The following is a 288358-nucleotide window of genomic DNA, read 5'->3' on the forward strand; positions in this document are numbered from 1 at the left end:
TTACCCGCGGTCGTGGACCAGGGTTGCTTTTGAGCCATTTTACCCCGGTCGTGAACCGGGGTCGCTTTTGAGCCATTTTACCCACGGTCGCAGACCAGGGTTGCTCTTGAGCCATTTCCCCCCCGGTCGTAGGCCAGGGTCACTTTTGAGCCATTTTATTCGCGGTCGTGCACCAAGGTTGCTTTTGAGCTATTTTTACCCGCAGTCAACTTAGGCTAGGGTCCGTAAGAAGAACATCCACCGGCAGCCGATTCAAAGGCAAGGATGGAAAGAATCGAGAACGACACCGAAACGCACATCGCAAAGGTCAGGTATTCTTCCTCCTACTCTTTACGTGTCTCTTACTTTTATATGTTTTACATTGCATGTGTTGCGTTAGCAAAAAAAACGTTTTCAAAACACACACATCACTGTCAAAATAGGAAAGTAGGGGCAACTGTAGACACCGAGTCGGAGGACCTGTGACAAAAACCTGTAAACAAGACGGTCGAAGCGGTTGATTCCGGAAGTTTTAAAACAAAAATATATAATAAGAAAAGAAAAGTTAATGTGAGTCGCGATCGTCAAGTGGATGGCTCGCGAGTGCTCAGAGACGTGGTGCGAGCGCCTAGCGGCAGCCGACACGTGTCCGACGACAGTTGGACGCACGCCCGGCAGCGCGGGGCGCACGCTCGACGTCCGTTGGGCGCGCACGCCCGGCAGCGCGGAGCGCGCGCTCCACGACCGTGGGGCGCGCGCGCCCGACAGCGCGTGGCGCACGCCCGATGGCCGCTGGGCGAACGCGCCCGGCAGCCGCTGGGCGAGCGCCCAGCGACGTTGGGCGGACGCCCAATGACCGTTGGGCGAACGCCCAACGTCAGTTGGGCGCGCGCGCCCAACGCTGGTTGGGCGCGCGCCCAACTGAAGTTGGGTATACGCCCAACGAAAGTTGGGCGTTCGCCCAACTGGCTTTGGGCGACGCCCAATTTTCTTCGGGGATCCGTTGCCTATATAAGGCACGGATCCCCATGCATTTGAGGAGGAGGATTTTTGGAGACTTTCTCACTCTAGACATTTTTAGAGAGAGAAAGTGATTTTTTTGAGAAAAATATTTTTTTTTCTCAAAAAGTTCGAATTTCCCAAAAGTTAAATTTTTACTAAAAAAGACGAAAAACACAAAAAACCGGAAAATCACGATTTGTGGAATCAACCGACTTCGACCGTCAATACCGAACTTGAGGTATTATCCGAGGACTAGACTCGTTTTATTTTATTTAATTTATTTCCTTTATTTATTTATTTTCATGCCAAAATTTTATTTATTTAGTTATTTATTTATTTGTCACGTTTTATTTAATTTTCCGTATTTATTTATTTTTATCCCGTGTTAAAATTCGGTTTTGTTTTAAAATAAAAAACCTCGTTTTGATATCCCAATACGAACCGTGATCCGATTGAAATGTAGTTCGGGTATTAAAAACGTTGTAATTATAAGTTTTAAAAAGATATTTCCAAATAACGTTTAAAAATAAAAACGTCGTTTTAGGAAACTACGTTATAGACTCTGATCCATTTTTGGTAGTTCGGAGATCCGAAATGATCGAATTAGGCTTAATCTAAAGCTTTTGGACGAATCTGGAAAGTTTTGGACTGCTGCTGTAATTCTCCCTTTTCTGTCACTAATAGCAGATTGGCGACGGATTTTCCGTCGGTAATCTGCTGGAAAACGAAAATTCATCTTTTTAGCCCATTTTCTCCACCTTTTGGTATTTGATTCTAAATATATAAGTATGTAATTATATAATATGATTATAAAAATTATTTTTGGGGTCATATAACTATTAATTATCTATTATGTAGTTATTTACTCCATATTTGAAATTTAATTTGTTTTGATTCATTATTTGTACATATATATATATATATTTTTGGGTTATCAAAATGTGGGGTTTAGCTATTGTTTGGGGAGGGGTTTTCTATATACTTATTATATCAATTTTTTTGCATTTATGGTCTTCCATTACTTTTACATAGCTTTAGTTAGGATGAAAATGTATTATATTTTGTATTCTTTTTCATTTTCTTTATTATATCATATAGTATTTCTCACTTATTTTTATATATAAATATATCCTTATTTTTAGATAAAATCATATATATATATATATATGTATTTCTATTTTATTTTTGGTATACATGTATATATTCCAAATGAGTTTTACTTGGTGAATTTTGGTTTAATTGGTTCATTGGTGTAATTATGTGTGAATAAAGAGTTGATTGAGTGAAAAAGGGAAAATAAAATCACAAAAAGAGAGTTTAATTTGATTATTTAAACTTAAAGTTTTCTAGATATTCCTAAGTGTAAATAACGTTTTCTTGACATTTTTAAACCATTTCTTAAAACATCACGTTTTAAAACCTTAATTCGTTCCAACGACGGATTAAGCGAACCTTGTAATTAAAATTGCTTTTAATTGTAAATAATAGAGTTTTTGAATCGTTTTCCTAAATGGTTTTTGAACAAAATAAATTGACTTGTATGCTTAATCACGTTTTCCTGTTAAAGCTTTTATCTCAACATTTTTCAAACGCTCGAGTCGTTCCAACGGCGATTCGAGTGAACGTCATTAAACGGGGTTTTGAAACGTACCTAAATCGTTCCAACGGCGATTAAGGTACAAACCATGTAAATAAACTCGTTTTGGGGAATGAGTTTAGCTTAGAACTAGTGTACAAACTAAGGCATAAAATCACACCGTGAATAAATCAATTCTTTCTTCTCCCCTTCTCTCTCATATGTATTTTAAATTTATGCAAAATGGGTGATTCTTTACCAAAATGGCTTTCAATAATATATGCTCAAAACGGTTTTCAAAACGAGAAAGAAAAGGTTTCAAATGAATTTTAAACTTAAAGAGATATGCGATTAGTCCGTTATCGCCTAACACGCTGAGTAGGAGGCCGGTGGTTCATAACCGGGCGATGTCGGGGTGCCTAGTAGCCTTTCTCTGGAAAGGAGCTAGCCTTCTCGGCTCGTACCTAAGTTTTCCGAACCCTCACCGGTCTCCCGCAAGGGATCGGTGTTCATTTTCCCATTCGTGGGTGGCGACTCTTCCATACTCCGAGCTCCGGTGCTGCCGAGCAGCTTGATTCCACGATTGGTTGCTTTCGGCGCCAATCACCGCTTAGGTCGCCATGAGGTGTCCACCCCCCGGTCCGCCCGGGAGATTAGGCCGCGGCACCTCGTCTAACAACTGCCTAACAATGTGATTCTGATTTTGTCTTTGTTTAAGGACATATGTTGAAAATTCTATAATTTTTCTTGTGACCCGTATGGACTTTAGGATTCCTATCATTGTTATTTTTAGTTATAGTTAGTTTAAAGAAAACAGTTTTGGGTAGTTAGCATTGTTATTTATGTTTGAGAATCTCATTTTGTATTTTGCTTTGAGTACAACAGATTCTCTTGGTTTTTCTTGGAAACTCTGCAGCATCAGATTCTTAATTTCTAAACATGCATAACCGTGTACACTAAGATTGGTTTCAAGAATCTTAGGATTAAATCATTTTTATGACATGGTGTGAGACTATTGGATTTGGTCCGTTCAAATGTTCATATTGCACTTGTACAGTCTGAATAAGAGTCTTCTTAGGTCTATTCTCTAATTAACATTATCTATAATCGGTTCTTTGATTCTCTCCTGAAAAACATAAACATCACAGTCATAATTGAAAAATATTACATTTTGGTTATTGTACTTTACTTAAAAATTAAATGACCTTTGTATTTGATATAATATTATTTAGTACATTGATTATAAAAATTTAGCTTTGTCTAATGGGTTTTTAAGCATGTCATTCGGTTTCTTGTCTTGATCCTACCATTCTAACTAAACTGATTATATTATAATTTGTTTTAAATGTCAAAATCAATGCATCCTCCTCCAATTTCAATTGACCTTGACGAGGAAGAAAATAAAGATGAGGCAAATGATTCGAATACTATTGGGATTGAGGTTGAAAGCAAGGCAAATGGCAAAAAGATGGCAAAAAGATCAGTAGTTTGGAAACATTTTACTCTGATCGATGTTGGAAATGGAAAAACTAGAGGTAAGTGTAACTATTGTGAGAAAAGCTATGTGTATGTAGTTACAAGTGGGACAACTACCCTTAAAACCCACATAAAGAAATGCATGAAAAACCCTGAAAATAACAAAGCAAAACAAAGCCAATTATCTTTGCAACCTTCTCTTTCTGGGTTTGGGGATAGTGAGAATCCGATTCCGGGTACTTTAACTACTTGGAAATTCGATCAATTAGCAATGAGAGCTAGCATAATTAGATGGATTATTAAGGAGGAACAACCTTTTAGAGTTGTAGAAACTGAAGGGTTTAAAGAAATGTTTGCAATATGTTGTCCACAGTTAAAAATTCCTTCTAGATGGACTGCTAGTAGAGACTGTTCCAAATTGTTTTTTGAGGAAAAAAAGAAATTGAAAAATTACTTGAAAGAACATGTTCATAGAGTTTCAATAACAACTGATACTTAGACCTCAGTGGCTAGAGATAATTACATGGTTATTACTGGTCATTTTGTTGATAGTAATTGGGTTATACAAAAGAAAGTTTTGAGTTTTGTTAAGATAGATTCACACAAAGGCCAAGATATTGGGATGTCAATTGAGAATTGTTTGAATGATTGGGAAATTAAGCGAGTGTTTACTATTACTGTTGACAATGCTAGTTCAAATAATGTTGTTGTTGATTATGTGAGAAATATTCTTGTGCAATGGGGGACTTCAGTTTCATCTAGTAAGTACATACACATGAGATGCATGGCACACATAATTAATTTAGTTGTACAAGATGGTTTGAAAGAAGTTAATTTGTCAGTGGTAAGGGTTAGAGATGCAATAAAATTTGTTAGATTTTCTCCTCAAAGACTTTCAAGATTTAAGGAATGTGTGAAATATAGGAAGATAGAGAGTAAGAGCTTGCTATACATGGATCTCCCTACTAGGTGGAATTCAACCTATTTAATGTTGTCAACAGCTGAAAAATTTGAGGCAGCATTTGAGAGGTTTGCCATGATAGATCCTATTTTTGTTCACGAGTTGAGTCTTTCTAAAGGGGTGCCTACAGCTGAGGATTGGGATATTGTTAGAAAAATTGTTGTCATGTTGAAAACATTTTACACTGTCACGCTAAAAATTTCAGGTTCAAAATATGTCACATCTAATAGTTTCTGGACTTAAATTAGTAACTTATACTTGGCATTAGAATTTTGGAACAAGAGTGATGATGATCAATTAAGGGCAATGAGTGTTAAAATGAAGGAAAAGTTTGATAAGTATTGGGGGGGATCCATCTAAAATGAACAAGATCATTTGGTTTGCAGCTGTTTTTGACCTAAGAGAAAAATTTGAAGTTGTTAAGATTTCTCTTACTCAAATATATGAAAAATCACTGGGCACCAAATTTTTTGATAATATGCAAAGTTCTTTTTTTGAATTGTTTCAAGAATATCAAAAAGTATATGATGTGAGTGAAAAGACATGTGATGTCCTGATTGAGCCACAAATGGTTGATGTGGAAAAATCAAATGCTAGCAAGTATGAACCTCCAAAATATGTGTTCCATGGAATTCATAAGAAACTGAGAGTGAACAGTGGGGGAGTTAGAGGGGGTAAGAGAACAGAACTTGATGCATATCTAGAAGAGGTATTAGTAGAGGATACTAAAGGGTTTGATGTATTGAACTGGTGGAGGATTCATTCGACAAGATTTCCTATTCTTAGTATCATGGCTAGAGATATATTAGCAGTGCCCGTTTCTACAGTGGCTTCTGAGTCTACTTTTAGCACTGGTGGGCGAGTTCTAGATGATTATAGGAGTTCTCTATCTCCTGAAGTTGCAGAAGCTTTGATTTGCACACAAGATTGGATTCGGAAAACGCCTCATCCTTTATTTAAGGAAGAAAATGTATATGATGCCGACAGAATACGAACAGGTAATTTATTATTTATTTATTTTGATAAAATTGTCCGTTTGTACTTTCTTATATTTAACTTGAGTTAAGGAACAATTATATTTATAATTGATAATTGAATTTATTATTTTACAGAGTTTGAAAACCTCACGTCGGTGATCCTGTACCTACTGATCCTACTGCCAGTCCAAGTGAAAATGAAACTCCTATGTTTAGTAAGTCTAATACTTACTAATCATTTAAACACAAATTTTTTATTTATCTTATATTTGTAATTTGTTTTGTATTTCTTTTTATCTAATGATTTTACTTTATTATTTTGTAGGTTCAGAATTCTTTGATTTAAGTTTTTTTTTTTTTTAAAGATTGGGACGATTCAGCCACTTGAAATCGACATCCCAGCTATGCTGGCACCCCGACACAAGGACTGAAAAACCCGAAAATATTAATAAAAAAAGGAAAAAATAGAGTCAGAGAGAAACAAAAGAGGGGGGAAGGAGAAAAAAACAAAGCATCAAACAACACGAGCATGGCTAATGTTACACAAATCATCAGAGATCAACGAGTGGCAGAACGCGGGAGCAGAAGGCCACCAAGTGATATCTGCAGAAGCGACACCGTGACGAGCCAGGGCATCAGCAACTCTGAATTTGGTTCAAATGTGGTTGATTGAGATTGACAATTGAATTTGGAGATGAATATCGGGTTTAGAATGTTCAGTTTGGAAGACTTATTTTAATTATTTTGTAATTTATTTTTGTGTGAAATTATTTTTCTATTGAATTTTACTAGACTATTGTTATGGGATTTGTAATTTCACGAATTTGTATCGGTAATTTTTTTTTGTGGAATTATAGAATAATTATTAAGTTTTTTTTTTAAACAAAAATAATTAGGTTTTAATCCGAACCGAATCAGACCAAACCGAAATAATTTCGATTTTAACCGAACCGAACCGAATTTTGTATGGTTTGGTTTGGTTTTGAAAATAGCCCCTTGTTAGGTTCGGTTTTGGTTCGGTTCGGTTCGGTTCGGGTTTTTTAACCGAACCGGACCATGCTCACCCCTACGGACATGATCTTCGGAATTAGTTATTTGTATTTTTGTATTTGTTTTATTTGTTAGTAAATAAATTATAACATAAACATAATTGATATATGTATTATATTATAAAAAGATAATCATGTAAAATGATTTAATATAGACTAATATGTATAACTTAAAAAAAAAAAAAAACTAACATGTATATTTGTAACATGTAATCATATATCTTAGCCTAGTGGTTGAGAGCTTACCTATGCCTTGGGAGGTCATGGGTTCGAATCACATCCGGGTCTGGTGGAGATTTATCTTAGCCTAGTGGTTGAGAGATTACCTATGCCTTGCGCAAATTTTAAAAAAATAAAATAAAATAAAATTTCAACAACAATATCATTGAAACAATTCAAACAAGTAGAAAATAATGTCCATAAATAATATAGTTCACCAAAACTATGAAACATTAACATATCATAAAAACAAGTAAAAAATATAATTAAACAAAAATATCTGGAAATAATGAATACAATTTGCAAACAATTATCTCCCAATGTTCAAAATGTAAAGATAATAATAATACACTTTTTATTTTGATTACTGTCCAGGCGGCTGATAGGGGTCAAAAACCCCTATCTTTGGGTACGGTTTTTGAACGGGTTTTAGCATTATTTAGTTAATAAGAGAGCATTTCTCTCATTTAAATGTTTTTGTGTGAGTTAGTTAGGAATTGGAAACGTTTTATTTATTTTTCGTTGTTTAGGCTCGTTTTATGACCAATCTAGGCAATTACGGCCAAAACAGCATGCATAGTATAATTCCATTATCTTTTGAAGCTAATTGGTCCGTCAAAAGTCGCACCAAACGAAGCGTTTGCTCAAAATAAGCGATTGACGGATCAATTTAGCCTTTGGACTAATGTTATCTAGAGTTTCTGTACGTGCGCAGGTGTAAGTTCGGGCGAAAAAGGGCATCGACGGCATTCGGCAAGCATCAAGGGCATGACGGGCGAAAACGCTCGACGAGCGGGCCTCCGTAGGCCATGCATGTTCGCTGAGCAGGCCATGCCTGCTCACCGAGTAGGCCGCCAGAGGCCTGCTCGGGCGAGCAGGATGCCTGCTCGCCAGCAGGCCGCCAGGCGCCTGCTCGGCGAGCAGGGCGCTGCTCGTCGCGAGTAGCCCTGCTCGCCGAGCAGACCTGCGGGAATTGGTCAAAAAGACCAATTCCGCCCCCACGAAGCCACGATGGACCCCACGACTTCCTACACCAATAAGGACACGAAAATAGGTCAAAAAGAGGGCCGAACCACGCCTATAAATAGAGTTTTTCCAATGTAATTTAGATATCTTTCAATTTTGTAAATTATCTTAGCTTTCCCCTTGTAATTCCTCTCCATCTCCTCCATCTTCTTCGACTTCCATTGAAGCTCCTTCAAAGCTTTTTCTCGAGGAATTATCAAGGTCCGTCCTTAAGATTAAGTCGCCGGCTGCAGAGTAAACAGGTTCCCTGAAAGGGATTTTTGTATCTCCTTTTATCTTTCCTTGTTTGTACTCTTTGATACAGTTGCCGAACTTGACTTATTATATCTTGTGACATTTAACTTCGCCTTTAATAATAATTTAGCTCTTGTTTTGTTCTATGATTATTTGTTTAATCTCTGTCTTACGCTTTATTCAATTGGTTTAACTCATTCAAAAGCCCCAAAATCTAGTAGGCACATATTGCGAGCTGAATCTGACCTAGTCAGAGCCTAGGAGATTGACGACCTCTTAGTTGATTAAGCGCCAATTTACTGAGCTTTAGACCTAGTTTCGGCCTTAGGGAATCACGCGCTAGGAACTTCAGGAGGGTAAGTAGGGTTAATCGCCTTGAATACAAGTGACTCAGATTAGGTTTTTATTCAATAGACCTAATAATCTATCTTCATTATTATCGTTCATACCATGTTCCTTCGGATAATTGCATTAGTGAAAGATCAATTAGGAGTAGTTTAACTTAATTAGGGGTAGAGTAACTTAATTAGGCATAGAATAACTTAGTTAGAATCAGATAACTTAGCTAGGATTAGTATAATTCAACCTAGGAGTAGATTAACTTAAGCAAAACAAACTCAAAACCCCCTAAGCCTAGATAACACCTGAAACCGATAGCTCGATACTTGCAGAAATAAATCCTGTGGACGATAACCTGGACTTAACCAGAAATTTATTACTTGATAACGACGGGGTACACTTATCCCTCAGACGGGTTCTTCGCGGAATCCGCATCAAGTTTTTGGCGCCGTTGCCGGGGATTTATTTCTTCTGCAATATCGAACCAAAGGTCGATTTGTTAGTTTAGGCATTCTTTGTGAATATTCTTTATTAATATCATTTATACTTGTTTATATATACTTGCTTATATTCGACTATAACTTATACTTGTATACATAAATACTTGTTGATATACTATTACTTAAATTCTGTAACATTATTTGTACTTATAAAATCGTTCTTCCAGCAACTATGGACAACAGAGCGTCAAATCCGCCCATGAACGATCTCAACACAAAAATGGATTTCCTTGTGGCTTCATACAGCCATAATAACCAACCAAGGACACCATTTTGCGAGAGATGCGGCCAGAATCACCCCGGTAGGGTATGCCATATCAACTATTACGTACCTAGAGGTGAGAATGTAAGTTACTTGGGTAATCATCAAAGGTATAATTCTGAACCCTCAACTTACAACTACTACGATCAGGAGCATACATGATATCCACCGGCACCCTACATGGCACCCGTGGATACCCTTCCATGTCCCCATTCTAACTCTGATTTTTATGGCAGGCAAACAGAGTACTCAGAAGGAATAATGACCCTCTTAAGAGAGATATCAGTCCGACTGGCAGCCAACGAGGAGGCATGCAGGACCCTGAGTAACCAGCTTGCTGCAATCAGACAAGAAGAAAGGGAATGTCAAGAGGCGTTCCTCTTACAAGAAGAGGCAATTCAAGCCATCGCCCTAAGGAGCGGTAAGGAAGTGGACACACTCGTGGCACCTCCATCGCAAACGTATCCGTCACCTCAGGTAAGTAGGGAACCGGAAGTGGTAAGCAACCCCGGTCCCGCATCTGAAACTCCAGCTCCTGAAGCAGCTGTAGAAAAAGTAGTTAGGCCTTATACACCAAAACTGCCATTCCCTCAGAAACAGAAAAATGCCAACCTAGATAAGAAATTTGCTCGGTTTTCGAAAATCCTTAGTAGATTAGAAATAAACATTCCATTAATGGAAGCACTAGAGGAAATGCCGAACTATGCAAAATTTCTTAAAGACATGTTGTCGAAAAAGAAAAAGTTTGGGGAAAATGAGATAGTGGCTTTAACAGAACAATGCTCGGCCATAATCACCCATAAATTACCCCCCAAGCTTAAAGATCAAGGGAGCTTTACCATCCCGTGTAGGACAGGCAACATGCATATAGATAGGGCATTATGCGATTTATGAGCAAGCATTAATCTTATGCCTTTATCAATTTTCAGGAAATTGGGACTCGGAGAGCCTAAATCAACAAACATGACACTGCAGCTGGCGGATAGGTCGATCGCACGGCCTAGAGGCATAGTTGAAGATGTATTGGTGAAGGTGGGCAAACTGATCTTCCCGGTCGATTTTGTGGTCCTCGACATGGAAGAAGATGACTCCGTCCCCATTCTTCTTGGGAGACCGTTCCTTGCAACCGGTAGGACACTGATAGACGTCCATGGAGGTAAATTGGTCCTAAGGGTGCAGGACGAAGAGGTAACATTTAACGTTTATGAGTCTATGAAATTTCCTCAAGAACGCTCCAAAAGTTATAACTTTGTAGATGCGCTAATAGATGAATGTATTGAGGAAGTTGACCTTAACATAAGAAATGCCTCTTTAGAACTCGGTCTAGGTGGTGAGGAATGTGAAAACTCGAATGAACCATTTAAAGATCTCCCACCTGAAAAATGTTATTGGGTTAAGGGTAGAAAAGAGGACCTTGATCGTGAAATCAAACCTAAACCCAAAACCTCGTTAGAGGAACCTCCAAAATTGGAGCTTAAGCCCTTGCCCAACAATCTGAAATATGTTTTTCTTCAACCTCCCACAGATTTACCCGTTATTATTTCTTCTTTGTTGACAGTTGAACAGGAAGAAAAATTGGTGGAGGTGCTGATGCAACATAAAGGGGCCTTTGGATGGTCAATCCACGACATCAAATGCATCGACCCCAAAATCTGCACGCATAGAATTTTCCTTGAGGAAGAGATCAATCCATCCGCCCAACCTCAACGACGGCTCAACCCTAACATGAAAGAGGTGGTAAAAGTCGAGGTTATAAAACTCCTCGACGCAGGTATCATCTTTCCGATTTCTGATAGCCAATGGGTAAGCCCGGTTCAATGCGTGCCCAAAAAAGGGGGAACAACGGTAATGGAAAATGAAAAAGGGGAATTAATCCCAACTAGAAAGGGTACGGGTTGGCATGTATGCATAGATTATAGGAAATTAAACGAGGCCACCCGTAAAGACCACTTTCCTTTACCATTTATTGATCAAATGTTGGAACGGTTGGCAGGGCACGAATTTTTCTGTACTTTAGATGGGCTATCCGGCTATATGCAAATTCCTGTGGACCCTTTGGATCAAGAGAAAACCACATTCACTTGCCCCTATGGGACTTTCGCATATAGGCGGATGCCTTTCGGATTATGTAATGCCCCTGCCACATTCCAACGTTGTATGATGGCTATGTTTTCTGACATGGTCGAGGAGTTCCTAGAAATTTTCATGGATGATTTTAATGTTGTAGGACCTACTTTCGACCAATGTCTTGAAAACTTGGACCGAGTCCTAGAACGTTGTGAAGACAAGAACTTGGCACTTAATTGGGAAAAGTGCCAGTTCATGGTCCAAAATTGTATAGTATTAGGACACAAGGTGTCGGGAAAAGGGATCGAGGTCGATCCGGCAAAAATTGAGGTAATTGAAAAACTGCCACCTCCTACCAATGTAAAATTGGTTAGGAGCTTTTTAGGACATGCGGGGTTTTATAGACGGTTCATAAAAGACTTTTCGAAAATCACTAAACCCCTCACTCAATTATTACTAAAAGATGCTGATTTTAATTTCAATGAAGAATGTATGTCTGCATTCAAATTACTGAAAAAGAAATTAATCGAAGCACCTATTATGGTAAGCCCGGATTGGTCCCTTCCCTTTGAGTTAATGTGCGATGCTAGTGATCTGGCCGTAGGAGCCTGGCTTGGGCAGAGGGTGGATAAACTTTTTCGTCCAATCTTCTATGCTAGCAAAACCTTGAATGATGCACAACAAAATTATTCAATAACTGAAAAGGAATTGCTAGCCGTAGTCTTTGCCTTTGACAAATTTAGATCTTATTTGGTGCTATCTAAGGTAATTGTTTTTACTGACCATGCATCCTTGAGATATCTGATGAGCAAGCAGGATGCAAAACCTAGGCTGATCCGTTGGATCTTACTACTCCAAGAATTTGACATCGAGATCAGAGACAAAAAATGGGTGGAAAACGTAATAGCAGACCATCTATCCAGGTTAGAGTCAGATCAACAAACCTTAGAACATGAGGCAATCAAGGAGCTATTTCCGGACGAAACATTGTATTCGGTACGATCTCTCCCCTGGTTTGCAGACATCGCGAACTACAAAGTCGGTAACATTCTTCCCCCTGATTTAGATGCAAGCAAAAAACGTAAGTTTATGTTTGAAAACAAACAATATTTTTGGGAAGAACCATATTTGTTTCGATTCTACACTGATGGCATAATTAGGAGATGTATACCTGAAGAGGAGGTAGATTCAGTGATTAATATGTGTCATTCTAGGGAACCAGGTGGCCACTTCGGGCCAGATAGGACAGTGGCAAAAATCCTCCAAAGTGGGTTTTTGTGGCCACAAATGCATAAAGATGTTAATAGCTATATTAAATACTGTGATGCATGTCAGAGAGTAGGAAATATCTCTAGGAGAAATGAGATGCTTCAACAAGGTATACTCGTGTGTGAGCTATTTGATGTTTGGGGCATAGATTTCATGGGACCCTTCCCCATGTCACACAACAACCAATACATTCTTGTGGCGGTTGATTATGTTTCCAAATGGGTAGAAGCAGAAGCTCTACCCACAAATGATGCTCGAGTAGTGATGAGATTTCTGAGAAAGAATATTTTTACTAGATTCGGGACCCCCCGGACCATCATCAGTGATGGGGGATCCCATTTTTGCAATAGGCAATTTGACATGTTGCTCCAAAAGTATGGCGTAGCTCATAGGGTTGCAACACCCTACCACCCTCAGACGAGTGGCCAGGTAGAGGTGTCAAATAGAGAGTTGAAACGTATTCTTGAAAAAACAGTAGGGAATGCTAGAAAAGACTGGAGCCTTAAGCTGGATGATGCTCTTTGGGCATATCGGACAGCTTTCAAGACTCCAATAGGAATGTCCCCCTATCGTTTGGTTTTCGGAAAATCTTGTCACTTACCGGTTGAACTAGAGCATAAGGCTTATTGGGCGCTGAAATATTTGAATTTTGACCCAAAACTTTCAGGTGAACTACGGCTAACTCAGCTGCACAAGCTGGATGAGCTCCGGTACAATTCTTACGAAAATGCCAAGCTATACAAAGAACGAACCAAGAGGGTGCATGATAGGAAAGTACAAAAGAAAACCTTTGAAATAGGTGACCAAGTACTACTATACAACTCCCGACTGAGATTCTTCCCGGGCAAACTCAAAAGTAGATGGCATGGGCCATTCTCGGTCATCAACGCACACCCCTCCGGAATGGTTGAAATCAAAGGGAGGGATGGGGCGACCCAAAAGGTAAATGGGCACCGCCTAAAGCTTTATCTTGGCAAGAACGATTCGGACGTACAAGTTCTGCGCCTACAGACAAGCACAGAATGGGAGGCCGATCAGTAAGTTGTCTTCTCCACCCTAACTCTTTACACTCGTACTTCATGATTTGTGATGCAATGTTGGAAATTATTGCATATTTTTAGTGTGAGGGGGAGGGGTAGACAAACTTACAAAAATTGTATAAAATTTAAAATTTTTGTTGCGTCGTGTCTAGTTTAGTTTAGCATTTTTGGGTTTTGTTTATGTTTTTCATTTTTAGGACCTAAAACCGTGAACCTCCTTCGAATCTAAACTTCATTATTTGTCCTTGAGGGCTGAGAACCGAATCTAAAATTGCATGACAACTAGTTTAGGTGTAGGACACAACCCTTGTATCTGTAAAAGCATGAGCTAAGGTTTGCATTTAGACCCTACTTTTGAAGAAATGCTAAAATCATTACTTAGGTAGATAACTTAAGAATTGAAGGCATGTGACATTAAACTTGAGTTTAGGGAAAACTAGTAAACACAAAATTGAAACCCAAAGAATTGTGAGTTGAATTTGAGCCTAAAAGCGAACATCAAAAAGCTCTTTTTCTTGACATTTTTGTGTGAATGCTTTGACTTGTGGAAGATTACAGATTTTGCACCTAATACTGTGTTGAACCTACATGCAATGATTTGAGATGATAAACGATGAATCAGCCTCATTAGAATTAACCCTTTTTCTTTACCTTATTTTTTCTTTTTCATCCACTCTAGGAAGCCCCTTTGAGCCTATATTTTTGTAGTTTATAGATTTTTCTTTCGTTCTAACCTATTTTTGCAAACCACAACTTGGTTTTCTACTTAACCCAAAATTTTTGCAAAGCTCAAATTGAGCCTTTGTTTTCTTCTAGCGCTTCATCTTTGTTTATGGCATTACAGTAGCAAGCCAAAAGGCTAAGAAGTGAATGAGCATCACTATCCCAAAAAGAAAAAGAGAAAAACAGAAAAAGAAAAGAAAAGAAAAGAGACGAGTAAAAGGGAAGAACTTCATTCCCCAATTCTTAAAAATCAAAAACGTCTCAAGAAAACATCCCAAAAAGAAAAAAAATATATATATATATATATAAGGGATGAAGAAAAAGCTCAGTCACTTCATATTTGCTAAAGTCATTTAAACTTTGTTTTTGTAGCGCTAGAACTATTAACCCTTGTTGTACCTTTAACCCTCTAACCACATTACAGCCCCGATTAGAGGCTGTTTTTGATATCATCGGAATCATATAGCATAGTAGAGGAACTCGGATGAACGTGCAAAATCAACGTAATCCTAAGCAAGAACATAAGCCGAGGGTAAACACTTTAGCCACCAAAATTGTGTGAAATGAGTGAACTACCTATGGTGAGGTGTTTTACTTAGCGATCCCCTTAAACTCGTTTAATTAAACATGTGTCCTTTTTCTTAAAACTATGACCTATGATAATTGAAATGCGGCTTTTGGATATCGTGTCTCTACTTTGTATTTCCGAATGCATGTAATTACAGATGCTCGAAATTGTGTCAAGCACCTAGTCAAACCGGGAGGTTTTCTAGCTTGCTTGTGATGGCGGGTTTAGTTTTTAGTTTACTTGGGGACAAGTAAAGTTTTAAGTGTGAGGAGGTTTGATAGGGGTCAAAACCCCCTATCTTTGGGTACGGTTTTTGGACGGGTTTTAGCATTATTTAGTTAATAAGCGAGCATTTCTCGCATTTAAATGCTTTTGTGTGAGTTAGTTAGGAATTGGAAACGTTTTATTTATTTTTCGTTGTTTAGGCTCGTTTTATGACCAATCTAGGCAATTACGGCCAAAATAGCATGCATAGTATAATTCCATTATCTTTTGAAGCTAATTGGTCCGTCAAAAGTCGCACCAAATGAAGTGTTTGCTAGAAATAAGCGATTGACGGATCAATTTAGCCTTTGGACTAATGTTATCTGGAGTTTCTGTACGTGCGCAGGTGTAAGTTCGGGCGAAAAAGGGCATCGACGGCATTCGGCAAGCATCAAGGGCATGCCGGGCGAAAACGCTCGACGAGCGGGCCTCCGTAGGCCATGCCTGCTCGCCGAGCAGGCCGCCAGAGGCCTGCTCGGGCGAGCAGGATGCCTACTCGCCGAGCAGGCCGCCAGGCGCCTGCTCGGCGAGCAGGGCGCTGGTCGTCGCGAGTAGCCCTGCTCGGCGAGCAGACCTGCGGGAATTGGTCAAAAAGACCAATTCCGCCCCCACGAAGCCACGATGGACCCCACGACTTCCTACACCAATAAGGACACGAAAATAGGTCAAAAAGAGGGCCGAGCCACGCCTATAAATAGAGTTTTTCCAATGTAATTTAGATATCTTTCAATTTTGTAAATTATCTTAGCTTTCCCCTTGTAATTCCTCTCCATCTCCTCCATCTTCTTCGACTTCCATTGAAGCTCCTTCAAAGCTTTTTCTCGAGGAATTATCAAGGTCCGTCCTTAAGATTAAGTCGCCGGCTGCAGAGTAAACAGGTTCCCTGAAAGGGATTTTTGTATCTCCTTTTATCTTTCCTTGTTTGTACTCTTTAATACAGTTGCCGAACTTGACTTATTATATCTTGTGACATTTAACTTCGCCTTTAATAATAATTTAGCTCTTGTTTTGTTCTATGATTATTTGTTTAATCTCTGTCTTACGCTTTATTCAATTGGTTTAACTCATTCAAAAGCCCCAAAATCTAGTAGGCACATATTGCGAGCTGAATCTGACCTAGTCAGAGCCTAGGAGATTGACGACCTCTTAGTTGATTAAGCGCCAATTTACTGAGCCTTAGACCTAGTTTCGGCCTTAGGGAATCACGCGCTAGGAACTTCAGGACTTAATTGATCTTTCACTAATGCAATTATCCGAAGGAACATGGTATGAACGATAATAATGAAGATAGATTATTAGGTCTATTGAATAAAAACATAATCTAAGTCACTTGTATTCAAGGCGATTAACCCTACTTACCCTCCTGAAGTTCCTAGCGCGTGATTCCCTAAGGCCGAAACTAGGTCTAAGGCTCAGTAAATTGGCGCTTAATCAACTAAGAGGTCGTCAATCTCCTAGGCTTTGACTAGGTCACATTCAGCTCGCAATATGTGCCTACTAGATTTTGGGGCTTTTGAATGAGTTAAACCAATTGAATAAAGCGTAAGACAGAGATTAAACAAATAATCATAGAACAAAACAAGAGCTAAATTATTATTAAAGGCGAAGTTAAATGTCACAAGATACAATAAGTCAAGTTCGGCAACTGTATCAAAGAGTACAAACAAGGAAAGATAAAAGGAGATACAAAAATCCCTTTCAGGGAACCTGTTTACTCTGCAGCCGGTGACTTAATCTTAAGGACGGACCTTGATAATTCCTCGAGAAAAAGCTTTGAAGGAGCTTCAATGGAAGTCGAAGAAGATGGAGGAGATGGAGAGGAATTACAAGGGGAAAGCTAAGATAATTTACAAAATTGAAAGATATCTAAATTACATTGGAAAAACTCTATTTATAGGCGTGGCTCGGCCCTCTTTTTGACCTATTTTCGTGTCCTTATTGGTGTAGGAAGTCGTGGGGTCCATCGTGGCTTCGTGGGGGCGGAATTGGTCTTTTTGACCAATTCCCGCAGGTCTGCTCGCCGAGCAGGGCGAGCTGCTCGGCGAGCAGGGCTACTCGCGACGAGCACCGCCCTGCTCGCCGAGCAGGCGCCTGGCGGCCTGCTCGCCGAGCAGGCTCCTGCTCGCCCGAGCAGGCGCCTGGCGGCCTACTCGGCGAGCAGGCTCCTGCTCGCCCGAACAGGCGCCTAGCGGCCTTCTCGGCGACCAGGCGCCTAGCGGCCTGCTCGGCGAGCAGGCCTCTGGCGGCCTGCTCAGCGAGTAGGCCTCCAGCGGCGAGCAGGCATGGCCTACGGAGGCCCGCTCGTCGAGCGTTTTCGCCCGGCATGCCCTTGATGCTTGCCGAATGCCGTTGATGCCCTTTTTCGCCCGAACTTACACCTGCGCACGTACAGAAACTCCAGATAACATTAGTCCAAAGGCTAGATTGATCTGTCAATCGCTTATTTTGAGCAAACGCTTCGTTTGGTGCGACTTTTGACGGACCAATTAGCTTCAAAAGATAATGGAATTATACTATGCATGCTATTTTGGCCGTAATTGCCTAGATTGGTCATAAAACGAGCCTAAACAACGAAAAATAAATAAAACGTTTCCAATTCCTAACTAACTCACACAAAAGCATTTAAATGCGAGAAATGCTCGCTTATTAACTAAATAATGCTAAAACTCGTCCAAAAACCGTACCCAAAGATAGGGGTTTTTTACCCCTATCAAACCTCCTCGCACTTAAAACTTTACTTGTCCCCAAGTAAACTAAAAACTAAACCCGCCATCACAAGCAAGCTAGAAAACCTCCCGGTTTGACTAGGTGCTTGACACAATTTCGAGCATCTGTAATTACATGCATTCGGAAATACAAAGTAGAGACACGATATCCAAAAGCCGCATTTCAATTATCATAGGTCATAGTTTTAAGCAAAAGGACACATGTTTAATTAAACGAGTTTAAGGGGATCGCTAAGTAAAACACCTCGCCATAGGTAGTTCACTCATTTCACACAATTTTAGTGGCTAAAGTGTTTACTCTCGGCTTATGTTCTTGCTTAGGATTACGTTGATTTTGCACGTTCATCCGAGTTCCTCTACTATGCTATATGATTCCGATGATATCAAAAACAGCCTCTAATCGGGGTTGTAATGTGGTTAGAGGGTTAAAGGTACAACAAGGGTTAATAGTTCTAGCGCTACAAAAACAAAGTTTAAATGGCTTTAGCAAATATGAAGTGACTGAGCTTTTTCTTCATCCCTTATATTTTTTTTTTCTTTTTGGGATGTTTTCTTGAGACGTTTTTGATTTTTAAGAACTGGGGAATGAAGTTCTTCCCTTTTGCTCATCTCTTTTCTTTTCTTTTCTTTTTCTGTTTTTCTCTTTTTCTTTTTGGGATAGTGATGCTCATTCACTTCTTAGCCTTTTGGCTTGCTATTGTAATGCCATAAACAAAGATGAAGCGCTAGAAGAAAACAAAGGCTCAATTTGAGCTTTGCAAAAATTTTGGGTTAAGTAGCAAACCAAGTTGTGGTTTGTAAAAATAGGTTAGAACGAAAGAAAAATCTATAAACTACAAAAATATAGGCTCAAAGGGGCTTCCTAGAGTGGATGAAAAAGAAAAAATAAGGTAAAGAAAAAGGGTTAATTCTAATGAGGCTGATTCATCGTTTATCATCTCAAATCATTGCATGTAGGTTCAACACAGTATTAGGTGCAAAATCTGTAATCTTCCACAAGTCAAAACATTCACACAAAAATGTCAAGAAAAAGAGTTTTTTGATGTTCGCTCTTAGGCTCAAATTCAACTCACAATTCTTTGGGTTTCAATTTTGTGTTTACTAGTTTTCCCCAAACTCAAGTTTAATGTCACATGCCTTCAATTCTTAAGTTATCTACCTAAGTAATGATTTTAGCATTTCTTCAAAAGTAGGGTCTAAATGCAAACCTTAGCTCATGCTTTTACAGATACAAGGGTTGTGTCCTACACCTAAACTAGTTGTCATGCAATTTTAGATTCGGTTGAGCAGCGGCCAAAAACATCCAAAGAACCAAAAAATACCCAAAGGGTCTAATCGAGAAAAGTCGAAATGAATTCTCAATTTCGAACATCTAGACGCTTCAGATGGTGCAATTTTGGTAAGTTTTTGTTACTCTTTGAATATTCATATACTCTTCTCCTCATTTTTCTTCTCAAGTGTTGATGGTTACTACCATGATACCATGACTACATGAAATATTTCATGTCATTTTAAAGTTTTTGGTTTTGTCAACCACATCAATATGGGGTAAATTTCATCTATGGTGTACAACCTTTACCCCATTTCACACTTTGGTGTACAACCTTCAATTTGTCTCACTAATATGTACGAACTTATAGGTGACCTCCCACTATGATGTACAGCAGGTAAAAATGACCGGTCAACGCTCAGTCAACGCGCCACCTCAGCTTTGACCAGTCAAAAAGTCAAAAAAAATCAACCACTTAAATAAAATTAAGTTTATACCCCCATCTCTCCATCTATTCATCTTCTTCACTCCATTTCTTTCTCTAACTTCAAATTTCTCTCTCTAACTCCTCTCTTTCTAATCTCTTTCTCTCTCTTCCATCAAACTCTTATCAATTCTATATGGAAAACAAGAAAAAAAATCATTACAACTTTCAAAATTAAATAAATATCAAAAGTATAATTGAAATTGTTTTTTTTTTTTATCTTTTTAATATATCATTTGTTACTTCTTTGTCATATTTTATTCTTACTAAATCCACATGAACGGTAACTCATAGGATTTTCTTTTCTGCAGACTGTTGATATATTGAGGACAGACTACGAACCCTCAAAGTTTGATATGTTATGCTTGCTATCCGATTTTTTTCTGCAGGCTCTCATCTCTGCTTGCTATCCGACCACGCACTAGAGGACAAGAACTTCGATCCATCAAGTATCGAAGATCTAATGAAATTGTTCGAGATACATGCTTACAAAGCATGGGCAACCATGGAATTGGAGCAGGAAAATGAAGTGAAAGAAATGGAAAGAGAATTGGAGGGAGCAGAGGATTATCTTGATTCGGTAATGGAAAGAATGGCGAGGAAGGAATTAGAAAGCCTGGAAAAGACAGCTGAAAGCGCTAGAAAAATGGGGAAAATTTGGAAAAAGCAGCGATTGTTGCTTCCAAAAAGTATATTGAAGCTGTTGTTAATTCTGCTACTGCTTCTATGAAATCAGTTTGGAAGGGTTCATCCCCCTTAATTGCCTGCTTTTCTTTTTCCATTACAGATCTGGGAATGTTGTTCCAAATAATTGATCCTTTTTTTTAATTACAGAATCATGGAATTTTTATTTTCGTTTTTATTCATAATTGATGTAGAATGTTACTGGATAGTGGAAAAGGCTTGACTTTCGGGGGCTGTTTCTTTTTCCTTTCTTTTTTTTCTGATTAATAGATTCGAAAGACTGATTAAATTCTCTTCTAATTAAAATATAAGGATCATGGTGCTAGTGCACATCATGGTGGATCAAATTGCCAACTGTTGAAATCTAATAGTTTGTTTGAATCATTATTCTTGCTATATATTTGTGAAATAGAATTGATAAGATTTTGATTGAAGAGAGAGAAATTTGAAGAGAGAGAAAGAAATGGAGGGAAGAAGATAAATAGATGGAGAGATAGGGGTATAAAAGTAATTTTATTTAAGTGGTTAATTTTTTTTTACTTTTGACCGGTCAAAGCTGATGTGGCGCATTGACTGGGCGTTGACCGGTCATTTTTACCTGCTGTACACTATAGTAGGAGGTCACCTATAAGTTCGTATATATTAGTGAGACAAATTGAAGGTTGTACACCAAAGTGTGAAATGGGGTAAATGTTGTACACCATAGATGAAATTTACCCCATCAATATGTGGTTGTTGTTGCTAACATAAGCACCTCTTATGGTTTTGTCAACCTTAATAAGGAGTTGTTTGTTGCTGCCATTTTTAAACTTCATTTTTTGAAGTTATTTTTATGAATACTTGTTATTATTATTTGTTAATCTTTTTTAATCTGAAGGATTTCAATATATTGACTGTATCTTCTACTTCAAATTTGATTGCAAAGCAAATCTTTACCCGTTTCCTCCACTACGGCCATGTTCTTTTTGACTGAAATTAAATTAAATTAACTTAACTGAATGCTGCTGAACTGAACTTAATTGATAAATTAAATAAATTATATATAAATAGTTAAAATTATAAAAATTAATGATGAATTGTATATAAATAATATTAATTATTAATTATATATAAATTATATATAAATAATTATAATTATAATAAATAATGGTAATTACTGAACTGAACTGAATGCTGCTGAACTGAACTGAACTTATACTGAATTTAAGTAAAAAAGAACAGGACCTACCTCAAAAGCAATTTTTTTTTAATGCGTATGTTTCAGTATATAAAATGCAAGAAGGTAATGCTCATCAAATGATCCATGATGGAAGTATTATTATAAGCTAGTAAACAGAAATAACACAATAATTTGGTTTGTAGTTATTGTGGAAAAGTAAAAAAAAAAATTGAGGCATTTTCACGCAAAATAACATCTAGCCGGAGTAAGATCTGTTTCGACCTTAATTCTCAATAACTTATTCCCCCAACAAGATCTTCTCTATAGAAGGCCATTGTGGAGCTTATTGGTAAGAAGCGAGGGATTTCTCTTCATCATATGCTACACCTTTGCTTATCAAAAAGAAAACAGAAAAAAAAAAAAAAAAAATCAAAAAGAAAACAGAAAAAAAAAGTAATAACGACAAACTTCTTCAAGTCTAGGTCTAGGTTCAGATCTAATGCCGTTTGGTTGGAGAATATTTGACAAAGCACATCCTTTCACTACATCAGACGTGCAGAAATCTTGCTCTAATAAATTTCCATGTTAACATGCAGGAAGTGCTGTAGGGTAGGAACCTTAATAATTAATAATTACAAATAAAAACCCCACTTAGGTTTTCCTCCAACTACTGTATTTTCTGCCAAACTTGGATAAGTTTGGTCATGACTAAAACTATTTGTAAACAAATTAGAAACAACTATATGGCCCTTGCACAAATTTAAAAAATTAATAACTGTGTATAACTATTAAAGGAAATGTCCACTCTGACTAAATATGCAACACTTGAGCTTCAATCTCAGTTAAAAACATGAACTTTACCTGTTACACAAATTACTTCAATCACCAATGAGAGCAACAAAGATCATGAATAGTTCATGCCATTTTTCACTTGAATATATATTTCTCTTTGAACCAAAAATAGTGAAGACTACAACAATAGAACAGTAGACCCAAGTTGTAAGACATAGCTTTTACGCAGTTGAGTACTTGAGTAATTTGACTAAGCTTTTAGTTTTCAGATACTAATTTTCATCATAATGTAGGTTAAGCAGACATCCTCAGAGAATTCAGTTAATACAAGGATGACTTTGGGAGCTCGATGAATGGGGATTTTCCCAAACAATTGGATGTGACTAACTTAAATACAAGATAAGAGTAAGCTCTGAGTCAGTGAGGTATGTTTAATAACTTTACCCCTATCCAGGGGATGATAATACAACAACTATTCAACCTACCTGTGTGGCTATTTGTCACCAGTACAACTATCGAATCCAGCAGCTCTAACTAGTCGGAATCAGACTCTGAGAACGGCATCTGGTAAGCATCTTTTGGTTCCTCATCAGTTACAGAAGGAGGTATATCTCTCTTGGAGGTTTTTCTTATTCTCTCTCTTCGTTTTTTTGTAGTTTCATCCTGTAGGGTAACACATTACAAAAAAAATCACGTCAAACGGACTAGCAGGAAATATTATAAATAATAGGGATATGCATATACATATACTAGTAATTTAGATGTACACTTCAGTCTTAATTAACTAGTAGTGGTGGGACGGGGAAATTTTCGTCCCCATTGTCGTAACGGGATGGAGACATGGAGTACTATATCAGTCTCATAGGGATCCTCTGTCACATCCCGTATAAATCCCCTATATAACTGGTTATTGTTAGATATGTTTGGGAAAGAAAAACTAGATACTCATTAATTCATGCGGTTTCAATCATACAAAATAGATAAACATAAATCGTTAAATCTGCTGTTATTCATTGGTATTCAAAAGTCTAAAGTTTCAAAACTGTAGCAGGTGATTACATAAAATCTTAGCTAAAAAATGACTTTATGCGTTGTATAATTCATTCTCAAACCCCAGAATTTACAGCCACGGGCTATCAATATAATAATAAATATAGCCAAGCAAATTGAAAAATATCAATAGAAAGGATTTTGACACACATACATTAGCGGGGCGTTTGGTATTCTATTGGGACTGGGATAAGGATAAAGGTTGGGATATGGATAAGGATAAAAATATGATAGTCGAGAATTATTATTCAATGTTTGGTATGTGGGATAGGGATAAAATAACACATTTTACTATTTTAACCTTATTTAAACTACATAATAAAATGGACTTTTCCATTCTATTAAAATCGCAGGAGCTTATCCCACCTCTTTATACCACCCCCTCTTGGGTATAGGATTTGAAGGATAAGAGGCTTATCCCTCATCTGTCTCACTCTTCTATCTCCCAAACAAATACGGGATAACTTATCTCGTGTTTTTTATCCCTATCCCACCTCCTATATCCCTTCTAACAAACACCTCGTAGAAGCAAAGGATTAATAAGAAATTAATTATTCACACAAGGATGGTTGCTGCAAGTATGAAAAAGAATAATTTCCATTTGACACACCTTAACCCGCTTTCATTAAACCTAATTTCCTACTTAGCACAATGGGCACATTTGTTAGGGATAAAGGCACCAGGCCAGAATGCAAAAGTACAAGGAACGCACCTACCTCAGTTGACTGAGTTTGTTGACTTGACTGACTCTGACCACTTGGCTGGCTCCTCATTAGCCAAATAGTACCATAGGACATTAAAGCTCCCAAAAGTAATATTGGCCCAATCCTCGGATCTCCTATGTGATCATAAATTTTGTTTGCGAACCTTTGAAGCCTCTGCTTGATTCCTGCACTCTTTGACAGGACATTTTGGGCCCCTACTGACCAAATAGGATCTGAGTCTTCAGGAACAAGCTCCGGAGTTTTTGTTTTCTGCATCCGAAACAATTGTATAAAGAGAGAAAAATCAGAAGAAAACATCCAAGAAAACTGAACAAAATATATCACTACACCATCATGTAGCATTTTCCCCAAGGAGCATTTCCACCTTGTATCTAAGCCAGATCCACGAGTCAGATCTCCTTATATAACTAAACTTGAACACCGAGTTCTCTACACAAAATCTAGGATAATTTTTAAATGCGAGAATTGAGATACTGATTGTTATCATACTTAATGAAAGTGGGAGTCCGATTGTTTAGGCTGATCAACAAGTGAAGAACGTATTTATATTGAGGCAGCCTAATATAGCTTTAGCAGTTAAATTGTAGAATTTTGTATTCCATACTAAATTGAGTAATACTAACAACTCCACTTCAGATGGGAGAACACTTTCAATTGTCAAAAAATTAGACAATTATGAGTTACTCGTAGGAAATTGTTAAGCTTACAAAGAAGGGCAGGTCCCTGGTCTCGCCATCCCTCATTGTTTCTGAGATCCATTGCATGATCTGTGCCAAAACAATAACAAAATGAGAAATATAAATCCTCATTTTAGTTTCCTATGTAACAGGGGCCCTGTTGGGTGCTTTATCTCAATAAGCAAAGAAATAACCAAAATTTATGATAACTGAAACAGATCGACTTGTAAAATTCAAATTTATGAAAGAAAACTACTAGTTCTCCACGAAGAGCTTGCACCTGTGGAATTTCATCTGATCCGTTGTATCTTGCCACTAGTTGTGATGCAAGATCTGCATTATCATCTTCTAATATATTTTTGTTAACCTTGACATTATCTAGAGTAGCATTCCTTTTGTAACGTACGACAAATAACCTAGGAACATCAGCCAAATCCCTCCTTGGTCCGCACGTATCATAGCTTGTTTCTGAATGAAGGTAGAAGAAACAATATTTCTGGAAAGAAATTCAATATCACTTGTTTATGGACAGAAATGATGAAACGCAAATATTTCATTACATAGAGGGCAAAATTGTCAAACAGACACTTAAATATCTTCAAAAGAATTTAAATGGGCATATGGTAGAGAGGAAAGATCATAATAAACTCCAAACGTTATAGATACTTCTTCCTTTATCCTCTGTAGTTTTCACAAACATAAACACTGTTCAGAACAATCTTTCCATAAAATGCCAATTATACCTCAAAAAGATCCTCCCTAGTAAAACATTCTGGAATCAATGCTTTCTGATATCATGATTCTACAATTGTAATGGTTCCAATAAAATAATAGACAAGAAAGAAAAATATTACACCAAACATGCATCATTTTTTTGTGCAGCATTTGTAGCCAGTAAAAGCAGACAACTAATATATGCCACACTTCAAAACATTATAAATCATCAGTAATAACATTATGAATGTACAAAAGTCAAAATCAAGTGCATTTGACATCTAAATAATCTTTTCCAAAATATAATTTGAATGCATTTATCTGTTCGCTTGATTAGAATTATTTGTACTTTTTTGTTTATTGAATATGATCCCTCTTAAAAGACAGGAGGATCAACGTACGCAAGGAAAGAGTCCTTATGTAGGAAAACCACCTAATAGTAGTATATGGAGTGATTGCCTAATGAACTCTACAAAATATCATTTTAAGAAAAACAAACTAAGAGATAAAGGAACTCTGTAATGCTCACAATTAAAGAAAATATCTAAACAATGCTACGTTCAAATATAATTTGATAGCTACGTATACTGGCCAAAGGGAACATTTTAGACACAAATCAGGAGTATGTTCTAATTTCTCTCAGATAATCAAAACAGTAAATTATCGTCTACTAAAAATTCCGCAAGTGAAGGACTAAGAATAAAGGGCGGCCCGGTCGCATTACGCGTCCCCGCTGAGCGAGGGTCCGGGGAGGGGTCCCACCACAAGGGTGTATTGGGGGCAAGCCTTCCCTTGCCAATTTAATTGGCAAGAGGCCGCTCCTAAGAAGTGAAGGACTAAGAATATCAAGAAAATTTTGTTACTAATAACTTTATTTATTTGACCTTTTTCTTCTTCTCCTACTCTTTCACAATCTTGAACTACACCATATAAAAGAGTATGTTTATCATTATCCTCATCATTCTTGCAACTGATTTGTCAAGACTAAATTGGTGATGCAATACAGATTGTTGCAAAAAAGATGTATTAGCAAATTTGTGGTGAACTGATTTACCAGCACATATAGCATCATAAGATAACATGTCATGGAGGTTTAATAGATCAAATCCATCATCTTGGCCAATTAAGGTATGCATGTTATCAAATTGGTAAACTATTGCAATTTGATGTATGCATAGAGATTCTTAATCAAACTAGTCCATTATTGCCATTTTAGTACACAATTATATTGATGAACCCTTGCTTATTCATATTCCCTCTAAAAGATCACAACACATTTTATGAACCCGTAATGTCAAAATATTTGTTGACCATTTTTCCATAGATGGACAAAGAACTCACTTGTTGGGCTTCTCCATCAAGCCAAGCAAATGTCAATCGTTTGTTCTTGAATGCAGTTGCCAACAACGACAATTGATCTCTATCAACATCAGCAGATGCTCCATCATTTGATAATAGATCTTCTACCCTGCGCAGAGTCTATGAATTCATGCAATCCATTAGACAGCAGAAATAAGCAGATAGTTTGCAGGGAAAATACAGCATATTAGACAGCATAAAAATGAGTTTTTATAAGGCATTCTCCAAACCAAATATGTACAAGAAAAGAAAATAATGGTTATTCAAACCTTATTTTTAAATACAGAAATTTCATGTAAAACCAACATAATTCAACATGAAGAGGAAGAAAAAAGAATACTAGATTTAAAATTAGTTCAGGCAATCACACAAGTTTCACTATTAGCAACAAACGTAGATAGAAATAAACAACTTTGACAACCCATAAGGCACATCGTGCAAAATGCTAAATAAAGATGCACTCATTTGTAAGCTTTGCTAGATACATATAGATATATATATATATATATATATATATATATATATAATAAAATAAAAAACTGCACATATAATCTTGACTTCAGTGAAGTATGGCTTCACCCATAAAAGATCACGCATAAAAATACTTACTTCACGCATTTTGTTGAGTTCTTGGCTTAGCCTTCCTGCTAGAACAACACAATACCAAGAAGTAGCATCCTTTCCAGCACGAGAATGGCCTCGGGCATCACAACCAAGCTCCATCGATGTCACACTTCTTAACTGAGGAAGTACTGGAAATTCAATGTGAAAAATTTAATGAGAAAAGATCAGAATATGTGTAAGATTGCACAGAACAATATTAGACTTTTGTACCAATGAGTGAGAATATATGCAACTATACTCTAAGTGATAGAAATCAAGCTATAAACGGCCAAAATGTTGAATTCAAATGGTAATAGGTCTACAACTTGGATAGTTGTAGAACGATACACTTTGCATGGGAGTGAGATAAGGGTAGCAGTTAGTTATACGTTGCATGCTGTAGGTGTATAAGGGAATGGGGGAAAGTACTTCTGGAGGTGTTGGTAGTGGAAAAGGGAAGTAAGAGATCTCTTGATTGTTTGGCTGGTTGGCTCTGATGACAAGATCTCCCTGATCTTGTACATTTCATGCCTATCTTCTATTTTTTAAGGGATAAGGGTCAACTTTTCGCTTAAGGTTGGCGGGGAAGTTCAATTTTGGCCTTATTATACAAAGCAACTCAATTTTGTCCCCATGGCAGAAATCCTAGCTCAATTTAACCCTTTTCCAAGATTGTTGGAGTTGATCTAAGGTCTAAACAGAAGTTTGCACAAGATGAAAAGAAAGTGTCAGACAAGTTCTGTGGGTTGGTGATGTGTTGGACAAGAAAGCAGAAGAAACCGTTAGTGGAGAACAAATCTAGTTCTCATAACTTGCCTGCAATCAAGATGGGAACAGAGAGGCTAATTAAAAGGGTTTGAAGTTATAATGATGGTGGATAGATTGACCAAATACAACCCTTTCGTTTCCAGCATCCTTAGACAACTAAGACAATTGTAAAATAAATTGTCGCGCTTTGTAGATTTCTAACATCCATACCAAGCGATCAGAATCCCTTATTTGTCAGCTGGTTTTGGCAGGAACCTTTTAAGCTTCAAGGAACGAGCCTGAAGATGAGTATTGCCTAATGATTACCATTCAGAAACAAATGGCTAGATAGAAGTTACTAAGTAATGCTTGGAGACTTACCATAATCATTTTACAACTGATCAGCTGCACATTTGGTGGTTACCATGGACAGAATTTTGGTATAGCTCCACCTTTCTTTGACACTATGCATGTACTTCACAAACATGGAGAATCTATTTCCTATTGGTTCATGAAATGGAAATCCAAAGGGATAGATAAGTCCACATAGGAAGATGATTTCACAATCAAGATGAATTTCCTGTTCGAAGTCTCCATGACAGGATTGGTCTAGATGGGTAGGCACCAATAGAAATCAAGCTATGAATAATGTCTTGAAGCTTCTAACGGTAATGGGCCTACAACTTGGAGGGTGCCCTTAAGAAGAAGGGAGGGTACATGTAATACAGGAGTGAGATATGGAGAATAAGGGAGTTGGTTGATGAGATAGTTGAAAGGGTATATACATTAGTTGTTGTTGTGGTAGTAAAGGAATAAGAGATAATATTTTTGAAGGTGTTGGTCAATGAGATGAACTATTGCTATAGATTTAAGCATAAGAGTAACCGCTTCATAGACAAGCCACCAATAAGATGGATCCATTTGACTCCTATAATTAATGGAATCAAAGTCACCAAACTCTTCACGCAAAGATAAAAACTTAGCATATTCAACTAAAATTTGCCTACGATCATCTCCATTTGGAAAATAGCGCTTAAAGCACTTGTTCCTTTCCATAGAAATCATTGTGGACAGCTACACGTCCAACACCACTTTTAAGCCAATCATCATCAGTGTAGTACCTACAAAGTCAATGATTAAATTAAACTTCTAAATAGATGAACTATTGATAAAATTATTTATGTTAATAAGGAAGAAACTGGAAAGTTACCTAGGTTCAATGAATATGCCAAGCAATGAAGTGGTATGTTGCTTTTGTTCCAACGAGACACTAAGATTTCATGAATCACATTATAAAATGGGACTCCTTGAAATCTTGTTTGTTGCTCATGTCTAAAGATAACAACCTTTATCTTTTCAATTATCGTGTCCCACATGTCATAGATCAAGTGAAGACATGACTTGCCTGTGTTGGCAATCCTTAATGTCTCATAAATAGGTTCTGTGAAGTCAACTATGTATCTAATCTTATCCCACCAAACATCATCCACTATTTTCATATGCATTTGAAGTAAAAAATAGTGGATGATGTTTGGTAGGATAAGATTAGATACATAGTTAACTTCAGAAAACCTATTTATGAGATGTTATTGCCAACACAAACAAGCCATGTCTTTACTTGATCTATGATATGTGGGTTATCTTTAGACATGAGTGCAGACAAGATTCTGAGAAGTCTACATTTTATAATGTGATTCACAAAATCTTAGTCTCGTTGGAACAAAAGCAACACCCCACTTCATTGCTTGGCACATCCTTTGAACCTAGGTAACTTTTCTAGTTTCTTATCAACATAAATAATTTTATTTGTAGTTCATCTATTTAGAAGTTTAATTTAATCATTAACTTTGTAGGCACTATACTGATGATTGGCTTAAAAGTGGTGTTGAACTTGTAGCTCCCCGCAATGATTTGGAGATTTCTACTAAAAGGAACAAGTGCTTTAGGCGCTATTTTCCAATGGAGATTATTGTAGGAAAATTTTAATTGAATATAATAAGTTTAATCTTTGCATAAAGAGTTTGTTGATTTTGATTCCATTAACGATAGGAGTTAAATGAATCCATCTTATAAGTGGCTTGTCTATAGAGTAGTTACTCATATGCTTAAATCTATAGCAATCAAACTTTTTGATCAATCTGCCTCCTCTTCTTGTTGTGAAAGAAATTGGAGTACCTACTATTTTATCAATTCAATGAAAGAAACAAAATCACTCCTAAACGTGCGGAGGATATGGTGTTTGTTCACACTAACTTTCTAGAAAGACACCACAATATGAGGAAGGAGAGATAAGAATGTGGGATACTAGTGGAGATGCCTTTGAGTTAACGGATGGTGCGGGAATCCTTGAAATTGTCAATCTATCTCTTGATGAACCAGAATCGGAGTCAATGGTGTTTGTAATCTAGTGTTTGTTATCAATTCAATGAAAAGAAACAAAATCACTCCTAAACGTGATCTGGCATTTGTTCACACTAACTTTCTAGAAAGACACCACAATATGAGGAAGGAGAGGTAAGAATGTGGGATATGAGTGGAGATGTCTTTGAGTCAACGGATGGTACGGGAATCCTTGAGATTGTCAATCTATCTCTTGATGAACCAGAATTGGAGTCAATGGTGTTTGTAATCTAGTGTTTGTTCACACTAACTTGCATCTTCTTTCTAGAAAGACACCACAATATGAGGAATGAGAGATAAGAATGTGGGATATTAGTGGAGATGCATTCGAGTCAACGAATGGTGCAGGAATCCTTAAGATTGTCAATCTATCTCTTGATGAACCGGAATTGGAGTAAATGGTGTTTGTAGATGAAGAATATGTGCTTGAAGATTAAATAGTTTGATTTGAAGTATTAGATTTTGTTTTTGATGAATTAATGATTTTTAAATGGTATTTATGTTTTTTATATATTTTTATTTGTAATATATATACATATATATATATATATATATATATATAAATAATTATATAGAAATTTGTCGTATCTCGCCGCATCCGTGTCTCATATTTTTTAAAAATGTCATTTGTCACACCCGCAACCGTATCCGCATCCGAGTCGGTGCTTCACAGGCTAAGACCCATAACTAGATCACAGGCAAGGGCCCATAACACAATCCTTGCAATCACTTAAGAGATAATACCAGACTAAAGTTCACTATCTGATACAATTAGTTTTATTTACCTCATATTTTCATTTTGCCTCCCTTGCTTGCACCATTAAATTGCCAAATAGAGTCATAGGCCCATAGCCAAAAAGAAACCAAGCCTTACCGGATCTAAATCCTTTAAATTACCTCAATTTGCGATATCTGATACCTCTCTCTCAATTAATATGATATAGCATATAGAGCAGTTGCATCAGGTAATCTAGTTCATTATGCAACATAGATAGAACATAATCATTTCAAATGGCAAAGTAAGAAAGCGTAGAAGATAAATTAATATACATGGGCAAGGGTGAATTTTGCCCCCAAGTATATTGGAGAAGATTAACTTCACTCTTATCATACAAAATGCACCATAGAAATCCTGGCTCATTTTTGCCTTTTTTCGAGGGAGTTGGTCAGTAATTTTCGCTAGTATTTACATGGAAAAAAGTAAAATTGAGCTAGTATTTTTTTATCATAGGAGCAAACGGTAAACGTTGTTGTCGTGTGACCAAGAGGTCACGGGTTCGAGTCTTAGGAGCGGCCTCTTGCCAAATAAATTGGCAGGGGAAGGCTTGCCCCCAATACACCCTTGTGGTGGGACCCCTCCCCGGACCCTCGCTCAGCGGGGACGCCTAGTGCGACCGGGCCGCCCTTTTTTTTTTTTATAGGAGCAAAATTGAACTAGAATTTCTTTCATAAGGGTAACAATGAGTCATTTCATATGGTAACTTGGTAAGGATAAATGATAGAGAATGTGACAGTGCTATATAATAATTAAGGGAAATAAAGGAATAAAAGGGACACATGGCTATCCTAGTTATAGTCGGTTATATTATATGAGGGGTTTAGTGTAAGTTTTGGGTGGGTTGTCTATATAGATGTGGTGTGAAAAGAGAGGTAGATTTTGATTGTGCATTTGGCTATTTTGGCTCTTAGATTTCAGCTACGAGAGAGGGAGATTGTTCCCTGGAAGTACTTCTGCAGTAGTGGTTCTTTCCTTCTTTTATTTCTTATAGTCTTTTGGATTAATAAAGCTTTCTCCAATATTTCTTCATTGTTGTGTTTTCTCTGTTTATTTGTTGTTACTTGTCTATTTGGTTGAGTATCCTCATCAGTAAAATTGATTGTGCGTGCCCAATAACTTTAGGGGCAAATTTGATCCTTATCCCTAAATATACAACTAAGAAGGCAAACAAAACTTTCTGACAATAGCAAGCATCAATAAAGCAAGGAGGAAAAAACATGTTAAATCTAGCAACATAATATTTTGCAAGTGGACAACTCGTTATCCCAAGACTCCATATTATTACATAAAAACGTTAATATACGATACATGCGGGATATCACTCAAACAAATTGTTGCAATAGAGAAAAAGTACCTTGCAATTTATTTTTTTCCATCACATCTGAAAACCATGAATTGTCGAATGACCCTGCACCACAATGCACACTGATAAGTCTGCTTATCACAAAAGACTATAGGTACCAAAAGCAAACATAAAATATTATCTAAGACAAACCATGGAAAACAATAGGTTTAACGCCTGGATCTTTCAAGAACACAACAGCAGGGGCCGACTCAACCTCAAATCTGAAATTCATATTTTAATTTTTTTATTTTCACAAGTTATATTAGAATAAAACCAATAAAGACAACTGAAGACACTGATTGTTATACTCTATATTTTAGTGGTACAGTACAACAATCTTCACTCCAAAAAGTCTAAGAGACCACTTACGCATTCCACCAAATGGTGAAATCCTCTTCTCGCCATAGCACAAATGCAAATGAGGCATAAGCCCGATAATCTTTAGCAATTTGGCGTATATAGGGAGTAGCACGCACCCCCGTTTTTGAGAAGAAAATGACTTTCACCTGAAAGTCAAGCAGAAGTCATTCAAAAATAGTATTATTATGAGGTTATCATAATAAAATAGCTGCAAATTGAAAAAAGACATGAGCACATGATTTCTTGACATAATTCAAACCCAAGCATTAAGCGAGCTGAACTCATTTCTGCTCATACAAGCATATGTCGCAAGGAGGGCAAGGGAAACCACTTACCTTGTGCTGACCACTTTTTGACAGAAAATGCTTTCCCTGTTTTCAAATAAAGACTCATGTTATTCCAGCAGTAGGGATCCAAAAAATTTACAAAATAAAAGTGCTAGACATGAAACAATGTTGTTGTTTGTTTGAAACAATTTCTTAGCACAGGCTTTTTGGTATAACTTCATAATTATGAAGGCTTTCGCAGGACTATGCGTGTCAAGTAATATCTAAAACATAAAAAAAAAACAAGACGTTGCTATTCAAAGCAATTATATGAACTTAACAAAGTGCCAATAAATTACCAGTGTTTCCTTGGAATAATATAAAACGCGAGGTAAACCAAGTACAGCTGTTGCAAACCAATCAGTAATTGCATCAACAGACAGATCTCCCTCATACCTAATACAAACAACAAAGTTTTTAGTGTTATTCCACTACAAACCAGTCAACAAAAAGTATGACCAGGGAACACTATGATACCTGCAAAATATTGGACGAATAAAATTTGTAGTAAAAAAGGAAGCATATTTAAAGCATCAAGCCAACATAATAAAAAAATAACAACTTGTATTATTTACTAGACCAGTTTTCTCCTCCTCTATTGTCAATTCAATCTTTAATTGCCAACTCACCTGACAACACAGTCCGGAGTTTTACAGTCGGGTGGAAATGCAATAAGTGAAGGAAGCCCTGAAATTATTTTCATGATGTTAAAGGCAACAAATAAGTGCTGCAAATGCAATTGGTTCTAACACCTATAACTGAAGTAAATGAAAATAAATTCATAATTTAAAAAATAAAAATTGAATTGCATATGCCTTGAATCAGAAAGTATGTCTAGAAAGACAAGCTACATATATATATATATATATATAAATACAGATAAGAATAATAAATCCCCAGAATGTAGCTCCAGATTTTGAACCCAACAATAAATCCCTTTTAGTTTTCCAAGGGGCCAAATTCAACTAAAAGTTAGCACTTACCACTCCTAAAGAAGAATTGTCCTGTTGCTTTTCTCTCAGCAAGTGCCATTGCAAGTTGAGTGTCACCAAGTTCAACAATGCCAGTATTTGCAACCCCATCCAAGAAAGAAGCTGAATATGCAGGCAACAAAATAAACACAAAAGAAGTTAACCTCAACGCAAATGTGAACCTAAATCATAATGAAGATCTTCATAATGCATCCATCATAGGGCATCTTTAGAACAAAAAATATAATAGGGAAAATGAATCCCTTTTCAGTAACATAGCAAGGAAAACATATTAATGAAATATCTGAGCACTTTTGGGCTTTTTAAATCCCTTTTCTCGCTCCACTAACTGACTCGAGGTGTATCGAACTTGGGAGCTGAACCCTAACTTTGTTCTTGATTCACAAATGGACATCAAAAGTTGAAAATCAGAATAATGTCAATAAAATAATAATCTAGTAACAAATCCATACTACAGACCTTCAAAAAAAGAGCGGAGTGATGCATGAAAGGTATCAGGGATTTAAACATGTAGACGAGAACTCTTGGATGCTTGAAAAATATTAGGGATTTTAAACTGGACCTAGCTACTTGGCTAGGCCAAGGTATAGAAACTCAATCATAGGAAATGGAGTTTTAGGTCACATGGTTTCACCATTATCTAGACAATAAGAATACCAGCACTAGAAGAACAGTGAAGCATTATTATCATCTAAATTTCTCCAAACACAAAACTGCAGGAAGAAACCGAGGAACATTTATCTATGAGAATCACATGATCACTTAATGGTATATTTTAGCCAATTGAGTTGTGCAGTGAACAATTATTTGCCAAGTGAAGCTTAGAACCTCAGCTATGTTACATGGAAACGGAAATGAAAACAGATACGGAAATGGAAACAGATACGGAAATGTGTCATGAAACTAATTGAACTAAAAGCTTAAGCTCATAGTTAAAAGGCCCAGTTCATATTAATATCCGACAACATGTAAGTTTAAATAATAGGAAAAAGAAAATTCATTTTGAAAACTTGAAAGAGATGATCCATAAAATTATGGATTTAATACATGTGACTGACACATGATAAACTGTTTAGTAGATTTGATAACTTGTCGCCTTCTTCTAAAAGTACATTGTATTTATTTTATTTAAGAAATGGGTTTCTAAATTGGAAGAAGTGAGTTTCCAATTTTCTCAAATTACAGAAAGGTGACCCAAAACGTAAAGTTTCAGTTTTCGAAAATTTCAGAAACTGAAACATTTCTGAAACGTGGAAACTCTTCAAAATCAAGGACTCTGTGCAACATAGCTAAGAAGTATGCAGTAAAAGTAAACCAAATTCGATCAGCTCTTCCCATTGATACTCCAAGGGGAATGATACCCTTAACTGTAGCAAAATTACTTTCGCACAATGAATAGTTCACTACTTTATGTAGATTGACAAATGTACCTATGTCCACAGCAGTCACCGGGTTGTTGTTCCATGATGGGAAAGAGTAAGAACCCAATATATAGAAGTGCCAAGGACTACTCCTTACACAATAGGAATAGAGAAAACACAAATAATTGTCATTTCAATAATCCAAATAGCCCTGGATTGTAACAACTGCAACTCCCCTCCTTGCAGAACCATGGGAGCCTTTCGGTGACCATTCTATTTCTCTAAAATAAATATGAGGCACAACCTCATAGATGGTAAAAGAGAGCCTCAACCCAGGCAATATGAACTGATGAAAGGTAGAGTTAGCGTTATTGGAAAACTTAGATAAGGTAAAATTCATTCACATTTTAAATGTACAAATCTTTACAGCTAAATCAGTGACATCATCCCAACTAGATTTGACGACCTAGCAAGCGAAGTAGCAAAAACCTTACAAAGCCAACTTTGAAATAACGAGCAAATGAGAACCTACCAATTTCTTTCCAAGATATAGAGAAATGATCACAGCGGCTGCTCCCAAGTGAATATACCTACAGTCAAATTTCAACTCAATATCATCTGGTGGCAATATAACAATGATAGATACTAACTGGAATTACACTCTCCAAAGTTCTTGTTTTGTAAGAACTACTTCTCAACTGCACATGAATATAACATGTGAATGTGATTAATTGTGTCTGCATGTTTTGGAAACAAATTAGAAGCTCATATTGTCAAAAAAAAAGCTTTCTACAAGAAGGGTATCTGTTCCTCAAATCTACTATTCTTTACAACTTACATTTTATGAACATCGTGAAAAATTATATATATTTGGTCAGTTAATATCAAGGAAAAAATGACAATTTGTCTAGAATATCACCCAATATAACAATATAGCATATCCAGAAGAACTAAAGAAATGGAGATGTATATCAGAACTATAGTATCATGATAAAATATTATAGATTTTATAATATGTGGAAAAAGAATTAAAAGATAGAAACACCATGAAGTTCTATCTGAAATCAATATAATTCAGAGGTCAGGCCTGACTATGGTCTTTTCGGCATATAAACATACCATGATTGAAATATATTAGATTTTTTCTGCAAATAATGCACAATCTCTATATGAAGGGAGGGAAGGTCCATGAAAATATGGAATTCAGGTCAGCTCTTTAAACATTTCAAGTGAAGCTCTGCTTGTACATAAAGCTTATGTAAAATATGAAGGATCTAAATTAACCTCAATGAAGGAACAATTGGAAATGTAAAAATGAGTCAGATCCATGAAAACAAAATCCTTAAGTTTCTTTCCCCTTTTTATCCCAATAAGCAACAGAATAAAATCATAATGCACTGAGGTTGTGTCTACCAGGGACAAAAAAAATCTCTTATACAAGACCCAAAAACAGCACGAGCTAAATCATGTACCAGATGAAGAATTCACAAAATTTAACAGAGCTAGTTGTCACAAGCCGCTTCCCCACAATGAGCCCATGTTAGTCGCCCGTTAGACCTGCAGAGACGGTATACGGACCCGTCACCATCAGCGGGTGGACTGGGCAAAGTCCTGCCTAACCCTATAGTAGGCCTTATACCAAGTCTAGACATGGGAGGAGCAGACATTGAAATTTCTCAGCCAACACAAAGACAATAAGAGGCTAGTAAGGTGATATGAGGGCCCATTCCCGAGTGAGAAAAGGGTTGGCAAGTTGGCCTATCAAGTCAAGTTGTCACCACACTTGGAGTTCCATTCGATGTTTCATGTGAGCTACTTGAAGCCCTACCAGGCTACCATAAGGACAAGGAAGATCCTAGGCGAAACAAATCGAAGAGGAAACTGATGGCCATAACAGCTACACGACAACGAGGTTGAGGAGATATTGGCACACTGAAGGATCTAGAAGCGTCCGTATCGCAACGCCTACCACATTGAGCGAGAAACTGTGAAAAGCTGTGAGAAGCATCAAAGACTTGCTCTTGCCAATCTCGCGCCAAGGCCATTGCGCACCAGCCTAAGCCATAAGTTTCTAGAAGAAATACAGGCGCCCCAGAAATCACCTTTATGCCTACCAGATGACTGCCCCGAGGAAATTTATAGGAGGATGGAGTTTTCTAGACTCAACCCTCCACCATTGGATGTAATTCATCCTAGCCATCGCTTATGTCGGTGGGGAGACTATATATAAAGGTTAGGAACATGACATTCTTGTAAAAAGATCACACAACCTTGTAAAGGATTCTTAAGGTAATAAAAAAGGTTCTTCCTCACATTCATTATGCAAGTTCCTATCCGCTGCTTAGTAAACTTAGCTAGCACATTTGCTTAGTTTTGTGTGAAGGCTAACTAGAAACTCATTAGAGTAGTGTATTACTAGTGCCCCATGGTCCAATTAGCAAGGAAATTGTGTTTGTGACATGGTGCATACATATGCTGTTGATTTGTCAAGAAATTTTTTTGAAAAGAAGAAGAAAGAAAGGCAGTTCAAAGGTACAAATCCTCAACAAGAGCAGCCTCTGCATGCCAACCAGTTTATTATATAAGAGCAGACAAAATATATAAATGCACATGGGCTTCCACACAGGTTCACGACATTTCAACAATAAGTAGTTGATTGTCATCTCTTACATTGACCAAATTTTAGTATGTACAGTTCCACATTTCATCTCTAGAATTATACTGAATTTTTCTATACAAGAGCAGCTCAAGTGAGTAACTTAACTTAAGCAACTACTTGTAGTTTTCAAGGGGTTTTATTATGAAAAGAGGTCAGGACAAAGTCACTTACAATATGATAAAAACTGTTTATTACAAGATAATCCCTTTACCTGAATAAGCCATGGCTTAGAATCACTAAACATAGACCTGAAGTCCTCAGTTTTGATGACATTAACAGCATGATCTCTACTATCTGATACAAACAAAAGAAACCTACTCATCAAACTGAAGGAATACTTCCCAGAGGTCAAATTTTTGTTGAAAGAATTGTTCTTTCGACAAAAGAATGCTAAAATTAAGATAATAAATACTTTAAGAAGATAATATTAACTAACCAGAAGATTTAGAATTTAGTAATGGAAGGCCAACACGTGAAATGCTTTCCGCTGCATACTTCTCTTTTAATTTTTCAAGGACATGCTACAGTAAGAAATTCAAACAACTTAGGGAACACTGAATATCCTCGAAAAGTAAAAAGAAAAAATATGGGATCCAAGAACAGACAAGAGAAATGAGAGATAATATAGCAGCAACCAACATCCTAGGAGTCCGAAACTTACGAGTTCCTCATCAATGCCAAATACATCATAGTCCCTTTTCCATAAGGGATTGGTCAGCAACTCGTATGCATATCGAATCTGAAAGGATTTCAAAATAATTCATCATACAACAAAATAATTATGTGAACTATCTATATCAATTGAAATTTTCATCATTTGGCATGTCAACAAAGAAAATATCACTTAAACGAAGCGGTTCTACGTGTAATATACAATATACATCGGTTTATGGAAAATCACTAAAGCATAATGTTTCAATAGGATACAGTCTAATATGTTGGATTACAAGGATTCTCATCTGCCAAATTCAAATCTTTAATGAATCCCTCTAGTTATTAATAAGGTTTTAAAAAATGCTAGGCGCTAGTGGGCGGACATGGCCCTTGGGGATTAATTGGATTTATATTTTTGTATTTTCTTATTTGTTAATAAACAAATTAATGAATTATTATACAAATACAATTAAAATATGTATTATACTATCTAAAATAATAATATAAAGTGATTTAATGTAAAAAAATATGTATATTTGTAACATATATCCTTACAAATGTGTCAATAACAACATTTCAACAAGAATATCGCTGAAACAACTCAAACAAGTAAATAATGATAAATAATAAATAATACTGATAAGTAGCATAATTCACCAAAAACTATGAACCAATATCCTTAAAGTCTTAAATCATATCATAGAAACAAATAGAGAACGCAATTAAACAAAAATATTCGAAAATAAAATAAATAAATAAACATTTTTTTGTTCCGATCGCCGCCCAGGCGGCCAAAAAACGGCTGGCCGATCTGATCGTGAGTTTGTTGGAAAATCGGATCCGCTTATTGATTTCAGGCGCCTAGGTGGTCCAAGCCGGCTTTTTTTTAACACTGGTTATTAATATACAAGCACAATCAAATGGGGGGATGGTTTAAAGGATTTAAAGTCCTTGAAAGCTCTCATACCCTGTTGCCAATACTTTTTTTTTCCTTTCTGGTTACAATTACATCATATTAACATCCTACATACCTAGTTAACTTTACTTGCAATCAAAATGTTGTCAATGCTAAATAACTTTTTCAAGCAAAGCAATTAAAAAAATTAGTAGGCTGGTTTACATGGGTGATTAGGCTACAGCTACATACCAACGCGGAGGTAACAATTCCACGATAACCTATTTTCACATTCTAGTCCTTAATTCTAAACAATTCTAGGATCCAATAACATATGATTTGACACAATTTGCCTCATATACACATTAGTTCTCACGTATTTGTGTAGATATAATAACGAACAAAAATTAATTATCCGTCAAACAAATAGAGAATTATGACTAACCTCTAAAAATTCAACAGTACTAGGAAACTCGACGCTTGAATTCCTGTAACATAGCACATTTTGTTCAAGTCTTATCAACCAAAACAAAATAACCTAATCAGATAATCAAATCAAATAAAATTAGAGAGTGAAGTCACCAGTTGGAAGAGAGCTTCTGATACGCATCTTTTACTTCTTCAATCGAACTATACTTTATAATTCCCAAAACTGCCGAAAATCAGCAAGAAAACAAAATCAAGCGCAGTCCAGAGACATATTGACTTGTGCATAATAATGAAAGACCCATAGACTGACCATCGTAATGCGTAGGAGGAAAAGAGCGAGGGAGAACGACAAGCTGGTAGAAAATAGAGAATGAGAAGAGTAACAAAGGCACGGCGTAAGCCTTGACCAGCGAAGGTATAGACGAACTCGCAGTCGCCGCTACTCCTGTAGACATCGAGAACTTCTATTGCCACTATCAGTGGTTCGACAAGTTAGAAGCGAAAGCGGAGCAGAGAGGACACAGTAAACAATATAGTACTAGTTTATATTGGAGTTTATAATTAGGTGTGGTCGAGCTCAGGATAAGGCACGTGCAATTTGGATTGGTTTCGTTGATGTTTAAACGTAGGACCCTGCAGAGACGTTGACGAAGAATTTGGTGGTTTTGGCCATTTAAATAACGCCACGTGGTGGACAGTGAAAGCATGTAGAATATTCTTGGACCGTATCTGGCCGGTTGAAGAGGGAATTTATTCCTTAAAAATTGTACTATTTCTTTCATTCTTTTCTCTCTCTCTTCCATCTTCAACACAAACATAGGTTTCACCGCTGCACTTGAAGAAATTGACTAGAAGATTTCCTTCCAACTTCTATTTAATTAGGTAACACATTTAATATGCAATTTCTATTTGTTCTAATCATTCTTGTTCGTGAGTCATTATTTTATTCAATTTTATACAGATTAAAATAAAAAGGTATCTTTTTTGTCTTCTTTTGTGACAAGTTTCGACCGTTCTGATATGTGTAATTTCACTTTTTTTTTATTACAATAGATAAAGGAAAATATCTGGTCTGATGGACTCGTACACAAAACTTCGATTGGCTCATGTTGAGTGAATAGCAGGTCTCATGGGGAAGCACACAGAAATCTCTGTTCATAAAGAGGCCAGTTGATGAGTTGCAAACCTATGATTCAATGAGAAACACATTGTCATGGAATCTGGAGATTTGTAAGAGAACTCTGTTACTGAAACAGATAGCGAAAGGAGATTTCTGTTCCAAATTTATCATGAAAGAGATGTTGGGCTCATCCCATGTACATACAACCAAAACGTGCTCATCATCAGGTTGGAGGCAGGGATGACATCAGGTACTTTAATCGCGGTATATACTTGACTTTCATATTGTAGCGCTCACCTGGATGTGAATGACCAAACGAATTTAGTTATTCACCGTTAAATTTAGACTTATTACATCCTAGACATGAATAACCAAACGAATTTAGTTATTCACCGTTCAAATTAGGCTCATTACAATCTTATGTTGGAGATTAAAATCATCATTTAGATTTGATAAGCCTAAATGAACGGTAAATAACCAAATTCGTTTGATTATTCAGGATTCATATGAACACCACTTTCATATATTGATTTTAACCACTAATCCAATTTATTAAATTGTAGATGAATTATACATATACGGATGGTTTATTAATAATATTTTTTTGTTTTATATGTTGATTCTTAACGGGTAAGGGTATCCGTATGTATGAAATTTATTAAGTATATCTTTAGGATAATGAAATGGATACAGACAAGAATTTGAGATTGACACTACCTACAAATATCTTAATTCGAGTCAATAGAATTGACTAGCTCTCATGTAGAATTACATGAATTGACTAGCTATGTTATAGAGAGTGTAAGCCTATCTTTTAAATTTAATTAGTTGCCAAATAAAGATTTAGAGATATAATATTTTGATTTTAATAAATATATTTTCGTGGTTTTAAAACTTGTAATAACGATTTGTGGTTCGTGTAATTTGCAAATTTATATATTTCATGAAAAAATATTGTAGAAATTTACCTCCAAATTATTTGGAGTAATGAAAAAATCTGATTTTGTAAATTATACATATATAAGGTTTGACTTTACAAATTAATTAAACCACAAATGTTTTTAACCAAAACTTTCACTTACAAGTTCTTTAACCGCAAATTGCAACCACGAATCCATGTTTGTAAGTTTTTAAACCATGGTATTGTGTTTGCAAATCAAACAAAGATAGAGTTTTTTTATATTGTACCCTTATTGTCAAGAGAAATATGTTGGTCCCGTGTAACGTGAGAGAATTAGCTTCAGGAGGGGTTAGGAACTATTTAAAAAAATTCTCTTTAAGGTTGACTTCTTTTTCAAATAAGACTTTTGCTTAGTCGTTTAGCACAGTGATGCTGAGTGAGATCAGAGGCAGGTTTAGTTAACTAGTAACTAAGACTACTTCTATCGTTGAGTCAGGAGATAGCACTGAAGTCTATTCCTGAACTCGGTGCTCAAACCACACAACTCGGTATATATATTTTAACGTTTTACTAGGCACAGTTCAAAGCAAGCATATAAAGAGTAAGAGTTACAAAGTGTTACTCGGCAGATTTATCCTGGTTCGGCCTCCTACCTATATCCAGTCTCTGGAATCCTTCCGAGCTTTAATCCACTACCGAGCTCTTTCAGGTAGAGCACAAACCTCTTACAATAGTCAGTGAGTATACAGAGTACCTTTTATTGAAACACCTTTCCACAAGATTTTGATTTGACAAAATCATCCATGATTAAGAGGCAATTAAATTTAAATGCTTTGATTTAATTGTACTAATGTGTTTGTTCAATATTGAGTGCAAGAATATATATATAAAGTAAGACAAGACAGAAGTCAGCATAAGCAAAGCTGAGTGGAACGGAACTCAGCATGACAGAATGGAAGCCGAATGGAGTAGAACTCCATATCAAAAGTTTTAGTCTAAGATGCCAGATCGAAGCTGACTAAAACAAAAGACTTCTTCAGCAACGTATAAACAGAACGGAGCTAACCACGAAGCAACTCAGTATAGAAGTTGAACATTCGAGGATAACGAATGAAGCTGAGTCACAATCAGGACAGCATGAAGGATCCGTTCACTAAAGGACAAAGTCTGCCAATCTTCTGCACCAATAATTGGAACCTCGAAGACACACAAAAGACTAAGTCTAAGAGACATGGGTCATTGGATTATTGGTAAAAGACAACTGGCACAAAAAGACAAGCCAGACGCAAGAAGACAAACCTGACGCCTGAAGAAAACAGAGAAAGGGAATGGCGGAACAGTCTGAAGCTGACCAGAAATTGTTCCCCAAAAGAGCCGTTTTGGTGTTAACGGTAACAACAATTCAAACGATCCAAATCTGCAATTTCCTTCTATAAAAGGACAATGAAGAACCTTGGATCATTACTGAAGCATCAAGAGAAAAATACAAAGAGAGAAAATCTTGAAAGCACTCAAATACAAAAAGATCTTACACCAATTTTTCCATTCTCTGTGTAAATGCTAGATTGATTGTTGTGTAATCATCTAAAGTGTTCTTTAGTTTAAAAAGAACAAGTTCGTGATCAATAGGAATATTGAGAGTGATAAGCTGAGTGACTTGGTTGTAAGCATTCGGTAATAGAGAAATCTAGGTGCTGGGTTGTAGCACTTAGTAGGAGTTAAGTAGACGAATAGAGGAAGGTACTCTTGCATATTCAACTGCCTTGTAATTGGTTTGTGCTCTACCGTTAAAGAGCTCAGTATTGGATTCAAAAAGCCCGGAGGACTCTGGGGACTAGACGTAGGCAGAGAGGCCGAACCAGGATAAGTGATACTGAGTAATCTCTGAACTCTCTCTTATATTGCATGTGTTGTTTGCTGTATTTACTCAGCATATAAATTGCCTAAGCCGACCTTGAGTAAATAAGTGGTGCTGAGTTAGAAGCTGACCTCTAAGAGCGTCAATTCTCAACTCACAAGAAAACAACTGTAGTCAACATCTGACTAAAGCTGTCTTGAAACATATCTCACCAAGCTGACCAAAAGCTGAGTTAATAAACTCTCAAAATAACTTCCAGTCAGCTTAATTAAAACGCGAAAAATTGTATTAGTTCCTAACCCCCCCCCCCTTAGAACTAATCACTAAGGACCAACAAGTGGTATCAGAGCCTAAGCTCACTACTCAAAGATTTAACAATCTTGAGCTGATCCCTAAAAATGGGTGAGAATAGCACTCGGTTCCTTCCAGGAAACCAAACAACACAGATACTCCCCGAGGGATTATCAATCACTAGACCTCCTCTATTCTTTGGGTCAAATTATACATTCTGGAAAAATAGGATGAAGAACTTTATTCAAGCCACAAACATGAGTGCATGACTTGCAATTGTTCAAGGTCCACATGTGCCATACAAAACTGTTAACAATGAGAAATTTGTTAAAAGTGAGGCTGAGTGGACAGAGGATGGCCTTAGAAAATTACAAAATAATGCTTCGGCTATAAATATGTTTCACTGTGCGTTAGATGCTGCAGAATACAATAAGATTTCAGGTTGTGAGTCAGCACAGGAGATTTGGAAGAAGCTTGAAGTAACCTATGAAGGCACAAGCAAAGTTAAGGAGTCTAAAGTCAATCAACATATGAGACTCTACGAGCTGTTTGAGATGAATGAGAATGAAGACATCTCAGAAATGAACGCAAGATTCACAAACATTATAAACGAGCTAAAAAGGCTTGGAAAGAACTTCACTGAAGAAGAACAGGTGAAGAAAATTCTGAGAAGTCTGCCCAAGAGCTGGCAAGCAAAGAAAACAGCTGTAGAAGAAGCCCAAGACTTGACTACCTATAAATATGATGAGCTGATCGGATCCCTACTGACCCATGAAATCTCTATGAAAAACTTTGAAGCCAAAGAGAAAGAAAAATCAGAAGATAAGAAACAAAAGTCACTTGTCATGAAAGCTGACTCAACTGAAGCGGAGTCAACTGATGATGAGGAATTGGCCATGTTCACCAGAAAGATGAAAAAGCTGTTCAGGAGAAATGATAGAAACGGAAAAAGGTCATTTAGAAGAAATGACAAGTATAAAGTTGAGTCAAGTGACAAGTACAAGAAGGACAGCTCGAAGTCTGTCACATGTTTTGAATGTCATCAAATTGGGCACATCAAGTCAAGCTGTCCCAACCTCAAGAAAGAGAAGAAGGGAAGCAAAAAGGCTATGGTGGCCACATGGAGTGACAGTGATGAGTCAACATCATCTGAGGCTGAGCAAAATGAAACAGCCAACATATGTTTTATGGCAGATGATGGAGCTGACCAATCCCAATCTGAGCATGCTGACCTTTCTGATGAAACTGACCAGGAGGATCACAACAATGAGGTAACATCCTTACTTTTGCTTAGAAACGAAATGGTAAATGCCCTGAGTGACTTATATACACTAACTAAGAAGTGTAACAAAAAGATTAAGGCACTCAGCAGGCGCTATGATGAGATTGAAGAGGTCAAACTGAGTGACCTCCGATATCTTCTCCAGGACAACTCTGACTTGCATACCAACATGCAAATCTTACATAAGTTTGTCACGGAGGTTCAATCTGAGTCAAAGAAACTTAGAAAGGATATCACAACGTTACAGAGTCAAGGGAAGGGCTCAAATAGAAATAAACCCCATCCTGAGTACGTAAATACTAGTCAGCATAAGCAATTCACTCAATGTGAGTGTTGTGGAAAAAGGGGGCACACAAAGGATGTGTGTTGGCATAACAAGCGGATTGTCCAATGTGACTTCTGCGGAAGAAAAGGGCATACCACAAAAGTATGTTGGCATGTCCAACACAATAATGCTGACCATACTCAGTTCAACCCACAAAGGGTACCTTTTTGTGATTTCTGTGGTAAGCCAGGCCACACCATAAAAGTATGCCGTCACAAGTTAAAATATGATTTTGCACCTGTTTATACTAACAAGAAAGGACCCAAAAGGAATTGGGTACCTAAAGATGAATAGTTTAAACTGCAGGTCAGCTTGACATGCGTGGAGAAGTCAAAACTATGGTATATAGACAGCGCATGCTCAAGGCATATGACAGGTGATGAAACTCAGTTCATCACACTAGAGCTTAAACGAGGTGGAAGTGTAAGCTTTGGAGACAACAAGAAGGGTAAGATAGTCGGCTCAGGTACTATCGGAGGTAACCCAACAATTGAGTCTGTCTCCTTAGTTAAAGGTCTCAAATACAATCTGCTGAGTGTAGCTCAGCTTTGCAAGAGCGGCAGAAAGGTTGTATTTGATGATACTAAGTGTCAAATACTCGAGGGAAATACAAATGAATTGATTTTAACTGCCCCTCGTGTAGAAAATGTATATATGTTAAACTTAGAAAAACAGTTTTCTAAAAACATATGTTTGGTGTCTAAAGAGGATAACTCCTGGCTATGGCATAGAAGACTTGGGCATGTCAGCATGGACCTTCTTGCCAAATTAGCTAGAAAGCAATTAGTTGAGGGATTACCCAAATTAAAGTTTGAAAAAGATCAACTGTGTAAAGCTTGTCAGCAAGGCAAACAAACTAAAAAGTCATTTCATAGCAAAAATATTGTCTCAACCAAAAGACCATTGGAATTACTACACTTGGATCTTTTCGGACCTATCGAGCCACTCAGCTTGGGAGGTAAGAAATTTTCCTTGGTTATTGTAGATGATTTCTCTCGGTACACTTGGATCATCTTGCTGAGTAGCAAGGATGAAACCTTTGAGATGTTTACTACATTGATCAAAAAGCTTGAAAATGACAAAGACCTAAGAGTAGCTCACATTAGAAGCGACAATGGTGGAGAATTCAAAAACCAACAGTTTGATGAATTTTGTGAAATCAGTGGTATTGACCACAATTTCGCCGCTCCTAGAACACCTCAACAAAATGGGGTTGTTGAAAGGAAAAATAGAACTATTGTCGAAATAGCTAGGACTATGTTGAGTGAAAATAGGCTTCCAAAGTACTTCTAGGGTGAAGCTGTTCACACGGCATGTTACATACTGAATAGGGCTCTAGTTAGACCTATACTTAAGAAAACCCCATATGAGCTTTGGAAAGGATGAAAGCCCAACATTGGATACTTTCGTGCTTTTGGGTGTAAATGCTTTATACTCAATACAAAAGACAACCTTGGTAAATTTGATGCTAAAGCTGACGAAGCGATCTTTTTGGGGTACTCAACAAACAGTAAAGCATATAGAGTATTTAATAAAAGAACTCAGGTTGTAGAAGAGTCTGTACATGTTGAGTTCGATGAAACTGACCCTACAGGTAAGTCAGCTCAGCCTGAAGAAGATGAACCAAGCTCAGCTTCCGTTGATCAACCAGAAGCCTCTGTGTCATCTATACAGGAACTGACCCAAGGTAAGCAAGAAATTGAAATATCATTTGCTGACCAATCTATTCCTGTAGAGATTGTAGAAACACCTCTTCCAAACGACTCAACATTGCCCAAGGAAATAAAGATACCAAGAGGACACACAGAAAAGTCCATCCTTGATGCGGCAAATAACAAGTTGATGACCAGAGATCAGCTTAGGAAATACCTCGGCAATGTTGCCTTCATTTCAATGCTTGAGCCAAAGAATTTTGCTGATGCTGAGCAAGATGAATATTGGATAAATGCCATGCAGGAAGAACTTGACCAATTCACCAGAAATGAGGTATGGGATCTAGTACCTAGACCTAGGAATCAAAGGCCCATAGGAACCAAGTGGGTCTTTAGAAATAAACTAGATGAGCATGGAAATGTGATTAGAAACAAAGCTCGACTTGTAGCCCAAGGCTATAGTCAGCAAGAAGGTATAGACTATGGAGAAACATTTGCACATGTTGCTAGGCTAGAAGTTATACGTATATTGTGTACCTATGCTAGTTTCATGAATTTTAAACTATACCAAATGGATGTAAAAAGTGCGTTTCTAAATGGCTTTATAAACGAAGAGGTATATGTTAATCAACCTCCTGGGTTTGAAGATTCAAAGTTTCCAAACCACGTTTATAAACTCAAAAAGGCCTTGTATGGCCTGAAACAAGCTCCAAGAGCTTGGTATGAGAGGTTGACCAATTTCCTGCTGACCAGGAACTATGTCAGAGGAAAAGCTCACACAACCTTGTTTATTAAGAAAAAGGGTAAACATACCCTACTTGCACAGATATACGTAGATGATATAATATTTGGTGCTACTGACGAGTCTTTGTGCAAAGAATTTAGCCAACAGATGCAAACTGAGTTTGAAATGTCGATGATGGGTGAACTCAACTTCTTCCTTGGACTTCAAATCAAGCAAGGTAAGAATGGCATCTTTATAAGTCAGTCTAAGTACACCAAGGAAATGTTAAAGAAATTCAGCATGGTACATTGCAAATCAATATCAACCCCCATGGGTACTGATACTGTCCTATGCAAGGATGAGAAAAGTAAGTCAGTTGATAGCAAACTCTATCGAGGTATGATAGGTTCTTTACTCTATCTCACAGCTAGTAGACCAGATATTCAGTACTCAGTATGCTATTGTGCTAGATATCAAGCTGACCCCAGTGCTGTAAAAAGAATTTTTAGATACTTGCAAAGCTCAGTTGATGCAGGTCTATGGTATCCAACTTCAAATGACTTCACACTCATTAGATATACTGATGCTGACTATGGACGAGATAAGCTAGAACGAAAGAGTACTTCGGGAGGATGTCATTTCCTCGGAAGCTGTCTAGTATCTTGGTTCAGCAAGAAGCAATCATCTGTAGCTCTGTCTACAACCGAAGCTGAGTACGTGGCTGCTGGAAGCTGTGTTGCACAAGTCCTATGGATAAAGCAACAGCTTGAGGATTATGGAGTCAAAACAAAGACAATAGAGATCAAATGTGACAACAAAAGTGCCATTGATCTATCTAAAAATCCAGTCCAACACAGCAGGATGAAGCATGTTAGCATAAGGCATCACTTCATCAGAGACCATGTACTAAAAGATGAGATCAAGCTGACCTATGTGCCAACAAATGATCAGCTTGCAGATATCTTCACTAAGCCCTTGGCACGAGAACAATTCAATATACTAAGGGAAGCCATTGGTATGTCAAATCCACTCTAAATAATTCTGTATGATTGAATGTTGAGTGATTGTTATATTGAGTGGAAATTTGAATGAATGTGCAAATGCCATGCTAAGTAAATTAACAATAAATATCTACTCTTTATTAAGATTAAAAATAGAAAAATAACCTCATGCTGAATTGAGATAAACATTGAATGGTTAGATACAAATGTTGAGTAAAAATCCTATGCTGAGTAGATAAATATATTGAGTAATCACCCTATGCTGAGTTGATGAACATGCTGAGTGATTGACGTATGTTGAGTTATTCAGAGATAGGAAATTCATGAAAGCCAAACACTCAACATCGCGAATGTTTCGAATTCTAGCGAAATCCCGTAGAAACCCACTCGCGTAAAATAAATGCCTACACGTGTAACTACTGGCACCTTGGAAAGACGCACTTTAATGACATATCCCATGCGCCGAAGATGTCATAAATGACAGAATCCTTATCGGTTGAACGTCCCTAGGCAAAAACGGCTAGTTAATTGAATAGGGCCGCCGAAAATCTAGTATAAAAAGTGGAATGATCCCCACTCATTCCTCTTTACGCCTACGATTTTCTGAAATCAAACTCTTCTCTCCCTAAAACCTCAAAACCTTCAACAATGGCTTCCGGCAAAGAAAAAATCCCTAAACTCACAACCCAAACCTCTGGCAAACCCACTCAGACTGACCCCGCGGGTCCTTCGACGCAAATAGAAAGAAAAATGATCAAAGTACACAAAAAGGTCAACAATCTGGAGGTTCTGAAATGCAGATGGTTCTCTCCAGGATTCGTCACCTCGGAGAAACCATTTTGTGACTGGATCGAGAAGAACAAGTGGACTGGCCTCTTCTCTCTCTCAGGAACAACCTATCCTAGGTTAGTACGGGAATTCTATACGAATCTACATGTTGATGAAGATGACTCTGATTATTTGGAGACCTCAGTTAAAGGTCAGAAAATCATCGTGACCCCTGCCTATCTAGCAACCTTACTAGATTTACCAGACGAAGGAATTGAGTTTCGAACAACAAAGGAGAAAGTGCCAAAAGACAAAACTGAGAAGATCAAGGGGTTCTGTAAACCCAAGGATCATAAGGGTGAAATACCCAGCACCTGTATGGGAAAAGAACAGAAGATGGTCCATTACATGCTGACCAACTTCATCTTCCCCAAACTCAACTCAGCTTCATCCGCCTCTAACTTCGAGCAGTGCTTCATCTGACACATGTTGACCTACACTCCGCTCAATCTTCCCGTCTTCTTAGTTGGAGCTCTTCAACGAGGTGGTAAGAAACTCCGCTTGGGCTCTCTCATCACAAAAATTCTTGAGGACAAGCAGATAGAGACGGTGAATGAAACAAGTACCATGGGAAGTGAAATCACTGCAGTTCTGCTGGATGGACTATTGTACAATCAACCCTTGAAAGGATATGAAGGAGCTGGAGATGCTGAGGAAGATGAAGAAGCTGAGCAACCAGAAGTTGAGCTTGAAACTGAGCCAGATAAAGAAGTGGAGACTCATACTGAGTCCCCTAAGATAGCTCGGCCTGAGCAGAAGAAGAAGAAGAGGAAGGCTCTTGAAACCTGCTCTAAAGACATCCATGTTGTCCCCAAAAAGGTGAGACTCGTGTCTCAGGAAAAAGCTAAAGCTGACAAGGCTAAAGAGCAAGCTGAGTTAGCAGAGAAGAGAAAAAGGCAAGAAGAGCCTGAGGATGAAGAGGAAACCCCTGAATCCCCTTTGATGAAAAGGAAGAAGGTTAACACCTTACAAATAGTTGAAACTGATCCCCTAGATTGGGCTGTCTCCCAATGTCATGGAACTGACCTAGAAAAGGAAACTGAGGAAGAAACTGAGCAAAGAGCTGAACAAGAGCAGGAAGCTGAGAAAGAAACTGAGCAACAAACTGAGCAGACTAATGTTGAGCAACCTCAGGATGAGGCTGAACAGAGAGTTGAAGGAGATGAAAATGTTGCTGTTGAGGATCATGCTGAGCAACTTGAAAATCCATATGTAGAAGAGGAGACAGGTGCTACTGAGTCTAGTGAAGGTATTCCAACTGACCCTTCATCCCCAAAAGCTCCGACACGACGAAGACTTAAAAAGAAGGCGCAAAAGCAAATTGATCTTATGGACGACTTTCCTATTGATGAGCTTGAGACTGACCTCTCCAAAATCCAGTTCCAGTACTTCTCGAATGATGCTGAGACTGAGTCACCACCAGAAAATCCTGTAGAAAAACAAGCCTCTGTTACTCAGGATGAGGAACAAGCCAAAAACCCTGCAGATCCAATCCAAGCTGCTCAAGGTGGCACACTTCCTGTTTCCACTTCACCTATTCAAGCTGAGCAGATTAACTTGTCTAATCAAACTCCACCTCCAACTCAACATGTTGATGACTCAGCTCATGAAATCAATCAAAGTCCAGGTACCAATCAAGGTACTCAATCTGACAGAGAGCCAACTCCTCCACCACCATCAAACTCAATACCAGCCTCTGAGCCTAATGCTGATCAATTCGCATACTTGAATGCTACTGAGTCAGGACGCCGTATCATCGCTTCTGCTCAGTCCTTGCTTCAAGATTTAAACACTCCTCAAGCTGATGCACACCAATCCACTCAAGCTGAGTCCTCTCAACTATCAGGTATTACTCAGCTTCTAAATGAACTCCGAGGCCTTAAGGATCTGGTCAGTATTATTACTACGGTTCAAACTCAGCAACCCAATCAAGGCCAGATAGCCAAACTGACTGAACTGATGCTGACAATGGCAACCCATATGAATTCTCTTGAAGGCAAAATTCACCAACTGTCAGAAGTCAATCCAGGGTATGCCACTTCCACTGAGCTTCAAAGCTATTTTGCTAAGCTAACTGTGGAACTGACCACATCTAGCGCAACTGCCAATCCTGAGTATGCTACCTCTGCTGAGTTGCAAGACTGCTTTACCAAGCTAAATGCTGAGCTGACCAATACGTGTGAATTGGTATCTTCTACTTCTCAGTACACCATCGACCAATTAAGTGAAGCCGTGAGTCTCCTCAATGTCAACAAAGTCCAGATGGATGTTGACCCAGTCTCCAACAGTGAACTCTTGAGCTTTTCACAAGCTATAATGAAGGCAATGCGCATCAACAATGCTCAGCGCATGTTTTATGATTCTGCCTTGCTAAAGCTGTACCATCAATCCTTTGGTCAGATCACCAGCTTGCTCACCTGGCTGAGCAAGTCCCATGATGCCTCCTTAGCATGATCAGCAGCTCCCTTCGGGTTCCTAGGCATGTCCAGGACGATAGTGTACCAGTAATTGATGGTTTGGGTGAAAGCACTAAGAAGCTTCAGCGCTACTCTCATTATCTCTCCACTGCTGCTCGGAATGAAACCTTCCTTTATAAGCCAGATGATGGCAAAACGGGGGAGACTAGTCAAGGAGGAACTCAGCCTGCTGGTAATGTTTCTGGAAACAAAGAGAAAGGCAAAGGAATTGCTCATGCTGACCACCAAGCTCAGAAGAAGAAGAAGTAGAACTAGATGTAGTATAGTCTAAGTAAATGTTGTTTGTTTAGAACTTGCATGGAAACATTTATATGTCCTGGTTGGCTTTATCTTTTTGCTTAAATCTATGTCAAGTACAATTTCCTCAAACCGGTTGATAAAATTGAACAAACAAATTAAGAAGTAAAAAATTACTCAGTATACATTAACTCTAAAACACTTAGGTAATAAACTGAGTATCAACATACTTCTAATATTTTTGAAAAACTGACTTAAATCCAAACAAGCTCAAATCTAAAACTAAGTCAGTATACACAAATGTCTTAAGTCTAATTCAATTAGATCTTGGAAGGTTTAGAATTAAGTTAAGACAATATGTGCAACCCTTACGGGGGAGTAATTTTAAAAATAAATCAATCATGGGGCAACTTATAACTGAGTTCCGTAATTATGTATTTTTCCAACATCAAAATGGGGGAGTTTGTTGAAACACCTTTCCACAAGATTTTGATTTGGCAAAATCATCCATGATTAAGAGGCAATTAAATTTAAATGCTTTGATTTAATTATACTAATGTGTTTGTTCAATATTGAGTGCAAGAATATATATATAAAGTAAGACAGGACAGAAGTCAGCATAAGCAAAGCTGAGTGGAACGGAACTCAGCATGACAGAATGGAAGCCGAATGGAGTAGAACTCTGTATCAGAAGTTTTAGTCTAACATGCCAGATCGAAGCTGACTAAAACAAAAGACTTCTTCAGCAGCGTATAAATAGAACGGAGCTAACCACGAAGCAACTCAGTATAGAAGTTGAACATTCGAGGATAACGAATGAAGCTGAGTCACAATCAGGACAGCATGAAGGATCCGTTCACTAAAGGACAAAGTCTGCCAATCTTCTGCACCAATAATTGGAACCTCGAAGACACACAAAAGACTAAGTCCAAGAGACATGGGTCATTGGATTATTGGTAAAAGACAACTGGCACAAAAAGACAAGCCAGACACAAGAAGACAAACCTGACGCCTGAAGAAAACAGAGAAAGGGAATGGCGGAACAGTCTGAAGCTGACCAGAAATTGTTCCCCAAAAGAGCCGTTTTGGTGTTAACGGTAACAACAATTCAAACGATCCAAATCTGCAATTTCCTTCTATAAAAGGACAATGAAGAACCTTGGATCATTACTGAAGCATCAAGAGAAAAATACAAAGAGAGAAAATCTTGAAAGCACTCAAATACAAAAAGATCTTACACCAATTTTTCTATTCTCTGTGTAAATGCTAGATTGATTGTTGTGTAATCATCTAAAGTGTTCTTTAGTTTAAAAAGAACAAGTTCGTGATCAATAGGAATATTGAGAGTGATAAGCTGAGTGACTTGGTTGTAAGCATTCGGTAATAGAGAAATCTAGGTGCTGGGTTGTAGCACTTAGTAGGAGTTGAGTAGACGAATAGAGGAAGGTACTCTTGCATATTCAACTGCCTTGTAATTGGTTTGTGCTCTACCGTTAAAGAGCTCAGTATTGGATTCAAAAAGCCCGGAGGACTCTGGGGACTGGACGTAGGCAGAGAGGCCGAACCAGGATAAGTGATACTAAGTAATCTCTGAACTCTCTCTTATATTGCATGTGTTGTTTGCTGTATTTACTCAGCATATAAATTGCCTAAGCTGACCTTGAGTAAATAAGTGGTGCTGAGTTAGAAGCTGACCTCTAAGAGCATCAATTCTCAACTCACAAGAAAACAACTGTAGTCAACATCTGACTAAAGCTGTCTTGAAACATATCTCACCAAGCTGACCAAAAGCTGAGTTAATAAACTCTCAAAATAACTTCCAGTCAGCTTAATTAAAACGCGAAAAATTGTATTAGTTCCTAACCCCCCCTTGGAACTAATCACTAGGGACCAACACCTTCCTCTATATCCTATACCCAATACTATTTCTACCATTGAGTGCTATAACCAAGCAACTCAGTATCTCCTTCTAATCACTATAAATAATAAAGGTTTTGTTCTAAATACAAATAACACTTTAGATGATTTAAATCTAGGCTTTTACACAAAATAAGAGTGAGTGTAAGATTTCTGTGCTTTACTTTTGGCACAGAACTTCAAATAGCAATTTGGTCAGCGTTTCGACTTGATGAAGATATGCATCGAATAAAGCAAATGAGAAGCCTATTTATAGTGACATCTGAGGCACGGGTTATTTCGAATTTCAAAATAACCACTGGAGGGAAACGGCTTGCTGTCGCTTTCACTCGTCAGTACTCAGTGTCTTCGGTCAACGAGAACGTTGCCTTTTCTATCTGATTCAGGTGGCAGGCACTTTCGGTCGGTGGGTGTCAGATTGTCTCTCTACTTATGATAAAGTCTTCTAGGCAGCTTTCTGTGACGTCTGAATCTTTTCCAAAGTGGAACAGCTTTGTCTCGAAATTGTTCAGGTCAACTGCTGACCTGTCTTCTATCCGTTCGACTCAGCATCTTCGGCATGAAGTTGTTAGGAATGCCTTTTGGATCCTTCTGAAGGATTTGAAGCGGAAGCATGTTGGTATTTAGGAGACGAATTTCAAAAAAAATTCCTAAACAAACAATCAGTGTGATCCAATCACTCTGATAAACAGTCAAACATCCGATGTCTGACATCAAATCCTTAACCAAGATCATTAAGTTCTTTAATAGTCAAATTGATATTTATACTACGATATTGGAATAAATACCTCTTGTAGATTCCAATCGGGTATTAAAGCTTCTCTAGCGGTGAAGCCTCTAATCCGTCCACTAAGTTGATTAGATCAAGCCTTACAGAAATTCACCTTGCTCAAAGTTGAACATACTGATATCTTCCAATATCATATATTATATATACAAAAACTTTATATAGTTTTTTTTAAATATATATTCGTATGGATTGAATATAGAAGTAAAATTATAAAAGAAAAAGCCCCAACAATCCATAATTATATCAATCAAGAGAACACAACATCAATTAACTATAAAAGAACTTAGATGGCTCTGATACCACTTGAAGGATTTGAAGCGGAAGCATGTTGGTATTTAGGAGTTGAATTTCAAAAAAATTTCCCTAAACAAACAATCAGTGTGATCCAATCACTCTGATAAACAGTCAAACATCCGATGTCTGACATCAAATCCTTAACCAAGATCATTAAGTTCTTTAATAGTCAAATTGATATTTATACTACGAGATTGGAATAAATACCTCTTGTAAATTCCAGTCGGGTATTAAAGCTTCTTTAGCGGTGAAGCCTCTAATCCGTCCACTAAGTCGATTGGATCAAGCCTTACATAAATTCACCTTGCTCAAAGTTGAACATACTTATATCTTCCAATATCATATATTATATATACAAAAACTTTATATAGTTTTTTTTTTTTTGTATATATATTCGTATGGATTGAATTCTAAATTCAATCCATACTAAGGTATGCACTAGGACATACACGTGTCCTAGTGCATGTAACCCTTTTTTTATTTTTAATTTAATAATAATAATAATAATAATTAATATTAAATATAATAAAAATAAAAATAAATCTTATTATTATTATATATATAATAACTAATTATATTATATTATATTATTATTACAAATATATATAATAATAATAATTAATTAACCACTTAATTAATTAATAGTATGTCCTTTAACAAAATCTTAGAGGAGCTAATTTAAAACACCCCTAAATTCCAACAGTCAACACTTGACTATTGTATTCTGAAAAAGCCATCAACTTAAATTGAGCAAGAATAATTATTTATAATTTCCTCATTTCAATTGAATATCAAACAGTGTTAGAATGTTTTGTCAATCCCATTGACATATTCAATTGTGTTAATTAATTAATTAAAACACTTTTAATTAATCAATTTAACTAAAGCTCGATACAGACAACTTATAAGTGTGTGACTTTCTAGGTTCATCTTTAACTGGCATTAGAGGCATAATAATAACACTTATTAATTATGTTAGGAATCCAATTCCTTGTACTACAAGTGTATCCGATATAAGCTTAGCTTATATATACTTATAGTCCTCTAAAGATCATGATCTCCAGCTAACACACTGCACCATGACGTCCCAATTGAAGAATGAAGTTACTTGAACTTATAATTAAACTAATTATGAACCATCGATCATAATTTCCATGCACTAAAGTCCTTTCATTAAAAATCCCGATCTTGACTAGAGCCACAAAGTGTCAAGCTCTAGTTGTCAAGATACTAAGAAATATTGATTAAATCTTTGATAAAATAAGACTCACATCAAGGAATCATTCCTTGATACTTATCTCATAAGATGAGTCTTATTGTCCTGGCCAGGAACTCATTCCATCAAAAAACCAATCAATAACTATCTTAGGATTTATCTCTATTTACTTAGAGTAATGAATCCTCTATTAGCAAACTCTTGTTACACTACTCAACTAACTATAGCGATTCACTGCCGGATTACCAGAATTAAGATCCCAGTACAAAGCAGGAACAAACTATAATTACCTGCACAAGAACAACTAAGTTTCCTCAAGTCAAAGGACTATATGCACTATTATGACCTAGATAATAATTATGTTGACTAAGAGTAAACCTTTGTGCAATTATTATCTAACGTCACAGTTCGAACTATTCGCCTCTTCGAATGTCCACATATTTATTCTGATATCAACATATCAAATAGAATGAGATTTTCTGTTTCTGATTAATATCTCATACTAATCAAGAAAATAAACAGAGGTGATAGTCTAAGGATAGATGAGTGTCCAATTCATTATCCATCGACTATGAACATTTAAGATTATTATTTTACCAAAGAAATATATCTCATTATTATTAACTCTTAATAATATTATCTCTTTGTAAATAATCTTTGGACTAATATGTATATTCATTAAGTAATTACACAATACAAATAATTACACATGAATACATATTTTATTAACTGCCATTTGGATACAAAATTCACACTGTAAAATATACAAAAGGAATGGCCTAGGGCATACAACACTTACACCTTCTTCCTGCTGGGCCGTGTTCTTCAGTTGGGTTGGATCTATTGACTTGGGCTTTGACCTTCTCTTGTGGGCTTTTGGGCCATGATGTTTAATGTCTTGCAATTCTTATTAATTTAAATACTCAACATCAAAAGTTAAAAACTGTTTATGGAGGATCTGCACAAGCTGCTTACCGACTATGAGTAACCTGGCATCCCGGCGAAGCTCCTTCCCAAACTGTTGTCCAATATGCAACGCTTATGGGGAAGACGACCTTCATGTGTTTATCAGCTGTCCGCGAGCCTACCGAGTGTGGCAAATCTTCTTTCAGGACAATAGGGTATCGACGGTCACAGATCTCATCTTCTTGCTTTCAAATTGCATCGGAGGGGCGTTAGGGATGGGAAATGAAGTAGCGATGCTTTGCTGGAGTATTTGGAAAGCGCGGAACGATAAGGTTTGGAATAACAGGGAACAGACACCAGAGGAAATCCACCATATGGCCTTATCGGAATTGCACGACTAGAGAGAAGCTCAAATCGTCAATCTAAAACACCCCCAGCCACAGTCGGTCGTAATCGCAAAATGGAAGAAACCGTCGGAAGGAAGCTATGTGTGCAATATTGACACAGGTGTGGATGACCAGAATAAATTCAGCTCCTATGGGTGTCTGCTGAGGGATCATCAGGGTAGATGTTTTGCTGCTAAAATGGGGCACCTTGCGGATGTCACGGATCCCCCGTTGGCAGAGGCAATGGTGGTAAGAGAGGCTCTGTCCTGGATTAAGGATTTTAACCTCAGCCATGTGGAGGTCCAATCAGATTGTCTCGTGGTTATTAGTTCCATACATCAACAAAAATGTCAATTATCTTATTTATCGGATGTAGTGAATGACTGTTGTGATTTGTTAAGAGCCTTGAACTCATGTTCAGTCTCCTATGTAAAACATTCAGCGAATTTAGCCGCTCATAGCTTAACTAAGGCTGTTACATCTAGATCTGTTCGTGGTGAGTGGGCCTGTCCACCACCGATTATTTTTGACATTCTCGCTTCTGATCTTAGTTAATAAAGTTTACCTTATTTCAAAAAACAAACACATTAATAGTAAATAAATCAAAGCATTTAAATTTAATGCGTTGGAATATTTTATCATAGGAATTTAAATATAATTTAAATAATTTTGTCGAATCAAAATCATTGTGGAAATGTGTTTCAACAAAACATTGCGACATAAATTTTAGAAGCTCCTCATTATGTTATTGTTGTTGAGGGGTGATGCTTGTAAAAAATGAAGTTTTGTACTATTGTTGTTGATTTTTGTTTCTATTTTAACAAATTGCATTCTAGTTTTCTATATATGGTTACCATTAAATTCATATATGAGATATTATTTATAGAAATATTTTTTTAGCAATTGAGATTTTAATAATTATTATATTGTAATTGAAATAAGTTTCGGATTAAAAGCCCTAAATAGAAAGTCCCGGGTGTGGATCACCAATAGACTTAAAATCAACCCAAGTCAAGTAATATGTTATAGGGGTTGGCATATTACTGTTGAGACTTGCATGTAACAATGTTTTCTGTCAAGACAGAAAGCTGATCTCACAAACTTTAGATATTTAGATATCTAGACAGTTATATGGATCCGGTGAAGGATATCTAAACAGTTATATGGATCCGGTGAAGGAGTTCATTAGGATTGGGACCCGACTTGAGATAACAGCATGGATTGATTTATCTAAAAGTGTCAACTGTTCATCTCATTTTTATTAGTAGGTATAACTAATCCTCAGACTCAAACATTCGTTAATTAGTGATTCTGGATTGTGGAGTGTGATGCTTTGATTCTGTGCGAGCACGATCCACTACAGGTGGGAGCCTGGGGTGTGTGAGAGCAGGGTTGGGTATCACATAAAGTGATTGCAGAATAGTTAATGTCAAATTGAGCATTCGTCACTCCCGATAAATGGGAGATATATCCAAATGGCCGCTTCTGGTGAATTAACTGAAATCCTTGCAAGGTGATAGAGTTAAGAGTATAAATGGATATTTCACTTAACTTATCTTTCAGAGTAAATTCAACCTGTACAAGTAAAACAGACTCTTCGTTATATGTAACCTTGACATGTTCCATGGTTATAAGGAATTGACCAACAAGATATAGTTGATGGAGGATCGTATTATACTGCACCTAATGCTGAAAGGTTAACGTTAGTTATCAACTTGACTTCTTAATTGCTCTGGGGAATATCATAGGTTCTGCTAGTAACAGCTCGCGACGGTATTCCGTTATATATATGTTGGGATTAATCAGAATGAATTAATTTCAAAGGATATATATGGCTAGTGGCAATGAGGAACCTAATGGGTCGTATATGGGACTTGGAACCAGAGGACGAAATTGTAATTAGCGGGACACACTGCATGGGCCGAAATTTATTAGTTAATTAGGGATAATTAATTTGATTTAATAATTATAATTAGATTATGATTATAAATTAAATTAAAGGATTATCTGGTAATATTAATTAGAGGTTTTAATGTGCTTGAAACTCTAATTAATTATCCCTAACAATAATTAAATTATTAATTTGATTAATAATATTATCTAGATATAATTAGTTATTATTTAGATAATAATAAAGTGTTTATTTAATTATCTAATTAGTAATCCTATTCCGAATAAGATTCTAATTATTTAATTATCTAACACAACTGGGATTAGGGTTTTGAGAAGTCTATAAATAGACACCTTAACCCCTAAATTTTGATACACTCAAATCAAGGGCAAGAGGAATCGTTCTGTCTCCGTCTCGGCTAATTTACATTATTTCTTACTTTCTCTTTGATCTCGTATCGATTCTGTTAGAGGCAATTATTGTGATTGCTTATTATTAAGGTTGATTACTGATAAGTTATTGTTTTCTATGTAACAAAACGTACGTGGCTCACAGATTGAATAATAAGAAGTTGTGGGCACTTCGTTTGCAACTGTAGATAGTTCTTCGGAAAGGTATTTCATTCTATCACTCCTTATATGAAATAACAATTAAGAGATCTTGGAAAAGAGAAATAGATAAAATAGATAAAATTTTATTATTCCGCTACGCCTAGGATTATCTATTTTCCTACACGCTGAACGTGCTATAATAACCTTTGGCTGTAAACAAGCCGGACATAGACGGCTTCCAAAGGCAAGTGTCGGTTCCATCCCGACTGCATGAAACCTGCTGAATGTTCAATTGGACAAGATCAGGGAGTCGATGCAGGTTAGTCCAAGTGTGTTTTGCTCTGAACGTGTGAAGCGGCTCCTAAAGCTTGTGTTGAATTTTAGTCGGAATGCCAAGCTGATTAGCAACCATCGGCGATATCCATGAATCAGTCCAGAAATTCAGCTCAGAATTGACACCAAACCACCAAGTCACGTCCAAACTGATTTGATAAAAAAATCGGCCTAATAGAGGTCCAAACCGAGGAATTTGAAATATATTGCTTAGGCATACCTGATTGATAAAGAAAACGATTGTGAAGCAATGTAGGAATATAGCCATTTCTTTGAATCAAGTCCCAGCTGAACTTACCTAAAAATGCTTTATTGAACAGGGCGATATCCTTAATTCCAAGCCCACCGAATTCATTTAATTGACAGCTATTATTTTATTGAACAGGGGGTTGAAACCTTTCAAGCTGGTTTCTCACGATTCTCTTTCAATCTCATAAAGGCATAATTTCAGGTGTTGCGGTCATCATTTGGGGATTATGGAAGCATAGTAATGGAGTGGTTTGGGATAGAAATCGTTCACCGACGGTTATTATTCTTAGGGGTGTTCATTGGTCGGTTCGGTCTGAAAACCGAACCGAACCGAAATAACCAAAAACTGAATAGCCTTAAAAATAAAAACCGAATCTAACCAAATAATAATAAATAACCGAACCGAACTGACCGAATTATTTCGGTTTGTTCGGTTATTCGATTTCCTTATATTAAAATATTCATTAACAGTTATTTTTATGTAAGGTTAATATTACACCGTTAATGATGTTAATGGGTATTTTCTTATATATACAATAATTTTTACTTTTATTTTTCTTTTTGGATTGAAAGAAAAAAAGAATAGAAAGAAAAAAAACATAGAAATTTTATATACAAATGAAATCCATCTTAATTCCAAATATGAATTAGTGTATAATTGTACTAAATTGGTAGACAAACATTAAATAGACCAATAATATAATTAGTTACAGTCAATCCAAAAACTATCATGCTTAACATAGATTCTAATAATATAATTCTAAATCAAATATAACTTAGAACAATAAATGACATACACTAATTATATAATAAATCTAATTTCTAATTATATTTAATTTATTTCGGTTTGTTCGGTTAATTCGGTAATTTTGATTTAAAAACCGAACCGATCGAAATGACCGAAATATTATAAAAATAAAACCGAAACCGAACCTAACCAAAATTCATCGGTTCGGTCGGTTATTTCGGTCCGGTTCGGTTTTTGAACACCCCTAATTATTCTCGCTTCGTCTCTCTAGGAACAACGCCAGTGGAGTATGGATGAGTCTCAATGTTTGAAGTACGTAAATCAACAAGTTCATCAAGCACTATTGAAATGGAGGAAACCTTCTTCTGGTATTTTTATCTATAATGTGGATGCATGTGTATTTATCGACGGTGGATACAACTCTTTTGGCCTTTTCATTCGTGACCAGTTCAGATTTTGCAGTTATGCCATATATAGTTCTTTCTGCGACCTTTTTTTACCCTGGATTATCTGAAGCTCTGACATTTAAATAAGCCATTAGTTGGATTAAATCCTCAAATAGTAGTGGAATTGAGATTCAGTCTGATTGCTTTTTAGTGATATAAGCGGTCAACAACCTTGTTTTGACTTATTCTTACCTCTCTAGGGTCATTCATGATTGTATTCTTTTACTTAGAGATATAAAAATTGTTCTATCTCATTTAGTAAACGTTTAGTGAACATGACAGTTCATTTCTTAGCATAAGTGGTCACCTCTAAGTATGTGCATGGTGTGTGAGACTTTTCATCACCGTTTCTTAGCGATTTTATTTCTGTTGATTTGCTTTAATAAAGTTTGTTATTTTCCAAAAAAAAATTTTATTAAAAAAAGTTTTTTTTTTTTGTTTTTTTACTAAAAAAATGAGAACCTATTTTGACATTTTACATTGGAAAATTTACATAGAAGTTCACTTTTGAAAAACTATCTACAATTATATCAAGAGGTTAATTACAAAAATGGGTCAAATGGGAAGCTCATTTACATATTTAACCCATTTACTCTACATATCTTAGACTGTTTTTGTGTGACTTTCCCATAATACCCCAATCTTTCATCTTCCTCTTCCTCTTCCTTACGGTTTCTTCTTCACCCAAAATGGCTCCTCCTCCTTCCACATGGATCTAACCTGCAAAATCCGTTGTTGTTTGACGGCGTTCTCCAGCAACTCCTACTTCGGTGAGAGAAAAGGGAAGCGAACGGCGGTAGAGGAAAAACGAGATGGCGATTTTAGGGCGAACGACGGTGAGAGAAGGTGAACGACGGTAGAAGAAGGTGAACAGTGAGAGCAAAGAAGAGGAAGAATGCGAACAGACGGTAGAAGAAGGTGAACAGTGAGAGAAAAGACGAGGAAGAAGGCGGAAGAAAGAGGGCGATTTTAGAGCGAACGACAACCTCGTTCCGTGAGGCGGAAGATTGGGAAACGCAGAGAAAATGCCTAATTCTATAAATCTCACTGAATTATTGTTGGTGTATTCATTTATGTTCTGATTTTTTTGTTAAATAATGTTAGAATCCGTTGTTGTTTGCCATTTTTTGTTATATACCACTTAGCGAATTTTGTTAAAAACACATCCAGACTTCGCATATGCTAACTAAAATCATCAACTAAACCAAACATTCGCTTCGCAGGCTTCACATATGCTAATTAAAATCATCAACTAAATCAAACATTAGCTTCGCATATGCTAACGAAAATCATCAACTAAACCAAACATTAGCTTCACAGACTTCGCATATGCTAACTAAAATCATCAACTAAACTAAACATTAGCTTCGCAGGCTTCGCATATTTAGCTTTGCAGGGTTCGCATATGCTAACCTCTGCGAAGTCAGACGGGAGGAAGACAGCCGCGCGTAAATATTGAAGGTATTATGGGAAGTCACACAAAATCAGTCTAGATATGTAGTAGGTTGAGTAAATGGGTTAAATATGTAAATGAGTCTTCCATTTGACCCATTTTTATAATTAACCCTTATATCAAGTCATATTTTTTAATAATATAAATCTAATAAAATTATTATTTTTAATTAATTTTAAGAATTATAATCTATAAATTAATAGTTTATGATATATTATCTAGAGTTTATGATTTATGAATTGGAGTTTAAATTTTTTAAATTATAATGTAAAAGCATATTTTCTTTAATCTTTTTTTTGGTAGAAACAGAAACAGAAAAGACAAAAAACCAAAACAAAGAAACCTAACCTGGGATAAGCCTAGGGAAGCTAACCCCAATCATATCTTCTAAGAGAAGAGAAGAGAGAAAAATAGGAGGATCAGAAAGAGTTGTGACGCCCAACATCCCCTCATGACCCGCCGCTGCCAAGCGATCAGCAACCCGGTTCTGCTCTCTGAAGATATGGCTGAACTTTATGAACTCAAAGGAAGAACAGAGCCTTTTAATAGCTCTGATAAGGTTTCGGCTATTTAAACAAATAACATGATTATTAGAAATCATTTTAATGGCCTCCAGGTTGTCAGATTCAACAGATAACATCTTCAAACCAGACTCTTGGCAAGCTGTATGCCAGAGAGAATCCCCCAAAGCTCTGCTGAAAAGGAGGACCCTAACCCCAGGTTCTGGGTAAACCCAGACAGCCAGGCGCCCCCAGCATCTCTAAGAACACCTCTAGCAGCAATCTTTCCATCATTGAGGCAAGAGCCATCCGTATTTAATTTCACCAACCCTTCTCTCGGCCTGCTCCAACCAAGGAGGTGGACATCTTTCTTATGGGTAGACCTAGCAAGGGGGTCCCATTTGAAACTCTCAGTGATATTTGAAAGTTTTTCCGAGAAGAATTCAGCTAAGTTAGGAATATAAACAGTTTTATCTCCAAAAATCTCCTCGTTCATCCACTTCCAAATCTGGTGACATATGATAGCAAAGAAAATATCACCATGCTCCAGGTTAGCCAGTAACTTCCCACTCACTCCATCAGAAAACCAGTCAAGCTCAGAGTGGGCCAGGAAAGAAGAAAGAAGGTGGTGGGGAAGAGTTTTCCTCCACACCTCTTTACTCTTAGGGCAGTCCCTAAGAGCATGGCACAAAGTTTCAACATGGCCTCTGCATCTACTGCAAGCTCCTGACTCCACCAGATGCCGTATATGCCTATCCGAATTAGTAAGCAGTCTGTCCTTAACCCCAGCCACAGGAAACTCCTAATGCGGTAAGGGATTTTTAAGGCCCAAATGATTTTCCAAATTTCAGAGATAGGAGCGGACCTATTATGGTTAAAAGCTTCAAAGGCAGATTTGCAAGAATATGCTCCATTATTGGTCAAGGCCTAGCAATGACTATCCTTATCTTCCTCCTTATTACTTATCTTCACTCCTCTAATTCTAAGGAGGGTATCCAGGTTAAAAAAAGTGTCAAACTTAGACCAAATCCAATCCCCCTCAGAGTCAACCACATCGCCGATCCTCCAATTACGGATATTACTAAGCGGAGGGGAGCTACACACTTCTAATAACGGTTTGTCTCCAATCCAGATATCATTCCAGAAGCTGATGGATTTGCCATTACCCACCTCCAAGCCAACCCCCGAGCAGAACTCTGCAAACACAGCGCTAAGCCCTTTCCAGAGAAAAGAACAATTGACAACTCTCTCCTTGAGGCTCCTAAAATTTTTGTCTTTACGATACTTCCCACAAAGAAGACGAACCCAAAGAGAGGAAGGGCATTATCAATTATGATATTTATATAGGAAGCCCACACACATTTACATCAGGGTACGAGCCCACGGCCCAAAATAACCCGACTAGTGGAGAGAGGGCAAGTCTAAGCCTACAGGGTCTTAAAAGCCCGTTAGGCCGATTGATTTTGAAGGGTAGATGTGTAATTAAACAAGAGCTTGCAGAACAGCTCTTTTCTCGAGTGGCAGCCGTGAGCTCTCTATGTAACTGGTCATCTCCGATTAGTCGCGCACGAGTCTCTCCTTTAATCACTCTTGTGGTGAAGTATCTCAATCGTTTCAGGTATATCATTATCCTTCTTCTACAAAAATTTCGATGAATATATGAATTTTTTAGTTCATAAAAAGAGATTGTACTTTAACTTACTGTTAGTGTCTGGCTTCTATTGTCTAAACTGTAGTTTCCTTTTTTAAGAGACTGGATGTTGAGTTGTGCGATTGAATGGGATTTTGTTAATTTGAAAAGAATTGAAGTCGATGATGGTGAAATGAGATATGCAGTTTAAAATTGAAAACACGTTTCTTGTAAATACTGACCATTGTTTTGCTGCAAGTAGTGTGTGAATCAAATTGGAGAGAGATGAAGAAGATTCATGTTCTGATTATTTTTAAAATTTTTTTTATAGTGAAATCAAATTTGACCGTTTAATAAATTTAGTACTGGTAAATAAATTGGCTTAGTATTGATTTTTCAATTTCCAAGTATTAAATTTTCATATTCCTCTTGTTATGCTGCATTATAATAGGATATTGTTAGGTTAGTATAGCAATGGGGAAAAAGGATGCAGGAGGGAAGGGAAAAGGGAAGCAGGCAGGAGGTGCAAGTGAGGAGAAGGGCAAGGGAAAAGCTGGAAAAGCAGATGGACTCGGGACTTGCACTTATGTCAAAGGTTTTTAACCCCTCCCCTACTTTTCTTCCTACTGTATTTTCATATCCCAAGTATTATATTTATGTATTATGGTTTTCTTTTGCTTTAGCAAGGCATATCTTATGTGAGAAACAAGGTAAGATCAATGAAGCATACAAGAAACTGGATGATGGATGGCTTAGCAATGGGGACAAAGTCCCTCCTGCTGAGTTCGCTAAGGTAAATCCACTAGATTGCAATTACGAACCATTTGATAAGTCTTTGCTTAGCAAGTATGAATTCAGATGATATTAGTTCCTGTGTGAAACGGAATGAATCACAATTTGGAACCTTTTTCGGTCATCCCTTGCTTCTCCTCTCTTTGTTCATGGTGGTAGTTTTAACTCCGAGAACAATTGTTCTTACTCTACTGGTACTAGACTAGGTATGGGCACATGGATCTCTAGTGCCAAATTTAAGTCTAAGACTAAGACAATGAAGGGTTGTAAATATATTTAAATATACTGATTCTGTCTTTGGATGTGGACCTTCTGGTCATAATTTGATCTTTTTGTGTGGGCTGAGTCTTAGTGAGGGAATTCTATTTTACTGTTTTCTCTTTCCGTGAATGTTATTGTTTTCCTTTTCTTAGGTAGCAGCAGAGTATTCAGAATGTCCATCTGGAAAGAAGGGTGGAGACCTTGGGTGGTTTCCTCGTGGAAAAATGGCTGGTCCATTTCAGGATGTTGCTTTCAGTACAGCAGTTGGAGCTACCAGTGCACCGTTTAAATCAACGTAATGAATTTTGAATACTTGTTCCCTGCTAACTACTTTTTGTAATTGTAGAATTGGTTGCATATCATTTTGTGCATCAAGTTGACTAATTGTATAATTCATATGCAGTCATGGATATCAACGTTTAATCAACGTAATGAATTTTGAATACTTGTTCCCTGCTAACTACTTTTTGTAATTGTAGAATTGGTTGCATATCATTTTGTGCATCAAGTTGACTAATTGTAGAATTCATATGCAGTCATGGATATCGACGTTTAAATCAACGTAATGAATTTTGAATACTTGTTCCCTGCTAACTACTTTTTGTAATTGTAGAATTGGTTGCATATCATTTTGTGCATCAAGTTGACTAATTGTAGAATTCATATGCAGTCATGGATATCGACGTTTAAATCAACGTAATGAATTTTGAATACTTGTTCCCTGCTAACTACTTTTTGTAATTGTAGAATTGGTTGCATAACATTTTGTGCATCAAGTTGACTAATTGTAGAATTCATATGCAGTCATGGATATCACATAATCTTATCTGAAGGGAGGAAGAATTGACGCAATGCAGCATTTGGAGGGAGGATGGATATTGACATTTTCTTTGTTGCATAGGCAAGTTGGTTTCATCAATGCCATGATGCTTGAATACCCTTACTAAGCACAAGTTTCATGAATCTATTTGTGGGTTATAAATGTTGAATGTTGATACTTTTCTTTCCTTTTCCCTTCCATGTTTATCTATGATAAGATTATGTTTGGTAGGAACTAATAAAATGAAAACATGGGATGGACTCTTCTATTCTTATGATGGATCTCCAGAGTGAAATCAAATGCAATATAAACATGTGGTTTCGTTGGGAGGTTGAGTCAGGTGGTGGTAAGAATGGTTGAAGCCAGGGTGAGGATGGACATGGCAGGAAAAACTGAAACTACTTTTAAAATTAAATAAGCATGATTAATGACGTATTGCATCAGTAAAACTTATGAACATTACATCAAGCAAAACTATTCACTGTTCTTCAAACTTATGAACATTATATACGTTTTGCTCCATTCCTGGAATCAAACACTCTCCATTCCTGGAATCAAATACCCTAATCTGGATGTCTATTTTTCCATGTGCCTTGCCTAAATAAGCTTTGATCATATTTGTTGCAAGTCTCCACCCCAAAATAGTAGGGTTATAAATGGGCGGGGGATTTGGGGCCGTGGAATGGTCCATCCATTCCCAGTCTTGAATATTTTGGAATTCCTATACCATGCCATATGAATAGAGAAAAAATCTTTCTTTATTCCTATTATGTTGGAGTCTCTATGGCAATTGGATTTCCCGCATAGATTTTTATTTTTTATTTTTTATTTAAAGGGACAAAAGTCAAATTTAATCCTAATGTTACGGGAAATTTTAGCTTTATGTTTTCGAAAATTTGAAAATGCCAGTTTGACTGTATTTAAATGTCATATTAGACATTCCAAACAAGTTTGTTGATAAATTAAAGCCGTTTCGTACTTTTTTTTTTGTTAGTTATTTGTAACTATATTAGTAACATAGTGTATATTTTAGATACTTTGATAAAAAAATTGTGATTGACTTATATATGTAACAAGATTTAGTTTTTAGCATTTTAACATGTTTCATCAATTGATGTTTGAAAGGTTTGAAGTAACATAGACAAACTGGTTTTTTCAAATTTTCGGTAATTTAAACGTTATGGTTAAATTTGTATCATTTCATACGTTGAGGCTAAAATCTACACTTTTTTTAAAACGTTAGTGTTAAGTTTGACTCTTGTATAAAATAAAGCATCATATAGTAAAATCTGTATAAATAAATATCCGTGGGACTTGAAAATTATTATCTTATATGAGATTATTAATTTATCGATGAATGAATATTTTATTAATTTATCGATGAATGAATATTTTATTAATTTATAGAATAATTTTTAATTTGTACATTATATTTCTCAAATTAAATAATTGTTTTTTTTCATTAACTAAGAAAAGAAAATAAATAAACAATTAATTAATGTAGAATAGATTATGAATTATCCTAGTGAAAATGAAGCTGTAATGGAATCGTATACTAACAAATAAATTATTCAAGGAGTAATGGGTATGGAAGACGATGACATTCAAGATTCAGATGATAGTAATGGTATACCACATGTTTCTCTAAAAGAAGAACTTTTTGTTGAGAGATTTTGAAAAATTACTTGCTTCAAAATGAGAAGAAAGTACTGAATGTAGTTTATGCTTTCTAAAAAAAGTTAAAGATGAAATTTAATTCAGTTCGCAATAAAAAAAAAGAAACAACTTACTTTATATAATATTTAAATAAATATTATTTTATAAATAAATACATGTGTAATTTTTATATGTATTTAATGAATTATTATTTTATATTTTCAGTGGGCCTCAAAGATTTTTTTTAAATTGTTATCTTATGCATGTAGCGATGTAATTATTTTATCCCATTGGTCCAAGTCAGGATCGGAAAAAATTATTATCTAATCGAGATTATTAATTTATCGAATATTCAATTATCGAGGTCTTACTATATTAATAAAAGAAAATTATATTAATTCAAATATTTTAATCATATGTATAAATATTTTAATTAGCATTACAATTATGTTTATTAAATATAAAAAATTAATATTATTATTTAAAGAATATATAATTTTAATAATAATTTTTGGGATTTTGAAAAAGTTAGGAATTGGATCCTCGTGCGGTGGATATTCTCCATTTCTGTTCTTATTATGAGTTCGGGGATAAAAAATTCTCTACGGGATTTTTTTTTAAAAATTCTCCATCCTCATCCTCATCGTGTGGATCCCTAACAGAGCCGAAGTATATCTTCCCAGTTGACAGCCTACAAAATAGCTAGCAATTTTTTTTAATTTAATTGTTACAAAATGTGTGTAAAGAAAAAAATTTTAGTCTTATTTATTTTGTAATTGAAGAAAATAGTCTCATTTATTATTTTAAAATTGTGAGAAATTTATGGTCAATATTATATTGGCAATTTGGCATCTAGGAACAGAATTTTGGTTCAAAAATGGAAAGCTAAACTGAGTACAAAAAATACCCACACCAATTTACACATCAGCAACGCAGAGCGCCAACCATTGGAGATAAGCAAAACGACCTCGAAAATCTAAAAAGACGCGTGTCCTCCATATGCAATTTCACCTTAATTTCTAATAAGATTTTTAGTCCTCTGGCTGAAATTTTGGTGCCAAAAGAAAGGAAGACACCATCAACGAACAAACTTTCCCTCTTCACCTAACCGTTAAATCGGAGCCTACTTACAGACATATCTACTATTGAGAGAGATCGAGAGTGAGGATGACAACTGCTTCATTGTGTTCGTCGACTCAGATCAATGGCTTTGCAGATGGGCTTAGACTCCAGAAGACCCATTTTTTTCAACCCACTTCAGTAACTCCTACAAGGTATTTTTTTTTTCCAGCTTTTTGTCAATTTCTTTTCCAATTAACTTTACTGGGTACTTGAATTTGTGCTATAGATGTGTTAATTAATAGTTATAGTAATTCTTAATATAAATTTGTTGGCGGATGACTGGGTTTTGAATTGAAATACGTTGAATTGCTAACTAGAGTCTTGCAGCGTACATGTTTGTGGTTATACTTAGCTGAAACTGATCTCGGGCCTCGGCAACTGAATTTGCATTAGCGAGTAGAATTGCTAGGTAGTCATGGACTTCTATTGAGATTAAGTTGGATCACTCATTATTATTACACACGTTTTTGCGTGTGATTCTCCGTTCCTTTACACTTCAATTAACTTTCAGACTGCTTTTCGGGGAAGCAGACGGATACTTATGCTGCTGTATGCAAACTCAGTTAACCTTTTCTGTTAAAAGCTTGAAATGGAGCTCTGTGATTTTTTTATGTGTCATTGATTGTGCAAGTAATCAACTGCTTGGCTCTAAACATAGATCAATTATCTGTTTTGATATTGCAATGGATGCTAATTATCAAGTTGGATCTTCTATAATACTTTGTACTCTCAATGAAAATTTACTTTATATCATAAAATATCTGCTACATCTTGGTATTTTCTACAGGAGGAAATTTCACGCTGTAGTGAAGGCATCAGCTCGGGTTGATAAGTTCTCTAAAAGTGATATTATTGTTTCTCCATCAATTCTTTCCGCTAATTTCGCAAAGCTAGGAGAGCAGGTTTGGCTCTTTTATCATTACTACCTCAGCAGTATTTACAGCATATAGTTGTTATGTTCTGTAGCTCTAGTGAACTGGTATAACGTATATTTTTTATAATTTGTAAGTTTAATTTTTTAATTTATGTTTCTTTTCAGTTCAGTACTAATTGTCTTGGAAATTCTGGTGTCCATGATCTTCTGTTTGATGATTTTGGTATAAAAGGTTCTTCCATTCTTGTCTAGGTCAAAGCAGTGGAGTTGGCAGGTTGTGACTGGATCCATGTTGATGTCATGGATGGCCGTTTTGTTCCAAACATCACCATTGGGCCTCTTGTAGTTGACGCTTTGCGCCCAGTGACAGATCTTCCTTTGGATGTGCACTTGGTATTCATTACATATCATTTTCCTCTACTGCAGTTTTAAGTCAAATTTCAGTCACCCTTCTCTTCATACGAGTAAATCACTGCAGATGATTGTAGAGCCTGAACAGCGAGTGCCTGATTTTATCAAAGCTGGAGCTGACATAGTCAGTGTTCATTGTGAGCAATCTTCCACCATTCATTTGCATCGCACCGTAGATCAGGTAACATACACATTATTTTAAGCTGCAAGAATTAGTGATTAATGTGTTGGATCTGAGAAGTGAAAGTTGTTAACAAGATCCTTCCTTTGTATCATGAGGGGCCCAAATTAGCAATAAAATATGATTTAAAACAAGGATTTTCTACTTGCAGCTTTTTGCTTTATAGATTTGAAAGTGGAGATTGATGCATGCATTAGTTATTTTTCTATCCACTTTCATTAAAAGATGTAGTAGAACATAAGCAACAAACTTTTTGTCCATAGTTTGAATTTTCTAGTGGCGGAGAAACTTGATTTGTTATGTTAAAACATAAATGGCATTCATAGTTTTGCTGCGATCTTGATAATCAGGATGATATTATGCTGTTAGAAATTGCTTTTACATATTGCTTAATATTTTTTATGCTCGTCTCAAGAAATAAACATGCTGGTCTACTGATGTACCTCTCTTAATGCTATAGCGAGAACTTAGATGATTTAATATTTGCTCATTGCTTTTCCTGTTTTGCTGCTATTGACACTTAGTCATGACTTCCTCTGATGAATTAGATAAAAAGTCTTGGAGCTAAGGCTGGAGTCGTCTTGAACCCTGGTACCCCATTGGCTACCATAGAATATGTTCTTGATGGTAAGCTTACTGTCCTTACCTTTGGTCCCCATTTTTGTCCTTTTTTATTTCTGGAAAGATGGTTCTTCTAGAGGGAGCATGCTTGTCACGGCTTCCAGCTCTCCCTACACAGCATGTAGGATTTGTTTAGTTGATTGGAGGTCAGTTATGGATGCATGTCTGTTGCCTTGCTAGGATAAGCACAAAGAAAAATATGAGATGAAACAAAATTTAAAAAATAGAAGCTCTTGAAATGATCTCTACATGCCTGAGTGAACTTACAGTGAAGGGCTGGATCTTTATTTCTCAGTCCATGGATATCTTTGATTAGTAGCATCGATGTTGGTTGGCAGTACAGGTTAAGTTGTATCAACTGCCTTGGGAGTGAAATGGATTAGGCAAATCAAGTTGTCTTCGTACTCTTTTCTGTATGGTGGGATACTTATAAGTTATATATGTTAAATGGTTGCTAAAATGCGTCATTTAAGGGGATTAACATAGCTACTTTTGTTTTATAGACCATACTCGTCCTTAATTTTGTTCCAGTTATATTTGGCTATATGGATTGTTTTCCATCATTTTTCTCAATGGAGGGCAATTTTATTTTTCACAAACTTTCCAGTCAGGTTCCTTTTTACTAAAACACAACATCAGTTCAAATAAGAAGGATTACAGATTTTTGGTTCCTTTCCATGTGTTTAACATCAGTTGAATCACATCTTGACAAAACAAGTTTTTTGGTTATGTTGACAGCGGTTGATCTAGTCTTGATTATGTCTGTGAACCCTGGTTTTGGTGGGCAAAGCTTTATCGAGAGTCAAGTAAAGAAAATCTCAGATTTGAGAAGAATGTGTGCTGAGAAGGTATGTTCCTTCTCCGTGGCCATGTATATACTTTGCACGGCATATTTATGTTTCTACTACATTTCCTTGCATGATCCAAGAACTACTACATTTTGGTTGCATATGCAGGGAGTGAATCCATGGATTGAGGTGGATGGTGGAGTTGGTCCCAAGAATGCATATAAGGTGACTAAAATATTTATATTTGCAATGAGCCTAAATAATGATTCGAAGATCGTTATAGGATTTTGTTCTTTGCTGTTAATAAACTTGGTGTTTGACAATCTTTCAAATATTATTCCTGCCAAGATGATGTCAAAGAAACTCTAAATAGATTCTGAGGTAATGGTTTTAAATTGATAATACAAACTACAGTTTTGAAAGAAGTTTAAATGCTGAAAGACTTGATACAATTATTCAATTTGCATCATTTAATTATGGAAACAGAAAATATAGTTCCTTTTATAAGTTTTACTGTCTATTATTGTTTATGACAACTTCTCATTGTACAATTAGTGAAATCTGACTGATCTCTGTCTTGGTAAAGGTTATTGAGGCTGGGGCAAATGCTCTAGTTGCTGGTTCAGCTGTATTTGGAGCTAAAGATTATGCTGAAGGTAATAGATACAGTTGAATCTCTAGTTAGGTTTGATTTTCATTTTATAATGCTCTTTGCTGGTGTGATTTTCTATCGTGTTCTTTTACAGCTATAAAAGGCATCAAAAATAGCAAAAGGCCAGTAGCAGTACCAGCTTGATTTATTGCAGGAAGATCTAATTTCATTAAATATGCAACATTTGCATTGTCCATTCTCATGTACGTATGTTACATTATCACTAGGTTAGCATTTCAACATTCAAATTTTATGAGCATCCTTAAGTTTTGAATTTCTGATTCGGTTATATTATGCATTAGGCTGATTATCCCTGTTGTTGCAGATAATTCATGCAGTAGATAAGCAACTTATTGCTACGATCGCATCAATCCCCTGTGCCTATATACTTCTTTGGTTGATTTTCTTTGAGATGCAATAAATTAATAAGGAATTAAGTCGCCTGTGCCTATTTACTTCTTTGGTTGATTTTCTTCGAGGTGCCACTGGGTGTATAATTTTGACAATTTATAGGGATTCAATACAAACTTTTGTAACAATTGATAGTTCCATTGATGTTTCAATTTGTATCTTTCTTCTTTCCTCTCCATGAAATGAAAGAAACTATATTAGCCGTACTAGCGTGGATTCAAACATTCTCTTTACATAACAGGCATATGGAAACTAACAATCTCTGCTGCCTGTAACCATGTGTGTAGTTAATGCAAAAACTGATGCAGTGCATATACATTGCCTAAAAGTTAAACCGCAATCATATATATATATATTGCTATCATTGCACTTTGCAAAAATATACACAATAATTTTATCTCTTCAGTGCTTGATTCATACTGTCCTGCCTGCCCATGGGGGGCATATCAGGCACGTGCTATATAGTAGACATAGCCTACTAGTTATATCACAATCGCTGCATATTATGTGCAAATATATACAGAACAGTTGGATTGCTTCTTCTGTCCTCTATACTTCCCGCCTGCACACGGGGCATGAGCCATGTCTTATGAGCCACTTGTCCACACATCTCAAGTGGAAAGTGTGGTGGCAACGTGGTAAGCTTCTCGCTATCTCTCCTTTTATGATAGTCTAGAAACAATAGAAGCATAGTTTTCATCAACATCACTACTACGAAACAGAAAAGGAAAGATATAGAAAGATCCAAGGTATTTTAAAGGAAAAAGGGGAGGCAGGAAACCTGCAAGCATATTGTACAGCAAATGGTCTGTTTTGCCAAGGATTCATCCAAGGTATGGCAAGGCAATTTCTTTAGTGAATCTCTTGACAACCCTGTGGAAGTGACTTCAGGTCGAGTATCATGAATCTCATCGTAGCTGATATCAGCAAAGTTTACCTGTTCATGGAAAAAAAAGTTGATTAATAATTCCCATATTATTTAAAAAAGGACATACTGTGCAGTCTTGCAACTTTAAGTTTATTATACATATCTTCAAGAATCAAGGCTACAAATGCTTCAGATCAATCAAAAGATGAGAAAGAAAACCCTGCTCAAAAGCATAATCATCCCAACTTGCAGAATATGATGTTCCCTACAGATTTTGGTATCATAACTTTAAGGGTATGTTTGGTAGAGAGGGTTGAAGGGAGGAAGTAGAGAGGAGGGGAGGATTGAAGGCTACAATTAAAAATTCTAAAATCCAACAAATAGTACTAAAGAAAAATAATATATGAAACCATAAATAATAACAATTAAAAAGTCTAAAATCCAACAAATAGTCAAACACTAAATCAAATCCAATCATCTTACTTAATCATAAAATGCATGAAATAAATTCCAAATTAACTACTAACTCTTCCATAATCATAATTTAAAGTCTCCATTTGTGATATTTCTGACTCTTCAAAATGGAGCAGCTCTTTTTTTTTTTGTGTGTGTGTTGTTTTTTGCGATATTTATGCCGTCCAAATCTTCTTTCTTTATTTATTTATTTCTTTTTATTCTAGTTTAGTTTTAGGTGTAGATCATATAGATGGGAAAGTGTTGAGACTAAAACATCCTATTTTTAACTTGTACCCCTACAAAACATTGTGTAGCTTCTAAATTTGTGCCTAGATGCACCTCCGGCAACATGATAGGCTAAAAAAGGCGCACGCCTCTTGATTAGAACCCACCTGTTGGCTTCTCAGGTGAGATGCCTGGAGCCTAGTGCCTTTTGAGCCTAAGGCACGCCTTTTATACCTATGATGGTAACCCAAATATGAAACACAAACTCAAAAAATAGAAGCAAATATGCATGGAAGAACATTATACAAATAAAAATGAACTTTTTATCTAATTAAAAGCATAAATAATTACTGTTTCCAGCGCCGTGTTTCATAACATTGAGAAGGTATAAATTACAAGAAATACCATATGGAATTCGACCGAAACAAAAAAAGCACGAAGACCTAGAGGTAATGTTACAGAAGCATCTCAAATCTCAAGTTGTGCACTCCAAATTTTTTCTCATGGTTTATGCTGATCTTGCAATATCAAGTCTCTATACTCAATAGGGAGGAAGGATGAGTAGGCTTTTATATCATACATGTGATGTGAGTTAGTGAAATACCTACGATGCACATAAACTCATGTCACGATGAGTTTCACCGTTTCCAGTTAGATGTGGGAAACGGAAACTCTCGGAAACTGATACCAAACGTTTCCGTAATTACCCAAAATATGAAACACATCTCAGTTTCTTTTACTGTTTCTCTACCTATTTCAACTAAAATTCCGAAAATTCAAACTTTCTATTTTACGATTCCTATTCAGTTTAAGATTAGGAAAATTGAAACTTCCTATTTGACATATAATTCTTTTCCTTGTATACTTCAATTTAAAGAACTTACCAGTATTTCTTTCTCCTATGGTTTATGTCTCTTGAATCTCGATTGAACTTGGACTTTCTTCGTCTTGTTCTTAGTTCTTGTTTTCTTTAAATATATTATTATATTTTTAATATTTATAAATATACCCCTATATTTTTTATATTTTATATTTACACGTTTATGTGTCCTGTGTTTCTTAGAAATTAGGTTTCCTAGTGTCCTATGTTTTTTAGAAATTAGGTTTCCAGTGTCAGTTTTTCAGAAATTAGGTTTCCCAGTGTCGGTTTTCATTTCGTTTCAGTGCAACATAGGTGAAATCGATGAAAACAAAGCAGTAAGATTCAAAAATCCCAGGAACCAAAACAACAAATGCTTAATACAGAGAAAATGCCATCAAATTAGAGTGTAAGTAAAATAAAATTGAATACCTGCCATTGGTAGGCAGTCAGAACGGCAGGTGTTAACTGTTCATCTACAAGCCTTCCCCTGAGAAGCTGTTCTATAAAATCTGCCTGAACCAGAACAGACACTTGGTTGTCTACATATTCAAAGGAATTTGAAAAGATCAGAAAAATTTCCTGTATGGGGACTATACGAACCATAGATGAAGGACCTCGTGAACCGGACTGTTCCAAGCACCAGTAAGCCCGGGAAGCCTCCAAGACCTCAACAGAAAGCACAGCACCAGCAATGGCTCCCAGTCCAGCCCCACGAAAAACACCATAATCAGAAGCCCGGCCAGCTAACGCACCAGTAATTGCTCCACTGAAAACTCCAGCTGCAACAAAGGCACATGCATATTGAACAGCTAAGATAGCCAGATGCAAAAATCCCTAATTTTCTACAAAGAGTTTCGATCATACATGACGAATACACCTTGTAATCATTCGGTAGAGGGAATAGAAATAGAAATAGATGCTAAAAACTGGGGAAAATAAAATCACCTATGGCGAAAAACCCAGTGAGAGCTCCAGATATGGCGGAAGCCACAAATTTGGGAAGGGAATCAGCAACCCAATTCCCTCCAATTTCAACTAGATTTTCCATGAGAGGCAAGTAGGTGGAACCGCCGCATGTGTGGCATGGATCCGACCCAGATTGATACTGTGTACAGGTGCAAGGAGGCACGACATCCATAGAGCGCGAAATCGAAATTCTAAAAGAAAACTCAGGGTAAAAGAGAGGAACTTGAGAGATGTTGGAAAATGGTCATGTAAATTGAGCCTAATTTTCGAGATAAAGAGAAAAATGGAGGGCGGGGAGACGCAGATGAGTGGCGGGACGGGTAGGGTAGGAAAAGAACGTACTTTTTTCGTTTTTATGTAAAAGTTGTAATCCACGTCTTACTCTTCAGTTTGTAATTGCCAGGTGGAAGTTGTTGGTTAACTGAACACACACATGGGAAAAAGAAAGAAAAAAAATTAGAACAACGTCAAGGTGAGGAGAGAGTTTGAAAAATCAAAACATCGGAGAAAGGATGATATTTTACTACAAACAAGCTTCTCTCTGCCTCCTCCCTCCGCAGATTGGCTTCCAGTGCTAATTCTGTATCACCAGAGGTATCAGCAGGAGCAGTAGCCCAACCATCTCAATCTGTAATAGTCTGATCTAATCCAATACGCTCTTTAAAAAGCGATCTACCTGTATTGAGGTTTTCTTTTACTTTAAGATTTGTAGTATCCCTCTGCTGTTGAGTTTACCGTATGTTTTCTTTATCTTCTGTTTGAATTCAGGAGAGGGTAAATGTTATATGTTTGCTTTTCAAAAAAATTAAAAATGATGTTTTATTCCTTTGAGATTAGGAGAAGTTCTACAGGAGTCTGGGATCAACTGGTCCTGGACCACAATATCTGAACTTGGTCTCCTACCATTCTACAATATTAAAATGATAACTGATTGATTTGTGATTCTTTATTATCCACCAGCAAGGTCGAAGCAGAACCAATGCAAACGTACAGGGCCTGGAATAATTGAACTGCCTTTGCATTTGGAGACCGAAAGTTCATACATATCTGGTTTATTCAATTTCTCATTGCATTCATGTGTTCATTATGATTCAAAAAATAAAAAGAAAAAAGGTATAATATAAACTGAATGGCTACATACATTCAAGATAATGATATCCTTCCATTATACAGTTTTTGTTTTCAACAGATCATTTCAGAGCATGCACTGAAAAAGGATGCTTATAATTATTTCCTATTCTTTTTTTTTTTGGTAGAAATAATTATTTCCTATTCTACAGACTGCATTTGGTGACTTGCTACTCTTTTCATCAAGAAGATCTTTGACGGCAATCATATGCTTTTTCTGTACCTTGTGGAACTCAGTTACAGAAATGATGGTCAAAATATGCAGCAATCAACTAGGTGATGTAACTTCCACCTCAATTGAATTTGAACTAAAATCTGGAGCTCCCACACTTTAGAGGATTCCAGACAAACATGAATTAACAATGCATCCAATGTACAATTCACCTAAAAAACATATGGCTTCAAATTGTATATTTCCAACCCGGCTAAGCTTCTATTTGCAGCTTACTTCTCAAGTTTTGACTGAGTGTAAAGTTTCTATGGACGATATTACTCTGAATAGTGCATACACAGTGTGCATTAGTAGGTTGCCAACAAAAGCCAATGTCTTGAATGAGCCACTTCAAAGTAGGAAAACAGCTACCCGTTAAATTTATGAGCACCTTTACAGAATGAATTCGGTCGTTTGAGTAGGTCCAGAAACTACATATCAATTTCTAGGAAAATGGTCCTTGCTTGAACACTTCATTTCTGTTCCTATTACTGGCATCAAAAGATGTAAGCTTCCCCGTTAAGATAACTGCAAAGAACAAGCATTTTGGGATGTCAGGAAAATGAGAAATGACTAAATTAGCTTAGTTTGTTAATTGACTTCAAATTCTTTTTCCAGCATACAATAGAACCTGGAGAGGACAGTGTAGCCCAATATACTGACAAAAAGCATTTGAAATGAAATGAAAGAAAATGACAACCACATGGACAAAAAAATGACCTTCAACAGAATTTCCTGGTCGGTATGAAATACTGGTACAATATGATCCGAGGTTTACTGAAGTCCAAATGTAGTAAAACTCACAAGCGCTAAATCAACAATGTTTACTTCAACAAACCATGAGCAGCTCTTGGAATACATAATCAGAAACACATTCTGTACTCCTTACTGACATTCAACATCATGGGCACCCTCCACTGAAGTGAGCGTAGTTCCCCTAATAGATAACAGGGATGCCTTCACAAATCATGCCTCTGAAGCACTTGTACTCATCCTAGAAGTCCCATATCTGAATCTTTAGTCACTATAATCATTAAGCGGTTGGCAACTTATTTACCCAATTCACTGTGTACATGGCCCTTGGTTGACATAAAAAGATGCGGTCACAGCACTTGATTGACCTGATAATATCAAGTCCTGAGAACACCTCAAAGCTGATTTCAGGTAACCAGTGGCTTGATAACCTGTTGTTAAGGCTTGATTTATGATTTCATCCGGCATAATACCCATCTTTAGAGCATCAGCATGCAACATCATCACATTGGTCATGTGTTTTGCATTTAGATGTCCCTGCAACATGACAGCATAAACCAATGAATCCGGTCTTACACTACTGCATCTCATATCCGAGAATAACTTGCTAGCTTTAAACATATACCCTTCCTTGCACAAAGCTTGAATCAAAGATGTATAAACCACAAGATTTGGAGAACACAAACTATCATCATTTACTTGCTTTCCAATAGAGTCATTTCCAGTCTTGCTTAAGAAAAATTGAAGTGCATCAGATGTCTTTCCGGCCTTGCAGAGGCCATCAATTAAGCAACTAACAGTGAAAACATTAGGGCTGTGCCCCGCCTCCAGCATATGCTTGTACAACCGAAGGGCTCCTTTAATGTTGTTATTTTTACAATGCCCGTCGATCAAAGCCGTAAAAGCAACTAAATCTGGCAGAATCTGTTTGATTACCATTTCTGAGTACAAACCCATGGCAGATTGCATGTTTCCCACCTTGCAATAACCATCAATTAATGTAGAAAAGGTGATAACATTTGGTTCTATACCCTTCTTTGTCATTTCAGAACATGCCTCCAAAGCCTTCTCCAAGTTCCCTTTCTTGCAATATCCATCAATTAACGTATTGTATATTACAGCATTAGGAGCAAGCCTCTCTTTCTCCATTCTTCTCAGCATACTATCTGCTTCTTCAACTGCACCTGAACAACAAAAGCCCTTAACAAGTATACTATAAGTGAAAACGTCAGGAAAGATGTTGAACTTTTTCATCTCCAAGAACAAATCCATTGCTTTGGTGAGGTTCTCTGCCTTAGATTGTCCATCAATCAGTGTGTTATACACAACTACATTTGGAACAACACCAAACTTGATCATCTGAACAAAAATGTTACAGGCTGCAAAGACATTACCCACTTTGCAAAAACCATCAATCAAGATACCAAATGTCACAATATTTGGCAGCAGTCCTTCATTAAGCAAATCCTGATATAATTCAAATGCCTGTTTTGCATCCGCTATTTTGCAATATCCGTCCATTAAAACATTATAAGTATACAAATTGGGAAGAACTCCTAATTCCTTCATTTTTCCAAGCATATTTTTTGCTTCCACCAATTTAATCTCGCTACAAAGACCACGAATGAGAATGGTATAGGTCACAACTGTTGGTTTAATCCCTCTCTTCAGCATCTTGTTTAACAAACTCTTGGCTTTCAAAATATCACCTTGCCTACAACAAGCATCGATCAAGACACTGTAAGTGATAACAGTAGGCACCAATCCACGAGAAGTCATGTCCATAAATAAATCCCACATGGAATCAAAGCTCCCCTTTTTAGTTAACCCACTTAAAAGCGAATTGCAAGCTCGAACTGCAGGAATCACCCTACTCTGCCGATACACCCTTACGGCTTCATGGACAAACCCCATTTCAGAAAATGCAATGATCAACACTCCAAAAACATGGGGGTTAAAGTTAGAGCCTTGTGACTCATTAACGGCATCGAAAATCATAGAACAAACACGATGAGGTTTACGGGATCGGAGGAGGATTTCGATTAGGCATTTTGTCAAGCACTTGGCAGTGGTGTATATACTTGCATTTGTTAACTCGTGGATTTTAGCAGAATATACGTGCAAATTCTTGGCTGGGTTTTGCTTTGGAGCAGATCTTATAAAGTCCCGAACTTCTTGAGGGGTTTGGGAGTCAAAAGCAATGGAATTGAGATCAGAGGAGGAAGAAGAGGATAATGATGTAAAAAAGAGATGGGTTGTAATGGTGGTTTTAAAAGGAGTAACAGATTGTTTTGGCGGGAATCGCTTCAGCATTGTTGCGAATCAGGATGAGAGCAGCTCTAATTCTATTTGGTTGTAAGATACTGAAAAGAATTGGGTTGTGAGACCAATTCAATGAAAAAGTAGAAGAGCTGCATCGATGGTATTATATTTTGCCCAAATCAGAACTCACTCCAACAACAAAAATCAAATACCCATCCCCTGAATTTCCTTTTACTTTTCTAAGTACCATTTTAATTTTTAAATTAAATCTTTACAAAAATTAGCTTGATTTAAATAAGTCTCCAAATTCACCCTAGTACTAATTACATTTTTTTTTCTTTTTTAAAAAAACAAATTCTAAATTTTAATGATTTAAAATGCCACTAAGCAATATGAAGTTAATTGTTTCCGACCGAGTTCGACCGAGATGACCGAAGTAAGAACCGAACGATTGTGCAAGGGGTAAAGAAGAGAGTAGATAAACTTGAATCATTTTGGGTGGAAGAGTTGCAAAACTTCTTATGGGCATATCAAACAACACCCAGCACAACTACATGGGGAAATTCCATTCTCCGTTACCTATACGGCATAAGCATTCATCCCCGTGGAGATATGGGCATCCAACCCGAGAAATTTTTTCTATTCGAAAGCGGACAATGAACGAGCATGAGAAAAAAAAACTGGATCTCCAAAAAAAGAAAAGAAAAAGGAACAAGTAGCATTGACATCTAATAGCCAAAGAATGAAGTCCAATCATGAAAAAAAAACATCCTTACCTCGGCGACTTGGTTCTCTAAAACACTAAAGTCTCGCAATCATCTTCACACAGAGGAAAAATGGAGTGCGATTGGGAGGGTCATTTCCATATTGCCGAATGCGTCACACGCACACCTATTTTTGTAATCTTTTCCTTCGGCAATGCTATTATAAACAATACCATTCGACAATACTCAAGTCATGCATTTTTCCTAAATCATGTCTTTCGATAGTCGATCATCTATAATAAATTATTCGAGTTCAAGCTTAAAATCCTTTAGATTATAACTAAAGGTTATTCTATACTTGATATAAGGATTTCTATCATAATCTCCAGTCAGTACATTCTAGAATGACTTTATTTCTCACATATTGGTCCAGTGATTTAGATTCACATTAAGTTAAAAATACTTCATAGAATTACATCAATAAATGAGGAGTTTATTTCCTAAATCACGTAACATTCAAAATTGAAGCAAAAACTAAAAAAAAAATCAATCAAGATTGCAAGTGAAGAGAAATTCATGATTTAAACTCGAAAATAATGTTTAAAAGTTACATCATAAAACATAATAGAGGATTATAGGAGGAAATTCTCCTTTCCTAATAGCTTAATCGGCATTCTCATTCTCCACTAGAGGGAACAAATTCACCAAATACTGAAAATCGGTGTCTATATGCTTTTGCCTAAGCTTTTAAAGGAAAAAAAAGTTCGATAACCATTCATCATCTGGTGCTCCAATTCAGTGGTTGCGACCACGTTCGCATTCAACTGCTCTACATTAGTTTGAAGAGTGGAAGATCTTTCCCTCTCTTCATTAATGTCTTTTATAAGGGTGGCCACATGACCCTTTTCTGCCTCCAGTTCTTACTCAAGATGCGCAAATCTCTCCCTCTTAAAGTTCAAGTCTCGTTTTCGAAGAGATTATGAGCCTTTCTAAAGTTCTTAGATTCAGACTTGGTGCGTTGGAGATCATTTTTTAATCTCTTCAAATTGGTAATTTGGGTCCGAATGATTTGGTCGCGTTCGGATATGATACTCTCCACCTCATCTATACGAGAGCTTTCTATAGTGCGATCTTATCACTCTTTCAGGCTTCGGCTTCGTTCGCCTTTGCATCCTCAACACCTTTGTTGGAAGTAGCCAAATCTCCCTCCAAGACTTCACTATGCCATTTTCCCTTTCACATGACACAAGATACATGACAGACATTTGTTTTCGTGTCGTCTGAATATTTTTCGTGATAGTATTTTAATTGTATGTCATCTTAAGGCGAAATAAAAAATGCGCTTAATTCTCAGATGACATTACGATTACAGAATCATGTCATCCAAAGAAAACGCACGTTTTTGTTAAATTTGATGCGCTCAACAGATGACACTTCTACTAAGTGAATGTCATTGTATGCCGAAAACAAAAAAGCGGCAAATGAAATTTCACTTACGCGGCCATACCAAATTTTAGGCGCTTTATATCATTTTACTGAAATTTCAGCTGATATGTAAACCCTCTCTCAATCCCAAACCCCAGTTTTAGGTTACGCAAGCTTCATCCCTCTCATCCCTCTCTATCTCCATGGTTGATTTGAACATGCAATCACTGGGCGAGCTGGAAACACGGTACTGGTAAGCCATATTTTCTTCGTTCCTAGATGTATCATTGTTCCTTACTCTTATCTTTTCCTCATCCGATTTACTTTTGTGTATGTCGATTTCAGTAGCTGGTATAAGGATCTTGTGATTTTCAGACCTATCATTAAAAGGTTTAGATCTCTCGCTTAGCTACACTGATTTTATTGTATTTAGATTCACTGCTGTAAAGCTTGGGTCTTTATCTTTTTTAATCTAGGGCAAGACAGTGCCTGATACAGTAGATGGTATGAACTCATCTGTTTCCTTTTTATTTGAACACTATTTGCAGGGATAGTAAGAATGCTTCATTACATGGGACGACTGACTGAAGAGATTGTCAATCGGTTCATGCCTTTAGCATATGGGAAGATTTCTTTAACTTACTGAATATATATTAATGTTATGTTGGTTTGAACTGATTGGTCATGCTTTTAGAAGTGATTGTGTATGTTTGATGTACTATTTTGGAACCTAAAACTCATTGATTTAGGAAACTAGCCTGATTTAGTATATATATTGTTATGTGGGTTTGAACTGAACGATTACATATATGTATGATGTTTTGGGTGATGATGAAATGATTGGTATGAACTGATTGGTTAGATATAACTGTTTAGGAAGCTAGGACTCATAGACTTTATGTATGAATGATCATTAAACATGTAGTTGATTAGGCATACTCTAAAGCTTTGAATGTTCATTGAGATTGGCACTGCTCTTACACCTATGAGTTATACTGCTAGAAGTGATTGAGTATGTGTATGTGTATGAAACATGTTTATGTTTGATGTTCTGTTGATGCTTATGTTTGAGGTGCCTGATGAGTATGTGTACGATTGTTCATTTGGGCATATAGCTTATTAATCATGCATCAAGTATTAGAGAAACCTTGTAAAAGGGTCATTAAGCATGTGGCTGATTAGGCATACTCTAAAGCTTTGAATGTTCATTGATATTGGCACTACTCTTACACCTATGAGTTATACTGCTAGAAGTGATTGAGTATGTGTATGTGTATGAAACATGTTTATGTTTGATGTTCTGTTGATGCTTATGTTTGAGGTGCCTAATGAGTATGTGTACGATTGTTCATTTGGGCATGTAGCTTATTAATCATGCATCAAGTATTAGAGGAACATTGTAAAAGGGTCATTAAGCATGTAACTGATTAGGCATACTCTAAAGCTTTGAATGTTCATTGAGATTGGCACTACTCTTACACCTATGAGTTATACTGCTAGAAGTGATTGAGTATGTTTATGTGTATGAAACATGTTTATGTTTGATGTTCTATTTGTTGGTCCCTTATAACGTTACACGTATAGTTCCAAGGGGGGGTTAGGAGCTATTTAAAAATTTTAAGTTAGGGCAGACTTCTTTTTCGTGAGAAAAAGGTTTTAACAGCGGCGCTGAGTGAATAGCAAGATACTGGCTTAGTCAACTAGTGACTAGGTCAGTTTCTTTACTTGAGTCAGGAGATAGCACTAAGAGTCTATTCCTGAGCTCAGATATTCAATGCGCACAACTCAGCTTGACCTCTTTACTTGGTCAGTTTTTGTTTAAGCAAGCAATAAATATATAAAGGAGTTTAAGGTTAGAAATATGTTACTCAGCAGATTTATCCAGGTTCGGCCTCCAAGCCTACGTCCTGTCCCCGGAACACGTTCCGAGATTTCGAATTCTCTACTGAGCTCTTTAACGGTAGAGCATCAAACCTTTTACAATCTTAGCAACTGAGTATAACAAGAGTACCTTCCTCTATACCTCTACTCAATCCTAATCTCTCGCTGAGTACAATAACCGAGTACTCAGCCTCTCCTTTCTAATCTCTAGAAATGATAAGTGTTTGTCCTAAACAACGATTGCTAAGACACCTTAGATGATTGAATAACCACTCTAGACTTTTACACAAAGATATGAAATGTAGTGTAAGATTGCTTTGCTTTTTCTTGCAGAACTTTGCGTAGAGATTTGGTCAGCGTAATGGCTTGATCAAGTTCTGTGTTGAATGAAGCAACTGATGGCACTATTTATAGAGACGTCTGAGGCATCGGTCATTTCGAATTTCGAAATAACCGTTGGAGGGAAACGGCTTCCTGTCGTTGTCATCCTGACTTGCTCAGAGCCCTCGGACAATCAGATTAGAGTATCTTCTCTCCTCGGTCAGCTTTTGGTCAGCTCGGCAGAATGTCTCTCCATTTATGGTAAGGTCAACTAGACAGCATACTGTGTCGTCTGAACTTTACCCAAAGTGGAAACACTTTGTCTGGAAGTTTTACTTAGCCAGCTGCTGTCTTGTACGCTTTGTCGAATCAACTCGGCAGCTTAGTCCCGAAGTTGTTCCCCGAAGGTCTTCTAGATCCTTCTTCCGCTGAGTTGCGTTTTGTCCATAACGACAATGTTTTGACATACGCGGGCCGAGTTGCCATAAACTGTTTGACTTGGGCTTTGACTTCCGTATTGGGCTTTGGGCCTTTTAAACTTTGTATCTTATAAACAATTTAACTCAACATTGAACAAACACATTAGTAGTATAAATCAAAGCATTTAAACTTAGTGTGTTTAGAATATGTTTTTAATTATACTTAAACAATTTTGTCAAATCAAAATTATGTGGAAAGGTGTTTCAACAAAATCCCCCATTTTGATGTTGGCAAAACTATTCAGCGAAGAACTCAGTATTGAGCTCCCCCATGATAGTTGACCTAATATGACTTGGCAAACTCCCCCGTCAGGGTTAAGCCACTGACTTAGTTTTACTCTAAATATTTGAAGGTTTAATCGAGTGAGTCTAAGGTCAGTTTTCAGATATAGGTCAGCTCATGGAACATATTCTATTTTACTCAGTGTTTAAGCGGAAGTTTTAACGTTCAGAGGGCGCTGAGTAATGTGTTGTTCAATGAGTCTTATAAGACAGTGTTATAAAAGCATACAAGTCAATGTCAAACATGTTATCAGCATTAGGTTCAATCAATAAATTTTATAAGCATTAACCATAGCTGATGTAATTGAAGATACATAATAACTTAATACTCAGCATCGTATAAAATAACTCATAACTCAGTTTTAGGATAAAAAGATGCAAGTATTGATATTGCTAGAAGTAGTCAGCATGTACAACAAAAGATAAGCATAAACATATAGACTACAAACTTAGCATAACAACTGAGCTAGCCTAATTTTTATTTCTTTTTCTTTTGCTTGGACTGACTATGCTCATGCTGTGTTCTAGCTTGTTCTTTCTCCCCCGTTTTGTCAGCATCGGGAGGAGGAATCCTAAAGGCGTCGGTTAAGACAGCTGTGGTCAGTTCCGTGGACAACGCCTTAAGTCTGTCGGCGCTTTCATTGACACCGTAAAAAATAGCAACTCCATCATCTGATACCTCGGCGGGTATATTAAGTTCAGCAGCGCTGATCATGCTTACTATGAAGGCTTGAGATTTTCCTATCCAGGTAAGTGCATCGGTCAGACCAGCAACGACTTGATGGAATGTCTTGAGTAAGGATGTGTCGTAGTATTGACGCTGAATATTGCTGTGACGTATGTGGTTGAAGGTTTGTCTTGTGATAGACAGCATTTCATTTTGCTTCATAGCGTCAGTGTTCATCTCTTGCTTGTTCAAGTTCATCAATCGAATGGCCTCACCAATTGGCTCTACTGAGCACTGAGAATAGGAGACCATTTGCTCGTTGGTTTTGATTTGCTCGGTGTGAAGCTGAGCAAAAAGCATTTTGACTTCATCAGAAGTTGCATAGTGTGTGTTCGCAGCTGACAAAGTCTGAACTTGTTCTTGAAGAGCGTTGAGATGTTGAACTATTGTCAGCTGGATCTCAGCCAGCTTTGCGATGGAATCCTGCTTAGCTTGCTGTGCTTGAAAGGTAACGATGACACTCAACAAGTCTTTGAATCCCTTGACTTTGTTGAGAAGCTGAGTTACATGGGAGAGTTGAGTTGTCTCAGCAGTAGAAGACCCAGCAACAGGTTGAGTGGTTTGATGAAGGTCTTTGATTAGTGTTTGCACCGAGTCGATGATTCTTTTTCCAGACTCGGTGGCATGCAAGTAGCTAAGGGAGCCTTCATTAACTTGTCTTGTATCCTCAGTATGACCGGTTGGAAGAGGAGTCAGAGGAATAATATGGTCAGTGACTAGAAGTGTGTTTCCAATCTGCACTTGAGTTTCAGGTAGAACTGATTGATCGGCAGAAGTGTTGATTGGAGAAGAGGTAATTCTAATGCTGTCAGTGCTGACTGGTGCATGAATGTTGTGAGTCAGCACAATGCTTGGATGGACAACATTTACAGAAATTGACTCAACTTGACTTGTTGAGTTGGCGGAAGCATTCAAGTCGGCGTGTTCCTTTGGTGAAGAAACAGAGGCTTGCTTTTCAAGGGAAGCCGATGGAGTAGAAGTTGGTTGTTTTCTGAAAAATTTCAGCTTGAGTTTAGAAGGGTCTTGGGTCGGCTTCTGGATGACAAAGTTAGGGATAGTTGGTGGTTGAACAGGAATGTCAATTACTGACTTCTAACTTGCCATAACTAATCTTCTTCTGCGAGGAGGAGTGTCAGCTTGAATAGACTCTCCTGAGTGAGAGGGAGAAGTTTCCTCTTGATCAGCATTAAGCTGGTCAGCTTGTTCTTGTTCTTGATGAACATTGGGTTGGTCAGTTTCTTGTTCATTTCTAGCAGCCAACACAGTATTTGTTGGCTCAGCTCCAATCTCACTATCTGTCTCCTCAGAGTCCTCAGCGTCATCCTGACCGCTGGCTTCTTCTTGTTCTTCATCTTCTTCACTATCGCCATCTAACTCTTCCTCAACTTGTGCAATGAACTGATCGTCCAGATGCACCTCATCTTCTTGATGCTCAGCTACAGTTCCTAGACACTGTGTGCAGTGAGAGTCACCAGGGACAACTACGTCAGTAGGAATAGCATCAATAGGAGTCAGTGTAGAAGACTTCTGCTTCTTTTGAGGCTGCTCATCAGCATCTGTTCTTTCCTCAATTTCAGGCTCATCTTGCCTGATCCTTTTCTCAGCTGACTTAGGTTTCTCCTGACCTGGTTCAGCAGCTGACTTAGGCTTCTTGGCCTGAGGCTCAGCCTTCTTTGAAGGAGTCCCAACAGCTTTCCTCTTGCGGGCAGCTGGAGCCTTTGTCCTTTTGCTTTTCTTTGGAGCTGATTCCTCAGCTTGTTGTTCAGCAACAACTTTTCCTTTCTTTAGTGGCTGATTGAACTTCAAATCCCTCATCGAAGCTGCGGTTATCTCAGATCCTCTAGCCTTAATTTCCTGAGAAAGATCAATTTGATGATCTAAGAGGATTCTGGTGATGAGTGATCCCAGCCTGAGAGTTCCAGTGCTCCTTAGGAACCCAGCAATCAAGAATACTGGCATATTGATCGGCTTGTACGTCAGCATATGCCATATGAAGCATTGCTCAAAATTCATTGCTGAGGTGGTGCAGTTGATCTTGGGATAAATAAAGTAGGTCAGCAAATAGTGAGCCATCTTTTGGTGCTGACCCATTGAGGTACTTGAGATTTCTCCAGAATAACCAGGGGGCTTGCAAAAGTTGACTTCGTAGTTAGTGTTATCCTGATCTCCAGTTCTTCTCAGTTTTGCTCCCTCATTTTTCAACTTCAGCAAATTTGCCAAATAGGTGGGATTGATGAAAATCGTTTTCTCCCTTACTACTGTTGCCAGATAGTCCTGGTTATCATCAGCGACTCAGAGATTGTTGTAGAACTCCCTTACTAGGTCAGGATAGGTGTGATCCCTAATGGAGAATAGCTCGGTCCATCCATTTTGCGATATCCATTCGCAGAAGGGTTGCTCGGATGTCACGAAGGTCTCAGAAACCCATCGTGAGAAGTCTACTTTCCATTCGCTAATATCTTCAAATACCTTGGTATAGGTTCTTGCCTTGGTCGGCTTTCCTTTGGATGAGGCTGCTTGGCCAGCTTTGCCTTTGCTCGGCGTAGTGACCTTGGTAGTTTCAGGCACAGTAGTTTGCCTGGAGGGTTCATCGGAGCTGGTCTTAGGGTGACCGGCACCGGAGATGTTGACGGAAACTCTAGTCATTGTTTCAGAAAAGGATTGGGAAGCTTTGGGAGTTTTTAGAGAGAGAATGCTTTGCCAAAGAATTCGGTAAGTGTAAAGAAAATAAAAATGGGGATTTACCCATTATTTATAGCGGTGAAGAGTGGATCTTATCGAATCCATGTGTCAGTTTTGCCTTGGGATTGTCAACCGACAAAGATCCTGGCTTTTATGACACATTCGGCGCATACGTCATCCTAGGTGGCTATTCGCGTGCTTTTGCATTTAATGCAACGGATCTAACTCTCAGCGTTTAGAATACTAAGCGTTTTAGATTCTGAGTGGTCAGTAGTATATGAAAGGATGATTTCTCAGTTTGAGATTACTACTCGGTGTGCATATTAACTTAGTATTGATATGTATTTTGCGTTAAGTACTCAGTATAACAATCACTCGGCATGCATTTGCATAAATCATTCAGCACAGAAATTCACTCAGCATAAATTTACATTTTAGAACAGGAATTTACTGAAGAGGATTAAACATACCAATGGCTTCTCTAAGTATGCTGAACTGTTCACGAGCCAGTGGCTTTGTGAAGATATCCGCAAGCTGCTCATCCGTTGGGACGTAGGTCAGCTTTATCTCACCCTTGAGTACATGGTCTCTAATGAAGTGATGCCTTATGCTGACATGCTTCATTCTGTTGTGTTGAATTGGGTTCTTTGATAGATCAATTGCACTTTTGTTATCGCATTTGACCTCAATTGTCTTTGTTTGAACACCATAGTCTTCAAGCTGTTGCTTAATCCATAGGACTTGAGCAACACAGTGACCAGCAGCAATGTACTCAGCTTCAGTGGTAGACAAGGCTACTGACGCCTGCTTCTTGCTGAACCAGGATACAAGACAGCTTCCCAAGAAATGACATCTTCCAGAGGTGCTTTTCCATTCTAGCTTGTCTCGACCATAGTCAGCGTCAGTGTATCCAACGAGTGTAAAGCCATGAGTGTTGGGATACCAAAAACCTGCGTTCACATTCTCGTCAGCGCAGAGGACAGTGTCAGTGCCCATAGGAGTGGATATTGGCTTGCAATTTTCAAGATCATATTTCTTCAATATCTCCTTGGCATATTTAGCTTGACTGATGAAGATGCCATTCTTTCCTTGTTTGATTTGAAGTCCAAGGAAGAAGTTGAGTTCTCCCATCATAGACATTTCAAACTCAGTCTGCATTTGCTTGCTAAATTCCTTGCACATTGACTCATTAGTAGCACCGAAAATAATATCATCAACATATATTTGAGCCAGCAGGGTATCTTTACCCTTTCTCTTAATGAATAAGGTTGTATCAGCTTTGCCCCTGACGTAGTTTCTAGTCAGCAGGAAACTGGCCAGCCTCTCATACCAAGCACGTGGTGCTTGCTTGAGGCCGTACAGAGCCTTTTTGAGCTTATAAACGTGGTTTGGGAATTTAGGATCCTCAAACCCTGGAGGTTGATTAACATAAACTTCCTCGTTTATAACTCCATTAAGAAATGCACTCTTAACATCCATTTGAAACAGTTTAAAGTTCATGTAAGATGCATATGCACATAAAATCCTAATAGCCTCTAGCCTTGCCACTGGGGCAAAGGTCTCACCATAGTCAATACCTTCTTGCTGACTGTAGCCCTGAGCTACAAGCCTTGCTTTGTTCCTGACTACGTTTCCTTGCTCATCCAGCTTGTTGCGGAAGACCCATCTTGTTCCAATGGTCTTCTGACTCCTTGGATGTGGCACTAGCTCACATACATCGTTTCTTCTGAATTGGTCAAGTTCCTCTTACATTGCGCTCATCCAGAATTCATCTTCCTCAGCATCAGCGAAGTTCTTAGGTTCCTGAACTGAGACGAAGGCTACATTGCTGAGGTACCTCCTGAGTTGGTTTCTTGTCATCAGGGTATTCTCAGCGGCATCAAGGATTGCACTCTCTGAGTGCCCTCTTGGAATCCTTATCTCTTTGGGTAGATTGATGTCTTGTGCTGTCTGTGTTTCAATAATCTCTGCAGGTGAAGACTGGTCAGTGAAAATAATATTTGGTTCACGTTTACCTTTAGTCAGCCCTTGAGGGAATGACTCAGCGGCTGTATCTTGATCAACGGGTGCTGAGTGTGGATCATCCTCGGTCAGCGGCAGATATCTTCCTGCAGGGTTAGTTTCGTCGAACTCAACATGTACTGACTCTTCTAAAACTTGAGTTCGTTTATTGAAAACTTTGATGCTTTGCTGTTTGTTGAGTAGCCTAAAAAGATAGCTTCATCAGCTTTTGAGTCAAACTTAGCTAGGCTATCTTTAGTGTTTAAAATAAAACATTTACAGCCAAAGGCATGAAAGTATCCAATGTTGGGCTTTCGTCCTTTCCAAAGTTCGTAGGGGGTTTTCTTTAGTATAGGTCTAACAAGAGCCCTATTAAGAATATAGCATACTATGTTAACAGCCTCTCCCCAAAAATACTTTGGAAGCCTATGCTCACTCAGCATTGTCCTGGCTATTTCAACCAATGTTCTGTTCTTCCTTTCAACAACCCCATTTTGTTGAGGTGTCCTAGGAGCAGAAACGTTATGGTCAATGCCGTTGGTTTCACAGAATTCAACAAACTGTTGGTTTTTGAATTCTCCACCATTATCACTTCGGATGTGAGCCAATTTTAGGTCTTTGTTATTTTCAAGTTTCTTAACCAAATTTGAAAATGTCTCAAAGGTCTCATCCTTGCTACTCAGCAAGATGACCCAAGTGTACCGAGAGAAGTCATCTACAATGACCAAGGAAAATCTTCTTCCACCCAGACTCAGCGGCTGGACTGGACCGAAGAGATCCAAGTTTAGTAATTCTAACGGTCGCTTAGTTAAGACAATGTTTTTGCTATGAAAAGATTGTTTGGTTTGTTTTCCAGCTTGGCAAGCGTGGCATAATTGATCTTTTTCAAATCTAAGTTCAGGCAGTCCCTCAACCAATTGCTTTCTTGCTAATTTGGCCAGGAGGTCCATGCTTACATGACCAAGTCTCCTGTGCCATAGCCAGGAATTTTCTTCCTTTGAAACTAAGCATACAGTTTTTGAAAACTTTTTCTCTAAGTCTAGCATAAAGACATTATCAATCCGAGGGGCAGTTAAAATTAATTCATTTGTTTTTCCCTCGTATATTTTACATCCAGTAGCATCAAATATAACTTTTCTCCCATTATCACATAGCTGAGCTACGCTGAGTAAGTTATATTTGAGTCTGCTGACTAGGGAGACTGACTCAATAGTAGGATTACCTCCGATGGTTCCTGACCCTACTATCTTACCCTTTTTGTTGTCTCCAAAACGTACGCTTCCTCCTCGTTTACGCTCAAACATGATGAACTGAGTTTCATCACCAGTCAGGTGCCTTGAGCATGCGCTGTCAATATACCACATCTTTGACTTCTCAGCACACCTCAGGCTTACCTGCATTGTAACTAGTTACTTTTAGGTACCCAATTCTTTTTGGGTCCTTGCTTGTTAGGTTCAACAGGTAAAGCATCATATTTTATTTTATGGCGGCATACTTGGACAGTATGGCCATTCTTTCCACATAAGTCACAGCTGACCTTCCGTTTAGGATTTTTCACTGACTGGTCAGCACCCCAGTGCTGAGCGTGCCAGCACACCTTAGTGGTGTGTCCTTTCTTCCCACAGAAGTCACACTGGACATTCCGCTGGGGATTCCATCTCTGCTGACCAGTACTTCGGTACTGAGCATTCATAGGTATATTCCTTTTGTTTTGAACCTTTAGTTGGTTCTGGATATTTGTGACGTCCTTTCTCAGTCTCTTTGAATCTGATTGGACTTCAGAGACAGACTAATGTATGATCTTCATGTTATCATGCAAAGTTGAGTTGTCTTGAAGAAGGTATCTGAGGTCACTTAGCTTGACCTCTTCAACCTCGTCACAGCGCCTGCTGAGTGCTCTAATTTTCTTATTACACTTTTTGACAAGTGATATTACCTCATTTGATTGCTCCTCATCATCAGATGCAATGGAGGGGTCAGCATGCTTAGAGACGCACGGCTCAGCAAGTTCGTCAGCCATGAAGCATATATTCGCTAACTCGGTGGCCTCAGCTTCTGTTGATGAAGACTCATCACTGTCGCTCCATGTAGCCACCATTGCCTTTTTGCCGTTCTTCTTGTCTTTCCTCAGCGTGGGGCAGCTTGACTTGATATGGCCAGTTTGATGACATTCAAAGCATGTAATGGGCTTTGAGTTGTCTTTCTTGTATTTGCTGTCGCTGGACTCAGCTTTATACTTATCAAACTTTCTGTAAGGCTTCTTAGAATATTTGTCATTCTTCCTGAACAGCCTCTTCATCTTCCTTGTGAACATAGCCATCTCTTCATCATCTGTTGAGCTCCCATCAGTGGAGTCAGCTTTCATGACAAGAGACTTCTGCTTCTTGTCTTCAGACTTTTCCTTCACCTCGAAGTTTTTCATTGATATCTCATGGGTCAGCAGTAATCCGATGAGTTCGTCATATTTGTAGGTGGTTAAGTCATGAGCTTCCTCGACAGCGGTCTTCTTTGCTTGCCAGTCTTTAGGAAGACTCCTGAGTATCTTTTTGACTTGTTCTTCCTCAGTGAAGATCTTCCCAAGTCTCTTGAGCTTATTGATGATGTTGGTAAACCTTGCATTCATGTTAGATATACCCTCATCATTGTTCATTTTGAATAGCTCGTACAGTCTCATCTGCTGGTTCACCTTGGACTCCTTTACTTTATTGGTTCCTTCGTAGGTGACCTCCAGCTTCTTCCAGATCTCTTGCGCCGAATCACAACCTGAGATTTTATTATATTATGTAGCATCGAGCGCACAGTGAAGCATATTTATAGCCGAAGCATGATTTTTGTAGCTTCTTGAGATCATCCTCTGTCCATTTGGCCTCAGCTTTAACAACTGTTTGGCCAGCCACAACTTCGACAGGTACAAATGGGCCTTGGACTATGGATAGCCAGGCACTCATATTTGTAGCCTGAATGAAATTTTTCATCCTATTCTTCCAGAAGGTATAGTTAGACCCGAAGAATAGGGGAGGCCGAGTAATGGACAGCCCCTCAGGTAAGATCTGAGTTGTTTGGTTTCCTGGGAGAAACCGAGTGCTGTTTTCACCCATAGTGGGGATCAGCTCAAGGTGGTTAAACCTTTTACAGTGAGCTTTTAAGCTCTGATACCACTTGTTGGTCCCTTATAACGTTACACGTATAGTTCCAAAGGGGGGGGGGTTAGGAACTATTTAAAAATTTTAAGTTAGGGCAGACTTCTTTTTCGTGAGAAAAAGGTTTTAACAATGGCGCTGAGTGAATAGCAAGATACTGGCTTAGTCAACTAGTGACTAGGTCAGTTTCTTTACTTGAGTCAGGAGATAGCACTAAGAGTCTATTCCTGAGCTCAGATATTCAATGCGCACAACTCAGCTTGACCTCTTTACTTGGTCAGTTTTTGTTTAAGCAAGCAATAAATATATAAAGGAGTTTAAGGTTAGAAATATGTTACTCAGCAGATTTATCCAGGTTCGGCCTCCAAGCCTACGTCCTGTCCCCGGAACACGTTCCGAGATTTCGAATTCTCTACTGAGCTCTTTAACGGTAGAGCATCAAACCTTTTACAATCTTAGCAACTGAGTATAACAAGAGTACCTTCCTCTATACCTCTACTCAATCCTAATCTCTCGCTGAGTACTATAACCGAGTACTCAGCCTCTCCTTTCTAATCTCTAGAAATGATAAGTGTTTGTCCTAAACAACGATTGCTAAGACACCTTAGATGATTGAATAATCACTCTAGACTTTTACACAAAGATATGAAATGTAGTGTAAGATTGCTTCGCTTTTTCTTGCAGAACTTTGCGCAGAGATTTGGTCAGCGTAATGGCTTGATCAAGTTCTGTGTTGAATGAAGCAACTGATGGCACTATTTATAGAGACGTCTGAGGCATCGGTCATTTCGAATTTCGAAATAACCGTTGGAGGCAAATGGCTTCCTGTCGTTGTCATCCTGACTTGCTCAGAGCCCTCGGCCAATCAGATTAGAGTATCTTCTGTCCTCGGTCAGCTTTTGGTCAGCTCGGCAGAATGTCTCTCCATTTATGGTAAGGTCAACTAGACATCATACTGTATCGTCTGAACTTTACCCAAAGTGGAAACACTTTGTTTGGAAGTTTTCCTTAGCCAGCTGCTGTCTTGTACGCTTTGTCGAATCAACTCAGCAGCTTCGTCCCAAAGTTGTTCCCCGAAGGTCTTCTAGATCCTTCTTCTGCTGAGTTGCCTTTTGTCCATAACGACAACGTTTTGACATACGCGGGCCGAGTTGCCATAAATTGTTTGACTTGGGCTTTGACTTCCGTATTGGGCTTTGGGCCTTTTAAACTTTGTATCTTATAAACAATTTAACTCAACATTGAACAAACACATTAGTAGTATAAATCAAAGCATTTAAACTTAGTGTGTTTAGAATATGTTTTTAATTATACTTAAACAATTTTGTCAAATCAAAATTATGTGGAAAGGTGTTTCAACACTATTGATGCTTATGTCTAATGTGCCTAATGAGTATATGTACGATTGTTCATTTGGGCATGTAGCTTATTAATCATGCATCAAGTATTAGAGGAACATTGTAAAAGGGTCATTAAGCATGTGGCTGATTAGGCATACTCTAAAGCTTTGAATGTTCATTGAGATTGGAACTACTCTTACACCTATGAGTTATACTGTTAGAAGTGATTGAGTATGTGTATGTGTATGAAACATGTTTATGTTTGATGTTCTGTTGATGCTTATGTTTGAGGTGCCTAATGAGTATGTGTACGAGGAACATTGTAAAAGGGTCATTGAGCATGTATGAAGCATGTACTGATATGGCTTGCAAATGATAAGATATATCCATACTCTTTTTGAAATTGAACATGACCTATGATGATAAGTAAGGAATAAGTTGTATTGAATAACTTGTTATATCATGTTAGGCATACTCTTAAAGCTAAAATGTTATGAACTCAACTGGCTCATTTTTATTTGAAATGATAAGTAAGGATTCTGAATGCAATTCGTTTATGAAGCATGTATGAAGCATGTATTAAAGGGTAAATTTAGGCTAATTGTATGTACTGATATGGCTTGCAAATGATAAGATATATTTTGATTAGATAGAATATACATATACATACGAACTGAATAACAAGCTCTACATAAAGGGTTATGTATGTGCATTTGCCATACTCTTACTATGTTCCTTTCCACTCAGTTTGATATCGTAACAACAACATTAAACATGGTGATAGGTTTATGATGCATTCAGCACAAACAGAGTCCTTTGTTTTGACAGCATCATAAACCTCATTACCAAGTTTAGAGTACCACGAGTACAACCCAAGTGGAAGGAGCATTGTAAAAGGGTCGGTTTAGTCTACTTGCACATACATACAAAATGAATAGCAAAACTCTACGTTATATTACAAAAGGGGGGATGAGTGTTACCTTTCGGTTGTAATTGATAGTCCAAAGTTCCTTAGCTGTTTTGACTAGTGAAAGGAAATTTGGAATTGGAATGAGAACCACATTTGGATATCACATTGCCTTTCAATTCTCCTTTCACTTAGCCAAGACAGCTTAGGAGATTTGAACACCCTTCATATTCAGCACAAACAGAGTCCCTTATGGTGACAGCATCATAACCCTCCTTACCAAGTGGAAGAAGCATTATAAAAGGGTCAGTTTAGGAGCACAAAGCTCTACGTTATATATTACAAAGGGGGGGGGGGAATTAAAGGTCCAAAGCTCCTTAACTATTTTGACTAAAGAAAGGAAATTTGGAATTGGAATAAGAACCACATTTGGAGCTCACATTGCCTTCCGATTCTCCTTTCTCTCAACCAAGATAGTTTAGGAGATTTGGACACCCTCATATGCACTTTGCATACTCCTCAGTCCATATCCGGGCGATCCCCTCATACTCTTCCCTATTGCTGCGGTATTGCTCAGCAACTGCTTCTTGCCCAGGAAATGGCTCCTCACTGTGGGGCTATAGAAGTAGATCATATATGTGCCACAGACACTACAAAATTCATAGAATAATTAGAACAAAAATATGATGTTGTATGTTTATCAAATGAAATAGATAAATGGTTGCATTATACCGTGGCAGTGGAAAAGCGATGGTCATTAAGGATACGGGGAAGATGAATCGACCCATGAGTATCCACGTTAGGATGATATATCCTATTCCGGAACCAAAACTGAGAATAAGAGGAGAGCTCTATTAGTGTATGTTTCATATAAGGGATTATATCTTACTGATCTGAGTTAATATTACTCTTGCAGGTCTGTTTGGGAAATCCGGATGGTATCTGATTCTGATTTCAAATACACCCCTTTCATATGGGGTGTATTGGGGGCCTTTCATTCTAATCGACCATTGGAAGAAGTTACCATCGAGAGGACTTGTACGTTATCATCCAAGAAGAATCATTAGAAATACATAGAAGAAACCAGGAAGGGTTACAAAACAACTATGGATTGACATACGTACCATTGATGGCCAGAAGCCGCTCTGGGTTCTCCATGTATAAGTTACCCAAGTCAGCAATTATTTCTCCTGGAGTTTCAACAAGTGGATCCATTGTTGGTAAGTTTTTTGGCTGTTGAAGGTATGATTCTGAATTATGATGCATATATTTATAGTGATATGATTGTGGTAAGTGAAAGGCCGTGTTAGGGGAAGGGTCACGTAATTACTACTGAGTTTAGGGTTATGTGTAATATTAATGACCTGCTTGGCTTTTGCAGATAGCAAGACCTTTGGGATTATAGGCCTAATTATTACTCCAAGATATGGATTGACTTATGGAAGATATGGATTGACATTAGGCACAAATGTACTGGTTATTATTTTGGTGTTTTAATTCAGAAATGTATTGATATGGATTGACGTTAGGCACAAATGTAAACATATTATGAGTATTGGTCTCCAATAAAATTAAAACCATTGACATACAGAATTTCATCTTCATATTTTAGAATGTTTCTGTATTCAGGTATAAAAACCAGAAATTCAAACGAAGAAGAAGGCATAAAGTGACATTTTAATTTTTAAAAATGTCATCTAAACAGGCTATAACGTCAGAAATTATTATACGAACTGTCATCTAAACAGGCTATAACGTCAGAAATTATTATACGAACTGTCATCTCAAATTGAATATGCCAATTTCCCACACGCTAACCTGACGGTTTTAATTGTAAAAATGTCATTTGATGACATTAAAGGCGACGACAGTAATAAATAAGCTGCATCGTAACAAGGGTAAAATGACAGTAAGAAAATAGGCTAATGTCATGTGTGATGACGAAACATGACAGAACCTGACCGTCGTCTGAAGGTGCAATAGACGGCAGCAAGCCCCATGACAGATTTATATCTCGCGGGACGACGGTTTTTAACCGTCATCTGAAGAGGGTTTTGGCGTAGTGCTTCTACCTGAGCAAAGGTCTCTTTGGTAATCTCAACATGCTACTCTAACTCAACTTGCTTCCTCAAGTAAACTTCAGCCAACTTAGAAAGCTCTTGATAGACCTCAAAAGTGCAGACAAATTCTTTATTTACAAATTATAAGACAAAAACAGACACAGAGAATAAAGAAATGGAGAGAAAATTTGAAAGAATCACCTTTATGGCATGAGACATGGTCAAGTTGCACAATCCTAATAAGATTTTCTCTAAAAAAGCTCATTTTCTTGAGGAACCACCGCTAGGTGGGCCAAGTCCTTGTTCATGACATGATTATTCAAGGTGGCACGTTCCCCATACAAGCGATCCCACAACTAAATTCAAAAAATATATAAATGCGTTAACGGTCGTAGGAAACGAATACTATTCAAAACATTAATGGATGCAAAGTTTGTTTAACAACCTTAAAAGCAGTGTCCTCCAACATCAAAGACTCTAAATCTACTTCATTCTCTAAGTGGTCCTCAATCTTTCCTTGAGCTAGAGGTTCATGTTCATGAGGAAACCTCATGAACTTCCACATCAACCCGTTCGTCGGAGTTGACCGGAACGGAGGCGTCAGGCTTTGCTTCAATGGGGTGACTAGATGCAATAGATGTACCAACTCCACTATTCTCCTCTATGGCCCCAACCTCTACTCCAACATTCTCCTTCATGGGCTCAGCCTTCTCAAAATCTCTTAGACGGGCTATCATGTTGTCATGAATAGACATGTTAGCGAAAGTACCTACACTTAAAATCGAAAACAAAAATGAAGTTAAAACACAAGTCACGTTCGTAGTGCTTTTGATAGCCTTTAGTGTATTTATAGATTTCTTCCCATTCCTATCACGAAGGGCCGAAGGAAAATTATCTTAAACCATCTCCAACATCACATGATAACTCCCTTGAGTGAAATATTTGAATAGAAGCCTATGATCGATTTCTCTTTGTCAGTTTCCATCAAGACCGAATCTTTGCTCACATCAAATTAATTTCTAGATCTTTACAGATCTAGGCAAAGGCAAAAATTCCAGCCAGGCCTTTGGTGAAATATGGTAAGGACAAAGATTGAACTCCTTCAATACGTTGATCATCCCGTCCGAGAGGGGAAATCTTAGCCCCCACTTCAACAGTTGGGTAAGTACCCCTTCATACCCTAGAGGGTCCGCAAACGCCATCTGTTCCTCAGTAGGTATGCTAGCTTCCATCTTATCTAGCTTTGGGGTAAGAAGCCACAATGCCTATCAGCTCTCATGCAGTTAAGGTCGAGGGTTGGTCATAAACCCGTAGGTTCGTTTGCTTGGAAGAAGCAGCCTTCTCTGCATCTTTTGATTTCTCAACATCCTTGGCTGATTTTTTATTTTCAAGGCACCATAACCGTGTTTTGAATGTTCACAAAAGAGGTCAGTTCTTTGAAATTTTAAAGGGAAGGGGATTTTATAGAGTTCTTTCATCGCAATCCTTCCATACAACAAAGAAAAAAAGAGAAAGAAAAGGGAAAAGAAAAAACTTGCTAAGTTCTAAAGAAACTTGCAGAAAGCTTGAAGGAGACAGAAGAAAGTAGAAAAAATCCTTAGAAAATTAGTGTCCCCCTTTTATAGGATTCTGAAAGAAGATGATGAACCATCGTAATAAAGAGAGGTGATGTTTCAATCATTACGCTGATTCAAAATAATCCAAAGCTCGAAACGATGGTAGAAGTGCACTTATTAATAACATCGATTAAAGAGAAAAGGCACGAAAAAGGACATCTGTCATGAATTCAGAACGATAGCCATAAATGCAAAAAAGATGATGTCGTATTTCAGCTTCACATGACCTGTTAGCAATTAATACCACTATCCCACGCCTCCACGTGCTTCTCTCCTAAGGCACGAGGCATGTGAAAACACATCAGCACAAAATCTGCTAAGTTAGGAAGAACTCAATTTGACCGAGGGATAACTTTGGTTTAATATAGGCCAAAATCCCGACCAAGGGATTCAACCTTCGGTCATCTGCTGGAACGAAGTCCTAAAGCACTTCGGTCTAGGGCTTTTGGTTGGGGGACATTTTATATTACACAATTAATCATATTACATGTGGATTAATGAGACATCCACCTCCTCAATAGTAAACGTCAAAGCCATCGGAATCCATCAAGAAAGACCTCAAGGACATGCACATTCATACTCGCGTCTAAAGCTGTGATTTGCGGAATCACATCTGCAGCGGTTACAACCCTTTTAGTTGACAACAGACTCAAACCATTGATTGTCTATCACGTGGACCTCAGTAAGTACAAAAGGTATTCAATTCATTATTCTTGCTCATCTAAGCTGCAATTCTTTTTTCAATATCATTCACCTCACTCATTTAAGCATCTGAGGGGTCGCTATTCCATCCCTTACTTGATCTTTTTCTGTCTTATTTTAGACATTTGAAGGATCTGACAAGCTCAACTAGGATTGTAACACATCACTGGTGTTTGATGGCCTTTTTTGGTTCATATTCTTGTGTTCATAGGCTACAGTTCTAGGTATGGATGAGTCTGTATTAAATGTCGTCGTCGGTCAAGTGGATAATCTTATAAAATTCTGTCCTACAAACAAGGAAATGGACTTCTCAAGTGAATTTTAATAATTTGTTATTCCATTTTTACAATTTGTCAGCTACTTGATTTTGAAGTTCACTGTTAACCCCTTGTTTGGGAGGAGGTTAATGGGAGTAAATGAAAGTAATGGAAGGTTAAGTATTAAGTTAACTTTGTTTGGGAGTTATTTTTTGAGAGTAAATGGAGGTTAATGGAGTTAAATGTTTACTTCCTCTAACCTCCAAACTTTAGCCTCCAAATTGGGGATTAATGGGAGTAACGTAAATTTTTTTAAAATTTCTTGTCTCTGCAGAATAAATTTAACCTTCCTTCCACTCCATATTTAAACTCCCAAATGAAGTTAAACATTTAACCTCATTTACATCCTATAAACTCCCAAACAAGGTTAATTTTTAACTTTCATTTCCATTACTTCCCTTCCCTTTCCATTACCTCATTTAACTCTCACCTCCATTAACCTCCAAACTCTCAAACAAAGGCTAAATGTTTTATCACGTATCATTTCACATTAAGTGTGAACAGGTTAGCATTGTGTATTTAGAGCATCTCCAATACTAACTAGCTATTTGACTCTCTAAAATAATATAAAATATTAGGGGAAGAGCTAAACAAACTTGGAGGAGGGTGATCGAGAGTGATATGAGTTTAATGGGAATTGAGGAAAATATGGTAGTGGGTAGGACGGAGTGGAGGGAGCGAATTTGTGTCGCTGACACGACTTGATTTCACGGTTTTATATGATGGTTCATGTTAGCCGGCCCCGAATCATTTCGGGACTAAGGCTTTGTTGTTGTTGTTGTAGTCAAATTTAGCTAGCCAAATTTATGTCTTGCTCCAACCATGTTAGTTATTTGACTCTTTATTCAATTATCTTATCATTAAAAGTGATTAAATTTAAAGAAACAAAAAGTAGAAAAAAGAAACAAAAAGTAAAAAAAAAGAATGAATAAAAAATAGAAATAGCTAGTCAAAAAGCCAAATTTAGCTATTGAAAATAGTTAGATATTTATTTTAGAGAGTTCTGTCACCTTGTTGGGGTGGTTATTAAATTTGACCATTTCAAGAGTAGTGTCACCGTATGAAATAAGCTGTTACCAATCAATTTTAAAAAATGATGTTGAAAATTGACAAACAGACATAACTTGATATGCTATTTTAATGTCCATTTGATATGCATATGTTGTGCAGATGATGAAAATGCTTCTTGTAAGTCGAAACTGTGAGTATTTTCTTTCAAGATTCACGTTTGGGGGTATCTGCATTGTTAGTCTGATAATGGCATGCTATACAAGTCTGAATAGTAGTGAGCTCTGGTCTACTTTCTAAATGGTGGTTGAAGAAGCCAATCTGGACAACAGAACAACCACCTCCAGAGCTCTGCAACAATACCTATTCCATCTACTACAGAGCTGCAAAACCGTAAAAAATCTCTCTCAAATCCACTCCCAAATTGTGATCAACGGCTTTACGCAGAAAAAATACATTCTTGCTAAGTTACTTTCCTTCTACATAGCTTCTGGTTATCTCCACTCTGCACACCAAGTATTCAAGGATATACATACTCCAACTGTTGCCTTATGGAACCAGATGATCGGAGGCCATGCTCGAACCGAATCGCCGCGAATGTCTGTTGTATTGTTCAATCAAATGGGGGCTACAGAGGTGGAACCTGATGAGTTCACTTATTCGTTGCTTTTGAGTGGTTGCGCGAGGTCTGGGTTGTTAGGAGAGGGCGAGCAAGTTCACGGGAGAGTTTTGATAAATGGGTATTGCTCAAATGTGATTGTGAAGACGAATTTGGTTAATTTCTATTAGTGCTGATTATGGCGTCGAGTATGCACGTAAAGTGTTTGATGAAATGTGTGACAGAGAAAGGAATGTTGTGAGTTGGAATTCGATGCTTGCTGGGTATATGAGGTGTGGAGACATTGATGGGGCAATGAAGGTGTTTGATGAAATGCCGGAGAGAAATGTTGTCTCCTGGACGACTATGATTACTGGGTATGCTCGAATAGGCAAGTGTAAGCAGGCATTGAGTTTGTTCAATGAAATGAGGAGAATTCGTGTGGAATTGGATCAAGTGACTTTAGTGGCAGCACTATCAGCATGTGCTGAACTGGGGGATTTGAGATTGGGAAAGTGGATTCACTCTTATGTTGACGAAACCGTGATTGGTAAAAGCTATCCATTGTTGATTTCTTTGAACAATGCCCTTATTCACATGTATGCTAGCTGTGGTGTGATTGAAGAAGCATATAAAGTATTTAGAATGATGCCACAACGAAGTACGATTTCATGGACAACCATGATCACAGCATTTGCAAAACAAGGATACGCTCAAGAGGCTCTTACCCTCTTTAAATTGATGGGAGAAAAAGAAGCAAAGCCTGACGAGATAACCTTCATCGGTGTTCTATGTGCTTGTAGCCACGCTGGACTTGTGGATGAGGGTTGCCAATTCTTCATAGACATGGTTCAAAGATGGGGTATCAAGCCTAGGATTGAGCACTACGGATGTATAGTAGATTTATTGAGTCGTGCCGGGTTGTTAGATGAAGCATATGATCTCATTAAGACCATGCCCATGAAGCCCAATAATGCCATCTGGGGTGCTTTACTTGGTGGTTGCAGAATTCACAAAAATGCAGCACTTGCTTCCCGTGTGGCTACAAAGTTGATAGTTGAGCTTGATCCTGACAAAGCAGCTGGCTATCTTCTGCTCGTGGCACAAGTATATGCAACTGCCGAACGGTGGCAGGATTTTGCTTCCCTGAAAAAAAAGATTGTTGAGATGGGCGTAAGGAAGCCTGCTGGGCAGAGTTATGTTCAAGTAAATGGTGTGGTTCATGATTTTATTGCAGGAGATAGGAATCATAAGCTTGCACCTTTAATCTATGAGATGGTTGGCAGTATCAGTCAGCAAGTTGAATGGGCAAGCTACAAACCGGACACATGGGAAGTGCTTCCGGTTATCGATGGTTAGGACAATGAGTGACTGAGGGTGTTTGCTTCTTGCCTCGTGCTGGTGCTGATGTTCCTAACCGGGCGTCTACACATAATTAAGACCATATATAGCAGTCCAAGGATTGACAAATTTTAGTTTCTCACACAGGTTATCAATTACAAACAAGTAATCAAATGCTCACTGGAATTACAATGTATAGTAGTAATTAGTGCTATTCTTTGATGTGAATATTAACAATTTAACATTGTTTTCTCCTTGTAGCCACTAATATGTACCATTTGAGTTATTCTGTATGATGTTATCAGTTGCTATGGACTGTCTATGATTATCAAAGGTATTCGATTTTGTTCCATAAACAGAAAAGAAAAAGCCAAATGTAAGTTTTGTTAGATTAGAACCGTAAATATGAGTGAAGTAATTGTTGTTGTTATGATCATCACCGTTGTTTTTACGTTAAATTAAGACTGTTACTATAATAAAACAAGACATTTACGTATCTAGACTTCACTGATTGTGGCGGTTTCCCGTGATTTATGGAGGTTAAATTGATAATTTTTTGGTGTTTTTACCTAAAATAATTAAAAATCTATATACAATTTTTATAGAATTTTTAACTTTTTCCAGAGATCAGTGGATGCTCAAACCCCTCTACATCCATCCCGGAGGACAAAGGTAGAGATGATGTAGATAATCATATTAATGTAAATTGATTCACTTGTCTGTATTATTGTAATTATTTTGTATTTTGTAATCGTAAATTGATTCACTTGCCTATATTGTTGTAATTATTTTGTATAGAAAAGTTTCCTTTGATAGAGATAATTATATATAGGGTAAATTCCAAAAACAACCCCAGTGGTTTCATGTTGTTCAAAAAAAACCCTTGTGGTTTGTTTTTACAAAAAAAAAGACTGTGGTTTACGCCGTTACCCGAAAAACGGAAAATGGCATAACACCGTTAAAAGTGCTGACGTGACAAGGGGTAAATTGGAAATTTTTTATTTTTTATTTTTTTTATTTTTCCTTTTCTTCTTCCTCTCTCTTCTCTTCTTCTTCCTCACCGGAATCACCTCTCCGATACTCAATCCCGACCACCACACCACTCCATCAACCGATTCCAATTACAATGAGGATGATGATAGATTTAGGCAACCACAACCACAACCACACAAGTTCCCTCCGTATAATCGACACTCCAACCTCCGTCGACTGCGGCAGAGAAGTCCGATTCCGCCGATCATTTAGATCTCTAGTCGAGTGTATGGTCCCTTGCTGCGGATTCCTAACCGTCGGACTCCTTCGACACCGACTCCGATTCAACTCACTCCTCCTCATCCTCCTCCGCCGTCGTCTCCGGTACTTTCTTCGGTTACAGAAAAGGCCAAGACGATACTCGTACATCTCCGCTTCTACTCCTCGAATTCGCCGTTCCGACGGCGTATTTAGCGAAGGAGATGCAGTACGGTCTTCTCCGAATCGCGCTGGAATGCGATCAGATGAAAGGAAAGATCGAGTTCTTGTTCGCTGTTTAATGTCCCTGTTTGGACTATGTATTGCAACGGGAGGAAGGTCGGATTCGCTATACGGCGGAAGATGACGGTGAATGATGTGGCGGTTTTGAAAATGATGCAGTCGGTTTCTGTTGGTGCTGGTGTTTTGCCGGTGGCGCCTAAATCGGAGGAGGGAGATTTGATGTACTTACGTGCGAGTTTTGAACGAGTTATGGGGTCAGCTGACTGGGAATCGTTTCATATGATAAATCCGGTGGGGAGTTCCGGTCAGGAACTCAGTATTTTTCTGTTGAGATCGTGACGGAATCGTCGTCTTCCATTTAGGAGTAGTAAATTAATTAGCTTCTTCGTATATAATTAAGTATTTAATGTGTTTTTTTTCTTCTATGGTTATTTCATTAATTAGCTTATGAGTCTCCATAATATATCAAACAAGCATAAGAGAGAGAGAGAGAGGAGCAGAAGAAGAAGAGAAGAGAAGAGAGGAGAGGAGAGGAGAGGAGAGAAGAAGAAGAAAAGGAAAAATAAAAAATAAAAATAAAAAAATAAAAAGAAATATTTTTTCAACTTTACCCCTTGCCACGTCAGCATTTTTAACGGTGTTAAACCCTTTTCCGTTTTTCGGGTAACGGCGTAAACCACAGTCTTTTTTTTTTTTGTAAAAACAAACCACAAATGTTTTTTTTAAACAACATGAAACCACATGGGTTGTTTTTGGAATTTACCCTTATATATATTAATGTAAATTTATTCATTTATCTAAATTATTTTAATTACCTTGTATTGGAAAGTTTCCTTGCCGGGGTTTAGGTAATCTTAAATCCTAATTGTCTTCTCTCTATATATATTAAAATAGCAACAAATAGGATGATCATGGATACGAGTTTCGCTGGTATCCGCACTATCCGATTCTAATGGAATTACCTAAATCCTATGTAAAAGGATTGAGACGGGTATGAGATTCAAAAAATTATCCGTGATGGGTACAAGACGGGTATGAGATTACCTTAAGGTATCCGGGACACATAAATTTTATTCTCTTGAAAATTGATGAATGTTAACACCAAATGAAGGAAAAACTAAAGATTATCATTCTATTAAAATGAGCTTTTTATTTTTAGTTTGTTTGAATTTGTCGATGATTTGAGTGGTTTAAAATGTTTGAATTTAGAATGTTTATTAAATTTATAGATGGTTTATTAAATTTATATTTTGTTAGATTTGTAATTTATTTATATCATGTATTGATTTTTAACGGGCAAGGATACCCCTAATTTAAATTGGAACGGGTTTCAGATTCAAGAAGTATACCCATTAAAATAATGAAATGAGTGCGAGTAATTTAAAATAAATGGATAAGATTTTATGGTTGTCATTACTCATGGATATCCTACCTATTAAAATCTAAGCATAGATTTTTTTTTTTTTATGGAAGACTAGCATTTCATATATCTAGAAGTATAATTAACTTCTAGACTAGTCCATTAAAATATCTTGTGGTTGTAGTTAAAATTATCACCAACATAAATTAGTGGTTGATAATAATGAATAAAATCAAGTATAAATAGGAGGTAATATCATTGAGATTGCGTGCATCAAATTTAAGTGAGAATTAATGAGTGTGTAGTGAGCTTGTATGTAAGTGGATTGAAATAAATAAAGTGTATTTAATTTAAGTCTTCCATAATTTAATACTATCTGCTGCCATCCATAGTAAAAATGAAGCTCATATGTCAACTCTACTTTTTTTTCCAATTAAATACTAATAGATTAATTTAAATTATTTAATTACTGATATCAGACTAAATGATGTCACATGTATGACATCATCACCATCCTCATTGCAATGCAAGTCTAATCGTAATAAGAGCCCAAACACGTTCAAGACGGTCCTAGACTCACTTCAACAAGTCAGAAACGATCATTGCGGCCTAAGCCCACCGAGTGGCGGCCTATCATGGCCCATGAGGTTGTAACCTCAGAGCTTTAAAGAATCTTCTAGAATCCTACGTGACAAAGGATTCCTCACAAGGTTCAGACTCCTTAAGGGATCAGGAATCCTAGCTCTGTAAGGATTCCAAAAAAAGATGACAATCTTAAACCTAATCGAACACTATAAATATACATGTATAGACATAAGGTTTGGTACGTTAACTACTATCTCTAAACTTGTCCTTACCCTTCCATTCGGTCCTAAATCACAAACTGACTTAGGCATCGGAGCGGGTTTGCTAGACTCCGGTCCCGTCTGAACTGCATATTGTTTTGTAGGCTTAACACGATGTCGTATCAATATCACGGTTTGTTAACGGAACCAAGATAAGATAACAAGTTATCATTGGTGCGGTAAACATAGAGTTCGAATATCCACCGTCTATCAGGATATTTGGCGATGGCTCAATCTAGTCACGTTCACTTGGAGATTCACCAGAATAACGATCAAGAAGTTAATCAGCAAGTAGGGTCCTAGCCCCAGTTAGATCCTCAATACCAAGTCCTGGTGGAGGAAGTATCCGAAGGTTCGTCCAAAATTTAGCATCTATGCAAAAAGAGATGGACGATGCAAAAGCAACACATGAGTTGGAGATGGCTGATCTTCTACGGCAGTTGCAAAAGGCAAAAAAGGACAGCAAGAAAAACTCGCTCGAACGAAAGAATCTAGTAGGGAATCAACTAGGGCCACTATAGCATATTCCCGAAGCCTGTCCCTAGGTGGAGGTACTCCAGATCAAGAAACCCTCATTGGCACCGTAAAAGGCAAAATGACCTTAAGGACGCGGAGAAGGACAAATCCCACATGTGGGGCAAGCATCATTCACCATCAAAGCCCCGAAGTAACCGGCGTCGAAGGTCCAAGTTGGAGAAGACGAAGGCCAAAGAAGATGCGCCTCTCAGCAAAGAGGACATATAAGATCTCCTCGAGAAGAATTCTTTGCAAAATTCTAGTGCCTGAGATGGATATTTTGATTTGGCAGAAACCAACACACCTCTGTTGAAGGAGATTCAGCGGCAACCCATGCCTCGGAGATTTTGGGTTCCAACCTTCATACAGTACGGAGGATTGGGCGACCCTATCACCCACGCCAAAAACTTTCACCGAATAATGGAAGCAATTACAACTACTGATGTTGTATTGTGCCGTATTTTCCCCACTACTCTAAAAGAACCAGCGGCCTTTTGGTATGAGCATACATACTTATTTGACATAGGAGGTGAAAGCCCAAGACACTCTTCTACTCAGAAGTTAATGACGACACCAACATGAGAAGAAACTTAGACGCAGTGGAAGGGAAAAAAGAGGTGGCAGCTATCAAAATGGAAGCTTATCGCCAGAGAATGAAGGCCATTTACGATAAAAATGTTGGTGTGCCCTAGTTCATAGGCATTGGTTCTTATAAAATGTATTTATGTCACATTAATAAAGACATTAATCTAGTTCATTTATATCTTGTGCTATAATATGAATAGAGAATCCATTGATTGATAATCGTAAAACCATATCCCAAGTCTATTCTATCATGGGAATGATTAGGACCACAGACTTGTATATTCGATGACTGTATGGTAGTAATTGATACTAGCCATAGCACTTGATAAGTCAGTTGTGAATATGGGTACATGTTGTATACATGTGACTGGATCGATCCGCCTGAGAAAACTACATGGTGGTTGTGTCATTAATTTTCTTAAGTAGGTCTCTAACTGTCTTCAGACCAGATTTCATTATAATATCAATGTGGGATCCGGTTCACTTTGACATACGCCTAACAGGTCTGTAACAGGATGTCAAATATGGATATGATCGGGTGAACAGGTGAACACATTAGTATTGATAGTGAAGTGATGGAATTACCACTCACATAACAGTGAGATGATATCACAGGCCACTTGATAAGTGAGATTGATAAGTGCGTGGCCACACCCTGATAAGTACTTTACTTATCTGATTCATTAATCTACTTAAGATCAAGAAATATCATAAACATCAGAGAGGATGACAGCCGCCATGCCTCTTGTTTATAATATCGATATCAAATGGTAAAAGACGTTAAGAGATAACTACATGGTATCTGCATCTTTAGACTGCTGAAACTCTGTCTTAGTTAGGGGCAGTAATAGTTTGCTAGAACCCACTTACTGTCTGTGAGCGATAAGCCCACTGTTAGCTAAGGACAGACCCATAGGATCGTGCACATCGAACATCTGAGTTAGAACTCATAGAACGGTACATTGGAGAGATAGAATTTATTAATTGATTGACAATAAAATGTCAATGTAATTAATTAGTGGTTGATTAATTGATTAATTGATACTTTGTATCAATGTAATTAATTAATGGTTTTAGGAGTTGAATATTTAATTGATTAATTAATTTGCGGAATGTAATTAATTAATTTATAAATTAATAATATTGCATTCGGTGAATAATTAATTAAACTAATACGTTAATTTATTAATTAGTGTTGTTTGTTTAATTAGGGTAATTAGATTTAATCTAATCATAATTAATTGCATAGAATAAATATTATTGGTATTTATTTATATAATTAGACTAGGATTGGATTAGTTTTTGTTATTAACCAATTAACCCTAAACCAATTAGGTTTAGGAATACACTATATATAAAAATTAAAACACTCTAAACCTAATTAACCCTAATATACTAATTCGGCCACCACCAAGATTTAGAAAGGCAAATCTTTTGAATTTCGGCAGCTACACCACTGAGAAAGTGGAATCTTTTTGGCAAATTTCACTATCTCTCCAGTTCTTCATCCGTTCTTCGGCTAGCACCGGTTCTAGCTCAATAGCTGTTCGTGCACATGACTACGGAGATCTTACTACCTTGTGGATTCTTCAGCCGTCTCTAGAAGAGACATTCCGGGTATGTTTATATCCTTAAACGGATCAAAAGGTTTTATTCAATCAATGGTTAACGGATAAAGATCAAGCTATAAGGGATTAGAAATAATTTTAAACCGCAATTCCGCTGCGCTACAGTTGATTAACTGGTATAATCTCTAACAGTGGTATCAGAGCCATGGTTTAGTCCATTTTGATTGATTGAAAATTAATAAGATTTGGTTTTATTATTTTTCCAAATCAAGTTTTGAAATTTCCTATTAATTCCTCGTATAGAATTGTTCTAGGAAGTTCTCTAATTTTATTTCTGTCTGTATTTTTGTTTCGTTATGAGATTATTATTTTTTAAATAATAAATTAATTAAAATACAGCAGCCATTTTTAAAAATAAAAACAGAAAAAATAGTCTGGATTCGCGAAACAGTAATCGCGGGACTGCTGTCCGCGGACAGCAGCCCCGCGGCTGCTGTCTGGCAGACAGCGGCACTGCTGCTATCCACGGACAGCAGCCCCGACTGCCGTCCGTGAACGCGAAATCACCGAATTTAGTTTTAAATTTGGTGTTTGGGACAGATTTAATCTTTTAAATTTTTCTCGGGTAATTTTAATTAAATCTGGGCCCTAATACCTTTTAATTTATTAAACGTGCTTTGAATAAAAATTAATTGGTATTAAAATGTTTTTGATTGGCATGCATATTTAATTTTTAATCGAAATTGGCCCAATAGACCGTGACACCGGTTTAAATTGGGAGGGCTAAATTTTAGATATGTGACGACCCTAAAAATTAAGTGGGAGCGAAATTGTAATTTTGCATAAAAATGGATGTTAACCGTTTGGGCCTTTATGGGCCTTAGTCACGTATGGTAAAATTGGCGATTTCACCCTAAGTAACTCGGTTTAACTTTATTAGATGATTTTGGAATGCCATGATCATGCATTATATTTATATGTCTTACCGTGCAGCAATGTGTTATAAAGTTCCATGAGCCCTAAATTAAAGTCGATTTGTAATTTAATTTATTTTGGGAAATATGGCCTGCGTGCCATTCTTTCATTAATGTAATTTTAGAATAGGTTCTATTCATAAAAATTGTAATTGGTCGTGAAGAAGCCCAGATGGTCCAAGCCCATGGTGGGAGCCCAAAGAGACTTGAAGCAAGCCCGTGAAGATTAGATAGTTTATCTAGTTTCACGAGGATGTATTATAAGGCCCATAGAGTCTCTATGTTTATTTTAATTATACAATTGCTTAGTATAACATGAAATATAAGTAGCAACGATCACCAGATCATCACCCGCGATAATTATATGTTAAAGCCGTATCACTTAATTAATCCGGATAATGAAATATTGAGTCGCTTAAAAGTGCTTTCCAGATTCACACCTCTTCCTCCCAGGTAGTGCTACAGTGTATGACGTGCCCTAGCAGGTATGCTATAGTAATTAGTGGGCCGTCGAGGGTTAGGATACTTCAGTATGGCTAATACGTGTATGGTGGTTGGACTCAACGTGGGTAGCATTAGCTTAGAGCGAGCCCTAAGCACAGATGGGCTAAGTGTCACAAAGCCCATCAAACCAAGAGTCCTTGCAGAGGATTGGATAGTTTATCCTACCAAATCGTCAATGGTCGACGGCGGAGCCCTAGCTCGGTCTATTATTGATGGATTGTGGATCTTGGTCAAGACAGCCAAATAAATATCACCAGTAACAAATTAAAATGGATTATTAATTTGATCTTTGGCTTAAGCCCTTTATTCTAACTCTAATGTAATTTTTCCACGTAGATAAAAATCACCAAGTTACATAAAAGAAATAATGAATGCAACAAGCAACAACTCACTCAGACCACTCCTGGAAAAGAAAAAACTTTCAGGGACTGATTTCCTTGACTATTCTATGGACTTGCAAAAGGTTTATAGACACGAGTGGAAGGAATCTGTACTGACTGCTACCTTGCCAGCCAACAAAGGGAACACACCTAAGGGAAAGACCAAATCCAAGTCAAAGGCGAACACCCAAAAGGCCAAGTCAAAGACAAGGAAGGCGGCAGCTCCTAAAGGTAGGTTGGCCTTGGCAGATGATATCTGTCACGAGTGTAATGAGAAGGGACACTGGAAGAACACGTGTCCAAAGCTAAGGGAGAAACAGAAGGCCAAAGCTTCTGGTTCTGGCATTTATGTTGTTGAGATAAATCTGGTTATTTCTACTTCTTGGGTTTTAGACACTGGATGTGGTACTCACATTTGTTCAAATGTGCAGGGACTGGGAAATAGGAGATTGTTAGGATCTGGTGAAGTGGATCTTCGAGTTGGCAATGGTGCTCGTGTAGAGGCCTTGGAAATCGGAGATTACACTTTAGAGATGCCTACTGGTTTAGTTTTAGAACTTAGAGATTGTTGTTTTGTACCCGCAATGCGCAGGAATATTATCTCAGTTTCTATGTTGGATATTTCCGGTTTTAATTTTAATATTGGACGTGGTAGGATTTCTATACATCGTGGCAATATTGTTTATGGAACCGCATTTCTAGAAAATGGTTTGTATATCCTTGATCTAAAATGTAGTGAATCAATCTATAACATAAACACTAAAAGGATTAAGACTAATGAACTAAATCCTCCATATATCTGGCACTGTCGTCTTGGCCACATAAATGAGAAACGCATAACTAGGCTTTACTCTAGTGGAGCGCTAGGGTCATTCGACATGCAGTCTTATGACACGTGTGAATCTTGTTTAAGAGGGAAGATGACAAAGGCGCCTTTCACTAAAACTGGTGTAAGGGCCACGGAGCTATTGGAACTGATACACTTAGATGTGTGCGGTCCAATGAGCACAAGTGCTAGATCTGGTTTTCTGTACTTTGTTACCTTCACAGATGACTATAGCCGGTATGGGTATGTGTATCTGATGAAACATAAATCTGAAACTCTTCTGAGATTCAAAGATTTTAAAAATGAAGTAGAAAATCAACTTGGCAAGAAAGTAAAAGCGCTCCGGTCTGATAGAGGGGGCGAATACTTGAGCCAAGAGTTTGTCTTATTCTTGAGAGAGTGTGGGATTGTATCCCAACTCACTCCTCCTGGTACACCCCAATGGAATGGAGTGTCAGAAAGGAGGAATAGGACCCTGCTCGACATGGTCCGCTCAATGATGAGTCAAGCTTCTCTCCCTATCTCCTTTTGGGGATTTGCTTTGGAAACTGCTGCTCATATAATTAACAATACACCGAGCAAGGCAGTTGAAGGAACACCATATGAATTATGGACGGGCCAAAAGCCCAGCGTTTCCTTCATGAAGATTTGGGGCTGTGATGCACATGTCAAGAAATTGATAAGTGGCAAACTAGAGTCTAGATCTGTTAAATGCCAGTTCGTGGGTTACCCTAAGGAAACTGAGGGTTATTACTTCTACAACCCAACCGAGAATAAAACATTCGTGGCTAGGTTTGCAGTCCTTTTGGAAAAGGAATTCCTTTCCAAAGTAGACAGTGGGAGCAATATTGATCTCGCTGAGATTCAAGACTCACTAACTCCTATAGCAGATGCTGAGGATGCTCAGGTAACTGATTTAGGTCCTCAAGAAATTAAGGAGGCTGAACCAGTTACACATGAACCTAGAAGGTCTGATAGGACACGTCATCAGTCCGAAAGGTACGGCTTTGTCGTGACTGATGATGGGGACATAATGGTCGATGACCAGGATGAGCCCAAGACTTATCAAGAGGCTATTGAAAGCCCAATATCAGATCAATGGCGTAAAGCTATGGAGGCTGAAATGCAGTCCATACGTGATAACCAAGTGTGGAACTTGGTGGATCCACCTCTGGGTGTTAAAACGATTGGCTGCAGGTGGTGTTTCAAATTAAAAGCCGATAACACCTTCAAGGGGCGACTGGTGGCAAAAGGTTATAGACAAATCCAAGGAATTGACTATGATGAAACCTTTTCACCAGTTGCTATGTTCAAATCCATTAGGATAGTACTAGCCATAGCTGCATGGTATAACTATGAGATATGGTAGATGGACGTTAAAACCGCTTTCCTGAACGGGAAGTTACTCGAAGATGTCTACATGACACAACTAGAAGGTTTTATCGATCCAAAGTATCCTAACCGAGTATGTAAGCTTCAAAGATCCATTTATGGATTGAAGCAAGCATCTAGGTCTTGGAATCAGAGATTCAATGAAGCCATAACTGAATATGTTTTCGTGCAGAATCTTGATGAACCCTGTGTGTGTATGAAATTCAGTGGGAGCATATCCACTTTCTTGATATTGTATGTCGATGACATACTGCTCATTGGAGGCGATATACCAACACTGCAAGGCATGAAGCAGTGGTTGAGTAAATGCTTCGCAATGAAAGACTTAGGAGAAGCCGAAACGATCTTAGGGATCAAGATCTACAAAGTTAGATCCAACCGACTTCTAGGCTTGAGTCAGGCATCGTACATAGACAAGGATCCATCATATGCTCCATGTTATGTACAAGGCCATATGTTGCGTGTTGCACCAAACGTGACTAGTCGGTGCTAGTTAGATCCTGATAAGGAACAATGGAAGACAGTCAAGGCAATCCTAAAGTACCTTAATCGTACCAAGGATGTTTTTCTTAGTATTTGATGGGTAGAAGAAATGGAAATATCAGGTTACACTGATCGAGACTTTAAGGATGATAACCAGTCACATACTGGTTATGGATTTCTCATGAATGGCGATGCCATTAGTTGGAGATCCTTAAAGTAGCCAACCATTGCCGATTTTATGACGAAAGCTAAGTACATCGTTGCATGCGATGATGCAGAGGAAGTAGTTTGGATTAAGAAGTTCATAACTGATTTAGGAGTAGGTCAAACTCTCCTAAGATTAGTTGATGTTTTTTGTGACAATAATGGGGTCATAGCGCAAGCACTGGATCCCATATCACACAAGAGATCCAAACGTGTACTTAGATAGTAACACCTTACCCGGTGACATTACATTGTAGAGGGTTGACACTGAGAACAATGTCACTGGTCAGTTTACCAAAACAATTGGTAGTACTAGATCTGTAGTGTTTAGGGCAATACCCGCTTGGAACTAGTTCAAGTGGGAGACTGTTGGTGTGCCCTAGTTCATAGGCATTGGTTCTTATAAAATGTATTTATGTCACATTAATAAAGGCATTAATCTAGTTCATTTATATCTTGTGCTATAATATGAATAGAGAATCCATTGATTGATAATCGTAAAACCATATCCCAAGTCTATTCTATCATGGGAATGATTAGGACCACAGTCTTGTATATTCGACGACTGTATGGTAGTAATTGATACTAGCCATAGCACTTGATAAGTCAGTTGTGAATATGGGTACATGTTGTATACATGTGACTGGATCGATCCACCTGAGAAAACTACATGGTGGTTGTGTCATTAGTTTTCTTAAGTAGGTCTCTAACTGTCTTCAGACCAGATTTCATTATAATATCAATGTGGGATCCGGTTCACTTTGACATATGCCTAACAGGTCTGTAACAGGATGCCAAATATGGGTATGATCGGGTGAACAGGTGAACGCATTAGTATTGATAGTGAAGTGATGGAATTACCACTCACATAACAGTGAGATGATATCACATGCCACTTGATAAGTGAGATTGATAAGTGTGTGGCCACACCCTGATAAGTAGTTTACTTATCTGATTCATTAATCTACTTAAGATCAAGAAATATCATAAACATCAGAGAGGATGACAGCCGCCATACCTCTTGTTTATAATATCGATATCAAATGGTAAAAGACGTTAAGAGATAACTACAGGGTCTCTGCATCTTTAGACTGCTGAAACTCTGTCTTAGTTAAGGGCAGTAATGGTTTGCTAGAACCCACTTACTGTCTGTGAGCGATAAGCCCACTGCTAGCTAAGGACAGACCCATAGGATCGTGCACATCGAACATCTGAGTTAGAACTCATAGAACGGTACATTGGAGAGATAGAATTTATTAATTGATTGACAATAAAATGTCAAGATAATTAATTAGTGGTTGATTAATTGATTAATTGATACTTTGTATCAATGTAATTAATTAATGGTTTTAGGAGTTGAATATTTAATTGATTAATTAATTTTCGGAATGTAATTAATTAATTTGTAAATTAATAATATTGCATTCGGTGAATAATTAATTAAACTAATACGTTAATTTATTAATTAGTGTTGTTTGTTTAATTGGGGTAGTTAGATTTAATCTAATCATAATTAATTGCATAGAATAAATATTATTGGTATTTATTTATGTAATTAGATTAGGATTGGATTAGTTTTGTTATTAACCAATTAACCCTAAACCAATTAGGTTTAGGAATACACTATATATATATATAAATTAAAACACTCTAAACCTAATTAACCCTAATATACTAATTCGGCCACCACCAAGATTTAGAAAGGAAAATCTTTTGAATTTCGGTAGCCACACCAGTGAGAAAGTGGAATATTTTCGGCAAATTTCACTATCTCTCCAGTTCTTCATTCGTTCTTCGGCTAGCACCGGTTCTAGCTCAATAGCTGTTCGTGCACCTGACTACGGAGATCTTACTATCTTGTGGATTCTTCAACCGTCTCTAGAAGAGATAGTCCGAGTATGTTTATATCCTTAAACGGATCAAAAGGTTTTATTCAATCAATGGTTAACAGATAAAGATCAAGCTATAAGGGATTAGAAATAATTTTAAACCGCAATTCCACTGCGCTACAGTTGATTAACTGGGTATAATCCCTAACAAAAAAAAAAGTAAGGCCCAGGCAATTCGGGGAGTTGGTCATGCGTAGCACCAAACCTCCTAAACTCATGAAGGAAAGGAAAAAATGGGATGAATGTGGGAAGGTCTATACCAAATAGCCGAATGTGTTAGTACACACACTTACATGCTAAGGAAAATAGGCGGTAAGCTAGTACCTAGAACCTGGAATGCAACAACACTTAGAAAGTACTATCAATAGAAGGTTCGACAAGCACTTTACTTATTATGCTTTATTTTAATATAATGTAATGTACTCGTTCCTATTGCTACGACATCTCAATAACAAGACATTTTACAATCATACTATTGAGTACATTAATCAAGAATTCCGTAATTGACCATATTAAAGGTCAATCCTATGCATGCTAAAAGGATTTCGATCAAAGGTCTTAAGTCGAAAAGATTCTTCGATCTAATACACTCACTCTAAAACAAGGTACGTAAGGTACTTTATAGAAAAACCATTGCACGAAACAAACAAATGAACCGTATGGTTAATAAGGGATGCTTCGTACATGCTTGTAAGAGAAAATAGATGATTAAAAAATACACTTCATTCGTAAAAATTGTTGAAATACAATGCAAAAATGAAGTTACAACAGACGGGGCAATACGAAGATCAATCTATGAGCCTCGATTGGGCACCACTTCACCATCTAGCTTCGAGTCAGATTCATGAGGAAGATCCGCATTATCCAAACCCGCAGGTGCTGGAAAGGAAGGGTCGAATTCAGGATAAGGCTCACTATCACTTGGTGGATCCACATTCACCTAGTAGTCCATATCGACATCTAAATATCTTTCTCTTATTGACTTAAAAAGCTTCACCCGATAACGGTTCATTCTCACAAAACCAATGTCACGGGTCTCCCGTAGCTCCTTCAAATGAAGCATTTCCTCAGTGTACAATTTGCTTTTCAACTTGGAAACATCTGCAGTTTGCCTTTTAGAAAAGCTTTTGAGCCTCTGGTTCTCAGCTTGGGCCTCTCGCAAGTCTTCATCACATTTCAACCACTTTTCATTAGACTCAGCAAGCTAAGCAGAAAATCGTGCGTTACCTTCGGTGGACTCCGTCCGAACTGCGTAAAGCGCCCTATCTAAAGTGCCAACCTGAGACTTAGCCTTATCGTGTTCCTCTTAGAACCTTTCACTTTGAGTTTCGATCGTCTTAGTTTGGTATTAGCAGTTTCTTATAGCAGCCTTCTCTCTTCCTCCTGACGAATACGAGAAGCTTTGGCGGCGCACACCCTGTCCTCAGCCTGCGCCCGAGCCGCTTGGACCACAGTGCAAAGAGTATCCTTGAGGGGTTCTCCAACCTTAGCACTCGAGGACATGACCTACACACAAAGGAGAAAATAATGAGAACGACGACTCAGCAAATGGTCCAAAGCGCAGCGCATGGGAAAAAACGACCAGACCTGGGACTGCCGGATGTTGTTCAGCTCCATCATTTTTTGATCACTCGTTTGGGCAAACAAATCAATTTCCAAAGGAATCTGCGTTAATTGACATAGCGATTCTGCAATCCAGGGATATTCCAAACGAGGACCTGAAGGGTACCTAGCCAACCAGAGCTGAACACAACAAAAACAGTTGAGCACAAAGGATCGACGAACAAAGAAAAGTAAAGACAGGAACCACAAACACAAAATCTTACATTGTACAAGCTAAACCGGATAAATTGTTACATCTCATTGCCTTTTCTTTTCGATTTATGGAGCAAAAATCGAATACCACAAGTCGCTTTGAGCATGATCGTAGCATAAGAGACGACTCAGAGAATGTGTAGATTTACACGAGACAAAAATGAATTATAAAAATGGATTAAACCCTAATTACATGGGATTTCTTCAACCCCACCACTTCCTTCCGCCTACCCCTTATCTTCCCCTTCCCAGCTATGGTTAACTCCCTTAAAAAGTCCCTAATTAGGGTTTAACCCATTTTTATAATTTTTTTTTGTCTTGTGTAAATCTACACATTCTCTCTCATCTCCAAGTCGTCTCTTATCCAATGATCATGCTCAAAGCGATTTGTGATATTCAATTTTGTTCCATAAACCGAAAAGAAAAGACAATGAGACGTAAGTTTTGTAAGATCAGAACCCTAAATATGAATTAAGTTGAATAAGACTCGTTATAAATTTGCACATTCACAAAGTCTAATTGATTGTTAAGCTGTAGGCTTTGTATTTCATAGGAATGCATAATTCACAAGAATTATAGCCATTGGGATATCAGATCATATGGTTTGAAAGGAAAGGAAAAGAATAATTCCCCAGAACATGGAACAAAAATTATTTAAGTGGTTGAGTATTTTGCACATATACTTTGGATAATAATTAAGTTTCGTAAACATGATGAATTTGGATTAAATAAAAATTAACTCTCTGTAATGTAAAATGCCAATGGTACAAGAAAATGAAAAAGAATGATTCCCCGTTTTGCGTATCGTGTTGTGTCGTTTCTTTCGTCTGGGAACTGTTTTCCTTCTCTATACTTTATCTCTATCCTTTCCTTTCCCTCCCTCGGAGGAATTCCAAATTGAGTTGTGTTTGGGCCTCTGCTATAGTTTTAGAATGTTACAAACCCATCTAAATAAGCAAAACCCAAACAAACCCCATTTCTCACGCCTCTTCCTTTGTATATTATCCATTCATCGGCCCTTTCATTTCCATCCTCCAAACCAAACAACTTCTTATAATCGTATTCACAGTACACTTTCCTTCTTCTTCCTTAGCAAGCTTTCTACACAGGTACAGTTGAGAGAATGTTGGATTCCCAGATGAACGGGGAGAAACCCGAAATTGCTTTCTTCGATGTTGAAACTACTGTACCTACCCGACCTGGTCAGGGTTTTGCTCTTCTGGAATTCGGATCCATTTTGGTCTGCCCGAGGAGGCTGGAGGAGCTCAGGAGCTACTCCACCTTGGTCCGACCTTCCAATCCTACTCTAATCTCAGCTTTATCTGTTCGCTGCAATGGAATCACTCCTGATTCCGTCGAGTCCGCTCCTAGCTTTGCTGAAATTGCTGACACTGTCTATGACATACTCAATGGTAGGTTATTTGCGCCTGCCAATTATTTCTATCTCATTTTGAGCACAGCTGAAACAACTTGTGTTTGGTTTGTCTCTTCAGGGAGGATTTGGGCAGGACATAATATATTGAGGTTTGATTGTCCTCGAATTAAAGAGGCGTTTGCTGATATTGGACATCCACCCCCTGAACCCAAAGGAATTATTGATTCTTTGGCCTTGTTGACCCAGAAGTTTGGAAGGAGAGCTGGTGATATGAAGGTACTTTTATTTCAGTTATGATTATATATACACATTAAAAGTTTTTGTTGTTTGGGAAATGTTGATATATATCTTTCGTTTTTATTTACAGATGGCTAGTCTGGCAACTTATTTTGGGCTTGGGAAGCAGAAACATAGGTAATCCATAAAGTTCATGAGGAATTATTTTGGGTACTTTACGTGTCTTGAATTTTATTCTAATGTTTCTGTTTTCTAATGATTTTTCAGGAGCTTGGATGATGTTCGAATGAACCTTGAAGTTCTTAAATATTGTGCAACTGTTTTGTTCTTGGTAATTCCATAGCTGATATGCTTTATCATTTATTCTTTTGATTCCTTGCTCTTTATTGAACATGGTGGATTTTTGTTTCATTCTACTTAGTAATAACTTGGCTTGCCTTGAAGTTACTTGTGCGTGGAAGGTATTGTTAAAGACTTTTATAACACTAATTGCATGCCTTCTGGATTTAGTTCTCCTGATCTCTTAATTGAGCCAGCTCCAACAGTAAACTTTTGGTAGTTTGAAGAGATTTGATATTTTAAGCAAGTTTTTGCTAACTTGTGTTTATCTTTTGATTACTAAATTATTGCTGTTTAGACACGTCAATGAATTGTTTATTTCTTAGAGAACCATGAATTTTACCATGACTTTTTGAATTGGGCTTCTCAGGTTACTGTGGGAAGTCATGTTAATTAGGGTCGCTAGAGTTACAAATTGACACAAATCTGCCATATCTGCAGGAGTCAAGTCTCCCAGAAGCATTTCCAGAAAAAAGTTGGGTTTCACCTAATGCTACTACAAGAAGTCATAAAAATGGAAAATCTTCTCCGGAAGGGCCTGGAATAAACACTAATGCTCCCTCTTCAAGTTCACATGTTGGCAACATTTCTCCTCCAGATCAGGGAACTGACAGAACTCCTTCGTTTTTGTCTCTCTTGACAAGTGTTGCATCTAATACAACTCAGTCAGATCCTTTTGATATGCGCACCCTTAGCAGTGAGATGAATACTGAATCCCTGGAAGATGTATCCATGGAAGAAAGAACTCTGACAGAGTCTTCATTACTACCTTCATCAGTGACCAACCAAGAAGGTTGCAACAGCTGTCCAGGGTTTTTGGAACCTGATGAAGTTACTGTTTCCTCTATTAAGGTGGCATTTGTTCCATTCTTTCGTGGCACTCAGAAAATGATATTATTGCACGAGGATGTTCCTCTGCAGCTATATTGTCCTGGTTTAAAAGTAAAATTTGGAATAAGCACAAAATTTACTGATTATGCTGGACGCCCACGCTTGAGTTTTGTGGTTGAGCCATCAGCAAACTTACTTCAAGTTCTCGAAGCTTGCGATGGTATCACTCAGAAAATGTCTGTGGAATCAGGTAGCAGCTCTGAGTGGAGGCATGTTGTGAACAAAAGACAGGGCTACGTCAATTACCCTACAATTAGACTGAAGTAAGTTTCAATCCTTTTTACATCTCGTTTTCATTATTTGGGTCAAGTTAAAATGAAAATTGTTGCAAAGAAAATAAGGTTTTGTTCAACTATGAATTATGACAGTTATGCTGGCTGTGGTGCTTTTACATACTTGATCTTACACATACTTGTCATTTTCATTTGTTTTCCCATAACTTCATTATTATCTGTTTATTTTGCTGATGGTTTTTGAAGGATGTGAGTATAATCATTAAAGTAACTATACAATTCTGTGGGGAACCAAAAAGTTGAATTTTTGTGTTGCTAATCTTTGAGAATTATGAGCCTTATTTGTTTACATTGTTCGTGTTTGTTTTTACATGGAATGAGTAACTAAGCTTGATTATTGTAAATACCTTTGAATTAGAAGATGATTGTTACATGTTCTAGTTCATATGATATGCATTCTATTGTGTTGAGCAAGTCAATTGTGATGCCTAACTCATCTTTTTCTTTCCACAGCATACCCACTATAGTGAATGAAGATGTTGCTCAATTTGCAACAGATATGTATCAGAAAGATCCTTCTGGAAGCAAGCAAAAGCTTGTGTTCAGTTCGTGTGATGCTGCTGAGCTAGATACCTGGCTCACTCCAGGGACCATTTTGGATGCATGCTTCACCTTGGAACCATATGACTTCCGTCAGATGGCTGGTATTCGATTAGTTGCAAAACAATTAATCGTACACCAAGAATGAAAGGAGGTGTTCTCCAATATATTTGTACAGTTGTTAAAATTAGGCTAACTTTGACACGAATTCATTTATTTGTTAGGAACTTAGGAGCTTCACATTGTACTTCTCTCTATTGATATTTTCAATTCTGTTGGTAATAATAAGTGCTTATTTTAGCTTCATCTAAAAAGGAAACTGTGATAAGATTTTTACAGTTTGTCTTGCTCTTATTTTAGCTCCTAATCAATAGTGTCTCATCGGTTGATTTTTTTTTAATCTATTTAGGGCTGGTTTTACATTGCTGCGGTTAAAAGTTAAACTTTTTTCTCTACAACTTACAAATGGCAGCTTCTCCTAAAAACATCTTTTAAATAAAACAATTTTCTGTTTCTGGGATAAATATCCGGTATAAAATAAATAACAATATGGTATGTCGAAACATGCATCTGCAAGATACAATATTTATCCATCAAAAGGATACTATCGTTCTGATTATCAATGATTCTAACAAAGATAAATTACAAAACAATTTTACTTTTCATGTCACTCATCTGCATTCTCCCTTTGGACAAATAGTTATAGATCTGGAAACCTCAAGTTAAATATCAAAAAGTTCCTCATAGAGAGATTATGATTCTGATTACAACATATCAATGTTACACCACGACTTCCTGAGAACTCGAGGAGCTGTCTCGTGGATCTAGAGCATTAACCTCAGATACATAAACTCCTTGGTGGAGAATTTAAACGTTTAACAATTCCCTCATGTTTTTGCTGTTTGCTTTGAACCTCTTCGCCCTTTGTCCTTCAGCATGCACAATGTTAGGTGTAATTCCTTCATCAGAAAGCTCCAAGCAAAGCGAGCCGCCACTTACCTCGAATAAAATCAGCATTCAGTGAGGAATGCTCTCAATCAGTAGTTCAGACTTGCACATTTGCCCATACATGATTGTAGCTCATCTTCAGTCGAACAGCAAGGGACTGCGAAACAAAAGCATCCTAACTGCAAGACACATAAAGCAATTGGAGTAACCTCATTAACCAGCAGACTTCATGTTAGGATCCGGATGCATCATCTTCAGGAGAAGAATCCCTTGATACATGCTCATCATCATCCTCTTCGAAATCATCATCATCGTAATCAGTATTAGCTGGTTGCCCATTAAGATCAACATTTATACCATTTAGCTTTCGCACAAACTGGCCCCGTACACGAGGTCTCCTTTCAGCAAGTTTTTTTCTGTTAACATATCTGATCTTTTTATCAAAACAACGCTCCTTCCTTTTTTGTCTGAATTTCATCAAAGCTGCTTCTCTCCTGTCTAATTTGTTAACTTTTGTATCATTGGAAGTTGAGTTTCCATACGATGGCCATGGATGAGTTGCAGGCATTTGGCCAGGCTGTAAACATATATTAACAGGGTAATAGGGGAAAGGTGCCATCCCTGTCACATGAGGAGAACATTGTTGAAGATGATTGTATTGCGAGACAAAAGCGGATGGAGCATTACTTTGAATCTCGTGCATATTTTTATGGTATATTTGTGCTGATGATGGCATTATAACTTGATTCATAACCCCTGGCATGTAATAAGGATAAACATTTTGCACAGATAAACCGGAAGCATCATGTTGAATTTCATTTCGTTGATGGTAAAGCATCTGAGTGAAATTTTCATCCTTCAAATGCCTTTGAGGAAATTCCCTGGACATGGGTGGTGTGCAAGAGCTCTCCAGAGGAAGAGAATCAGGGATACTGGAGGTGCTACGGAAGTCATCTTGTGAACAGCTGTCCCATGTCTCTCCATGCTCACATAATTGAGCACCATTAACCATTTCCTGATCACTTGCTTGAGGTTTATCTTCCACCCTCAAATTCTCAGCAGCATTGTCCTCATTGATCAGAAACCTTTGAGGGTTGTTTTTTATTGTAGTCGACTTGACATAAGTAAAGAAGGCAGAAGACTCGCCAATCTTCAACTGACTCTTCTTTGGACCAGATGATAATTGCCCTGGACATTACTTTCCCAAATTAGACTTGACTTGAAGACGCGGACTCAAAATTTGAAGGAGAAAAAATATAAATGACAGTGCTAACTAAATCTAAGAGGCACAAATCAATATAAAAAGGAAAAGAAAAATATTCAACAGGAGACAAATTAAAGACTGGAACCAGGTACTTTGGGTTTTTTCCACAAATGGAAAATGAAGAGTACAAAACTTTAGATTTCATTTCAATAGTTTACAATTTAAGCTATTAAGTCTCGTTTAAATTAACTTGTTTCATAATTCTAAAACAAGCACCAGAATCAACAGATAGCTTCATTAAAACACCATATTCTCAACACAAATCCTGCATATGGAATTGAGAGAAATATTGAGAGATAAGTATTCTCATTATTTCTGAGATTCATTGATCCAGTTCAATTCAGTGGGATGTACATTTTTTTTTTTTCATAAAAAATGTTTCATATGGTCAATCTGAAAGTTCAATTTATTTACTTTTATATCCCTATATATGCCTTATTGACAAAAACCTAGAAAGCAGAAAACCGGTTCAAACTCTCAAATAATATCATCTCATAGACTCATACTTTGCAACCGAATCATTTTACAATTGGGTGACTCAAAAGTCAAAAGTCAATTCTTACGTCTTTATATTCCCGTAGATAACTAATTAACAAAAAACCTGAGAATAAATGTCTAATGCATAAAATGATACTACACAACTAGCAGCTGGCACGAATTAAGTAGCTCACCTGTTCTGCGATCGTTTATTCTCAGCAGATCAGGCTGATATTCCAGCGGATTACCAGGTGAAGGCTCATCAGTACCAACAATAGCAGCAGCAACAGACTAAGGAAGAGAGAAATACTAACTTTAACATCCTTGTCAAATAATGAATTTTAAATTACATTGATATCCATTTAGCAAGCACTTAACCCAAGCCATTACTGACATGGTAGGTATATATATCACACCAGATTAGAGGTTGGCATAATTAAACATTAATTTACCAGGACTTGCATTTTATTGTACCATCAAAACAAAGAATCATACTCAATAACAGAGAATTGACTTAAGCAAATGCATGAAGTACTTATAGAAAGTCCGACAGTGAAACAAAAATAACATAAACCTCAGAACTCTGTAAGTCAAAATTTTAGGTTGCACAGTAATAAGATTCAATACTCTAACAGCATAAAAACCTACTTCTGCACCTCCACGACTTGTCGTCTGTGAACAGTATAAAGGTAAAATATGATACTTGCCTCATCTTCTTGATGAATTGATGCACCCATTTCAGGATTTGTGCACTTTCGGGACCTGTCATCTGTGTCATCTGAGAACAGAGTAGTACTATTTGTGTTTGCATCACTAGGATCAGACACTACCATATCAAATTCATAATTCAGCATGCTCTTCTCCGCTAATCCAAGCTGACAAATAAAAACATATTATAAATTCCTCAGTATTACTGCTTCAGGTGGATACAATTGCCTGCTATGAACAAAATGCACAAGGATATGTATATAACAAGACCAAAAAAGAGAGAGTTCTTAGTTTTATGATCAAATCACATGAACTTGACATCCCCATGATGTGCCACGTTCTATATAGAAAAAGCTACATTGAACTTGAAGCAAGAAATACACACATAATACTAAATGTTCAAAAAGCACACTAAGAACAATCACAAAACACATGGTAATAATATACTCTCCTTCTTTACAGCATCTTAGTTCTACAGAACAATTAAGGGAAAACAGTAGCCTAGATCTGGTAGGCATGCATGCTACTTTTCAAGGAACAATGCTTATACACAGAATAGAGCAAACCAACCATGCGCCTCCTTCTCCACATGTGCGTCCATAGGTTCAATAGCTCATTAGTGCGTAAAGGCTTCACAAGGTAGTCTGCTGCCCCTAACCTCAAGCACTTAACAACAATTGAGACCTCATCATGCGCCGACATCACTTATCAAAAGCAAAAACATTCAAACATGAAGACCTATGTCAAAAAGAAATCTTTTGCAAGAGTAGAGAACAGAAGAAAAAATAATACAACAATCTTACTGATCACAGGAATGCGCTGCAACTCTTTATCCCGTGTAATGTACTTCAACATCTTCATGCCTTTGTTCATTGGAAGGTCAACTTCAGCAAGTATAAGATCAATATCTGGGCCCTCAGCATTCAATGCATCAATCACTTGCCTAGCAGACCTTACTGATGTAACTGTTAATCAATAGTGCAACATCATTACAAAAATTGACATTATCTAGTGCAACAAATATTCAAACAACTGCCCGTTTAGGAGAAAAAAACTCTCTCACAAATGAGCAACTATAACAGTCATGAGAATTATTTCAAAACAAAAAAAACTGCCATGAGAATCACACTACATTTTATGAAGAATCTCTCACAGTTCACAACCAAGTTACAGTCCAATGGGGTACACCACAAAACCAAGATTTCAAAAGGCATTCTAGGGCAAAGACTTAGTAGGACTCATTAAAAATGAACAAGAGTAGGAATTCTCACATAGACATAACCATCCACAAGGCCTCACTGTTGTGGTGTGAGAATAAATTGAATTTGGGTCATCTTATCCCAGCTGTTCATCCCTATCCAACTTGTGTTCAGTTTCAGCCCAAACAAAGTTTCTTAGAAGCAATTAGATCAAATTTTATTTCTATGTATTACACCGAAAAGAGGAGCAAATATCTCTCATCATTGACTTTCTGTTCAGACTATTGATTTTCAGCATCAATCTAGTAGGAGGAGAAAATTGCAACAATAGAAAAGAAAAGGAGATTCTTTGCAGGGGTATATGTTTTTTATTTCTACATTAGGAAAAAAAATACTTAGAAACCAAAGCCAACATGATGCCTGAGCAAAGTAAGAAACCTTTCATTTTCTTCATCGCATCTACAGACCAATATGAAACTTCACTATATCCAATCTACTAGAATATCATCAAATTTATTAAGTAAGCTTCCAATAGATGCTCTATCCAACATATTCAAATACACCCCCCAAAAAAAGAGAACATATATATCATTAACTTCACAAATCAGATTCAAGCAAACTGAGTATCGTCTTTGGCTCTACCACAAGAATGATAATATGACATAATTCAGCCAACATGATATAAGAGAAATAATATACCCTGATAAGAACACTTCAGTAGAAGTGTTAAAACTTCGTCACAGCTCTTGGAATCGTTGTCACAAAGTAAAATCCTTACTTTGCTTCTATCAATGAGGCCATCTCCACACTTACTATTACCAGCGCCAAAACAGCTGCTGCCTCCTCCACTCTCCTTGTTCAAATTGAGCTCTTTCCCCTCCATATCTCAAACCTCAAAAATATTAGCAACTCAAAACCCAAAGCTGCCTCTCTGTCAGAAAACAACGAAAATCCCAGAGCCAAGGCAAATTACTAGAGAAATTCCATGAAAAATCTGGCTTCCTCCTCCATCACCAGCAGAGATGTTAGGGTTGGAATTCCGATTAGATGCTGTCCGTACATCGAATTTATTTAAACACAAACATACACCAAACTGAACTTCAAGACAAAGCAAGGAAGAAAGGAGAACAAGAAGACACAGCCAAAAAAAAAAAGAAGCTGCAACGAAATGGTTATTTCTTATTTTATATTCGGATGTTAGCTCAATCCATAAAAGGCAAGCTAACTAAAAGAGGAGACGACAGTCAGAATAACTGACGGTCCGCCTCAAGGATCTCAGTTGGGGCTAGAATTGGATCACCGGAGACAAGGCGCACGTTAGCTTAAAGGCAGAGCGATCTCCAATTCTGGCCACCGTATTGGCAGAGCCAGTAGAAAACGAAGCATCTGCTGGTGTATGTGCTTTTCCCTTCCCTTTTTTAATGAAAAGTTGTAGAATAATAGTGGATGCTAAAGTGCGTTGAAAAAGAAAGGCAAGTTGGGCGGTGGATGGGATATGCAAGGAGACGAGGGCGGAGGGGAGGGGAGGGAGTAGGATAGAACAGAGGCGTAGTTTAGCAAGAATGGAAACGTGGCAGGTTGGGGACAGGGACAGGAGAAAAAGTGCAAGGAAAGGGCAGAGTGTCTTTGGATATTTTGGTAGAGATACAGAGAAAGCCACGTCACCCATAAATATCTCTATAAATATTCTTGAGCTTCTTTTTCTTTTTCCAAACAAAAGAAAAATATCTATCTAGTGGGTCTACAAATAAAATGGCAGGTAAGGTGCACAATCGTACTGAAAATAAAAAAAGCCAAATTAAATTGTACTATGCTCAATTTTATTCTTTGGAAAAATAGGATTTTTCCACCAAATAATGCCTAAAATACTAATAAGTTCCTATAAAATGTTTGATAAAAATAATACATACATACTATAATGCTTATTTTAGCTTGACATAATCATCGGTTCTAGAAATTATCAGTTTTTTTAAAAATTGAGATAAAAAAAGGTAAAATTTTTTGGGTTACTTTCATCCAACTGGTATAAGTGACGTGGGGATTCCCACGACAAGCCTCTATCAGCTGCATAGAAGGAGTGGCGAAAGGAGCAAATATAAATTTTACCCCTTCTATTTTTTTCCCTTTCCAATTTTGACTGTCTTCTCAGTGCTTTATACGACTTAGCGAATGAACTCTTCTCTCTAAATGGAAACTAGATTGCTAATGCTAAAGAGTACAATAGAAGGCTTGAAAGGAGAGTTCACTTTCTTTGTCGCAAAGATCTTTCAGAGCCTTACACATAGTAGTATTAAAAAGTCTGGTTCTTACTCTTTCATAATTTCTCTTATCCTAAACAACATTCAACCTCAATCTTACCCTTACTTCTGCAACCTCATCCAACGTATCTACAAATAAGGTGTGTAATTTATTTTCCTTAATCTTGTATAAAGTTTTGTTATTAATCTAATTTATTTATACTTGTGTTATTTTTGTGCAGTTTAATTTATTTTCGGTGTTAAAGTAGCTAAAAAAAAAGTAGGTAACTTCATTTTTATACGTATTGTTATGTATATGTAGTTAATATATTTTGGTTATATTACTACTTTTTATATGCATAATTATTGTTTAGTTAGTTATTTTTGTTATTATCATATAGCGAGAACATATTGGATATGAATATTATATGTATATATATATATATGGAGATTATTATATTCTAAATAAATGACCTGCTATAGCAGGTTACCAATAAGTTACTAGGTTACTTAAATACATATTTCTCTTTCTATAATAAATGATTGTCCACATTTTCTAAAAATACTTACTCTTTCTATAATAAATTCATAAAACATTAAAAATAAATAAACAACAAATAAATAAATAAAAAATCGTTTTCTTCAATGTCTTTTGGTGAAGGATGTTTGGGTAAATTACACCAATTGTCATTGAACTTTACCAATTTTCACATTATGACCACTGAACTTCAATTCTTTCCGGTATGGTCCCTGAACTTTACACTTTTTAACATCAGTGGCCACTCAATTATTAATTGAGCTTACAATCCTAAGGATTTCTAAATTAAGCTTATATTTATTACGTTACTTTACTTACCTTGCGTTGGATTACGATGTGTTAAGGATTGTAAGCTCAATGATTGTTTATAAATAAAAGTTGGGATAAGGTACCAAAATAGGCCTAAGGTTTTTGAGAAAGTACCAATTTAGGCTCAACGTTCAAAATAGCACCAATATAGGCTTAACGTTTATAAAATAATACGAATTTAAGCTTAACGTTTTACAAAATATATACAACTTAAGCTAAAATTCATAATTAAATTAAGGGTAAAGTTCAAATAAAACCCTTGTGGTTTCACTAATTTTCAGATAAAGAAATGTGGTTTACTTTTTGTCAAAACGAGGACTGAGGTTTTCAAATTTAGCAAAATAAGGATTTTTTCGATTAATACTATTAAAATCACCATTGACGACTTCAAAAATGACATATTTTAAAAACTACCAATATTCTAAGCAACTTTAATTCTTCAACTTTTTTATTTCGAGATTATTTAGATGATATTTGGTAAAGAGAGAGAAAGTTAATGTTTAGAGAGAGAAAGTTTAAAAAAGATGATTTTATAAAATCGAAAATGTAGTTTCATAAAAAATATGACATTGAACAACTTTAATTCTTGAAAATTTTCATTTTCAGGTCGTTAATGATAGTTTTAATCGCATTATTAAAAGTGTGAAACCTCAATCCTCGTTTTGACAAAAAGTAAACCATAGTCCTTTATCTGAAAATTAGTGAAACCACGGGGGTTTTATTTAAACTTTACCCTTAAATTAATCATATTATATTCTTTCCCTATTAACTTTATATGTTATCTTTTATTTAGGTCTATATTCTTATTTATTATAATACAATTAATTAGTATTCTTGTCCATTAGAATCTTATATTTGTTTTTCATAAATGATTTCATGACTACTAAATTTCATTCCTCATGTAATATATGCAAACTAAAAGTAATTGAATATCCACGATATTTTGAACACTGACAGTGTTCAAAATATCGTGGATATTCAATTACTTTTAGTTTGCATATATTACATAAACCATGAAATTTTGAAGTCATAGAATGGTTGATGAAAAACAAATATAAGGTTTTAATGGGCAAGAAAACTAATTAATTGTATTATAATAAATAAGAAAATAGAACTAAATAAAAAGAAAACATATAAAGTTAATAGGAAAAGAATATAATATGGTTAATTTAATTATGACGTTTAGCTTAAATTAGATATATTTTTTTTTTTTTTGTAAACGTTAAGCTTATATTAGTGTTATTTTGTACATGATGCCTAAATTGATGCTATATTGTAAACATTAAGTTTAAATTGATATTATGTTGTAAACGTTAAACCTATATTGGTGCTATTTTGAACGTTGAGCCTACATTGGTACTTCCCCAAAAACCTTAAGCCTATTTTGGTATCTTATCCCATAAAAATTTAAAGAAATAAAAAAACCTAAGGATTTACAAATTCAGCTTCCAATCCTAAGAATTTATAAATTGAGCTTATATTTATTATGTTATGTTACAATACTTACATTATGTTACGTTACGTTGCATTAAGGATTGCAAGTTCAATGATTGTTTATAAATAAAAGTTTGAAAAAATAAAAATAAAAACCGAAAGATTTACAAATTGATCTTACAATCTTAAGGATTTATAAATTGAACTTATAATCCTAAAGATTTATAAATTGAGCTTACGTCACGTTACGTTACGTCACGTCACTTAAACATATAAGATTTACATAAAATTCAAATGTTTTACGTAAAGCTTGATTTTTTGCAATGTTATTGCTTTTTTTTTATAAAAATACAACTTTATGTTAATTAAGTCCAATTTTACGTAAATTATCTCTAAAGAAATGAGATTTACGTAAAGTCCAATTTTTTTACATGAAAGTAATATTTTTCGTGAAAGTTAGTGATCTACGTTACGTTATATTACGTTACGTTATGGTATATGTTGCGATACATTACGTTACGTTATGTTACATCACATTATGTTACATTACATCATATTATGTTACGTTACGTTACGTTATTCACATTATGTAACATTATATTATGTTATGTTACGCTACACCACGTTATAATATGTTATGTCATGTCAAGTTACATTACGTCGTGTCAAGTTACGTTACGTAGCGTTACGTTACGTTACGTTACGTTACAGATTGACAGTTCAATGACTATTTATAGATAAATTGAGCTTACAATCCTAAGGATTTACAAATTGAGCTTACAATCCTAAGGATTTATATATTGAGCTTATATTTATTACGTTACGTTATGAATTATAAGCTCAATGATTGGTTATAAATAAATGAAGGCTTAACGAAATAAAAAAACTAAGGATTTACAAATTGAGCTTACAATCGTAAGGATTTATAAATTGAGCTTACAATCCTAATGATTTATAAATGTTTATAAATCATTAGGATTGTAAGCTCAATTTGTAAATCCTTAGGATTGTAAGCTCAATTTGTAAATCCTTAGGTATACTAAACTGAAATATTACTAAACTGAAACATTACTGAACTGAAACATCACTGAACTGAAATATTACTAAACTAGTACATCACTGAACTGAAACATCACTGAACTGAAATATCAATGAACTGAAACATCACTGAACTGAAATATTACAAATCTGAAACATTACTAAACTGAAACATCACTGAACTCAAACATCACTAAACTGAAATATTACAAAATTGAAACATTACTAAACTAAAACATCACTCAACTGAAACATCATTGAACTGAAACATCACTGAAGTGAAACATTACTAAAGTGAAACATTATTAAAATGAAACATTACCGAACTGAAATATTATTAAACTGTAACATCACTGAACTGAAATATTACTGAACTGAAATATCATTAAACGGAAACATTACTAAATTGAAACATCACTAAACCGAAAAATTACTAAACTGAAACATCACTGAACTGAAATATTACTAAATTGAAACATTATTGAACTTAAACAGTACTAAAATGAAACATCACTGAATTCAAACATCACTGAACTCAAACATTACTAAACTCAAACATCACTGAACTCAAATATTACTAAATTGAAACATTACTAAACTGAAACATTACTGAACTAAAACATCACTGAACTGAAATATTACTAAAATAAAACATTACTAAATTGAAATATTACTGAACTGACACATCATTAAACTGAAACATCACTAAACCGAAATATTAATAAATTGAAACATAGCTGAACTGAAATATCACTGAACTGAAATATTACGAAACTGAAACATCATTGAACTAAAATATCACTGAACTGAAACATCACCGAACTGAAACATTATTAAACTGAAACATCACTAAACGGAAATATTACTAAACTAAAACATCACTAAACCGAAATATTACTAAACTAGAACATCACTGAACTGAAACATTACTAAACAGAAACATCACTGAACTGAAATATCACTGAACTGAAATATTACTACACTAAAATATTAATAAACTGAAACATTACTGAATTGAAATATTATTAAACTAAAACATCACTGAACTGAAATATTACTAAACTGAAACATTATTAAACTAAAACATCACTGAACTAAAACATTACTAAACTGAAACATTATTGACCTGAAACATTACTAAACTAAAACATCACTGAATTGAAATATTTCTAAACTGAAATATTACTAAATTGAAAGATTACTGAAACATCATTGAACTAAAACTTTACTAAACTGAAACATCACTGAACTGAAACATTGCTAAACTGAAATATTACTGAACTGAAATATTATTGAACTGAAACATTACTAAACTAAAGCATTACTGAACTGAAGTATTACTAAACTGAAACATCACTGAACTGAGATATCACTCAACTGAAATATTACTGAACTGAAACATCACTCGACTGAAACATTACTGAATTGAAACATCACTGAACTTAAATATTACTAAACTGAAACATCACTAAACTGAAACATCACTGAATTGAAATATCACTAAACTGAAACGTTATTAAACCAAATTGCTGAAACGTTATGAAACATCACTGAAGTGAAACATTACTAAACTGAAACATTACTGAATTGAAACATCACTGAACTAAAACATCACTGAATTGAAACATCACTGAACTTAAATATTACTAAATTGAAACATCACTGAACTGAAACATCACTGAATTGAAACATCACTGAACTGAAATGTTATTCAGTTCAGTGATGTTTGCAGTTCAGTAATATTTCAGTTCATTAATGTTTCATATTTTAGTTTAGTAATGTTTCAATTCAGTAATATTTCAGTTTAGTAATATTTCAATTTAGTAATATTTCAGATCAGTAATATTTTAGTTCAGTTATGTTTCAGTTCAGTAATATATCAGTTTAGTAATGTTTCATTTTAGTGATGTTTCAGTTCAACCATATTTTAGTTGAGTAATTTTTTAGTTTATTAATGTTTCAGTTTAGTATTATTTTAGTTGAATAATATTCCAGTTTAGTAATATTTCAGTTCAGTGATGTTTCAGTTCCATAATATTTCAGTTCAATGATGTTTTAGTTCATTGATGTTTCGATGGAGTGATATTCAATTTATTAATATTTCAGCTCAGAGATATTTCATTTCAGTAATGTTTCGGTTTAGTAATATTTCAGTTTAGTAATGTTTCAGTTTAGTAATACTTCAGTTCAGTAATATTTCAGTTCAGTAATTTTTCAGTTGAGTGATGTTTCAGTTTAGTAATGTTTCAGTGCAGTAATGTTTCAATTGAGTGATGTTTTAGTTCAGTAATATTCCAGTTGAGTGATTTTTAGTTCAGTAATGTTTCAATATAGTAATGTTTCAATTTAGTAATGTTTCAGTTCAATGATATTTCAATTCAGTAATATTTTAGTTCAGTGATATTTCAGTTCAATGATATTCTGGTTCAATGATATTCAGTTTAGTAATAATTAAGTTCAATGATGTTTCAATTCAGTAATGTTTCAGTTTAGTAATATTTCAGTTCAGTGATATTTCAATTCAGTAATGTTTCAGTCGAATGATGTTTCAGTTTAGTAATGTTTCAGTTGAGTGATGTTTCAATTTAGTAATGTTTTATTTCAGTAATGTTTCAGTTGAGTGATGTTTTAGTTCAATAATGTTTCAGTTCAGTAATGTTTGAGTTCAGTACAATCCCTAACATAGTGTAAGGTAACATTATGTAACATTACGTTACTTTACGTTATGTTATGTTATGTTATGTTACGCTATGTTACATTGTGTTATGTTACATTATATTACGTTACGTTACGTTAGGTTACATTACATTATGTTACGTTACGTTACGTTACGTTACGTTACGTTATATTACGTTATGTTACTAAGGTTTCAGTTGAGTGATGTTTCAGTGATGTTTTAGTTCAGTGATGTTCCAGTTCAGTGATGTTTCGGTTCAGTGATGTTTCAGTTCAGTAATGATTCAGTTCAGTAATATTTCAATTCAATAATGTCTCAGTTGAGTGATGTTTTGGTTCAGTGATATTCAATTTAGTAATATTTCATTTTAGTGACATTTCGGTTCAGTAATGTTTTAGTTCAATGGTGTTTCAGTTCGGTGGTGTTTCAATTCAGTAATGTTTCAGTTTAGTAATATTCTAGTTAAGTGATGTTTTAGTTCAATAATGTTTCAATTTAGTAATATTACAGTTTAATAATGTTTCAGTTGAGTGATATTCCAGTTCAATAATGTTTCAGTTGAGTGATGTTTCAGTTCAGTAATGTTTTAGTTTATTAACATTTCAGTTCAGCAATGTTTGAGTTCAGTAATATTTCAGCTCAGTGATGTTTCAGTAATATTTGAGTTTAGTAATATTTCAGTTTAGTGATGTTTCAGTTCAGTAACGTTCAGTTCAGTAATGTTTCAGTTCATTAATGTTTCAGTTGAATGATGTTTTAGTTTAGTGATGTTTCGGTTTAGTAATGTTTCAGTTTAGTAATGTTTCAGTTGAGTGTTGTTTGAGTTCAGTTATGTTTGAGTTCAGTAATATTTCAGTTCAATAATATTTTAGTTTAGTAATGTTTCAGTTCAGTAATGTTTCAGTTTAGTAATCTTTTAGTTCAGTAATGTTTCAGTTCAGTGATATTTCAGTTTAGTAATATTTCAGTTCATTAATGTTTCAGTTTATTAATATTTCAGTTTGGTGATGTTTTAGTTCAGTAATATTTTAGTTCAGTAATGTTTCAGTTCAGTGATGTTTCAGTTTAATAATTTTTCAGTTTAGTAATGTTTTAGGTTATTAATGTTTCAGTTCAGTAATGTTTTAGTTGAGTGATGTTTGAGTTCAGTTATGTTTGAAGTCGCTAGTATTTCAGTTCAGTAATATTTGAGTTTAGTAATGTTCCAGTTTAGTAATCTTTGAGTTCAATAATGTTTCAGTTCAGTAATATTTCAGTTCAGTGATGTTTTAGTTGAGTAATATTTTAGTTCGGTGATGTTTTAGTTCAGTAATATTTCAGTTTAGTAATGTTTCAGTTCAGTTATGTTTCATTTCAGTAATGTTTCAGTTTAGTAATCTTTTAGTTCAGTAATGTTTCAATTCAGTGATGTTTTAGTTCAGTAATATTTCAATTCAGTGATATTTTAGTTCAGTGATGTTTCAGTTTAGTGATGTTTCAATTCAGTAATATTTCAGTTCAGTGATGTTTTAGTTTAGTAATATTTCAGTTCAGTAATCTTTTAGTTTAGTAATGTTTCAAATTGATAATGTTTCAGTCCAATAATGTTTTAGTTCAGTAATGTTTCAGTTGAGTAAGGTTTCAGTTTAGTAATATTTCAGTTATGTGATGTTTAAGTTTAGTGATGTTTTAGTTCAGTGATGTTTCGGTTTAGTGATGTTTCGGTTCATTGATATTCAGTTTAGTAATATTTCAGTTAAGTGGTGTTTCAGTTTAGTAATGTTTCAGTTTAGTAATATTTCAGTTCAGTGATGTTTCAGTTCAGTGATGTTTCAGTTTAGTGATATTTCGGTTCAGTAATATTTCAGTTCAATGGTATTTTAGTTCAGTAATATTTTAGTTGAGTAATGTTTCAGCTCAGTAATATTTTAGTTAAGTGATGTTTTAGTTTAGTAATGTTTCAGTTTAGTAATATTTCAGTTCAGTAATGTTTCAGTTAAGTGATGTTTCAGTTCAGTAATATTTTAGTTTAGTAACGTTTCAGTTTAGTAATGTTTGAGTTCAGTAATGTTTCAACTCAGTAATATTTCAGTTTCGTGATGTTTCAGTTCAGTAATGTTTCAGTTCAGTTTTGATTTAGTTCAGTAATGTTTTAGTTCAGTGATGTTTCAGTTCAGTAATGTTTCGGTTCAGTGATGTTTTGGTTCATTGATATTCAGTTTAGTAATATTTCAGTTCAGTGGTGTTTCAGTTCAGTAATGTTTCAGTTTAGTAATATTTCAGTTCAGTGATGTTTCAGTTCAGTGATGTTTCAGTTCAGTGATGTTTCAGTTTAGTGATGTTTCAGTTGAGTAATATTTCAGTTCAATGGTATTTTAGTTCAGTAATATTTTAGTTGAGTAATGTTTCAGCTCAGTAATATTTTAGTTAAGTGATGTTTTAGTTTAGTAATGTTTCAGTTTATTAATATTTCAGTTCAGTAATGTTTTAGTTGAGTGATGTTTCAGTTCAGTAATATTTTAGTTTAGTAACATTTCAGTTCAGTAATGTTTGAGTTCAGTAATGTTTCAACTCAGTAATATTTCAGTTTCGTGATGTTTTAGTTCAGTAATGTTTCAGTTCAGTTTTGATTTAGTTCAGTAATGTTTCAGTTTAGTGATGTTTTAGTTCAGTAATGTTTCAGTTCAGTGATGTTTCAGTTCAGTGATGTTTCAATTCAAAATATTTCAGTTCAGTGATGTTTCAGTTCAGTAATATTTCAGTTCAGTAATGTTTCCATTCAGTGATGTTTGAGTTCCGTAAAGTTTTCTGTTCAATGATATTTATGTTACGTTACATTACGTTTGTGTGAGGATATAAATCAATTGCATGAAGGGAGTAGTATTTAATACGACATCTAAATGGATGACACTAGACATTTATTATTGTCATTAGTGTGTCATTAGAATATATGAATTATAGAGATTTTAAGTTTAATTATTGTTTATAAATAAATGAATGCTTAAAGAAATAAAAAAAATTTAAGGATTTATAAATGGATCTTGGAATCATAAGGATTTACAAATTGAGCTTACAATCCTAGAAATTTATAAATTGAGCTTACAATTCTAAGGTAATAAATAGGGAGACAACACCATTAATTAGAACATCATTAATGTTGTATTTGGTCATCATAAATATTGTTGTACATTCTCAATGTCAAAATTTTAGTGTTCCCAATGAATAATCATTTATTAAGATTTAATGCATATAACATTAATTAGACGGATACAAAATTACTTAAAAGAAGACGTCTTCTTATATAAAATAAAAACATCTGAAAAAAAATTTTCTTGGAAGTTGGTTATATCTTGAGGAAAGAGAAAACGTTTTTCAAAGCACAATATTCCAAGTTACAACTGACATGTCATCAGGTAAAACCTATTTTAATATTAAATCACAACTTAAATTATGGATCATTAGATCTTGATCCAATGGATATTAATCACTCACCACCCATGGAGATAATTTAGTGCTCACCATTGAAAACAACCCCATATATATATATGTTATTACAGATAGTGTTATTCCGTCGTACCAAATAATAAATTTCGGTAAAGATCGGATATCGAAAACACAAGAGTTATTTTTAATCAAATACCTTTCTATTAGGCTTTAGCTAATGTTTAGACAGTTAAATAAGTCAAATTTTATTCTAAAATACTTCTACTCCTACTTCTATTACATGTGAGATAGTCTTTTAGCATTTCTTATCCAACTAGCACGGTGACTTCTATGGTTACTTTGTTTTTGACAAAGTAACCCTTACTTTGTTATTTTCACCATTGGATGATGGAGTATAAAATTCATCCAATGGTGAAAACACACAAAGTAAGACTTACTTTGTTAAAAACAAAGTAAGCATAGTCTTTACCAACTAGCACAGATAAATTAAAGTATAGTAAGATTGATTTAATTAATGTGTTTTAAACTTTTAATTCAATTTCATACGAGCAATTATACTTATCTTAGTTTTATCTCATCAATCCACTTGTGGTGTTAATCAACCCGTTTTGCCCCGTTAGGAAATGGTCTAACCTAAACTCAAAAACTAAGGACTTGTAACTTATTCAAAGGACGATCAATCTTACAATTTCCGAAGGTTTAACCTCGGTAAGGTACGATAATATAAACTTGGATAAACATAAAGTAATTTAGCACAATTAAACAAAGATGCAAGCAAGTAAAATAATCAAATCAATTAAACAATGGACTAAACAAGAATTGGAATCAAAATATATAATTGTATTAATGAAATGCAAACACCTGAAAGTTAAACAACAATACATGCAATGTTCAACCAAATGTTATAGGTGCTAAGAGAAAGAACTATAATTCTTCCCTTAGAGCATTTGTTAACTTGGTACTAGTATTCGACTGGTATGAACATATATGGACCATTCGCTTGTTAGAGGATGGTGATGGAACTATTCAATGAAATGATGTGATGAAGGAAGTAAGCACTAGCTTAAGGTGATAATTAGGGGATACAAAAACTAAAAATTTGAATGCTTAGCAATGAATTCTAAGCGAGTTTAAATAGAAAAGTTAAACCTTAGTGGAATAACTGTAAATAAATTATTGAAATAAAATTAAAAAATGATGAAAATAGGCTGACACATGACGTGTCAGTGATGTTGATACCGCGTGTTGGACTTGACACAATATGTTGACGCGTCATGTTAAGATTCTTGGGCGAAAGGCTGAAGTCTCTAGCCCTTGGCATAACATGTTGGTTATTTTGACATATCGTGTTGAGAATACTTACGTGTATTTTTTTCCTTCACGCTGGCTTGACATAGTGTGTCACTGATTCACACGCCGTGTTAATTAGTTAAGTTGAAAAAAATGGGAAAATCCTTCTAATCTATTTCCTCAAGAGAAAAATTTGTAAAATTAAGCTCAAATCTTTCACAATTTGAATTAGCATCAGGGTGATTTCCATAATCTTCCACCCATAAATCAAATATTATTCAAATTTGAATTTCAAATAAAAATAAACTAACTAAGATTAAATCCTAACAACTTATTTATAAAGCTTGAAATTAAAAACAACTTAAATATTTGATTTAATCTTAAGCTAAGGAATTGACTAAAATTGATACACTAAAACTGAAACTATCATGAATATGATTGAATTAAACCTAACAAGCAATGTTATCAGAATTGAACCGGACATCAAACCGAATTGATAATTGGGTCACGGGTTATTTAGTCGGACTGGATGGCTCAGATTAGTCGAACCGGATGACATAATAAATCAATAAATAATATTATATATATATAATTAATTTAAAATAATTTTTATAAATTATATATTCAAAACAAATTATAAACAACTTTTGTTTTGTTATTAATTGTCAGCTTGAAGCTTAAATATATAACGGATAAATGATGTTTAGATAACTTGAAATATATCAATGTATTCTATGTCATGAGATCTTTTTAACGATATATTACAAACTCAAAAAGGACAAGTGATAAAATAAGAAATTGATGCTCAAAGCGAATCACTTAAAATAGTTTGGAAGAAGATAATAGAAAATTAAGCATTCTCATCTCACATAGGAAAAAAATGAGAACCATAAGTAAATATCCTTATACAAGTCTTTAACCAATTAATAGGGGAAAAACTCTCTCAGGCGTAGGGAGGTGCAGTCGAAGCACCATCTGGTTAGGGGCGCACTCGCACAACGTGGGCGGTGCGAATACCGCACCAAAATAGAATCCCTTAGACCGACCACTTTTGCTCGTTATAATGTGTATTTTTATTTCCTAATTGTTTAAAAATTCCCACTCGGTTTTTTTCATTTCAAAAAAACTGTCCGATTAAAAAAATTTGTTCCCCGCCCGTGTTTTTTCATTTCTAAAAAAAATGTTAAAGACCTTCCCGACCGGACCGCCGGGTCCCGGTTCAACTCTGGGTCTCTTCGGTTATTTGAGTGTTCAAATAACCGGAGGGATTCAGACCGGTTGCCTGGCCAGTTTCCGGTTCGACCGGTCGAACTGACTGATCAGGTTCGAGCCTGATAACCTTGCTAAAAAGCTAGAAAATGAATATAAAATATAAAATAAAGATAACCATGCATTTGACTCAAACTCATTAAGAAAAATAGCTTAAAGTAAACTAAATGACCTTAAAACCATATAAAATAATAGGGATTTAACGCACCAATCAAGTGAACAATCAAATTGTCTTCCATTATATATTAACATAGTGTGAGGAACTTCATATTTGGTCATAATGTAGTATTGCACAAAGGTAATGGCCAACCAACCGATATTGAATGGGTATATACCCTATAGGCAACCCGTCAATGCATTTGTCCCGAAGGTCCTCATGTAAATTAAACATCGGTTTATAAGGGCCCACACATTGTGGGCTATCTTGGAGCCTAAAGTATCCACAGTGTTCCACCTCTATGGAGACGTTCACCTCTCTTCAAAAAGGATGAATGCCTGACTCTCCTAGTTCCAAGTGGACTAAAGTAAATCGCTTCAGCCAGTATCGATTACTGATCCAGGGGTGGCAGTGGCAGTGGCAGAAATCCAACCAAGGGAGTTCATGTCCTCTATAGCGTTCTTTATACTAACTTGGCCTCCCCTATGAACATACATTGATTCGTCAGTGCCCATGAATTTGGGCTGAGTCCGCCTACGGGTCAACTCACCCCTTACACTAGACAGAGCAGGCCGCACAAACTGAAGGATCCCAAGGCAAAGAAAGGGAGCTTCCACAATCACCCTGGAAACCATACGGGGGATTGCTTAAGCGGGTACAAACCAAGGGTAAAAAGGTCACCTAGACCTGAACGAATGCATATAAATATGACTAATCTTGCTCTCTCTATCTCTTTACTCTCTATATCCCCTATTTAGTAATTTGATCACCATACGGTATTCAAAAGACCATTTTCAGCAAAGGTGGACCATACCCAGAGAGAGAACATTATTCAAATCCAACAACTCATCAGGGATTATAACTTTCATAGAAAGGACATTAACGAAATCTGATGAAAACTATTTCCTCTTCCTCTTGTATTCTTCTTCTCTCTATATTCTTCTATTTCATTCCTAAATTCTATTCTAATTCTGTAGTTAGAAATCATACTTATAACACATCTATTCTTCTTCTTTCTAAATTCTTCTATTCATTCCTAAATTCTATTCTAATTCTGTAATTAGAAATCATACTTCTCACACATCTTTGCATGTATGTATAAATCCCTTGACAAGGTTGAAGACTGAATGCCAATTTCACAAGTGAGGGTGGTATTTTACAAAACAAAATTCCCAAAACTCTAGTTTAATAAACAAAAGAATCAACGGGTACTCTACCTACGGGTATCGATAATATCCGACCTCAATGTGATTGATCGTACCCTGAATAAAAAAGTATGAGTTATGGAAAATTATGGGAATACCTCCTGGTACCCGGTATTCGCCACATATTTGACTTTCATCCATTAACTTTAATTGAGCCAATTTGTTTTTATTGATTAAGATTGATTTAGAATTTTTGAATTTTTAATATTTGTTAAACTTGTAGATAAATTATTTATGAATGGTTTATTAAATTTGTAATATTTTTTATTTTATGCAATGATTCTTACCGGGTAAGGGTACCTGCAATTTAAATGGAACGTGTATGAGATTCATGAACTATACCTCTTAGGATAATATCACGGATACGGATAATAAAAAAATAAACAAGTAAGAGAATTTGAGATTGACACTACATATAGATACCCTATCCGTTGTCATTCCTAGTTAAAAAGAGACGTAATAATTCACATCTTATGTTTTTATTTTTCAAATCCAGTGGCTATCATGAAAGTGATACTTGATGAAAAATGATCTACTGGCCAACACCCACAAACCGGAGCCAAGTTCTATGTAATTTCATTAAAGGATACTCTTATAACAAATTTATATTTTTTAATTCTTATGAACTCATTTCTCCTTCCAAGCTAAGTCATTCATTTCATTTAAATACTATTTCACGTGTCCTTTAATATTTCTCTATATACTTCATCCAAGCAAACTATAAGACAGAATATGAATTAAATTCTATCATTAAAAAGGGATTTATAGGGCACAAATGACATTACATAATTTAATATAACTTACTTTTATTATTCAAGAATAGTTATGTATTGAATCAATGACACATGAAAAGATAAAGGTAGAAATGTAGGCTTAAAAATAGTGAATTGAGTACAAGGACAGTATTGTTAATGAGTAAGCTTGAAATAAATGATTAATAATATGGCAATGACAAGCGCTGCAATTATTGACCCAATTAAGCATTTGTTCCTATTCATCCTTCTTACCATGCCATTCAGGATCTTCTTGCTTTTTCCAATATTATCATCCACTCCTTGAAGCTGAAAAATGATTTTTTTAAAAAAAAGAAGAAGCAACATTAATAAGTAATATTGTCCGAGATAACACATGAAAATAACTTTTATTGAGCTTTATCTATCGGTTTAAATTTCGAGTCAATTGATTCCATAACATGGTATCAAAAACTTTTATAGCAAAAGGTCATGACTCCATTTATTGTTGAAATATCAAAACGTACTGTGTTATGGGCTTGGAGGAGAGCTTGGCGTTGTTGATGCAAATCTTGAAGGATTGAGACGCCCAGTTCTTCGGTTTCCAACATTGTTCTTCTACTGTCTTTAATTCTATCAGTAGACTGATTCAGTCTATCTGTTGACATCATTAGTCTTCCTCTTTGACTAGCAGCCACCTGATTCATCATTCACCAACCCAGAATAGAATGGAAGTCATCAAAAATTGAAAGAAAATTAGTTGCACATTTCATATTTGCATGTTATTAGAGGATAATTCCTAACCACTAAACTCTGACATAGTAACAAAATCTCCAGTAAAAATAACATATGGATCATTTAGAGGAAGTCTTCAAGTACTGAAGACAAAAGGTAACTAAAATCATACTGTCTTTTCAAACCACAACTAGAAACAAAAAGGTGCAAGGAAAACTAAAGTTGTGGCACTACATGACTTAATGCAAGAAAGAACTGCATATAACTTTAATCAGAATTAGAAATTTTATCAGTTAAAAACATATGGAGGAAAAATAAAACAGTTGAGAATAGTTCAATCAGCATGTAAAACAGAGATGCAAAAAGTTCTTCAATAAACATGAGAAATTTTGGTATCATAAGAAATATCAGCTAAGACTCAAGACTAGTCTTTAGTAAAACCAGGGGACTGCACAAGAATGCTTAAGAAAGTTTCATTCATAGGAACTTGTAACTATTGCCTCTTTATTTGGCAATTATGTTCAAGAATTTTAAACATGCTTTGGTTGTTTATAAAGGATCAATTCATACTTCAACTTGGTAAGCAAGATCAAATAGGTCCAAAATAACCCTTATGTATCAAATTGGTATTTCACCTTGACAACAAGGTAAACAAAAAAAAGTGACATGTCAAACATGTGTCATTTTGGACTAATTTGACTAAAAATGGCAAGTTAAATGACAAAATTGGATTGGAAGTTCTTTTTAGGACTTATTTTAATCTTACTTCCCAAATTTTAGTTCAAATTTATCCTTTATTCGGTTCAGTTGTAAACAGTGAGGAAAACTTGGTTCAGCAGAGATAAGTGTCAAACTGATATACTTGCTAGCTCCTACAGTAAATAACGATTCAAGCAAGAACAATAAGAATCAGCAAGCATACCGTTATTGCATCTTGCTTTCCTGATTCCATCAACTCATCCCTAGCAGCCTGATTGCCATTGACAGAAGTGACTCGTCTAGATTCATTCTTCAAATTGTTCAAATCAGTCTTATACTCTCGTAACTTAGTGAGAAGTATGGTCTTTACATTAGGTGAAAGACTCCTAGCTTCAAGGTCCATCTTTCGAAGCTGAAGAGATTCAGACAAAGATCTCATGGTCTGTAAGAATGAAAATGAAGTCGAAATGTAATCAGAGAATGTGGTTTTTGCATTACCAAAGTGTCAGCTTCATCCAATGCAGCCTTTATTTCAGAAAGCTTCTGCTTCTTGAGCTCTGCCAATAGAGAAAGTACAACATCATGGCCCATAAAAAATTATAGGACTAAACATTTCCTATGAGAAATTCAGTGTCCATGTCCTCTATTTTGAAAATATAAAAGAATTATGAAAAAATTGGCTCAGATTTCTGCATGCACCCAAAAGTAGCAGATTTTGCTCTGTGATGCTGTCTCACCTTCCTGAGCAGTTCCCTTTATAGATTTTTGCTACATGGTTTCCTCAATTAGTAACCCATATTTTAATTATATCACTTCTTAGAATCCAATAAATTATACAATGGAAGTATCATTGACCGTTGCACCTACATAGAACACTAACTGAAGTAGAATTGCCCATGTATTTACTTGATGCAATTGTATTACATGCATTTTTATGAGCAAGAAATAAATACACAATAGAATCATTGTTAATATTATATTACCATGATGAAATTGCATAAAATCCACTTTTCTAACGAGTGAAATGAATTCAAGATATGAACATAAAAATTAAACCAGAGAATGAGTTAGCCGAAAGTCACTTTAAAAGTATAAGCTCGCAATTTCAACTTTAAGCACTTATATAGATGCAAAAATGCTATTATTATTCAGCATAAACCATTAAAAGAAAAGGAAGAAAGAAAGTTTCAATCATCTTGGAGCTGCAAATGGATTCACAGTCTTACTGCAAGCGATCAGTAACAGAATTAGACAGAATTTATCCTGAACACTCAATATATGCAAACTTTGACAAAATTAACAATTGCAAATCATAGTCCTAATGCAATTTGCACACATGAAAGGATTCTTTTGTGTTAGAAAAATTACCTCCATCGAGACCACTGGCTGACGTGCATTTCCGCGACAAATTAGCAGAAAGCTCGCAATATTGGCGCTCATATCCCTCGAAAACCGCACTCATCTCTTTCAGCCTTCTCTATAAATAATGCACAGAAAGGACAAACCATTAAAGCAACTCTGACATAGATGGCATTCTTTGAATGCAATTAAAAAAATGAGCAAAGATTTGTAATACTATTCAGTTTTATGCATATTGGTGTATATCATGCAATAAATCGAGCAATGCGCACCTAACAACGTCGATCTGATAAATGAAGGAAATCTGCTTTTAGCCTAAGGATTCACCAATCTGCTTTTGGGATTTGAAAGCTGGTCTTTCAGATTCGCGGGTTTAGCACTTTCTTGTGGAACCATCTTGGATTTTCGAATTATTACTGCTACCAATCCAAAAAGCTAAAAAATGATACAAACAATCAACTGCATTGTTGCTACCAAACAACAAAAAAGTAATAAAAACATCAAACAAAAAAAAAGGTAATAAAAAATCATTTGAGAAATGATATATTTTTTTTATTGTAAAGCAAAAACTTAGACCATGGAAAGTGAAAAGAATATCACCATCAGTTATGGAATCAACTGTTGTTTCGATTGATTTGCATTGGTTTAACATAATAGTAGCTACAACTTATGGTCCAAACCATGCATTTTGTTGTTTTGTCCTTTCAAGAAATCTATATCATATAAAAACAAACTCAATAACAAACTAACTTACACAGGTCATAATGTTTTACTAGAACTACCATTGTCCTGCTATTCATATCCATTATAATTGGAGTCCTCCAAGCATGTCTTCCTTTTTCTATATTTGCAAATTTACCCAGCAAACCCACGTTCAAAACCCTCCCTAGTGATACAAAGTAAAGAATTAGCCTGTCAATCCATATAAAATGTAACAGTAGGAAGAAGAGGGAAGGTAAGGAAAAACCTAAAATTTAGAAGCAAATGAATAAGAAAGTTAGGAGAAGAAAATCAAAGAATACAAAGGCAAAAAAAATGTAGTTAAAATCGGAGAATAAAATTCAATTATGGAAAAAATTAGGAACAGAAGAACTTACACAGACGATTGAAATAGAAAGGAAACTGTATTTATACAAATAGAACTTCAATTAACAGAACACACACAAAAAAAAAAGGAATTAGAAATGAATAAGGAAGCCTAATCGCAAAGAACTGTAGATGAGGAAGATGAAGATGGGCAGAGAGGGACTCTTTTCTTTCTAAAATGTAGCTATTTTTTTTGGTTGAATCCTAAAATGTAGCTTAGATGCGTGTTATGGGTTGGAGAACAAATTAAAAAAATTCAGTTTTAAAAATAAAAATCAGAAAATTTATAAAAATGACACATTATATAGTGATTTTTTTTTTTTATCTTTTTAACAAAGTGTTATTTTTGTTCCACCTATTATATATACTAGCTTTGTATATATAAAAAATTTCATCAATATTTAAATATTATTAAATATATAAGTTAAAATATATATAGTACAATATTTTAAATTAAATAAAGTAAGATAATTGAATTTAATAAAATAATTATACAATTTTATTAAAAAAAAGAGATAAGATACCACCAATTATCAAGTGTTAATTTTAGCGGAGTTTTAATTGAGAAATATATTTATATTCTATTTATACATTACATTGGAGGAACATAATTTAATTTAATATAATTAAGTTCATGCAATACACGATATAATTTGACTATTTATTATTATTATTATTTTGTATTAAATAGTAATAATTTTTTAAAAATGAAAATATTATACAAATAAAATTAACTAATTACTAAAGAATTTAATATTTTCTATCTTTACAACTCTAGGACGCGTTTTCTTTTCTCTGGCTCTCTTATGCGGCGATCTTGGTCAAAATTTCCTCTTCTCGTGCGGGTGGCGTTTGCCGGCTTGTCCATGGTTCCGATGAGAAGCAGAGACCGGTCACGGTCCGGAAGGGGGTGACGCAGGCAGCGGAGCGAGCGGTTTTAGGGATTGACGGGATTCGCGGGGATTGGGAGGGGATGGACGGATCGGAGAATCGGAGATCCGTGTCTCCGAGATCCTTCGGTGACCCGAGTCGAGCGGCGGCGGAATTTTCTGAGTCGTTGGGAAAGGAGGGAGTGAAGGGTGAGGGACCAAGGGCGGTGTCGGCTGTTGTGGGGGAGACGCTGGGTTTTGTTTTCAATTTGGGAATTTTCTGTGATGAAGGGGGGAAAGGCCAACTTTTGGCTGGGCAGGAAGGAGAGATGCTAGGGACAAGAAGCATCGGTGGTAGGGAGGCAGGCGACAGAGGGGCTATGCCTGCGGAGTGGCTGGGCGCGGCTTCGTGCGCCGCCCAGGCAGGGGGCGGGGCACCTGGGAGCGCTGGCCTAGTCCAGAGTCTAGGAGGCGTGGCTGCCTCCAGAAACCCGGCAGGTGGATTTGTTTCTCCTAGACCTTTAGAAGAATTGGCAAATAAAAATAAATCTGAACCTGGCTTTGGGAGAATTTCGTGGAAGGATACGATCATGGGAGTGGTCGAGGAGGAGCCTTGTGCAAATGAAGTAATTATGGAGGGAGATTCGGAAGAAGTTTTTTCTGATTCTGACGAAGAGGATGGGGATCAGGATGATCCTTTGTGTCCTGTGATCCGGCTTTCCTCAGCTGACAAGCGTGCTCTTAGGGACAAATGGAGGATTTCTTTAATAGTAACGGTTCTTGATAAAAGAATTAGTTTTAACTATTTTGCTCAAAGGATCCAGGCTCAGTGGGCGAAAAAGGGGAAAGTTAGTTTTACTGACTTAGAAAATGACTACTATATTATTAAATTTACTCGGGTTGAGGACTATAATGCAGTGATTAATGGAGGTCCGTATATTATTTCTAATCATGTTCTGGCCTTAAGGCCTTAGGTTCCCAATTTTAATCCTCATGATTGCTCGGTAAACAGAATTTTAACATGGGTTAGGTTCCCGGGCCTACCAATTGAGTATTATAATGATGTTTTTCTTAACAAGTTAGGCGGTTTTGTTGGGAAAGTCCATCATGTGGACAAAAATACCATTGGGGCCATTAGAGGCAAGTTTGCAAGAGTGTGTATTGACATTGACCTGGCTAAACCCCTATTGTCTAAATACTGTGTTCATAATAAGGTGTACTTTATTGAGTATGAAGGCTTACATAACATTTGTTTTGAATGTGGTATGTACGGTCATACTTATGAGGGATGTCCTAAAAGGGAAAAGGTTTTAGAAGAGGTGGTGGAGGGAGTTAATGGTAGGGCTGAAGGAGTCCAAGGAGATGGGGGGAATTTTGGCCCCTGGATGGTTGCTAAGAGGTTGCCTAGACGTAGGACTAGACCATCTGTTGTTCAGAATCGTCCTCCTGACATTAGTATCATGTCTACTCTGGCACACCCTATTGCTAATCCGTCAGTTGCTCAAAATCATCTTCCTGTTATTAACAGGAATATGAAGTCTACCCTGCCATTTCCTATTGCTAGTCCAAGTGTCAAGGAGAAGCCTATCCCCAAATTGCGAGAGGATTCTGGAGTTGCTTCAGGTTTTACTTCAGGATCTAGATTTGGGGCCCTGACTATTGAGGAAACCCAAGACTCTGACCAGGTTGACGAGCACATTGATCAAATCATGCCAGGGTTGGAATCTGTTGAACCATCTAAGAAGGTGGTTGAAACTGTTAACCCTCTTTTTGTCTCCAAAGGTGAAGCCCAGGTGAGGTCCCTGGCTCTAGATTCACAAAGGAATAAGAAGATTAATGAGGTTAGTATTCCTAGTCACTATGGTGATCCTGGTATTGGGAAATCTATGGGAGTTAACAAAACTAGTATGAAAAAGTTAAAGGGAAAGCAAAAAAGTGTCCAGAACACTATGGTTTTTCCAGATAAGAGAGGGCATGCGGGGACCTCGGCTAGGCTCTTAGGAGCCCCTAATAAATACCTAGCTTAGGTTTGTAGGTGCGGTCAGTTTTCCTCTAATCCATGGATTTGTTAATTTGGAATGTTAGAGGTGCGGCTAGCAAGGCTACCCGCATCCATGTTAATGATTTAATTAAACAATTTAATCCTTCTTGTTTTGCTTTAATTGAAACTAAGGTTAGTGGAGAGAAAGCAGATGAGGTGGTTAAAAAGTTTAGGAACTGGAATTGTGTTAGATCGGAGGCTACTGGCCGAGCTGGTGGGATTTGGCTTTTCTGGAAGCCAGATCGTGTTCATTTCGATATTATTAGCATGGATAAGCAGTTTATTCATAGTAAAGTGAGTGTTTCTGGTAATAACTCCTTTTTTGTTACCCTGGTGTATGCTGACCCTATCTTGGCCAATCGGAAACGGCTTTGGGAGGCTCTTTACTCTATGAGTGTTAACATTTCTGAGTCTTGGTTTGTGGCTGGTGACTTTAATGATATTGCTTTTATGAGTGATCAGAGAGGGGGTTCGCATCATTATGTTAACTATTGCCTTAACCATAAGAAGAGTATGGATTTATGTGGGTTGTCTGATCTAGGAGCCTCTGGTCACAAGTTCACCTGGAAGCGCAACAGTACCTTTGTTCGTTTGGATAAAGTTTATGCTAATGTTTCAGCTCAATCCACTTTCCCTGAAGGTTCTATGTTAAATCTCCCGTTCCGTCATTCGGATCACTGTCCTATCTTATTCAGGCTGATGAGAGGCAATCGTCCTAAGGGGGAGAGACCTTTCCATTATCAGGTGGCTTGGGAGTCTCATCCTAAGTTTAAGGAATTCGTTCAAGATAATTGGAAGCCTCACTCGAATGTCCTCCAAGCTGCTGAAGGATTCAGAAAGAATGTTCTAGGGTGGAACAAGAATGTCTTTGGGCATATTATTAGGAGGAAGAATAAATTATTAAGTAGAATTGAGGGCATTCAGAGTAGGTTGGAGGTTAGATTCGATCATAGTTTGGATGGTTTTCTCAGAACCCTTCAGAAGGAGTTGGAAGCTGTGCTCAGGCAGGAGGAGCTTCTTTGGTTTCAAAAATCTAGGAAAGCCTGGATCAGAGATGGGGATCGAAATACCAGGTATTTTCATCTCTCTACCATCATTAGAAGGTAGAGGAATAGGATTGATGCTATTAAGAACTCTAATGGTGATTGGGTTTATGAGGACGAAGACATTCAGAGTTTGGCCCTGGAGTTCTATAAGGACCTGTTTAGAGAGGAACCTGTTGATCTGGAGAAGGCTCAATCTGTTGCTACTTTTCCCATGGTTGGAGAGGATAGAAGTCTGGAAGCCTTCCGCCCTATTTCCCTGAAAGAAATTGACCAAGCCATTTTTAGTATTGGGGCTACTAAAGCTCCTGGGATTGATGGTCTGCCTGCTGGTTTTTACCATAAGCACTGGGAGGTTGTGAAGGAAGGTATTTATAACTTCATCAAAGGTGTTTTTAATGGTTCTCAGGATATTGGGCTGGTTAACAGAACCCTTCTGGTGCTGATCCCTAAAGTTGAGAAGCCTTCTTCTTTCTTACATATGAGGCCTATCAGTCTTTGTAATGTTCTCTATAAAACTATTACAAAGATTGTAGCTAATAGAATCTGTTGCATTTTGCATGAGATCATTAGTCAGAATCAAGGAAGCTTTGTGCCTGGTAGACAAATGATGGATAATGTAGTGATTGCCCAGGAGATGGTTCACACTATGAAGATCAAGAAGGGGAAGAAAGGTATTGTGGCTCTTAAGTTAGATCTTGAGAAAGCCTATGATCGCATTAACTGGAGCTTTCTGATGGAGAGTCTGGAAAGAGCTAAGATCCCAGATAATTGGAGAAAGTTAATAAAGGTTTGTATCTCTTCTCCTGTTTTTCAAGTGTTGATTAATGGGGATATGTCGGAGGAATTCTCTCCTGGCAGGGGTATCCGTCAAGGGGACCCAATGAGCCATTTCTTATTTGTTATTGCAATGGAAAGACTGTCTCACCTGATCCATGATGCTGTTGAGAGTGGGAAATTCCACCCGGTGGCTATCAATAAGTTCTATCCCCAGGTTACTCACTTATTCTTTGCTGATGATGTTCTGATCTTTATGGAAGGTAATGAGGAGCAGTTAAGTATTATTATGGATATTCTTGATTGTTTTTGTTCGGCCTCTGGTCAGAAGCTAAATGTCCAGAAGTCCAAGATGATGTGCTCTAAGAATATGAACCAGAGAGTTTGTAAAAGGTTGAGTGATCTGTCGGGAATTCCTCTAACTAGCTCTCTCGGGAAGTATCTGGGTATCCCCCTCCATAGTGAGAGAGTGTCTAAAATGTCTTTTAAAGATACTCTGGATAAAGCTAATATGAAATGTGTTGGAAATTAGGCTAAGGTATAGCAGCGGAAATATAAAATTTTTAACCTATTTCCATTTAACCACAAGATCCGTTAACCGTTATTTCATATAAAGAAGGATAAGAAGAAATACCTTTTAGAAGTTCTATCTACCGTTGCAAATGAAGTGCCCACAACTTCAAAAGAGATAGAAACTGTCGACCAATCTGCCCCTATCCAAAACAGACCTTCCAGACCTCCGAACGACAATCCCTTCGGTGGAAACGTGGACGAATATGTCTAGAAGCACCTGTCCAAAAATAGCGACGATCCGACGGTTCAATCTCCGGGAATCCGTGAAATCGTGAACTGTCCTGATGTAGGAGTAGTAAAACGAATTTCTCCCTTTTGTTTGTTTTTCTTCTTCGAGTTCCCAAACACGAAATAAAACACGGAAAGATTAATTTAGTATCAACCGTTGAATAGCAACCAAAGTAGATTGCCTCTAACTAATTAACACAAGATCAAGGATAAAAGAAATAGGTGAAAATTAATTGATCAAACGAAACCGTAGAGAAATCTCGTCCTCGAACTAGGGGTGTCAAATTTTCTCTCTCTTGGACTAGGTGAATTTCGAAAATCACAAGTAGGGTATGGCTTGCTTGGATTTCGAAAATTTCAAGGGGGAGGGGTATTTATAATCTCTTGTATCTAATCCCTAGTTAGATAGAATTAGGTTACTGAATAGGAATTCAATTCGGAATAGAATTCCTAATTATTATCTCACTATATATCTAATATATTAAGGATAATAATAATAACCTTATTGGATAATAATAGGAGTATTTTAATCTAATTAAAACTCCTAACTTATTTATCTCTTAATTAATTTAATTCATAATCCTAATCTAATTAGGAATAACAAATCAAATTAATTATTCATGTATTTAATTACATGAATTTCGACCCCCCCTTGGTCCATGGGCCTTATTGGGCTCAATTGGGCTTCCATCAATTAATTAACATCTATCTCTCTTTTAGGTTCCATGTCTTATGTGTGACCCATTAGGTTCTTATTGCTTCTAGCCGTATGCAACGTTATTAAATTAATTTTCAAAGAATTATATTTAATCTTTGCATAACGGAATGATGTACAGAGTATGTGATTAGCAAGTCCGTAATCATTCCCCAAGAGCTATAAGAAGACAGGTTGATTCTGTCGTTAACCTTTCCGTATTAGTTACAGTATAATTCGATCCTTTATCAACTACATCCTTGAACTGAATCTTATGACTATGGGTGATGTCAAGTCACATATAGCGAGACGTTCGTTTTACTTGTACAGGCCGAGTCAACTAAAAAAGATAGGTTAAGTGAAATCTGTATTTCTTACTCTTAAGCTATCACCTTGCAAGGATTTAGAGTCGAGTCTTCCACAAGCGATCCATGGATGTATCTCCCATTTATCGGGAGTGATAAATGCTCAATCCAATATATAACGACTTCGCAATTACTTCCTGTGATACCCAACGTCTACTGTTCACACCCCAGAGTCATCTCTGTTAAGGATCGTGTTACACCAGAGTCAAAGCATCACATTCCGTAATCCAGCTAACCAATTAATATTCCTTTAAGTCTGAGGATTAGTTATACCTATTAATACCAATGAGATGAACAGGTGACAAGGATGAATCTACCCATCCTGTTATCTCAAATCGGATCCCCAATCCTAATGAACAACTTTTCACCAGATCTATGTAACTGTCCAGATATCTGTATATATGAAGCTTGTGAGATCAGCTTTCTGTCGGACAGAAGACATTGTTACATACAAGTCTCAACAGTGATATGTCAATCCCAAACATATCACTTGACTTGGGGTGGTTTTAAGTTTATCAGTTTACTATAAAGTTTTGTCTCACTTCATGCTTGTATGAACACTTTATAATCACTTTAAATAAACTTACGGATTTCCTTTTATTAGACTTTATTTAGTGCTTAAAAGGGATTGCCTTTATATAGTTATAAAATATATATCTCATTAAACAAATGATATAAAGAACAATTCATTTATATTAAGTTTGTATCCTAGAACAATTGTCTATAGGACACTAAACCTCAACAAAATGTGCCACGTGGAAAGCAAAGACTCTCTCTCTCGCTGGCCGTCTTACGTTGATTCAATCTGTCAATTGTGCGACTCCCAATCACATTATGCAGGCTTGTCATCTTCCTGAGCCTGTGCTTAAGGATCTAGATAAAATTAATTGTAGGTTCCTGTGGGGGGAAGCTGAGGAGGGAAGGAAGATCCACCTGGTTCCTTGGAATGAGGTTTGTCAACCAAAAGATAAAGGAGGTCTGGGCATTAGGAAATCCAAAGATAATAATAAAGTCTTATTAATGAAGCTCCTGTGGCGAATGTGGCAGCTTCCTTCAGCTCTGTGGGTTCAGCTTTTATGTGGTAATATCGGAAGGATAAGGTGTTTAGGGGTCCTAAGTATAGAGTGGCTAGTTGTTCCTTTCTCTAGAAAGGCATTAGTGCGGTTTTTGCTGAATTCTGTTCAGGGATTGGGTGGAATGTGGGTAATGGTAGGTCCATCAGATTCTGGAAGGATATTTGGATAGGTAAGAAGCCTTTATTGGAGGTTTGTACTTCTTTGCCTCCGTTGGACATTCAGGACTGGAGGATTGCAGATGTGGTGGATTCTGAGGGTGAGTGGATTTGGGCAAAATTTGATTCCTACCTCAGTCTGGAATCGCTCCTTACTATTAGAGGTGTTCAGATTAGTAGTCAAACTGAGGATAAAGATAGTTACTGTTGGTTTTTGACAAACAACAGGTCCTATTCTTGTAAATCTGCTTTTCAGCTTTCTATCAGGATTTGGATTCTTCGTCCCCTGGGGTGTGGAAGATGATTTGGGCTTTAAAAGTGTCGTACCGTATTAGAAGTTTCCATTGGCTTGGGGCTAGGAATAGGTTGCTTACTAATTCAAATAGAAAAAGGAGGCATCTAGTGGAGTCTGGAGCTTGTTGCAGATGCAGAGGGTATGAAGAGACTTTGTGCCATGCTCTCAGGGACTGTGAGAAAAATTAAAGAGGTTTCGAGGAATATTCTTCCTAGGGAGGTGCTTGTTGGTTCCTAGTAATTAGTTCCAAGGTGGGGGGGGGGGGGGGGGTTAGGAACTAATTTAACTTTTTCTCGTTCAATTATGCTGACTAGAAGTTATTTTAGGAGTTTGTTAACTCAGCTTTTGGTCAGCTTGGTGAGATATGTTTTAAGACATCTTTAGTCAGATGTTGACTAAAGGTATTTTCTTGTAAGTTAGGAATTGACACTCTTGGAGGTCAGCTTCTAACTCAACACCACTTATTTACTCAAGGTCAGCTTTGGCAATTTATATGCTGAGTAAATAAAGCAAACAACACATGCAATATGAGAGAGAGTTTAGAGATTACTCAGTATCACTTATCCTGGTTCGGCCTCTCTGCCTACGTCCAGTCCCCAGAGTCCTCCGGGCTTTTTGAATCCAATACTGAGCTCTTTAACGGTAGAGCACAAACCAATTACAAGGCAGTTGAATATGCAAGAGTACCTTCCTCTATTTGTCTACTCAACTCCTACTAAGTGTTACAACCCAGCACCTAGATTTCTCTACCACTGAATGCTTACAACCAAGCACTCAGCTTAACACTCTCAATATTCCTATTGATCACAAACTTGTTCTTTTTCAACTAAAGAACACTTTAGATGATTACAAAACAATCAATCTAGCATTTACACAGAGAATGAAAAGTTGGTGTAAGATCTTTTTGTATTTGAGTGCTTTCAAGATTTTCTCTCTTTGTATTTTTCTTTTGATGCTTCAGTCATTATCCAAGGTTCTTCATTGTCCTTTTATAGAAGGAAAACTGCAGATTTGGATCGTTTGAATTTTTGTTACCGTTAACACCAAAACGTCTCTTTTGGGGGACAAATTCTGGTCAGCTTCAGTCTATACCGCCATTCCCTTCCTCTGTTTTCTCCAGGCGTCAGGTTTTGTCTTCATGCATCAGACTTGTCTTTTTGTGCCAGTTGTCTTTTACCAATAATCCAATGATCCATGTTTCTTGGAATTAGTCTTTTGTGTGTCTTCGAGGTTCCAATTATTGGTGCAGAAGATTGGCAGACTTTGTCCTTTAGTGAATGGATCCTCCATGCTGTCCTGACTGTCACCCAGCTTCATTCGTTATCTCCGAATGTTCTACTTCCAAGCTGAGTTCCTTCTTAGTCAGCTTCGTTCTGGCGATTTTGAAGGAAGCTTCTGATGCTAAGTTCTACTCCACTCAGCTTCTCATACTTTTATGCTGAGTTCCGTTTAACTCAGCTTTGGCTTATGCTGACTTCTGACCTGTCTTACTTTATATATATATATATATATATTTGCACTCAATATTGAACAAACACATTAGTACAATTAAATCAAAGCATTTAATTTAATTGACTCTTAATCATGGATGATTTTGTCAAATCAAAATCTTGTGGAAAGGTGTTTCAACAGTGCTCTCTTCTTTTTTAGCCCACTCAGAGAATGATTGGTTTGTTGATGGGATTAAAGGGACTCTTCTGCCTGATCTGAATCAGGGTGTTTTTTTTATCTGTGGTGGTTTGCCATCAGATTTGGAGATGGAGGAATGAGGAGATTTTTGGAGGAAAAGTGGTTTCTTAGCCAAACGTCTTTGACTTCTTCTCCAGAAAGATTAGTACTTTGGTTGAGAGCTTTGTTGAAGATCCCTTGGCTAGGGTGTCTCAAAGGAAGGAGTTCCATCTTTTAGGCTGGTGTAGGCCGAGTGTAGGTATGGTTAAGCTCAACACTGATGGTTCTTGTCTTAGAGACGGCAGGATTTCCGCAGGAGGAGTTCTTAGAGATGATGGTGGCAGGTGGGTTTCTGGATTTTATCAGAATTTGGGTATGGGATCGTCCTTTTCTGCAGAACTTTGGGGGATTTTCTCCGGCATGAAGGTAGCAAAGAATCTGGGAGTGAAAAAGCTTCTTGTGGAGTCAGAGAACCTAGAAGCGATTAAAATGATTTCTGAGGGCAATGCTATTTGTCTAAATAGCCTTAACTTAATCAAAGGCATTAGAAGGATTGGCTCATCCTTTGATTCTATTAGCTTTGCTCATATTTATAGGGAGCAAAATCGCGTAGCGGACCGTTTTGCGGTGGAAGGGCATTCTGGAATGTTGGGTCTATCTATCCTTTCTTCTCCTCCGGCTTTCATCTCTTCTTTGATCTTTGGAGGATGTGGTGGGGGTCAGTTTTCCTAGGCTGGTCCCGGGTTGAGCGTTTTTGTTTTGTTTGTTTTTCTTTCCTATCCTACCAAAAAAAAAATTTAATATTTTCTTAATTAAAATAATGAATAATGAGATAGGCCCAGCTTGGTTTACATGTCGTTTAATGTTGCAGTTTATTATTTACTGTTGGAAAAACTGTTTTTCTATAAAGCAAAGTTTTCCTTTTTTTATAAAATACTTCTTTTCAGCTATAAAAGGTACACGAAATGTGTCTAACTAAATAGATAAAATTCTCATTTCCAAAGTGAAAAGGTAAACATGAAATACTTAAATATCTCCATAATATAATTACTTTTTACTTATTCGTTTATAATGTTGTAGACAATAGAAAAGAAATACATAAAAAATCTATTGGAACAATTAAAGAAAACAATAAAACTAATGCTATGAGGTGTCCATTTTTTAATTGATTATGATCTTAAAAAAATATTAATAAAATAATTGAGAAATTAATAACTAAAAATACTATTAATAATTTTAGACAACCGATTTTTATTTAACTTACGAATAATAATTCAATTGAACGTTATTTCGATCGATTTGGTTTATTCGATAATTTTGATACAAAAACCAAACCGATCCAAATTACTGATATCTATATAAATTAAAATCGAAAAAGAACCAAATAGATCGAACAACCAAACACAAAAACAAAATTCATTTAGTCGGTTAGTTGCTTCGCTTCAATTTCTTTAACACTCCTATATGAATGTTTCATACCAACTGAAATTCGTCTATATGGATATATAAATATAATTTCTTCATCATTTAAGTAAAGTGAATAATTACTCCCAATTTCTCTCAATATATCTAATCAAAACACATAATTATACCAATTTTAACCATATGTTAATGTAATGAGACAAGGGTCAATTTTGCTCCTAATGTTTTCGGGAACAACAAATTATTTTCTAATGTACAAAATGGTAAAAAAAACTTGTTCTAACAACTAAATCTATCACATATAAGTTAATCATATAAAAAAATATTAAAGTGTCTAAAATGTTTACTGAATTACGTAATAAAGTTACAAATAACCAACAAAAAAAGTGTAAAAATTATTCAGTTTATCGACAAACTTGTTTAAAAAGTCTGGTATGATAGACTAACAGTCTAACAACCGATAAACCAGTCTGTTCAAATTTTTCATTAAATAGGGATAAAATTGATTTTATTTAAAAACATCAGAGATAAATTTGAACCATTTCGTATGTTGGAGAGAAATCTGCACTTCTCCAAAATCGTTAGGGCCAAATTTGACCATTTTCCCTAATGAAAACTGTTAACCGTGAAACTTTTAACTTTAACAGTATGTCAATGTACATAGTTAGCTAAGAAACTATCATCGTATATAATTAGAACCCCTACGATTATAGGTAATTTGACAATGTATTCCATACCAAAATCCTTTGAATACAAACTCACTTTTACAAACAGATTGTTATTTTTTTCCTTAATTAATACATGTAAAAAAAAGATAGTTATTCTTAACATGCTATAATGACAGTTTATACTGATATTAGCATTAATAGCCTTGACCCCAAGCAGTAGGTCCCTTAGCTTTTGATTGAACCCGAAAGCACTTATCATCCTCTCTCAACGTCTTTACAGCTTAACTGTCATACATGCATTCCAATAACGTGCAATTGAACCCATCAACCTTTCAAGCAATTCCTTGAATACGATTCAATATGTCAATATAAACAAACATAATTATCACAATAGTGTAGGGGCTTTCACATGAATCTAGCATTTCAATGATATTTCCATGCATTAGAGATGTTCTTATCAATACCACATGTATAGATCTTTAATGCATTCCAAAATAGCAAATATTGAATTGATTCTGATTTTTGGCTTAAAATTGCTGTAAAAAGTTAAAATAAATATCATTTGATTTTTTTTTTTTTTTTTTTACTAAATTGCTTAAAATATCTTAATGGTCAAAGCACTTAGTATAAAAAACAGTTGAGGAACGGGAGAGTACTTTCAATTCAATTGCATAATCTCAGTGGAAAGAGATTATGTAAACAAACCCAAACGGAAAGCACTTACATATAAACTCGTAAACATTAAGGAAAATTGGAGAGACTTGCATCCACTCCCTGCAAGACTAACAAAAATTAGAATGGTACTAAATTTGAAATCAAGCAAAAAAAAAAAAAAGCAAATCTGCAATCTAAAGCAAAAACTAAATCTAAATTAACTACCCATGGTACAAATCCAATCCAAAAGCAGTAATTAGAGATATACCTGAGGTCACTCAGAAATAAAGAGAGTTCATGAATAGAGATATGACGAAAATTGAAGCGAGATAATTAGCAAAAAAATAGACATGGTATGCATATTAAGAAACCAATAATCTGCATAAAATTATAGAATGAAATTATCTACCATAGATACTAAATCTAAATGAACTCGCACGAATATAAAAAGGAAAGAAATGATACTTCTATCTTGTTGAGGAGCACTAAATAAGTCTTGATGCCATTTTCATATATATTGAATTCCCTGTATTGAAGAGGCTACAGATATATCATGCCTTTAATAGTTGTACGATCCTAGCTTATAGAACTTATAAATTTCTTCAACTAATAGTTGCTATACCACATGTTGATTTTTGACTTTTTGAATTTCCCTTTATGCCTATATTGATTTTCCTTATTTATATTGTATGCTACTTTTTCGCATGTGTGCTAGAAGACGCAGGTTCTTCTAGTTTCGCCCTTTCTAGTTATTTCGTGCTTTCCTCGTCATCACATTCTACTTATGTTCCTTTTTAATAATGTTATCAAGTTCGGACCGGACAAGTTGGTCCAACCGGTTCAACCCAAAACCGACGAAGAGTTCGTTCCGAGCTGTGTTGTGTTGGTTTTTTGAACCCTCAACAAAACCGGCACGAACCAGGTTGAACCGACGCTTGGAAATCTGCTTTTCACGACGTAGTGATCTCGAGAATAAAGCAATGACGATGATTTGAGATTTGAAAGTTGGTCTTTCGAATTCACGGGTTTAGCACTTTCTCGTGGAACTGTCGTGGATTTTCGAATTTTCCTTTATGCCCATGTTGTCTTTCCTTATTTATATTGTATGCTTATTTTTTGCACGTGTGCTGGGAGACGCAGTTCCTCCCAGTCTCACCCTTTCTATTTCTCCCGCGCTTGCCTCACCATCAAATTCTACTTTACTTTCTACTTTTTTTTTCCTTTTTAGCAATGTTATTAGGCTCACACTGGACCGACCGGTTCAACCGAGAACCAACGAAGAGTCCGGTCTGAGCTGTGCCAGTTTGCTGAACCCTCAACCGACGTGAACTAGGATTGAACCGGCACTTGGAAATCTGCTTTTGATGACGCAGTGATCTCGAGAATAAAGCAATGACAATGATTTGGGATTTAAAGTTGGTCTTTCAGATTCGCAGGTTTAGGACTTTCTCACGGAATCATAGTGGATTTTCGAATTTTCCTTTATGCCAATGTTGTTTTTCCTTATTTATAGTTATATGCTTTTTTTTTTCACATGTGGTGGGAGACGCATTTCCCTCTAGTTTTACCCTTTCTATTTCTCCTGTGTGCTTTCCGCATCCTCACATTCTACTTATGTTCCTTTTTAGCAGATTTGGACCGAACCGACTGGTCCGACCAGTTCAACTTGGAACCGAAGAACAGTTGTGCCGGTTTGTTGAACCCTCAACAAACCGTGAACGGTGATTGAACCCGCGCCCAGAAATCTTCTTTTGACGGCGTAGTGATCTGGGAAATAAAGCAATGACGATGATTTGAGATTTGAAAGTTGGTCTTTCAGATTCGTGGATTTAGCACTTTGTCGTGGAACCGTAGTTGATTTTCGAATTTCCTTATTTATATGGTATGCTGGGAAGATACATTTTCTCGCAATTTCGACCTTTCTAAACTCTCCCGCGCTCTCCTCACCATCACATTCTCCCTTGGTTTCTATATCTGTTCCTTTTTTTCTGTCACACTTCTTCATTCTTCTTCTTGGATCCAGTCGTTTTATAGAGTAGCAATTTTGTGGAAAGAAGGTTACTTTTGGTTCATTATTTCGCTTTGGATGGTTATCTGAATCATACACCACCTGTTCGATGAAATTCCTAGGAGAAGGATGTATTACTTGTTTATGCAAAGATCCGCGGACTTTTTGCTGAAAAGTAGGAACTCCGACAAATGTAAGCGTCTCTTATGCTCTTTGTATTCCACAGTTTCACACAGTCAAGTGCCGCTCGAGCTGCACGAGATTTGCAAAGCTGTTTCTAGCTCGATTGGTGGCTTAGACGATTTAGAATCTAGTTTAAATGGATTTAGAGTTCATTTGACATCAACCCTTGTTACTCAAATCATGGATTCTTGCAAACATGAGGCTCCCACTAGAAGACTATTGAGATTTTTTCTATGGTCACATAAAAGATTGGATTTTGACACAAAAGACGAGGCCTTCAATCATGCAATTCGAGTTTTGGCTGAGAAGAAGGATCATACTGCAATGCAGATTTTGATTTCAGATTTAAGGAAGGAGGGCCGTGCTATGGAGGCACAAACTTTTGGCATGGTAGTTGAGACATTGGTTAAACTAGGGAAAGAAGATGAAGCATTGGGTATATTCAAGAACTTGGACAAGTTCAATTGCCCACAGGATAGTGCTACTGTTTCTGCAATTGTTAGCGCTCTCTGTGCGAAAGGGCATGCTAAGAAAGCCTGTGGAGTGGTTTGGCACCACAAGGATAAAATATCAGAGGTAAAGCCTTGTGTTTATAGGAGTCTTTTATATGGTTGGTCAATGCAGGAAAATGTGAAGGAAGCACGAAATATTCTTAAAGAGATGAAGGGAGAAGGGGTAATGCCAGACTTGTTTAGTTACAATACATTCCTGAGGTGCCTTTGCGAGAAAAATCTCAAACGCAATCCTTCAGGACTTGTTCCTGAAGCTCTGAATGTGATGATGGAAATGAGATCTTATAGGATTGAACCAAACTCCATTACTTATAATATATTGCTTGGTTGTCTTCAGAGGGCACGAAGAGTACAAGAGTCTTGTAGGATACTCGAGCGAATGAAGAGCTCAAGTTGCTCTCCTGATTGGATGAGCTATTATCTTGTTATAAAAGTATTGTATTTAACTGGGAGATTTGGTGGAGGTAATAAGTTAGTCGACGAAATGATTGAGAACGGACTGGTACCAGATCGAAAGTTCTATTACGACTTGATTGGTGTTCTTTGTGGAGTTGAGAGGGTGAATTTTGCTCTTAAGTTGTTTGAATCCATGAAGAGAAGTGCAATGGGTGGTTACGGGCCAATATATGATGTGCTGATACCAAAGCTTTGTCGAGGAGGGAACTTTGAGAAAGGTAAAGAGCTATGGGATGAGGCCGTGTCCCTGGATGTCTCTCTTCAATGCTCAATTGATGTATTGGATCCTTCTGTTACTGAGGTTTTCAAGCCAATAAGAAAGGTAGAGGAAGAGGTTAAGCTTCAGAACTTAATCAAAAACAGCATTCCCGGAACCCGAGCACGAATTGGCAAGACTAAAGGAAAGTTTAACAAGAAAATGCCAAGTAAGAAAGCAAAAAAGAAATTCACTAAACCATAACTGGTAACTTTGTAACCCTTCATTTCAAGTTTTCTTTTATTATTAATTTCTACATGCTTCAGTGCTGATGCAGTCAATTTTTTCAAGAGATTAATGAGTGTATAGGCTGACCTTCATTTAACTAGTTCATTTCTTGATAAATCAAGCTGGGAATGTATAAATTATGTATCTGGAACACAAAAGCTACTATGTCTGTTTTATGGGTATAATGCAACTTTTAAGTCCTTGAACTTTGCACGTTCGTTTTATTGAGCCTCACAAATTCAGATTTAATAAATTTGATCCTTGAACTTTTATATTTCAAACACAGGAAAGAATGATAAGCTATGCTACTAACTTTGAAACATTGATAGGAGAAAGTACCAGGATGTTTGTTTCAGAAGATAATTTGGAAAATATGGGGGAAAGAAAACCTTGATATTGGCATGAAGAAATTGGTATTTAGCTAGACATTATGCAGTTTCTGGTTTTATTTACACTTCCCCTCTCGTCCCTGGTGCGAATAAGTTCCATAGCCCATATTTGGACACTGCGATTTTCTAGAAAATTGCTAGTGCAAGTATTGAGCTTTAACAAGCATTTAGTATACATAAGGTTAGAATGAATGGTGTAGTTATGATTGTACAGTAGCTGCTGCTATGTATCATATTTCCTGGTTGTCCTATCATTGTTGAAATGAGAATAGTTTGGGTGGACAAACAACTGCTGGCAGCTGACTCATAGCATATGGAAATAGAAAAAGGGGATTTTATACAGGTGACTTGAGTCCTCTAAGGACCCCACACACAAAGAAAAAATGACATGTGTCGCTCACATCGGCATTTACAACACGTGTCGTTTTTTGTATGGGGTCCTTGAATGACCCGGTCCCCTATAAAAACACCCCCAATACTTCTCGGCCGGTATACTTAACGCGTGAGCACAGTTCAATTCGCACAAGGCCCAATATCCATCGACTACAGCTAGGACTACTGGGGTATCTAATCTCATTCACTCCCCTAGCTTTTGTCTTTCAATGTCAGTGTCGGCCCATAAGAGTGCTTTCATTGTTGGTGTTCTTTCCGATCTTTTCACATTTCACCGCTCCACCGAAAATTCCCTCTACCCCTACTGTACTCGAGCTTGGCAGTTTCCACTGTCTGTCCAGGGTTGAGCCATGGGATTTGATGGTGGCTTGAAAAGCCATCTACAAACGCTTTATGCCCAAGCATTCCGGATAAAGGATAACGCTTGCATCCTCCATATTACTGTGGCTGCTAGCACAGAGTTAGCTAATGCTTATCCCCATATACAGTCATTACTTCTTCATCTTCGAGAAAAGAATTTAAGGATCCGAAGGCCTTCTACCTCCATGCGACATTGCTCCGTCAGGCTTTCGGCCATTGCTGAAAACTCCCCACTGCTGCCTCCCACAGGAGTTTGTGGGTTGTACCTCAGTCCTAGTGTGGCTGATCATCCTCTTGGACCAGTTGCTGATCAACTAGCTAATCAGACAAGCTCCTCCTCGGGCGGATTCCTCCTTTTGCTCCTCAGTCGGGGTATTAGCAGGCATTTCCAGGTGTTGTTCCCCTCCCAAGGACAGGTTCTTACGCGTTACTCACACGCCTGCCACCGGAAACACCACTCCCCGTCCGACTTGCATGTGTTAAGCATGCCATCGGCATTCATCTTGAGCCAGGATTGAACTCTCCATGAGATTCTTAGTTGCATTACTTAACTTTCTTGTTCATAGACAAAGTTGATTTGAAATTTTCTTTCTTTTCAAGACATAACTTGTATCCATACACTTCATATATGCTTAAGGCTCGGTCCAAGAAAGGTAATTGATTTTGAGCATGTTTAGTTTTCTATCTCCTGTTTACGTAGATTACGGAGAAAGATCACTGAGAAGCTAAATATGAAAGAGTAGCTGTGATAAGTAGATTTGAATTCCCCAACACCATTTTCACCGTTTTGTTGTTTAACTTTCAGACGCACACTTATCCTATCATTATGATGTGCGAATTTTGGTTGAAATATATGCTTAGTAAGTAGATTGATTGGGACAATTCATCATCTTCTATTTTTATTACCTCTTTCTGGTCCAATTCCTTTTCTTGCAAGTTGCATCCACGTCTATGATTAAATATGAATGTTCTAATCTAACCGACACTTATTCAATCACCAATTATAACATGCTATTACAATTTTTGCTTCTATAAACAATCAAGAATGGTAAACTTTGTTTCAAATAATGTTATTTTAGTTTTGTTATATTATCTTTTTTTTTTTATCTAATACTCATATCTTAACGATTTTAAAATGCATCTACATATATACAACAACAACAACAACAAAGTCTTAGTCCCGAAATGATTCGGGGTCGACTAACATGAACCATCATATAAAACCGTGAAATCAAGTCGTGTCAGAGACACAAATTCGCTCCCTCCACCCCATCCTATTCACTACCATATTTTCCTCAATTCCCAGTAAACTCATATCACTCTCGATCACCCTCTTCCATGTTTGCAAAATGCATCTACATATATTAAAAAAATATTCTTTACTAATATTGCTCAATGAGTTTTTTCTCCATTTTTTTATTTGAGATTATGTATTCCACTCTAATATCATCCCTCAAGACAGGGTTATTAAATAAAGTCACCACATTTAAAAACTCGTTAATAGTTAATTATTCGAAAATGATTAATAGTTAATCATATTGGTAATTAATAAATTTTAAACAATGGTTTGGTGGCCAGCACACTTGAAAAAGTTGGAGTTATGGGTTTTCCACAATCTCTAAAAGTAGGACAATATATATATATATATAATAAAAATAAAATAAAAGGTTTAATATATATTTATACTTTTAAAGTTTGTAGGTTTTGATTATTGGCACACTGAACTTTCAAAATAACTTATCTTGTATAATTGGCTTATTCGGATTTTCTACATACAAACTTGTTGAGCTGTCATCTTTGTTAATTGATATGGCATGGGAGTGCTACACAAGAAATAGAAGCGCTCGAGATTCTGTGTGCCTTATAACCGTAAAACAATCAGAGTTTTATAACATTGATTCTTCTTCGCTTTCAACAATTCCATTCTTATTCTTTCAATATTTTCTTTCACCACCATCTCAATTCAATTTGTTGTTCATCTGTTTCTGTTGTTCATCTCAATTCAATTTCGTTTCTCCCTTTTCAGATTAAACTTTTTATTTCATTGATTTCGTTCCAAATGTCTACGGAAAACAGGAGAAAAATCAACTCCTTATTGTCAATGTGGAGAAATTGCCGTTCTAAGATTTTCTGGTGCAAGAGCTAACTCAGGGAGAACAGTTTATGGATGCAAATATTATTGCATAAGTTCAATTTGATGAATTTCTAATTTAGAGAAGCATAGGGTTCATAATGCTAATTATATCATTTTATAATTTGTCAATTTATACATCAGAGTAGTAGTGTAATTACGCACCATCCTCTTCTAATTCTATACATATTATGATAGGTTATTTTGAAACTTCAGAAATATGCATTAAGAAAAAAAAAAAAACTGAGGATATAAATATGCATAAAATAGGAAAATGTTAATGAACTAATTGCGCAATGATATAGTAATAGAAATGGAACATTGCACATGGCTATATAAGATATTATTATGGGGGCAACGAAGGAGAAAGGAAATTAGGCACAGACACTGAATCAAGTGCACATGTTTATTGCTAAGTGCAAAAATACTAGAGAGTGGGGTTCAGGCGATAGAAAGCGCGTGGAAGGAAGGGTAAGCTGTGTTACACAAATTTCTAGTTACATCCTCCAAATCAACGCGTTAAAGTTATGGTGGTGACCCACTTCAGATGACAGACAGTCCAAATGTCCCTTGACAGACGGATATTATTCTGATGAGGCCGGTTCTATCAAATCTCTGCTTGTGGACAAACTACCTATTTTCTGTTATACGGATTCATAATCTTATCCACTTGATTCAATTACTTTTGGGAGAAATATTCAATTCCTTTTACTACCATTTCGAAAACTTACAAAGGGTTTAGGGTCAACGAAAGCCATGACAATTTTGATCGATTAACCGTACTCAAAAGTTACCTTTGATTAGGGTCGAACAAAATTGGGAGTATCTAATACAGTAAAACCTCGATAAATGCATATTATTAGGATCGGAAAAAATATTCATTAAGTGAGATTATTTATTTATCGATAAATCAAAATGATCCACAGCCAGATGATAGTTGCGTCGTTGCAAATGTATCGTCAAAAGAGGCATTTCAAGTAATGGTTACCTTAAATAACTACTTGTTATAATATGAGCAAAATATATTAGAAGTTGTGTTTGCACTACAAAAAGTTAAGGAAGATGTTCATTTTGGTTTAGGTGGAAAGAAAAAACAATTAACTATAGATCCATTTTTTCAGAAAAAATGACTTCTAGTTGATTGATTGAAATATTTTGGGATATATATATATATATATATTGATTGTATGTAATTCAATAATTATTAATTTATATTTTCATTGGGCCCTTAAGGATTTAAATATTTTTATTACTTAATGCATTTAGCGAGGTTATTACTTTAGTCCATTGGTCCAAATCGGGACCGAAAGAATTTATTATATAAACGAGGTTATTACTTTATCGAACATTCATTTATCGAGGTTTAACTCTATATGTGTAGTACTCACTGGTGGAACGCAATTCACTATCCTTATATTGGATCTATAACGGGCAAGTTATGTTCCGTATAAGTTTGGGTCAAAGTTGAACTCTGTTCAAAATGTTTAATTTTCATATAGTTAAAATCGACCTTAGGCGTTTTTATTAAAATCATAGTGTGTTCTGATAAAAAAAATTCAACGAGATTGATCGCATTCAATTTGAACTTCAGGATAGGCAGTAAACTTGTTCATGGCTAGCGCTACTTGTCCAGACCCGCATCTAATATGTCAGATTTGGACAAGAAAAAGTGACTTCAGGTCCGATCCAGCTCAGTTCTGCTAAAGTCCGTATATGTTCAGGACAGACTTGGATTTTATAAAAATAACATGAACCTTGTCTAACTTGGTCTTTCTACTAAAATTAATTATTAAATTTATATATTAAAAATTTAATTTTAAATATATATTTTTAGGTGGATTTATTTGGGATTTAATTTTTAGATCCGAGTCCACCTAAAATAACAGCAAGCATGACTAGCCTAGGCTTTTTTTTTTTTTTGCAAAAGCATGTTGGGTTCGACCTAGCTCGGCCCATGAATTGGTCTAATGGGAAGTTATGGCTTGTGAAAGTTCATAAACGACAGAGTCCTGTCCGATAACATATTATGTAACAATCTAGCCGAATATTATATAGATATTGTCCATTTTAGCCCAGATCCAACACCTTGAGCCCCATGGTTTTAAAACGCGTCTGCATGTATTAAAATACCACGTTACTAATAAGTGTCAATCACTCTCTCCATTTTCGATGTAGGATTCAATTCATTCCTGCCCCCATCACATCCCTTATGTATGATCCTTGCTCAGACCTTCTATTCCGGTGCCACCCACTCCGGACTAGTTGTTATAGGTCCACCAATTTATTTCTGGTTTGTTGCTGAACCACACATCATATGTGGATATTCGAATTTGATACCAATTGTAATAATCTGGCTCAAAACCATGTAGACGTTGTCCGCTTTAGCGCAAATCCAACACCTCTGGCCTCACAGATTTAAAACGCATCTATATGTATTAGAATATCACCTTACTAATAAGCCTCATTCATCTCTCTCCATTTTCGATCTGCAATTCAGTTCATTCATATCCTCATCGTCATCCTTTAAATTCGCTCCTTGCTCATACCTTCTATCTCAATATCACCATTCTAGACCGGATCGTTACATTTACTGTTTTGAACCTACCATCCTCTTAAATTACAACTATCTCTTTGTGTTTATTGAGAAGAGAGTCATTAAAGGTCTTATTGGTCATGGCAATCAAAACGTCTAGATATGTCGTCTTAGTAGAATCAGTACCTGGTTTAGAAGGTCTAGCTACGACCTTTAGAAGGAGTTAGAGCATCTCCAAGAGACTCTTAGTGAGCTCTCTATAAATAATATAAATAATTGACTCTTAGTGATTTAAGAGTGGCTAAGATATATCATCTCCAACAATACTCTTTATATTCACTCCTTATTTATTATTTTATTATTAAAATTATTCTTTATTGTTACATTACCAATAGTGTGAGGAGAGAGACACATCAATAATAAATTATGGGATAATGTACCAAAATAGTCCTAAGGTTTTTGGGGAAGTACCAATTTAGGCTTAACGTTCAAAATAGCACCAATATAGGCTTAACGTTTACAACATAATATCAATTTAGGCTTAACGTTTATAATATAGTATCAATTTAGACCTCACGTGCAAAATAGCACCAATATAAGCTTAACGTTTACAAAATAATACGAATTTAAGCTTAACGTTTACAAAATATATACAATTTAAACTAAACATCATAATTAAATTAATCATATTATATTCTTTCCTTATTAACTTTATAGGTTATTTTTTTATTTAGTTCTATTTTCTTAATTTTTTTTTAAAGTTGTGCGCAATGCACTTACATTAAACAAATGAAAATTACATTATTTAGTATTCTTGCCCATTAAAACTTTATATTTGTTTTTCATCAACGATTCCATGACTACTAAACGTGAGCAATGAAATTTAGTAGTTATGAAATCGTTGATAAAAAACAAATATAAGGCTTTAATGGGTAAGAATACTAATTAATTGTATTATAATAAATAAGAAAATGGAACTAAATGAAAAGATAAGATATAAAGTTAATAGGGAAATAATATAATATGATTAATTTAATTATGACGTTTAGCTTAAATTGTATTTTGTAAACGTTAAGCTTAAATTCGTATTATTTTGTAAACGTTAAGCCTATATTGGTGCTATTTTGAACGTGAGGCCTAAATTGATGGTATATTGTAAACGTTAAGCCTAAATTGATATTATGTTGTAAACGTTAAGCCTATATTGGTGCTATTTTGAACGTTAAGCCTAAATTGGTACTTCTCCAAAAACCTTAGACCTATTTTGGTACCTTATCCCATAAATTATTAATAAAAAATAAAGTTAGGAGGCACTAAGAGGTGGAGAGATGCTCTCTATTAATAGAGAGGATGGAGAGGCTCTTAGTGATTTGAGGAGCCACTAAGAGGTTGTTGGACATAAATTTTTATTCTCCCTCCTCAAACTTTAACTTAAGAGCCAATTTAAAAGGCTGTTGGAGATGCTCTTATGCGATCAAAATTATTAAGGTTCTCTTTAGATTTACCATAATAATTATTGGCTAGAGTAACAACCTGGGGATATGGTGAACAAACATTAATTATGTAAAGTATTTGAAACCTTAACTGCCTTGAATCCACCCTCATCTTTACTAGGAAGAGAGTCATTAAAGTTCCAATTGGTCATGGAAATCAAAACATTCTGATTATATCGTCTTAGTAGAATCAGTACCTGGTTTAGAAGGTCATTGCATTTTTAGAAGATGCGATGCAAACAAAGTTATTAACGTTAAAGTTTATTGGCTTGAGTAACAACCTGTGGTGAACAAATTTCCGAGGAAAGATTTCAAATTGCAAGCTAAGGTACCCCGTTTAGCTATGGAGGCTTGAATGGAGGTGGAAAACATCGAAGAAGAGACAAAAGAAAAGTCGGTGAAACCTTAATAGGGTTTCATGAGCGTCTTCCCTCATCCATTTTCATATCTAATTTTAATACATACATAATACATATTATTTGAGTAAAAAAAGTAGTTAATGTTATATTATTATTATTTTTTAATACACAAATTTATCGAACTTTAAAAAATAAATTTATTATTTTATATAATATATTATTGATCTCTGTATATATACATTACAAACATCTTATACAATAAATATTATATAAAAAATATATTATTATTATTCAAAGTAAAATATTAAATTATCGTAAATTTGACTGTCTATTATTACTGTTTCTTTTTTAGGGTCAATATTGACAATGCAGTTCATCTAACTATATTTTATACTTATATTAATATAATAAAAAATATATATAATTTAATTAAAGAACATATAAATTTATTAATGGTAGACGGATAAATTTGCTATTTTTTATAAAATTTAATAATTAATTAACCGAGTTAATTTTTTTTTAAGAAAATCGACTATTATTAAGAAATAGAAACATTGTCAATACAAAGAGCATCATCTAAATAACTAGGAACAACAACATCACTAAAGAATTTAGTATTGGAACGGGAATGACGAGCAATTAAATGGTCACACTGTTTGCTAATACAGGGATAGAAGCCATAGAATAATCTGGGCAGATAAGTAACAAATCTCGAATTTCTTCTATAACAACTCCGAACTCAGTAATATCATGGACCTTTATTGAAATGCGATCCACCACCCATTTAGCATCCGTTTCAAACTGAACGTTTTGAAAGTGGAGTGAAACTACCTAGAGTATCACGTCATAGAGAGCGAACGCCTTAGCTAGCAAAACTTGAATACTACCTGCTGCAAAAGAGTTGCAACAAGCAATAAAATTGATGGTACAACCCCAAAGAACTAATCCCATACCGAAACTCGAATACTACCTGCCGCAAAAGAGCTGGAAAACGCAATAAAATTGCTAGTACAATCCCGAAAAAATGCTCTCATACCGAAACTATTCTCTGATTGAAACATGGTCGCATCAACGTTACACTTAACATAACCAGCAGCTGACTTCTGCCAATGGACCGTCGTCTGTCCTAGTTCACACCGAATCTCCCGAACTCGACCAGTCCCCTCCTTCCGTGCCTCTTTCCATTCTGATAAAAAACAACCTGCACTTGTAACAACAGCCATGGGAGACTGACACTTCCCCGTTCACAGCTTGGCATTACGTTGCTGCCAAATTTTCCACTAAATAACAACATACATTCTTGCTTCCTCTCTACACACTGTTGACAGCATATGCAAGACCCAGTCCTCTATCCAATCCCATTCGGGTCCAAGAGCTTGCAAATCAACCACTTCCCAACATACATTGGCATAATTACAACCCAATAAAAAATGTCAATCATGTTCAATATCCGATGAGCATAATAAGCTACTATTTGAAATAATAACTTGTCATTGTATCAGTCTTGGTCTAAGAGGCAATAATTTAACACATACTCCCTCCGTTCCATTTTGATAGGCAAAATTTCTATTTTGGTTGTCCCATAATATAGGCATTTTTCTATTTTTAAATGGTGGTTAAGTGTTAAATAGTCCAAATTACCCTTGTTTTATTACTCTAATAAATTTCAATTTCATGTTTACGAGGTTAACTTTTTTTTTTATCCCAATATCAATTAATTGCATTCAACCAATAGAATACCAAGAAACTTTGAATCAAGACTAATAAGTTGACTAACATCATTTATTACATCATATTTATTGCATGGGTATTTTAGTAAACATGTATGGTTTTAACTAAATTTCTTAATTACCGTGCAACTAAAAAATTGCCTATCAAAATGGGACGGAGGGAGTAATTTCCACATAAACAATTTGATTTTATCCGGAATATGAAGGCTTCATGATCGACTCCATCCCGCACTAGTCAGGTTCCCCGTGCATGTATCTTCAAGCAAAGGATAATCAGATATAGACGAGTACGAACCATCTCTAGTAAAATGCCAAATGAGCTTATCATCTCTAGCTATCGCAAATACCACCATGTTAGAATCGAATTTAAAGTCTTTATAATGTGTTTTTGAAAATAGAGGCGGTTGATATAACATTAAAAAAAAATTAGAGATTAATAAATTACTATTTACTTTTCTTGTTTGTTTTAATTTCTTTAATTTTTTTAAATCAATCTTATTAATAAGTTCAAGGAAGAGTGAAGGCGAGAAAATTACACTGTAGTATTACATAAACAAGGTAAAAAAAAACTAAACAGGGTTCAGTTGGTGAGATCCGACAGTCAGAAACATGTAATGGTGAAATTCGAAATGGACAAACTTTTATTTTTATAAATGTAGAACGCGCTCTAACAACCCATTCCTGGACATATGCCGTCCCAATTCATCTTTTTATACTCTCCCGATCGCCATCAACACCGTATCATTACCTTCTATTCATCCACCGCCACCTAGGGTTTTACACTCTTCTTTATTTCATCTTCTTTTCCTTCCCCTCAAACTGCTCTCTGAGCTCAGAGAGTGGAAATTAATAAGAAACCATTTTTTGGAATATTTTAAATGTCTTTCAGATCCGCAGCAGATTCTTAATTAACAGAGGAGAGAGAAGCTGGATCTCCTTTTCTCTATCTAATCGTCTCATCTGAGTCTATAATTGGATAGAGAGCAACTCAGTATGGGGCAAGACAACTTCACTCCTCAGAAGAGAGCTAGCGGCGGCGGCAGCGTTGGAGGTCTGCCCACTACAACTGCCACGGCTAACGGTAGAGTAGGCCGCTCGACGATGGCGCGCGGCAGGCAGATGCATAAGACCTTCAACAATGTTAAGATCACCATCCTTTGTGGATTCATCACCATTCTTGTTCTCCGTGGTACAATCGGCATTGGCAATCTCTCCAGCTCGGACGCCGACGTTATCAATCAGAACCTTATCGAGGAGACTAATCGAATTCTTGCCGAGATCCGCTCCGACAATGACCCGAACGATCCGGATGAGCTTGCACAGCCGGAGATCAACCCTAACATCACTTACACATTAGGCCCAAAAATCTCCGACTGGGATGAGCAGCGCAAGGTATGGCTTAGCCAAAACTCTGAGTTCCCTAATTTTGTTAATGGAAAGGCGCGGATTTTGCTCTTGACTGGGTCACCCCCTGGCCCTTGTGATAACGCAATTGGAGATCATTATTTGCTTAAGGCTATAAAGAATAAGATCGATTATTGTAGAATTCATGGGATTGAAATTGTTTACAATATGGCTCATTTGGATAAGGAACTAGCGGGATATTGGGCGAAATTGCCCATGATTAGGAGATTGATGCTGTCACATCCTGAAGTTGAGTGGATTTGGTGGATGGACAGTGATGCTATGTTTACTGATATGGTTTTTGAGATCCCTTTATCCAAGTATGATAAGCATAATATGGTGATTCATGGGTATCCTGATTTGTTGTTCGAGCAAAAATCATGGATTGCTTTGAATACTGGTAGTTTCTTGTTTAGAAATTGTCAATGGAGTTTGGATTTGCTTGATGCCTGGGCTCCAATGGGTCCTAAGGGTCATGTAAGAGAGGAAGCTGGCAAGATTTTGACTGCAAATTTGAAAGGGAGGCCAGCATTTGAGGCTGATGATCAGTCAGCTTTGATTTACTTATTGCTTTCCCAGAAGAGTCAATGGATGGATAAAGTGTATATTGAGAATCAATTTTACTTGCACGGGTATTGGGCAGGGTTGGTGGATCGATATGAGGAAATGATCGAGAAGTACCATCCGGGATTGGGTGATGAGAGGTGGCCATTCGTGACTCATTTCGTTGGATGCAAACCTTGTGGGAGCTATGGGGATTATCCTGTTGAGAAGTGCCTGGGAAGCATGGAAAGGGCTTTCAACTTTGCTGATAATCAGGTGCTTAACTTATATGGGTTCGGTCATAGGGGACTATTGAGTCCCAAGATCAAGAGGATCAGGAATGAGACAGCCACTCCGCTGGTGTATGTAGATCAGTTTGATATTCGCCGGCCAGCTCATGGAGAGACCAAATCAAGAAGCTAGTGAGTAAAATTATGTTCATTGTGTCATAATTTGTAGGTAATGTAATTCCTCATTGAAAGGCAGAGTTAAAATTTTATAGCATTTTACATTAAGTTTGTTTTTCATGCTGCTATGTTGTCTTGGTTCTGCATCTGAGAACATAAGGGTAGAATTCTTTGATTGATTATAAATTTGTCTTCCTCCCATGTTTGAGTAATCAATGAAGGAAATTTAGAATCAAAGTAGTCTTTTTTTTTTTTTTGGGTCTCTTACTTACTGTTAGACCATTATAAAGAGTTAGGGAATAGATATTTTGAATTCAAATTATCATTGGAAGTATGATTGTGCAACTTTTGAACAATTCATTGTGATTGGTGCTGTAAAGTTTTGCACATTGCATCATGGATGGATGAATGATTGCATCTGACATGCAAATAAATAAAATGGATCTTGTTTCATGTTTCCATTGTGTGTTTATGACTTTGTATATCCTAAAATTTGCCCCACTTGGCTTCACGGGTGAGCCAAACTTTCTTATTTCAAGCACTGTTTGCTGATATGTTGCTTTATTGAATAATGCTTACTCAGCTTACCAGCTTGGAAGTCATGACCAGATTTTTTTTTTTTTTGCTTAATACATTTGGATACCCTTATTAAAAAAAAAAGAAACGATTGGCTGGATCCTGAATTTATATAGTCTCTCGTTAGCTTTTGAATTTACTTAAGTGATATGATTAACTTTTCAAGTATATGTAGCATATGGCAGAGCCAGGGAAGATCTAGACTTTAAGCAAGTTTATGGAACCAATAAATCACTTGTTAGGCCCCGGACCTAGTGTATTAAACCATTTTCTTGATTCATTCACCTTTTGAAAACTCGTTTTAGTTACTTGTATCAAAGGCTCAAGTAAAAAACACGGCAGCTTTGTCTTTCTGTTCAAGCCCCAGGAATTCCAAATTTTCTTTATTTTCTTCGTTTTCTTTTGATTTTTTATTTCTTTTTGGTTGGAATTTTGACAATCGTGAATTGCATTTCTAGTACTTTGCTTTTGATGCAGGGTTAGAGCCCTAAAAGCGAAATTCCTTTTTTTTTAATATGTATAAAAAGTTATTTTTATAAGAAAAAGGATCTGTCTGAACAATGTGGAAAGATGAGAATATTGTGGATGATCTTCTGTTCTTGATGTAAATTTAATATTAACACTAACCATCAGCTTTAAAATTGAATTTCTCCTAATCATTAACTTGTGTATTAGAATATATAATTTCGTATCAACATAGTTGTATGGTTAGTATTTATTTTTCTTTCCCAAAATTTGGAATCTCTTGTATGGAGAAAACACATTCTGATAATGTTTATTTATTTGAGCTTCTATATCATAGTTGAATCCTTTTACGCAACAGAAGTTAAAGTAGAAAGCATGGAGAATTTTATTTCTTTTCACAAGTGGTTGCTTTCTCTAAAAATTGGGGCGTAATTGGATCGTTATTAGTGGTCTTCCCTTTTAATAATCTGTGCTCAAAACAAATTTTTTACTCCAATTCAAAAAACACTTTTTAAAGTTCTTAAATGGTCTACATTACTAAATTACATATATTTTATTGTTATATAATAAAATTAAATAAAAATATGAAAAAACTGACAGAAGGTTTTATTTTTTCCCAAGTTCATAAAATTTCACAATATTTGGTTGAGAAGCCTTTGTTGGGAGAATATGGTATATGTTGGTCTGGAGAATGGACTGAATAAGGCATTGAAATCAAATAAGCATAACTGAAATTGAGAAAGAAAAGAAGCATCTTGAGATGCATTAGTTCTTCTAGAATTTGAAGATGTAAATGGTGTTTTGTATTCTCTGCCAATTTTCTGGATCTTGTAATTTTGGGATTGCAACATTCACATTACTTGTGGAACTTGAATCACAACTTAACTCAACATTATTTCAGACATCCATACAAGTAAATTTGAGTTGCTTTATACATGAAAAGAAAACAACTTCATCTGTAGCATTTATAAACCCCCAAACAGCTTTGAAACAGTAATTTATCAATAAAAAAATTCTACAAAGATGGATATATATGATGCCAAAAAATGAGGTCCAATATTATTGTAGAAACTAAAATCCTAATTATGTAATCAAGTCTAATAAAAACACCTGTGTATAAAAAAAAAAGTAGCCTTTTGGAATCTCTGCTTTTTTAAAAAACAGTTTTTCCCAACAACGAACAACAACAACAAGCAAACTAAACGAATCCTAATACTTGAACAATTTTGCAAGCACAAGTACAAGAGAACCGCAATTCGCAATTGCATCCACTCTCTCCCGTCAATTAGCAAGTTTCGAGGTCAGAGCTTTATGACGAGTCAGCAGCACTTCGTTCATTTTAGCGATCTGACTCAGAAGCTGTATAATTTTCTGTAAATTAGCAAAAGATTAATGTAGAGGTAGGTAGGATTCCTTCTGAAAGAGGACCTGATTCACTGCAATTGATTTCCTATACAAACTCACTCCAGAATATTGGATGCTATGGAACCGAATAAGGCTTAAAACCCGATTGTCCAGAATATTTCAGTAATTCCTTAACTTATATTTCAGTAATTCCTTAATTTAAATAGTGATATGATTAAATTTTTAAATTCACCTCACAGATATGCAATTGTCTAATTTTCTCTTGCTCTAAAATGTGTAGTTAAAAGTTAATCATGTCATTTTAAAATTTCTCTTGCTCTAAAATGTGTATTTAATAGTTAATCGGAACCTAAATCTATGGATACTCTATAAATTCAGTAGGTAAATGGATTGATACTCTAGACTACGTTCAAGGGTTCAATGTATTAATAAGCCACCGAATAAGTATTTTTCTCACAGGCATTTCCACAAACACCATGAACACAAATAGAAAAGCAGATATTAGAGCAAACAACCAAACCTCATCTTTCTCGGTGATAATTTGCATCAAGTGCTCAACACTCGTCCTCCTACGCCACTGTCTCCTTGCTCGCGCATAAAGCCACCACAAGACCACCGTCACCGCCAATGCGACATTCCCAAATGACCAAAATGATTTTCTATAACCGCGGCCATAATCACATTTAAAATAGGATCCGATATTAGCGATTCCGGAGCGCAAGATCTGAACCGTGAGACCCCACCACTCGGTGAAGGGGGTAACAGCCGGGGAAGGGGATGGGTCGAAATCAGGTGGGAGAAATGAAAAGGCAGACGGCGGAAATGGAGGTGGCGGAGAATGGGTTTTGGGTTCTAGATTGAAATGAGAGGGACTAAGATTCTCATGATTGCAAGGAGGGAAAACGGAGAGTTCTTCGTCGTCGGAAGTTTTGGTGGGAGAGGGGGGATCTTTAACAACAACCATAGACCATAATTTTGAATACGATTTGGGGGTAAGAGGAGAATCGAGATTTAAGGGATGGAGGCTGTGCAAGTTCTTGAGGTCACCAAAAATTACATCAGCATCCTCTTCCATTGTTGAAATTGGAGAGTGAACATGAAATTGCCTGTATCTTGCTATTTTACGGGTGAATTTGAGTGTTTCAATAAAGTTGTCATCTTTGGGAGGAATTTTCGGGTTTTTTCCGTTTTGGGCAGATTATGATCTCTGGCAAGACTTTGTAGAGGCCCAAGTAATTCCGAATTCCCGACCAATCTCATACGTTAATTTCATGTCCTCAAACCTTTTCTTTTTGGCATTACACTATTAGGTCCCGAACTAAATTTTCAAAGTCAATTAGACCTCTAAACTATCGAATTCATCAAGCATGTTTCTGAATTAAGCAAAAATCATTAATTGAGTCTCTATTTTATCCTAAAACCTATTACTATTTCATTTAGACTGTAATAATCATTGTGTTGGTTTAAAATGAGTTTGAGGAAGAGGATCTGAAACTGTTCAACCGAATGATTTTCGATGAGGCTTCAACTGATGATTTTAGTTTAGAATAGGGACTCAATTGATGATTCTTGATTATTTTAGGGACTTGATTGGTGATTTTGATAGTTAAAGGTCCTAATTGACTTTGAAGCCTTAATTTAGAGAGCCAAATAGGTATTGTGTCTTTCTTTATCTCTCGAATCATTAATTATTATTATTATTATTATTGGTACAATGTAACTAGGGATGCAAACGGAACGGAGCGGTGAATGCATTTCCTATTCCCGACTAGTCGGGGATCCCTGTCCCTCTGTGAGTTAGACGAGGACAAATTTGTTCTCCATCACCGTCCCGTGGGAATCTCCATCTCCGTTTACAAACATTTTTTTCTTATTTCACATCCCGTGAGAATAAGGAGTTACCATTTATATTTTAAAAAAATTTTATCAGTATATACTAAAACTAAAACTTCTAAAAAGTACCAACGATAGATAATCATTTTAAAAATTTTAAAATTATAAAAAACTAGAAATTGAAACAAGTCACTTAATTAAAATGCACTTATCATCTCCAACAAAACACAATTAAAAAAACTATTAAATATATTAAAAATTATTCATCTGTGGCTTCTTTCTCCAATTCTCCTTTCGTTAATACTCCAAGGAACTCATTTCTTCAAGATTTACCTTCATTTGATGGCTAGTATTAAAAAATGTATAAATAAAAATTAGAAACTATTAAATATAAAATAATAGAATGAGAATAAAATAAAATTAATTACCATTTCATCTCCATCTTCATCATTAGCAAATTGATAATAATACATAAGAATATGTGTACTCGCACTATTAATTAAAAACATAATAGTTAATAATTATAATGAAAATTTTATCTTGAAAATATTATAATTCAAATTAATCATAATTGCAAGAAAAAAATTAAAAGATGTAGATTATTTTCAATACATTTCACGTGGTTCCATAACTAATTTTGGGTGTACATCAATACCTCTATTGTTTCTGAACAAAGATTGCTACGATGATCACTTATAACCCTCTCACTTGTACTGAAAGCAGATTCTGAAGCTACCGTGGATATAGGAATAGCCAATATATATCTAGCAATCATTTGCAATGTAGGATACTTAAGTGCTTCGCTCCACCAATTCAAAATATCAAAAGTTTTAGCCTTAGTCCTAGGTACTCTTCCAAATAATCCTGTAACTCTGATTTCACATTCTTATTCCTTTGTGTCCCATGAAAAACTACAAACTGATCAAATTTATCAAGCGGATTCAGTGTCTCTTTGGCCGGAGCATAGTTGTATGCTTCGAAACATGCATTACTAACATTACTCTCATGTGTTTCACTAGCATATTCAATTATCAAATCATCACAAATATCTTTGATCCTTTTAATTTTTAGTTTTGAATTTTCTCCAGAATACAAAATAGGATAATAATACTCCAACAACTGTAACTTAAACTTAAGATCTAACATAATTACAACACCCATAATACCATGTATTTCATTCAAGTACTTGTCAAACTTCATAGTCATTTTTGATGTCACAGTCTCAAAATATATTGATTAACAATTTTTCCATTTATTAAGAGATATTTTAATGTCACATTTTTTTGGGAAAGAACAAATTGGTAGTAGGATACTTTGTCCTAGAAAATATTTCAGTGACAAAAAAAAAATTGTAATCTTTTACACATTTGCTCAACAATATTCCACTTATCGTCTGATGGAAGAGATACATATTGAGGCTCTCTATGTGCTAACCACTTAAATGCATGCTGATATGGAATAACAGCTCAAAGCATCAAATATGTAGAATTCCACCTAGTGTAAGGAACTTTCATAACACGCAAAACATCTTCAAATATCTCATATCTTTTAGTCCCGACAGTCCAAAAAAAATAGTCTCACAAATTTTTTCAATGCATCCAACAATATGTTTCAACACATCCTTCGACAATCAAATTTAGAATATGAGCATAACACCGCATATGCAATAATGACCCATCCAACAACAAATATTTTCTTGATACCTTAGCTAAGAACATATTTATCAATGCATTATTTGTAGAACAATTATCAAGTGTCAATGTAGAAAATTTGGTATCAATATTCCTACCAAACAAGGTATCAACAAGCACTTGACATAGCACATCAGCAGTATGTGTCAGTATATGGGAGCCATCACATAAACAAACATATTCAAGTAAATATTAAATAAAATTAAAAATATATATAATGCATCATTGAATTCTTTTCATTGAAAAAAGATATTTTACCTGATAATTTGACTCTATAAACTCCATGAATCATCAATATAATGTGATGTAAAACCTTTTTTCTGATTGCTTGTCCACATAACTGTTGTAACTGCAATCTTACTTGTGTTATTCTCAAACACCTTCATCATTTTGGATTTTTCAAACTCATACAACTTTATAATGTGCAGATCTAGTTGTAGTTCGAGGCGACATCTTGAAGAATGGTTGAAGAGAGCTAAAAAAATCCCTAAACCCCATATATGTAGTGATCATAAATAGAAACTCGTGCATTGTAATCATTCTAGCCAACTTAAGTATTGAATCATCTTGATCAAAGGTAAGCCCACTCCCGAGCAATGTTTTGCCACCTTCCTTTCAATTTTTAAAATTCCTTGCTTGATATATTTTGACTTTTTCCATTGACATATCTTGAGATGATCATGTAAATTTCTTGTTCCTACCTTTGATTCTCCTCCAAGTATCTTCTTGCAGTGGCCACATATTGCTTTGACTTTACCATCAACCACTTCAGTGTGGAAATCATTCCATACAATGAAGGTGCGGGCTCTTTTAGACCCAAGCTTTAATTCATCCTCCTTCACAAGATTTGAAACAAATTCTGATGTTGTTGGTTGTGCGGCTTGTGTCATGGGCTGACTTTGCTCCACAGATATATCAATAAGTTCATTGTGTGAAAGCTCGTCTATTTTTTTTACCAGCTTTATCAACTGAATTTATTTTTCACCTATAGATGAAGAATTGCAAAATAAATTAAAAACCAATACGAGTTAGCATATGATAGATTTCTGATAGGTAAATATATTTAGATCCTTTTTTATTTTAATTGAAGTGGAACTGGAACTGATTTTGTTTGTTAATTATTAAACACAACCGAGAACTGGAACTTGATATGTGTTAAGACTTTTCTATTCCCATTTTTCTTATACTCACCATGAACGAAGGTTCCATATTTGACACTGGTTGGTTATGTATATTTCAGGTTGGAACCCAAAGACATAATTATGGGATTTACTGGAATCAACCCTCACTTATCAACACATGACATATGCTGAGGCTATTAAGAAAGTGACTGCAAAAGCCTACATCTAGTTGAGGATAAAATGTTTATGAAAAACAAAACAAAAAACAATACTCGAGAAAAGGAAATATCTGATCTAGTTTCATCGATAATTCCTAGTTTAATAAAAAAAAAGAAAACAAAGGCAATCACTTCAACAATCAAAGAGGAAAACAAATATTACTCATTGCTATATAGGACTATAGAGTACCATTTCTTTAAGGAGAAGGAAGTCCTATGCATATATGCTATAGAGAAAAACTATTGTTGATTGGAATGGTGTTGACACGAGCTGAAAAATGTTTGGTGGATGATGAAAAAAGTGGTACAATCCTCAATGGACACTAGAACAACTAATCTTTTGTGAGTAGGTCATAATGTATTTCTGAGAGGTAAAATACAGACATAAGTTTGATCTAGTAGTCAACTTGCTAATGGATATTGGATTGTAAGAAAAATGAGGAATAAATAGGACATCATATAACATAAGCTTGGGTGCCTATATGAGTAATAGGCACAATTTGATTATTTGGTAACTTCACAAACAGTGTTTCACAAGGTTATGAGATTTGAAGGATTTTAGATCGTAGCAATATGTGATCTGTAGCTCTTGTGTCCACTACCCAAATTATTTTTTAACATTTTTGAGTAAGAGGATGATAGAATTATACTAGAATATGACTTGTTGTTGTTTGTATTAGATTTTTAATTGATGTTGACAGAAGCAATGTGTTTGCCTCATGATTTTTCAAGCACCTCATTCTTTTATACAGGAATAAGACTCATGATCTTGTTGTATTGCTCCCTAATAAGAGTGAATTGCTCTTACTCAACTTGTTGTGGCTATTGATTCACTAAAACTACATTCTCATAAGTTTCCTCACCATAACTCACCTGGACATGATTTGCTTTAGGATGTCTTTGATTATTATTTCTATTTGCATAACTAGGGGGAAAACCATGCTTTCTATAGCAAATATCTTCTGTGTGTCCCTTCTTGTCACAGTATATGCACACAAGAAGTTTTCTATTGTTATTAAACTTTCTCAGATTTTGATTAGATCTATTTGGCTGATAATTTGATTTTTTTTATAGTTTTGATTGTTTGTGGGAGCAGTTGCAACAAATGCAATATCTTTAATGGTAGAAACTTTGTGGAACTAGTTTGTCTTTCATGTTGTGTTGTGAGACTAAAAACTTTATTTAGTGAAGGTAATGGCTCTATGAGTAAAATTTAAGAACAAAATGTGGAGAAGTTTTGGTTAAGGCCTCTCAAAAAGGTAATGACCTGATGAAAAACTAGGACTAAATTTTCTAATAACTTCACAAGATATGACAAATTACAAGTAAATATAGGTAATAATTAGGATATGTGGAACAGTGATCCGAGCTCTCTTCGGGTAGTTCCGAGTTCCTTGGGGGTCGTCTCTGTGCGGGGAGCGGTCCCTGGGAACACTCCGACGATCAAGATAGTTAGTCGCTTGAGAGTATTGTTAATCTATTGAAAATGAGATAGAGAGTATGTTACCCGATCCCTTTGCCTTTCTTGGCTCGTTTTATTTATAGTGAGTTGCCTTGGGCCTGTGAGGCTTCTGGCTCCTTAGCCCTTAGGCCGGCTGGGCTTATTGGGCCCAAGTGATATTCTGAATCAAGTAGTCCCCCCCCCGGCTAGGTATATCGAGTATTGCATGCGAGGTGTAGTTGGGAATCTGGGAGCTTTTGTTCGCCTAGTGAGCGGTGGGCAGCTGTAGAAACGCTGCTCGCTTTGAGAAAGAAAGACCCTTCAAATCTCAGCATACGCTTCTAGTTTTTAATGCAGAATTAATTGCTTTTACATTAATGCTTCTGCACGCGCCGTAAAGTATCATTGGATACCGTGTTTTTCTGGCGCCTCCGTTTTTTATATAAAATGTAGGAAAGAGGTTTTTTCATTTTTGTCTTCCTTTTGCAAATTCTCTCTTGGTGTGTCTTCTTAATCCATTTCTTTCTTTGGAGCTCTTGCTTCCTTGCTGGCATTGTGGTCGGCGTTCCGTCACTTGTCAGAATTTGCTGAGTACCGGGTTTATCTGTTTACGGCGGTCGTTTGAGGGCAGTTTCTCATTGTTGTCGCGACGTCGTTGAGGTCAGTTGTACCTCTTTTTTAGCTTTTTTTTCTTTCGTTGTTATTTCGTTTGTTTATCTTGGGAGGGAGAGTATGTCAGAGGGTTCTTCTCGGGGAGCCTTAAAACGACTGCCGCCAGTGACACCGGGTGACTTTACGCTTCGTGACACCTCGCAAACGCGGTCTGCGAAAAGAAAAAGACGAGTAGAGACGGAAGGGGAGAGTGGTGCCGCTGTTGGAAAAAAGAAGAAAACCGTCGTAGTGCGTGCGCTACCTAGTGTTGAGCGGCCGTTAGGAGGAGTTACCGCCGGTGTTCTTGAATGACTGTGGTTGTACCGGAGGGTGTGATTACCAAAGACCGACCCTTAGCCTTGATTTACGAAGAAATGTGTGAGAGAGTGTGGACGCGGTCATCGGGTGTTACTAGTGTCGATGGTAAGCGCTTTGAGGGGGCGCGACGCCCGAAGAGACCGAAGTCTTTTTCGGTGGATGATGTGTATAGTATCATAGTGTCCGCGGACTTAGCCGCCATCTCTGCAGTGTACCGATTAGGGCAGCCATATGAGTTGGTCGCGCTTGAAGAAGACGATCTTGCTCATCATACGGGTGGTGCTAATGAGCTAGTGGCGTATGAGGAGCAGTTGGAATCAGGGATGCGGCTACCTCTTCTTCCCCTTTTTGTGGAGGTATTGAAGGAGTACGATTTGTGTCCTGGTCAGATCCATCCGAATGGATGGAGGATGATGGTGGCGTTCTACTTGCTATGCCGGTCGGCTGGATTTCGAGCCACTGGATTGGTGTTTCGTGAGTTCTTTCGCCCAAACAAAGGACCCCGATCACAACATGTGACTTTCTCGCACCAAAAGTTTAAGGTGCTTAGCGGGTTGAAAGATAAGGTTCCCGAATATAGGCATCGCTATTTCCTTCTACGGAAGCTGGACGGGGATTTCCCCTTTCGGGTGGTATGGAATGAGGATCCCATGGATTCTAGTCGGTGGCTAAAATCGCGCCAAATATTGCTATATGAGGAGCAGCTCGTGAAGTACTTAAAGGGGCTGTCGTCGGACAAAGAACGTAAGAAGGATATGGATGAGCTCGTTGGTCATTTTCTCGCCGCATGGTATTATATCTAGAACCAGTGGCGAATGGCTCAGCTATCTGGCTGGTCGCCAACAGATTTCGAGAAGTGGAAACGTGGGTACAACTTTTCAGCCGGAGAGCTGGCGGAGCTGGAGGCGATAACCATGAATGTCGCTGTCGTAGGTGAGGGGTCCGGGTTGTGGGTTTTATTTTGCATGTGTCTTGTGTGTTTGTTTGAAATATATTGATCGTTTTACTCCTTATATAGGTCAAGGTGATCCTCGCGTGAGTATGGACTTTGACCCGGATGAGTTTGGTGTTGGCTTGGAGACTGTTGAGGAAGCATTTGCCGGTGCATCGGGTTCCTTGGCCTCTTTCTCTTCTCTTAAGGATGCGAACCAAGTGGTTCAGAGCATGGGCGGGGTGCTTGCTACGCACGAGGATACTGATGTGACTGCTGACATATCGCAATGTATGCCCGTGTTGGAAAGTGAGGCGAAGGAGACTGTGGAGGGTGCGGAGGTGATTGCTGCCGAACGGGAAAAGGGCGAGAACCAGATTCAGGGGGTGCTTACTCGGAAGCGTAAGAAAGAGAAAGGCAAGTCAGTTGCTGGAGCTGAGGGTGAAGAGATGTGTGCAGGTGAAGATGCTGTTGGGGCAAGTGAGGGCTCTAAGCGAGTGTGTACTGATGGCGGGGCCGAGCTTTCAGCGGATATGATGGATCGGGTAGGTGATCACACAAAGATGGTAAAAAGAATGGACATAAAAATCGCCAAGTTTCGGGAATACGTTATGGGTTTGTCGGTGCACTCTAATATGGCATCGTCGGAGCTGGCGCGTGCGATGGCTCGTGTTGCTAGGGTGCCCGAGGAAGCTCATCGAATGGAAGGCGTGTCCAAAATAAACCTGGGTGTGGAAACTTTGTTGGCGCTTGGTGTGGTAAGTTCTCCTGATATGCTCGTTTAGGTTTGTTTTTAATGACTGTATCCTGACTTGTGCAATTCTATGCAGGCCATTCAAAATGCCAACACGGTTTTTGACATGTGTGTGAACGATGAGCAACTGTTTCGGGACATGGAGCAAGGTTTGCGGAATGCTGTGAACGAGCTGAAAGTGGCGAATGGGAAGTTAGTTACCGCCGGAGAGTTGTTGGAACGCCGTGAGGGCGAGATCGCAGTGCTAACCGAGCAGCTTAAAGTGGAGAAAGGAGGCCGAGTGGAGCTGTTGAAAAGGTTGGCACACGATGCTGAGGAGCTCTGTTCCCATAAGGTTCTGCTTAAGGTGGCCATCTTATGGACTCGTCGAGTGAAGGAGAAGGTCGAGGAGAGAGCTAGGCAAGCTGTTTTGTTGTCCGAGGAGAACGAGAGGCTCAAGTGGGAACTTGAGGTGGCTCGGAAGGCAACTACTGATCTGCGTGCCTTCGTGGGACATCGCGAGGAGAAACTGATAAAAATGGACCGAATGATGCTCATTGCCGCTGCTCACTCTGCCGGATATGAGATTCCTCCGAAGGTCATATTCTCGCTGAATGTGTATGATAAAGCTGCCCAGGCGAAAGCCGTTGAGTTTTGTGGCCGATTTAAGAAAAAATAGTGGTAGATGGAGATAGCCTGCTCCTTTTTTGTTTTTGGTTCAAAGATGTAATAATTTTTCGTATGGTTTGAATCTTTTGTGATCTTTTGGCAGCTAAGTTTAAACATCATCTATCTTGTATGTTGATTTGATCTGAGGTTTTGTGATGTGTTTGTCATGTCTTGTCCATTCTTGCTATAAATAGGAGTCGGTTTTTGTTTGTGTTCTTCATCATGGGGTGTGCTTCTTGCTTTGTTCGTTTGTATTTTTAGGTGTTTGTTTACCCCAAATTTCGTGCGATGTCGCTTCGGGATATTGTGGATTCCCCTAAGGTGCTTGAGGTGCAGAAAGCGATCTCGGTGATGCCTCACCCTTATGTGTATTGTACGCCGAGGGATGATCATGATTTGGACATAAAAGTGCGATATGCCTCCCCAGTGTGGATGAGGCGGAGTACAAGCTCTCAAAAAGGACTATGGAAAGTGAGAGTTCCATGCCTTATACTGGGTCGGTGACAGATTCCTGCGAGGTAGCTGTAAGTGCGTTTTCTTCAACTGAGAAGAAAATCTGGTCGCAAGAAGGGATTGGCTATCTTAATTCTGATGAGACAGTTGCTCCTGTTTTAAATCCTTATCCTTCCTGGATTAAGAGGCTTCTTACCGAAGAGCTGGAGAGGGTAACTAATCTTCCTCATGAAACGGAGTATCGATGAGTGGGGCGTCATACTTCATCGACTCGTCCGTATGGTCCGACGTTTGTCGATCCTTTGAAGCCTCGAAGCGTTGTGTTTCTCGAGTTTGATAGGGAAGGCTGTCTTGGACCGGTTCCGGCTATGCCTAACCACCGCGTGACCCATGTTGGCAAGGCATGTTTGTATCATAGGCAGAATGGGCATAATACTGATGAGTGTGTTGACTGGCGAGCAATGTATCAAGACTTGATGGATGACGAAGCTATCCCCAATCCGGACCGTGTAAACGTGCAGCTCGCATGAATGTTTGCTTAAATTTCTGTATTTGTGCTTTCCTTTGATATGTTGTACCGACTTATGATTTCATGAATTTTACGATGCCTCTTGCTTGTTTGTCCAAATGTATATTCGTTTATCAATTCCTATTCGGAAAGAAAAATCGGGTTGATCCCGCGTTTTCATAAGGCGGTCGAGATGCTTGAGAAAATTTGAAATAACGTTTTGGGTTATTCGTGCCCAGTTAGATATGATTTTCTAGTGGGAGATGATAATGAGGTTCCCGTGTTAGACGACGAACCCGAAAACTACGAAGAGGCTCTTACTAGTCCAGATTCTAAAGCATGGCTTGAGGCCATGGATTCTTAAATGGATTCCATGTATACTAACCAAGTGTGGACTTTGGTTGATCCACCCGAAGGGATAATTCCCATTGGGTGCAGGTGGATCTTCAAAAAGAAGACTGACATGGATGGAAAGGTTAGCACCTACAAGGCTAGGTTGGTAGCGAAAGGATATCGTCAGAAACAAGGTGTTGATTATGACGAAACCTTCTCTCCTGTTGCTATGTCCAAATCAATCAGAATCATGCTTGCTATTGCCGCTCATTTTGATTATGAGATTTGGCAAATGGATGTGAAAACAGCTTTCCTGAATGAAAACCTGCTTGAGGATGTATATATGATGCAGCCTGAAGGTTTCATATAAAAGGATGCAAATAAAGTTTGCAAACTTCAGAGATCCATTTATGGACTCAAGCAAGCATCTAGAAGCTGGAATAAGCGTTTTGACGAAACCATAAAACAATTTGGTTTCGAACAAAATTGTGAAGAAGCTTGCATTTACAAGAAAGCAAGTGGGAGCTCTATAGCATTTCTCATACTATATGTGGACGATATACTGTTAATGGGAAATGACATTGCTCTATTACAGTCGGTAAAAGTATGGTTATCCGGTAACTTCTCAATGAAAGACCTTGGTGAAGCAGCTTATATACTTGGTATAAAGATCTATAGAGATAGATCGAGAAGACTGCTTGGTCTTTCACAGGCTACATACATTGAAAAGGTGCTAAATCGGTTTAGCATGCTTGAATCGAAACGAGGTAACTTACCCATGCTACATGGAGTAAAGTTAAACAATCATCAGTGTCCTAAAACTGATGATGACAAACGACGCATGGCTGTAGTCCCGTACGCCAGCGCGATCGGTTCGATTATGTATGCTATGCTATGCACTAGACCTGACGTAGCGTTCGCGTTATTTGTAACGAGTCGTTACCAAGGGAATCCGGGAGACGAGCATTGGATTGCCGTCAAGAACATTCTTAAGTACTTGAGAAGGACTAAAGATATGTTCCTAGTGTACGAAGAAGGAGATCTGAAAATACAAGGATTTTCAGACGCTAGTCATCTCACAGATGAGAATGATTTTAAATCCCAATCAGGATACCTGTTTATCTTGAATGGGGGCGCGATCAGTTGGAAGAGTTCCAAGCAGGGAAGCGTAGCTTTCTCTACGACCGAGTCAGAGTACATCGCTGCTGTGGAAGCAGCAAAGGAAGCAGTTTGGATTAGAAAGTTCATTACAGAACTAGGTGTGGTGCCTGACATTGTCAATCCCATTACTCTGTACTATGATAACAATGGAGCCATTGCGCAAGCAAAGGAACCACGGTCTCATAATGCATCCAAGCACTACCTTAAGCGATACCACATCATTAGAGAGATTGTGGCTAGAGGAGATGTGAGAATAGAAAGAGTACCTACAGAGGACAACGTTGCAGATCCGTTGACAAAGCATTTAACCCAGAAAGTACATGATCGTCATTTAACTTCTACTGGGATAAGTTTTAGAAACAATTGGCTTTAGTCCAAGTGGGAGTATGTTGGGGTTTAGTGTCCTATAGACAATTGTTGCAGGATACAAACTTAATGTAAATGAATTGTTCTTTATATCATTTGTTTTAATGAGATGTATGTTTTATAACTATATAAAGGCAATCCCTTTTAAGCACTAAATAAAGTCTAATAAAAGGAAATCCGTAAGTTTGTTTAAAGTGATTATAAAGTGTTTATACAAGCATGAAGTGAGACAAAACTTTATAATAAACTAATAAACTTAAAACCACCCCAAGTCAAGTGATATGTTTAGGATTGATATATCGCTGTTGAGACTTGTATGTAACAATGTCTTCTGTCCGACAGAAAGCTGATCTCACAAGCTTCATATATAAAGATATCTGGACAGTTACATAGATCCGGTGAAACGTCGTTCATTAGGATTGGGGATCCGATTTGAGATAACAGGATGGGTAGATTCATCCTTGTCACCTGTTCATCTCATTGGTATTAATAGGTATGACTAATCCTCAGACTCAAAGGAATGTTAATTGGTCATCCTGAATTACTGAATGTGAGACTTTGATCCTGCGGTCCCACGATCCTTAACAGAGATGACTCTGGGGTGTGAACTGCAAAGGTTCGGTGTTACAGGAGGTAATGTCAGGGTAGTTATACATTGGATTGAGCATTTATCACTCCCGATTAATCGGAGATACATCCAAGGATCGCTTGTGGAAGACTCGACTCTAAATCCTTGCAAGGTGATAGCTTAAGAGTAAGAAATACAGATTTCACTTAACCTATCTATTTGAGTTGACTCGGCCTATACAAGTCAAACGAACGTCTCGCTATATGTGACTTGACATCACCCATAGTCATAAGATTCAGTTCAAGGATGTAGTTGATAAAGGATCGAATTATACCGTAACTAATACGGAAAGGTTAACGACAGAATCAACCTGTCTTCTTAACGGACTCTGGGAGAATGATTACAGACTTGCTAATAACATACTCAGCACATCATTCCGTTATGCAAGGATTAAATATAATTCTTGAAGAAATTAATTTAATAGTTGCATATGGCCAGAAGTAGTAAGAACCTAATGGATCACACATAAGACTTGGAACCAAAAGAGAGATGGATGTCATTAATAGATGGAAGCCCAATTGAGCCCAGTAAGGCCCATTTAAATAGAGGGGGCCGAAATTTATATGTAATAAATAAGGAATTATTTTAATTCCATTAATCCTAATTAGATTAGGTTTGTGAATTAAATTAATTAAGAGATAATTAAGTTAGGAGTTTTAATTAGATTAATATACTCCTATTATTATCCAATTATGTTATTTATTATTATCCTAGATATATTAGATATATAATGAGATAATAATTGGGAATTCTATTCCGAATTGAATTCCTATTAAGTAACCTATTCCTATCTAACTAGGGTTTAGATACAAGTGATTATATATACCCCCTCTATACATGAATTTCGACTAAGCCATACACTACCCCCTTTGTGATTTTCGAAATTGCAAGTAAGAGAGAGAAAGAGAATTCGACTCCCCTAGTTCGTGGACAAGAATTCATACGGCTTCCATCGATCGATTAATTTCATCTATCTCCCTTTTCTTTGATCTTGTGTTGGTTAATTAGAGGCAATCTATTTTGGTTGCATCTCATACGGTTGATTCTAATTTAACCTCACCGTGTTATACTTCGTGCTTGGGAACTCGGAGAAGAAATGTGGGCGCTTCTTTAACAACGGTAGATTGTTCTTCAAAAGGTATTTCTTCTTATCCCTCTTTATATGAAATAACGATTAACGAATCCTATGGTTAAAAGGAAGTAGGCTAAAATTTTTATATTTCTGCTGCTATACCTTAGCCTAATTTTCCTACAGTGGTATCAGAGCCATCGTTAAATCCGTTATTTCATATATGAAAATTTAGAAGTTTTTCAATAGGATTGAATAAATATTTATGGTTAGGTTAATTGATAAATAAGTTTTGATTAATTAATCCTAAGGATAAATAAGTTTTAATTAATTATTAATTAAAATTGATTATGCGTATGTTTCTAATTATTTCGGTTGATAATCATTATAACAGAATCTATTAGTTTTATAGTTGGGTTAATAAAATCAGTTTTATTAAATCTAAAGATAAAACGGAAACCTATTGTAGTTTTTCCTGTTTCTGAAAATCGTTTTTAAAATCGTTTTAAAATCTGATATATATATATATATATATATATATATAAATAAAAAAATATATATATATAACGCGACAACGGGCCGAGTCGTGCCTCGCGGCGCGACTGGCCGCTGTCGCGCGCGGCTGCTGCCTCGCGGCAGCAGCTGCGTGCGGCGCCGTTGCCGCAAGGCAGTGGCGTCCCGCGCGCCTAAGGGCCGCTGCCAATCGGCAGCGGCCCACTCTCGGGCCCGGCCCGATACCCACTTGATTTTAAATGGTTTAAAATCATTTTATATTTAAATATATATATATTTCAGAAATTGATAGTTTTCTGTTTTGATTATCGAATGAAAATTTGTTTAAAAGTTTGTTTTACCAATTTGTAAATCAAAGTGTTAAATGAATTAAAATCTAAATAATTGGAACATGCATAATTAAAGTTTTGTATAGTTATATTAACCTAAAAGTTTAATATAAAAGGATATGAAACTATTAAAAGTAAAATTGGATGAAAGTTAATTTGACGAGTTAATGTGATTAACCTAAATATTACATAAGACGGTTATGTAATCAACCAATTAAATTTATTTAATTGAGTCTATGCATGTTTAGAGTTATGGACATATTTGGACCCTCTTTTAGTCTTTTGGTATTTTTGAAATAGGGCATGCGAGTCCTGCCTATCTACTATCTATTGTAATTTCTCCTCTCATCTAATTCCCTTCAATTCAGTTGAAGTTTTCTTTAGTAGTATAGAAATTAATATGTAATTTCAAGGCGCCATGGAGAAGACGGAGGACCTAAAGAGAAATATGTAATAGTTAGTATTTCCTTAGGTTTGCCCTTTTATTCCGTCTCTGGCTCGACGGAATAATTTAGATGATATGTCCATAACGCCAATGTATGTGAATGTATGTGTCTGATATATGCTAAAGCAAATCAAGACTAAGTTATATTATGAGACCTAAAATAAAATCCCTCGTTAAAAAGTTAAGTAAATAAGCAAGTTATTAAAATCGGTTGCCCCTCCCTAATATTATAATTCAGCCGGCAGTACTGGGGGCCTTTGGGTTGTTGAGTAAACTCAAGCTCGGGGTCTTATGGTAATACCTGAATTATCGAAAATCGTTCTTTCATGAATATGGGGTAATACTTAAATTAGATTATGATAATTGGATGAGTAAACTCATGTTGTCATAAACTAATGGGCAAGATGGTTGGGATTAATATGAATAACATATTAGTTACTAATGTGGTTAGTAACTCAATAACCTAGGAATCACATTAGAGATGTGATTGATTATATGAATCTACCTAATGAATGAGACTAGCTTGTTGAGTAAACTCAAGGCGAAATCTCAGGAGTTAGGATCCTAGCTCACTAAAGGATTTGTGAAATTCTTCGAATTAATATGGAGGGCTATTAATTTGGCAAAATAGTGGGAGCAATCTAAAATAAACTAAAAGGCCTATAGTTTTAGATTGTTATACTTTAAAGCAAATGATGACATACGTTTACTCTTTCTCACTCTCAGGTTCTGTTTAAACACACTCTTAAAATCATGACTAACACCGATCTGCGTTACATCATTACCGATAACAAATTGAATGGTTCAAACTTCACCGACTGGTTTCGTAACCTCAAAATTGTTTTGAAGTTCGAGAGGAAAGGGTATGTACTTGATACACCGATACCCCCTTACCCAACTGATGATGCTCCCTACCAAGAATTTTATGCTTACTTGAAGCATAAATCTGATGATGATCAAACGGGGGACATCATACTTGCATCTCTGACACCGGAAGTTAAAAGGCAACTACATTCAGATATGGATGCCTATTCCATGGTCAAGCACCTCAAAGAGTTATTTGTGAATGAAACTCGGTGCGAACGCTTCGAAATAACCAAGGAGTTATATAAAAGCAAGATGCAGGTGGGCACATCTGTAATGGCACATTGTGCAAAGATGATCAGCCTTATCACCAAGTTTTCTAGTATTGGAGATGCGATGGACCATGAACTAAGTGAAAACTTACTTCTTCAGTCCCTCCCCGAGAGTTACTCACAGTTCATAATGAACTACCAAATGAGTGGCTTGCAAACCTCTCTTGTAGAGCTTGCACATATGCTCGAGTCAGTCGAGCCCATTATAAAAGAAAACGAGGAGATACTGGCCCTTGCTATTGAAGGATCGAGAAAAAGGAAAGGGGTCTCTTCCAATCCAAACCATCTTGATAAATGCAAGGGGGCTGTGCTCACCGAAACGAAGGGAAAGGAACCAAAGAAGCCCAAAGGAAAGTGCCACTATTGTGGTGACTTGGGGCATTGGAAGAGGAACTGCATGGAGTACCTAACCTTCCACGAGAAGGAAAATAACGGTGCTTCAGCATCTGGTATGTTTTATATTGAAATAAATATAGTTTCACAGTCTGAATCTTGGGTACTTGATACCGGATGTGGATCTCATATTTGTACAAATATGCAGGAGCTAAAACAGACTGAGGAACTCAAGAAAGGAAGCATAAACTTGCGAGTTGGAAATGGTGCAAGAGTTGCCGCCCTCACAATTGGAGATTATGTTTTACCTTTGCCCTCTGGGCTTGTAATAGAATTAAGGAATTGTTTATACGTTCCTGAGATGTCTCGTAACATTATTTCTATTAGCCGTCTTGTTAACGACGGTTTTCATATTTCAATAAAAGACAAGAGTTGCAATTTTTATAAAGATTCGATCTTTTATTTTTCAGGAATTTCACAAAATGGTATTTATGTGTTAGATAACAAAATTCCTGCTTTTGCAATTGATACCAAAAGACATAAGCTAGATAATTCAACTTACTTGTGGCATTGTCGTTTAGGCCATATAAACAAAAGACGCATGCTAAAGCTACATTCAGATGGGCTTATAGATCCAATCGATTCCGAATCATTGGAAACATGCGAATCATGTTGAAAAGGTAAAATGACAAAGACACCCTTTAGCAATAAAGGTGAGCATGTATCAGACACTCTAGGACTCATTCATTCAGATGTATGTGGTCCTATGTCGGTCCAAGCAAGAGGAGGATTCAGATACTTCATAAGCTTCATAGATGACCATACTCGATATGGTTACATCTACTTGATGAGGCACAAATCAGAAGCTTTTGACAAGTTCAAATCCTTCAAGAATGAAGTGGAAAATCAATTAGAAAAGAAAATAAAGACGCTTCGATCCGATCGAGGTGGCGAATATCTTTCAGATGATTTTCTGAATTATCTAACTGAATGTGGGATATGCTCACAATGGACCCCTCCCTATACACCACAACACAATGGTGTATCCGAGAGGAGAAACCGTACCCTACTAGATATGGTACGATCCATGATGAGCATGGCCTTACTTCCAAAGACGTTCTGGGGCTATGCCTTAGAAACTGCCCTCTTCACCCTAAATCGAGTACCAACTAAATCCGCTAGTTCCACACCATATGAATTGTTCGTTGGTAGGAAACCCGTATTCTCATTCATGAGAGTATGGGGTTGTTCAGCGTTTGTCAAACGCATTGCGTCCGACAAACTAGATTCTAAATCTGATAAATGTTTCTTCATTGGATACCCTAAGGAAACTATGGGATATTACTTCTATCATCCAGATGATCAGAAAGTAATCGTATCCAAGCACGCAACCTTCTTAGAGAAAGAGTTTCTCGAAGAAACACAAAAGGGAAGCATGATTGAACTTGACGAAGTTCAAGAAGAAGAAACACCAACTAAAACGACAGAGGCGGTTGACGTACCCGAAGGAGTCCCATTAGATGAGACTCTAGTGCCACCTATTCGTAGATCACAAAGAGTTCGTTAACTCCCAGTTAGATATGGTTTTCTAGTGGGAGATGATAATGAGGTTCCCGTGTTAGACGACGAACCCGAAAACTACGAAGAGGCTCTTACTAGTCCAGATTCTAAAGCATGGCTTGAGGCCATGGATTCCATGTATACTAACCAAGTGTGGACTTTGGTTGATCCACCCGAAGGGATAATTCCCATTGGGTGCAGGTGGATCTTCAAAAAGAAGACTGACATGGATGGAAAGGTTAGCACCTACAAGGCTAGGTTGGTAGCGAAAGGATATCGTCAGAAACAAGGTGTTGATTATGACGAAACCTTCTCTCCTGTTGCTATGTCCAAATCAATCAGAATCATGCTTGCTATTGCCGCTCATTTTGATTATGAGATTTGGCAAATGGATGTGAAAACAGCTTTCCTGAATGAAAACCTGCTTGAGGATGTATATATGATGCAGCCTGAAGGTTTCATATAAAAGGATGCAAATAAAGTTTGCAAACTTCAGAGATCCATTTATGGACTCAAGCAAGCATCTAGAAGCTGGAATAAGCGTTTTGACGAAACCATAAAACAATTTGGTTTCGAACAAAATTGTGAAGAAGCTTGCATTTACAAGAAAGCAAGTGGGAGCTCTATAGCATTTCTCATACTATATGTGGACGATATACTGTTAATGGGAAATGACATTGCTCTATTACAGTCGGTAAAAGTATGGTTATCCGGTAACTTCTCAATGAAAGACCTTGGTGAAGCAGCTTATATACTTGGTATAAAGATCTATAGAGATAGATCGAGAAGACTGCTTGGTCTTTCACAGGCTACATACATTGAAAAGGTGCTAAATCGGTTTAGCATGCTTGAATCGAAATGAGGTAACTTACCCATGCTACATGGAGTAAAGTTAAACAATCATCAGTGTCCTAAAACTGATGATGACAAACGACGCATGGCTGTAGTCCCGTACGCCAGCGCGATCGGTTCGATTATGTATGCTATGCTATGCACTAGACCTGACGTAGCGTTCGCGTTATTTGTAACGAGTCGTTACCAAGGGAATCCGGGAGACGAGCATTGGATTGCCGTCAAGAACATTCTTAAGTACTTGAGAAGGACTAAAGATATGTTCCTAGTGTACGGAGAAGGAGATCTGAAAATACAAGGATTTTCAGACGCTAGTCATCTCACAGATGAGAATGATTTTAAATCCCAATCAGGATACCTGTTTATCTTGAATGGGGGCGCGATCAGTTGGAAGAGTTCCAAGCAGGGAAGCGTAGCTTTCTCTACGACCGAGTCAGAGTACATCGCTGCTGTGGAAGCAGCAAAGGAAGCAGTTTGGATTAGAAAGTTCATTACAGAACTAGGTGTGGTGCCTGACATTGTCAATCCCATTACTCTGTACTATGATAACAATGGAGCCATTGCGCAAGCAAAGGAACCACGGTCTCATAATGCATCCAAGCACTACCTTAAGCGATACCACATCATTAGAGAGATTGTGGCTAGAGGAGATGTGAGAATAGAAAGAGTACCTACAGAGGACAACGTTGCAGATCCGTTGACAAAGCCTTTAACCCAGAAAGTACATGATCGTCATTTAACTTCTTTTGGGATAAGTTTTAGAAACAATTGGCTTTAGTCCAAGTGGGAGTATGTTGGGGTTTAGTGTCCTATAGACAATTGTTGCAGGATACAAACTTAATGTAAATGAATTGTTCTTTATATCATTTGTTTTAATGAGATGTATGTTTTATAACTATATAAAGGCAATCCCTTTTAAGCACTAAATAAAGTCTAATAAAAGGAAATCCGTAAGTTTGTTTAAAGTGATTATAAAGTGTTCATACAAGCATGAAGTGAGACAAAACTTTATAATAAACTAATAAACTTAAAACCACCCCAAGTCAAGTGATATGTTTAGGATTGATATATCGCTGTTGAGACTTGTATGTAACAATGTCTTCTGTCCGACAGAAAGCTGATCTCACAAGCTTCATATATAAAGATATCTGGACAGTTACATAGATCCGGTGAAACGTCGTTCATTAGGATTGGGGATCCGATTTGAGATAGCAGGATGGGTAGATTCATCCTTGTCACCTGTTCATCTCATTGGTATTAATATGTATGACTAATCCTCAGACTTAAAGGAATGTTAATTGGTCATCCTGAATTACTGAATGTGAGACTTTAATCCTGCGGTCCCACGATCCTTAACAGAGATGACTCTGGGGTGTGAACTGCAAAGGTTCGGTGTCACATGAGGTAATGTCATGGTAGTTATACATTGGATTGAGCATTTATCACTCCCGATTAATCGGAGATACATCCAAGGATCGCTTGTAGAAGACTCGACTCTAAATCCTTGCAAGGTGATAGCTTAAGAGTAAGAAATACAGATTTCACTTAACCTATCTATTTGAGTTGACTCGGCCTATACAAGTAAAACGAACGTCTCGCTATATGTGACTTGACATCACCCATAGTCATAAGATTCAGTTCAAGGATGTAGTTGATAAAGGATCGAATTATACCTTAACTAATACGAAAAGGTTAACGACAGAATCAACCTGTCTTCTTAACGGACTCTAGGGGAATGATTACAGACTTGCCAATAACATACTCAGTACATCATTCCGTTATGCAAGGATTAAATATAATTCTTGAAGAAATTAATTTAATAGTTGCATACAGCCAGAAGTAGTAAGAACCTAATGGATCACACATAAGACTTGGAACCAAAAGAGAGATGGATGTCATTAATAGATGGAAGCCCAATTGAGCCCAGTAAGGCCCATTTAAATAGAGGGGGCCGAAATTTATATGTAATAAATAAGGAATTATTTTAATTCCATTAATCCTAATTAGATTAGGTTTGTGAATTAAATTAATTAAGAGATAATTAAGTTAGGAGTTTTAATTAGATTAATATACTCCTATTATTATCCAATTAGGTTATTTATTATTATCCTAGATATATTAGATATATAATGAGATAATAATTGGGAATTCTATTCCGAATTGAATTCCTATTAAGTAACTTATTCCTATCTAACTAGGGTTTAGATACAAGTGAAGTGATTATATACCCCCTCTATACATGAATTTCGACTAAGCCATACACTACCCCCTTTGTGATTTTCGAAATTGCAAGTAAAAGAGAGAAAGAGAATTCGACTCCCCTAGTTCGCGGACAAGAATTCATACGGCTTCCATCGATCGATTAATTTCATCTATCTCCCTTTTCTTTGATCTTGTGTTGGTTAATTAGAGGCAATCTATTTTGGTTGCATCTCATACGGTTGATTCTAACTTAACCTCACCGTGTTATACTTCGTGCTTGGGAACTCGGAGAAGAAATGTGGGCGCTTCTTTAACAACGGTAGATTGTTCTTCAAAAGGTATTTCTTCTTATCCCTCTTTATATGAAATAACGATTAACGAATCCTATGGTTAAAAGGAAGTAGGCTAAAATTTTTATATTTCCGCTGCTATACCTTAGCCTAATTTTCCTACACTCATTAGGTAGCACGCGTTCTGGTTAATCAATAACAACATGGGGTTGTTTACGCGATTTGCTAAGAGGCGTCCGAGATGATCGAGAAGCCTAGGAATAACGTTTTGAGTTATTCGTTGCGAGGACCTCATTGGGTAGCTTGCATTTCGGTTAATCGGTAACAACATGGGGTTGTTTACGCGGTTTGCTAAGAGGCGTTCGAGATGATCGAGAAGCCTAGGAATAACGCTTTGAGTTATTCGTTGAGAGGACCTCATTGGGTAGCTCGCGTTCCGGTTAATCGGTAACAATATGGGGTTGTTTACGCGATTTGCGAAGAGGCGTTTCGAGATGATTGAGAAGCCTAGGAATAACGTTTTGAGTTATTATGGAGCGAGGACCCTTGTCGGATAGCTTGCGGTCCTGCGTGATTGGTAATAACATAGGGTTATTGACGCAATTGGAGAGACGTTCGAGATTTTTGAGAAATCTGGGAATAACGCGGTGTTCTGTAAACATGTATTTTTATTCATGATTCAGGTTACAAGAGCTTATTGATAATATTTCTTCAGTGTCTGGATGTTCCAACTATTATCAAAGACCGTCCCGTCCAAGGAGGCGATTTTGTAGGCCCCGTTGTGTAGGACCGTGTCGACTACATAGGGCCCTTCCCATGTCTGCCCTAGCTTTCCTTTGGCGAGTAGAGATTGAGCGGCGGCTGCATCTCGGAGCACTAGGTCCCCTACTTGGAAAGTGCGGGGTCGCACCCGCTTGTTGTGATATCGTGCCAAGTTTTGCTTATGGGCCGTGATATGGAGCAGTGCGTTAAGGCGCTCTTCCTCCAATCGCTCTCTGGCCTCAGCAAGCTCTGCGTCATTGTCAGCTTGTTCGAAAGTTATCTATCGAGGAGATCGAAGGATGACCTCGGATGGTGCCATTGCCTCCGCTCCATAGGTTAAGAAAAAAGGGGTTCACCCTATGTCGGAGTGCGGGGTTGTGCGATATGACCATAATACCACTGGGATATGGTCGGGCCATGCTTGTCCTTTGTCAAAAAGGCGTGCTTTTATACCGTGCGGTTGCTTACTTCAGTGAGCCCGTTGCTCTGAGGATGCGCAACTGAGGTGTAATGACCTCTTATGCCCCACTCGTTGCAGAAATTGCAAAATTGAGTGCAGTCAAATTGTCGCCCGTTGTCTGTGATGAATGAATGAGGGACTCCGAATCGGTATATTATTGTTCATTTTATGAAGCTTATAACATTGTCGGCGGTTATCTTGGCGATAGCGTCCGCCTCAATCCATTTTGTGAAATGATCGACTGCGACTACTATGAAGCGTTTTTGTGCCAAGGCAATCGGAAAAGGGCCAAGTAGATCAACTCCCCATACTGCGAAAGGCCAGGGTGTGATGATGCCCTTGAGGGGAGCCGCCGGTGCGTGATGAGTATTCGCGTGGATTTGACATACCTGGCATCTGCGCACTAGACTAACTGCATCGGAGTCCATGGTCTGCCAGTAAAGTCCCTATAATCGGGCCTTCTTTGCAATGGACCGAGCGTCCTGATGTGAGCTGCACACGCCCTAGTGTATCTCTTTTAGACAGTGATCTCCTTCCTCCTCGGATATGCAACGCAACCAAGGGTGTTTGGAGGACTTCCGATAGAGTAGGCCGTCGTGCATTGCATACTGCCAGGAACACTGAACCACGAGGGATGCCTACGTTCGATCCTCTGGCAGTGTTCCATCTTCTAGATACCTGATTATTGGACTCCTCCAGCCGCTTGCTGCTGCATCTGTTGTGTCGATCTGCAACAAGCATTGTGTGCTAATGGCTGGGGCCGCAGCAGTTTCTATAAGGGTATGCGGGGTCACGGGAATGCTTGCCTGCTGCGAGAGCGGCAATGGCATCCGCCTCTTCATTCTCCTCGAGCAGGGATTTGGCGAGCGCCAAGTATTGACACATCGTCGGGTCTTTTGCTCTGTAAGTACCGCTGACGTGGCTGGCGACGAGTTTGGAGTCTGAGTACATTGTCAGGTGTCCGGTTACCATTGTTTTGGTTAACCGAAGAGCCGCGATCAGGGCCTTATATTCTGCTTGATTGTTCGTGGTTGGAAAGTCGAGTCGGACGGCGTACCATAGTCGGAGGTTATTAGGTCCCTGAATGGTAATGCTTGCGCCTGCCCATCCTGGGACGCAGGATCCATCCACACTCATGGTCCATAGGTCACTGTTGTGAGCTTTTGCCAGTGTGAGGTCGCTAGTCGATGACCCGGTGAATTCGACAATGAAATCGGACAGCACTTGAGCTTTGATTATCGTGCGGGGTTCAAAACGTATGTCAAACTGCGACAGTCGAACCGACTAGTTGGCGATCCGATCGGAGACTTCTGGTTTCTGGACTGCCTTCTTGAGAGGATAATTGGTCTTGACCACAATCGTATGCGCTTGGAAATATGGCTGAAGACGCTCGGATGCTTGCGTTATGGTGAATAGAGCCTTCTCAACCTCGGAGTATCGGACTTCTGCTCCCTTCAGGACCTTGCTCAAAAAGTAAATTGGATAGAGCTCCGTACCCTCTTCTTGAGTTAAAACCACTGCCACAGTTTCATCGGCAATAGTGAAGTACAGTTGGATGTCCCGTCCTTGCTTTGGTACCGATAGTAGTGGCGGCGTGGCGAGGAAAGTTGCAATGGCGTTGAATGCCGCCTGGGGATGCTCCTTCTTAAAGGGATGCTCCTTCTTGATTGCTTTGTAAAAAGGCAAACAACGCTGTGCCGAGCAGGAAATGAATCGTCCCAAGGCGATAACCCTCCCGTTGAGCCTCTGAACTCCCTGTAAATTGTGTGGTGCTTCCATTTCTAAGATCTCCTCGATCTTTACGGGATTAGGTTCGATACCCTTTTCCGAAACGACGCAACCAGGGAACTTGCCGCTACGAATACTGAAGAAACATTTCTCCAGGTTTAGCTTGAGGTTGTAATCCCTGAAAATTTTAAACATCTTCGCTAAGTCACGCGGGTGGTCGCCCTCATCGGTGCTCAGGTCGACCATGTCGTTGATGTATACTTGTACCGTTTTGCCGATGAGGTGAGTGAACATCTTGTCTATTAGTTGCTGATGTGTGGCTCCTGCATTCTTCAAATCGAAAGGCATCACGTTGTAGCAATACGTGCCTTCATGCGTTATGAAGGAGGTCTTTTCGGCATCGGCCGGGTCCAGAGGGATTTGCTAAAAACCAGCGATGGCATCAAACTGGGACAAGATTTTGCGACCGGCTGTCTGGTCTAGAAGCTGATCTATGTTAAGCAGCGGGTAGGAATCCTTGGGGCATGCTTTATTAACATCCGTAAAATCTACACACATGCGGTACTTTCCACTAGCTTTCTTTATAAGTACAATATTAGAAAGCCAATCCAGATAGTGGACCTCACGAATAAATTTTACAGCTAATAGCTTCTCGATCTCTGCCTTGACAGCAGCTTGCTTGTCCTTCGCCAGTACCCGTTTCTTCTGCTTTAGAGGTTCGACGGAAGGGTCGATGTTCAATTTGTGAGTTGCTTGTTCGGGTGAGACTCTTGTGATGTCTTCGGTGCACCAGGCGAATACGTCTGAATGCTCCATTAGGACGACCTTTATCTCGCTGGCCAGAGGAGGTGGGAGCTTGGTCCCAATCTTTAGTGTCTTGTTCTCCCCGACGGGGCATTCGCTAACCGGTTCAATCGGCGTGGGATTGTACCCCCTCATATCCATCAGACCGTCCTCAAGGTAGAGTGCCATCTGAGGTTGAGTCGCCTCCCATTGCAGTTTCTTGGCCAGGATGCGATCTTCTTGGATGGTGATTTTCCCGCTTCGACGCGGTAAAGTCAAGCATAGGTCGGAGATATCAACTGTAGCTTTGAGGCTAGCCAGCAGAGGTCTTCCGATAATGGCGTTATAGGCCAAGGGGATGTCCACTACCACCCATTCAGCGGTGTGCTCTACTTGTTGGTCGCTTTCGACAAAGATCGTTGACAGAGAGATGACTCCCTTCACGGGGACTTCTATTTCTGATAAACCAACCAGGGGAAAAGTTCCGGCATGCAGGGCCGTGTGAGTATTCTTCATAGCGCGGAGCGCTCTCCAGGTAAGCAGGTTCACCGAGCTTCCTGTGTCCACCAGCACCCGATGCGTTTTAAAGCCGACGATGTTGATGGTGACTACGAGGGCCTCCAAATGGTTGGTACGGAGTGGTGGCTGTAGCGTCAGGGTCTGATCAGCTGCTTTTCTCTTTCGGGAGTTCTCCGGATCCGAACAGAGTGCCGGCGCTCCCTTTCTTATGACATGGATTTCTCCGTGGAATCTTGGTTGCTTTGCCTCATCTGCTCGGCCGGTGTCACGTTGCTTCGGGCTCTGCTCCCTCTGCCTAATGGTTTTCGGTGGTGCACCTTGCTCTGTGATTCACTCAATTTCTTTCTGTAGTTGATAGCAGTTCTCCGTGGAGTGTCCAGAGGATTTGTGGTATTTGCAATATTCCTTCTCGACACGGGTCTTCCCTTTGTCCGCCGGCGGAGTCAGGTGTGTGTATCGACGGGGCTGGTTCTGAGCAGCATAATGTACTTCCTTTCCACGGGATCGGTCCCCCCTGCGCTTAAGGTTTGCCCGCTCGACCCGCGCTGGGAAAGGTATGGGGGCCTCACTGCGTGCCCGACCATTGTCTCGTGCTTCTGCGGCCGGTCTGCTCTTTTCCTCTTTGCGCGCATCTCCTCTGGCCTTGTCCCTTTCCGATTCCTCGTACTCTGCCGGCCGCTCACAGTCGTCATATCGGACGAAGGTCTGTGCCATGGTCATGAGCTCCTCGAAGGATCACAACATCGTTCTGAAGCACTTTTGCTTTAGGGGCTCGCACGAGGTTCCTTTTGCTAGGGCATCATGAGCTACCTCTAGGTTGAGGCCCTTGACCAGAGAGGCTGATAGGGGTCAAAAACCCCTATCTTTGGGTACGGTTTTAGGACGGTTTTTAGTGTTATTTCATGAATAAGCGAGCAATTCTCGCATTTATATGCCTTTGTGTGAGTTAGTTAGGAATTGGAAATGTTTTATTAACCTTTTTGTTGTTTAGGCTCGTTTTCTGATCATTTTAGGCAAATAAGGCCAAAATGGCATGTAATTTATAATTCCGTTATCTTTTATAGCTAATTGATCCGCCAAAAGTCGCACCAAACGGAGCGTTTGCTTAAAATGAGCGATTGGCGGGTCAATTTAGCCTCGAGACTAATGTTATTCGGAGTTTTCGTGCATGCACAGGGATAAATTCGGGCGAAAATTACATCATGGAACATCGAGCAACCATGCGGAAGCGTGCAGGGCAAAACGGCTCATCGAACTGGCCTTTTTAGGCCAGCTCGCCGAGCAGGCCTCCAGGGGCCTGCTCGAGCGAGCTGGCTATACCAGCTCGCCGAGTAGGCCTCCAGGGGCCTGCTCGGGCGAGCTGGCCATACCAGCTCGTGACGAGCTGGCCATTATAGGCCAGCTCACCGAGCAGGCCTCCAGGGGCCTGCTCGCCGAGCAGCGCGCCCTGCTCAACGAGCTGACCTGCGGGAATTGGTCAAAAAAGTCAGTTTTGACCCCACGACTCCACGACCGGTCCCACGACTTCCCACCTGCACAAGGATACGAAATAGGTCAAAAAGAGGGCCCGAGCTACAACTATAAATAGAACTTTTCCATTGTAAATTAGATATTTTCATTATTGTAATTTACTTTAGCTTTCCCCTTGAAATTCCTCTCCATCTCCTCCATCTTCTTCAACCTCCATTGAAGCACCTTCAAAGCTGTTCACCGAGGAATATTCAAGGTCCATCCTTAAGACCTAGGAAGCCGGCTGCAGAGTAGACAGGTTCCCTGAAAGGGATTTTCGTATCTCCTTTTATCTTTCCTTGTTTGTACTCTTTAATACAGTCTATGAATCCTAGGCTAATTGTATCCTGTGACATTGTTCTTCGCCTTTAATAATATTTTAGCTCTTATTTTGTTCTATGCTTATTTGTTTAATCTTTGTCTTACGCTTTATTCAATTGGTTTAACTCATTCAAAAGCCCCAAAATCTAGTAGGCACATATTGTGAGCTGAATCTGACCTAGTCAGAGCCTAGGAGATTGACGACCTCTTAGTTGATTAAGCCCAAATTGCTGAGCCTTAGACTTAGTTTCGGCCTTACAAGGGAATCACGCACTAGGAACTTCAGGAGGGTAAGTAGGGTTAATCGCCTTGAATACAAGTGACTTAGATTAGGTTTTTAATCAATAGACCTAATAACCTAACTTCATTATTATCGTTCATACCATGTTCCTTCGGGTAATTGCATTAGTGAAAGATCACCTAGGAGTAGTATAACTTAATTAGGAGTAGTTTAACTTAATTAGGCGTAGAATAACTTAGCTAGAATTAGTATAATTTAGCTAGGAGTAGCGTAATTCAACCTAGGAGTAGATTAACTTAAACAAACAAACTCAAAACCCACAAAGCCTAGATAACACCTGAGACCAAGTAGCTCGATACTTGTGGTAAATAAGTCCTATGGATTCGATACCTGGACTTTCCAGTTTTTATTACTTGATAACGACGGGGTACACTTATCCCTTAGTGAGCCTTGCGGTACCGAACGCCGTGAGGCGCATCAAGTTTTTGGCGCCGTTGCCGGGGATTTATTTCTTCTGCAATATCGAACCAAAGGTCGATTTGTTAGTTTAGGCATTCATTGTAAATATCCTTTGTCTATATCATCTATACTTGTTTATATCATTTATACTTGTTTATATTCATACTTACATACACAATACTTGTTTATTCGTTTATACCTAAGTATATATGACCTTTCTATACTTTTTATATCTATCGTGTTTACTCATAACATGTGTAGTTGTTCATACTTATACTCGTTTATACTTGTTTATACAAACGTATATTTATACTTGTTAATATCATCTACACTTGTCTGTCTGTGCTTGTTTACATCTTTTATACTTGTTCATTCTTATACTTACACTTGTTCATATTCTAACTCATACTTGTACATCCTTGTTTATCTCTACTAGTCTGTACCATGTACACCAATATGTATTTGTCAATATAAACCAATAAGAATACTTGTATAAAACTGTGTGACCTTGTATGATGTTTATACTTTTCTTCCATAGGAAAAATTTTTGCTTTCATTTATTTTTTGAATTTATTTCTTCTCAGCATATGCCTACACGATCAGCGGGTGTGTCCCTCTTAACCCTGAACTTGAACGTACTCTTCGCAGGAGCAAACAGATTGGAAAACTGAAGCAAGACGAGATCATCGAGCCTATCAAAATGACTGACAATGAAAACACCGGACCAGAAACTGACACTCGTCTGATGAGTGAGATCCTGGCACCACACCGACACCAGCATCCGTCCGGCATTGCCGCTTCGAATATTCCGGCCAACACAATTACATATCCCCCGGCCGATTAGTAAGTTGTCTTCTCCACCCTAACTTGTTACACTTGTTCTTTATGGTTTGTGATGCAATGTTGGAACTTATTGCATATTTTTAGTGTGAGGAGGAGGGGTAGACAAACTTACAAAAATTGTATAACTTTTAAAAAATTTTGTTGCGTCGTGTCTAGTTTAGTTTAGCGTTTTCGGGTTTTATTTATGTTTTCGCATGTTTAGGACCTAAAACCGTGAACGTCCTTCGAATCTAAACTTCGTTATTTGTCATTGAGGGCTGAGAACCGAATCTAAGATTGCATGACAACTAGTTTAGGTGTAGGACACAATCCCTGTATCTGTAAAAGCATGAGCTAAAGTTTGCATTTAGACCCTACTTTTGAAGAAATGCTAAAATCATTACTTAGGTAGATAACTTAAGAATTGAAGGCATGTGATGTTAAACTTGAGTTTGGGAAGAACTAGTAAACACAAAATTGAAACCCAAAGAATTGTGAGTTGAATTTGAGCCTAAGAGCGAACATCAAAAAGCTCTTTTTCTTGACATTTTGTGTGTGAATGCTTTGACTTGTGGAACGATTACAGATTTTGCACCTAATACTGTGTTGAACCTACATGCGATGATTTGAGATGATAAACGATGAATCAGCCTCATTAGAATTAACCCTTTTCTTTACCTTATTTTCTCTTTTTCATCCACTCTAGGAAGCCCCTTTGAGCCTATATTTTTGTAGTTTGTAGATTTTTCTTTTGTCCTAACCCAATTTTTGCAAACCATCACTTGGTTTGTTACTTAACCCGAGTTTTTGCAAAGCTCGCATTGAGCCTTTGTTTTCTTCTAGCGCTTTATCTTTGTTTATGGCATCATAGTAGCAAGCCAAAAGGCTAAGAAGTGAATGAGCATCACTAACCAAAAAAAAAAGAGAAAAAGAAAAACAGAAAAAGAAAAGAGACGAACAAAAGAAGGAGAACTCCATCTCCCAGTTCTTAAAATTAGAACGTCTCAGAAAAAAAAATATATATATGGAAATAAAAAGCTCAATCACTTCACAATTTGCTAAAGCCATCTTTAAACTTTATTTTTTTAGCGCTAGAACTCCTAACCCTTGTTGTACCTTTAACCCTCTAACCATATTACAACCCCAATTCGAGGCTGTTTTTGATATCATCGGGGTCATGTAGCATAGTAGAGGAACTCGGATGAACGTGCAAAATCAACGTAATCCTAAGCAAGAACATAAGCCGAGAGTAAACACTTTAGCCACCAAAATTGTGTGAATTGAGTGAACTACCTATGGTGAGGTGTTTTATTTAGCTATCCCCTTAAGCTCGTTTAATTGAACATGTGTCCTTTTGCTTAAAACATATGACCTATGATAATTGAAATGCGGCTTTTGGATATTGTGTCTCTACTTTGTATTTCTGAATGCATGTAATTACAGATGCTCGAAATTGTGTCAAGCACCTAGTCAAACCGGGAGGTTTTCTAGCTTGCTTGTGATTGCGGGTTTAGTTTTTTTTTTAGTTTACTTGGGGACAAGTAAAGTTTTAAGTGCGAGGAGGTTTGATAGGGGTTAAAAACCCCTATCTTTGGGTACGGTTTTAGGACGATTTTTAGTGTTATTTCATGAATAAGCGAGCAATTCTCGCATTTATATGTCTTTGTATGAGTTAGTTAGGAATTGGAAATGTTTTATTAACCTTTTTGTTGTTTAGGCTCGTTTTCTGATCATTTTAGGCAAATAAGGCCAAAATGGCATGTATGTCATAATTCCGTTATCTTTTATAGCTAATTGATCGGCCAAAAGTCGCACCAAACGGAGCGTTTGCGGGTCAATTTAGCCTCGAGACTAATGTTATTCGGAGTTTTCGTGCATGCACAGGGATAAATTCGGGCGAAAATTACATCGTGGAACATCGAGCAACCGTGCGGAAGCGTGTAGGGCAAAACGGCTCGTCGAACTGGCCTTTTTAGGCCAACTCGCCGAGCAGGCCTCCAGGGGCCTGCTGATAGGGGTCAAAACCCCCTATCTTTGGGTACGGTTTTAGAACGGTTTTTAGCGTTATTTAGTTAATAAGCAAGCAATTCTCGCATTTAAATGCTTTTGTGTGAGTTAGTTAGAAATTGGAAATGTTTTATTTACTTTTCGTTATTCAGGCTCGTTTTATGATCAATTTAGGCAAATACGGCCAAAATGGCATGCATATTATAATTCCGTTATCTTTTGAAGCTAATTGATCCGTCAAAAGTCGCACCAAACGAAGCGTTTGCTCAAAATAAGCGATTGGCGGGTCAATTTAGCCTTTGGACTAATGTTGTTTGGAGTTTATGTGCGTGTGCAGGTTAAAACATGATCAATTTCAGGCAAAAATCGTGTCTCCCGGCAGTCGCTCGGCGAATTGAGCATCGGTGAGCAGCCCAGGCGCTGCTCGGCGAGCTGCCCAGGCACTGTCCCGGCACTGCCCAGGCACCGCCCAGGCACTGCCCCGACACTGTGCCTGCTCGCCGAGCAGCTCGCCCTGCTCGGCGAGCAGACCTGCGGGAATTGGTCAAAAAGACCAATTCCGCCCCCACGACGCCACGATGGACCCCATGACTTCCTACCTGCATAAAGACACGAAATATGTCAAGAAAAGGGCCCGAGCCACGCCTATAAATAGGATTTTTCCAATGTAATTAGACATCTTTCATTATTTGTAAATTACTTTAGCTTTCCCCTTGAATTTCCTCTCCATGTCCTCCATCTTCATCAACCTCCATTGAAGCTCCTTCAAAGCTGTTCTCGAAAAATATTCAAGGTCCATCCTTAATACCTAGGAATTCGATTGCAGAGTAGACAGGTTCCTTGAAAGGGATTTTCGTATCTCCTTTTACTTTTCCTTGTTTTTACTCTTTGATACAGTCTATGAATCCTAGGCTAATTGTATCCTGTGACATTGTTCTTCATCTTTAATAATATTTTAGCTCTTGTTTTGTTCTATGATTGTTTGTTTAATCTTTGTCTTACGCTTTATTCAATTGGTTTAACTCATTCAAAAGCCCCAAAATCGAGTAGGCACATATTGCGAGCTGAATCTGACCTAGTCAGAGCCTAGGAGATTGACGACCTTAGTTGATTAAGCCCAAATTGCTGAGCCTTAGACCTAGTTCCGGCCTTACAAGGGAATCACGCACTAGGAGCTTCAGGAGGGTATGTAGTGTTAATCGCCTTGAATACAAGTGACTTAGATTAGGTTTTTAATCAATAGACCTAATAACCTAACCTCATTATTATCGTTCATACCATGTTCCTTCGGGTAATTGCATTAGTGAAAGATCAATTAGGAGTAGTTTAACTTAATTAGGAGTAGTTTAACTTAATTAGGCGTAGAATAACTTAGTTAGAACTAGATAACTTAGCTAGGAGTAGCGTAATTCAACCTAGGAGTAGATTAACTTAATCAAAACCAATTCATACCCCACAAAGCCTAGATAACACCTGAGACCGAGTAGTTCAATACTTGTGGTAAATAAGTCCTGTGGATTCGATACCTGGACTTTCCAGATTTATTACTTGATAACGACGGGGTACACTTATCCCTTAGTGAGCCTTGCGGTAGCGAACGCCGTGAGGCGCATCAAGTTTTTGGCGCCGTTGCCGGGGATTTATTTCTTCTGCAATATCGAACCAAAGGTTGATTTGTTAGTTTAGGCATTCCTTTGTGAATATCTTTGTTTATATCGTCTATACTTGTTGATATATAATTTCTTTATACTTTTCTATACTTGTTCATATCTGTATACTGTTACTTATCAACTTTTGTGCTAGAACTTCACTTTTTCTCAGCATTCTCTGATCAATGAATTGGCAAGAAAAAGTCGAGTGGCAAGCTCAAAAGTTTACTATCCCATCAAGACAATACATTCATGCCCTGGAGAATGAGGCTCCCAATCCCTCCATGGCTGACTTGAATGAGAAAATGGATATCTTGATGGCGAAACTGAGCCTCAACACCAATGAAAGTGTAAGTTTTGTGGGTAATCACCAAAGGTATAATTCTAACCCCAATTCTTACAGCTTTTATGGTAGTGATTGGAGGAGACCTCAACACTCAAGTCTGTCCTACGGGAACCCTAACATGTTGAGGCCTCCAAATAGGTTTGTTAATGAGCACAGGGAAAACGAATTGGGAATGTTCCCTTACGAACAAGCAAGCCAAGTTCCTCCACAACCCTCTAGCTCACGAGATGAGGTGTTGTCCCTTTTGAAAGGAATATCAGCCCGACTTACAATCAACAAGGAGGTTTGCAAGGACTTGAGCAACCAATTGGCTCAAATAAACCATGAGATGCAAGAGCAATCCCGAGATGCTCTCCCAGGCATAAAGGAAAACATAGAAATCCCACAAAGGGAATCAGCTCAAACCATATCTTTGAGGAATGACAAAAAGGTAGAACCAAGTCCACTGTCACATGCATCACTCAAGGTAAGTGAAGAACCGGAAACGGTAAGCAACCCCGGTTCAAAATCTGAAATTCTAAATCATGTGATAGAAATAAATGATCAAATCGAAGCTTGTGTATATCAACTACCTTTTCCTCAAAAGTTAGAAAAGTTTGGATTTACACCTTGTTCAGAAGTTTTCATTCTCTTCGACCTACCAAGAGAATCCAAAAGGGAGCAAACCAAACTTTTTCATAATATGTTTAAATTCGGCCTCCTACTTTCATTAAACTTATTTGAGGCTCTTAATCCGTTTGTAGGTACGGGTTATTTCTCAAGGAGTTCAAGTTCCTAACGCGAGTAGAAGCATACACCTAGGCGGGAATTCTATGTCGAGCTCACCGACTATAACGTAGCGCTTCTTGGGAGGCAACCCAAGTTTAATAAAACTTTTCAGGTTTATTTTTAGATTATACATTGATATTTTAGTTTAGTTGTTTAGTTTTATTTTATTTTATTTTATTTTTATTTTTTTAAGTGTTCAGGTTAAAAAAAAAAATTTGGCCCTGGGAGGCCCAGCCCGCCGCTGGGCACTGCGCCCAGCCCGCCGCTGGGCACTACGCCCAAGCCCGCGGCTGGGCACTGCGCCCAGCCCGCCGCTGGGCACTGCCGCCCAGCCCGCTGCTCGGCTGAGATAAGCAACGGTTCGGGATTTTTTCCCGAACAGAGCTGAAATAAATAAATAAATAAATAATAAAAAAAATAAATAAAAATAAATAAAAAAAAATTGGCACCGTAAATCATCAAATTTTTGGCGATTGCGATAAAATCAGTAAGTTGTCTTCTCCACCCTAACTTTTTGCACTTGTACTTTATGGTTTGTGATGCAATGGTGGAACTTATTGCATATTTTTAGTGTGAGGAGGAGGGGTAGACAAACTTACAAAAATTGTATATTTTTTTTTAATTTTTGTTGCGTCGTGTCTAGTTTAGTTTAGCGTTTTCGGGTTTTATTTATGTTTTCGCATGTTTAGGATCTAAAACCGTGAACCTCCTTCGAATCTAAACTTCGTTATTTGTCCTTGAGGGCTGAGAACCGAATCTAAGATTGCTTGACAACTAGTTTAGGTGTAGGACACAATCCTTGTATCTGTAAAAGCATGAGCTAAAGTTTGCATTTAGACCCTACTTTTGAAGAAATGCTAAAATCATCACTTAGGTAGATAACTTAAGAATTGAAGGCATGCGATATTAAACTTGAGTTTGGGGAGAACTAGTAAACACAAAATTGAAACCCAAAGAATTGTGAGTTGAATATGAGCCTAAGAGCGAACACCAAAAAGCTCTTTTTCTTGACATTTTTTTGTGAATGCTTTGACTTGTGGAAAGATTACAGATTTTGCACCTAATACTGTGTTGAACCTACATGCAATGATTTGAGATGATAAACGATGAATCAGCCTCATTAGAATTAACCTTTTTTTTACCTTATTTTCTCTTTTTCATCCACTCTAGGAAGCCCCTTTGAGCCTATATTTTTGTAGTTTATAGATTTTTCTTTCGTTCTAACCCAATTTTTGCAAACCATCATTTAGTTTGCTACTTAACCCTAAGTTTTTGCAAAGCTCACATCGAGCCTTTGTCGTTCTAGCGCTTTATCTTTGTTTATGGCATCATAGTAGCAAGCCAAAAGGCTAAAAAGTGAATGAGCATCACTATCCCAAAAAGAAAAAAAAGGGAAAAAGAAAAAAAAAGAGAAAGAGAAAAACAAGAAAAAGAAAAGAAAAGAAAAGAGACGAACAAAAAAGGGGAGAACTTCATTCCCCAGTTCTTAAAACCAAAATGTCTCAAGAAAACATCCTAAAAAGAGAATAAGGAATGAATAAAAAGCTCAGTCACTTCATATTTGCCAAAGCCATTTTAACTTTGTTTTTCTAGCGCTAGAACTATTAACCCTTGTTGTACCTTTAACCCTCTAACCACATTACAACCCCAATTCGAAGCTGTTTTTTGATATCATCGGAGTCATATAGCATAGTAGAGGAACTCAGATGAACGTGCAAAATCAACGTAATCCTAAGCAAGAACATAAGCCGAGAGTAAACACTTTAGCCACCAAAATTGTGTGAAATGAGTGAACTACCTATGGTGAGGTGTTTTACTTAGCGATCCCCTCAAGTTCGTTTAATTGAACATGTGTCCTTTTTCTTAAAACATATGACCTATGATAATTGAAATGCGGCTTTTGGATATCGTGTCTCTACTTTGTATTTCCGAATGCATGTAATTACAGATGCTCGAAATTGTGTCAAGCACCTAGTCAAACCGGGAGGTTTTCTAGCTTGCTTATGATTGCGGGTTTAGTTTTTTAGTTTACTTGGGGACAAGTAAAGTTTTAAGTAAGAGGAGGTTTGATAGGGGTCAAAAACCCATATCTTTGGGTACGGTTTTAGAACGGTTTTTAGCGTTATTTAGTTAATAAGCGAGCAATTCTCGCATTTAAATGCTTTTGTGTGAGTTAGTTAGAAATTGGAAATGTTTTATTTACTTTTCGTTATTCAGGCTCGTTTTATGATCAATTTAGGCAAATACGGCCAAAATGGCATGCATATTATAATTCCGTATCTTTTGAAGCTAATTGATCCGTCAAAAGTCGCACCAAACGAAGCGTTTGCTCAAAATAAGCGATTGGCGGATCAATTTAGCCTTTGGACTAATGTTGTTTGGAGTTTATGTGCGTGTGCAGGTTAAAACATGATCAATTTCAGGCAAAAATCGTGTCTCGGGGACCCCCGGCAGTCGCTCGGCGAATTGAGCATCGGTGAGCAGCCCAGGCGCTGCTCGGCGCGCAGCCCGGGCGCTGCTCGGCGAGCTGCCCAGGTGCTGCTCGGCGAGCTGCCCAGGCACTGCCCAGGCACTGTGCCTGCTCGCCGAGCAGCTCGCCCTGCTCGGCGAGCAGACCTGCGGGAATTGGTCAAAAAGACCAATTCCGCCCCCACGACGCCACGATGGACCCCACGACTTCCTACCTGCATAAGGACACGAAATAAGTCAAGAAAAGGGCCCGAGCCACGCCTATAAATAGGATTTTTCCAATGTAATTAGACATCTTTCATTATTTGTAAATTACTTTAGCTTTCCCCTTGAATTTCCTCTCCATCTCCTCCATATTCATCAACCTCCATTGAAGCTCCTTCAAAGCTGTTCTCGAGGAATATTCATGGTCCGTCCTTAAGACATAGGAAGCCGATTGCACAGTAGACAGGTTCCTTGAAAGGGATTTTCGTATCTCCTTTTACTTTTCCTTGTTTTTACTCTTTGATACAGTCTATGAATCCTAGGCTAATTGTATCCTGTGACATTGTTCTTCATCTTTAATAATATTTTAGCTCTTGTTTTGTTCTATGATTGTTTGTTTAATCTTTGTCTTACGCTTTATTCAATTGGTTTAACTCATTCAAAAGCCCCAAAATCGAGTAGGCACATATTGTGAGCTGAATCTGACCTAGTTAGAGCCTAGGAGATTGACGACCTCTTAGTTGATTAAGCCCAAATTGCTGAGCCTTAGACCTAGTTCCGGCCTTACAAGGGAATCACGCACTAGGAACTTCAGGAGGGTAAGTAGTGTTAATCGCCTTGAATACAAGTGACTTAGATTAGGTTTTTAATCAATAGACCTAATAACCTAACCTCATTATTATCGTTCATACCATGTTCCTTCGGGTAATTGCATTAGTGAAAGATCAATTAGGAGTAGTTTAACTTAATTAGGCGTAGAATAACTTAGTTAGAACTAGATAACTTAGCTAGGAGTAGCGTAATTCAACCTAGGAGTAGATTAACTTAATCAAAACCAATTCAAACCCCACAAAGCCTAGATAACACCTGAGACCGAGTAGTTCAATACTTGTGGTAAATAAGTCCTGTGGATTCGATACCTGGACTTTCCAGATTTATTACTTGATAACGACGGGGTACACTTATCCCTTAGTGAGCCTTGCGGTAGCGAACGCCGTGAGGCGCATCACCTGCTCGGGCGAGCTGGCCTGCAAGGGCCAGCTCGCCGAGCAGCGCGCCCTGCTCGGCGAGCTGACCTGCAGGAATTGGTCAAAAAAGTCAGTTTTGACCCCACAACTCCACGACCGGTCCCACGACTTCCCACCTGCACAAGGATACGAAATAGGTCAAAAAGAGGGCCCGAGCTGTTGAAACACCTTTCCACAAGATTTTGATTTGACAAAATCATCCATGATTAAGAGGCAATTAAATTTAATGCTTTAATTTAATTGTACTAATGTGTTTGTTCAGTATTGAGTGCAAAAATATATATAAAGTTAAACAGGTCAAAAGTCAGCATAAGCCAAAGCTGAGTTGAATGGAACTCAGCATGAACGAATATAAGCTAAGTGGAGTAGAACTTAGCATCAGAAGCTTCCTTCAAAGTTACTAGAACGAAGCTGACTAAAATGGAAGACTCCTTCAGAATTATACAAACATAATGAAGCTGACTAAGAAGGAACTTAGTGTTGGTCCCTGGTAATTAGTTCCAAGGGGGGGGTTAGGAACTAATATAACTTTTTCGCATTTTAATTAAGCTGACAGGAAGTTATTTTGAGAGTTTATTAACTCAGCGTTTGGTCAGCTTGGTGAGAAATGTTTCAAGACAGCTTTAGTTAGATGTTGACTAAAGTTGTTTTCCTGTGAGTTGAGAATTGACACTCTTGGAGGTCAGCTTCTAACTCAGCACCACTTATTTACTCAAGGTCAGATTAGGCAATTTATATGCTGAGTAAATATAGCAAACAACACATGCAATATAAGAGAGAGTTCAGAGATTACTCAGTATCACTTATCCTGGTTCGGCCTCTCTGCCTACGTCCAGTCCCCAGAGTCCTCCGGGCTTTTTGAATCCAATACTGAGCTCTTTAACGGTAGAGCACAAACCAATTACAAGGCAGTTGAATATGCAAGAGTATCTTCCTCTATTCGTCTACTCAACTCCTACTAAGTGCTACAACCCAGCACCTAGATTTCTCTACCACTGAATGCTTACAACCAAGCACTCAGCTTAACACTCTCAATATTCCTATTGATCACAAACTTGTTCCTTTTTATGCTAAAGAACACTTTAGATGATTACACAACAATCAATCTAGCATTTACACAGAGAATGGAAAAGTTGGTGTAAGATCTTTTTGTATTTGAGTGCTTTCAAGATTTTCTCTCCTTGTATTTTTCTCTTGATTCTTGCATTCTTATCCAAGGTTCTTCATTGTCTTTTTATAGAAGGAAATTGCAGATTTGGATCGTTTGAATTGTTGTTACCGTTAATACCAAAACGGCTCTTTTGGGGAACAATTTCTGGTCAGCTTCAGACTGTTCCGCCATTCCCTTTCTCTGTTTTCTTCAGGCGTCAGGTTTGTCTTCTTGCGTCTGGCTCGTCTCTTTGTGCCAGTTGTCTTTTACCAATAATCCAATGACCCATGTCTCTTGGAATTAGTCTTTTGTGTGTCTTCGAGGTTCCAATTATTGGTGCAGAAGATTGGCAGACTTTGTCCTTTAGTGAACGGATCCTTCATGCTGTCTTGACTGTCACTCAGCTTTCTTCGTTATCTTCGGATGTTGAACTTCTAAGCTGAGTTCATTCTTGGTCAGCTCCGTTCTGTGTAAACGCTTCTGAGGAAATCTTCAATTTTAGTCAGCTTCGTTTTGCTTCTGAGTTCTACTCCACTCAGCTTCCATTCTGTCATGCTGAGTTCCGTTTTACTCAGCTTTGCTTGTGCTGACTTTTGTCCTGTCTTTACTTTATATATATTTTTGCACTCAATATTGAACAAACATATTAGTACAATTAAATCAAAGCATTTAAATTTAATTGCCTCTTAATCATGGATGATTTTGTCAAATCAAAATCTTGTGGAAAAGTTGTTTCAACAAACTCCCCCATTTTGATGTTGGCAAAATACATAATTACGGAACTCAGTTATAAGTTGCCCCATGATTGATTTATTTTTAAAGCTACTCCCCCGTAAGGGTTGCACATATTGTCTTAACTTAATTCTAAACCTTCCAAGATCTAATTGAATTAGACTTAAGATATTTGTGTATACTGACTTAGTTTTAGATTTGAGCTTGTTTGGATTTAAGTCAGTTTTAAAAATATTAGAAGTATGTTGTCTCTCAGTTTATTGCATAAGTTGTTTTGGTGTTAATGCATACTGAGTGTGTTTAACTTCTTGATTTGTTTGTTCAAATTTTATTAGTCAGGTCAGGAAGAAAATTAATACTTATCATATATTGAGCTTTTAAAACACATACATTCAAAGACATGATATAAAGCTAAGTCCTAGATATTGACTAAGCTAGTTCTACTTCTTTTTCTTCAAGTTGACCTGAGCTTGATGGTCAGCAAGAGCAATTCCTTTGCCTTTCTCTTTACTTCCAGAAACATTACCAGCAGGCTGAGTTCCTCCTTGACTTGTCTCCCCCGTTTTGCCATCATCGGGTTTGTAGAGGAAGGTTTCATTTCGTGCGGCATTGGAAAGGTAATGGGAGTAGCGCTGAAGCCGCTTAGTGCTTTCACCCAAACCATCAATAACAGGAACACTGTCATCCTGGACATGCCGAGGAACCCGGAGGGAGCTGCTGATCATGCTAAGTAGGAATTCATGGGATTTGCTTAGCCAGGTGAGCGAGGCGGTGATCTGACCAAACGATTGATGGTACATTTTGAGCAAGGCAGAATCATAGAACATCCGCTGGGCATTGTTGATGCGCATGGCTTTCATAATGGCCTAGGAAAAGCTCAGGAGTTCACTGTTGGAAACTGAATCAACATCCATCTGTGCCTTGTTGATGTTGAGTATGCTTACAGCTTCACTCAGCTGGTCTATTGTACACTGAGAAGAGGAGGATACTAGGTCACGCGTACTGGTCAGCTCAGCATGAAGCTTGGTAAAGCATTGTTGAAGTTCGGCAGAGGTGGCAAACTCAGCTTTGCTGGGTGCACTTGATGTGGTCAGTTCCGCAGTTAGCTTAGCAAAATAGCTTTGAAGCTCAGTGGAAGTGGCATACCCTGGATTGACTTCTGACAGTTGGTGAATTTTGCCTTCAAGCGAATTCATATGGGTTGCCATTGTTAGCATCAGTTCAGTCAGTTTGGCTATCTGGCCTTGATTGGGTTGCTGAGTTTGAACCGTAGTAATAATACTGACCAGATCCTTAAGGCCTCGGAGTTCATTGAGAAGCTGAGTAATACCTGATAGTTGAGAGGACTCAGCTTGAGTGGATTGGTGTGCATCAGCTTGAGGAGTGTTTAAATCTTGAAGCAAGGACTGAGCAGAAGCAATGACGCGGCGTCCTGACTCAGTAGCATTCAAGTATGCGAATTGAGCAGCATTAGGCTCAGAGGCTGGTATTGAGTTTGATGGTGGTGGAGGAGTTGGCTCTCTACCAGATTGAGTACCTTGATTGGTACCTGGACTTTGATTGATTTCATGAGCTGAGTCATCAACATGTTGAGTTGGAGGTGGAGTTTGATTAGACAAGTTAATCTGCTCAGCTTGAATAGGTGAAGTGGAGACAGGAAGTGTGCCACCTTGAGCAGCTTGGATTGGATCTGCAGGGTTTTTGGCTTGTTCCTCATCCTGAGTAACAGAGGCTTGTTTTTCTACAGGATTTTCTGGTGGTTACTCAGTCTCAGCATCATTCGAGAAGTACTGGAACTGGATTTTGGAGAGGTCAGTCTCAAGCTCATCAATAGGAAAGTCGTCCATAAGATCAATTTGCTTTTGCGCCTTCTTTTTATGTCTTCGTCGTGTCGGAGCTTTTGGGGATGAAGGGTCAGCTGGAATACCTTCACTAGACTCAGTAGCAACTGTCTCCTCTTCTACATATGGATTTTCAAGTGGCTCAGCATGATCCCCAACAGCAACATTTTCTTCTCCTTCAACTCTCTGTTCAGCCTCATTTTGAGGTTGCTCAATATTTGTCTGCTCAGTTTCTTTCTCAGCTTTCTGCTCTTGTTCAGCTCTTTGCTCAGTTTCTTCCTCAGTTTCCTTTTCTAGGTCAACTCCATGACCTTGGGAGGATACAACCCAATCTATGGGATTAGCTTCAACTGGTTGTAAGGAATTGGCCTTCTTCCTTTTCATCAAAGGGGATTCGGGGGTTTCCTCTTCATCCTCAAGCTCTTCTTGCCTTTTTCTCTTTTCTGCTAACTCAGCTTGCTCTTTAGCCTTGTCAGCTTTAGCTTTTTCTTGAGACACAAGTCTCACCTTTTTGGGGACAGCATGGATGTCTTTAGAGCAGGTTTCAAGAGCCTTCCTCTTCTTCTTCTTCTGCTCAGGTTGAGCTATCTTAGGGGACTCATCATGAGCCTCTACTTCCTTTTCAGGCTCATGTTCAAGCTCAACTTCTAGTTGCTCAGCTTCTTCATCTTCTTCACCATCTCTAGCTGGTTCTGGGTCAGCGATGGTTACTGAGTTTGGATCATCTTCGGTCAGCGGCTGGTATCTACCTACAGGGTCAGTTTCATCGAACTCTACATGTATTGACTCTTCTAACACTTGAGTTCGCTTATTAAAAACTCTGTATGCTTTGCTGTTTGTTGAGTAGCCCAAAAAGATAGCCTCATCAGCTTTTGAATCAAACTTTGCTAAGCTATCTTTGGTATTTAAAATAAAACATCTACAGCCAACGGCACGAAAGTATCCAATATTGGGCTTTCGTCCTTTCCAAAGTTCATAGGGGGTTTTCTTTAGTATAGGTCTAACTAGAGCCCTATTAAGAATGTAGCATACTGTGTTAACAGCCTCTCCCCAAAAATACTTTGGAAGCCTATGCTCATCCAGCATTGTCCTGGCTATTTCAACCAGAGTTCTGTTCTTCCTTTCTACAACCCCATTTTGCTGAGGTGTTCTAGGAGCAGAAAAATTGTGGTCAATGCCGCTGGCTTCACAGAATTCAACAAACTTTTGGTTTTTGAACTCTCCACCGTTATCACTACGGATATGAGCTAATTTTAGGTCTTTTTCATTTTCAATTTTTCTAACCAAATTTGAAAATGTCTCAAAAGATCCTTGCTGGTCAGCAAGATGACCCACATATACCGAGAGAAGTCATCTACAATGACCAAGGAAAATCTTCTTCCACCCAGACTCAGCGGCTGGACTGGACCAAAGAGATCCAAGTGTAGCAACTCTAACGGACGTTTAGTTGAGACAATGTTTTTACTGTGAAAAGATTGTTTGGTTTGTTTTCCAGCTTGGCAAGCGTGGCATAATTGATCTTTTTGAAATTTAAGTTCGGGCAGTCCCTCAACCAATTGCTTTCTTGCTAGTTTGGCCAGGAGGTCCATGCTTACATGACCAAGTCTCCTGTGCCATAGCCAGGAATTTTCTTCCTTTGTTACTAAGCACACAGTTTTTGAAAACTTTTTCTCTAAGTCTAGCATAAAGACATTATCTATCCGAGGGGCATTTAAAATTAACTCATTTGTTTTACCCTCGTATATTTTACATCCAGTAGCATCAAATATAACTTTTCTCCCATTGTCACATAGCTGAGCTACGATGAGTAAGTTATATTTGAGTCCGCTGACTAGGGAGACAGATTCAATAGTAGGATTACCTCCGATGGTTCCTGAGCCTACTATCTTACCCTTCTTGTTGTCTCCAAAACTTACGCTCCCTCCTTGTTTACGTTCAAACGTGATGAACTGAGTTTCATCACCCGTCATATGCCTTGAGCATGTGCTGTCAATATACCACATCTTTGACTTCTCGGCACATCTCAGGCTTACCTGCAATGTAACTAGTTACTTTTAGGTACCCAATTCTTTTTGGGTCCTGACTTGTTAGGTGCAACAGGTATAGCATCATACTTTATTTTATGGCGGCATATGATGGGTGTCGAGACCACCAAAAATAATTATAACTTTCTAGTGACAAACTAATTTGTAGATAGGACAAGTAGAGATCGTACCCAAGAGATTATTGAACAAATTGAATAATAATGACAACCGATTAACAAAAGGTAAAGTTGGGGGTTTTGAATTGTGAAGATTAATTATGCTAATTAAAACTGAAATATGAATAAAAGAAATTGAAGAAATTAAATCAATGGGTGTAAACTTCAGTCAAGGGAGATTCTCGCAGGCCAAGCAATTTATTTTCTATCGATCACTGACTGTGAAACATGTTCTTAATTAAAATAATCTGAACTAGTTATAATCGTTCCTTATTCATTCCCGATCTTATCTTTCCTTAATTTGTAAAGTTAATCCAAGTATTCCTAAAGACTAACCTCTTTTCAATTAGACAGTTCCTCCTTAGCGGTAGGAATTTAATCAATCGAAAGCGTTAAAACCTAGAAAGACCTAGTTTAAGTTAACCGAATTCTTAGCGACTTCGATTTAAACCAATTTACACATTCATACGCTTAACCTTGTTAGAATATTCAGATGATTACAAATCCTATTTTCTAACGTTATTCAATTGAAGGAAAAGTGAAGACCCGGCCGGATTCTTACCTGAGCTTTCAATGGAGATCTGATCTTATAGATTAATAAATGTGCAAACAGATTATAATAACAAGAAATAAAGATGAAGATCAACGATCTCACGAGAAAGAATAAAAGCTCGCCTTTGATTCAATCCCTTAACCGAATAAGAATTTAGCTACTCATAACCATGGAACTTGGCTATGATAGCTATACAAAACTGGAAGATAAACAAGTTCTCTCTATTCTCGAATTCGAAACAAAGCTCAATCTAAAGAAAAACGTAAAGAAAAAGGTCCCCTGCCTCAAAACATAATGAGGCCTTAAATAGAGTTCTACCCTTCTTAGTCATCTAGGGCAAAGGAAAGGGATCTTAAGACTCATATTCTAACAAAACTTCTTCATTCCCCACGAAATTAGGTAATTTAGACACTCCTTGGCATGTTAGGATGCTTGCTGGGAAAGTAAATCCCGAATCTGCTGAGTTGGCAATCCTGCTCCTGTCGACCTTCCTTAGTCTTGGGCCAGACTAAGTCGTCTCTGATCACAATTCTGCAGCTTTAGGTAAAAATGCCCAATTAAGCTCCAAATAGCTTTACTTTCTCCAAATTGGTTCCTGCAAGTACCTTATGATAATAACAAGTAAAAAGCTCTAAAATCAAGGAGTCAAAATGCGAATAAGTGCGAGAATAAAGCGTGTTTACTTGCTACTTTTTGCACTTATCAAACTACCTCACACTTGCCAAATGCTTGTCCTCAAGTATGTCAAAGTTTAGTCTGTTACTTGTCTCTATGAGAAAACGCACTCCACTAACTTTCCTAAGTCCCCCTAGCGTTATGAAGATCGTCGTTTTACTAAGCATCAAATAGTAGAAGGTTTTCACAAACTCAAACATACTTGTCATAATGAAAGGTTAAAAATAGATCAATCAAATTTCTGGAAAGAACAGGTTGAAGAGTGCAACACCCTCACCGGATTTCACTCATATCACTCAAGTGTTTAGGGTAAAATTAAATTTTCAAGAAATCGCTCAATTCACAACCTAGAATGAAATTGCCATAAGCTTGCCAATATATCAAATCTCCACCACTTAGTATGAATTCAAGTCAAAAAATCAAAGGGACTTAAAACAGGGTATAATATAGGCTAGGGGTAAGGTTTGGAAAGCAAGGGAGGAAGAAAGGGGAACCGGGAGTAGTAAAAATGTACATTCTACTCTGAAAATGGCCAAATGGAAATCAAAGCTCAATTATTCACAAACGACTTACAATTCTCAAATTTCAGAATGAACTTAAACAACTAATAACAGACTGAAACTAACAAGAAATTTTTCTTTGTTTCCTCTTTTTTTTTCTTTTTTCTTTTTTTTTTCTTTTCTTTTTTTTATATGCCTCTGACTCTTTTTTTTTTTTTTTGAGAATAAAACCTTTGAACTAGAACAAGAAAGCTATTATTTTGCAGACTAATGTCTATTTAGACACTTTTTTGAAGCACACCCACATATACTATAACTAAAGGACTATTCATTTGAATCCTTATACTTTGACGAACTTGTGGCTTTTAAACACGAAAATTGCTCAAAGCAGTAATTTAACATCGAATAAACTCAAAGAATATACAGACTCTGAAGGCTAAATTGTCCCTGGCCAAGGGACTCGAACAAGGGTTGTGTCAAGAATGGGGAAAAGGCTCAAATGTGGCTGAACTAAGGGCTGAATACTGTTATTTTTGTTAGTCTTGAGCAAGACTAAGGGTTCGAATTATTTGAAATGGCTTAAGAAAAGAAACCTACTGCCCTTATCATTTTTTAATGCTCAAATTCATCAGATGTGGTCTCGAAATGCATAACATGGCAAGTTCTAGAATTTCAAACTAAGATTGGACAACACTCAGAAAAATAGAACAAAGTGTAATGTATTTTGTTCTTGCATTTAGGCTCAAAGTCTTTCCAAAAATAGGGATAAAAGGTGGTGTTTGCAAAGTTCAAAATGTCCTTCCTTTAGATTTGGATTGACCCATAATTGTTTAATCATGTGACAAAGAATGAATGAGTTGTTATTCATATTCTGTTTCTTTTCAGATTAGCAACTTTGATCTCTATAAAACTAACGGGACTCAGTGCTTGCTAGTTTCGATTGTCAATTTTCGAGCATAAGTTAACGACACACGATGACAACTTTAAGAACATTCATTTAGGTGCCCACCTCACACTAAGTCAAGACAGTATATTCAATAAATAAAATGTGGGCACCTCACACTAACCACAAGCATATATTCGCACAAATTCAGACTTAGAAGACTCAAGATGGTCACAACTTTCTAACAGGTTAAAACAGAGCCGCGCTCCTAATCAAAACATCTAAACAATTGTCGCTCGATAATAAACCTCCCTCCCCCACTTTGCATTTGCATCGTCCCGATGCATAAAATAGCAAATTAAAAGCAAAAAGTGCAGCAATTAAATTAAGAAAGGTAAGAAATACTGCCCTGTGGAGGAGGTGTGCAACCAACTCAAGGATGAAACGGAAAAGGCGGGACGAATCCGATCTGTCTGTCGTCGGATTAACTGGGGGAAGCGGCTGTCGTTTGATAAATTGGGTGCTGCCGTCGATGAGGGTACTGTCGATGATGTAGTTACGGCGGCCAAAATATCGACGGTGAGTGGTGGTGGGTGTACCACGAGCAGCTGTATCGATGAAGGGGAGTTAGGGTTTTAATTTGCTGTTCTCTCTTTTGTTCTCTTTGTATTATGGTAAGTGGAGTAAAGAAAATATCCTTTTAAGTCAAAATTTGATGGGCCATCTTCTCTTAGCTTACTTAAGCCAAAACTCCACAACCCATTACCAAATAGAACAAATCAAATAGGCATTTTTCCACCATTAAAACCCCAACTTATTACCTGCAACAAATTTCTAAGTCCAGAAAATCACAAGGTCAGGGAAGAAGTTAGTTAAATTAGGTAAAATAAAAAGAAAACAAAAATGATAATAACAAGAACGATTAAAGCTAGTCTTGGTCAAGACTAGTTCTTGGGCTGCCTCCCAGTAGCGCCGTTAGTTTACGTCTATGGCTAGACGCAGCTGAGCATCAGCATTTAGCTCCCTGGGACTTCAAAATGAATTTCTTCGATCCCCTGAGCTTGGAATTTTTCATAGAAAGGCTTCAGTCGATGTCCGTTGACCTTAAAACATTTGTCCCCTTCCATACTTCGGATTTCGACAGCGCCATGAGGAAACACCTTAGTAACTATGAAAGTACCCATCCATTTAGTCCTTAATTTTCCAGCGAATATCTTGAGCCGGGAATGGTACAGAAGTACTTTTTGCCCGACTAGGAATTGTTTTCTTGTGATCATACTGTCATGGAATTGCTTAGTCCTCTGCTTGTAAATTCTCGAACTCTCATAGGCCTCATTCCTTAGTTCCTCTAATTCCTGCAGTTGTAACTTTCTCTCCTCTCCCGCTTCATCAAAGGCCATGTTGCACTTTTTTACAGCCTAGAACGCTCGGTGCTCCAATTCCACGGGAAGATGACATGGTTTCCCATAAACCAGTCTGTAAGGAGACATGCCGATTAGAGTTTTGTACGATGTCCTATATGCCCAGAGGGCGTCCTCCAGTCGAGCACTCCAATCCTTTCGTGTGAAATTGACCGTCTTTTCCAGGATAGATTTTATCTCGCGATTTGAAACTTCTGCCTGACCATTGGTCTGAGGATGATATGCCGTCGACACTCGATGGTTGACACCATATTTCTTCAGCAGGGAGGTCATGACTCTGTTGCAAAAATGAGTCCCCCTATCACTAATGAGAACTCGGGGCATCCCAAACCTGCAAAAAATATATCCCTGCAGAAATTTCACAACTGTTTGCACATTATCAGTTCTGGTGGCTATCGATTCCACCCATTTTGATACATAATCCACTGCCAACAATATGTAAAGATACCCAAACGAGCTTGGAAACGAACCCATGAAATCGATCCCCCACACGTCAAATATTTCACAAGTTAAGATGGACGTTAGGGGCATTTGATCTCTCTGGCTCAAATTACCTGACTTTTGACAACTGGCACATGATTTACATAATAAATAAGAATCACGGTGAATATTAGGCCAAAACAATCCGCATTCAAGCACTTTCCGTGCTGTTCTTTTGGGACCAAAGTGACCGCCGCACGATCCGGAATGACTGAATTGCAGTACAGACTCTATTTCATTTTCCGGGATGCAACGCCGAATCATTTGATCAGAACAGTACTTCCATAAATAAGGTTCATCCCACACATAATATTTTGCCTCTTTCTTCAACTTATCCTTCTCATGCCTAGTGAATTCCTCTGGAACAACACCTGCAACCATGTAATTCACTAAGTCAGCATACCACGGTGTTAACGTATTAATGCTAAACAAATGCTCATCCGGGAATTCATCTTTGAGCGGTTCACTGTCCCCCGGTGAAAGTAGTCGACTGAGATGGTCAGCTACTAAATTTTCAGACCCTTTTTTATCGCGTATCTCGAGATCGAACTCTTGTAACAAGAGAATCCACCTAATTAGGCGGGGCTTAGCATCCTTCTTCGTCAATAAGTATCGTAATGCTGCGTGGTCAGAAAAAACAATTACTTTAGTGCCTAATAGATATGAACGAAATTTTTCTAAGGCAAAAACAATAGATAAAAGTTCTCTCTCTGTGGTCGAATAATTGCACTGAGCATTGTCGAGCGTCTTCGAAGCATAGTAAATAACACGAGGCAGCTTGTCGATCCTCTGCCCGAGAACAGCTCCGATCGCATAACTGCTAGCATCGCACATAATCTCAAAGGGGTGATCCCAATTAGGGGGCTGGATTATCGGTGCTGACACTAGCCTCTCTTTAAGTTCATCGAATGCATCTTTACAAGCCTGATCAAACTCGAACGCCACATCCTTTTGCAAGAGTTTACACATGGGTTGTGTAATTTTGGAAAAATCTCTGATGAATCGCCGGTAGAAACCTGCATGGCCAAGAAAAGAACGAACCTCCCGGACACTCCCGGGGTAAGGTAAAGACTGAATAACATCTATTTTCGCCTTATCAACCTCAATACCCTTAGATGCCACAATGTGACCTAAAATTAGACTCTGATCGACCATAAAGTGACACTTTTCATAGTTCAAAATCAGATTAAACTCAAGGCATCGTTTTAAGATTTTATCAAGGTTAGCCAAGCATTCATCAAAGGAGTTTCCATACACTGTAAAATCGTCCATGAAAACCTCGATAATTTTCTCAACATAGTCAGAAAAAATGCTTACCATACATCGTTGGAACATCGCGGGGGCGTTACAAAGCCCGAATGGCATTCGTCGATAGGCGAATGTACCGAAAGGGCAGGTGAAAGTAGTTTTCTCCTGATCTTCGGGTGCCATAGGAATTTGGTAAAAACCCGAGTAACCATCCATATTGCAATAGTATCTCTTTCCGGATAATCGTTCCAACATCTGGTCGATAAAGGGAAGCGGGAAATGGTCCTTTCTTGTTTCAGCATTTAACCTCCGATAATCGATGCAAACTCTCCATCCGTTTTGTACTCGTGTAGGCACCATCTCTCCTTTTTCATTCTGAATCACCGTGATCCCTGTTTTCTTGGGTACCACTTGAACCGGGCTGACCCACTTGCTGTCCGAGATCACGAAAATTACCTTGGCATCGAGCATCTTCTGGATTTCTTTCTTTACCACCTCCATCATGGGCGGGTAGCCGTCGTTGTGCCTGACGTTTTGGGGTTGCACCTTCCTCAAGATGAATTTTGTGCATACAAGTTGACAGACTTATCCCTTTTATATCAGCAATGGTCCATCCGATAGCTTCTTTATTCCGCCGTAGAACTTCAATCAGCTGTCCCTCTTCTCCCGAAGTCAATTTATTGGAAATTATCACTGGTAATGTATTTTCAGTCCCCAAATAAGCATACTTCAGGTGTTCGGGCAGCACCTTTAGCTCCAATTTCGGTGCCTGCACAATAGAAGGTAAAGGGCGCTCATTAGCCTCAATTGATTTCACATGGTACATGTTTCTCACCTGCTGATCAGATTTTTCCAGAGCTTCAACAATTTCTCTGATGCTCTCTTCCATATCATCGTTATCCATCGTTAGACTTTCGCTTAAGGCAACCTGCAACTCATCTTCCCCACTTAATTCAAGCAAATTTTGAGTGACAGGTTCAATTACATCAACACCACAAACAGAAGATATATCATTTGGATATTTCATGGCATCATATACATTGAATTGGACAACCTTACCGTCAAATTCCATGGTCAGCATGCCCTTATGGACGTCAATTTTAGTTCTCGCCGTGGTTAGGAAGGGTCTTCCAAGCAATATCTCGGAAGATTCCAAGGTATTGTCGTCATTTTGCATATCTAACACATAAAAATCGGCTGGGAAAACTAAATCATTGACCTGCACTAAAACATCCTCTAAAACTCCCTTTGGGTAAACTAAGGCTCTGTTTGCTAATTGTATTACTACGCCTGTTTCTGTAAGTGGACCAGCATTCAAGGTAGAGTAAATAGACATAGGCATAACATTAATTGACGCACCTAAATCGCACATTGCTCTCTTGATACTAGTGTTACCAATTAAACACGAAATAGCAAACATACCCTTATCTTTGCATTTTTGGGGAATTTTTCTTTGTAATACAGTAGAGATATTTTCTCCTACAATTACCTTCTCATGTCCGGCTAGCTTAGTCTTATTCACACATAATTCTTTCAGAAACTTTGCATATCGAGGTATTTGTTTAATTGCATCAAGTAAAGGGATGTTTACCTCTACCTTTCGAAAGGTTTCGAAGATGTCCCTTTCTTCCTTCTCCCTCTTTGATTTGGCTAGTCGGCTAGGGAACGGTGGTCTGATCACCAAAGGTGGGTCCTGGTTCTCAATTTCTTTTTCTGGAAGTTTGTCATTTGTTGAGCTATCAGACTCTTTCCCAGATACCTCTTTTTCTTTCGCAGTGGCCTGCTGTTGGACCCAGGGTTGCTTAGTCTTGGGCAAGACCAAGTCCTTCCTGCTGCACAACGTGACTGCACTGGCGTTCTGTCTGGGGTTTGTCTCAGTTTATGAAGGCATCTTTCCCTGTGTCTGAATTGCACTCAATGAGGTCGCAATCTGTCCCATCTGTTTTTCTAGGTTCTGTAAGTTTGCTTGAAGGCTGGTAATCACCTTGCTTTGTTCCTCCTGAAACTTAACCAAATTAGTAATGACAGAATGATCATTAGAACTAGATGCTATACCTGAGTTTGGGTCGGACTGGGGAGGTCTGTACTGTTGGGGTCTATGGTACTGTTGTGGAGGATTCGGTTGCGGGACACTATTTTGCTGTTTATAACTCAGGTTCGGGTGATCACGCAATCCGGGGTTGTATGTGTTCGAGTATGGATCATACCTCCGCTGGGGATGTCCTTGATACCCGAGAGCATTGAGCTGTTCTGGAGTGTCTTCTTGTAACGTAGGGCACTCATCCGTGGCATGTCCGGTCATCGTGCATATCCCGCATGCCTTTACCTGGACTGCTTTCCCTAAAACCAAATTCTGAACAAGGGAGGTCAGAGAATTAAGTTTTTCCTCAATTGCTGAAGTGTTCACCTCATACACCTTTCTGGAACTCTCTTGCTGTCTTCCGAATTGCTGCGATGTCGCTGCCATGCTCCGGATTAGCTCCTTAGCTGCCGCTGGGGTTTTATCTATGAGATTTCCCCCACTGGCGGCATCTACCATTCTTCTTTCCATGCTCAGCATCCCCTCATAAAAGTATTGAATGAGGGAGTGTTCAGTTATACCGTGTTGGGGGCAGCTTGCACAAAGTCTCTTAAACCTCTCCCAATAATTATGGAGCGTTTCTATGTCCTTCTGTTTGATGCCGCTGATTTCTCTACGGATCATTGCTGCCCTTGAGGCTGGGAAATATTTTTCCAGAAATGCTTGGGTCATTTCTATCCATGTTGTTATGGATCCCGAAGGTAGATTTAGGAACCAATCCTTGGCTGCATCCTGCAAAGAAAAAGGAAAAGCCCTCAATTTAACTTGTTCTTCAGTAATTCCTTGTGGGCTCATACCTGAACAAACAGCATGGAATTCTTTCAGATGGTTGTGTGGATTTTCACTCTCCATCCCATGGAACTTTGGTAAATAATGAATCAGTTCCGATTTGAGCTCGAAGGCTGCGTCCAGATTCGGATATGTCACGCACAGAGGCTGCTGGTCAGCTTGAGGGGCGTGCAATTGCCTGAGAGTTGCCATGCTTTCTGTCTCAGTTTCAATTAACTCAACTTCTTCGTCTGAAAGTTCTTCTTCGCTGGAGCTATGAATTCCTGCGGCTTGTGATTTTTGTAGCCTTATCTCCTTACGAATTCTTCTTGTCAAAAGTTCTATTTCTGATTCGAAAAGAAGTTCTTCAGAAGGTTCAGACCTGGTCATCAATAAAATTAAATTAGTTAGAATAATCCCCGGCAACGGCGCCAAAATTTGATGGGTGTCGAGACCACCAAAAATAATTATAACTTTCTAGTGACAAACTAATTTGTAGATAGGACAAGTAGAGATCGTACCCAAGAGATTATTGAACAAATTGAATAATAATGACAACCGATTAACAAAAGGTAAAGTTGGGGGTTTTGAATTGTGAAGATTAATTATGCTAATTAAAACTGAAATATGAATAAAAGAAATTGAAGAAATTAAATCAATGGGTGTAAACTTCAGTCAAGGGAGATTCTCGCAGGCCAAGCAATTTATTTTCTATCGATCACTGACTGTGAAACATGTTCTTAATTAAAATAATCTGAACTAGTTATAATCGTTCCTTATTCATTCCCGATCTTATCTTTCCTTAATTTGTAAAGTTAATCCAAGTATTCCTAAAGACTAACCTCTTTTCAATTAGACAGTTCCTCCTTAGCGGTAGGAATTTAATCAATCGAAAGCGTTAAAACCTAGAAAGACCTAGTTTAAGTTAACCGAATTCTTAGCGACTTCCATTTAAACCAATTTACACATTCATACGCTTAACCTTGTTAGAATATTCAGATGATTACAAATCCTATTTTCTAACGTTATTCAATTGAAGGAAAAGTGAAGACCCGGCCGGATTCTTACCTGAGCTTTCAATGGAGATCTGATCTTATAGATTAATAAATGTGCAAACAGATTATAATAACAAGAAATAAAGATGAAGATCAACGATCTCACGAGAAAGAATAAAAGCTCGCCTTTGATTCAATCCCTTAACCGAATAAGAATTTAGCTACTCATAACCATGGAACTCGGCTATGATAGCTATACAAAACTGGAAGATAAACAAGTTCTCTCTATTCTCGAATTCGAAACAAAGCTCAATCTAAAGAAAAACGTAAAGAAAAAGGTCCCCTGCCTCAAAACATAATGAGGCCTTAAATAGAGTTCTACCCTTCTTAGTCATCTAGGGCAAAGGAAAGGGATCTTAAGACTCCTATTCTAACAAAACTTCTTCATTCCCCACGAAATCAGGTAATTTAGACACTCCTTGGCATGTTAGGATGCTTGCTGGGAAAGTAAATCCCGAATCTGCTGAGTTGGCAATCCTGCTCCTGTCGACCTTCCTTAGTCTTGGGCCAGACTAAGTCGTCTCTGATCACAATTCTGCAGCTTTAGGTAAAAATGCCCAATTAAGCTCCAAATAGCTTTACTTTGTCCAAATTGGTTCCTGCAAGTACCTTATGATAATAACAAGTAAAAAGCTCTAAAATCAAGGAGTCAGAATGCGAATAAGTGCGAGAATAAAGCGTGTTTACTTGCTACTTTTTGCACTTATCAGCATACATGGACAGTATGGCCATTCTTTCCACAGAAGTCACAACTGACCTTCTGTTTAGGATTTTTTACTGACTTGTCAGCACCCCAGTGCTGAGCGTGCCAACACACCTTAGTGGTGTGCCCTAACTTCCCATAAAAGTCACACTGGACTTTTCGCTGGGGATTCCATCTCTGCCGAGTACCTTGGTACTGAGTTCTCAGAGGAATGTTATTTTTATTTGGAACCTTTAGTTGGTTCTGGATGGTTGTGACGTCCTTCCTCAGTTTCTTTGAAACTGTTTGGACTTCAGAGACATACTCATGCATGATCTTCATGTTATCATGCAGAGTCGAATTGTCCTGAAGAAGGTATCTGAGGTCACTCAGTTTGACCTCTTCAACTTCGTCACAGCGCCTGTTGAGTGCTCTAACTTTCTTATTACACTTCTTGACAAGTGTATAGAGATCACTCAGGGCATTAACCATATCGTTTCTGAGTTGGGGAAGAGAAATTGCCTCATTTGATTGTTCCTCATCATCTGATGCGATGGATGGGTCAGCATGCTCAGAGACACATGGCTCAGCAAGTTCGTCAGCCATGAAGCATATCTTCGCTGACTCGGTGGCCTCAGTTTCTGTGGATGAAGACTCATCGTTGTCGCTCCAAGTAGCCACCATTGCTTTCTTCCCACTTTTCTTGTCTTTCCTCAACGTGGGGCAGTTTGAATAATGTGGCCAGTTTGATGGCACTCAAAGCATGTAATGGGCTTTGAGCTGTCCTTTCTGTATTTGCTGTCACTTGAGTCAGTCTTATACTTATCAAACTTTCTGTAAGGCTTTTTAGAGTATTTGTCACTCTTCTTGAATAGCCGTTTCATCTTTCTTGTGAATATAGCCATCTCCTCATCATCAGTTGAACTCCCGTCAGTGGAGTCAGCTTTCATGACAAGTGACTTCTGCTTCTTGTCTTCAGATTTTTCCTTCACTTCAAAGTTTTTCATGGATATCTCATGGGTCAGCAATGAACCGATGAGTTCGTCATATTTGTAGGTGGTTAAATCCTGAGCTTCCTCAACTGCTGTCTTCTTTGCTTACCAGTCATTCGGAAGGCTCCTGAGTATCTTTTTGACTTGTTCTTCCTCAGTGAAGATTTTCCCAAGTCTCTTGAGCTCATTTATGATGTTGGTGAACCTTGCATTCATGTCTGAAATGCCCTCATCATTGTTCATCTCGAACAGCTCGTACAGTCTCATCTGCTGATTCATCTTGGATTCTTTCACTTTATTTGTTCCCTCATAGGTGACTTCCAGCTTTTTCCAGATCTCTTGTGCCGACTCGCAACCTTAGATTTTGTTATATTCTGCAGCATCGAGCGCACAGTGAAGCATATTGATAGCCGAAGCATGGTTTTGAAGCTTCTTAAGATCATCCTCTGTCCATTTAGCCTTAGCTTTTATAACTGTTTGGCCAGCCACAACCTCGACAGGTACAAATGGGCCTTGGACTATAGATAGCCAGGCACTCATGTTTGTAGCCTGAATGAAGTTCTTCATCCTATTCTTCTAGAAGGTATAGTTTGACCCGAAGAATAGGGGAGGCCTAGTAATGGACAGCCCCTCAGGCAGTATTTGAGTTGTTTGGTTTCCAAGGAGAAACCGAGTGCTGTTTTCGCCCATGGTAGGGATCAGCTCAAGGTTGTTAGACCTTTTAAATTGAGCTTTTGAGGCTCTGATACCACTTGTTGGTCCCTTGTTTAGTTGCAAGTATAGTTCCAAGGGGGGGGGGGTTAGGAACTATTTAAACTTTTTGCAATTTAGGCAGACTTCTTTTTCAAAAAAAAAAAGGTTTGAACAGCGGCGCTGAGTAAACAGTAAGGTACTGGCTTAGTCAACAGGTGACTAGGTCAGTTTCTTAGCTTGAGTCAGGAGATAGCACTTAGAGTCTATTCCTGAGCTCAGACGTTCAACGCGCACAACTCAACTTGACCTCTTTACTTGGTCAGTTTTGATTATTTAAAGCAAGCAATATAAATAAGGAGTTAAGGTAAGAAATACTTCACTCAGCAGATTTATCCAGGTTCGGCTTCTTCTAAGCCTACGTCCTGTCCCCGGAACACGTTCCGAGATTTCAAATACTCTACTGAGCTCTTTAAAGGTAGAGCCTCAAACCTTTTACAATATCAGCAATTGAGTATGACAAGAGTACCTTCCTCTATACTTCTACTCAATCCTAATCTCTCCGCTGAGTACTTAAAACCGAGTACTCAGCCTCTCCTTTCTATCTCTAGAAATGATAAGTGTTTTGTCCTAATACAAAGATGTGCTAAGACACTTTAGACGATTTACAATCACTCTAGACTTTTACACAGATATGAGAAATGTAGTGTAAGAATTTTTCTTTGCTTCTTGCTTGCAGAACTTGTAGAGATTTGGTCAGCGTAATGGCTTGATCAAGTTCTGTATGTTGTGAAGCTTGTGATGGCACTATTTATAGAGATGTCTGGGCGTCGGTCATTTCGAATTTCGAAATAACCGTTGGAAGGAAACGGCTATGTGTCGTTGTCATCCTGACTTGTACAGAGCTCTCGGCCAATCACAACCGTGTATCTTCTGTCCTCGGTCAGCTCAGCAGATGGTCTCTCCTTTTATGGTAAAGTCAACTGGACAGCATACTGTGTCGTCTGAACTTTGCCAAAAGAGGAAACACTTTGTCTGGAAGTTTTCCTTTGCCAGCTGCTGTCTTGTACGCTTTGTCGAGACGACTCAGCAGCTTCATTGTGAAGTTGTTCCCGAAGGTCTTCTAGATCCTTCCGTTTGCTGAGTTGCGTTTTGTTCAAAACGGCAACGTCTTGACATACGCGGGCCGAGTGTACTGAGTTGTTTGACTTGGGCCTTGGCTTTCGTATTGGGCTTGGGCCTTCCAATCCTTATGACTTATAACATTTATACTCAACATTGAACAAACACATTAGTAGAATAAATCAAAGCATTTAAACTTAATGTGTTTAGAATATGTATTTTAATTTATACTTAAACAATTTTGTCAAATCAAAATTATGTGGAAAGGTGTTTCAACATCTTGGGCACTGGATGAGAGTGTGGTGGGAAAAACTTTGCACATGATGTCCTCGTTTGAATATAGGTTGATAGTGCTCATGAAGGAGGCCACATGGTCGTTTGGGTCTTCGGTTCCCGAATATTGCGATAAGCGAGGAGCCTTCCAGTCTCGTGGGAACCTTGTCTCGATAATTCTTTATACTAGCGGCGTCTTGCTGGAGGTGATACTTCCTCCCATGACGCCTCCGAGGGCTCTCTTGTCTAAAAAACGCTGGATCTTCAGTTCCAAATGTGTCTTCGCTGTTTCGGTCGTTGTCTCTTCTCGTGGTATGCCGCTTCCTCCGGCTGTGGCGGCACCGGCCCCTCTCCCTGTGGGTATCTCGAGTCCTAAGGACTCCCCGGGGACACGCCTTCTCTTTGTGTCTCCGCTGCTCCTTTGAGGTATTGCCAGATTTTGGCGTTTTCCTCCTGCAAGCTTCTCTGTTGTTCTATGATCTTCATCTGAGCCGCCGTATGAACAACTTGAGTGGTTTGAAACCCTTGTATCGCACTGAGGAACTGTGTGGTATTGTAAGTTTCCTCTTCTTCCGGGCTTACCTCCTCCATTAGTGGTGCCAGGTTTCTAGGGGAAATAGGGATGACCGGTGCAGACCGTTCCACGTTTGTCATAGAACTAGTTGCTCCAACTTCCGGCGCTTCCGTTGGAGCAGACTCAGTTGGCGTTTGCATCTCGCTGGAAGCTCCGAGGTCACTTGTAGTCCACCTTCACCGCACCAAGTAATTAGGATATGTGGAACAGTGATCCGATCTCTCTTCGGGTAGTTTCGAGTTCCTTGGGGGTCGTCTCTATGCGGGGAGCGGTCCCTGGGAACACTCCGACGATCAATATAGTTAGTCGCTCGAGAGTATTGTTAATCTATTGAAAATGAGATAGAGAGTATGTTACCCGATCCCTTTGCCTTTCTTAGCTCGTTTTATTTATAGTGAGTTGTCTTGGGCCTGTGAGGCTTCTGGCTCCTTAGCCCTTGGGCCGGCTGGGCTTATTGGGCCTGCGTGATATTCCGAATCAGGTAATATAGCTTAAAATTCAACAACTCATCCCATATAATTTTCATTTGTGTATAATACTTAGAAATTAAAAGTGAACCTTGCTTGAATGACTGAATCTCCTTCTGTAACTCTGAGATTTTGATGTTATCTTTTTGAGCAAATGCGTCTTTCAGATTTGTCCACAAAACACTTATTGAATCTAACCAGATGATGCTCTAGCCTATGGTTGGTGAAACTGCATGCACAATCTAGGAAAGGATCACAATGTTGCATCTCTGCCAAGTCTGATATAGATGATCGGCAACTGTAAGAACTTCAACGCATCTCTGCCAAGTCTGATACAAAAACATATTTATTGTTGGACATCTAGGCCACCCTCATAGATCTAGCCCATTGATGATATTTAGAATCAGTTAATATGGAAGTAACCAAGATTAATGAAGGATTCTCATTAGCTGGAAGAAAGTAATGGTTGGAAGGAGTTATTGCAGCCATAAAAGGCTTTGAAGAAGATGAGGAAATTTAAAATTCAGAAAGGAAGAAGAAAATAAAGCGAGATATAGGATTTTAATTCTCTAATACCATCATGGTTGTAATGAAAGTTATGCCTCTTTTATTAAATGAATAACTAGCTCAATAGAGCTCAATGTATACAAAATGTTTACAACACAAAAGTGTGCAATGACAAAGCTGAAAATACTATAGCTAACATTTGTACATTAATTTAGAGGAAAATACAAAAAAACAATAACTGTCAAAACTGAGCCATTTAATCTGCACTTTAACCGTAATCATCTCATGTGTTATTTTGGGATGTTGACACATCATTGACACATGATACAAGGAAGATTGTTTTTGTACGTACATTTCTTTTGTTGCAAACATCATTGCTTCTTTTTGTTTCTTTGTTAACTTTATGAAAGTTTAAAAAGGTTCTTTTGTATTAACCTTAAATTTTTGTTTAAAGGGGTTTTTTTTTGAAAGAAAAGAAAAGTGTTTTTAACTTATTATATTATCATTAGTAAAATCTAATGGATGAAGATTATAATAAAATTTCTCTTTTTGTAAAATTTTTGGTAATCTTGACTATTTATTAATTGAAATCCCATTTGTTTTGTTAATTGAAATCCAATTTGTTTACTCAATGAAACAGATAGATTTTAATATCTTATAAGTGGAAAAACTTAAGGTTTTGTTGTTGTTGTATAAGAAGTAAACTGCCATAATTTAAACACGTCAATAAGCAGTAAGGAAATGATTTTTCAATATATATATATATATATATATATATATATATATATATATATATAAATAAACTTGTTATATTTTTTACACCTAGGTGTATTTATCAAGTTGTAAATGCAATTATATTTTTGCTTGTATATGGTCGCTAATACTAATCCCTGCTTTCTCGATATTAATTGAATGAGGTAAATATATCCTTGAATACTTAAAATTCTCATTAGAAATTAAATGCCTCTAACTATTACATTTATATCTTAATGTTTAGGTTTGTTCATCAAGTAAACTTAATGGACAAGGAAAAGGGTGAGACAAGTGTCCTATTGTGAGCCCTTGATCATAAGTGATTGCAATCAATGGTTGAGATGCACTTGTGGTATGATGGAGTGTGGTAAAGAACACAGTTGATTGATGAAGTTATTCTAGAATGTGCTAATAGGAGGGAATTGACGAAAAAGCCCCTAGCTAGTGCGAAAAGATGCATGTGCCCCTGGACTTGAACCTTGCGTGTAAATAAGACTTAAAGTCTTTTATTTGGTACTGTACTTATCATTTGTTTCTTCATTCTTCGAGAAGAGAAACTCAAACGTCTCCCTTTCTCTCATCTTTCATTTCGAACACCTTCCTTCTTCTCTATGAAATTTTCCTCTGTAATTGTTCATCTTGTGTTTGTATCTTCAATATCCTCCCTCAAACTAGATTTGGTACTGGTTCTTCAAGCCTAGTTTGCTCAAGAGGAATCTTAACTGCGACGAATGTTGTGCTTTGGTGAACAAATCAACGAGTTGTAAGGCGGACGGAATCGGCATAAGACGGATGAGGCCGGCCTGGACTCTCTCGCGGATGACATGTCAATCGATGTCTATATGCTTTGTTCTCTCATGGAAAACGGGGTTCTGGGCGATATGCATGGCTGATACATTATCGTAGAAGAGGAGAGAAGCGGTGGTCGGCGGTGAGTGCAGATCTCAGAGGAGATTTGTGAGCCAATGAAGCTCGCATGAGGTGGAAGCCGTGGCGCGGTACACTGCTTCCAATGAAGACCGTGAGACCGTATTTTGTTTCTTCGATCTCCATGAGATCAAGACGGATCCGAGAAACACTACAAGAAATATGACCTTTTATGACGATTTTCTTTTCTACGAATATAATTTTGTCACCAATAACCACTTAAGCATGACAAATTTTAACTTTTGTCATTATTTTAAATCTTCTCTTGACAATTTTTAAAAACATCTCCATTGACTTACCAATTCGTCACTATTAGATATATTTTATGACGATAAGAAAAAAATCGTAACTTATTATTTTGGAGGAATTTTTTTGTTGAATGAATTTAGAGGAAACAAATTTTCATGACAAAATAGTAATAATTGCTAACAAATTTATCGTCATGGTAAGAAAAACTTTTTCGTGACAGTTTATATTTGTGATAATTTAATTTGAACAGATCGTGACAAAGTAAATTTTGTCATTTATTATTTTCTTTTGTGATGTTATTAACTATCTTCATGTATTTTAATGTTATTGTGACGATATTAGATGGTCAAAACTATAATATGTACGATTTTTCTATTATTTTATATTAGAAAAAAAATAATTTATTGACAATATAGTTTTAATAAATGATAATCTATATTTTCATTATGGGAGATAATATATTAATGAAAATTGTAATATGCAATAAAAATAATTAGAAAAGCATGACAAGATATATGAGTAAAGGCTATGATTATTTATTGTTATTTTGTTGTAACATAATTACGGGCCCGTTTGTTTTACCTACTGTTTGCTGTTGCTGTTTGCTGTTACAGTTTGCTGTTTGCTGTTGCTGATTGCTGTTTGCTGTTGGTAAAAGCTGCTTTTCCAAAAAGCAGAGATTCTCTGCTTTTGTAAAAGGTTGTTTTTTAGATGTAAAAGGCAAACAGGAGGTCACTAACCAAACACTTATTGCTGTTTTTCAACTGTAAAAGGCAAACAGGAGGAGGCTAACCAAACACCTAAAACTCTGCCTTTTAAAATGAAAAGGCAAACATGAGGTGAAAAGTAGGTAAACAAACACGCCCTACATATTGTTATCTATCTATTTTTTTTACCATATAAATAGTTATCAAATACAAACGTTAATTTTTTTTTTTTGAACAAAAATACTAACGTTAATTGATGATTTTTTTTTGACAAATTTAATTGATGACTTTTCATTGTGTAAAAAAATTCAATTATTATAACGAAAAAGCCTATTATTCTTTAAAATAATTTTTATAATTAACTCTTACAACAATTTTTTTAAGTAACATAAGTAGATAAATAATTTTATAATAACGAATTTTCAACTATAACTCAACTTTTATGTGAGGATTAAAATTGTAACTGCAAATATAAAACATATTACAATATATTTATAATAATCATAAATTTAATATTATAACAAGCTAATATAAAATTGTCATAAATATTTATTGATTTTCTGATGATCAATTTTATTTATAACTAACAAATCAAATAGTCACAGTCCGATTTTAGAATAGGATATGGATTCAATTAATGATTTTTGCTTAGTTCATAAATTTAATCGATAATTTTAATAGTTTAGGGTTCTCATTGATTTTGAAGCTTTAGTTTAGGGATCATTTGGTATAATGCCTTACCACTAACGCAAACCCCCTATTTCAGCATCCCTTAACGAATCCCTAATTTCAATACTTTAGTTTGTAGCGCCGCTGATCGCTTTTGTCGACCTCTACTCCCGTCATCATCGATGTCAAGCAGCCATGGCGAAGATGAAAATTCGAGTCGGACGAAAAGCTTCCTCCAAGCCTCGATATCACATGGCACTTCCAGCAAATGATGTTGCGCCACCAGCAACCGCATCTGTAGGCCCATCTTTCGTTGCTCCGCAGTTAACCGATTCTAATCGCAACTTGTTTTTTATTGAGGTCGGAATGAAATTTATTTGATTTATTTGGTTATTTTGGTTTAGGTATTCGAGACCAGTATGGATTTAGTGGCCAGTTTAACGAACCCAACCCTTGAAGAAGAGACATACTGAGTTCGGTCTTGACAAGGTACTTCAGCCTTTTTACGGTAACTAACTAGTTTAATTTCACTTCAATTTTGAGCGGATGAAGATGATAAAGTTCATTTCTTGCCAAGTACCCCAGTTTATGCTGAGAATTTTCTCCAAGTGTGATTGCCATTAATGTAGGTTTTTTGTTTTCTCACTTTGTACCTTTTTATTAGGAAAATATTTTGGTTATTACAATAATTTTACAGTGAATTTTTGTAACTTACATTGTATTGATATTAGGTTAGCCCTATTGAGTATGGCCATTTACTGTTGATTGCCATTAATGTAGGTTATTCCTTGCAATTTACATGACACCTGAAGCTGGGAATCCACCTTTCTACATGGGCTGCGATAGCTTGGGTGCATTTTCCACCATCAACCATCTTTACGTGCAGGTTACATCCACATAGACACTGATTTTAGTGAAACTGATCATTTGAATTTGCAAAACATACATACATTGAGTTTCTATCAGTCCAAAATCTAAAAGAAAAAGATAAATTATCTTTAGAGGCCTATGGATTTTGGAAAGTATCAATTTAGGCTCCAAATACAAAATAGCACCAATATAGGCTTAACCTTTTAAAAAGGTATCAATTTAGGCATCGAGAACGGATTGCACACGTCATTTCTATTACTCCGTTAAGTTGTGATCTCTCCCTCCACGTACAATTCACAGAACTCAACGGAGTAATATCAATGACGTGTCTCGTTCCGTTATCGAGGCCTAAATTGGTACCATTTTTTAAACGTTAAGTCATATTGGTGCTATTTTGTACGTGGAGCCTAAATTGATACTTCCCTAAAAAACCGTAGGCCTATTTTAGTAGCTTATCCCTTATCTTTAATATAGTTGTTGGTACTTCATTTCCTTGTGTGTTGTTTTTTTCGGATTGTCTCAGTTTTTAGTGTTGGTCAAATCTCAATTAAGTTTTTAAACCTAAACTCATAATAGTTTTTCTCCATGAATATTTTTATTCTGTAAAAAGAATGAAGTAGGACTCAGCTAAACCCAAATCCTGGCTTTCTAGAGAAAATAACGAAGCAACAAAGAAATAGTATCTCTTAGACTTCTAGGTGGTGCGTATAATCATACTAATCGAAAATCTATTGGCATTTAAGGAGGTAATGGAATTAATATCTAAGGCAAAACAGTTTTTTTAATGTAATGCAATTTAAATTACACGTGTTTTGGAATTAATATCTAAGCTGGTGAGGGGAATAAAAAGACCCCTTGTGTTTCTTTCACTGATATCGGGTGTTTGTTCGATGATGCTGCTATAAATCAAGTTGATATGAATCCTATCAACATTGCTTTTGGTATACTTTTTCTGTTCAAGTTTAACATTGTTTTGTTTTTCTCTTCTTTTAGTGTCATGTTCAAAATTTTGGTGTAAATCATAGCTTTGATTTTACTGGTTTCTGTTTTATGGTGTTTCTGCTAGGACTTTATGTTGATGTTCGATATTTCTTCGACAAGTATTCATTGCTGTGAAGTGAACATTTTTGGTATCTTGAAGCCTTTGAAGGTCATATTGGCATTGAACATACTTACATGTCAGAAACATAATAGAATAATGTCTTTAGCCTTTTTTAGGTAACCTACGAGTAGGGGATTTAATTTATTAATGGAAATCAAATGGTTGTTGATAAATTGTCTTCTCAACCTTATGTCAAATTGTAATGCTGAATCCAAATCATTTTATATTATACTTTTCCTATTGTTGAGATTATATACAATATTTTCTGATGTTTATTTTCATTTTTGGAACACTGACAATCTACTTGTACTTGTGCATATCTTCACAGATGCAAAGTAGATTGATAGGAGATACTCTGATGCCTTTGTACATAGTGACCTGAAGAATTGACCATTTAAAGGTAGTTGGTTCTGGGGATAAACCTATGATTTTTGTTACACAAAATGGTGATGAGAAATAGTTTTCTGTTAGGAGATTTTGTGTACGGTTCTTTCTAAGATGCATGAAATAGCTGAAGCCTACAGCTGGCCACGCTCTCCTTAGAGGCGAGGACTTCAACAGAATGGTGAACTGATTTTGTTCAAGAATTTAAGAGGAAGAATGCAAAAGATATCTCTGGAATCTACTTAAATTTTAAAATTGTTCATGTTTTATTTTAGCATTTTAATTCATATTGTAATTTTTTTTCTTTTAAAAAGAATCAATGTTGTAATTTCAAAATGTATATTAAATAAAAAATAGTTTGTTGTTATAAGATAATATTCCATGAGATTTTGTGTAGTTAATAAAAAATTGTACTTTTAATGACGAAATGATTGTCAATATTAACACTCTTAAATAACAAATTTAAAATTAATTTGACAAAAGGTTATTTTAAGCATTATTTGATTAAAATTCTACGATTTCTGTTTTATATTAGATATTCTGTCACATTATCTGTACTTTTTTTATGACAAAATATGAGTTTTTGTCAGTTTAATATTTACTTTTTATGACAATTTTATATTTTCAGTGACAAACAAATGTCATAATCATAAGCCAATACAATTCTATAATTTCAATCCTGTATTGAAATCTGTCACTTTAACTATATGTTTAGACGACGAAAAATGAATTATGTCATTTAAATATTAACTATTCATGACGAAATAAAGTTTTATGTGACAAAATATTTATAATAATAGTGACAAAATGAGCGTTACTAAAACAAAAAAGTATAGTGACACATGTTTTTATTTGTCATATAAAAATAAACCATTCACGACAAAGATAAATTTTGTCATATATACATAATACCACGCTCCTACCATGACGATCACTATGACAATATTTTTTTGTCATTTATTGCATATTGTGACGAAAACTCATGCTTTCATGACAATTTTCGTGCGTTATAAAAGATCAAATTTCTTGTAGTGAAAAACGGCGTACCCAATCACCGATCTTTGTGTTTCTGTGCAATTTGCCCAGTCGGAATCCGTAAAAGCCTATAGCTGAAGGTCGTTGATGATGGGGAAAAACAACCCTAGCCCAACAGTCCCTTTGAGGTAACGTAACACCCTCTGAGCTCTACTTTGATCTTCTGTGGTTGGTTGTACAAGACGTTGAGATAATTGATTTATAATGAAGGAAATATCTGGTCTTGTATGTGTAAGGTAGAGTAATTTTCCAATGAGTTGTCTGTAGGGTGTATTATCTAGTAATAGTGTTTCGTTTTGGCTAGGCTTATAGTTTGGTAGTGTTAGGGATGAGGCTGGCTTACAGTCAATTAATCCCATTTCTTGTAGCAGTTCTAACATATACTTTCTTTGTGACATGTGGAGGCCGTGGTTGGTGCGAGAGAACTCAAAACCACGGAAGTAGTGTATGATTCCCAGGTCATTGATGCTGAAGATGTCATTCAGATGGTTTTTGACCATGGTGATGGCCTGCATGTCGCTTCCTGCCAGTATAACATCGTCTATATAGACCAAAATTGCAGTCGCGTGTTCTGCCTTGGTTTTGGTAAATAAGGAAGGATTTGCTGTAGATTGAGTAAAACCCATTTGTTTGATGGTTGCCGTGAGCTTGGCATTCCATTGCCGTCCGGCTTGCTGAAGCCCGTACAGAGCTTTGTTGAGCTTGCAAACTTGCTTGCTGTGTAGCGGCTCGATCCCTGGGGGCAGAGTCATGTAGACATCCTCATTCAGATCCCCATGCAGGTAAGCGTTGTCTATGTCTAGTTGGTGGATGTGCCAATTTCTTTTAATGGCTAGAGTTAAGAGTATTCTGATAGTTGTAAATTTTGCAACAGGAGCAAACGTTGCCGTGAAGTCAACGCCCTCCTGCTGGGTATACCCTTTTGCCACAAGTCTGGCCTTGTACCTCGAGACGCTACCATCCGCTTTATGCTTGATCTTGTAGACCCATCTACATCCTATGGGTCTTTTTCCTTTAGGTAAATCAACCAGATGCCATGTTTGATTTGCCTCTAGGGCCGCTAGCTTAGTTTTCATAGCTTTCACCCAATTCTGATCTGACTAGGCTTCTTTGAATGTTGCAGGTTCTTTGTGACAAGTGAGGTTAAGGGAAAAAACTCTCTTGGCCGGAGAAAGCTTCTCATATGAGAGGTGTTTGGAAAGAACATGTGGGGAATTTGTAAGACAAGGCAATGACGAACCTTTTATTAAGGCCAAATGATAATCTCTGAGATAAGTTGGCGTTCTTCTGGTTCTTTATGGTCTTTCATTTGCTAGTTGGGTGTTTATATTCTGTGTTTCCATGGGTTCATGATTGTTTGTCTGTATTGCATCCACATGCTGTGTTATTTCTAGTATTCTTGCTTGGATGTCTGTGTCTGGGATTTCTTCCTCATCATCAAACATGGTTGCGATGTGCAACGAGTCTAATTCTTCCTCACTGCAAAAAATTTTTGTAACTTGATTTGCTTCTGAAAATGGGAAGTATTGCTAAAAAAAATTGACATGCCTGAAAAAAAAAAGAATGTTAGTGTTTAAATTGAGGAGTTTGTATCCCTTTGTGCCATGCCTGTATCCCATAAATGCACATCTGATGGCTCTTTCTGTGAATTTGCTCTTGTGTCTGTCTAGTGATGATGCATATGCTAGGCACCCAAAAACCCTGAAATCCTCTAAGTTGCTTTTTTCTCCGTACATCCTTTGATAAGGGGTCTATCCTAGGATAGTTGTCGAAGGTAGCCTATTTATGAGATAGACCGCATAACTGACCGCCTCGGGCCAAAACCTTTTGGGCAAAGAACTTTGAAACATGAGTGCCCTTGTGGTATTCATGATGTCTAAATGCTTCCTTTCTACCCTGCCATTTTTTTGTGGTGTTTCTGGACATGATGTTTGATGTATGATTCCATCAGTAGCGTAAAAATCCTTCATGATGAACTCAGGACCATTGTCCGTTCTAATCATCTTTATGTCTTTGCTGAACTGTCTTTTGGCATATGCACAGAATTGTTGTAGTGCTATGCTTGCTTCCCCTTTCGTTTGCATTAATGTTACCCATGTATACCTGCTATGATCATCAAATATGGTTAGGAAATAACGCTTGCTAGAGTATGATTCTATGGCAGGACCCCATACGTCCACATGTATTAAGTCAAAACAATCTTTCGCTATGTTATGACTGTTTGAAAATGATGTCTTTTTCTGTTTGGCTTTTTGGCAAATGTCACATGGTATTTCTTTAGATGAATCAATGTCATTACAAGGTAAACCGAGGCCTTTCATCCTCTCGTGAGAGGGGTGGCCGAAACGCCGATGCCATACATTTGCTTTAATTGAAAAAACAGAATAATGACTACTAGGCAATGGGTACTCTAAATAGTAAAGGCCTTCATGCTCTTTAGCCAAGCCAATCTTCTTCCAACTTGTTGTGTCTTGTATCACACACATGGACCCAGTTATCACAACGCAAAATTCACTGGTGTCTAACAATTTACTAGTGGATATGAGGTTGTAATCAGATGCGGGTATACACAGGACATTATGCAAAACGAGTCGTGGACTTAGGGTCACAGTACCAACATATTATGCCTTGACCTTTTCTCCATTAGGCAGGTTTACCCAACATTTGTCAATTTTTGTGTATGAAGTGTATAGTTTTGTGTCACAAATGATGTGGTCCATGGCTCCTGTGTCTATTATCCAGCATGATGAAATAGAGTTAGGGTTTAGGCTTTTACCAGAACTGTCTCCCTTGACAAAGGTGTTGACACTGCTGCCTGAGGCCGGGGCCTTTCCTGAATGGCTCAGTGGCAATAAGGCAACTAGCGTCTGATACTGGTCCTTGGTTAGAGTGAACGGTTCTGCGTTTGCCTGCCTATTATCTTCCTCACCAGAATCCCCGTTGTCTCTGCCCTGATTCACTGCTGAGTTGGCCCTGGGTTGATTAGTTCTGAAAGGATTCCCTCCTTTGTTTCTATTTCCATAGTTCGGCGGATAACCATGCTTCTTGAAGCATATGTCTTCAGTATGACCTGTATTTCCACAATAAGTGCATAAGGATGTATTTTTGTTGTTGTTTTTCCGATTCGCATACCTTGAGTTATTGTTTCGATTGTTGTTTTGCCTGCCCTGTGTGTTCATGAAACCCACGAACGGATTGCTTTCATTTCCCTCTCCCTGTTTGGCAGGTACGAGACCAATCTGTCGTTCATGTTGAATAGACAAGGCATAAACCTTGTTGAGCGATGGCAACGGCTCCATGGGGAGTATCTGGGAATATATGGTGTAGTAGGATTCATTCAATCCTTGTAAAAAGGTGATCACTTGGTCTGCGTCTTGTTGATCTTCAGATTAGTATAATATTCAGGTACATTTGGGCATGGGTCGCAGGTTCAATAGTTCATCATAGAGTATCTTCAGATTAGTATAATATTCAGTAACATTTCCGTTGCCTTGTTTCAGGCTATGGATCTCTCGCCGGAGCTCCAAAATCCTCAACGAGTCCGCCTGAGCAAAACGCTCCTTCAGATCAGCCCATATCTGATCCGCCTTATCCAACCACATAACGTTCGAGCAGTGGAGGGGGAGATAACATGATTTATCCACGAGATGACTGTTGAAACACCTTTCCACATAATTTTGATTTGACAAAATTATTTAAGTTAATCCATGATTAAGATGCAATTAAATTTAAGTGCTTTGATTTAATTGTACTAATGTGTTTGTTCAATGTTGAGTATAAGTATAAATGAAAACAGATATAAAAATTAAGACAGGATGAAGTCAGCATGAGAACACAACACAAGCTGAGTGGAGTATAACTCAGTAGTATAGAAGATAAGTCTTCTTCATAACAAACGCTTGAAGACGAAGCTGACCGTAGAAGCTGAGTAGAATGTGACTTAGCCTCGCCAGAGACAAAGATCAAAGGCAACGTCTATCAAAGTCAAGCTGAGTGTTCATCAGGACAGCGTCAATTATCTGATTACTAAAAGACAAGATCCGACAACGTCTGCGCCAATACAGAAGCCTTGAAATTACGCACAGAGTCAATTTCGAGATGCATGGGTCAACTGTCCGTTAGCTAAAAGATGAAACTGGCGCTAGAAGACGAATCTGTAGGAAGAAGACAAGCCTGACGCTTGCCAATTTCAGACGACAGGATTGACCTGCGAATTCTGAATGCTGACCAAGGGAATGACGCAATAGATCTGTTTGAATCCAACGGATACTTCCGGATTCAAATGATTAGAGCTTCAGAATCAACTATAAAAGGACAAGACAATTTCTTGGATCCTTAGCCGAAATACAAAAAGAGAAAGAGTATACATACAAAGCACATTCAAACAAGAAAAAGATCTTACACCAAATTTCCATTTCTGTGTAAAAGCTAGATTGATTTTGTAATCATCTAAAGTGTTCTTCGTTTAGAAAGAACAGATTTGTATCATTTGTAAAGTTTGAGAAAGTGGTGCTGAGTACTCGGTTTTAGTACTCAGCGGTAGAGAAAATCTAAATGTTGGGTTGTAGCGCTTAGTGGAGTTGAGTAGACGAATAGAGGACGGTACTCTTGCATATTCAACTGCCTTGTAAACGGTTTGTGCTCTACCTTTAAAGAGCTCAGTATTGGATTGAAAAAGCCCGGAAGGATTCTGGGGACTGGACGTAAGCGGAGAGGCCGAACCAAGATAAGTCTGCTGAGTTATTTCTAACCCTTTCTCTCAATATATATCTGTATGTGTTGCTTGCTTTAAATTACTCAGGATATAAATTGTATAAGCTGACACTGAGTAAATCAGAGTGCTGAGTTGGAAGCTGGCCACAAACATGTCAATTCCCAACTCACAAGTAAAACAGTTCTAGTCAGCCTCTGACTAAAACCGTCTTACACCTCACTCGGCCGTGCTGACCAAAACTGAGTAAAGTAATTCAAAGAATTACATTAAGTCGGCATAATTAATCGAAAAAGTTATATTAGTTCCTAACCCCCCATTGGAACTAATTACACGGGACCAACAATGACCATGTTGTTGCATCTCTCCCATTGATTGTACATTGGATCATCCAAAGCTGGCGCCTTGATGGTTCCATCAATAAATGAAAATTTGTTCTTGGACATGAGGGCAACTTTAACGGCCCGAGACCATTGATGGTAGTTAGATCCGGAAAGCTCCTGCGAGACGAGGGATAAAGTCAGAGTTTCATTAGGCGGAAGGTGGTAGGGGCTGCCGGAATTGATTATAGGGGCAGCCATTTGTGCTTACTCAAAAAAATGAGAAGATTCAGATTTGCTCTGATACCATATTAATTGAATGAGGTAAAAATATCCTTGAATACTTAAAATTCTCATTAGAAATTAAATGCCTCTAATTATTACATTTATATCTTAATGTTTAGGTTTGTTCATCAAGTAAACTTAATGGACAAGAAAAAGGGTGAGACAAGTGTCCTATTGTGAGCCCTTGATCATAAGTGATTGCAATCAATGGTGGAGATGCACTTGTGGTATGATTGAGTGTGGTAAAGAACGCAGTTGATTGATGAAGCTCTTCCAGAATGTGCTAATAGGAGGGAATTGACGAAAAAGCCCATGGCTAGTGCAAAAAGACGCATGTGCCCCTGAACTTGAACCTTGCGTGTAAATAAGACTTAAAGTCTTTTATTTGGTACTGTACTTATCATTTCTTTATTCATTCTTCGAGAAGAGAAACTCAAACGTCTCCCTTTCTCTCCTCTTCCATTTCGAACACCTTCCTTCTTGTCTGTGAAATTTTCCTCGGTAATTGTTCATCTTGTGTTTGTATCTTCAATACTCGAATTAAATTGGTTTTCCATTTGTAAAGGTAACATCAAATTCTCAATTTTATTTCTGTTCTTTTAATTTAAAAGTTCAAACCAATAAATTTTACTATTCAACTAGCGCACTTCATATTTCTTGAAATCTTTGTTATATTTTCGCGTTAGAATCCGGTTCGGTTAATGATAAATTAAAAGGAAAAAGAAAGAAAGAATGAGAAATGCATAATGCAAAAGAAAAGCTTTAAATTCAGTCCTAACTGTTGACATCATAAAGATCTCAAGCTAAGGAATATAGCTCTTTAAACAGTTGCAACTTCAATGTTTCCTTGAACAAGAGCTTCAGAAATGGCAATAATCTTATTGCTACTCAACATTACATTTTGATTACCTCCCTTGAAAACTTTGTATCTGAGAGAACATTGGAGAACCTCCTGTTACTTCAGAATCATCACTCACCGAAATGGAAGAATCCCCTAATTCAATCGTCGCCATTCCTCCTCGCAGGTTCTCCAACGCAATCATATTTGTACTCTTATCTTCAGGAATTGCAGGCTCAGAAGTTACCTCCTGAAGCTGCAATGCATACTCCAAGTTCCACAACACATCTCCCATTCCAGGCCTATCAACCCCGTATTCCGCCAAGCATTTCTCCGCTGCTTCAACGAACTTTTTCAGCGATTTCGGATTAATACTATCTGCTATCACCGGATCAACTATCTTATGTATCAATCCCTTTCTATGCCACTGCATTGCCCACTCTGACAAACTCACCTGCTCTCTTGGCAATTTCGGATCTATCACAGCCCTCGCGCATAAAACCTCGAAAAGGACTACCCCGAATGAGTACACATCTGATTTCTCTGTCAGCTGTTGCTTCCTGAAGTACTCAGGATCGAGATATCCGAAGCTGCCTTTCACAGCTGTGCTTACATATCCTTGATCCATTGATGCAGCTTTAGACAGGCCGAAATCTGATACTTTTGCAACCCAATTCTCATCAAGAAGAATGTTTGTGGTTTTCACATCTCGGTGGATAATGCCCTGTGATGGACCCGTGTGAAGATAGTGCAATCCGCGAGCTGCCCCTATGCATATCTCCAGCCTTTTTTTCCATGTCAACGGAGGTTTATTCGCGCCATAGAGGTGGTCCCGAAGAGGTCCATTCGCCATGAATTCGTATACTAAAATCATCTCTGATTTCTCATCTGAGAAGCCAATGAGTGAAACAAGATGTCTATGCCTTAGCTTGGAGAGCATTTGTATTTCTGTCTGGAATTCATTTATTCCTTGCTGTGAACTCGGGCTTCCTCGTTTTACCGCAGTTTTAGTCCCATCGTCGAGGTCTGCTATGTACACTTTTCCGAAACCTCCAACACCAATTACTGCCTTTTCGTCGAAATTGTGTGTTGCGTGTTGCAATTCACTGAAGGTGAAATACCGTCCGAGACCTGCATTAGAGAAGTAACCTGAGTAGACACTCTTGCTTGCTTTCCTGGAACCGAAAATGCTCGATTTCCGAGAGCAACTCTTACTGCTCTTGCTACTCTTGCTGCTCTTCACCGATGATGCAAAAGTAGAATTGTTGTTGGTAGCATGGATTGGAAGGAGCCAGGACGAAAAACTTTTTCGCTTCTCCCAATCTTGAGGCCTCTTCTGCCATTTCATAAAACCTATAATCAGAAGCAGCATAGCTAAAAGCCCCAAAAGTAGACCAACAACTGCAACAATCTTCAACACATTCATACTTTTTGATCCATCATCACCAAAAAAACCCCGCCCCTTGGAGTTGCTCATCTTGATCACTTCTATCCCATTCAGAATAGCATTAGCTTGCCCTGACTGCACCCCGGACACCGGCCCAATCTGAACCGTGACAGAATCATTAGTCACAGATGATGAATTCAACACGAAATCCGCAAAATAAGCTGTTGAAAGAGAACTGGTAAGCGATGAAAGGTCAAGAGCGGATGCCCCCATTAATCCATTTATATACACATTGAAGTACAAGTCATTTAGGGACTTGCTTATAATGTCACAAAAATGCAATCTGACCAGATAAGCAAATCCTGGATCAACATTCATCGTCCAAGTGAGATTGAAATTCTGTTGCAGGGTTTCCGAATTCGCCATTTGCTCTGCAGTTGCATAAACTAGAGGAGGAGCAATGAAATTGGTAGCTTTATCTCCACCATCTCCATTTCCATCTCCCTTCTTAGGGTATTTGACCTTAGAAGTGGAAACAGACACATTTTCAGCTCCTTCTGGGAAGGAATTATAGTTGGTATCAGAAAGCCATGTTCTTGAGAGTGTATCATTCTCCGGAGTTAAAATCGGACCCCCAACATTCAACCGATAAGAAACCTCATATGCATAATTAAACAAACCATTGAAATGATTTCCCGCCGGAAGCGTCGATGCAGAATCGGAAATTAACATATCAGGCGCAGAAACAACCTCAATTGCATTAACGAAAGCATAAGAGTTCTTGATCGGCTTGAAAACTAACGAAAATCTCTCGGTGGAAATGTTGAAAACATATTCCTTGAACACAAGAGATGAATTATCTGCGACAGAGAATTCATGTAAAAGAACAAAATCATCCGCTGAAACGGTGAAAACAGCGGTGGTAAGATCATATTTGACATGGGGAAGAGGGTAAAAGTAAAGACGAACCCAATGCCATCCAAAGCTATTGATATGAAGCGTATACTTCGAATCAGAAGTGAAAATCCTGGCGCTGCGACATAGAGGGAGAGCAGAAGAAGAAGCAGAAGAATTCAAAGTGACATTAGAAGAAACCGAATCAACTGAAACCTGTACCTCTTCATTTGTTTCAAGAAAACTCCGAGAAGAAGAATCAGATTTGAATGTTCTTCCATCATCAAGGTCAATATCTTCAGTTGCACCACAATCGATGAGAAAGTTATCGGCAGGAGTAAATGTAGAATCAGAATCAGATTTAGAAGAAGAAAAACTGGGAAGAAAGAGGAGGAGAAAAACAAGGAAAAAATGGAATCCTCCGACCATAATGTGGGAAAAAAACAATCAGAGATCGAGGAATAGAGACATTGGTGGTTAATGGAGAAGTAAGTGAAGGGAAAATCGGAGAAAATGTAGGCAATAAAATGAAAGGAAGGAGTTGGGAGCAAGTAAGAAAAGACGTGGGAAGTTGTAAGCAGACTTGGTAATAATACCGACCTCTGCGTTCAACCAGACATCCAGCTTAACTTAAAACCAGCTTCTTTGCTTGTCTCTCTTATTTATAGATTTTGTCTTTTATATTTTCACCCCTTTCTTTTCTATAATTCCTAAATTCAGACTAATTTAGATATTCTCCTTAACTAATCAGGATCAAATTGTTAATAACAATATCTGATTATAAGTAACATTGTTTGTAATTTCTTTATTTATATTATTAGCTACTATAAATATTTTTACAGCTAGCTTTTTTGTTGTCTCCTTAACTAATTGGTTGGGAAAGTTATGTATAAAATGATTGAATGTTGTATTTATGATAAAAAATTGTAGTTCAATTTTATTCATGGTAGAAATTTTGGTTTAATTTTACAGTTTAGTATACAGAATCCAATGAAGATTGGTTAATTTTGAATATATGTTTATATCATATGGGGGAGAATATTGAATTATTTGACTATCATTTTCATAAGAACAAGAACACATCACAGTATCGGTGAAATCCCAAAGGATTTCGGCTCGAGTTAGAGAGTTTGGTTTATGATTTTTGTCTATAAAAGAAAACACAAAAACCATAATCTCCAATTGTGATGGCCAACCCAATATTGGGTTTATATTGTTACAAATCTTATCTAGTCTAACTAAGAAACCTTTTATTTTAGGAATATAATTCTAATTAAAAATATTAATTATACATCCATATGTATAAATAAATAAAATATATTTTTTTTTTGTTTTAAAAACTCATTGCTTTATCTATAATTGGTTATTTAATCGAATTAAATTTTCAATTTCAAAAATTTCTTGTTTTATTCGTAACTGATTATTTAATCTAATTAAATTTTCAGTTTAAAATTTTATTCCTAATTCAATTGAATTAGATAATTTATCATAATTTATATTGTAATTAATTGCTCTAAATTCAATTAAATCATTTATTCATACAATATAAATATTTCGGCTTCTATTACTGTGCCACTAGAACCAATTTCCAAATTATCATTTTACCTTTCTTCTTTAGTCTTTGTCATTGAGATTTGCACCACAACTAGTTGTACATGTTTATTGTAATTGTCATTGAACTGGATAACAAATTAATTAATTTCTATCTATTAACTTTTTAAATTAATCCAATCAAACATACAACAGAGCAAATACATCATCTTAAGAAATCAAATTTGGAGTCAAATTGATTTTGATTTTTACCTTTTAGTGTCATGTTGCAGCGTAGTTCGATCTTTTATCGGCTATATCCAAATGACTCATGATCATGGAAATATCCAAGCTGGGTTGCTCAAACTAGATAGATCACATGGAATTACCAATCAAGCCTTTAATCACCACCTTACAAGAATTTAGAGCAAATCTCCATGACAGGCCTATGATATGCCTCCATTTTATTGACTTGATGAACAATATAAAGTGCATTAATCAAGCCGTTTAAAATATAATTATGACAAATGAAGTCAGGATACTTCTATGCCTTCATTCCTCAACCTCATTGAATGAGGTAGCATCATCTATCTCATTCTCTCATATAACAAGAATAATATCCTTCAAAAAATTGCGAGATTAAGCATAATCAAGTAAAACTACATTATTTTGTCATGTTTTGAACTTCAAATCGGTGAATTTTTCTTGTCTCTTGTTGTAGCTAATAGGTGTTGCCACTAGTACGACTGGGGGTGGAGCCTCAAAAGTGATCGTGTTCTCAATCTGTGGGCTTGGCCATTCTTAAAACAAGATGCACCTCCAGTCAAAATTTGAACCATTTTCCTGAATTGAGAGAAACTAATTTGAAATCAAACAAAGAATAGTTTGTTTCACGAAAAAACAGTTAAGAACAACTTAAAAAAAATTCATTTTCTAATTTTTCTATCAATGTAATCGAGAGTCAATGTAATCATGTTCGTCTCTTTAAAAAGATAGCAATTCAAAAAATAGATAGAAATAGAAATAAATAATAAAAACAATGTCAATCATAATATGGAATTACAAATGAAAAATAGAAAAGATAATACATCAACCTTATTGATGAACGGGAAAAAGTAGATGACAAGAAACACCTCGTGCATGTTAATTATAATATGGAATTACAAGCACATTGGAGCTTAATTTGCATATCGTGCATGTGAGAAAACCTTCTAGTTAGTTGTTTATTAATGCTTTGTAAAGTGTATTAACTTATAAATCTTTTTCTGCTCTCACTTTCTAGCAACGTGGGATAGAGGTTCTCATTTCTTAACAATACCATTCCAATTGATTTGTTTTTAGTATCCATTTTTCATTCATTATTTAGCCGTTTTAAGCTTATAGTATACTATTAGAAAGATCTCATAAAGTATAATATAGTGACGTATTACATGTTATTCGAAACTCCATTTATCCATTATATTTTTTACTCTCAAACTGACAAATAATTACAATATTAAAGTCATTTTTTCAACGAACAAAACGATGAGATATTTTTAGCACTAAGTAACAGTAATATGAGAAATTAAAAGTAATTTTAATTTGATTTCTTGAACATCAAAATTGATTGACATAGATGGAAGGGGAATGACCCATTCCCTCGCTCGCGAGAATCTAATTTCTCATTCCATAGTTACTTTTAGCTAACGAAACATTATAGTTAGAACTACGCATTCCCATTTTGAGAATCTAATTTCTCATTCCATAGTTACTTTTAGCTAACGAAACATTATAGTTAGAACTACGCATTCCCATTTTGATTCTTAGATGCATTTTTATGTAAACAAACACATGTTATTTTTTTTTATCAATAGATGGAAGAAAGAAAAAAAAAATCAAAATGGACTATTTTATAGATATAATGTAATCCATTACTTAAATCTAGATTCAATTGATTTTGTAATTAGTGATTTCAAAAAAGAAAACGCATATTATTTTTTTGAAAGGAGAAAACACATATATTATGCCTAAAGGCATTTTTTTTTTTTTGAACATGGGTTGAGTGACTCAAATTATATAAGGATACTACTTGATGAGGGATTAAACTCTTAATTGGTGTAATTTTTTAAAAAAATTACTTTATTGGAGGAAATTTTTTCCCAGAAGGGGCTGTTTCCCAACCAGGGTTAACTGGTTTATATTTTTTAAATTTTTTTTACCTATTACGGCGCCAATGGCGCTGTAATGGGCTTGTGGACAGGAAAATGGATTCATGTCCACAAGTGGGGCAGTGGCGCAGTGGCTTCACGCCACTGCCCCCAATAAATATTAAATTTTTTTTATTATTATTTATAAAAATAAAAATAAAATTTATAAAATTATAAAAGAAAGAAATTAATTTATCATTTTCTAAAAATAAAATTATATATTACAATTATATTATTGAATTTTTATTTTATAAAATTTTGCTTAAAATTTAAATTTAATTTGAAAACTTTAAGATTAAATTTGTACAATTTCATACGTTAGGACTACACTTAAAACGTTACGGTTAAATATTTAGTGCATTACTAACAAAAAAAAAATATTTAGTATATTAATAACAGAATAAAATATTTTAGATATTTTCAAAAAAAATGTGATTAATTTATATGTAACAAGCTTAGTTTTTTGAAACTGTCTAAAATATAGTTTTTTGAAACTGTCTAAAATATAGTTACGAAAAAAATGTATGAAACTGATTCAATTTTTCGACAAATTGTTTTAAAAGGTCTGACGTGGTTAAATAACAGTTAAACAAATTTTGTTCAAATTTTCGGTACCCTATGGTTAAAATTGATCTTCCTTGGAAACGTTAGTGCTAAATTTGCACGATTTCATACATTAGGACTAAATCTGCACTTCGTTTGAAACGTTACGGTTAAATATTTAGTGCATAACAAAAAATATATTTAGTGCATTAATAACATAGTAAAATATTTTAGACAATTTAAAATAAATATTAAATTTTTTTATTATTATTTATAAAAATAAAAATAAAATTTATAAAATTATAAAAGAAAGAAATTAATTTATCATTTCTAAAAATAAAATTATATATTACAATTATATTATTGAATTTTTATTTTATAAAATTTTGATTAAAATTTAAATTTAATTTGAAACTTTAAGATTAAATTTGTACAATTTCATACGTTAGGACTACACTTAAAACGTTACGGTTAAATATTTAGTGCATTACTAACAAAAAAAAAATATTTAGTATATTAATAACAGAATAAAATATTTTAGATATTTTCAAAAAAATTGTGATTAATTTATATGTAACAAGCTTAGTTTTTGGGTGTTGTTAAACCCAGCCCCAAATTCCCACCCCTAGCCCCGTGAAAGGACGAAAATGCCCTTTCATTGGTTTTGGGAGGGGAATTTCTATTTTTTTTGCCAATCCGACACGCGGGCGTGTGGCCATCACGCCTCACCTCGCGGTCGGGAGTATAGATATCACGCCTCACCGTGTGGTTGGACGTGATAGCCTCACGCCTCACCGCAAGGTCGGGCATGTGGCTGTCACGTCCGACCACGCGGTGAGGCATGAGGTTATCACGTCTGACCACACGGTGAGGCATGGTATCCACACGCCCGCATGTCGGATTGGTAAAAAAAATAGCTTTTTTATCCCGTAAATAGTTCGTTAAACCCGTAAATAGTCCGTTAAACCCGTAAATAGTCCGTTAAACCCGTAAATAGGCCGTTAAACCCGTAACTACATAATTTTACTTAAAACCAAAAAATAATATAAGTTAATTAATAAATATTATTAATCACAACATATAAAACTAATATAATCTAGTCCAAGTCTCTCTCCTTTCAGCGTATAGATTCTCCAAGTGACGAACACTCTGATGACAAAATAATCGACATTGGGTGGCAATGGGAGGCACTGGAAACGCAGGATGTAAATAAAGATGTATGTAGTGACGATAACTCCCCAAATGACAAATCACAATCTCTCGCTCTGGTGGTCTTCCATCGTCCGAACGCATCGGCAGTATAATGCAACATCCTAATTGTTGTGTAGTAAAGAGGAAAATTACTGCGTTCAATACAGATGTAGCAGCAAATAAGTCATCCGGATTCACCATCCAGTGGGACTCACCACAACCCGCTCCTGCCCATTTAATACGTGTGAGGGCAGCATCAAATCCGTTCCCGTACACTGGCGCATACAGATCACGGTTTGCCCGCATCTCATTCTCTATGAGCACTCTCATCAGCTTTCACTCCTCTTGGTTATAAATGATGGCATCGGCTAAAATACGAAATCCACAGTTACCATCTGCTACAACATCATGGAATCCAGTAATAAATGGTACGATGAGACCTTGAACCCGATGTAAATGGTGGTAACCGGCGATATCCGCATCAGATCCGACTGAAAATATTAATATATGAAATTTATCAATAAAAATATATTTACTTTAACTTCAACATATATATAAATGAAATAAAATATACCCGGCATCTGGCTTTTATGCACAGATGAGGATGAGGAACGACCTCGACTACGACTACTCCTCGAACCTGAGGACCGTGCTCGACCTCGTGGTGACTGACTGTACTCCCATGCACTCGGATTTCGTTTTGTTGATGAATTTCCCTTTGGTCTACCCCTAACAGTGTCTTTGACCTCAGGTTCTTTAAAGCCACTTTGTTCCGGGTTTATCTGATCATGAATCATCATCGATATGCTACGCACCATTGAAGGATCTAATTTTTCAACCTTTTCCACAAGAGATTGAAAAAATCGGTGATCCTCAGACCCGTCAACATATACTGGAGCAGTAACTGGTATGTCACTCAACCCTTCAAACGTAAGAGATCTCCAAAAAGGATGGATGCGGTCAACACGGACCGATTCATTTGTGTCAATATATGTTTTAAGCTTACATGCACACGGAATGCCATGATTCATGGGCAACACGCATCCGCATTCACTTACCACATCCATACTCAATCCGTGCATACATTTGAGCTCATCATTTAGTAAAGCCAAGCAGTAATATGAAACGTGTAAGTCGAGATACGCGAAAGGTTCTCCACAGTGATTCACCGCAGATCTTCTTCTCGAGTCCTCGAGTGAGTATCTGATTATATACAATGAAGGATTACAAAACTAATGTATTAAATTTTAAAATATTAAAGCAAATAACAGAATAAATGTCTTACTTGATCGCCTCGATCTGAGCCTTAATGTCCTTGTGCACCTTCGCCCACACTGTATCGAGTGCACCAGTAGATGAATTCAACCACTGTTTCAACTGTGCATGTGAACTCTCCACTCGACAGGTTGTGGTGTTTCCCAAGTGCAACACCTTGTTCGTCCATGCTCGACAAAACTTCTCTTTATGCACTAGCCACGTGATCTCCACGTACTGAATCACACCAGGCCAGTTGCCAGTAGTATTCTTCATGGCTACCACTGCCGCCTCATATTCGGCTACTGTCGGGGCTTCAATTATACGTTTCCATTTGGAATTCTTAAAAATTTCACCAAACTTCTTCATTCCACTCAACTTGCCAACTCTATCCTCCACATCTTTATTAATATGCCATGTGCACAATAAATGATGAGAATGAGGAAATACCTCACGAACCGGCCGCATCAGTCCTAACTCCCGGTCTGTAGCAATGGCTGTCGGATGCATATCAGGTTGGAGCAAAAGCTTCAATTTTTGTAACACCCACATATAACTACCCTCGGTTTCATCCTTCATGATTGCATAGGCGATCAAGAAGTTTTTATTTGAAGGCGTCATTCCAATGATTTCAAAGAATGGCATCTTATACTTGTTTGTTTTATATGTTGAATCCATACCAACAAACAAGTAATAAGATCGAAACAGTGTGATCGATGTTGGATATGCCATAAATAAGTGAGTCACGACATTGCTGCCCGGCACCGCTTGCGTCCAATGTATATAGTCCTTATCTATAGCAAGCCGATAAAACTGACCGATTACATCCCGACCCTCAAAGCTCTCAGTCCTGATTTTCTCCCTGTAATTATAGATATGTCTTTGTGTCGGGCAATCCTCCGGATGTTTTTCTTTGATTGCAGGAAAAATAGCACAAGGCTTAGCTTGAGCTGAACTCATTTCACGAACAAGTTTTTTGGAAGCCGGGCTTAGTCCGCTCATCTGTCTGTAGTCCTGACGATATACAGCCAACTGATGACAGTGCTGTCCTCTATCTCCAGGAATCCCATTCACCATCCAACCGCCCAATTCAGCGATTTCCATAACCTTTATCTGGAATTTGCAACCACAGAACTTTGTTTTTGTATTCTTCAGTAATATAACATCCATATCCATATCCTTTTTCCTTTTATAATTCTTAACACCACGAGCACATTTAACCAATATCCACTTGGACTTGCGCCCCGTCTTGTGCGACGCTGTGGTTAACTCAAACCCGATCCCAATTACCGTCTGTTTTGCCCAGTTAACAGCTTCATGATATGTTTGAAATGTTTGTTTGGGAAAAAACTGCGAGATGTAATCTATGTCGTTTCCGTCAAATTCTTCCCACGAAACCTCCTGTAAATGATAAATAACGAACATTACATTCCAAAACGTGACATTTCTACAGCGTTTCGGTGTCTAAACCCGAAAAACAGCCACAAATATGCTCGGGCGTGTGAGCATCACGCCCCACCTCATGGTGGGGCGTATGAACATCACGCCCACCTCATGGTGAGGCGTGTGGCTATCACGCCCCACCATGAGGTGGGGCGTGATGCTCACACGCCCGAGTGCCGAACCAAATTTTTTTTTTCAATTCAAATTACAGAAATGCAAGGAAGTTAAATCGGAAAAATACCTCGAATTCGGACGTAGCATCACTCCCGTCTACTCTCGGTGATAACGGATTGTCTTCCATCAAACGTGTTGTCTTTGATTCGGATGAAAATGTATTTGGGAAACTTTGAGAGAGTTTGGGAGGGATTCAAATTTTTAGTTTTTGTTCAAATGGCGGTTAGGTCTTTTTCCGGGGCTGGAAGTGTGAATATGGGGCTGGGTTTAGTAACCCACTAGTTTTTTGAAACTGTCTAAAATATAGTTTTTTGAAACTGTCTAAAATATAGTTACGAAAAAAATGTATGAAACTGATTCAATTTTTTGACAAATTGTTTTAGAAGGTCTGACGTGGTTAAATAACAGTTAAACAAATTTTGTTCAAATTTCCGGTACCCTATGGTTAAAATTGATCTTCCTTGGAAACGTTAATGCTAAATTTGCACGATTTCATACATTAGGACTAAATCTGCACTTCGTTTGAAACGTTACGGTTAAATATTTAGTGCATAACAAAAAATATATTTAGTGCATTAATAACATAGTAAAATATTTTAGACAATTTAAAAGAAAGTGTGATTAATTTATATGTAGCAGATTTAGTTTTTTGAAACTGTCTAAAATATTTTACTGTGTTATCAATATAATTATAAAAAAATATATGAAATCAATTTATCGACAAACTGGTTTAGAAGGTCTAACGTGGCTAAATAACAGTTAAACAAATTTTTTCCAAATTTATGGTAGCATATGATTAAACTTGATCTTCCTTGGAAACGTTAATGTTAAATTAGCACAATTTCATACGTTATGATTAAATTTGTACCTCATTTGAAATGTATACGCTAAATATTTTTACATTACTAACAAAAAGAAAAATATTTAACGCATTAATAACACAATAAAATATCCAGTACATTAATAACACTATTATAATATATATTTTACTTTTATACAAAGATAAATTAATTTTCTTTTTATAATTAATTTATAAATTTTATTTTTATAAAAATAATAATAATTTTTATTATTATTATTTGTTGGGGGCAGGCACTGGCCCCACTTGTGAACTGGAATCCATTTTCCTGTCCACAATGGCGCCGTAATGGGTAAAAGAATTCAAAAAAAATATAAAAAGTAGTCCTGGTTGGAAAACAGCTTTTTTGAGGAAAAATTTTCCAACCAGGAATAATTTTTAAAAATTACCCCAAATAAAAGTTTAATCCCTTGATGAGTAGATGGATTATTATGATAGTTGGATTGTATAAGTTGAACTAATTTATCCCATGAACTAATTTATCTCATGAACTGATTTTTTTTTTTTTTTTGTCTTTTTTTTATTGCTACAAATGTATTGATAAATTTTTTGAAAAATTCAGTCATAAATTAAAATATGATGGTTAAAAATATACTACTATAAATTGAATTAGTTATTATGTTATCTTAAAAAACTTGATTATAATTTTAATGTAATTGATTCAACATAATTTGTCCTTTTAGTTTTTCCGTTGTTTCGTATTTTTTGTTTTTTTCTTTTCATTTTTCCTACTTTTTGTCATTTTTTTCATTTTTAATGTTTATTTCCTCTCCCAATTTCCCCTATTTTCTGCATTTTTTATGCTTTTTTTTTTTTTTAGAAAAAAATAGGTATAAATGTACAAATTTAGATCCATCATCCATGATTACTAAGAGAGAGCTGATTTAATTTTCACATACACAAAAGTGTATTCTTAAGTCTAACTTTTATCAAATACATTTTCAAACCTCATTAACGAAAAATGAATTTTCTTTTCATATAAAATTTTACATTTTAATCTTCCTCAACCTCCAACGTTTTAACCACTCAATAAAGCTTAAAATTACAAATCTTTTATTAATGAAAAAACTCATCTTCTAATAATAAGATTTGAAATTAGATCGTTTGATAAATATAACATTCAAAATTGGACAGTTTTTATGTGTAAATACTAAATGTACTCTCCTAATAACTATAAGACTAAATTTGTGTAAAATATAAAAATAAACAAATTTTAAGTAAAAATATATATGTTAAAAAAAAGAGTTAGATGGATTGTTATCTAATATAAATTTGATTGTCCATTCAATCTATTTGACCCATAAAAAAAAAATAAACCTAATAGGTTGGATGGGCTGATTTTGGATAGGTTACAATAATAAAACACCCTAATTATGCGCTTTTGTTAGAATTGCAGAGATATACGATTGATTTTTGATATGGAAGGGAAGAGCATTTATTTTATTGAAATATGATGTGCAGTTTTATACTGCTAAAACACAACTATAAGAGAGTAAAAAAAGGCCTAAAAAGTAGCATAAAAATCTTCCTAAAAAACAGCAAGAAAATCAGAACTGATAAACAAGAGAATCAGAACTGATATATGACTATTTCAAATTAAAAATAATATACAGCAATAAGTCACAAAAATTATCACTCCTCCTTGACTTGATAGCTGCATATTCCAAGCTTATGCCTGAGATATTCAAATCTTGCTTTAGGAAGTGGTTTTGTTAGAAAATCAGCAAGCTGATTCTCTGTCTTGCAATGAATCAACTTCACCTCTCTTTGTTCTTGCATCTCTCTTAGAAAGTACAACTTTATCATGAAATGTTTTGTCTTCCCATGAAACACTGGATTTTTAGCAATCGAAATTGCAGCTTGATTATCAACAAGGATCAGTGTGCTATCTTTCTGCTCCATATTCAAGTCAATCATGAGTTTTCTGAGCCAAAGAGCTTGATTTGCTGCTGAAACAGCTGCCACATATTCTGCTTCCGCTGTTGACTGTGCTATGACTTCTTGCTTCTTTGAACGCCATGAAAAAACTCCAGAACCAAAACTGAAACAGTATCCTGAAGTGCTTCTCATGTCATCAACACTTCCAGCCCAATCACTATCAGAGTAGCCATAGAGACTAAAGTTTCCATGAAGACTGAAATTGTTTACATGTAGGAACTTAACACCATAGCCAACTATGCCCTTGACATATCTGAGGATCCTTTTGGTAGCTTTAAAATGAATTTCACTAGCACAATGCATGTATCTTGACAACAAACGTATTGCATACGTAATGTCGGGCCTAGTTGCCGTCAAATACATCAGACATCCAATTAAGCTTCTGTACAATTTTTCATCAACTTTGTCAACTCCATCTTCTCTGCTGAATTTTTCATTGTGATTTATTGGAGTTGCAGTTGGCTTGCAATTCTCCATCTTGAATTTCCTAAGAATTTCCTTTGCATACTTTTCTTGGCATACAAAGGTTTCACCATTATTTTGATGCACCTGCATACCTAGGAAAAATGTCATTTTTCCTAGATCAGTCATTTCAAAAACATCTTTCATTCTTTCTTTAAATTCCTCAATCAGCTCCTTTGATCCTCCTGTAATCAATAAATCATCAACATACAAGGAGACAACAAGTATTTCATGACCAATCTTCTTGACATATAAAGTGAACTCACTTAGACTCTTTTCAAAGCCTAAACTGATCAAGTGTGCATCAATTCTACTGTACCAAGACCTCGGGGCTTGTTTTAAGCCATACAAGGCTTTCTTCAAGTGATAAACTTTCTCCTCTTGTCCTTGAACAACGAATCCCTCTGGTTGCTCCACAAATATTTCTTCTTCCAAGTATCCATTTAAAAAGGCCGATTTTACATCCATTTGATGTACAATCCAGCCTTTTTGTGCAGCAAGAGCTAATAACATCCTTATAGTATCCAGCCTAGCGACTGGAGCAAAGGTTTCAGAGAAGTTTACCCCGAACATCTGAGCGTAACCCTTCACAACGAGCCTCGCTTTATATTTGTTGATAGAACCATCATCATTAAGTTTGGTTCTATACACCCACTTGACTCCTATTGCTTTCTTATCTTTTGGTTTCTCCACTAACTCTCAGGTCTGGTTTTTTTTCAATCATATTCAGCTCCTCCTTCATTGCAATTAACCATTTCGAGTCAGTAGCAGCTTCTTTGTAATTTGCAGGTTCCATAACAGCAACACTACATCTTTCATAAATATCTGAGAGTGATCTGGTTCCTTTGACTGGCTGGTCATCAATATCATCTTCACTCTCCTCCTCAAACTCAATTGGATTCTCTTCTTTGCTCCAATTTTTTGTCTCAAAGAAATGCACATCTCTGCTGATAATAACTTTATTGCTTTGTGGCAAGAAAACTCTATAGGCTTTTGATGTTAAACTGTAGCCTACAAAGATTCCTGGTTCCGCCTTTTTATCAAGTTTGTCTCTCTTAACTTGAGGAATGTAATAGAAACACAAACAACCAAAAACTTTCAAGTGCAACATCTTTGGCTTGAAACCATACCAGGCCTCAAATGGAGTTTTTTCTGAAATGGCTTTAGATGGCAATCTGTTCAGCAAAAAAACTGCAGTGCTTGCTGCCTCTGCCCAGAATTTCTTTGGAAGATCTTTGTCATAAAGCAAGCATCTCGTCATCTCCAAGATTGTTCTATTTTTGTGCTCCACAACCTCGTTTTGCTGTGGGGTGTAAGGAGCTGTAAATTGATGTTCTACACCTGCATCTTCACAAAATTTGCTGAACTTTTTTTATGTATATTCCGTTCCATTATCGTAATATCTGCAATTTTATGCCACTTTGAGTTTCCACCCAAGTTTTGAACTTGAAAAAGATGTCAGCAACCTCAGGTTTAACCTTCATAAAATAAATCCAGCACATCCTTGTATAATCATCAATGAAAGCAATATAATACTTACTGCCATTCAAAGATGGTGTTGGTAGAGGTCCTCCAACATCCGTATGCACCAATTGCAGCTTACTCGATGCTCTCCAAGACTTGCCTACTGGGAAAGGCAACCTTATTTGTTTGCCGTATTGACAAGCATCACATTCAGATAATTCTTCTTCTAATTTAGGTAGCCCTTGTACAAGATTATGTCTTTTCAAATAAAGTAGAGCATTATGGTGGAAATGCCCCAACCTTTTATGCCAAAGCATTGTATTGTCTTCAACCTTGTGCACAACAATTTGTTCTTCTCCAATCAAATTCAAAGCAAAGCTCTTGCCTTTCATTTGAATTCTGAACAACTCTACTCCGTTTTAATCTTTAATCAAGCAACTTTTGTCTTCAAAGAGAACTTTACAGCCTCTCTCCAATAACTGACCAACACTCAATAAGTTTTGATCAATTTCAGGAACATAAAGAACATCTGAAATTAGTTTCAAACATGTGCAGCCTTTGGTTGCTACGATTCCCTTTCATGCTACAGATATTTTCTCTCCATTTCCGATTCTGACTTTGGTAGTGTAGTTTGTATCAAGTTCTCTGAACAAATCTCGATCATACGTCATGTGGTTCGTACAACCACTATCAATCAGCCAACTTTCTGCTAAGCTTGAAGTAGTAAGACACGGTACTACGAAAAGCTCTTCTTCATCAATTTGTTCAATAGCAGCTTTTGCTTTCCCTTGTTGTTGTGAAGACTTACATATTTTCTCCACATGTCCTAATTGTCCACACTTGTTGCATGTTACATCTGGCCTCCACCAACAGTACTTCTGCAGATGATTTGTTTTCTTACAATTAGGACATGGTGGAAAATTCTGAAAGTTTTTGTTACCACTGCTGGTATTGTTGCTGCTCGAGTTTCCTGCCTTGAAGTTCTTGTTCTTCTTGTTCTTGCCACCATAATTGTTTTGAGTTTTGGCCAACAAAGCTCCTTCTACAGAACCTTCTTTCCTTATAAGCCTTCTCAGTTCTTGTGCCTGGAGTGCATTCAATAATTCCGTCAATGTGATGTTTGTTAGATCTCTTGAGTTTTCAAGAGAACTGATAGTTGCTTCAAATTTCTCTGGAATGGTAACAAGAATTTTTTGAATAATTCGTGAATCAGAGAAATCAGTACCGAGGAGTTTCACTTTATTGGCAATGCCAAGAAGCTTATCTGCATATTCCTGGATGGTCTCCATCTCCTTCATCCTTTGTAATTCGAATTCCCGAATCAGGTTGATAGCTTGCATCCCTTTGAACTTCATAAGCATTCTCCACAGCTTCCCATAAATCATGGGCATCGAGGTAGGCTTCCATCTTCACATCCCACATTTGATAATTGGTTCCATCAAATAACGGAGGTGACATCGAAGAATAGAAAGAAAAATCTGAATCCATCTTTTGTGTTTGTTTTTGTGGTTGTGTTTTTGGTTGTATTTTGTTTTTTTAGGGTTTTTGAATTTTGAACTCACAGATCCCTTTAAATCAATATTGCTCTGATACCAATTTGTTAGAATTGCAGAGATATACGATTGATTTTTGATATGGAAGGGAAGAGCATTTATTTTATTGAAATATAATGTGCAGTTTTATACTGCTAAAACACAACTATAAGAGAGTAAAAAAAGCCTAAAAAGTAGCATAAAAATCTTTCTAAAAAACAAGAAAACCAGAACTGATAAACAAGAGAATCAGAACTGATATATGACTATTTCAAATTAAAAATAATCTAGTCACAAAAATTAACAGCTTTCAATTCCAAGTTAACCTATGATAATTGAGATGAAACCAACACCAATACTAGATATTGAATTTAAAATTGCTATATTTTTATTGGTAGGCCGCTGAATTAAACGGTGAGGGAAAATTGGATATTTGTATACCGGGGAATGGGAGATGAACTAACTTGTTAAATTACAAAAAAGAATAAGATCCTGTAATCATGTGGATGGATCAAAGAATAATTCTTTCATCAATTTCTATGAATATACAAAATACTCAAGAGTATCTATCATTGGACACTGCACCCCTGTTCCGCTGCTCTCAGATATACCAATCCTCTTTTTATCCTCTGCAAAGAGAATAATAAAATAAATAAATCAGAACCAGGATTAGAAAATTCATCAAACATCATTTTTTTTATGTTGGCTGAAGATCAAACTACAACTAAATGGTCAATCCAGCAATGAGCTGCAAAAGGAATTTAGTTTACCTCTTCTGTGTCTCTTATCTGCAGGAGTTCCAATCTTTCATGAGGTCTCCTATCAGATAAAGTGGCAAGCTGCAACCAACCATTTTTACTCAAATCAGCATTTACACCATAACTTTTCTCTGGTGAATTATAATGATAAATACCCAAAAACTGAAGCGCTCCGGATCCATCGGTGTAGGCATCATTGCTTCAATATTCAACAGTTTCTCAACTCTTCTTCTATCTGCACTCACTTTCTCTCATCAATAACATACCACATTGCAAATATAGACACAAATGTAGAAAATTAGGAATCCTTTTTTGTCATGCATTTGCAAAACTATACTGCATAAATGTATTTGTGCTGCCAAGGGTGATTACATCAGGTACTGAGTGGATGGAAAAGAAACACCCTCTGGCACCCACCTAACTTCAATCATTTGCTGTGGACAAGTCACTAACAAATCCAAAGATCTTACTGACCTAACAAAACTGAAATAGAGGCTAATATATAAATTTCATATGGTCTTAGTCCTCATCCATCTACGACTCAAATCTTGCGGTGAAGTGTAACATGCATAAAGTGACTAATAGTAATTTAGTTTTTGTTTGCAAGTTACTAATTGGATTTGATCTTTCAAATTGTTATCACAAGCATAAAGACAAATCGCACGAGTGAATTCGCCAACAAAAATAGGTAATCAATAAGTTACCTTCAGAGAAACACCTAACCAAATGCCATATCAGCTCTTGGCTTAGTTGTTTCCTTTCATTATATTTGGATCAATTAAGATGTAAACTACGCTGTCTAACCAAAAATGGTGAAGGTCCACAAACATGGAGCAACATACAGGAGACATGCAAATCATTCACCCTAAGTTCTTACCTAGTCTTGCTGCATCCTTAGCCCTGCTTAACCATGACCTAGCATATTCAGCTGCATTATTTGTAATATCCTGCAACTGAAAACATGCACAAACCAGTCCACTAAGGGATCACCCATGTAAACAAACAGAATGATAACTAATAACAATAGTACGAAAAATGAGGAAGAAATAGATAAAAGCAGAAGCATACCTCTGCTTTCTTTTTTGGAGGATCATCCAGTACCCACTCAACTTCTGCAACACGATATCTGCATAGAAAATAAAAAGGCCTAACTTATAGATAGCCTTGGATAATATCCATAACTAATTAGGACTTTACATAGGTGGATCCAACAAGTTTTGGTTTAAAGTCCAATCCAATCCACTTATGAAAGTAAGTCATGGATTGATTGTCAAAAACCAACCCAACCCATCGATACTCAATAGAATTGGATTCCATTGGATTGGATTGGTTTTTAGTTTAAACATTTACATAGACATTGGCTACTAATCAATTTTTTAAGAAATTTCATTCATTTGAATTTTATGTTTAATAATTTTTTATTTAAAAAAGAAATCAAATTAATTATTTCATTTAAATAATAAAATTGAACTAAATTACTCCAATATATAAGCCATAAAACCCGAAAAATAGAAAAAATAAAGAACAAAAACTGAAAAACCAAAAAAAAAAGAGAAGAACGAGAAAAAAGAGAAGGGGGGAAAAACTAGGAAACAAAGGAAAACGAGAAGAAGAAAAAAAGAGAAACATGGGGCAAATGGAAAAAACGGGAAAAAAGAAAAAAACGAGAAAACTGAGAAAACAGAAAATGAGAAAAAACAAGAAAAAACAAGAAAAAAAAACTGGGAAAAACATAGAAACATAAATAATGGAAACATAGAGAAAAATGGAATAAAATCGTTGAAAAGGGAAAAATAAAATTAATTTAGTAATAAGCAAAAATAGAAAAGAAATAAGATTGGATTGGATAACATTTGAGTGAATAATTTGGTTTGAAGTAAAAAAATTCTTTGGTTTAAGTGAAACCAACCAATACAATAAATAAATCATTGAACTAGTTATTTTTGGATTGGATGGCATAAATCTTGAACAGCCCTAATAAATATCGCAGTTACAGGAAGCAGATAGTATGAAAATAAGACCAGACCCACGTACCCATCTTGATCCCAAGATCGAAGAATGCGAAATCTCCGACGACTTTCAACCTGCAAGAAACTGAGTTTTCATTAGGAATAAACATAATAGTGAAGCTCAGCCCCCAAAAATCCCCAATAGTTTGGTTGCTGGACAATCAAATTTCCAAGTTTCTAAGATCTAGTTGTCACTAATAATATATATTGCCAGTCTTATGCCCAATGATTCACAATTTATGAAATCAATCAGGTCCATAAGACAGAATATTTCAAATTTCGAAGCTTCAGAACACAGTTAACATTTCCTGATTTCTGGACATGATATACAATAATTTCTTCAAGGAAAAGAATGATTATTTGTTCACCTCTAGATAGAATCTCCCATCCGGAAGTGGCTCACACCTTCAAAGCAAGACCAAATCGATTCAGAATTAAAAAAAAAAAAAAAATTCATTATGTGCCCGCGTGTATGTGTCTGTGGGGGTGGGGGTGGAATAGTATGCTACTAGAAAGTTATAAATGAACCAAAAACCTACTCTGTAATCTCCACTTCACAGGCATAATCAACTATTAATCCAGTATTAGAATCAGGGATAACCTACACATTGTAGAAAACCCATAGAGCAACGGTTAGTACTTTTGTCTAGGCCAAAGAGGAGAAACAAAGGTTCAGTTTAACAAGATACCATTCCCATCCGATGATTTCCTTCCATGATCCTCCTTACCTGTAAGAAACAAAAAAAAAAATGAACTAAAGTTATCTACATGTTGTAACAACAAAACAAGTTTTTACTCTTAAAAAGAAAAGAGAAAGAACGAAATATGCAAAGATATGAATCGATGACGTGTTGTAAACACAGGAGTTGAGATACGCAGATGCATCTTTAGTCATCTTCTATCCACATCCTATAGTCGGTTGAGTAGGCAGCCGCGGCAACAGAGTCCATGAATAACTGAACCATGGTACAAAATCTAAAGATGCTAGAACCAAAATACACCCACAAAGTGCTGCAATGGGCTTTTAAGCATGCCAAAGATGCACATTTATACCAAATTTTACTAGTTCATAGATTCTCAAATTTAGACTTAAAGCTCAATTGATCTCTCACATGCACACATGCAAAGACCTGCCCATATCCCAGGTGAAAACAACTTCAGGCTTTTGGTTTATGCCAAGATATAGATGCAGAAATCATCATAGAAAGACAATTAAGGAACCAAATGAAATGTGTAACCTTGTCACTGATAACCAATAGTTGCATTCCAATATGCACAAGATAGCACACTGAAGTCTCACAAGTCACAACCTTCAGGAAATCCATCCACACGATGGGGAAAGCAATGCCAGCGAGCATGTTAAGGCCAGGTTAAAAAAGAAAAGACTAGTTTTTAGAGTATACCCATTAAACCTCCTTAAAGACAATCTTATTAGTATTAACATCTATCATATATCCATTATATCAAAGAAAACCTGATATTTTGGCTGCTCAATTAATAAACTCACCATTAGTCTGTACCGTGGTTCAAATATGTGGAGTGGGAACTTCTGACATGGGATTACAACATCCATGACAAAAAGGGGGATGAGATCAACACCAAGGTTTGTCAAACTTTTATGCTCCGATTTCCTCTCAGCATACTCCTCTGGGAAGTTCTTCTGTATGATGTTGTTTAGTGTCACACTGGTAAAGTCCAAGCGCTAGTCGTCAAACATTGAAGTCAATAAATCACAAAATGTGCATGTCTTAAGGTTATTGAAAAAACTTCAATTGCCAAGCTCCAATATCATGCCATTAAATATTTGGTCCTCATTGATATGTAAAAAGTCTTACGAAAATGAGGGCCAAAACATGAAATTTTAAGATGATGTTACTTAATTCCAAAATAAAGCAGAAATGAAAGAATAAACATTTCATTTCCTATGGTAGCACTCACTAAAATCTACTAGACGAATAAAAAGGCAACCACCCACTTCAGAAAGAAATTGCATTTTCGTTTACTCATTAAATTGCAAAGAATGCATGATAAACAGAAAAGGTATATTCGTGCCCATGCATGCAGTGTATTATGCTTGCCCATGCAATCAAGATTTCAAGTATGAGAGTTTTCAACAAATGAGATGCTAATACCAGAGTTCCAAAGACCTGCTATATCTCCTGGTAAAAAGTTTCTATGGTCACGAAAGTAGGGGGTTTGTGCACCGGTGGTCACTAAAGTAGTTTTTGACCCAACAAAGTCACTGAAGTAGCAAATTTGTGTAAATAAAGTCACTATGGCCGAAACCGATGATCTGGACCACCGGAAAGCTGACATGCATGCCATGTCAACAACACCTCACAATATGTTTGGCGACACATGCCTATTAAAAAATTGAATTTTCTAAATATCCTGACCGTAATCCTATCCCAAATTGATACAATTGATTTTTTATTTTTATTTTTATTTTTAATTGTCACGTGGCGACATGTGTAAGACACCGATCGTGTGGTGTTGTTGATGATCTAGACCGGCTTTTCATGACTTTGAGACCACCAGTGCACAAAGCCCCTCCTCTAGTGACCATAGAATTTTTTTACCCCTATATGTCCTCCAGTAAAAGATGAGATGACCAAAAAAGATGTTTGGACTTGTAATATGGATTTAGATATAGATTCGATATGGACTAAGATGAAGCATAGTATAAGGGAAGTAGCGAAGGAAGTTCTAGGGGAATCTAAAGGTAGCATGCCACCGGGTAAGGACACATCTTGGTGGACAGAAGAAGTACGACAAGCAGTAAAGAGTAAGCGAGAATCCTATAAAATATTGGGGAAATGTAGGAGTGACGAGAACTACGAAAAATACAAAGAGGCTAAAAGGGAAGTAAAGAAGGTCATACGAGATGCTAGAGCAAAGGTGAATCGGGATCTGTATATCGGATTGGATACGAAAGAAGGGGAAAGAGACATGAGAGATAGGAAGACGCGAGATCTCGGAAAAGTTAAATGTGTGAAGGATGTGGACCAGCAAGTCCTAGTTGGAGATAAGGATATCAAGGAACGATGGAGGTCCTATTTTGATGACTTATTTAATGGAGATCGCAGACAAGATGTGGGAGATATAAGTATCCATCACCATATGATAAATCATGAATGCCTGCGGAGAATTCAAAAAGGTGAAGTCAAAATGGCATTAAGTAAGATGAAGTTGAAGAAAGCAGTAGGACCTGATGGCATCCCTATTGAGATTTGGAGATGTTTGGGAGAAAGAGAAATCGAATGGTTGACGACGTTCTTCAACAAAATTTGGAGAAACAATAAGATGCCATCAGAATGGAGGAAAAGTATCTTAATCCCTTTGTATAAGAACAAAGGCGATGTCCAAGATTGTGCCAACTATCGGGGAATCAAATTAATGAGTCACACTATGAAACTTTGGGAGCGAGTGATCGAACAAAGGCTAAGGAGGACGGTCAAGATCTCGGAAAACCAGTTTGGCTTTATGCCGGGAAGATCAACTATGGAAGCCATCCATCTAATGAGACAATTAATGGAGCACTATCGAAATAAGAAGAAAGACTTGCATATAGTTTTCATTGACTTGGAGAAAGCATATGATAAGGTACCAAGGGAAGTACTTTGGTGGGCCTTGATAAGGAAAGGCATTTCGCGGAAATATATTGACACCATAAAGGACATGTATGAGGGAGCATGCACGAGTGTACGTACTAGTGTTGGGAAGACCGAAGAGTTTCCTATTACGATTGGAGTGCATCAAGGTTCCGCACTAAGTCCATTTCTTTTTGCCATCGTTATGGATGAACTAACAAGTTCACTTCAAGATGGTATACCATGGTGCATGTTGTTTGCAGATGATATTGTGTTGGTTGATGAGACGAAAGAAGGAGTGGAGAGGAAGTTGGAACTATGGAGACAAACTCTAGAATCTAGAGGTTTTAAGTTGAGCAGAAGTAAGACAGAATATTTGGAGTGTAAGTTTAGCGGCCATAGGAGTAGGGAGGCAGGGACAATCACCCTAGATGGGAGAGTTGTTCAGGCCTCGGATTGCTTCCGGTATTTAGGATCTATTATCCAAACGAATGGAGAAGTAGATGGAGATGTTGCTCATAGGATTAAAGCTGGTTGGTCGAAGTGGAAGAGTGCTACGGGTTTCCTTTGTGACCCCGGCATGCCTAATAGATTGAAGGGGAAATTCTACCGGACGGCAATTAGACCAGCATTGTTATATGGTACGGAGTGTTGGGCAGTGAAACACTGCCACATCCATAAGATGTCGGTGGCGGAGATGCGTATGTTGAGATGGATGTGTGGTCATACGAGAAAGGATCGGGTGAGTAATGAAATAATTAGGACAAAAGTAGGGTCACATCTATTGAGAATAAAATGAGAGAAAACCGACTAAGGTGGTTTGTCCATGTGAGACGTAGAGCGCTTGATGCGCCGGTTAGGAGAACCGAAGAGTGGCAAAGGGATGTAGTGGTGAGGGGTAGGGGAAGACCTAAGCAAACTTGGAGGAGGGTGATCGAGAGTGATATGAGTTTACTGGGAATTGAGGAAAATATGGTAGTGGATAGGACGGAGTGGAGGGAGCGAATTTGTGTTGCTGACACGACTTGATTTCACGGTTTTATATGATGGTTCATGTTAGCCGACCCCGAATCATTTCGGGACTAAGGCTTTGTTGTTGTTGTATATCTCCTCCAGTAAGAGTCATAAATACTTCGAGACCAACAATAGGTGCTAAATTGCACAAATGTGCAAGGGCAGTGGTTAAAGTTGCTTCTATTATAAAATACTCGAGCAGAAAAAATATAAGTTATGAGAAACAAGCAGTTCACCTTATTGCGCATGTTCTAGGACTGATAAAAAGAACTGTTCGACATAGTGGACATTTATTACCTGAAATGCAATATAGAGTCAGGAATCAAAAGACATGTACCAATATTGCTGAATAGACCAAAAGAAAAAGAAGAAGCTAAAACGCTCACCGCGATCCATTGATTGTAAAAGACATGAGCGACAAAATGAATGCCCACAAGGAGTTGTAACAGGTTCATATAGTAACTTCAGGCAGAGTGTGCAGTCAAATTCATCAGTTCGGTCCGATTTACCAAGGGGTCTCCTTGACCCATTAGCCACAGTTCTTTCCAAATTCTGAAGATAAGCCCGAAGAACATTGCTACAAATTACAGAGTGCAAACCAAAACGGGATAAAGTACATATCACGCACAAAGGGCAGGACATATACTAATAATTAGAGCTTAAAACTCTTAAACAAGCCATATATTCCAACTCTTCATTTTTTTAGAATTTGAACGAAAAACTTATGAACAAGTCTAAATAATATTTTACCTAAATGGGTCAATTTGAAGACCTGAAAGAACAACATCTCGAGCCAATTCATATTTTTCCAGCTGCCAATAAAGAACACAAATGTTAATTCAGATGACATATGCAAGAGAGAGAACGAGCCATCAGAACCAAATTCACACTTTCATGTATATTAATTGAGAAGACAGGGTGCAAGCTGATCATACCAGGATGAAGGCACTAGCATTTAAGATATATGTATTCACTGAATTTTTTCTAAGCTTCATCAACTTCTCAGCATCCTTTAGTGCAAGCTGAAATCATTTAAGAACGTCTTTAGAGATTTCATCAAATTTTCAGAACAAAAATGAATCTTTTGAACGAAATTGAGAACTGCAACTTACTTCAGCATGTATAGTAGGATCCAGTCCTCTAAGTGGTTTGCATTCAGAATCATAGGCAGGTCTTTGTTTCAGGAATTGGCTAATCCTGTTTGTTTGTTTTTTTGTAAATGTTACAATTGCGTCAAACCAAAACCATTACAATAATCAAAAGTAAGATTAAAATCCTTTCACAAGATGTATGAATGGGCATTCTATCATAAGTCATAACACATGAAACATAATCAACCAATCAACTAGATGATCAATAAACCTGCAAATAGATAGTATTTATCAGGTTAAGATCAAACCTGCTATAAGTAGTACTTCTGTTGCCAAGGATGACAGGATCCCCAGGTTTGACGCTGTTTGCTCTCGAGTAAAAATTGATGGCCTAAGCAACATACTTAACTGGTTATCCTTCGGTTCAAGGAAAAAGAGCAGCCGTAGGTTTTGCATAACAAAAATTATTGACAGAAAAGTTTTCACTTACTAAGAGCTCACTAAAATTTGAAGCACTATAAGTTAAAGCATAGTATGACGTCACACTTCCAAGCGGATCTTAATCCCTTTTTTTCCATGTCTTTAACACATTACAGGATAATCAAGCTTGCATCAACCGCAACTACTTGCTCCTTTCTATTTGCAATTGTATTTTTTTTTTTTTTATTCCTTTAATTTCCAGAAGAAAGAAATTGATTGACAAGGTACGTTTCAAGAAAACTGCTCAGAAGTACAAGTAAACATTACAACTAACGCAAATAGCAAAGGCAATTTACCTCCTCAAAATGATTTTCTCGGAATGCTTGGTTCCCATTCCTTACCAGATCAACAACATGACTAAATTGATCCAACATCAATGATCTTTCACTTTCATTTACCTGCATCAAATCCTATTTGTAAATATGGTTTTCCTTCAAAGTGTGATAATCTCTCAAGTCATTATTAGATCTAGGGCCCCAAACGGTATTTGTTAGCTTATAATTGATATAGTTACAGTATGCAATCATGAAAATGGGTATGCAATGAACTTTTTAGCTTCTGAGATTTAATCATTCTGCTATAATATAACTACCAGTTTTATATTTTTTTGCTACTCTGTCAGCAAAATCTAAAACTAACTGTACAAGTTTCACCAAAAAAAAAATTGACTTTATAAAATGTAATATATTATAGGGTCAAGGGCCAAATTTGACCTTAATTTCTTTTGTGAAATGCAGATTAACTTATAAAATGGTCCAAATTTAACTCTAATTTTCAAGCAACATCAATTTTAGCCTTAAATTAAAGAAAATTTGAAAAAGTTGGATTGAATGTGGCAGTTTTTCAAATTTTCGGTAAGGTAGAGTTAAAATTGATATTACTTGAACTTGCACTATTTCATGAGTTAGGGTTAAATCTGTATTTTTTTTACTATACGGTTACATCTATTGAGAATAAAATGAGGGAAAACCGACTAAGATGGTTTGGACATGTAAGACGAAGAGCGCTTGATGCATCCGTTAAGAGGACTGAAGAGTGGCAAAGGTACGTAGTAGTGGTGAGGGGTAGGGGTAGACCTAAGCAAACTTGGAGAAGGGTGATCGAGAGTGATATGAGTTTATTACGGATTAAGGAGAATATGGCAGTGGATGGAGAGAATTGGGGGGTAGGGGTAGACCTAACCAAACTTGGAGAAGGGTGATCGAGAGTGATACGAGTTTATTACGGATTGAGGAGAATATGGTAGTGGATGGAGAGAATTTGTGTCGCTAACACGACTTGATCCCGGATCATTTCGGGACTAAGGCTTTGTTGTTGTTGTTGTAGGGTCAAATTTTATCCTCATACATGTATTATACTCCCTTGTTTCTTCCAAAAATAGAAAATTAAAAAAGAGTTTTTCCCAATTAAAAAGAAAAGAAAATTTGAAGCATCATTTTTTCAAGCTCATCCTCGGATTTCTCAGCAACTAAACTGATAAGAAGCTGATAGACAAATGAAAGAAACGAATTAAGCTATCGTCGCATCGCTGATCATTTTCAGCTACCAAACACTTTTAATAATAATAATAATAATAAAATGATCTGTTTGGCTCCCGAGAAAATTCAGGGATTTTATTTTATTTTTTTCCAGTAGTACAAATGTCTACTTCAACACTTAAAATTTAAAACACATGTGTGCAATGTCCAGTTAAGTTAAGATCGGATCCTTGTTTCATGAGCTCTGGCACAAGAAAATTCTAATTATCTCTACTCCTATTTTCTTTTATTTTCTCAGGAACCAATCACTCAAAACTTAAAAACGAAAAAGGAAAGAAAAGAAAAGAGAAATAAATAAATGAAAATCAGGCCACATTATAAGAGAATAAAAGCAGGAGAAGAAATCTGACCCAAGTGTAGTCCTCGACATCATTGAGACTATCAAGAATGAGCGCAGACGACGGCGCTTCGGCAGCAGACATTGCAAGTAAGTAGCAATTCCGAAAGAAAAGAGATGGAGAAGAAGCGAGGTAATTCAGAAATAGGAATTAGAGAGAAGTAAAGTGGAAAATGAAAGAAATAAAGAAAAGTCTGGTGAGCATCGTGTTCATCTCTGTATCCTTCGTTGGACACACGGACCCGATTTCTCTACGTGTGGTTTTATATATCGATATCGAAGATAAAAGGTTGAAACTTTTCTCCTCTTCAGCCGAAATAAATATTCGATGGAGCGATCATAGCCGCTTGATTTGTTTGCAGATCTTTTTTTATTTTATTTTACAGATCTTATTTTATTTTATTTTACCTGTTTGTTGACTTTGACTACTGCTTTATTTTAGATTAATTTATGATAACATTTAAGCCTTGACCTTTTATAAATTACTACTAGAATTTATTTTCTACGTTGTTGAAACTAAATTAAATTAAAGAAAGAGTGAAACAAGGGTGAGTGAAAATGGACTTTGCAAAAAAAATTGCAGGGAAAGAAAAGCCGTCTCTCATGGTTAAAGTCAACGACCGTCGCAGGCGGTGGAGCTATGCCACGTCACTACAAATGCCAGGTGACAATTTTTCATTTTCCCAATACGAGCCAATTAAAATGTTTTTATTTTCAAATAAAAAGAATGAATCAGCTGCCAAAATATTGTTGTTTGTTGTTGTGTATTGTTGTTATTCTGAATCAGTAGCATTTTTAGGTTTGATATATGGTGTGACTAGGGATATGAGCCCCCCAGAGTAACTAAGTCCGAGAATCTCATATCTGAGCTCATCCAAGTAGCAAGTCCAACAGAGATCATCACTGGGCTAAATGTCTAAGGATATTTTAGAAATTAAACTCATTCTCCAACTCTTATAAGTGAGAGGACTTCACTAATTATAAAAGATCCTGATTTTTATCTCTTGAACTCATTAGATATCTAATTTCCTCTTATCTTTTTTATACTGATTGATTGTTGGAATGTACTCAGGGACCGATCTTAGTGTAGAAGGATAACGATAGGAAGACGATATCTCGAGATCCCATAATTCTATTATTTGGTGAGATGAGTGTGGAGTAGCACGTGACTCCTTTTTTATTCTCGAAATTCATTCCCCCGCAACTACTTTGCTAAACGCAGTAATGGCTGGTTCACAGATAACCCCAACGTCAATCAAGGAGATGGTGAACCCCTTGGTTACCAGAACAAGCTCCCCTTTCACCGAAGTTCAACAGAGCCCAATGATATAGCCGCATAATTTGGGCCCCTGTTATTGGAAATCGGCTATGATGAAGAGTCCACCGAGCCCGCTAAACAGCTTATCAATATGATAAAAAAACTTCTAAACCACCCAATGCGTCTAAACAGCGGCACAAATGAAGATCATTGACTAGCAGCAAGTCCTTCAAAAGGATAATCGAAGGATCTGGGAGTTCTTGAGGATCCAAATGTCCGTACCACAACGACCCTCCACTTCGACCCAACCAGCGATACTCACTAGGGCACCAACACTAGTCATGGAAACAGCTCCACTAGTAGCCCATCCTATTCCATGCCTTCTAGGGGAGGTGCATCCCATCATTCAATCAGCGGTAATCTCGGCCTTCGGGCCTTTTATCCCCTTTGACGTCGATGAGATGCTGGAATCCAGGTTCTAGAGATTTCTTGATAAAAGAGCTCTCGATGGAGTAATGGGTGGGAACATCACCTTTAACAAGACCATGTTAGTCCACAAAATTATAAACACTCATTTTCCTAGGGATTGAAATACTCTTAGATTGACCTACTACTTAGGCACCGAAGTTCCCAACGACCACGTCGCATCCTTCATGAGCATCATCAACCTCTACTCCAAAGATGAGGATATCATGTGCAAGATTTTTTTACAACCATATGCCACAGCATATAAGAATAGTACACGGGTCTCCCTTATCCCCAAAACCTCACATTAAATGGTTCGGTCACTACACATTCGGAAGGGGGACTAATTGATGAGGGGCAGGCCATCTAAGACCGAGAATGTCACATGCGAGCCCATCCAAGAGGTAAGTCCAACAAATATTAGGTTCAATTGGATAAATGTCCGAGGGTACTTTAGATATTAAACTCATTGACAACCCCTATAAATATGAGGACTTTACTAATGGTAAAGGATCTTGATTTCTCTCTCTTGAACTCATTGCTCATTAGATATCTATCTTTTTTTTTTTAATCTTCTCTATGTTGAGTTGAGCGACGAAGTGTATTCATGGACCGATCCCAATACGGGAGGAGAACGACAGGAAGACGATATCTGAAAATCTCATAACTCTATTATGGTGTAAACGAGAGCTTAATGTTAGTAAATTGAAGCAATTTTAGACATTATTAATAGAGTTATCTTATCAGTAATAAATCTTGTTATCTTCATTATCATATTATAACTCATCAGTAATAAATTAAAGGCATATTTATATACGTAGAATAAAAATTATTTTGTATTCTGCACACTTGAACAAATAAAAAATTTAAATTTAAATATTTCATAAGTTTATTGCAAAATTGTTTTTTTAATCAATTGCATAAAATACAAAAACAAATATTGTTTACCACGGTTTAAAATTGATATATCTTATTAGTATTGGATCTCTAATTATATTATTTATAAAAAAGAATTGCTATTGAATAAGAATGTTATGAATATGTCCTTCAAAAAAAAAAAAAAAGAATGTTATGAATATTTTTTTTTTTAACTTACAGTACGTCTTTTCAAGGAAAGGAAAAGAAACTAAATTGTTAATATGTCTCAACAATTTTTATATAAAATATTGAAAGTGGAAGTCAAATATTAAAGAAGTAACAGTAACTAAGCAAAGCAGGCCGAACTTTATGTCTTTGTCACAATTAGTAGCAAGGCCAGGCCACGTTTATTTGTTCATATCCACAAATTTATATATCATGTCTTCAAGTGCATATGCATGCTTTCGGAAACTCATTTGTCTTTTTTACATATTTATTTCTTATATTTAATATATAATTAAATATAATTTCTCATTTTCATATTATCTATATTATTTAGTTAACTTTGATAAATTTCATCTTGCATATGATAACATGTGAATGTCGGACTAGTTTAAAAAGTTCTGGCGGAATGTTCGGTGAATATATATGAGTAAATTATAACAAAGATATCTAAATTATACCTCAGTTTCACTTTGATACTTGGAAGTATAGATTATAGGACAATTTAATAATTTTAACAAGTATTAGCTAGTTAATTCGAATTTGACCATTTGTTTCACCATTTTTTTTTGGTAGAATTTGTTTCACCATTTTTAAAAGTTTGACTATTTATTTAATAATTTGTAAGTAAAAAAAATATTCTCTCTTTCTCTTTCTCTTTCTCTTTCTCTTTTTTTCTTTTTCTTTTTCTTTTTCTCTGAATATGAAATGGATGATAAAGTTAATAATGAATAAGTACTTGCAAAAAATTAGAAAAAGTTGGCTACAAAAAAAAATGAGAGGGACAAGTAATTAAGAAATAGCAACTCCACCAGCTTCATCAACTCCATATCTGTTATTTCATATATTCTTTCTTCAATTTTGTTTCTATCTCTTCCAATTCATTTCTCTCTTTCTATCTCTTTTCCTTAAATCATTAATGGAGTTTCAGAATAAGAGTCGATCTCTCTGTGTTGAAGAAGCGCTTAATGGAGTTCATAAACCAATAATTGAGGATCTGTGTTGAATGGATGTTTTGCCTCAAATCACAAATTTTGATTAATTTTTGTTTTTCTGTGTTATTATTTTTTAATTGGGACAGAGATGGAAGCGAGAGGCATAGCAACTTTGATTGATAATATAACAGGAGCAACAATTCATTCTTTTCTTAGCCAGATTAAACCAACACTTAATTTAATAATTCCAGCATATCCTTTTATGCTGCAGCCAAGTCTCAATTTCATTTTCTTATCCTTAATTAATTTCTCAATTGTAATTCACGATAACAAATATCACAAAGACTTTTATTCATAAATTTTTAAACCATAAACATATTCTTCCCAAAATCACCTTTCATGGTTCCTCTACCTCGTTCTAAACCAACAATTTCTCCACCACTTAATCATAGAATATGTAAAAAGTATCTTAATATCACCTAATGGGAAGAGAGAAAGAAATAGAAGAGAGAAAGAAATGGATCTTGAGAGAAAATCGAGTATAGAGAAGAAATAAAAGAGAGAGAGAGAGTTAGAATGGAGGAGAGGGAGAAAGAAACTAAAAAGAGGGAGAGAGAGAATGAAGGAGAGAGAGTGAGAATGGAGGAGAGAGAAAGAAACTAAGAGGGAGAAAATAGTTAAAATTTTAATTAAAAATAGTCAAAACTCGCGTAGATCGGTTGGTAACTGGTTAAATGTACTAAATTATCCAGTTACCATTACTTAAGAGAGTATAGAGAAGAAATAAAAGAGAGAGAGAGAGTTAGAATGGAGGAGAGGGAGAAAGAAACTAAAAAGAGGGAGAGAGAGAGAATGAAGGAGAGAGAGTGAGAATGGAGGAGAGAGAAAGAAACTAAGAGGGAGAAAATAGTCAAAATTTTAATTAAAAATAGTCAAAACTCGCGTAGATCGGTTGGTAACTGGTTAAATGTACTAAATTGTCCGGTTACCATTACTTAAGGTATATTTTTGGGCAAAATGTAATTCAGATACCAAAGTGTAAATTGAGGTATAATTCAGGTACCATGGGTGTAATTTACTCAATATCTATAGAGGGTTTGGATAGGGATTGATCAGCGGCTACTAAGACGTTACGAATCCGAATGTTAGATATTCAGCCATGAGCTAATATGGGACCATTCGAAATGCCCAACGGCTAAAAGCTCATGACTCAGACAAAAGTTGAAATTGACAGCTGAGGGGCACGAGGTCACATGACATATATCTAGAAAATGCTAGTGAGAACGTGATGAAGAAAATATGATACACTTGGAGGTTTCTTATTAGGATAAGGTGGTCTTCCAATAGGAAAAGAACACTTATATACCTCAATAGAAGCCAAAAAAATCTAGGAATGAGTTTAGAGGAATCTTTTAGGTATGCTCAAAATTATAACCTCCATTATTTTTTCATTATTCTTAAGAGTGATGCTGACTTAAATACTAGAATGCTTATTTCGGGCAGCTGAAAGGCATCCGATGAAATCAATTAAGTTTGTACTTTTATCATTAAACAAAGAGGACCGCAGCTTGGTAAGTATACATTCAGTGTTGAAGTAGTTGCCTATGTCATCTTCACCATCGAGAACAACCGATCAGAGAAGAGATATATTTTGAAATTAACAAACAATCTTCAAGTGGTTGATCTCTCATTTGATTTGGTTCACTTTAAGCAACTCTAATTAGTTCAATGAACCAATCAAATCACCCATTTTTTCCGCCAATGGTATTCTTCCATTTTTTTCTCATTTCTGATGTAATTTGCAAGATACTCGAATATGCAGTATGTTTTGATGAATAATCTGCGAAGGAGGTATATTTAAAGGCAAAAGTGATGTGAACAACGTCATGTTAGCTCTGAACAACCATAAAATGACTTAAAAAGACTAGTATAATTTCCTCTCATCAGCTCCTCGTATACAATCACCTCCCTCTACGACACACGGTCGTTTGCTCTAGTAGTCTCCGAAAACACAGTCAATTCCTGATCCGATATGAAGTCACAGTAGCTGTCAAATCCTTCCACATTATAATAGTCCATGCCTCTTCCAAACATTTGACTCTGACGCATTCCGCCTCTCCCTCTGTCCTCTCCAAATCCTAGTAATCCAAATCATCAATTCATGGGAAGTTGGCATGACGACGCTCATGTCTTTCTAACCAAATCAAATCTGGAACTATCTAAAACAGGCGTAGTAGCTCCATGCAACCAATTCTTCTTCTGCATCTCCTCGTACAAATCAACTAGCGTCGCCCCATCTCGTAGTAAATCTGCAGGCATGCTAACTTCCACTATAAGATTTTTTGGATGAACACCACATGCAAGTCATGATAAAAACGACACCCTCTTGACTACTGAAGGTTTTCTTACGCGCGGTTTGACACTCCCTCTTTTTGACCTTTTTCCTTCAACACCACAATCACCCTCCGTCACCACAACCTTATGTTTCCTCTACCTCACTCGATTGGTATCCACCAACAATAGATCTTTAAGCACTACCCTGACAAGCCTACCGTTTCCCCCCGACTTATCTCACTAGACTTACTCAACACCCTACTATCCCAAGCTAACTGAAAGAATGTCTAAAAGCAAAAAAATCAAAAAAGCCCCTTTATAGATCGAAGGAAAATGAAAGTGACCTCTTGCCTAGGCAATGAACTCTGCCAGCAACAAAGTGAAGTCAGGCGTCTCCACCAACCACCATCGCAACACTCGTAGCACATGCACACGGAAGGAACATGTTGAAACACATTTCCACAATGATTTTGATTTGACAAAATTATTTAAATTAGAATTAAATCCCTAAGATAATGTTGGAGTTTAGTGTCCTAAAGACAATTGTTTTAGGATATAAATATTAATAAATAAATTATTTATTTATGTTGAAACATCTTTCCACATAATTTTGATTTGACAAAATTGTTTAAGTATAATTGAAATACATATTCTAAAACACACTAAGTTTAAATGCTTTGATTTATTCTACTAATGTGTTTGTTCAATGTTGAGTTAAAATTGTTTATAAGACACAAGAATTAAAAGGCCCAAGCCCAATACGGAAGTCAAGGCCCAAGTCAAACAACTCAGTACAACTCGGCCCACGTTTTTCAAGACGTTGCCGTTTTGAACAAAACGCAACTCAGCAAAAGAAGGATCTAGAAGACCTTCGGGAACAACTTCAAAATGAAGCTGTTGAGTAGTCTCGACAAAGCGTACAAGACAGCAGCTGGCAAATGAAAACTTCCAGACAAAGTATTTCTACTTTGGGTAAAGTTCAGACGACACAGTGTGCTGTCCAATTGACTTTACCATAAAAGGAGAGACAGTCTGCTGAGCTGACCGAGGACAGAAGATACACAATTCTGATCGGTCGAGAGCTCTGAGCAAGTCAGGATGACAACGACAGGTAGCCGTTTCCCTCCAACGGTTATTTCGAAATTCGAAATGACCGATGCCCAGACGTCTCTATAAATAGTGCCATCAGAAGCTTCACTCAACACAGAACTTGATCAAGCCATTACGCTGACCAAATTTCTACACAAGTTCTGCAAGCAAAGAAGCAAAGCAAATCTTACACTACAATTCTTATATCTGTGTAAAAGTCTAGAGTGATTGTTTCAATCGTCTAAAGTGTCTTAGCAAAACTTTGTATAGGACAAAACACTTATCATTTCTAGAGATAGAAATGAGAGGCTGAGTACTCGGTTTTAGTACTCAGTGAGAGATTAGGATTGAGTAGAAGTATAGAGGAAGGTACTCTTATCATACTCAGTTGCTAAGATTGTAAAAGGTTTGAGGCTCTACCTTTAAAGAGCTCAGTAGAGGATTCGAAATCTCGGAACGTGTTCCGGGGACAGGACGTAGGCTTAGAAGAAGCCGAACCTGGATAAATCTGCTGAGTGAAGTATTTCTTACCTTTAACTCCTTATATATATTGCTTGCTTAAAATAACCAAAAACTGACCAAGTAAAGAGGTCAAGTAGAGTTGTGCGCGTTGAACATCTGAGCTCAGGAATAGACTCTAAGTGCTATCTCCTGACTCAAGCTAAGAAACTTACCTAGTCACCAGTTGACTAAGCCAGTATCTTGCTGTTTACTCAGCGCCGCTGTTAAAAACCTTTTTCCTTAGAAAAAGAAGTCTGCCCTAATTGCGAAAAAGTTTAAATAGTTCCTAACCCCCCCCCCCCCCCTTGGAACTATACTTGCAACCTTACAAGGGACCAACAAGTGGTATCAGAGCTTAAAAGCTCACTGTAAAAGGTCTAACAACCTTGAGCTGATCCCTACCATGGGCGAAAATAGCACTCGGTTTCTCCCTAGAAACCAAACAACTCAGATACTGCCTGAGGGGCTGTCCATTACTAGGCCTCCCCTATTCTTCGGGTCAAACTATACCTTCTGGAAGAATAGGATGAAAAATTTCATTCAGGCTACAAACATGAGTGCCTGGCTATCTATAGTCCAAGGCCCATTTGTACCTGTCGAAGTTGTGGCTGGCCAAACAGTTGTAAAAGCTGAGGCCAAATGGACAGAGGATGATCTTAAGAAGCTCCAAAACCATGCTTCGGCTATCAATATGCTTCACTGTGCGCTCGATGCTGCAGAATATAATAAAATCTCAGGTTGAGAGTCGGCACAAGAGATCTGGAGAAAGCTGGAAGTCACCTACGAGGGAACAAATAAAGTAAAAGAGTCCAAGGTGAATCAGCAAATGAGACTGTACGAGCTGTTCGAGATGAACAATGATGAGGGCATTTCAGACATGAATGCAAGGTTCACCAACATCATTAATGAGCTCAAGAGACTTGGAAAAATCTTCACTGAGGAAGAACAAGTCAAAAAGATACTCAGGAGTCTTCCTAAAGATTGGCAAGCAAAGAAGACAGCAGTTGAGGAAGCTCATGATTTAACCACCTACAAATATGATGAACTCATCGGTTCATTGCTGACCCATGAGATATCTATGAAGAACTTCGAGGTGAAAGAAAAATCTGAAGACAAGAAGCAGAATTCCCTTGTCATGAAAGCTGACTCCACTGACGGGAGCTCAACTGATGATGAGGAGATGGCTATGTTCACAAGGAAGATGAAAAGGCTATTCAAGAAAAATGACAAATACTCTAAGAAGCCTTACAGA

The 288358-nt window shown here is 37.1% G+C and overlaps 12 protein-coding genes, 3 long non-coding RNA genes and 2 pseudogenes across 23 annotated transcripts; 9 read left to right on the top strand and 8 right to left on the bottom strand.

The window, feature by feature from the left end:
* Positions 1 to 20072: 20072 nt before the first annotated feature.
* Positions 20073 to 20938, top strand: LOC136201674 (uncharacterized). Its single transcript, XR_010674067.1, has 2 exons — positions 20073 to 20202; positions 20323 to 20938. It is a non-coding gene; the product is annotated as an uncharacterized lncRNA (long non-coding RNA).
* Positions 20939 to 22883: 1945 nt separating this feature from the next.
* On the bottom strand, positions 22884 to 41220 carry LOC136232419 (uncharacterized). Of its 2 annotated transcripts, none has more exons than XM_066021569.1 (20): positions 41031 to 41220; positions 40874 to 40943; positions 40737 to 40779; positions 39404 to 39481; positions 39179 to 39263; positions 38954 to 39036; positions 36616 to 36673; positions 34714 to 34824; positions 34360 to 34417; positions 34030 to 34126; positions 33740 to 33775; positions 33414 to 33550; positions 33195 to 33265; positions 33054 to 33107; positions 27781 to 27923; positions 27154 to 27291; positions 25379 to 25594; positions 25129 to 25188; positions 24413 to 24670; positions 22884 to 23309 (listed from the first exon to the last, which is right to left on the bottom strand). In XM_066021569.1, exons 1-20 carry the CDS (start codon positions 41173 to 41175, stop codon positions 23181 to 23183), a joined length of 2070 nt encoding a protein of 689 aa, XP_065877641.1. In that variant the 5' UTR covers positions 41176 to 41220; the 3' UTR covers positions 22884 to 23180. The 2 variants fall into 2 exon arrangements, with proteins under 2 accessions (XP_065877641.1, XP_065877650.1); XM_066021578.1 differs by having other exon boundaries at positions 23164 to 23309; positions 24409 to 24670.
* A 25336-nt stretch (positions 41221 to 66556) lies between these two features.
* On the top strand, positions 66557 to 68873 carry LOC136232427 (uncharacterized). 3 transcript variants are annotated; one of them, XM_066021590.1, is made up of 5 exons: positions 66557 to 66714; positions 67178 to 67321; positions 67410 to 67519; positions 67932 to 68074; positions 68584 to 68873. In XM_066021590.1, the coding sequence occupies exons 2-5, from the start codon at positions 67201 to 67203 to the stop codon at positions 68624 to 68626; spliced, it is 417 nt and encodes a 138-aa protein (XP_065877662.1). In that variant the 5' UTR covers positions 66557 to 66714; positions 67178 to 67200; the 3' UTR covers positions 68627 to 68873. The 3 variants fall into 3 exon arrangements, with proteins under 3 accessions (XP_065877662.1, XP_065877681.1, XP_065877670.1); XM_066021609.1 differs by having other exon boundaries at positions 66562 to 66714; positions 67199 to 67321; XM_066021598.1 differs by having other exon boundaries at positions 66567 to 66714; positions 67189 to 67321.
* A 2353-nt stretch (positions 68874 to 71226) lies between these two features.
* LOC136232449 (ribulose-5-phosphate-3-epimerase, chloroplastic) lies at positions 71227 to 75521 on the top strand. Of its 2 annotated transcripts, none has more exons than XM_066021637.1 (10): positions 71227 to 71529; positions 72165 to 72279; positions 72504 to 72644; positions 72730 to 72843; positions 73392 to 73470; positions 74203 to 74312; positions 74421 to 74477; positions 74839 to 74908; positions 74999 to 75131; positions 75230 to 75521. In XM_066021637.1, the coding sequence occupies exons 1-9, from the start codon at positions 71423 to 71425 to the stop codon at positions 75046 to 75048; spliced, it is 843 nt and encodes a 280-aa protein (XP_065877709.1). In that variant the 5' UTR covers positions 71227 to 71422; the 3' UTR covers positions 75049 to 75131; positions 75230 to 75521. The 2 variants fall into 2 exon arrangements, with proteins under 2 accessions (XP_065877709.1, XP_065877702.1); XM_066021630.1 differs by having other exon boundaries at positions 71228 to 71529; positions 74999 to 75107.
* A 119-nt stretch (positions 75522 to 75640) lies between these two features.
* Positions 75641 to 79013, bottom strand: LOC136232465 (NEP1-interacting protein-like 2). 2 transcript variants are annotated; one of them, XM_066021648.1, is made up of 5 exons: positions 78672 to 79013; positions 78341 to 78505; positions 78156 to 78265; positions 76097 to 76252; positions 75641 to 75987 (listed from the first exon to the last, which is right to left on the bottom strand). In XM_066021648.1, the coding sequence occupies exons 1-5, from the start codon at positions 78862 to 78864 to the stop codon at positions 75865 to 75867; spliced, it is 747 nt and encodes a 248-aa protein (XP_065877720.1). In that variant the 5' UTR covers positions 78865 to 79013; the 3' UTR covers positions 75641 to 75864. The 2 variants fall into 2 exon arrangements, with proteins under 2 accessions (XP_065877720.1, XP_065877727.1); XM_066021655.1 differs by having other exon boundaries at positions 78156 to 78239; positions 78327 to 78505.
* A 722-nt stretch (positions 79014 to 79735) lies between these two features.
* LOC136232441 (pentatricopeptide repeat-containing protein At5g61400) lies at positions 79736 to 83249 on the bottom strand. The gene is made up of 2 exons (XM_066021620.1): positions 80752 to 83249; positions 79736 to 80559 (listed from the first exon to the last, which is right to left on the bottom strand). The coding sequence occupies exon 1, from the start codon at positions 83095 to 83097 to the stop codon at positions 81094 to 81096; it is 2004 nt and encodes a 667-aa protein (XP_065877692.1). The 5' UTR covers positions 83098 to 83249; the 3' UTR covers positions 79736 to 80559; positions 80752 to 81093.
* A 21485-nt stretch (positions 83250 to 104734) lies between these two features.
* On the top strand, positions 104735 to 106928 carry LOC136232483 (pentatricopeptide repeat-containing protein At5g56310-like; annotated as a pseudogene).
* Positions 106929 to 107650: 722 nt separating this feature from the next.
* Positions 107651 to 108528, top strand: LOC136201781 (protein MIZU-KUSSEI 1-like; annotated as a pseudogene).
* Positions 108529 to 122336: 13808 nt separating this feature from the next.
* LOC136232489 (protein NEN1-like) lies at positions 122337 to 125466 on the top strand. The gene is made up of 6 exons (XM_066021678.1): positions 122337 to 122803; positions 122885 to 123042; positions 123134 to 123180; positions 123271 to 123334; positions 123784 to 124496; positions 124980 to 125466. Exons 1-6 carry the CDS (start codon positions 122515 to 122517, stop codon positions 125212 to 125214), a joined length of 1506 nt encoding a protein of 501 aa, XP_065877750.1. The 5' UTR covers positions 122337 to 122514; the 3' UTR covers positions 125215 to 125466.
* Positions 125467 to 125621: 155 nt separating this feature from the next.
* Positions 125622 to 131267, bottom strand: LOC136232497 (two-component response regulator-like APRR1). Its single transcript, XM_066021690.1, has 6 exons — positions 130362 to 131267; positions 129267 to 129428; positions 129034 to 129167; positions 128463 to 128630; positions 127950 to 128046; positions 125622 to 127202 (listed from the first exon to the last, which is right to left on the bottom strand). The coding sequence occupies exons 1-6, from the start codon at positions 130543 to 130545 to the stop codon at positions 126247 to 126249; spliced, it is 1701 nt and encodes a 566-aa protein (XP_065877762.1). The 5' UTR covers positions 130546 to 131267; the 3' UTR covers positions 125622 to 126246.
* Positions 131268 to 146016: 14749 nt separating this feature from the next.
* LOC136232503 (vesicle transport v-SNARE 13-like) lies at positions 146017 to 150064 on the bottom strand. Of its 4 annotated transcripts, none has more exons than XM_066021716.1 (8): positions 149861 to 150064; positions 149518 to 149649; positions 149036 to 149198; positions 148773 to 148876; positions 147903 to 147961; positions 147628 to 147816; positions 146498 to 146668; positions 146017 to 146300 (listed from the first exon to the last, which is right to left on the bottom strand). In XM_066021716.1, exons 4-8 carry the CDS (start codon positions 148864 to 148866, stop codon positions 146148 to 146150), a joined length of 666 nt encoding a protein of 221 aa, XP_065877788.1. In that variant the 5' UTR covers positions 148867 to 148876; positions 149036 to 149198; positions 149518 to 149649; positions 149861 to 150064; the 3' UTR covers positions 146017 to 146147. The 4 variants fall into 4 exon arrangements, with proteins under 4 accessions (XP_065877788.1, XP_065877780.1, XP_065877770.1 ...); XM_066021708.1 differs by having other exon boundaries at positions 146019 to 146300; positions 148773 to 148881; positions 149036 to 149179; positions 149861 to 150063; XM_066021698.1 differs by having other exon boundaries at positions 146019 to 146300; positions 148773 to 148881; positions 149861 to 150063.
* A 13993-nt stretch (positions 150065 to 164057) lies between these two features.
* On the top strand, positions 164058 to 166244 carry LOC136232524 (pentatricopeptide repeat-containing protein At5g61370, mitochondrial). Its single transcript, XM_066021730.1, has one exon. The coding sequence runs from the start codon at positions 164515 to 164517 to the stop codon at positions 165994 to 165996; it is 1482 nt and encodes a 493-aa protein (XP_065877802.1). The 5' UTR covers positions 164058 to 164514; the 3' UTR covers positions 165997 to 166244.
* Positions 166245 to 176074: 9830 nt separating this feature from the next.
* On the top strand, positions 176075 to 177999 carry LOC136232528 (probable xyloglucan 6-xylosyltransferase 5). Its single transcript, XM_066021744.1, has one exon. The coding sequence runs from the start codon at positions 176402 to 176404 to the stop codon at positions 177776 to 177778; it is 1377 nt and encodes a 458-aa protein (XP_065877816.1). The 5' UTR covers positions 176075 to 176401; the 3' UTR covers positions 177779 to 177999.
* Positions 178000 to 179745: 1746 nt separating this feature from the next.
* Positions 179746 to 181402, bottom strand: LOC136232534 (uncharacterized). Its single transcript, XR_010690541.1, has 2 exons — positions 180689 to 181402; positions 179746 to 180174 (listed from the first exon to the last, which is right to left on the bottom strand). It is a non-coding gene; the product is annotated as an uncharacterized lncRNA (long non-coding RNA).
* Positions 181403 to 242337: 60935 nt separating this feature from the next.
* On the top strand, positions 242338 to 244956 carry LOC136232540 (uncharacterized). Its single transcript, XR_010690543.1, has 4 exons — positions 242338 to 242522; positions 242630 to 242714; positions 243006 to 243111; positions 244526 to 244956. It is a non-coding gene; the product is annotated as an uncharacterized lncRNA (long non-coding RNA).
* Positions 244957 to 251484: 6528 nt separating this feature from the next.
* Positions 251485 to 254015, bottom strand: LOC136232547 (probable receptor-like protein kinase At5g61350). Its single transcript, XM_066021769.1, has one exon. It carries the CDS (start codon positions 253887 to 253889, stop codon positions 251838 to 251840), a length of 2052 nt encoding a protein of 683 aa, XP_065877841.1. The 5' UTR covers positions 253890 to 254015; the 3' UTR covers positions 251485 to 251837.
* A 14977-nt stretch (positions 254016 to 268992) lies between these two features.
* Positions 268993 to 279722, bottom strand: LOC136232556 (uncharacterized). Its single transcript, XM_066021780.1, has 18 exons — positions 279458 to 279722; positions 277866 to 277967; positions 277398 to 277480; positions 277111 to 277195; positions 276934 to 277020; positions 276749 to 276810; positions 276385 to 276575; positions 276235 to 276295; positions 272902 to 273079; positions 272084 to 272122; positions 271934 to 271995; positions 271763 to 271799; positions 271420 to 271469; positions 270454 to 270511; positions 270263 to 270338; positions 269541 to 269620; positions 269398 to 269466; positions 268993 to 269256 (listed from the first exon to the last, which is right to left on the bottom strand). Exons 1-18 carry the CDS (start codon positions 279527 to 279529, stop codon positions 269197 to 269199), a joined length of 1452 nt encoding a protein of 483 aa, XP_065877852.1. The 5' UTR covers positions 279530 to 279722; the 3' UTR covers positions 268993 to 269196.
* Between the last annotated feature and the right edge of the window lie 8636 nt (positions 279723 to 288358).

The sequence above is a fragment of the Euphorbia lathyris genome, chromosome 1 (assembly GCF_963576675.1).
Source record: "Euphorbia lathyris chromosome 1, ddEupLath1.1, whole genome shotgun sequence".
NCBI lineage: Eukaryota > Viridiplantae > Streptophyta > Magnoliopsida > Malpighiales > Euphorbiaceae > Euphorbia > Euphorbia lathyris.

Excerpts from the sequence above, each read along its gene's own strand:
- LOC136232419 (XM_066021569.1), bottom strand. The coding sequence starts at position 41,175 with ATGTCTACAGGAGTAGCGGCGACTGCGAGTTCGTCTATACCTTCGCTG. Across the intron at positions 34,825-36,615 it reads TATATCTTGGAAAGAAATTG|CTTCTTTCTTGGATGGGGTT; the intron begins GTAGGTTCTCAT and ends CTGCATATTCAG. Across the intron at positions 27,292-27,780 it reads AACTCAACAAAATGCGTGAA|ACTCTGCGCAGGGTAGAAGA; the intron begins GTAAGTATTTTT and ends ATGAATTCATAG.
- LOC136232427 (XM_066021590.1), top strand. The coding sequence starts at position 67,201 with ATGGGGAAAAAGGATGCAGGAGGGAAGGGAAAAGGGAAGCAGGCAGGA. Across the intron at positions 67,322-67,409 it reads GACTTGCACTTATGTCAAAG|CAAGGCATATCTTATGTGAG; the intron begins GTTTTTAACCCC and ends CTTTTGCTTTAG. Across the intron at positions 68,075-68,583 it reads AGTGCACCGTTTAAATCAAC|TCATGGATATCACATAATCT; the intron begins GTAATGAATTTT and ends ATTCATATGCAG.
- LOC136232449 (XM_066021637.1), top strand. The coding sequence starts at position 71,423 with ATGACAACTGCTTCATTGTGTTCGTCGACTCAGATCAATGGCTTTGCA. Across the intron at positions 72,280-72,503 it reads TCGCAAAGCTAGGAGAGCAG|GTCAAAGCAGTGGAGTTGGC; the intron begins GTTTGGCTCTTT and ends ATTCTTGTCTAG. Across the intron at positions 74,909-74,998 it reads AGCTAAAGATTATGCTGAAG|CTATAAAAGGCATCAAAAAT; the intron begins GTAATAGATACA and ends GTTCTTTTACAG.
- LOC136232465 (XM_066021648.1), bottom strand. The coding sequence starts at position 78,864 with ATGGATGTCGTGCCTCCTTGCACCTGTACACAGTATCAATCTGGGTCG. Across the intron at positions 78,266-78,340 it reads GGAACAGTCCGGTTCACGAG|ACAACCAAGTGTCTGTTCTG; the intron begins GTCCTTCATCTA and ends TTGAATATGTAG. Across the intron at positions 76,253-78,155 it reads TGACTGCCTACCAATGGCAG|GTAAACTTTGCTGATATCAG; the intron begins GTATTCAATTTT and ends TTCCATGAACAG.
- LOC136232441 (XM_066021620.1), bottom strand. The coding sequence starts at position 83,097 with ATGCTGAAGCGATTCCCGCCAAAACAATCTGTTACTCCTTTTAAAACC.
- LOC136232489 (XM_066021678.1), top strand. The coding sequence starts at position 122,515 with ATGTTGGATTCCCAGATGAACGGGGAGAAACCCGAAATTGCTTTCTTC. Across the intron at positions 122,804-122,884 it reads TGTCTATGACATACTCAATG|GGAGGATTTGGGCAGGACAT; the intron begins GTAGGTTATTTG and ends TTGTCTCTTCAG. Across the intron at positions 123,181-123,270 it reads CTTGGGAAGCAGAAACATAG|GAGCTTGGATGATGTTCGAA; the intron begins GTAATCCATAAA and ends ATGATTTTTCAG.
- LOC136232497 (XM_066021690.1), bottom strand. The coding sequence starts at position 130,545 with ATGGAGGGGAAAGAGCTCAATTTGAACAAGGAGAGTGGAGGAGGCAGC. Across the intron at positions 129,168-129,266 it reads GCAGCGCATTCCTGTGATCA|TGATGTCGGCGCATGATGAG; the intron begins GTAAGATTGTTG and ends GCTTTTGATAAG. Across the intron at positions 128,047-128,462 it reads CAATTCATCAAGAAGATGAG|TCTGTTGCTGCTGCTATTGT; the intron begins GCAAGTATCATA and ends TCTCTTCCTTAG.
- LOC136232503 (XM_066021716.1), bottom strand. The coding sequence starts at position 148,866 with ATGAGTGCGGTTTTCGAGGGATATGAGCGCCAATATTGCGAGCTTTCT. Across the intron at positions 147,817-147,902 it reads TGGATGAAGCTGACACTTTG|CTTCGAAAGATGGACCTTGA; the intron begins GTAATGCAAAAA and ends GAATCTCTTCAG. Across the intron at positions 146,301-146,497 it reads TCCTCCAAGCCCATAACACA|CTTCAAGGAGTGGATGATAA; the intron begins GTACGTTTTGAT and ends ATCATTTTTCAG.
- LOC136232524 (XM_066021730.1), top strand. The coding sequence starts at position 164,515 with ATGTATTACTTGTTTATGCAAAGATCCGCGGACTTTTTGCTGAAAAGT.
- LOC136232528 (XM_066021744.1), top strand. The coding sequence starts at position 176,402 with ATGGGGCAAGACAACTTCACTCCTCAGAAGAGAGCTAGCGGCGGCGGC.
- LOC136232547 (XM_066021769.1), bottom strand. The coding sequence starts at position 253,889 with ATGTTAATTTCCGATTCTGCATCGACGCTTCCGGCGGGAAATCATTTC.
- LOC136232556 (XM_066021780.1), bottom strand. The coding sequence starts at position 279,529 with ATGTCTGCTGCCGAAGCGCCGTCGTCTGCGCTCATTCTTGATAGTCTC. Across the intron at positions 277,968-279,457 it reads ATGTCGAGGACTACACTTGG|GTAAATGAAAGTGAAAGATC; the intron begins GTCAGATTTCTT and ends GATTTGATGCAG. Across the intron at positions 277,196-277,397 it reads AGAAGTACTACTTATAGCAG|GATTAGCCAATTCCTGAAAC; the intron begins GTTTGATCTTAA and ends ACAAACAAACAG.